The 284,806-nt window shown below is 41.8% G+C and overlaps 16 protein-coding genes and 1 long non-coding RNA gene across 26 annotated transcripts in view; 5 read left to right on the forward strand and 12 right to left on the reverse strand.

The window, feature by feature from the left end:
- The window catches only part of capn12 (calpain 12), an 11,390-nt gene extending 9,522 nt beyond the window's left edge, over positions 1-1,868 (reverse strand). Inside the window, exons 1-4 of the mRNA XM_088011970.1 lie at positions 1,479-1,868; positions 1,194-1,402; positions 874-943; positions 169-287 (exon numbers count right to left, since the gene is read on the reverse strand). Coding sequence (XP_087868096.1) covers positions 169-287; positions 874-943; positions 1,194-1,397 — 393 coding nt within the window. The 5' untranslated portion in view covers positions 1,398-1,402; positions 1,479-1,868. The remainder of the gene's footprint in view (positions 1-168; positions 288-873; positions 944-1,193; positions 1,403-1,478) is intronic.
- A 12,795-nt stretch (positions 1,869-14,663) lies between these two features.
- On the reverse strand, positions 14,664-27,068 carry znf296 (zinc finger protein 296). Its single transcript, XM_015002638.2, has 3 exons — positions 26,446-27,068; positions 23,000-23,353; positions 14,664-18,884 (listed from the first exon to the last, which is right to left on the reverse strand). The coding sequence occupies exons 1-3, from the start codon at positions 26,744-26,746 to the stop codon at positions 17,230-17,232; spliced, it is 2,310 nt and encodes a 769-aa protein (XP_014858124.2). The 5' UTR covers positions 26,747-27,068; the 3' UTR covers positions 14,664-17,229.
- A 1,320-nt stretch (positions 27,069-28,388) lies between these two features.
- Positions 28,389-41,144, reverse strand: clasrp (CLK4-associating serine/arginine rich protein). 5 transcript variants are annotated; one of them, XM_088011972.1, is made up of 21 exons: positions 41,044-41,144; positions 39,474-39,610; positions 39,137-39,234; positions 38,768-38,869; positions 38,089-38,168; positions 37,848-37,932; positions 37,496-37,632; positions 36,732-36,828; positions 36,206-36,284; positions 36,048-36,121; positions 35,933-35,974; positions 35,638-35,826; positions 34,984-35,304; positions 34,713-34,898; positions 33,631-33,670; positions 31,080-31,140; positions 30,902-30,960; positions 30,773-30,819; positions 30,584-30,684; positions 30,411-30,435; positions 28,389-29,055 (listed from the first exon to the last, which is right to left on the reverse strand). In XM_088011972.1, the coding sequence occupies exons 2-21, from the start codon at positions 39,570-39,572 to the stop codon at positions 28,986-28,988; spliced, it is 1,992 nt and encodes a 663-aa protein (XP_087868098.1). In that variant the 5' UTR covers positions 39,573-39,610; positions 41,044-41,144; the 3' UTR covers positions 28,389-28,985. The 5 variants fall into 5 exon arrangements, 3 of the variants coding, with proteins under 3 accessions (XP_087868098.1, XP_014858135.2, XP_087868097.1); XM_015002649.2 differs by having other exon boundaries at positions 30,584-30,669; positions 39,474-39,613; XM_088011971.1 differs by having other exon boundaries at positions 39,474-39,613.
- A 2,038-nt stretch (positions 41,145-43,182) lies between these two features.
- Positions 43,183-97,267, reverse strand: LOC106927233 (uncharacterized). Its single transcript, XM_015002652.2, has 14 exons — positions 96,848-97,267; positions 89,984-90,325; positions 65,531-65,588; positions 58,943-59,191; positions 57,735-57,795; positions 56,706-56,836; positions 55,054-55,173; positions 53,876-53,989; positions 49,652-49,765; positions 46,132-46,245; positions 45,747-45,793; positions 45,348-45,524; positions 44,730-44,880; positions 43,183-44,647 (listed from the first exon to the last, which is right to left on the reverse strand). Exons 1-14 carry the CDS (start codon positions 96,974-96,976, stop codon positions 44,181-44,183), a joined length of 2,274 nt encoding a protein of 757 aa, XP_014858138.2. The 5' UTR covers positions 96,977-97,267; the 3' UTR covers positions 43,183-44,180.
- Positions 97,268-97,555: 288 nt separating this feature from the next.
- Positions 97,556-99,224, reverse strand: LOC148155855 (uncharacterized). The gene is made up of 2 exons (XR_015765117.1): positions 98,329-99,224; positions 97,556-97,981 (listed from the first exon to the last, which is right to left on the reverse strand). It is a non-coding gene; the product is annotated as an uncharacterized LOC148155855 (long non-coding RNA).
- Positions 99,225-101,987: 2,763 nt separating this feature from the next.
- LOC148155856 (uncharacterized) lies at positions 101,988-103,644 on the reverse strand. The gene has a single exon (XM_088011389.1). The coding sequence runs from the start codon at positions 102,927-102,929 to the stop codon at positions 101,988-101,990; it is 942 nt and encodes a 313-aa protein (XP_087867515.1). The 5' UTR covers positions 102,930-103,644.
- A 4,602-nt stretch (positions 103,645-108,246) lies between these two features.
- snrpa (small nuclear ribonucleoprotein polypeptide A) lies at positions 108,247-111,564 on the reverse strand. Of its 2 annotated transcripts, none has more exons than XM_015009566.2 (7): positions 111,473-111,564; positions 111,099-111,193; positions 110,828-111,000; positions 109,785-109,946; positions 109,537-109,701; positions 109,366-109,454; positions 108,247-108,772 (listed from the first exon to the last, which is right to left on the reverse strand). In XM_015009566.2, exons 2-7 carry the CDS (start codon positions 111,169-111,171, stop codon positions 108,613-108,615), a joined length of 822 nt encoding a protein of 273 aa, XP_014865052.2. In that variant the 5' UTR covers positions 111,172-111,193; positions 111,473-111,564; the 3' UTR covers positions 108,247-108,612. The 2 variants fall into 2 exon arrangements, with proteins under 2 accessions (XP_014865052.2, XP_014865050.2); XM_015009564.2 differs by having other exon boundaries at positions 111,403-111,529.
- Positions 111,565-112,763: 1,199 nt separating this feature from the next.
- On the forward strand, positions 112,764-118,617 carry actmap (actin maturation protease). Of its 2 annotated transcripts, none has more exons than XM_015009552.2 (7): positions 112,764-112,987; positions 113,061-113,224; positions 116,061-116,129; positions 116,306-116,430; positions 116,930-117,059; positions 117,128-117,198; positions 117,661-118,617. In XM_015009552.2, exons 2-7 carry the CDS (start codon positions 113,076-113,078, stop codon positions 118,002-118,004), a joined length of 888 nt encoding a protein of 295 aa, XP_014865038.2. In that variant the 5' UTR covers positions 112,764-112,987; positions 113,061-113,075; the 3' UTR covers positions 118,005-118,617. The 2 variants fall into 2 exon arrangements, with proteins under 2 accessions (XP_014865038.2, XP_014865041.2); XM_015009555.2 differs by having other exon boundaries at positions 116,067-116,129.
- A 42-nt stretch (positions 118,618-118,659) lies between these two features.
- itpkcb (inositol-trisphosphate 3-kinase Cb) lies at positions 118,660-140,857 on the reverse strand. Of its 2 annotated transcripts, none has more exons than XM_015009550.2 (8): positions 140,687-140,857; positions 135,193-136,476; positions 124,093-124,192; positions 123,498-123,711; positions 122,843-123,047; positions 121,208-121,312; positions 120,537-120,608; positions 118,660-120,451 (listed from the first exon to the last, which is right to left on the reverse strand). In XM_015009550.2, exons 2-8 carry the CDS (start codon positions 136,309-136,311, stop codon positions 120,212-120,214), a joined length of 2,055 nt encoding a protein of 684 aa, XP_014865036.2. In that variant the 5' UTR covers positions 136,312-136,476; positions 140,687-140,857; the 3' UTR covers positions 118,660-120,211. The 2 variants fall into 2 exon arrangements, with proteins under 2 accessions (XP_014865036.2, XP_014865037.2); XM_015009551.2 differs by having other exon boundaries at positions 121,208-121,309; positions 140,687-140,855.
- A 1,111-nt stretch (positions 140,858-141,968) lies between these two features.
- gfm1 (G elongation factor, mitochondrial 1) lies at positions 141,969-157,132 on the forward strand. The gene is made up of 18 exons (XM_015009556.2): positions 141,969-142,155; positions 142,233-142,385; positions 142,468-142,600; positions 143,661-143,865; positions 144,963-145,079; positions 145,225-145,375; positions 145,939-146,093; positions 146,642-146,726; positions 146,828-146,965; positions 147,262-147,363; positions 147,459-147,515; positions 147,606-147,743; positions 148,341-148,423; positions 153,477-153,639; positions 154,037-154,181; positions 154,298-154,458; positions 154,554-154,607; positions 156,685-157,132. The coding sequence occupies exons 1-18, from the start codon at positions 142,081-142,083 to the stop codon at positions 156,814-156,816; spliced, it is 2,247 nt and encodes a 748-aa protein (XP_014865042.1). The 5' UTR covers positions 141,969-142,080; the 3' UTR covers positions 156,817-157,132.
- lxn (latexin) lies at positions 148,470-157,563 on the reverse strand. Of its 2 annotated transcripts, none has more exons than XM_015009557.2 (7): positions 157,161-157,563; positions 152,181-152,342; positions 152,029-152,091; positions 150,769-150,946; positions 150,534-150,670; positions 148,957-149,019; positions 148,470-148,762 (listed from the first exon to the last, which is right to left on the reverse strand). In XM_015009557.2, the coding sequence occupies exons 1-7, from the start codon at positions 157,296-157,298 to the stop codon at positions 148,646-148,648; spliced, it is 858 nt and encodes a 285-aa protein (XP_014865043.2). In that variant the 5' UTR covers positions 157,299-157,563; the 3' UTR covers positions 148,470-148,645. The 2 variants fall into 2 exon arrangements, with proteins under 2 accessions (XP_014865043.2, XP_014865044.1); XM_015009558.2 differs by lacking the exon at positions 157,161-157,563 and adding an exon at positions 152,504-152,636.
- A 1,524-nt stretch (positions 157,564-159,087) lies between these two features.
- Positions 159,088-161,821, reverse strand: neu4 (sialidase 4). Its single transcript, XM_015009560.2, has 3 exons — positions 161,621-161,821; positions 161,119-161,374; positions 159,088-160,163 (listed from the first exon to the last, which is right to left on the reverse strand). Exons 1-3 carry the CDS (start codon positions 161,819-161,821, stop codon positions 159,199-159,201), a joined length of 1,422 nt encoding a protein of 473 aa, XP_014865046.2. The 3' UTR covers positions 159,088-159,198.
- Positions 161,822-163,857: 2,036 nt separating this feature from the next.
- wdr53 (WD repeat domain 53) lies at positions 163,858-167,183 on the forward strand. The gene is made up of 3 exons (XM_015009561.2): positions 163,858-163,950; positions 164,919-165,408; positions 166,315-167,183. Exons 2-3 carry the CDS (start codon positions 164,920-164,922, stop codon positions 166,963-166,965), a joined length of 1,140 nt encoding a protein of 379 aa, XP_014865047.2. The 5' UTR covers positions 163,858-163,950; position 164,919; the 3' UTR covers positions 166,966-167,183.
- A 1,331-nt stretch (positions 167,184-168,514) lies between these two features.
- Positions 168,515-171,762, reverse strand: srprb (SRP receptor subunit beta). The gene is made up of 7 exons (XM_015009562.2): positions 171,549-171,762; positions 171,200-171,294; positions 171,023-171,100; positions 170,601-170,683; positions 170,261-170,397; positions 170,096-170,150; positions 168,515-169,280 (listed from the first exon to the last, which is right to left on the reverse strand). Exons 1-7 carry the CDS (start codon positions 171,664-171,666, stop codon positions 169,070-169,072), a joined length of 777 nt encoding a protein of 258 aa, XP_014865048.1. The 5' UTR covers positions 171,667-171,762; the 3' UTR covers positions 168,515-169,069.
- A 344-nt stretch (positions 171,763-172,106) lies between these two features.
- Positions 172,107-207,705, forward strand: col26a1 (collagen, type XXVI, alpha 1). The gene is made up of 14 exons (XM_015009563.2): positions 172,107-173,717; positions 173,839-173,961; positions 175,599-175,702; positions 194,999-195,060; positions 195,135-195,246; positions 196,684-196,788; positions 196,871-196,999; positions 203,602-203,685; positions 204,442-204,494; positions 204,575-204,637; positions 205,001-205,036; positions 205,119-205,163; positions 205,243-205,327; positions 206,089-207,705. The coding sequence occupies exons 1-14, from the start codon at positions 173,551-173,553 to the stop codon at positions 206,226-206,228; spliced, it is 1,308 nt and encodes a 435-aa protein (XP_014865049.2). The 5' UTR covers positions 172,107-173,550; the 3' UTR covers positions 206,229-207,705.
- Positions 207,706-211,117: 3,412 nt separating this feature from the next.
- LOC106931422 (alpha-(1,3)-fucosyltransferase 4-like) lies at positions 211,118-215,608 on the reverse strand. The gene has a single exon (XM_088011974.1). It carries the CDS (start codon positions 215,524-215,526, stop codon positions 214,381-214,383), a length of 1,146 nt encoding a protein of 381 aa, XP_087868100.1. The 5' UTR covers positions 215,527-215,608; the 3' UTR covers positions 211,118-214,380.
- A 12,785-nt stretch (positions 215,609-228,393) lies between these two features.
- Positions 228,394-284,806, forward strand: part of cux1a (cut-like homeobox 1a) — an 89,349-nt gene continuing 32,936 nt past the window's right edge. For both annotated transcript variants that reach the window (XM_088011976.1, XM_088011975.1), the window contains exons 1-8: positions 228,394-228,549; positions 252,080-252,190; positions 261,805-261,852; positions 267,894-267,972; positions 277,219-277,356; positions 280,665-280,788; positions 283,279-283,355; positions 284,710-284,776. In XM_088011976.1, the coding sequence (XP_087868102.1) occupies positions 228,487-228,549; positions 252,080-252,190; positions 261,805-261,852; positions 267,894-267,972; positions 277,219-277,356; positions 280,665-280,788; positions 283,279-283,355; positions 284,710-284,776 (707 nt within the window). In that variant the 5' untranslated portion in view covers positions 228,394-228,486. The remainder of the gene's footprint in view (positions 228,550-252,079; positions 252,191-261,804; positions 261,853-267,893; positions 267,973-277,218; positions 277,357-280,664; positions 280,789-283,278; positions 283,356-284,709; positions 284,777-284,806) is intronic.

Consider the following 284,806-nt stretch of genomic DNA (forward strand, 5'->3'; position numbering starts at 1 on the left):
TTGGTGATTGATTTTATCATTTTTCCTTCAGAGTGGTTCAGTTCATTTTTCTTAAATTTGACCTTGTTTGTCACCAGCGCTGAGTTTGAAGCTGAGGAAAAGCAACAAAGCAAAAAAAAAAACAGGAGGCGATTAAAGATGGCGGTCGGGGCGTGAGTCTTGACTCACCCTGAAATGGAAGATCCCTGCGTACGAGTCCGACAGGCTCTGGTTGGGGGGAACCACCTTAGCAAAGAGCTTCGAATGGACGGTGAGCGCGGAGAGGGCAGCCAGCAGCCAGCAGTCACCTGGTGAATGAAACAAGCGCACAGTCCAGTACGAAGCAACGGCATCTCTAGATTTCTGGTATTAGTCTAAAAGCGATTGCATGTTTTTATATTTTGTTTGTAACACGATCCAGGGCAATACAATAAACCACATTCCTCCCCGACAGCAAACATCTGTTCTGTCGCCAGCGATGCTGCAGGAACCGTCTGCATCTGCGCGAATCTCAAGTTTTAAAGGAAACCACATGGTTGAAGAATTGGCTGCAGGAGGTGACTGATGTGTTATTAGACATATTTACACATGACTGGAGACCAAACTCTTCATTCCACAAATCCCATCAATGGAGACAATTTGATGCTGTGCAGAAAACTTTTATTATTATCATTATTAATAATTGTTTATAGAAAACAGGGCCAGTAAAATCAAGGGGATACAAAGGACTGGTCCAGTCCAAGAAATACTTCTGTCTCCTTCTTTGCCAATAAGAACAAGCTGGATGTTCTCAAACTGTCTGACTGTTTTAAGCTCATAATTCATGGATTTAAATCCTCCATGGCATTATGCAACATCAGTTTATAAGAAATCCATTGTGATTGGTGCTCTTACCCAGTTGGCCCTGACAGATATCTGTGGTCCCAATGGTGTCCTCCACAAATAAGGCATCTGCACTGATTTCCTTAAGAAAAGCAACAACTGCAACTGAGACCATGAGTGACTTGGTAAGAAGTCCAGACGGACTTTAAAAATGCTAAAATACAGTTTTTGGGGAGATAAGTGGAGATTTTGGGGAAAAATGTTATATCAAATTTAACTGACAAATTTGGGCAAAGTTTTTAAATGTGAAAAGATCTTGGCAAAACATTAGAAATACACTCTTAATTGGGTTTCATTTGTTAAAAATATAACATAATTTATGGCAGTCACACCTTGGGTCGCTTCCATTTGATCTCCTTCGCTGGGTTTGGATCTTTGGGCATCCCGATGGACTTCTGCTCAGCAGGAAATGTGGGGTCAACAAACAGCTTCTTGTCCTTCAGACACTCCTGCAGCAGAGCGTCGAAGTCCTGGTTCTGGAACTTCACCGGGTTGTCGATGGAGCCGAGAGGGGCCGCAGCGGCGTCAGAAGCCATGTTGCCTGCAGGAGGAGGGAAACGCAACTGGTGAAAGATGCAAACTGAGAGCGGCTGGCATTTAAAAAGAAGAGTACACACCCACCGGATCCAAGGAGCGCCTCCCCGGCTCGGTCCTGACCAGAAAGGAATGCAGAGAGGCCCCGGGGCCCCAGCGGAGCTGGAGTCCTGGTAATGACTCGGTGCCAACGAGGGCTTTGATCTTTCTAATTTGACATCCACCATCACCTGAGCGGACAGGAAGAAGATGTAAAAATAACAGTCCTACCGTTAAGAGGCACTTCTTCCAGTTTCCTCCTTAACTCAGCTTTTCCTTCTTGTTTCTGTGTCTTAGATCCAGGGCAGGTAGATCCAGCTCAGGGTGTTTCTGTGAGATGATCTACACCCAGATTCCCAGAAAATACAGATACCTGTTTTTTCATGTTTAAAATCTGATCCTTGCAGCTTGAACGCCACACCCACAAATAGAAATAATAATAATAAAAAAAAACCTTTACTTGAGTATTCAATGGACAGAGAAACAGCAATCTACAAATGAAATTTGATGTTTTTATTTCATACTTCACTTTTTAGGGTAATTAGATGCGTGTTTGTGATCCATCGCTTCCCCTGGGGCGAAATAAGAGGTGACACGTTCTCTTCAAAAGGGGAAAGATGAGCGGATGTGTCATGGAAAACTGGAGCAGAGCGGCATCTTGGGGCTCCAAGACAATCATTAGGTGACATCTACATACGAACCAGCTGTTTGGTTGTGACGCCAAAGGGAATAAGTGTCTGTTCAGGACGTTAAGAGATGTGAGGGGAAAAAAGTAATGCAGCCTCATGTTGGTAGAGAGTGGCATCATTCAGTGATGAAAGTGAAAACCATATTGACCTTAGATAACACAGGGTAGAACAGAATATATAAAAAGGAAAGAACAGGATTAAGAACAGTAATTATGGTACTGTGCACATTAAGGACAATATCATGATATAAAAATAGTGTGCGGTTATCAGAAATGTTCTCTCATCCAAGGGATCTGCAACTGGGTAGGATAATTTTTATCTTTTTTTTTTTATGTACATAATCTGAATTTGCATTTGTCCATCAAAAGTCTAACAGACAATTTACAATATATGAGAAACAACAACTGTACAGAAAATCAGAGGTGATAAAGACGAGTAGAAATGGTACTTGAAGTGACTAAAACTGAGCAAATAGCAGCACAAATGCCAGCATGGATTGTTTTCACTGGGAGCAGTGATGGTTACCCGCTGCTGGGAGGAAGGATCTGCGGCAGCGCTCCTTTGTGCTTTTAGGATGCAGCAGTCGGTCACTGAAGGAGCTCTTTAGCAAGGATTATTTTACCCAGAATCCTTCTGTATCCCACCAGCCGTTCTAGAAAAGATGACAAGGTTATGTCCACATTGTTTTAGCTAAAACATAAAAGATTTCTAAGATTAAACTCGTTTATAAGGAAGAATGTAAATCAACCTTTCACCCTGAGGAAACTCTCCAGCTTTTATAAGACTCACATTAATCTGCTTATTAAAAATCACACCATGTTTGATTATTTCCCCCAGTATGAAGTTTGATTTTTTATATTTAATTTAATTTGCACCTGGACTTCAGGTCACATATATTTAAAACTTCAGCAGCTTTAAAAGACCTAAAGACATTCCCAGAGGTGAGTAGTAACTAATTACATTTACTCATCTTATTATTTTCATTTTGGTCGATAAAATACCATGATTTGTACACAGCTTTGTATTTTTGTCTTTCTGATGACAATGTTCCAAATATCAAATCAGATATCAGTATTTGAGTCGTCTTTTTTCCAAATAGATTTTTTTTACTAATACTTGTGTAGTTTAGTTTCTTGGGCAGCTACTTTTCTTTACTTTTACTCCAGTAAAAGTATGTTGAAGTAGAGCTATTCTGACTCAGTACAATTGTTTTTTTGTCTTCTTCTCTCTGCAAGTTTCTCTATCGGAGACCAAATAAACAAAACAGGTTGCAGTTCCATAAAACAAGCAGCAGGGGGCGGTCTTCTCCACCGGCAGACCCGCACCATGTGGCAGCTAATGGTAACATGACTATTAGGTTTTTGTAAACCAGCGTAACGCGGTACTTTCACTGTCGCTGTTGAATTATTGAATATCTGATTTAAAAACAAAATTAAATACAAGATAAATATCATAAACAGATTTTACCCTTTTCCCCCTGTTTGCACTGCTGGTGAAAAGCTACTCGGCGCCAACTTTTTATCAAATGTTTTCTCTTGGAATATAAATGTGTTATTGTAGAAATGTGTGCTGTATGAAGGTATTAAAGGGTGAAATTGTAAAGCTATTATCCACTTTATAGCTAAAACTGACCTAAGTTTTCTTCATGGTCTAAGATAAAATGTATCAGGCCTTAAAAAAAAACTATCTAGATTATATATGGCCTTTGTGCTAAATCAAAGACAGAAATGCAGTGGTGTACAGACACACTGTGGTCTACTGTAGTTCAGCACTGTACTACACATTTTCAGCTAAATGTAATTTGGGAATCACTCTGCTGGAGCTGAAATATTGGTTTCTGTGTGTCAAACCCTGTTTCATCTCCTATTTGTCTTCCATTCACAAACTAAAGGAAATATACTGTGTCTTTGTTATGACATCCTGCAACATAAGGATCCACTCACAGTAAAGTATTATATACAATTCAGTTATGTTTATTTATATAGAGTCAATTCACAAGGTCCTTTACCAAAACAGGTCAATCCAATTGAATCACAGATGTTTGATCATCGTTGTCAACCAGTGCTGTCAAGTTCATACTGGTTCAAATGTTTTCTGTCTAAGGAAACCCGGCAGATTTGATTTGCAGTGAATGAAGCTGGGTTTTGTGTTGAGCTCCGGAAACTCTCCTGTCTAAAAAGTTCACAGGTCACAGTTAGAAACAAGAATGAATACCTAAAACAGTCACATATCCTGGACTAATTAGAAAAAGCAACCAGAGTCTAAAGAGGACAACTTCTGATCAAAACTCGCTTTAAAAGACTTTTAAAAATCAGGCACCGTGGAAGCAGAGCACAGTAAAAGCAGAACTATGTGCTTAATAAAACACATAAAATGTTTCACAAATATTTGTGATCTTGGTTTTTGATCCACTGCACCAACTCTGCTTCCTAATAAACCACTTAGAGCCATTTTCTCAAACTGGCTACAGGATGTTTCTGTGGTGGATGTTACAAACACGCAAAATATATTCAGGATTAAATTGTCTGCAAGACAAACAAGAAAGAATCAAATTAGATGTAAGCTTCATGAGAACCAACGACCAAGAAGATGAGCAGCTGAGTCACATTTTTCTTTGCTTTTTGAGACACTTCTCCAAAGAAAAGTAGAATGAAGACACTTCCTGCTTTGATCTGTGCTTTTTCACTTTTTGAAAACAGAGAAAGACTCGATTGATTAAAAATGATCACAACTTCAGATAAGCTGCTCTTTTCTACGTTGAGATCAGAGTTGCCAAGTTTCCTCCAACGTTCCCTCTTCAGGGATTATTTCATTGACTGAAATGTGAATTAAAACACCGGTCTATCAATCAATTATGCAATGCCACTAGGTGGGAATTTTACTTTGTTTCTTTTGTTTCAATGACGTACCGTGAACTGAGTCAAAATCCTTTGCAGAATATCATCTTCTAATTTATAACCAGCAGTTTTTAAATACTGCTGTTTATAGCTATTTTCAACAAATGACAAGACAGTAATCAAGTGTTTTGACAAACCAGCCCATTATCAGAGTACTCATCAGTACTTTTGCTCTGTAAATAGTTACAGGAAGTCGCGGTCAGGACATCTTATGAGCTGGGGGCCGGACTAAAACGATCCGAAGTGCAGCTTTAGCGGCACTCAGTATGGTCAGCAAGGCTTTCTACCCAGGGCAGCACAGACTGTGGGGCACCACAAAATGAAAGACATAAGACAGTAGGTAATGCAATTTGGCATGACTTAGTACTAAATTAATGAGTTATTTTTTAATACAGCTGAATTACTCTGCAAAGAGTGGATAATATTTAAACTCCAGTTTAAGATCCATGAAATCGTTATTTTAGTAAGAAGACACAAGAAATGTGTGATTGTACAACCTTTAGATTGAAAGTGAAAGTAAAATGTCAAAATCAGTTCATGTGATATGATTGTTGTTTTGCAGGATTAACTTTTCTGGGGAAGCGAGGGAATGTCTGTCGGCGTTCGGGACAGCAGAAGGGAGGCTCCATTTGGCAATGACCGTCGTATTTGTCCGTCTGTAAGTTGGGACGGCTGGTCAGCTCCAGTACAAACCAGTGTCCTGTCCAGACCCCTTCATCATACGCTCGATTTCACCAAAGCGGTCAGACTGACCTGGACTAAACAAACTGGAAGAATAGCGACACAGATCCGCCTAATGGTCGCCGTTTAACTCCATTCATCGTCTCTCCATTATGTCCGTTCCCTCTTTGAGGATAGGATTATACGCGGCCTCAGTCACAAAGGTCAGAGGGCCGAGCAGACACTCCCACACCTCCGTGACCCGCTCTGATCCCACGACCTCGGCACCAGCGGGCCCCCGCTCCCGGACCCAGCTCTCCCTCCCTGCCAGTTGACCGGCTTTGTCCTGTTTGTCCCGACCCGTTTTCTGCCGTATCACTCACGCACATCACAGCAAGCTGAACAATCAGGGGATGGAAACTTGATTACTGAGCGGCAACACCGCAATCCACACAACACGCAAACAACAGCAAGAAAAAAATGAATTTTCAATGCAATTATTCTGTTTTATGATCTTTTACTCCATTTAACTGGACTGAATTCAATCATTTCCCATATCTTGATAATTTCCTGCATTGCTTCTTCGCTTTTGTGTTGGATCTTATTTCTGTCTCAGTATGTGTATTAAACATTTATTCACTCACTTAGCAAACAAACAAAGTAGTCAAGCTTTTTAATTTGGTAGACTGGAAAATCATCTCCAATAGATAAAGGAACATTTCGTGTACATTTTCATAATATTCCTGTAGAGCTCTGTGTTTACAGAAAATACTCATTAAACCTTCTCTAGCAAATAATAATACTCTTCATTAAGCCCTTTGGAGCCTCGTATCGCCCTGTCAGCAGTTGCTACAAACATCTAAATGAACAAAATAAAAAAGACCAAAATACATACAGATGTACTAATGAAAGAACTAAGTATTTTTAGCCAGTGAGTACAAATAACCCATTGTGGTTTCCTGTCAGACATGCACTCACGCTGTTGGAGGGATTCCTGAAGAGCAACTGCTGCATCATGTAATATATATTTGGTATGTGTATATATATATTGATCTATATTTTCATTTTCCAATAAATACTTATTTGTTTCCATAAAGGTCAATAAGGACCAGACCAAAGTTCAACTGAGAATTGATTTTCAGAGTCTTCATCCAACATGAGTCAGTGTATAACTTTTATTTTAAAAATTTGAGTTTTTTTGCATATTTGTTAAAATTATCATGTCATGACCGTTTATTTTGATACAGATAATCTATGAGAAAACTCAAGCTCCTCCCTGAGCTGCTAAATGTGCTAAAGGCGGAGAAACAGCTTGCCGTTACAGGAAAACTGTTTACCCGTCGTGGCCATGCTAACTAGCCTTAGCATTTGTGGCAAGGCTAAGTTGTGGCGAACCAGAAGTGTGTACACAAGGACAATTGACAGCACTAAGACCCTCCTCCTGGCTCTGATTGGTTGTTTCCTGACGTGCCAGATGAGCTCAATTTTTTTCACAAATTATCTGTCACATATTATACCATCACGTGTCTCACAACACAGTGACAGTTTTAACAATTAGGTAAAGAGTATAGATTCTTAGAAAAGTTGCAAACCGCAGCTTCAAGTGTGCAAAACTGTTAGAGATGACTTGCAGGTATAACTGCAATGAGCCTCGTTTATGGTCGACATGTGGGAGTCCTGATGGTTTTCGAAACATTCGGTGGTTAATGCTTTAAGAAACTGACAAATGTTATCAATGTAAGGTTTAAGCTAGTTAAAGAAAAAGGAACTACCTGATTTCTAACCGCGAGAACAGTTTCATACTTGTATTGTGTTGGTTGTTGTTATCTATGTCCGACATGCGTAACAAAATACTATTTGTTCACCAACAAAGTTCTTTAAGAAGCTGCTTTACTAATTTTGATTGCAGTGCAATCGTCAACCAAAACAATATAAGTAGCAAATGTTCAGTTTCAGTGGTGAAATCCAATTGAAATGAAACACCAGGAAGAGTAAGACAGAAGTTTTGGAGTTGCAAAGCTTCTTTGCATATGGAGGCTGTTTGGTTAGTTGAGCAGGTGATGGAGTTCACCTGCCCCTGGGCCTTTCACCTGTCACAGGACTGAACTCTGCATCCCAAACTTACTATGCTCACCGTCAAGAATGCACCTCTGACCCCACCACTCGGAGTGGGCGTGTGTGTAGGTGGGTGTGTGGAGCATAAGGGGAGGAACATGGTGTACGGTCAGGATCCAGTTTTCCAACATTAGCACTGACTGACCCGAGAGTTTTTGTTTGGATTTCTGTTGCTCTGTGTGTGTGTGTGTGTGTGTGTGTGTGTGTGTGTGTGTGTGTGTGTGTAAGAAAGAGATCACCTGGGAAAGTCTCTGTCACGTTCGCAAGGAAGGTCATGGAGTTTAAGATCAGAACAATTTGCATCCATGATTGAAAGTTCATGATGGAAAATCAGCAACACACTTCTGACAGGTGTTTTTTTTTACATTTTATTTTTTGTTTGTAATTTATTTACCCTTAATGATCTGTTAAAAGAGCATAAATGTGTTTTTTTATTCAAGGAATTTAAACAATTACATTAAATCACTTCATAATGATTTAAGTGGAATGAGTCTCAAAATATGAAAATAAAGTTAGAAAATTCAAAAATATTTAATAATGTAAAACTGTATGACATCATTTTTATTTGAACATGTAAAATTTCATTAGGCATCATAGAATTGTATAATGATGTGTTTGTGTAGCAAATCCTGTAGCATTAGCATTTTTATCATAAGACAACAGAAACACCCTCCATCCATCCATTTTCTTTACACCCTTGTCCCTCAGTGAGGTCGGGAGGGGTGCTGGTGCCTATCTCCATCTAACGTACATCAGAAACAAACAAATATAAATAAAAGAATAAACAAAAAAAGTAAGCAACAATCAAAATAGTCAAACAACAAAATGAGTCATGTCAATGTGTCTGAAAGGAAGTAGGAAGAAGCATATTCTTATTTAACCTCCTTAGATGAATCCACTGAAGGACCTACTGCTGCCTTTAACTCTGGACTCTAGTAAACATAGAAGCCCCTTCACATCAGAACCCTAAACAGGTTCTTCTGGAGGTTTCTCTCTCCAGAGTACATGGATACTCTGGAGTACTATAGGGGAGTACATGTAGCATATCGCTACATGTATGCGTTGTACCAAAGTCAATAACACAATTCAATCAACTGTTCATCGTCGCTGCCTGCTCATCCAGGAGGAACGACTGCTGCAAGTCCATGATTTCATGAAATCTGCTGGGATTTCTGAGACTTTCTAACCCCAGAAAAAGGCCACCCAAAGAAACATTTACACACCAGACATGTCGGTTCTGTGAGGTAGACTTTGAATCTGTCTCTGTAATGGATTGAGTTGATTTTTTTGTGACGATATTTGATGGTATATGGCAATGTAAACGCACACTAAGCAGAGATTAATTGTAGCAGTTATTGTATGTGTGTTGATACACTTTACATTTGTATATGATAATGAAACTTCAGTTCAATAAAAAAGTCAAACTCTAAATATCTGGGTTTTTAGCCTTGATTTAAAGGAACTCTGTTTCTGTGTATTTGCAAGCTTTCTGGAAGTTTGTTCCAGAATTTGGAGCACAGAAGTTGAATGCTGCGTCTCCACGCTTGGTTCTGCTTCTGTTGATGTTTACACAACACCAGCAGACCTCTAATGTATTTCATTGTTAAGCCATTCAGGGATTTATAAACTAACGATGGTATTTTAAAGTCTATTCTCTGAGCTAGGACTGGTGCAATGTGCTCTACCTTCCTGGTTTCAGTGATCTCGTGGCGTGAGCAGCTCCACCGCTGAACAAACTGCAGTGACCTCAGAGCTCATCCTTGTCTCTCATTACTAAAGCACGAACAGGACTGATGTGTTCCTGCCCGGGCTCCCTCCCCATCAGTGGCGAGGCTGAGGTTCTGCGGATGAGGCTGAGACAAAGCGAGCGTAATTCCTCGGTTCAGGTTTCACACTGCGGTCACCGTGGGGAGGTGGAACGGCTGGGAGAAAGTGGGGATTGTGGGGAAATGTGTGAGGATAAAGAGCCGAGTCCTGCGGTTTGTCTGACCGCAACACAAGAGCATCTTTTCCCTCCTTGTTTTTCGCCCCCCTTTAATCCCAGGCCTCTTCCTCCTCCTCGCCTACTCCGAAGAGGAGGAGAAGGAGGAGGAAGAAGACGACAACAGGGCAAGGTCTGCAGAGACGACTGGAAGCTTCACACAGCATACCATGAGAAATGTAATTAAAAACTCACAGTTAATTGGCTTTTTACATGATAAAGCGCCATCGCCTCATACACAAGTGAGAGCCTCTCGTTGCCACAGGCCTGGCCCATAGCAAAGCAAACACGCAGCTCATGCAGGCCCTTTGTTGTTGAATTTTCAGAGCTAATCATCTTATACTTAATCTGAATTTCTGGTTGGGTCTTAGAAGAGCTTTCAGTTCCTCATAACTATTCATATAAAGCAGAAGAAGATGGCTCAGGGAACAATCAGTTTTAGTCTGAACTTGATGTGGATGCTCCGTGTTTCTAATGCTGATTTTATTGGAGGTTTTTCCTCTGTGGAAAAGGAAGATTGCAACTGCCAAGGATTTTGCTATTGAATGTGTTTTGTATTTTCTGAGCAACTCACTTTGTTCATATTGCATGTTTGGTGGGGGCATTTCTGAAGAAGAAAATCAACCTTACGCATCCATATCCTGCCAGAATTAGCCGTGCCATTTCCTTCCTACATGATTCCACATGATTCTTGTCTCTCTTCGGTGTTCCTCTTGATTTTTCTCCCATTAACTCAAATTCTCTCCATTAGAATTTCAACTGAGCCAACCAGCGACCAGAAGGAGAAATTGAGGACGATAACATTGATTTTTTGTGCTGTTTTACAATTGAAATCTGCCTGTAGTCAATGTTAGTGATTGGGTAAAATGTAAGACTTCAGCAGAGTTCACACTGTTAATGCACACCTCCAGTTTTCTTGCTAACTGACAAAAACAAAAACACAAGAAGAAGAAGAGTCCATGCCTCCAGGAAGTAAACATTTCTCAATAGCCAAGGGACCAACACCTCAGTACGAAGCAAAGCGTAGAACAGGAGTCTGTTTTTTCTCAGGCTAACATTTTGTAAGATAAAATAAGAATGACTCTCCTCCTCTCCATTTTGAAATATATTGAAATACCTTTTCTTCTCCAGAAACATTCAAAGGAAACCTTTGTTGTTTTCTGTCTAACTCCTCCATCTCTGACTGGTTGCACTTGTTTCAGTCAAGTTTATATCAAATAAGGTGTTTGAGTCCTTTCCCTTTATTGTCCTGTTTAAGGTTCAGAGATGCAGTATAATACAAGGCCAGATTACAGTTATCAAATGCAAACAGGTACAAAGAACATCATTTCCATCAGAAATAAGACATGTCTGGCTGACTAATGAAACTAATTGGAGTGTTTAACCATTGGTACCATGACCAAGCCTGAACTCAAATGGGAGCAAACACAAAGGCAGAGTCTCCCACCAGATGATTTAAAGTGGTAGTATTATGTATTTTCCAGGCACATAGTGCCATTTTTATAACGTAATAAAGTAACTATTAAATCAGTTGTTTAAAAAATGCTTTATATATCAAATATGACTTAAAAGAAATGCTACCTTGTTATTTAACACCTTGAAATTGGGCCTCTGTCTCTTTAAAAACTTGTGCTCTCTATTAAGTCATCACATCGCTTCTCTATAACCCTTTAACAACGTTTTTAACTGAGAAGTAGCTCCTATAACGAGCTCAGAGGATGTGCAGTTCCACCAGAGGTTTGCTAATTGCTGCTGGCTAGTCTGAAGGAGTCGAGTCAGGGAGTCGTAGAAAAAGGCTGCTCTGTCAGGCAGAAGCTCAGAAACTCAGAAGCTGCAGCTCTGAGGCGGAGCTGAGTCCCAGAAGGCGGGGCTAGGTCCACTCAGGCGTTTTTGCTCAGTTGAATGGTTGCCATGGAGATTAAAGGATTTCTCAAACATGCATGAAAGAATTGAGACAATACTCCATGTAGGTTTTTGATGACTGAATAACATTATAACTTGATGTAAAGCTAAAAAAAATAATAATAAAAAAATATATATAGTCGATTTCACACACCTGAAAATCACTGAGACGTTTTCTAACTCAACACGACTCTGGACTCTGTTGAGGATTTCTCTGTTAGCTTCCACACATTCGATTCGCTCTTTGGCTTCAATCTTCCAGATTATTCTAAAAGCGGTTAAGCTCACTCAGTGAGCGCTTTGTTCACAAACAGACTCGAGGAGTTGAAAGGACAGCCTCGTGTCACAGGATTGCATCACGCCGCTCCAATATCACTTCTTCCATTATAGTGGTAACCTGTTAATGTGTGAGCAGCTCATTCTTATTGCTTTTTACACCTGAGCATGTGGCCTGCAGCGTCCTCGCCGAGGCCTCGCACACAGGATCTCAAAGTCCACCTCACCGCCACCTAAGCGCAGCCGCTGGTCAGAAGCAACTCCACGGCTCTCATTGGCTGACCAATCCCGGACCTGTGAGCGCCGCCATTGGCTGCGTCCGTCGTCCACACCCTGACCTGTGCGGTTCCGAGGAGCGGCTCAGGTAGGTGTGGACGGCAGGAAGAAGACAAAGGGCACGCAGGGAAGAAGATATCAGTTTGCTGCAGGCCCTGGCGTGCCGCATTCTGCTCCGTATATCACCTTACCTTGCATAATTGGGTCCATTATGGCGCTAACCGTGGCGCCCAGCGTGCTGAGCTGATCGGAGATGTTACCGGTCCGCTGCGTCACTCTGTTTTTTCTCTCTTTGGGTCTCTGCGGACAGAAGCGGGCCGAGGGGAGGGGGGGAGGGGGGGGGAGCTGCTGTCTTCACTTCCTCCTTCTTCTCAATCATACAATGGTAATTGGTGGTAGTGGGCGTGTGTGCATCTGGCGCAATAACCTCACCACCACCACCACCCTTTACTCTTACCCCTTCATCTCCCCAGCCCCCCACCCTGTTGAAAGCTCATTAGCGGACCTGCTGTTAATGAGCTATAGTGGGATCACACAACTTCATTTTCATTTAGGAGGGGTGGGCTTCAGACCAGAGATGCTGCTGTAGCCTGTTATTTTATTTTATTATTTTATTTTTTTTGTGCCCCTTAGAATGGAGTCACCAATTATCCCAACCCCTTGATACACACCCCTCCCCAACCCCACCCCACCACCCAAACACGTCAAACTGAAACCCCCCACCCCGCCTCCCTCTGCTACAGTCACGCATCCTGAGAAATCCCCGTCACTCCTGTCCCATCACAGCTTGCGTGAACTGAGCTACAAATGCATTCAGCAGGAGCAGCAGTAGTCCGGTGCATGGTGCCGCTTCCCACCCCACCCCACCGGGGTGGGAAGCTGGGTGAGCTGCGGGACAATGTTTGGAGATGAAGCCCTGCAACATCAGAAGGATGTAAACAAGGACTGAGGGTCCCTAATCCAAACATCTACATTAAAAATTAAAAAGTCAGCACTGAGCGCGGTCCTCTGAGAAAGAGCCCCTCCTCACACGACATCCCAGCGAGGAAACCGTTTCAGCAGAGGCTTCCAGAAGTATTCATCAACTTTCACATTTTAGTCACTTTCCAAAAACAAACTTTTTTTTTTTTTTATGGGATTGTATGGCTACGACAGACTGGCGACCTGTCCAGGGTGACCCCACCTCTCGCCCGGAACGTTAGCTGGAGAGGCACCAGCAACCCTCCCGACCCCACTAAGGGACAAGGGTGTAAAGAAGATGGATGGATGGGATTGTATGGGACCGACAAAAATAATGTGAGCTGGAAGGAAAATAAAACAAGGTTTTAAGCTTTATTGTTTTTTTGTTTTGTTTTTGTTTTTTCAAATAAAATTTTGAAACGTGTTATCTGAATTCATATTTAGCCCCTGTTACTCTGATACCTCAAAATAAAATCCAGTGTCGTTTCCTCCAGAAGTCATTTGTAAAGTCCCACATGATCTGTGTGTCATTTAATCTCAGTATTAAACTCTGAAGGCCGCCGAGATTTGTTAGGGAGCATTAGACAATTTCACGAAGACCAAGGAGCAGTAAGAGAAAAAGATGTCGAGAATTTTAAAGTGTTAGGTTATACACAATATCCGGAGATTTACAGATATCACAGAGAACTGCTCAGTCTGTGATTTAAAAATAGTAAAAGTACATAGTTGTTGACGCAAGTTAGACAAGCAGCCAGGAGGCCTGTGGTAACGGGAGGAGCTGCATCAACAGCTCAGGTTGGAGAATCGGTTATTTGGGGTACATTTCAGTTTGACAGGAAAGTCATTTCTGAAAGAAAGCAAATATAGGACCCATTTGTAGTTTGCACAAGTCATGAAAAGGACATAGCAAACTGGTAAAAGAACTTTCTCTGGTCCAATGAGGCCAAACTTCAACGTCTGGGTTTGTATGCAAAACGTGTGTTGAGGACGGTGAAGTCTGCACGTTAGGATGATGTGTGAAGCATGGCAGTGGCAGCGTCAGGCTGTGGGGATGCCTTCCTTCATCGAAGACGTAGAAGCTCGTTAAAAGTATAAAAAGATGGATGGAGATAAATACAAGACAATGTTCGAAGAAATCCTGCTAAAAGTTTGAGACTGGGACAGAGGTTCAAAAAATAAATCCAGCTTAGATCGCAACATATTCATGTGCTGGAATGTCCTAGTCAAAGTCTACACCCAAACTCAACTGAGTAGGTAAATTGATGGTTCAGATGCTCTCAACATATAACATATGGTTGATTTCTACTCACTTTTAACATTTTTAATTCTTGAACACTTATTTTACTTCTAGTTACGATTATACAGTTAAAATACTAAAGTCTGCAACAAACTGTGGAAAACTTAAGGAGTCGTGGTTCAACAAATGACTACTGAAAATATGAAAATAAATAAATAAGAGACCCAACAAGAGAATATACTTAACCTCAATTCTTTATTGAGGTTTTGTCATGAAGGCAATAACAAAATTACATCCTTTTACACAGACAGTCACTTTTGGGCATAAAAAGAAAGGAGTCAGCCATGCTGGGGGAAAGTGAGTATCATGTAACAGGAGCAGGCAGGTATCCACAACAAGAACAGCAAGAAAATATGTACAACATCATCCCTGAACAGTTACACTGCGATCATTCATTAATCATTTTTTAAACAAAATGCACAAACGTTTTTAATGACCTGAATGTATTCAGAGGTCAAGAGATTGATGAAAAACAAAAAAAAATAAAAGTAGACAAATTCATTGAGGTTTTACTGTGAAAATAAGCTGATTTTAAATGTTTTTAGATCAACTTGGATTTAAAAGTGGTCACAAATAAACACAAACTCAACATATTGATTATGACTATTGATGCTAATTTCCACACCCCTAAGCGCTCGCTTGGTGGGCTCACGTTCCCCGGCAGCGAAACAAAACGACCCGCCAACATGCAGCAGCCATAAATTAGGAAGAATTCAAAGGCGGACAACAGAAATTACGCAAACGGCTACGAAACATGCACGAGTTTCACGCGGCCGCCCGACACTTTTAACCAATGTAAACAACGAAAGAGAGAAATTACCATCACAACAGTACAGAGGGGGGAAATGATACACACCCGTTTCATATGTATGCAAAAGTTGCTGGCTTTTTTTTTTAATATATATATATATATATATGCATAGAAATTAATCTTACAAAACATCAGCAGATGAGACTTTAAAGTCTCTGTATTCACATTTATAAAAATTAGAAAAGCAAAGACAAAAAGGTTCCATGTGCAGTGGAGATTAAAAAAAATGAAGTCCACACATCCTGGTGAAATACCAAGATTTTAAGATTCTAAAAATGATTATTATACAACTGATATAAAGTGAAAATGTATGATAAATAAGCTGCAATAAACTGGATGCATTAGTGTGAAGCACTTTTTAATTCAGTCACACCTGACACTAATTATAGAGATCGACTGTAACTGAAGCTCAGCTGGTCAAGCAGGCGTTTCATGATGCCCTTCAGCAGAAGTCACAGTTTGCAGATCTGATTATACAAATGTATCAGTCAGGAGAAGGGCACAAAAACAAGTTGGAATCTATCCAAAACTATTCACGACTATTGGGGGGTGAGGGGCGGGGGGGGGAAGGCTACGGTAATTATTTTGACTGGAAATAAGTTATTGGAGTCACAGGTTGAGTCTGACAGAGAAGGAGGCCTTCACTGAATCTGGTCCAGATGCTGCCAGCAACATCAGAAACCTCTGAACTGACTGGGACAATAACCCCACGTTTGCCGGACGAAAACCCCGTTTTTTTCTCCAAACATCCAGTTCTGACCCAAATCTGTGTGTAAGAAAGTGTGATGGGACCACAATGAAAGATTTGGGTCCTGATTCCAAAATGTAGATTTGGCACCAAAACAGCAGCATCACCATGGAGAGACATGGTGGTGGCACCATCATGCTCTGGGGTTACTCTTCTTCTATGGGCACCAGTCACTTTTTTTCAGGTGTTTGCTACAATGGTGAAGATGGGTTTCATCATTCACGAGTCAAGAGTCCACTAAAACGATTCCACCAGAAGAACAGAAAGCTCGAGTAACGGCTTAGTCAAAGTTCAGAGCTAAAGCAATTTGAGGGGCGTTCAGAGCTGTGGAAATGACATGTCAAATAATTCAGACTGAATGTTGAAACTGAACTAAAAAGTGCCTCAAACTTTTAATTTGGGGGTGCACAAACTTATGCAAACAGTCTACTGGGCCTTTTTTAGTTTTGCAGTTCTCCCTCCAACACGTCCATTCGTGTTTTGAAATGATTCGTCACGGTCTCATCATTTCTAGGTCACAGAATCTTGGCGTTTCGACAAGGGTGTGTAAACTTTTTTCTTTTTTTCACATCCACTGCAGCATCTATTCACAAAGTCAGGAGCACAGCCTCGCTCGGCCCCATGGGACTTGTAAACATTAAGTGACAAGTGTTGTGACAAGCAAGCGGCTTTAAAAAGTGTGTGACAAACTACAGGCAGACAGTGTTTGGATTCATTTCAGCCCTGCGGCGGCTCCAAAGTCTTTAAAAGGTCTTCTCCACAGAGAACAGCACGATCTGACCTCTCCACACTCATCAGTGCTCAACAGCATTAAATTGCTTTTTAATTTTTTTTTTTTTTACACAGCATAATCTCTTCTGATTGGGTTGATGCGTCGCCATCTGTCCAGTGGGTCGATACAGACATGAAGCGCTCTTGTTCTCTTGCATTTTGCGCTGCAGCATGGTGATCAGTTTCCTGTGTTGGTGTGGACTGCGGCAGTGCACTTCCTGTTCACGAGGTATGGTAATCTCCCTGCTGAATGTCACGGACTTGTTTTTCTCTGTGGTCTGAAGAACTGTAGGCACTTAGTTTCAGCCAGCAGCTTTGCAGTCTATGAACAACTGCTGGCTGCAGCGGGCCTCGGCAGTTGTTGCGACCTGCTGCTGACAGTCATGCGGCGTCTCCGCCACTTTAACCTGACTCAGTGAGCAGAAGCCAAAGCTAGGCCCGCCTCAGCAATGCTTTCATGTGGAAGATCCTCCACTGCTGCTGGACTCCCTCTACCTTCTTCCACCTTCATGTCTTTTTCTGCGTAACCCTGAGCCTTGCTCTCCAGACCCACCTCATCCTCCTCCATCTTCACCACCCCGACTCCTGTTTCCTCTCCTGCTCTCAAAGCGGCCAAGGTATCAGCGGCGCTGGCCTGCGCGTACGCCCCAACGTTGGCATGGCTCAGGCCATGGACCTTCTTCAGGTGTTTCTCCAGGGTGGCGTACACGGTGAAGGGCACGGAGCACAGCTGGCACAGGAAGGAGGCCTTGGCTCCCTGGGCACCGTGGGTCTTCATGTGGCGAGTCAGTTTTGAGCTCTGGGCGCAGGCGTAGTTGCAGAGGCCGCAGCGGTACGGCCGCTCACCCGTGTGGCTTCGGCGGTGCACGGTCAGGTTGCTGCTATTTCTGAACTGCTTACCACAGAACTCGCAGGCCTCATCTTTCTTCTTCTTCCCAGCGGGACCTGGAGTGGAGCTGGCGTTCGCGCCGGCGATGGTGGCTCCTGCGGCGCTTCGCCGCTCAAAGTCTCTCTGCCACTCTTGCACGCCGGAGGCCCACTCCTTCTCCCTCTCGACGAGTTCTCCTTGTTCGTTCTCCCACTCTCCAACCCCCCGTGCTCTCTCGCCCATTTCTGGCCGTTTGGGCGTGCAGTTGCCACTGGCGATGCCGCTCTCCCCGCTTCCTCCCGTGTCTCCGCTCTCTAGGGAGCCTTCGGAGGGGCTGGCGCAGGGCGACGCGGGCTGCGGCTCCCCCTGCCCTTCCGCCGCCTCCTCGCCTCCGGCCCTGTGGTTTGGGTAGAGCCTCAGCAGCTCCCTGTCCGGTGGTCTGAGATGGGAGTTCAACAGCATTAGGCCTGAAGCTACGGTCGGGTGCTTGGGGAGGGTCAGATCCAGCTCTTTTCCCATCATCCCTGGCCCCTGAAGCCTTCCCCGGGCCCCCTGCCTCCCAGTATCCTCCTCCATCAGAACCGCCTCCACCGACTCACACCCACTTCCTCCGCCTGCAGCCTCCCGGTGGTGGCCCCTGATGTGGCGAGCGAGCTGCCCGCTCTGAGCGAAGGCCTGCCCACACACCCCGCAGTGATAGGGCCTGTCGCAGGCGTGAGTCCGGCGGTGGGCAGACAGGGCGCGCAGCGAGTGGAAATTCTGGTCGCACAGCTCGCAGTGAAAATCAGCCTGGAGGGCGCCAGGCTGAGGAAACGTCGACGCTGCCGGCGGAGACGAGGACGGAGACAACACGGGCGCCATGGGGGAACTGAGGCCTGTGTTGTTCCCCTCGGCGAGTTCCCGGAGTCGCACGGAGAAGTTCATGGCCTGGAGGCTAGCTTGGTTCTGACGCGAGCGCCACTGGGCGGTGGGCTGGAAGGCGGAGGCGAGAGCCTGGTTCAGGTGGCGTGGGTCCAGAACGGCTGCTGTGGACTTGTTCTCTTTCAGACCCTCTCTTCCTCCCATGTAGGTGTCTTCGTCCTCATCCTCCTGGTAGATGCTGAAGGAGTGCGTGTGCTGGGCATGTTGGAGCAGCGCCCACGCCGAGCAGAACACGCTGTCACACTGAAAGCAAGTGAAAAAGGCGGGCTCTTCGCATCCTGCAAGAAGAGAAAATCCCCGAGTTAGTGGACGGACGATACAGTGAAATGTTTATTGAAACATTTGAGCTCCACCCGGGAAAGAAAATTAAAGATTAATGTCCACTTGGGAGCAACTTTACGGAGCTGTAAACTGAGCAGTTAATTTCTAAGAAAGTGAATTAGCTGCTCCTTTGCAACAGTGCAGATGAACATCATGTTTCGTTTTCATAAACTGTTTGTTTCCCTTCAGCCTAATTTGGTCTACGTCATCGTAAAAAAACAAAAACAATACAAGCAGTGTTCATGAACAAAAACTATGGTGCAACTGAATTAACAAATGTTTGATCCAAATAAATCATCTGACTTAAATATAGAAAATTTGACACAGAAACTACCTTACACAAACAAAAATCACAGAACAAGCATAATCTGAAAGGTTAAGGGTCATTGTGGATAGCAAATCTCATTGTAAAAACTTATTCACACATTTTATATCAAGCAGAGTAAACAAAAAGCTCGTTTTGAGTCTGAACGCCCTGTCTTGGTCGTGTTACAGCTTTTCAACTGGACTTTAACTAGGCCTTCAAAGACATTCGTTATCTCAGTCTTTCAGAGGCCGACCTGAAGGTTTGCTTTGGATCTCTGTCCTGGTGAGCCGAATTCAGAGTTTCAATCAGGCAAAGAATCAGAGCAACCCCACCAATAGAAATTCTCCATTTTCTATTGTTTTTATTTGATCTGAATCACTCCATGTTGGACTTGTTGTGCATGAAAAGCACTCCATATTTAAAGACTGACTGTGGCTCATTACGATTTCAGCATTAAAAGTATTAAAACGTTCAAAATTCAGTAAATTTTAAAACGGTATGAAATGCAACATGATCAAAAATGTTTGTTTTGGTTTGTTTTTTGCTAATTTTATTCTTTAAAATCAAGAGAAATCACCCCCATCTGGAGGAGGAAACTAAATATGGGCTCCGCTTTTCAGACCAGAAGGCTTGATTAGCATAGATTCAGGGAGGTTGCAAAAAAATAATAAATAAAAAAACATGTCATGGCAATGCAACAAACTGCTCACGTGTGAAACTCAACCTAAGGTGAGACAGAAGAGTTGAGAATGACTTGGTTTCATCGCTACAAACAACCACTTTTAGGGACATTGAAATATTTATCGCAGCCATTTTTAATTGATGAAAGCTGTGCACGAGAACGAGGATGATGCTGAAGCCGAATCTCGGAGAGCGGGGCGAAGAAGAACCTCACCTGGACGAAGGAAGGGAGAAGTGAAACAAAGTACATCTGGAGATATTTTTATATAGCTTTGTCTCCTAACTGAGAGCAGCGCGCCAATTAAGCTGCAAATTGCTAATTAGCAGAATGCAGAAAACGAACGCTTTATGCAAATCGGGCTCTGACTCAGCCTGCTTGACAAATGAGGCCTTTCTGCATAAATCAGAACTGGCGAGAAGATCCCCAAATTGAAGGGAAAACTGTTTTTTATTTTTTTTAAACACTTTTTCTTTGGAGAGGTTCAAAGCAGACTCTGGTATAAGCCTCTTTCATGTTTCCTCAAGTCAAATCCTTCTGTATTTTATTGGAGGATGGGGGGGGGAGGAGGGGAGGAGATTGAAGATGAAAAAGAGAGCAACTGTTTCGTTTTTTTTTTTTTTTTCCCCTCGTCGCCCTCCCTCTGTCTGGAGATGAGAGGAGCTGCGGTGTTCGTGTCCTTTAACCTAGCCTGAGGAGAAAGCCAGGAGAAGTTGAGATACTCCTTAAAGAGAAAGAGAGAGAGAGAGAGAGAGAGAGAAAAGAGAGAGAGGAGGGAAGATAAACAGAGATAGGTAGGTCAGGGCTCGGGAGATAAAGAGAGAATGAGATAAAAAAGATTGTAATGTAGCACGGAGGGGGGCAAAAGACACCAGGAAAATGTGTCACCCCTTCGAATTGTACTCTAGACCCATCCTCCAACCTCGACTCCCCCTAAAAAGAAACCCCACCAAATCTTTCCCTAAGGGTGAGGGTGAGGAAGAGGAGGTGGTGAGGAGGGTGGGGGGGGGGGCGGCTTTTGTCTTGGGGTCCTGGAGAGAAACACAATACCCGGCCGGTTTCGCTTTCCTCTGCTCACTCCTCCTCTTTTTGTAAGGATTCCCATTTGGCCCAGGGTAGCACTTGAATATTAAGCAGAAGCAATAACTACTAATTAAAAATGCAGATTGGCTGGGAGCACTAACGAGCAGCAGGCAGAATCTCTTCTCCCTCGGGAGGCGGAGGAAAGAGAAAAAAAGAGAGAGAGAGAGGAAGATGAAGAAGAGAAGGAGGAGGGGGATTGAAAGAGGGCAAAGCGAAAGTGTGCTGAAGATGCGGGGGAGGAAATGGGAAGGCGCAAAAAGAAAAAAAAAACAAACAAGGAGAATAAATAAAAAGGAATGAGACAGATGCACGCGGCTGCTCAGTAATCCATCCCCCCGTTTTCTCCTCCATCAGGCTCTGAATGAACAGAGAGCTGCCGTTTGTCGGTTTTTTTTTTTTGCTCTTTCACTTGCAGTCATTTCAGGAGTCAAACCTCTCCAACGAGGTCACTCCGCACACCCGGCGTTTTAGCTCAAGGTACGAATGTAAAATGTCAAACTCTGAACCAACATGGATAAAAATTTAATCCAAACTTATCTCCTGCATTATGCACAACCTGTCATGCTCTTTTTCCTTTTTTTTTTTTTTTTTCTTGACCACCCTCTGCTCCCTCACTGTTGTCCTGCTGGGCTACTCATTGCTGCAAACCCACTCGCAGCGAGGTGAACGTTTGGACAAACGGAAACGCTGCATGCATGCATGCGTCCTCTTGAGCGTTGACGCAAAGGAAGGAACTGCTAACATGTGGCGAGCGTTTAACAAAAAAAAAAAAAAAAAAAAAAGCGCAATGGGGTGCTGGTACCTGAGATACAAACGTTCATTTCACAACCAGACACCTCTGACCTTTGTGCGAGGAAATCCATCAGCTCTTATAACCTTTCTTGGTGCCACTTTACCATAAAAAGAAAAAAGGAGTTCATGGATATGTAATTAATTCATATCTAAACTCTTTATAAATCATTAATTACTGTTTATTATGCATTAATTAAGACGGAGGAGGCAACAAAATCTACCGTTTTTTTGCCAAATGGTGAGTCAAATCTGTTCACCTAAATATTTTATCTAGAGTTGTTATACTAAACATTTCAGACTGACTCAGAAGCACAGTAAGCATTTCTAAACATAATTTTCTAGCACAAAGTTTCCTTCTCATCCTTACTTGGTGCATACTAAACAGTTATTAATTATATAAAAACTGATTACAGATGAATCTATGAACTATTTATTAGCCATCTGTAAGGGGAGCCTTTTTGTAAAGTGGTACCTTGTTTTCATCTTGCTACGTAAAATTATTCAGCTGGATTTTAACGAGGATTCAGGGATTTCTGATCTACCGTACCGTGACACTGTATTGGGCCGCAGTCACATGTTTGCTTCGTCTTCGCTAAAGGATGCCGGAGAAGCGTAGAAAAGCAGCCTTTAGCGAAGAAAAAGACAGAGCGGCTGCTGACATATCACACACAGTTTAAGGCAGAACAAGAAGAGAGACAAGATGGGATCGTCCTTTTGAAAACAGGCAGAAGGAGGAGGAGGCTCCCAGGAGCTCAGGTGGCTCAGCCCGGGGCTGATCGGTAGGAGACAGCTGAGGAGCTGACGCAACGTCCTCCATTACAGTGTCATGGCGGCCGGCGGGGCCGTTAGACCCACTCCGCTGGCCGAGGCGGAGCGTCATGGATGACAGGCAGGAAGAGACATGTTTACCTGGCCACTCCGCCTCAGAGGCCGACAGCCAGGGAGACGGGAAGGAGCTCAGGTGCTCGGCGCGGGGCACCGGGGGACCCGCGGTGCCCTCTGAATGTTCCTGACGCCTATCTTTTCCACGCAATTAGCTCGAGTGTCACTAACTCAAGCGGGTGCGCTAATGGCAACGGCTAGCTAATGAGCTGGGCTCGAGTTGGAGGAGGAGCGGTTGTTAACTGAATAAAAGGATGACTGGAAAAAAAAACAACACAAAAACACAGACTCAGTCGTTAGCAACCTGCCACCTTGTTGTGGGGCCTCACCTGGTTTGCTGAGCTCCCCCTTCACGTTCAGGCCGGACTCGTCTCCCCAGGACCGGCCCCTGGAAGCCCCTCTCCGGAGTTCGATGAAGCCGGGCTGCGGCTCCACACCGGCGACCCGCTGGCGCCCAGCTCGACCGGCGGGTGATGGGGGCGTGGCCCCGGAGCCCGGGCTCCTTGAGACGCAGCCGCCCTGCTTGTGCTGGATGAAGGCCAGGATGTGGGCCAGGGGGAAGGCTTGGCTGCACTGCCCACAGGTCAGGAGGTCATCCTCTGGGGCTTGGACCTGTGGAAGAGGAGGAGGAGGAAGATGGTGGTCGCCTGGCGGGTCGGCAGCTTCCTCCATATCACAGACATCTGAGGAAGAACAAAAAGGAGCAGAGGAATTTGAATTGGCAGAGGCCTACGAAAAGTGTTCACACCTCATTTGATGAAAAAGCAGAATTTGCACAATTGAGTGAAAGTAAAATTGCTTCCTGTATTTATATTTATATGCAGGTGTTCTACGTTGCATCTTTACCAGCTTTGAACATTAGAATGAATTTTCTGCTCACTTTGTAAAAAATACAATGAAAACTCACTCAAACTCAAACATCAGACTTCAAACCTTAAGCGGTCTCTCCATCCATATTCCCATCGACTCTGACCGGCTTCCCTTTCCCTCCTGAGGACAAACATCCCCACAGCATGATGCTGCCACTACCACACCGGGGGAGGTTTCTTCATCTCCGACACATACTGTTGCATCCCAGTCACAAAATGTTGTCCTATTTGCCCAAAGCAGTTTCCTCCGCATGTTTTCTGTCCTTTGACTGGACTCCCTCTTCCTCCTGGCAGTGTTTCCAGATGTCTGGAGCGCTGCAGCTCCTCCAGAGTTACCCAGAGCCTCTGGGCTGCTTGTGCAGACGGCCACGTCTTGGTTTTGAGGTGATGCATCGAACGGCGTTCAGTGAGACTTTCAGAACTATGAATCTTGTGCCACGACCTAAATCTGCTTCATCTCTCTCCATGTGGCTCACTGGCCATCTTTGTGATCCCGTTTCCTCCAACAAACCTCTGAGGCTTTCATAGATCACCTGGATTTATACCCAGATGAAATAATTAAAGAAATCCACACAATGAATTTCTGTTTCAAAGAAAACAAAAAGGAATACCAAGCGTAATTTTTCCTTCCTCTTCACAACTGTGCACTATTTGTGTTGGGGTGTGATGAATACTTCTCTTAAGCAGAGTAAAGAACATTCCTTCATTATGCTTAAACTTCTGAATGTAATAAAAACAAATTCAAGCTTTTAAAATTCAACTTATTTTGTTTTTTCCTATGCTGAACAGATCATTCCAGACATCTGACAACGTCGGCCTTCAACTCTGGTTTGACATGATGTTTTTATAATTGTATTAGAAACAAACCAACCCCCCCAAACCCAACTCATCTGAATCACATTATTTCCTGGCTGGCTCTGATTTGCAGGTCATAAAAGAAAACGCATCAAAAACGCCAAACTCCCATCACTTTTGGTCTCGACCCACAGACAGCTTGTACCATAAAGCACCTTTTGAACTGATCCCTCTATCGAGACTCTGACAGAGGGAAGATAATTGCCCCCGCCCCAAAAAAAGTCGAGATCGGTGCATTTTCATGACCGTAAATCTTTCCCCGTTAGAAGCATGTAAACAGAAAACACTTCACTCTCGTCGTTTGAAGTCTGATCCACTACAAAGCCGGGCGTCTCAATTAACTTCTAAATGAAGTTGGGTTTTAAGTGCTGCACGCAGCCACGGCTTTTGGTGCGCTCCTCTAAATTACAGACAGAGAGCCGCGCTGACCTCAATGGAACAAACAAACAGGCCTGCTGATTGAAAGTGCTAGTTTCACTTATAAGCTCAACGAGGCCAATCTGCTCAGCCAACGCTGACCACTTCCTTTAAAAACCAGTTACAGATCTGTGCTCGTTCCGGCTGGGTGCAGCACAAAAGAGCCCAACGGTCCACCAGAGCACAAACCTCCTGTTAATAAAATGACTCGCCCTCTGGTAGAGAGATGACTGAACTAGAAGAAGAAGAAAAAGAAGAAGAAGAAGAAAGTGAATGATCGCGACTGAGGCGTTCACCTTTCACTCAACAGAAAATGTTGCCTTACCAGCCACATGCAGCGGGAGTTTCTCAACAGGAAGTGGATTGCAATAAAAGAGAGAAAAAAAAGTGACTGAAGGTGTCTGAGATAAGAGCGCAGCCACGTCTTTTTTTTTCTTTTTTTTTTTTCCTGTGTTCACACCAAGTACTGAGGGAGGAGGGTAACAAGTTGACAAATCTAATGTGGTCCTCGGCTTTGAATACAACCACAGAGCGTCTGTGGACAAAGCTTCAACCAAACCCCCTGAAGAGCTTGAGTAAACTCACACAGCTCAGGTAGAGAGAGAGAGGAGGAGGAAGGGAGGAGGAGGAGGTGGGGGGTCAGGAGTCTGTTGCTCAACACCGGTCATGGGCACACCTGAATCCACCTGCCCAGGCCGGGCAGCCTGTCCGTACAGGACAGGTACAGACAGTACAGTCTGAAGTCGGATCTCAGCGGTTGTTACTCAAAAATGTCACCTTTCCTGTTTCAGGCCTGCGCTGTTTGTGCAGACTTGCAAGGCGCGGTTACACGCGCATGCCCGCACTAGTGCGTGCCCGCGCGCGCGCGCGCACACACACACACACAGACACACACACACTCACACACACTATACAGGGTTGAGTCAGGGCCTGTGGTCACAGCAGACACGCACCACTGGTCTCCAGTGGAGAACTGTAAAAAATGATTCTCAGCTCCCCGTCTTCATTTCCTCCCTGTGCTTATAAAAGTAATAATAATGTGAAATAAGTTCACTTTATGTTGTTTTGGTTTTTATTTTCAATTGGGGTTTTTAATTAAAAACGTCAGGAGGACTCGTTTTGAGGAGCCGGTGTATGTGCGGGTCTGTTTTTTTTTTTTTTTTAATTATTATTATTATTATTATTTAAAGAAGCCAACCTTTCTGAAAACCGTTTTGATTAATACTCTTGTTCGGACCTGTAGCCTCTGAGTAGAGCCAATAAACCGGTCCTTCCTCTGTGGGAACTGCTGCAGCAACAACACCGACACTCACCAGGACAAACAACGCGGACATTAAAACCGAGCGCTTCTTCAAACATGTCCCTTTAAACTCCAACGCTACACGTTCAAACGACACTTCACCGGCGGCAAATTAAACACAAAACACACTTTCAGGATGTGACCCTCGTGTCTGAGAATTGCCAGCGAATCAATTATCCGTTTAATATTGCTTATTAGTAATTGGATACAAATAAGCGCGTAAGTTTGAACCACAACGAAACACAAGCCGGATATTAATAAGTTTTTACGAAAATATATTTAAAGGAAAAGAAAAGAAAAGAAAAACACTCCAACGTGTTCCCTCCTGGCTTACCTTGAATCGCACTCAGGTGCTGCGGTCGGCTCCCAAGTTTGCGCCTGGACATCGCGACGCCTTGTCGGGCACCTTTCTGGGTCCCAAACCCCCCTAAAAAGCAGAACCCCCCTCCCCGCCCGTCCAGCTGCTTCGGCTCCGATAAGCTGACCGAGACTCCACCGGCGGGGACGAACTGATAAGACAAGACTAGCTGGCTGGCCTCCGCCTGGACTGGCGCTGAGCGGGTGGAAAGCAGGCAGTAGCGTTCAAGTTCACGCTTCTTCCCCCCGCAGCGAGCGGAGAGGGCAGAAGGGGGCATGGGCGACCGAAAGCACCGCCCGCCCCAGCCGACCCTGACCCCGCCCTCCTCTTGTAAAACTCTCACTCTTGCGCCAGTAAATTATTAGATTAAATCACCTTAAAATGTTGTTATACTTTCAGAACAGTCTTTGTGGTGTTTTCTGAGATTTAAGTGATTTTCTTGTTTTATTTCTTCTTCTTTTTTTATGCTGATGGTGAGAGCGATTTGATCACCATCACCATCTGGTTCCTCCTCAGCAGCTCAGAGGAACTAACCTCACTGGCTTTCCACAGGTGTCTCTAAACAACCAAACCGGAACCAGCTCACAATTCACTTCTGCTTTTTCCTCTTGACCAGAGGTAGCTCCCTATTCAGCCATCAAAATGGAGAAACACGTTGATGAATATGAATATGATTATAGTTACGGAACGGTCAAAAGAGAAACAGAAAAGGGTGAAATGAGATTTGTCGCCACCTACTGGCGTAAAATAAATCGCACCTCTGAAAAACAAGTTTCACCTGGATATAAATTAGATAACCGAAAAGTTAGCTTTTTCAGCAAGTATTTATATATATATATATATATATATATATATATATATATATATATATATATATATATATATATATACACATAGATTAATTTGGCACAGAGTGAAATACTTAAAATACTTATATTTTATTTTTGTCAATTTTTAGGATGATCACTTAAAGTTAATGAAAACCCAGAATCAAGTTTCTTAGAGAATTACATAACAAAACGGGCTTATTTTGACCTACTGACAAGTAAGCCGATATTTTGAACGTGGTATGCAATCAATACTTATTGCTGAGGCTCCTTTTGCATGAACTGCTGCATCAATGCAGCGTGTCATACAGTCGATAAGCCTGCAGCTCGTCTGCAATGTTGGTTCTGGTTTGTAATGGAAACTAAAATTAGCATCTTCATGAAGATCATGAGCAGATGGAAGCACGAAGTGCTGTGACTTGGTCTTTCTGAAGCACAGTGGACCAACGCCAGCGGGTAACCTTCTCCTCAAATCATCTCCGATTGTGGAAACTTCACTCAGGACTCTAAACAACTTCAGTTTTATTGCCAATCCACTCTCAAGAATCACTGGACCTTAATTTTCAAATGAAATGCAAATTCTGCTTTCTGTCTTACCTGACCCTTAGCCCAGGTAAGACTCTTCTGATGTCTCCAGGTCAGGAATGACTCAATACGAGGAATGCGACAGCTGTCATGGATGCGACTGTGGGAGGCGGCGCTTCAGGCTCTGACTCCAACCAAAGTTCACAGCATAAAAACCTCCTCCAAACTCTTGATTTTTCACAATCGTCTCAAGAAAAAGGTGCACTGCTCCTGTACCTTTTTCTGTCACTTTTTCCTTCCACTAAACCTTCCTTTAAAATACTTAAATGCAGCAGTTTGTAAATAAGCACTGTCTTTGGCAATTTTTGTGTTTTCCAGAAATTGAGATGACTGCAGTAACTTTATCTAGATGAGTAAATTAATTTAGATGCACCTGTAAATAAAACTCAACCATCAATTTCTACATTTGTCAGGCTGCTGCTGCAACAACTAGAGGAAAATATGAAAAAATAAAGGGAAGAAATGTAATTTTCTTGCATATGTAACAAATTACACATGAGACCTAAATACTTTTAAAGTGAATTTTATTTGTTCTTTTTCACATTCACTTTTACAGAGGAAAAAAAAAAGTTGTTTGGTGGTTTTAGCCAGCTGAGAACAGAGTACAAAAAGAGCAATTAAATTTACAAAGTTAATTCTGCTTTTGCGGAGTGGCTTTCATTTGATATTTTTGGAATCACATTTGTGAAAGTCTATTTAAAGTTTCATCTTTAGCTTCAGTCGTTTGTTTTCACAGGAACATACGGTGGCTAAAGATTCGAACACCAGAATACCTTTTAAAAACGTCAAGTATTGCTCAGTGCGTCGCACTTTGGAAAAACCACGTCTCCCAAAGAACGGACCAGGAAGACGAGAAAGCAAAAGATTTGACATGCAGATGTTCTCCGGTGTTCACAAAACGAAGCAAAACTAAATGGCGGATTAAATCGTTTCTAATTGGGTGGGATTAAAGAGTCTCAGTTTGTTTCATGTGTGAGCGAGACGTAGTTGCAGATTCGTTAACCAATCTTCGTATTTCCCGAGCGAGAGGTTCTAGATGAGTCGTTTGTGTCAACAGAAAACCTCCTGATGTGCGAGACGGGCCGCGTCGTCCCTCTGTCCGGCTCAGTATCTGTACGACGGACTCCGAGAGCGGGAGCGGGAGCGAGAGCGAGACCGAGACTGGGAGCGAGACCTTCAGGGAGAAAAAAACAATTAGTGCAAAGGCCAGCGACTAAAGATACATACATGGAAATATGTATATATTTTACAGGACTGACAAGCAGCTTCTCCCTTTACGCTCCAGACTGAAGTGAAACAAATTTAAACACGATATCAGGCATGTTGTTTTTCTGTCTCCTCTACACGATAAAGTTTGAGCGAAGGCAAAAATGTTCCAGATGTTTTCCTTTATAAAGTTAAGACGTTATTGTCAGCAGAACTTCAAACGTTTTCCCACTTTAAAATCTAATTTACTCAAGCTACGATATGTTGGCTGTGTAAATTAGGGCACTGTGTTTAAAATAATAGCAGTGTGTGGCTTTTACTTCTAACACAGGACTTCTAAACCAAATTAAAAAAAAAATAAAATAAAATCATCACCCAATATTCAGCCAATGAAGGAATATTTGGAAAATTTTAATTCTAATAATTTTGTTGGAAATTCCAATGATATTTGTTTTCCGCCTTGTTCTGACTTTTCTAAACATCTTATCAGAAGTACAATACGCTTTGGATACGGTCAATCTCAGAGCGTCATAGGTAAAATACTAAAACGCATGGTGCAGCTCCAACTAGAATAACAGTTTTCAGTTTTGTTCCACATCTGTCTGGTTTTGGTTCCCATTTTGAACCTTGTGACATCATTTTAGTCGAGCATTTTGTATATTATTTATACGTTTTCTTGTCTCCAGTCGATACAACGCCGATCTTCTAATCAGTCTGGAACCAAAAGTTACTGCATTTGATGCTTGGTCCCTAAATAAGAACCACGGTTTCCTCCCAGAATCAATAACCCTAGCTCGCTCCTTGGTTGCCTAGCAACAACCTGTTGAGAAACTTGCTCAGCAGCAGCAGCTTCATGTTTCACAACCGTTGCCTCAAAACTGGTTCCAAATAATAATAATAATAAAAAAAAAACAGCGAGGTGCAGAGAAACTGTGCATAAACGCATTTCAGATATTTGAAACAACAAACTAATCAATAACTAGCGATATTTGAAGCACTTACATGGTGATATGTTACCAGTATGAAGTGCGGCTCATTATTAGGGAAGAAAAGAAGGTTCAAGAAAAACAAAATCTCCAATTAAAGTGCATCGTTGTAATGTCCACGACGATAAGCTTTACAGGACGGTTGTTTGTTTTCTTTCGAGTGTTTTGATGTTTTTCTCTTGAGTCATCCGAACAGCCGTGTTAAATAATAACCCTGCGGGCTTTGTGATTGGCCGTTGGGAATGTTTCTGCATCGACACGGCCGAAAAGAAAAAAAAAAAAAAAAGTGTTTCATTCGACTTCACTGGAACTGTGAAGATTCCAGTGCCTTACATACCTTTTGTGTGAGCTGTGCTCTCGGCCTGAGGGACAGAGGAAACAAAGGCGCAATGAAAACAAATGCATGCCGCAGCGTCTTAGAGCCAATAAAACTGACAGCGGCTAATCAGAGGCAGATGAAATATCTGTGCCGAGCGGGCCGGGGGAGAGACGGCGAACCGCCTGTCTCACCGTGTTTGAAGGGAGAAGGCGAGTGGCTCTGTCGTCCGTACTGTCGCTCCCATTCGTCCCTCTCTTTCTCACGTCGCTCACGCTCCCTGAACACACAGCCTCTGGGTCAGACGGTTGCAACACACAGACACCGATCAGTCCACCTTGACACACACACACACACACACACACACACACACGCAGCCTTACTTCATGCGGATCTTGCGTGCCATGGCTCGCAGCTCGCCTTCTCGCTCCTGTAAAGTACACAAAGGGCGATGATGAGGAAATGAAGGATAAGGAAGCTTCTTTTTCTGCGTTAATCTTACACACACCGACCTGCCGCTTGTGCTCCTGCTGCTGGATCTTCACCTGAGCAGCTTTCTTATCCGCCTTGGCTGCAGATAAGGAAGAAAAAAAGAGAAAGAAAAAAACTCGAAGGTGAATTTAGAGGGGGAAAACTGTTTAAATTTAAGAGATTTGAATGATTTTGACCTGAAAATAAAGTGGCACTCACACTGCTTGTTGAGCGCCTTCTGCATCCGTAGCTTCAGACGCTCCTGGGGCGTCAGCTTGGGCTGGAAGGGACACAAATGTTTCAGCACGAGATTTCACAGCATTGAAACAAAAAGTGTCCTGAGCGTGCACGAGTGTGTGCTGGAATTAGAGATGCACCGAGAATCAGCTGCTTTTAGCTCCATCGGCCCTGGAAGACGACCAGAGGGTCGAATAGTCAAAACGTCTGCTTTATTTATTTATGTATTTTTGTAAAACCACACGGCGTATTGAAGTTCTAGCAGATTGCACAGAGCAAACCGCTCTATGGTGTGGACGCCGATATTGAGCGAGAATCAGAATGGAGTGAGTGAAGATGTCAAACTTTTGTCTGATAGAGACGCACTGATCCTTTTCTCACTTCCGATACCGATACAGATATCTGAGGTTTAGTATAGTCCGATACCGATACGATACAGAGAAACAGCGCTGCGTTGACTTAAGTTGTTTCCTTTCTTACACACAGACATAAATGTAGTGGATTACAACTTAAATACACCAATAGCTTCACAAGCTTGGCCAAACATGTAAAAACAACACAACTTTAATTTGCAATTAAGATTACAACAGCCAATTTAAAACAAATAAACTAACAGAAACTTCACAAACATGAAAACAAACCCCAACAAATCTCCTTTCAAATGGAGATTGTTATATTTAGAATTATAGATTCTAAATATAATGTAAAATAAACAATACAGAATGACGTCAGAGCGTAGAACTGAGTAGATCTGCCCTTTTGGACTGGGCACATCATCTCCGCTACCAGATCGAGAATAGTTTTCAATACAGATATTAACATCAGCTTGGTGCATCTCTAATGGAAAATCCCACATGAGAAAAACCTACATAGAATATATGAGGTCAAGAAGTTCTGCACGACAATATTTAAGACCTGTAATTAACGTATTTAAGATCAACTTACATTTTCTTTCATGAATTTAAGGCATTTTAAGGATGTGTTCTTTGCATCAAAAACCAGTCTTGGAACTTGAGCTCACCTCCAGCAGGTTTTCTCGTTGCATATCCGAACTCAGCGCTCCAAAAGCAATGCATCGTGAGAGGCTATTATCTGGAAACTAGTTTTTTCTCTGTTAGATAGTAGTGTGGCCAGATTAACATTTGAACTCTGATTATTTTGTCTGTTTTTTGTTACTTTTTACAGCGACAGCTGTCAGGCATTTCGCTCCTCGTTAAAACAATTAATGAAGGATGGTGGTAGGAGGGCAAAAAGTAAACATTTTAAAAGCTGTTGTGTAACTTTTCTGCTCCAGTTCTTAAAGTAAAATCCAAATCGAAATTTACAAAAACCAGAGATCAGAAACAAAGTTCTTGTCGGTGCATCTCTAGCTGAAATACAAACTTTATACCATCGTCTTTAAGAGAAGCGACAGAGATTAAAAGACAAATGATAAAATAATCGGAGAGCGTCTTGACAAGTGAACACACACTCCAAACGAGGTTGTGTGTGTGTGTGTGTGTGTTGACAGAGAAACTGCTGCTGCAGCAGGTGTGGGACAGATCAGCAGAAGCTAGGATCCACTCAGACGAACCAGGACACAATGTTCAGTATTTACACACACAATACTGTCGGAGAGATAAAAGGACGAGAAGACGAGCGAAGAAGGAGAAAGGGTCAGACAGGGAAACATGAGCAAGTTCAGGTCCAGCGAGTTTAGAAAGGCTCATAAAGAGCCAGTGGCATTTTTCTCTTTCTTTTTTTGTCCCGACACACCCATCAGTGGGCTGTTCAGACCTGGCCAGGCAAGAAAAACTGCAGGTCACAACACTGCAGGCACGCTCGGCACAGGGAAACATCATAGCCTGTTTTACAAACTGTTCCTTCTTTACATGGAAGCTGGTTAGAGAACAGAGGTTGGGTCAGCAAAAGGTTAAGACATCTGGAGCTGCACAACTCGCGTACTGCGGCGCACGAGCCTACGGACAGATGAGTCGCAGCACGCGTCCACCTTGAAACTTCTGCAAGAATGCTTTGATAAATGTAACTCAAAATGACTTTGCAAGTCAAATCAGTTGTGTAAAAAATAAAAAAAATAACCAATACAGGGACATTCATTCAATAGTCACAAGATTCAACAAAGTATTTCATCCAATGGGAAACGAGTCTGTCTTTCTCGCGGGCATTAATGCGTGACGCCCTGCGGACTGGTTCGTACTGCAAACATATAGGGGACGGTTCGCTCTGTCACGCATACGTGTTTGTACAGCACACACAGGTTCTCTGCACAGGAGAGGCGTCAAGACACGCGGGCTTCAGAGAGAGGAGACGAGGCAGGACTCAGCCTTTCTCCTGGGGCTTTTAGCTGGCGCAGCTCGTGTCCACTTTAAGGGTGCAAGTACGGGAAAAATAAAAAAAAACAACATAAAAAGAGCGATTTAAGTGCAACAATAGCTTGTATATTCCTGTGTGATGGACAACCATGTCAGCCTGTCAGGGATGAGGGAGGCGTAGGCTTTAGCAAGAAACCAGACTAGATCAAATTCTTACTGACTTTGGCAGCTCCCGTCTCTTTACCACCCGGAGTGTCAGGCCTGAGGGAGAGAGAGAGTGAGAGCGTGAGAGAGAGAGGGAGAGAAGTAAAAGTGTTTCGAGCTTTTAAAATGTGCTACCAGTGAGATGTGTTAGCTGATTAATTAATCTTTTCCAGTATAGCTGCTAGCTGCTGTCGATTAGAAACCAGCTAAATGAACGGCTTCATCATAATTCTCAGTGTGCGTCATCACAGATTAATAGTTAACAAAAAATTAAAGGTGTAGCTACAATCGGATTGTGATTCATCAATTATTGAAATAAACATAAACTAATTTAGTATTTGATGAACTGTCAATTTGAGTATACAGACTCTAATATATGCCATTTGCTGAAAAGTAAAATGTTCTCAAAGCAGTAGTGAAGCCAAAACTGTAGAAATTTTGCATTTTAGATGAAAAACCTTCTTTGTCTGTAAATATGTTTTACCCAGAAATCCTCACTTGGCTCAAATTTTGTGAAATTCTCCTACTAAACACCTTTTGTTGAGCAGTTACTAACTGGAGAGCTAAAATGATGTAGAGTAGGTCACAGCAAACTCATGAGTTACAATGGTCCAGTCAAAGCCCAGATATAAAGAGAACTGAGAATCGGGAACAAAGTGTGAGAGTAGATGTTCATAGATCCTTCCAAGGATTAGGATTCAGTTAAATTACAAAGAGAAAAGGAAAAAATGTCAGACTGTCAACCTGCAAAGGTGGGAGACATACCCCTAGAGGCCTGCAGCTGCAATTACAGCACAGTAAGGTTCCGCCAATTATTGACTCAGGGTGACTGAAAATAAATGCAGGCCACATTTTAGGTTTTAATTTGCGTAAAATACTGGAAACCTTTTAAAACCTCCTTTCAACTTGACATTTAGACACTGCTTTGTAACCCGTCCCAATAAAATAAAACCAATAAAACCAGTCTAAAGCTGGTTTGTGGTTGCAACATAAACCTGCAATGTGTTAATGCTCGTTATACCTATGTAAATGTATAAATACTTGTGCTAGCTGCTGTGTTTCCTCAGGTGTGTGTGATCAGACTGTGAGCCCTTCTTACTTTCTCAGTTTGTCAGAGATGGTGTTGGCAGCAGGCTGGGCCCCCCGGTGGGTGGGGGAGGGACTGTGGGGCGGGCGGCTTGGAGAAGGGGACGCACTGTGGCTGTCACTGTCTCTCCTCCGGTGTCCTCGACCGCTCCAGGCTCCCTGCCTCAAGCCGCTGCCCTGCCTTGAACCCGAACGAGACCTGCAGACCAAACGGACGAGCGGGACGTTAGAGGACGGCGTGTCTGTCACGGGCTAACCTCCACGTTTTCCGGGATCATCCAAACCTCGTTCGTCTGCGCGCCGAATAGCGTCTCCTGTCCCGTTCCCGGTCTCTGTCCCTGTCTCTATCTCTGCCTCTGTCCCTGTCGTTGGACCGCGACCTCGTCCGCTCCCGCCTCCTCCAGGAGCCCCCGTTCCCTCCTGCCCTCCCCCGGGAGCGGGACCTGGAGCGCCGCCTCGACCGCGAGTGGCTCCGCGAGCGGCGGCCGTCTCTCCGCCCGTGTCCCCGCCGGCCTCTGCGTGAACGGGAGGACGAGCGAGAGGACGACCGGGACGAGGAGCGAGACGAGGACGAAGAGGAGCTGCTCGAGGACGACCTCCGTCTCCTGAACAAATGCAGAAACAAAGTTTGAGGAATAACACCGGCTGCGTACCCAGCCTCTCGATAATCACATCAAATCAAACCGCCGGACATAAAAATCGCTGTTTTCTACCTGCTTAAGATAAACTGGGACATGCATGAACCTCGCTGAAGAGCTTTGGCGCTTAACTGACTGAATTAATCAAGGTTTTCTCCCTGATGGTTTGTCTGAGACCTGATTCACCTCACCAATCACAAAAATCCACCATCACACTCTTTGCATCAACGGCTGCAGTACATAAGGACTGTGTGAGAGGAAATAACCAAACAAATGCCACGAAGAGGGAAAATTACCGACCGGGAGCCCCTGCTATGACCTGCAGAGTGCTGCAAGCTGGAGGGGGCGTGGCCAGAGTGAGGGGCAGCGGTTTGTGTCGTGGCCGCGGCTTCGTCGTCGCTGCCGCCGAAGCTGGTGATGAACGTGATCTTCTCCGGGCCGGGGGTACGCGAACGGGACCGGGACTCTGAGCTGGACTCGGACTCAGGCCTGAAGGAGATGGAAAAAAAGTTTTCAAAAAAATGAAAAATGAGAGGTTGTATTCTCACACACCACTAATCAGGATTAAAATGTCGGGATCCGTGGGACGTCTCACCGTTTGTAAGGGTCGTACGTCGGGCTGTCTCTTCTGGCGTAGCTGAAAAGCAACGCAAACGGTGACGTGTTTCCAAAGCCTCGTTTTAAACTTCTTAATAAAGTTAAAAGCTCACCTCGGTGGACTGATCTGTCTTCCTTTTAGCCTCTTTTCTCTAAACTCCCTCCTCTGTCTTCGAGAGCGGCGGCCCTGAAGCAAGACGAGCGCATGTAAACGGCTAGAAAGTTGCACTAAACGCACAAAAAAAAAGTCTTTCAAGTGATTTAGCCTCACAGAGTACATGGCCTTCTCTGCCTCCAGAGCTTTGGCGTGTTTAATGGCCTCCACTTCCTCCTTGTCTTTCTTCAACATCCTGACAAAAGATGAGGTTGTGAAAGCATTAGAAGAAATACAAACGCACTCTCGCCGACGTTAAAAACGTTCCACTTACGTTTCTACATTTACAGAAAAAAAAAAAAAAAAGAGATGTATGTGCGGTGCTGAATAACTTTTATCGGTCTCCAATTATTTTATTATTCTTATTCAGGAAATATTCTCCAAAAAGTCAAAATTGCCAAAATATCCACCGCAAATGAAGTAGAAAAATAGAGGCAGAGGCAAGAACAATAAAGCGTAAATCTGGATACTTTACTATTTTTTATAGCAACTCTAAATGTATCTTTAAGTCATTTCATTTTCTCTCGTCATGTTTTCTCCTTTGTCCGTTTATTTGAAGACTGTCATTTTCATTTTTCTTGTTTTGTTTTTCCTTATGACTCCTAGGAGTTCAAGTGACAAATGGGAAAGAAATAAAATGTACCTCACAAAGTCGCCTTCCCCCATCCCGTAGGGAGTCGCCATTTTGTTTAGATCCAACAGCTGCTCCGGGTTCAGCTCATCAACATCGACTTCCACATCTGCAAACATGCAACACAACCGGTCAGACTGATAAAAACTAATCCCAAACCTCAGGCATCAAACTAAAGTCAACAGCTTGTGAAAATTTTAGAAACTCGCTGCACAAAATGCCAGTAGAAATTTTTATCAAAACAATAAGTTATCCAGCCAAAAATTAATTACCTTTATTTCAGGTATAGCTAAAATGTTGGAAAATAAAACTTTTTTTTGTTAGTTTAAATACCAATTCAAAATATTCTAAGTAATTAACTTTCTTGCTTACAGAAAGAACTAAGATTTTCATATTAAATGTTTTTATTTCATAAAAAGGAAAAAAAAAAACTCTGCAAACATTTGTGTGACCATGTTACTTCTTGAAGAGCCAAGTTCTGATTTCATATTTGTCTACCAAAGCAATATTAAGTCACTCATTAGAAATAGCTAATGTTTTAAATTGTCCCTGAATTCCCTAAAAAAGATATATTTTTTCAATTTACTTTATACAAATGCAACAAAAACAGATAAAAGCTGAAGACATCGAGTGTCTCACACTTGCAGCCCTTCACAAAATCAACCACAGATTCAAAGAGTTAGCATCGTAGCTACAGACACCATCTTTGATGCTCTACTTCCATTTTAGCTCAGACTTTCTAAACCTTCCTGGCGTTCTCCCTCAGATTCCCTCACCAATATCAGGAATGCCTTCATCCTCCTCGGATTCACTGTTCTCTGAATTGTCGTCTTCTTTGTCCGACTGGGAGTGAGGCTCCGCCACGGTGCTGTCTTCGTACGTGTAACCAATGGCAACCTTTTTCTCTGCAAGTCTGCAGGAGGCGAGGAAGGATTAATGAATTTATAAACCACTTAAATTCCGCAGGAAGCAAAGATATGATCGTTGTGGATCGATGAGCAATTTAAAAGTGTACAAGTTCAATTTTATTACCAGACAAAAGGTATAACATATAAACAAATAAACCCCCACCCCCACAAAATATAAAACCATAGTTGAAAATACAAAAGCAGAGCAGGAAAAACATACTTCTTCTTCTCGTCCTCATTTGGTTTGGCCAGGCCACCGTAGAGCTCATCCAGGTAGATCTGGTATAAACACTGCTCCTCTGAGACTGTGAGGGGACAGCAGGGAGTTCATCAACTCATCACAGCTGCAAAATATACCCACTGAGAGCTGGCCAAGCACCACCGTGAGCACACTGTGCACGCACGGAGCCGGGCACGTGTGTAACGCCTCGACTGCTGCGCTACTTTAAGTAAACACTCACTGTTGGCAAAATCATTCTGAACGAGTCCTCTGTAGCGCTCGTAATTGCACTTCCTCTCCTCCATCTCGTGATCTGGCGTTCTGTGAAAGAACAAGAAGCAGAATGTTCTGCGCTTTAGAAAATATTTCCCTTTTTTTTAATTATCTGGCTTCAAACATTTGAGCAAAAAAAAACAACAAAAAAAAAACAATAGACTCATTAACAATTCCTCTGACATTTGATATTTAACATTTAAATACCAGAGACTATAATAAATGCTCTGCTGTCATATTAGAACCAATGCATATTTTATGCAAGCATAAGGTAGGAAAATTATTTCGACTGAACGTGTGGGATCCTTCAACTTTTCCCAAATCGAAAACAATCAATTTCAAATTATATCTTTCTCTAGATGGTAGGAACAGCTTTGTAATAACTAAGAATTTCTTTAGGCAACAAAAAAAAAAAAAAAAAGAAACTAATCAACAGAAGAAATATAAAACTAATTTATTTGTCAGGAAGCCAAATTATACCTGGCACGTTCCCTCATGGCATACACATGATATTAAGGTAATGCTGTGTATAAAAACCAATAAGCTACACAATAATAACTTCCTAAAGTCCAGAAACAACAATAAAACACTAAAACTAGAACCCTTCTTTAAATGTAACGCGTTACCAAAGTGTTTTAAAGACTTACGATGTGCTGAGCAGAGGAGGGGTATAAGTTGGGATGTAGTCCAGATGGGCCCTCACATCAAATCTGTCAATCATGTTGTTGGCGTCTCCCTGCCATGGCATCCTTTGAAAGAAAAAATTTAAATGATATATTTTCCCAACACTGCAGGAATCCTGATTTTATTACTTATATTTTAAAAACAGACAAACTGAGGACATGTCTATTAACTTAAGCTGTCTTTAGGATATTATATAAGCAACTAGCAACACTGGGCTAAGTGTTGTTTATTTATTTGAAATCGTTTTTTTTGTTTGTTTTTTTAAGTACACCAGCTAATTTCAGAGTTACTGTCAGGTTTCTTTTGTGCAGAGTTTTTTTTTTTTTCCTCACATGTTGGCAGGGCTTTCTGCAGCCAGCGCCACAGCCGGGTCCAGGTGGATCTTGTAGGATCGGCCGTGAACCTGCAGAAACTGGGCAGGATCTTTTTTCTGTCGAGACAAAAAACGAGAACCAGGTGAACACCGCGACGGAATACCCTACTCAAAACAACAACAACAACAACGTGTTGCCTCATATTCGTTTTAATCCAGTGTTTATGATGTCATTGCTGGGCACTGCTTGCCCTTTGAGCACTGAGACACAGCTACAATGTAGCGATTATGCTGCAGAGGAAGGGCTTTAAATGTCACCGCCACACTGGGTTCAGCAGAGCAACAAAGTTCCTCACTATCTTCTCGTAGTACTCTCGGCGGCGCTCGCCACGGCGTTTGTAGTCGACCATCATGCCACGGAGCTTGCGCTCGTGTTTGCGGGCCTCCTGCCACATGACGGCGCCGCTGGGGGTTGGGGCGCGGCGGGGCACGGCTGCTGCAGGTGGAGGAACGAGGAAGAGACGAGACGAACACGGGACAAAGAGAAAAAAAAAAGTTGAGAAATTTTACTCTGCGTTTGTTTTAAGTTGTTAATCCAGGCTCATCATGATAAGGTCATTTTTGCCAGACTGTTGCTCTGTTAAAGTAAAACTAAAATAATTCACATCAATGCATCATTTTTGGCACACACACATTCAAGTTTAGGTGAATTAGAAATTGTTACTTCTAAAATATTTGACAAACATTTATTTACAAGAGAGGGTTTTATATTTGAAAATTGTTTGATGGGCATTTATTAAAATTTCAGTAATGATCTGTTTAAAAGTGCACAATCTTCACCAATAAAACCCATCAACCACTGGATGTAAGAAGCAAATATAACAATAAACTCACTAACAGGAGACAAAAGTTTATTCATGATGATCCAATCCAATAAATGAATTCAAACAAGGATCAATAACTGAATAAGCTGTTTGGAATCAGCATTTCATGACCCAATAGGGAACAGATCATAGTTAAAGCTAGTAACCGTGGATGTTTTCGTATTCACTTAATGAATGTAGCACCACTTAAACGGCTACATATTCATAAATTACCATAATATGGCTAAATATCCAAGTCTGGTTCATTTTGAAAGTTTGCGATGCGACATGATGTGCAATGCAATTCTCTAAACAATGGCGGTACGAAAGAAAATCAGTTTCTACTTCTGCCATATTTTCAGTTGGATTTAGCTCTGGACTTTGACTGGACCACTCAAACACATTGGCAGTTATATACCTGCCTGCCAATGTATCTGCTATAAGACAATCACCCTTATAGTAGGGTGATTGTCCTGCTATAAGGTGAACCCCAACACCAACCTCACCAGTCGCAAATCTTTCCATCTCTAAATGAGCCTTGAGAACTGAACCGTGTGCAGCTTTCCTGTTCCTGCTCAAAAGAAAGGATTCCCACAGAATGATGCTGCCACCACCGTGTTTCGGGGCTACTTGTTATAATAGCTAAACACAACACGTAACGATTTGCATTCGGACCAGTTTAATTAATCTGCTTCTATATGTTTCTGTCACTTTAACTCGGTTAACCGCAGCTCAACGGTCAGATATTCATATGCTAACCTAGCTTAGCTAGCTAACCCCCAAACGTTGCGGTTCATTTCGATCATGAATCTTAATGCTACATATTTCTGACATGCAGTGGTTGTAGAATACCGTAACTTAATGTAAGTTAAATTAGTGCTGCAACACATGGGCCTGCCAGACTGCGCATCTGACTGAGGCCTGCTCGCTGTTAGCATCAGAGCTACATTAGCTCTGTAGAAACGGTAGAGACAGCGGCTGAGTCTCAGCTTCACGACACAGGAAACGCATCACATAAAATCCACGCAGATAAGTAAACACGGTTTGCATTCACGGACTGTACCTGTTTAAATGTACACCAATAAGAATCGGGGTTAATCTCTCAAACTGAATGTCACCACCACACGCCTCCTTCGCCTTCTCCCTCTTCACCAAACTCAGTCTGTAGGGGGCGCTGCACCTCTAATACTCAGTATTAAAAGTATTAGAAGAAACCCATGGAGTGTCGATTGTTTTTAGGCCACTTTCTCAAAGATTACACACATTTTATAATTAACTTACTTGAAAATTGTTTTTGAAAGTCGTAAAAGTCACTCAATACCATCGTTAGCCCCGCTTAATCTGAATTTAATTCCGCCTGCTCATGCTTTTACTAATTTATAATCCTGCCCAATAAACAGTCATAATAAAGGTCAGGCTGAAGTTGAACTATATTTATGCATCTATCTAAAATAAATATTTAATCTTATTATTTTTCGTGACCATTGAGATTATTGTACAATTTAAAATAAGTGATGTAAAAGAAGTTCTTTATGTAAGTGGTCTTTATCCATTTATTACAAATAGAAATTATTTTATCCTATTAGTAGTTGATGATTTCTCTCAGAACTGCAAGAGCACCTTCTGTGATTTAAATAAAAATAATAATAATAATAAAAGCATAAATGAGCGGTTTTCAAAAGTGCATACTTGTGGCCACAAGATGTCTCTGTAAGACAGGATTCATAAAATCTCAAGTCTGCATCTGCCTGAAAATTTTAAAGCTGACGGATTTCTGAGCCCTGAAACCCATTCAGTAATGTTTTATTTAAGTTAAAGCTAGACAAACTAAATTATCCACGCTTTTTTCTCTTTTATCATAACTGAACTTTTTCCTTTGCTTAAACGTGGCTTGCTTAGAGAAGCAGTGGATTAGCTTTATTTGCTATAAGCATAGATAGGCTTACAGGAAACTCCTAAACAAACCAGTTGGCTTTAAGGAGGGACATATGAATTATTAGGAGACAATAAACAAAGCCTTGGCAATAACAAACAGAAATGTATAAGCATTAGCTGCATCCCTAGAGGTGTGAGGGACGATATAGGCAGACAGTTGATGACACAAGGCATTATAGCAGCTCTTTAGATTCAGAGTCAGTACCCATGGTAAACTTTCTAATCTTCAGACTGGGCCTCGACATCCTGTGTCGCGCAGCAGGTGAAGAGAAAATCTCGTACATATCATATCTTTACATGCTTGTGTGTGTGTAAACTCTTGTTTCCTACATTTCCTGCAGCCCGGCACGGAGACAGGAAGCCTGTTTTCATTTCCAGCCCGCCGCTGTTTGCTCAGGATGGAGGTCACGTTTGTGACATTCATTTTGCCGTTGACAGTCGCTTTGCTCTGCCTCGACTAGCAAGACCTTTCCTTTCACGCGCAGTCGTTTTGTACTTCGCAGTTAATCATTTCAGCAATATTTGATGAGGAAATCAGATGAAACGCTGGTGTACACATACTTTGGTGCTGCTGGTAAAGATGGGTAGAACCTTTCATATAAATCCCTGATTACAGCAGCGCATTGTCAGACTGAAAGTTTTGGAAACATGCAGTTCTTTCATTCATGAGGGGGGAAAGAAAATCTGTCAATTTTTTTTTTTTTTTTTCAAAAAAATGCCCACAGTTAATACCATGTATGACCCACATTGTTGCCAACAAGACAGCTTCCAGTCTTCTCCTGTAACATTTTAAAGCTTAGAGAAAGAGATCATTGACCAGCAGCCATCTTTGCTAAAAACTGTTATTCTTTAACATCATATTATGCTTCTGTTGCAACAAAACGTTGGATGTATTTGAAAGCTCTCTACACATCAGCATCAGGGTAGAGCACTGATAAATGCACTGTACATACTGTAGATTGCATACATCTAACAAATGTGGAGTCATTTCACATTCAAAGAATGTCTGAATGGAAGGAAGGTGGGACGGAGAAAACTGCAAGGTGAAGGGAGGTTATTAAAAGTGGATGAGCAGAAGTACCTGGGGTAAATCGTCAAAAAAAAGAAAATGCTGCTGGGGTGGAAGGAAAGAGAGAGACCTCAGTAGAAATACTGATATGCAGACGGTTGAGGAGGGTGAATATAAAGCGATGACCTACGGCGGTGACCGCTGAAAGATGCAGTTGCAAAAAAAAAAAAAAAAAATGATGATACCCGAAGCCAGTGATAACTTTATACAACTCTGCTGTCATGATTTATTCCTTCCCTGGACTTGGTAATATCACTAGCTGCACTTTATTCTCTTTTCAAATGTCAGCTATACACAGGTCGTAAGAGTGAAAACTCCGTGTTCTCAGTAAGATGTAAAACAAAAGTTGGTAAATGCACTTTTATTACAATCCACGCGCCTCATCATCCCGAACGGAAAGTGAAAAGGGACAAACGGAGAAAAGTAATACAGTGATACTTCCATACTGAACCACAGTACAAAAACAGCGTCAATATGTACAATATATTTATGTACAAAAAAAGCTCCTTTTTTTTTTTTACACGCCAATATGAATAAGAAAACATACATCTTTTACAGAGACAAAACAGGCAACAGTGTGTTAAAAAAACAAAAAAACATGAGGCTTTAAGGCCTTTTCTCCAGGAGCAGAAACTCCCCTTTACGACAAGATCAACTTTATTTTATTCTGTTTAAGTAATATCTTTCTGATCTTTTCTCCACCACATACACTCATAATTTACACTCTTTCATTCACTGACAGGCACTCTCACAAACACTCAACAACCCAAATGTCACCAAGTGCGAAACACTCAATGATGCGGAAATGGAAAAACGACGTTCTGGACGCCCGTCAGCTGGCGCATCAGAACACGATAAAGGGCTCTCCTGGTTGAAATGCAGGCACTCAAAGGCGGGTTTTTAAATGTTCAAATTTCAGTCAAAAGTTGCAAAAAAAAAAAAAAAAACAGCTTTTTTTTTTTTTTTTGCCACCAAATGATGCCCAAAGATGCCACTGTATAAAAGACTTCTGATCTTCCATTTTAGCAGCATTCCTTCCTCAAGAATCAGCTGAGAGCCATCAAGGTCAAAGGTCTCTGCAGTCTGCATAATGGCCATGCTGGACTCATTGCAAATAACGGGACAAAGGTCCTGTCAACACCAACAACGACAACAACAAAAGTGCTACGAACTCAAAACAGAAGTCTGGGACAGCGTTAAACCTCCAGCTCCTGATTGTCTGTGCAGTGGAAACGATTCAGCTTCTCTCGTTCTCGGTTTGAAATGTCCAGCTTGGGGACGTGGGCTGGCTTTAGAGCCGGGGAAGGGTGCGAAGGAGCCGGGGAGGGCGGCAGGGTGAGTTCAATCTCCTCGCAGCAACGTGACACGGGGGCTGGGGCTGGAGGGTGAGGGTGAGTGTGAGTGTGAGGCGCGGCGGTGGCGGCGGCGGCGGGAGGCTGCGAGGGTCCAGGCGGGCGGTCCACGTTTCTGATCAGGTTGACAAACTCCCTCTGGTTGTTGATGCCTTCCTCCTGCGGGACGGACTGCTGCTTTTTCCTCTTCCGATGCAGGTGGGAGAAGACGACGGCGCAGACCACGCAGCCACAGATGGTCACCAGAGCCAGGATTCCCACCAGGATCATGTAGAGGCTGAGGCCGCCGTGGGTCGTGTCGGACATGGCGCCTTCGAGGAAGGGGGCAGAGGTCAGAGCGAGCTCAACGTCTAGATGTCTGCTTGGCGGTCGAAGACGACAAATGTGTCTCACCTTGACAATCCTGTCCGACACAAGGACTTCTGAGGCTCACACACTCGTTGCCATAATAACCGTCCGGACAAGTGCACATAAATCTTCCCTCCGAGCTGTGACACTGCGCCCCCTGCTGGCAGGGGTTAGGATTGCAGGGATCCAACGCTATCTGAAACGAGATCAATTGAAGCAGCAGTTTAAGGCCTGTACAGTTTATATGGAGAGACAACAGAATATCTATATGTAAATAAACAATAATGGGTTTATGTGAGTATATCTGAGAAGATCCAAATAAATGTACGAAATCTGTAAAGATGTTTTATTATCATTCTACCAAATAAAAGAGAAGCTTAGACAAATCCAAAAATGATTATGAACCGATTCCCCATGGTAAGTGAAAGTAAGGTCTAACCAGAACTTTTACTACCACCCAACATCTCTATTACATATCTATTATACATTTATCTTTACTAAAACTATTGATTTTTAATGAAAATATGTTTAATTTTTGCCTTTTATGGCATCTTCTCCCCATGTCTTCCTTAGCAAATCCTTATTAGTCTCCTCTCTGTTTACTTGCTTGGCATCAACCAGCCTGTGATGATTTATTTTCTTATTGTTGGTTAGTTTTCCGACCTCACAGGAGCTTCCCGAATATCCCAGAGGGCAGTCGCAGGCGGCCGTCTTTCCCTCCGTCGCCACGCACTGTCCTCCGTTCAGACACGGGCTGCTGTCACAGGGGCCCAAACCGTTTTGGCAATATTTTCCAGTGAAACCAGTGGGACACACACATCTGGATCCTGACACCAGGTCCTACATGGGAGGATATACATGTTTCATTAGACAAGGATCTCGCAGGAAAGTTGCTGGAGGGAAAGAAGGGACATGTCATAGATTTGACACACGCATTAATACACATGTGCCTCTGAGAGGATAACATAAAGGTGAGGATATTTTGAATGCAGGTAGCATTTCAGGTATTTCTTTTAATGTTGTAAACAAGTAAAGTTTGATGACAGAGGCCAGGACTCTCACCTCACAATGGCCGCCATTCAAACACAAATCCTGACAGCTGCTGTTCCCTAGACACAGAAAACACAATAATTTAATAAAATGAAACAACATGACGGCATTGTTGGTATTTCTGCTTCATAAGCCAGGCAGGAATTACATCCATCAAATGAAAGGACAAAAAGGACCTTTTATTGTTTATGTTTGTCAGTGATATTCTGTGAGAACGACTTTGCTGGAGTAAAACGATCTCCTGTCCACAGAAACTCTGAGCTGCAGCTGAGCTGCTCTTTAAAGCCTCATCGTGTTTCACTACCTGCCACAAGACAATCGCTTCTCTTTTCTCTTTCAACCAATTTCCTTTCCTTTTGTGTTTGCTTTTTTGCCCCTTCTCCTCTTCTGTACTCACGGATGTCGCAGTTCGGCCCAGTCCATCCAGGGAGGCAGTCGCACAGGTAGCTGCCGATCAGGTTGCGACAAGAGCGGGCGTGGACGCACGTACTCGTTTCACATTCATTGGCATCTAAAGGTGCAACGCAGCAGAGGAGAAAGAGAAAAATCACGTCAAAATAATCTGCGCCGATTAACAACGAAACCTCGCAAAAACTTTATTTTTCTTTAAATGCTTAAACATCTTTGTCACGTTTCAAATGCAAACTCCACAACTTAGCATTTAAATATGCTACGTCTGTATTCCAGTTATTTAGTAACTTGCGCAGGTTTATTATTACTAAATAGCACAAAAATAACTGTGTTAAATCATAATTTCACAAGCTATCGTTTTGCTAACCAACACTTTCGGTTTGGGGGTTTCCAAACATGATTGAGTAGAGTTTCTTGTTCTAGTGATGAATCAAAATTCAAAATGATCATTTCTATTTCCTTCTCTATACACACTGAGCAATTTGATGTCAGGACAAAACACATGGACAGGAAAGAAAAAAAGAGCCAAAAAACAACAACAAAAAGAAAAACTATGAGAGGTTAGAGAAAGTTTGATAACTTTATCTGGCTCTTGGGAAGCAAAACCAGAGAAATTAAATTATGGGATTAAAACCATTTCACAACACTGTTTTAAAGGGAATAGAAATAAAAATATATATATCAAACTAACAAACTAAATCATTGTAATCTAATTACTGAAATAAAACACAAAACCCTTAGTAAATTCTATCTTCATTTTTTTTAATGTTCCTAGTTTGAAATAATAAGAGACAGCGCGCTTTAGTTAAACATTTTTCTTAGAAATCAACCGTAAAATCAAGTTAACGGCATTTTTGATCCTCTTCCAGTCTCGGTGTCATTAAAAGCTGCAAAAGCCGGGAACCCCGAGGGTCCCTGACAGCACAGAGAAAGTTAAATAAAAATTCTAGCTTGTTAGTTAAAGACAAATGTACTGTCTATGTCAGACAGTAAATATAGACTCAGCTCTCAGTTTAAATGTTTAAAGGAGTCTGTCATCAGAAAATGATGCAGGGCAGAAATCATCTGCTGAAGCATAGAGGGTAAATACTTCTTACGACCGAGGCTCTCCTGACGTTCTGCATCTCTGTCTGCCTGCAGACGTTATGCTGTGGGCTCCTGAACTGTGATGTGGAACTATGAGGGATTATGAAGTGTCAGGGTGACATATCACTGTAACACCGAGGAGCAGGAGTGGCTGTCATCCTGAAATATGTTTCAGTTTTCACTCCACAGCCCCGAAGCCTCCGCATGTATACAGAAAGTGTGTGCTTCAGCTTTTTCCTGTGTGAGAACTCGTACTGCGGTAAAGCAGCTATACACTCTATTTGTGAAAAGGACGAGCGAACCCAAAGGGACATGCTGGTGCATTTAGAGAGAGGACTAATCCTCAGTCGGCGAGGGTTAATGTGAGCATTAAGATGCTGCTGGCTTCCTCTGCTTTTTTTTAATTTGAGCATTAAATTCACATGTTCCCTCAAATTAGAGGTAATCACACACTACTACTTCATAGAGTTTGGTTTTCTTCCAGATTTTGCACTTTATGTTTTTTTATTTTTTTTTGGTTGATTTGTGCTGCTCACAGATTTTCTGTTATTTTATGAAGACATGAGGGGAATCTAAACTAAAGACAATCCATAAAAGGGACCATTTGTTTTTTGAACGGGTCACAACTGTACTGTGTTTTTGATTTAAGACATGCAATATATATATAAAACATAACAGCTGTCTTTGCCGGGGCTCTCAAGAGGTTTTCATCCCTGGTTAAACAGGGCATTAAAAATAAATGAATTTTACAGCTTGATTTTATTTCATTTGATGCAGGTGTCAAGTGTTTCTCAACACACACAGTTCATAAATTTCCCAAAGGCGTTTGCAGAATGAACTGTGTGACACGGCTCCCCTCCAGACTACATGTAATGGTGGCTACATTTGTAGGGAAAACTTTACAACCAAACCAATATGTCACAAGAACTGCATATCAAAATTTCTGAACAGTAAAGTAAATGTTTGTTTGTGAACGAAAAGACAATTATTACCAAAGAGATTAGTCATTACAACAAAATAAATAAATAACATTTTCTTTATGCGCTTACTTGGTCATTTCAGCACTGATGGCGTTATCAAATAATCGTTGATTAGTTTGATTTTACCTAAGACTTATAGATTTATTTATTTATTTTCGAAAGATGTCAATAAGGAGTAAATGCCAATGATTAATACCTGGTAAGTTATTACTGTTGTCAAAATAATTAATACTTTAACGTAATTGATAGAAAAATATATATTTAAAGATGTTCATTTGCATCAAATCCACACTCGCCCAAATGGTTGTCCTTCCTGCAGCCTCTCCTGACCAAAACAAGCTGCTGCCGGAAGTTTTAAACTCTGCTAGCATAGCGAGTAAGCCAACAAATAACTTATTCGACCAACTTAAGCGGACAAGCCGAACGCAGCAGCGTTGCTCCAAGAAAATAATGCTGAGTGATGCTACAAGCTAATGCTATGAAACGGATGTTTAACAGCAACTTAAAAAGGTCAGTAAAGCTCCTGTATCCGCCACAGTGAAGCAGTAAACCTCCTGAATGATAAGCTAACCGCATTTGTTTAAATATTAGCTTCACAGACTGAGTTGAGTCGGTCTGCGGTCCCCCGGTGTAACGACCCAAATCCCACCGTAACGGTCTGTTTTACTGTGGCACAAATTAACGCAGGAAATTGTAAATCAGAAGATGGACCATTTACTTCCACATCTACCTTGGAAGGCATTAAAAAATAATTATACTAATTATAACAAGTTATGGTAAAACGGACTGAAGCTATGAGCATTTATCATAAAGTGCATCATTCATCGTGAAAAATTTGTATCACGATGTAAGAGTTTTGATTAATTATTGTCTTCATATATTTCAATTAATAATAAGAAAAACTGACAGTCAGAAATGTTATTTTTAACATTTTCTTCTGTTGTTCATCAGTAAACACCAGTAAATTCAAAAATATGATTAAATGCTGTTCCTGTGTGGAGTTTAGTGATATAAATCACACTTCTTTAAATTTTGAAGCCTACTCTTCAAATGGGAATGTTTTTCAAGAATGGGATTCATGTTTGTGGCGCCATTAATGGTGTGCCATGCAGTCACAGGCATACGGTTACCAAAAAACAGTGATAAATGCATTTTTCATAATCATTTTTATTGTTATCACAATGGTACCACAAGTATTGTAATAAAATTCTAAGTCAATATTGCACACCGCTAACTGAAGTAGACAATTAGCGCAAAAAAGCCTACAGTGAAATCACCATAGCAACTAATGACTCAGCATCTTCTATATTTCTGGTTCTTAAATTTTGCAACTAATATTAGGGTAATAGAAACATGCACAGACGTATATTTTTCATGCTTCTCATTATTCATAGGGGTCATCGAGTGTGCATCACTTTCAATACAGCCTAACCCACTGACCCAGCTGGCATGTCCTGCCGGTCCATCCTGGTGGACAGAGACACCGGAAACTCCCAGGAGCCTCCTGACAAGTCGCTCCACGTCCGCAGGGGTTGCGATCACATTGCCGCACCGCTGAGAGGAGAAAGAGAGAACAACATTTTGTTCGTGAGCTGCTGGTCTGGGTAAGGGGAATGTGAGTGTGAATATTCAGTAGGCATCGTGCGTGTTGCTAAGATCATGTGATGCCACGATCATGCTGTGGTTGTAGCTGTTTTCAGTCTCTGCTCCTCTGAATTCTGTGCAAACAGCGATAAACAGAGTCCTCTTCAGCGTGCTCATGACTGACACTTCAAACCTTTTGCTGGAGAGGGAGGGGGGCAACGAGTGGGCTTAAATAATGCAAAGGAGGAGGCCTGTTTCCACTTATCTGGCAAGGAATCTAAACAAAGTGGAAACAAAGAGAGAAGCTAACCGAACATAACTTCTTTGTGTCGCAGTGGTATCCTCATTTTTCCCATGAATATATATCTCTGTGGTGTAGATCTGACAGTCATAAGGCTTCTGTGTCTCTCATAACATTTTTTTCCCCAATTTACCTAACTTTGCAGAGGAGCCATTTTCCATCGTCCTGACCCCTACTCCAACCCCAAGCAACAATAATCCTACCAAGGTGGCGGCACTTCTTCTAAAGCCAGTCCGAGATTTCATAACAAACAAAGAATCCTTTAATTAATATCGGTTATAAACATAAATCCTAGCTGAAAACGGAGCTGTGTTGTGGTCATGGTTTTAATTCCCTGCAAGCTTGACGATCCTCACGTTGTGCATTCCCCGGAGTGCCCACCCCACCCGTCCCACCCCCACAACAACAACAACACATACAGAGATAGTCGGCCTCCCTGACAATTAATCATGCGAGCAGCAAACAACGCCAGCGAAAATAAACTATTTTTCTGTTGGTCCCTTTTTTCGTTTTGTAAAAATAAGCCTCTCAACGTGGCGCGCGCGCACACACACACACACACACACACCCCCCCACACACACACACACACACGCTGGAGTCCAACCTGCAGCACCGTTTATCCTGATGGAGGTGAAAGCAGGGAATGTGGAACGGCGCTCATGTACACAAACAGCTCCAACAGACCATAAACCGTGTGATCGTATCTCACCTGCTGCAACACACAACATGAGATCTTCTCACCTGCTGTACAGACACGTCGGATCACACGGTCGAGCTCCAAGCTGATCCACAAACACGCTTCAGCCTCAACCAAAGAGGCTGTTAATGTTCTGAGTACATTCTTTCATTAAAAGCCGTTTTCTGAATAGTGTGTCTGAGAATGAGCCTTGTTTTTCCGACAGGGTAATTGCAAGGTGAGAACACTGCAACGCTGTGCTGCAATTAAAAGCGAAGATCTCTCTCTGAAAAAATTCTTGTAGACACAGATTTTCGTCTAACTGATGCCTCATTTGTTTTTTTTGTTTTTAGAAATTGAGCAGGGCGCAGTGTACGCTCAACACTGGCACATTCGATTTGCATACGACAAAAAACCCGAAACTCCGGAGATAATCAGCACCACAAATTTAGCTGTCAGCTTTTTCTGCCATGGCTGTGTGCAGAAGGCGTGGAGTGCCGTTTGGCTTTTATTTTGTGAAAAATGCCAAGGATAAAACATTAATTTGGTAAACTTGTAAAGCATTACCTTCTCTGTTTTATCATTAAAATATTTACACCTGTTGTTTAAGAAGGGTGGCAACAACAATCCAGTCCGGTAAAAGTACATTTAACATGTTGAATATTCTATGTGGTGGAAAATGTGAACATCCCTCATCACCGCCAATGGGGAAAGTCTGTTTTGATATGCATGATATGATTTTTGGTCTGGCTGTTGCAGAATCTGCCTACATTCCCTTTGAGTGCGAGAGGTTTCTGCGCCTCCACGACCAGTTCCAGGTACGGCGTGGAAGAGCAAACTGCATTTTCATCGCCTGATCAGCAGGATTCTTACAGAAGCCTGGCATCCTGGGCGTTAATTTTCATCTGGAGCCACGCCTTTGGGCAAAATTCAGCGAGTGTGAAAATAAATTTTCACTCACATCCAGTGAGTCATTGGTGTGAACAGTTCACGTCCTCAAAGCAACCCGCAAGCACACAGGAACGGTGACGTCACACCGCAGCGCACTGTTTACGGAAGTGTTAATGGATGGAGACGTTAAGGGATGGATTTTAAAGTTTACTCAGCAACGAGAGCCGTCAGAATCGTAACGAGATCATAACAAGACGAAGGAAGCTTAAAAAAAAAAAAGACAGCACAACTCATAGAAATGATCTTTAGTGGTCTTTTATTTCTGTGGAGAAATCTGTTTGGATGCTGTCAGGGCCAAGAGTGGTCTGACTGTGACGTGATGTGCTGCACTGACAGACTCCTTCATAAGTTTATAATAGGAATTTTCAGCGACTGTTTCTGTCCCGATTTACCGTCTGGTTATGTCTGGAGCAGAATTATGCTGCATGTCCTCTTATCAATGACATAAAAGCCAGATAAAATGCAACATGACCGTTCAGACTCCAGACACTTTGAAAACTCTCTAATATGCATCCAAATTATCTCCACATATGGAAGCGGCACAGGTCGGATATTTTTTGGAGGGTGAAAAAAATCCCATCGACGTCACATGGGCGTACCCATAACACGTTTTGTTGTCGTACTTTTGGGAGGCACGGGGAGGTGGGATTGTTTGCTCCAGCCGCTTTGTGAGGTCCTTTCTGTTGCGGGGACAGGGAGGGCAGAACGCCATGCACTCAGCAGCCGTGGTGCCAAAAGTATGGCAATAAACGACTTGCAGCGATGCCAGCCAAAAAGTAGGTTAGGTTGACGTTAGGCCAGGCCTCCTTTGAATTATGTGATAAACAAGCGGCGCTTGTTTTGCATGGAAGCACGTCACGTATAAGCTGCTACTGCAGCTGCCAGGTTGTCCGTGGTAATGGCAGAAAGAGTCAGGGAGCTCCAGTCCTCCATCACTTGTAAGTTGGATCGATCTTAAAGAATCCCAGAAAACCTCTTCAAGACTCTGCAAAGAACATCCACGTTCTGGCTCAATTTTAACGTCGAGTCTGGAGCGAAAGGGATCTTGGAAATAAACCTCTGTGACCCCGGTTTGTTCTGTTTCTAATGTGTGCCGAGAGAATAAACTCTCCAGATGTCTTGAAGCCGACTACTGAACATCATGTGGTATTTTACTGCTGCTATGAGTTCCATCTTTTATGATCAGCTGGTGTTCATAACCCTTAAAGTCAGATTGTCTGGTATAACATATTTTCCTAGTAAAAAAAAAAAAAAAAACTTCAGGCATGGAGTGCTGCAGACTGATGAAGACGAATGCCAACAACAACATGTCATTCCTTTTCTAAACACATGTGTGTATTTGTGAATTGGTGTTATGCTTAGCAGTGGTCTCCGGTTGCTCGCAGAGCAAACAAACTTTGATGAAATGATATTCTCTTGGCAGGCACTTTGGTCCCGTTTCTGTTTTTCTCACGGAAGCACATGAAAAACGCCAACCGGATGTTTTAGCACAAGCTCTCCCGCCTGTGAACAAAGCCCGCCGAGGTGCATTTATTACTTGTCTGGTTGTGACCTGACACTAGGATAAATAGAAAAAAAAAGTGCACTCGGTGCTCCTGATATTTCACTGTGACTATGGGGTGTGATTCAGCGTTTGACTTTGAACTCAAGCAGGTTTTTGTGCCAGTTTGTGGGAACAATTTCAGAATCCGTCTTTTCCTTGGTTTTCTCGACAATTTAGAATTTGGGCGAGGCAATATGGTGCTGCTTTTTGAGAAACATAATCCACCACATCAGACAGCTGGAGGCGGACAAAGTCCAGATATTTCTGGAAGGGAAGAAATCACACCTAGGAGCCACCTTTGATACCAAAGGATTAGACTTTAAACCCTCAATTTGATGCCAATAAGACCTTATAAAGCTCACAGTGCTGCTTCTGTTTTTCCAACTCAGCAGAGGCGCAGGTGATACACACACTCACACACTCACGGCCAGATCACTGATTATTGTTGAGGCTGCTCCTGTTTAGGCTGATTTAACTTCCTCCCCTGGATTGATTGGAGTCACTAAGTGGCTTTAATCCAATTACAGCCAATCTCAGACAATCTTAAAGCTCCCTCCCCTTTCTCTCGCTGGGCTCAGGCTTCCCATGTGTGCGGAATCGACAATCACCGTCTGCACAGGTGTTTCCGGTCCAGCCTTCGGGGCAGACGCAGCTGAAACCATTGGGGTCTTCGACACAGGTGGCGGCGTTCGCACACGGTGACGACAGGCAGGCGTGCTCCACTGACGGGAGGGAAGACACAAGAAGCAAAGCTGAAAATGGATCACCTTTGATTTCTTTTTTGTGCAGAAATTTGAATTGATGACTCCATCACATTTTTAAAGCTAGAAAACGCCAAAAATATTAAAAGACGGCAAAATAAGTAGCAATCTGTCTTCTAATTGGTTTTCAAAGCAGTTCAGTTATTTAAAACACACATTTCTAACACAAAAAGAGCATTTAAAACACACCCTGACCACTACCGTGAAGAGCTGCAGCTAATTATTTTAATAATCAATTATTCAACTAATCGAATGGAAATTTTTTTTTATAATTTTTCAGATTTTTTATTTAACCATTTAAGCTTATTTAATACAGTATTAATAAGAAAATAAACATTGTATTGCATAAAATGCAATAAGATAGCAAAGGATGCATCTGCAGCTACAAAATTACTAAATAAATACTTAATCATTTTCTGCTTGATTTAACATTCTGGATGCATTTGTTGACTATTTTTTAATTAACCAATTGGATATCAAATAGGTGTTTAATAGAGAAACTAACAAAATTTTATCCAGGTGAAACTAAAACTGATCCGTGAGGAGTGCTGAGTAGAACGTATTTACACACAAAAAAGATTTTTAATTCAAAATACAAAATGTTTATTTTTTTAATTTGTGGCTCCAATTGGCGATTATTTTTTTAGTAAAATAGTTGACTAATATTTCAATAATCGATTTATTCGATTAATTGTTTCAGCTTTACTTCCGGTGGTTAAATGAGGGCAGGTTTCTCTCCACTAAAATCAGTTTTAACTATTTTTGCCTCAGGATGTTGAAACAAGCAGAATCATGGCTTCTATGGAGGGAACCATCCAAAGATTAGAGATGAGGAAATGACCCTGTTCCTCACATGGACGGGTACGACTGACAGAGTCAGCAGCCAGAGAACCAAGGCAGTTTTGTTTGTGAGCATAAAGTTTCTCAGGTAATGTGTTATTTTGACATCGTTTTTACTTCTTATGTGTCCTCTGTCAGTTCAAAACATTCTGACATCCATCCATCCATCGCACCGCGGCTCTCACCGATGTCACAGTTGCGTCCTCTGAAACCCTCCTGGCACTCGCACTGATACTCGTTTGGCTCTGTGTTGGTGCAGGTCCCGCCGTTTTTACAGGGCTGGTGTGTCCCACAGTAGTTAAGATCTGGAAACATGAAGACATTTTTTTAAAATAGTGTTTAATGTTTCAGCAACAATCACAAAAAAAAACACTTCTATTGAAATGTAGAGGCAATGAAAATGCAGATAGTTTGTCAACCATGTTTCTTTAACATGGATGCAGAAAGTCTACGGTGATTCTAGGTCACTGTTGACTGTGCAGCAGATAGCTGCAGGGCCTGTTGTGTCCGCTCTGGAGGAAAAAGAAAGGAAAATCTTCCCTGATCATCTTCTTCGTTTCCCACAGTTCCTTTGTCTCTCTGTCATCCTTTAAAGTGCCCGTCTGAATGAGCAGAAACTGCACAGGGCCACACCTAGCAAAGAGTGCCGCGCCATAATCGCCCTACCCAAGGCTATCACCTTTCCTCTCCACAATACTCCGTCCCCTGGGCACAAGCTGGACTCCAGCTCTTGCTCTGGGACAGAGGATCTAACTTTTCTACAGTCTGCTGGAAAACTTTAAGCCTTCAGGTGCTTTTGTTTTTCTTCTTTTTTTCTTGTCTGGGAATCCGTAAGTCATGTGTAAAGAACCACGCCTGACAAGCTAACAGCACACACCATTTTCTCCGTCTTGCAGGCAGGCAGGGTTTTCCTTGGTCAACATGCAAAGCTCTGTGAAGCTCTTCATGTGCTCTGATGATGCCTGTTGATTTCAGGCCTGGAGAGCCATGTTTGTAATGAATGCCAACAACAGATTTGCAAAAGTGCACAATGTTTACACTGATCTTTAAGTGTCTTATTTTAGATTTTTCTTGCAAGCAGCCAGAGGAGTAGCTAAAGAGAACAAAAGTAGCGTCAGGCTTAAAAACAAATCTACAGCAGATTAAACATTTCTGGAAGTCATAAAACATTATGCAGGTGCTTAAAGTCGTGTACCTGTACTGTAGCTACCATGTTCTGTGAATAAAGTATAAATAAGTCTGAACTGGTTTATGAGTTTGACCTTATTTTTTAGAAAATCTAATCCTTTATCCTCTGATAATCTGAGGTCGGGTCATGGAGGAACCGGCCTAAGAAGGGAGGCGCAGACTTCCCTCTCCTAATGACTGCGGAAGCAATCACTAGTTCACTTCCACAATCATTAGTTGCTTCCGGAAGCAACTAATGATTGATTTAGTTGCTTCCGCGATGTACTCTGTACTCTGTACTGTGTGTGTAAAGTTGAAAATGTCTGCACCAAGTCGTCCAGGGTGTGAACTGTAATCCATCAAAAAGTCGTACGGGCTTCACAATTTTCTGTTGTTTGAACAAAAAAAACCAGAAAATATTTTGTTAATCCCCGATGCCATTATCAATATCTGTTAGTCATCGCCAATATGCTGCATCAACGGTAGGAAAAAGTGTTCACGCAAAAGCAATTAGATGCACTGATTCTACTGTGTTTTGACTGAAACAATAAAATATGAGCAGGATTATTCAAATCCTTTCAAATGTCAAAATCTCAATCCTCAGGGCCTCTTGACACTCGGCGCTTGGTTCATCTCAGCACAAACCGTTGAAATATTTTGCATTTCACACCTTTGTCACACAGCAGACCTCCCCAGTTGACGCCACACACACACTGCCAGGGCTCGGTGCAGCTCCCGTACACACAGCCGGGAAACGTCACACACTGATCACACAGAGCTCCCGTCCAGCCGTAGTGACACCTACAATCAGAGCAGAGACAGACTGCATCTCAGAATATCATGTCTTGGAATATTATTAGTGAATGAAAACTGAATACATGAATTTCAACTTTATCTGTGCAAGATTGCTGCGGAGAAACGAACATTGTGTCTGTTTTATTCTTCTAAACACAAACATTTATATTTAATCTCTGCCAACCCAAACATTTTTACGTTGTGCTTCCAAATGAACATATTTTATTTCAGCATTTTAAAAATGGTTTTAATCAACAATTATCTGGGACTTTTGAATGTTTTACACTGTTTTATTAAGCTTCAAATAATTTTTTTTATTACTAAATTTTCAGTGCAGTTTATGTTTTTGAGCATGTTGTGGAGAGTTTGTTAAAAACTATGTGATGTCAGAATCGGTCAGGGAAAACGAACAGCAGAGCTTGGGAACACAGAGATAAACGAAACACAAGATGGAACAAAATAAACTCAAAGTCCACCATAGTTTGACACAAACATGTTTTGCCATCTCTGTGCAGAGCCAAACTTGTTCCTGTGTTTCACAAATTATGGTTTTTATTAACAACTGCTGGTGACAAACTGCATAAATGTTGGTGTTTTGTGCTTTTTAATTAAGTTGTTTTGCATAAACAATACTGCTTGATACATTCAAGAGCTTTTTATCCTTTTATGCTTATGAAAAGTGCAGCAGTGTGCAAAACATGAGTTAAAAAAAAGCAGGGACAGTAAAAAAAAAACCTTCAGAAAGTCTGGAGTACTACTGATCAAAAACACAACATTATAAGGAAGTCTGGTTGTTGGGCAATTATATGACATAAATGAGGGGAATTTATTAGTATTTTCATGGCAGTGATGGAGGAGAGTTGCTACCACAACACCAATGTTGGTAGTTGTTTCAGAAACTTACTTGCATTCTCCAGGGACGGTACAAGAACCATGAGTCTGATGGCATCCCTGCCTGCACACGGCTGCAAAACAAACACAAAGAGAAACGATAACCTGTCGCTTCAGTGACGTAAGCTAGCAACACAAAACAAGAAAAATAAAATATGTGAAGATTTAGTTTTTTTTACATCTTCACTGGTTGTTTAGTGAAGGGTGAGATCTATTCAAAGACAATAAAGAGGCCAATAAATGTTATCACACTGAATTGTTTGAAAACTCCCCTCACAGGCACTACAGGTTAACCTGGAGGTAACGGGGGGACGGAGGCTAATCTGTCCAACTTCCTGCTTCTGTGCGGTCCAATCAGCGGCGTGCTGAGGAGGAAGTCAGGGCGAGTGAGACGGGGCGAGGTGGGCAGAGCTGCAGGATGTCCTCCAACTAACTGCGTGTCCTTCCATAGTTTCCACTTTGGTTTCCTCCGTTCACTCTTACCGTTGCAAAAAAAACCTCCAAGAGGTCACAGACACGGGTCGTCCGGCTGACAAGTCACGGCGAATGACGTCCCTCTGACGAATCAGAGCGAGGTGATACCCCCCCCGGTGACATCAGCAGGACCAGTCATTCATATAGTTATCATATAATTATTCAACATCAGCTTAGGGCTGTGCATTTATCGTACTGTTTGTCTTTTATCGTGATAAATTTCTTTTTTTGATAACGCTGCATCAAGATTATTGGTTTTACTATTTTCTCCACTCTTTGTTCAATTAGAGTAACAATAAATATTTAATTTGAAAATCGTATTAGATGCAGTTACTGTGTGACACAGATCACGCTTCTTTTTGTGACTGGTGTCGTAATGAAGCGTATTAAAAGTGGGAATGTTTTTCAAGAGCAATATTTGTGATTATGAAGTTGTGATTGCTCTGTCATGCCACACCTACCAAAAATAAGTGATAATATTGTTACTTTTATTGTGATCACAATATTATCTCAAAATATTTAGGATAATTCAGTATGTATATACTTGCATATCACATATACTTCCAAAAGGTAATAAGTTAACTTTTGCAGAGTTTCATTTTAAGTTACAGGGCTTCTTAGGTCAACATAAAACAGCAAAACATTTAATTTCTCATGGAAAACCTTTGCCTAAAACATTTACACTTACAAACAAGAAAAGAGGAAAGAGACTGTTCACATAATGTGAACTAAAGCCCGAACTATTACCCTCTTTGCACTCCGGTCCGGTCCAGCCCTCCATGCAGACCTTGGAGCCACTCGGGTCACAGCTGAAGTGGCCGAAGAAGTCGTCTCTGGCCCGGCAGAACTTGTTGCAGTAAGGCCCGTAGTAGTTGGAGTCGCAGCGGAAGCGGAGCCGATACTCCAGGCTAAGGATCCGTCCGTGGTGGCGGTACGTCTGCCACTGTTCACCCGGGTTCAGCATGGAGGAGAGGAGGACGCGCTCAATCAGCTGACCTGCAGGAGCGCAGAGGAGAACTTTATTCTGTAGTTTGGAGGGAACTGAGAGGTGAACACTGATAAATGATTAAGGAAATGTGGAATATTTTTAACATAGAATAGAAATCTCCTTTATTCCTCCACACTGGAGGAATTCAGGTGCAACAGCAGCATAGTGACATGCAATCGAGGCATGTAGGTTCTCACAAAGACGTATATATATATATATATATATATATATATATATATATATATATATATATATATATATAAAACTAAGAATAACAAACTGTACAACAAGAGGGCGGGGGAATTACAGCATAAAATCACGTGCAGTTATTAAAAAATAGCATATTTTGATCTACAAGAAAGTGCAGATGAGTGGGAAAAAAACCTTACAAACTGTGCATGTGTATTTTTGCATTAAAAAACAGACTATTTACAATAAATGAAACTGTGCAAACAACAGATGTGCAAATAGCAGCAGAAATGTAATTTGAAATGAGTAAATGTATGAAAATACCAGCGGGGATGTAAGAGATGTTTGGAGCATGCAAGCTGATGATGAATTTTGAAAGCAGAGAAACGTGTCCCACACTTTAACATGAAAGTGATATTCCAGAAGCTTAGTGTTTGATTTATAAATTAAAAAAATGTTTCTGATGTTTGCTTGGGATCATTGAACAGCTGGAGCGTCCAGTTCAAGTTCAAACCACCAAAACATTTAATCAAAATCACTGGATTTAACAATAATGTGAGTTCAGGTCATGTGACTTTTAGGTGAAGGTTTTACGATAAAGAAACAAAAAGACTGAAATGTTTGGTCACAATAATTGAAAAAATAAAATGTTTGGGGAAGTCCGGGGTTATTCTTTGAAAACCAGGAACACCAGCTGTCAGCGATGGTGATGGCAGCATTATGCCTTGGCAGCTGGTTGTTCCCACAGGACAATGAACCTGAATCAAAACCAGTTTATGTGGAAAACTTCCATACACATAGTGCCATTTCATAGCAAAATAAAGTAACTATATTGCTTTCAGTGCAATGTATGTCATATACAGTTCTGGTTAAGAGATCCCTTTTACTTTTTATAGGTATATGTGTAAAATGAACATTGTTCTTTCATTCTATGAACTTCTGACAACATGTGTCCGAAATTCAAAGCAAAAATTATATATCTGCAGAAAATGAGAAATGGTCAAAATAACATAAAAGATGCAGTGCTTTCAGACCTCCAATAATGCAAAGAAAACAAGTTAATATTCATTTAGAAACAACAATAGTAATGTTTTAACTAAGGAAGAGTTCAGAAATCAATATTTGGTGGAATAAAATGAGGTTTTCAGTGGGATTCAGTGCAATGGTCTCTTAATTTAGCCAGAGTTGTGTATATATATGACATAAAATAAAATTTACTTCCTAATTTAATGCCTCGAAATTGGCAATTTAAAAACTCCTGCTTTTTCTGAAGCTCCACCTTCAGGAAGTCATAATAGAAAAAGAGAAAAATTGTTTTGCTGCCAGAGAAAATTTAAGGATTTCTCAACCGTGCATGAAAGAATTAAGGCATCACTCCAGCTATGCTTTTGATGAGAAAATAATATAAGGTGAATTGATTTTACATAATACCTCCCCTTTAAGTAAAAAAATAAAATAAATAAAAATAAAACACAACATGTAGTCATCTTTTCGGAGGATCCTCTATTAATTTCCTACCGTCAGACTTCCAACCAACCATCAGACTCAGGAAGCTTTGACAGTGTGGATATTATGAGTCAAATAATAAAACTTTTCCAGCATGAGTCCCACTTGACACAGAGGTCGAGGATGAGAGGCATGAGAGAACACAAGAGACACACAAGAGAGGTGTGAATATGTGTCTCAATGTATGCTACAAGTGTGTATTTAGGAGCTAAAAGGGAAGATCTGGAGATAGTCGTGAAGAAAGGAAGCAGAGAAGTTACAGGAAAGTAGAGTGAGTCTTTGTGCATGACTTGTTTTGACAGCCAGAGGCAAAAAGAGCCAGAGACTCAGCGCAGCAGCTATTCACACACACACACACACACACACACCCACACACACGCACACACACGCACACACACACACCCTGCCTGATGGAGAGATGAGATCACTGTGGTTTGACACAGAGGAATGAAAACACACACACACACACACACACACACACACACACACACACACTGTTTTCACTGTATGCGTGTGTGTGGGTTTAAAAGTAAGAGAGGACAGCGTGGACACTGAACCAAATGAGCCTGCAGTCAAATATGAGGGTCCAACACCACAAACACTCAATCAGCCAGTGCACCTCCGGTTTTAAGTTATTTTATAAACCGGGCGTGTCAAAGGGTTAATTTGTTTGATCATTATTACTTCTCCGCCACGAGAGAAGAAGAAATATCATTAGGATCCGACACAGCGGGTTGAAAGTGTGCAACGGGGCAGGATTTTCTTCATGAGGTGATTAGATCAGGCTGATTAATAACAAACCTGGTTCCCTGTAGACAGGTGTGTTAAACATAGCAGGTTAAAGAAGCGATAACCTTTAGTGGAAGTCAAACTTTACAAAGAAAAATAAGATCACACAGCATGTCTGCAGGTATTAAAAACCTCCTCGGAGCTTTGTGAATCGTTTTGCCCTCGGAAATGTCTGAGAATACCCGCAGGAGAGAAAGCACCCGCTTCTGCTCGTTATTCCAGATCACCTGCCGGCAAATCAATACACCCAAGGAAGCAGATCGGATCAGACGGATATTGTTTTGTCCCACTCTTTATTCGATGTATGGGGCCAATTCGTGTGAGGGCTTTCTTTTCAGCCTCATTAATATTACCCTCACACGGGCGAGGCAGCCAGCCGAAATGTGTTTGCTGAACGCTATAGACAAGCTGATCCAACTTAGAAAACTTCCAATATTGGATTTCAGTTTTTCTCCACAGCTTTGAGCTTGGCGTCGATGCTGCTTAAATGTAGCAGGAAGTCTACACCAAACAGGCGAACACAACGAAAGCGAAGACATAATGCTAGCTAAAGAGCTAATTTGATACAATTGAAGCAAACTTATAACTTAAAATGACCAGGAAAGGTCTGTGTGACCTTTGCCAATGAATTCTTATTGAGAGTGGATGAATATGATTGCTTGAAGGATATTTGTGTTTAATAAATGCCAAGTCGATATTCTCTAATGCTCATTCGATCAATGTGGTCGATGGTCAGGCAAGACAAGTAGAAAATCAACAAACTTAAGCAATAAAGATACGGACTTGCTATAAATAAGTGCATATTGTTATCTTAATCTTAATTTGCAAATAATTTGTGTAATCCAATATTTAATTTGACAATTTGTTTTATTATTCAGTGAGGGGGGAAACGTTTTTTGTTGCAGTGGTGCAACATTTATCGGCACCCCTCTGGATTTCCTAAATAATGAACATGGATGAAGAATTGTGTTTATTCTTGACACTATACTTAGTTCACTACAATGTTTGACAACTTTTCTTAGTATTTCATCATTTATTTTTCTTGACACTCTTCAAAATGGAAAAGACGAGAGAACTTGCAATTTAAAAAACCTGCATGTGTGACAATTTTCAGAAATCAAGAAACTGCTGCAAGAAAAAAACTGCTCCTCTAAACTGTCAGGTTGGGGTGTTTAGAGAGATGGTGAGAGTAAACGCAGGAACCCAGGTAGTGAAGAAATGATTAATTTAATGATGAAAAGCTCTAAACAGTCCAACACAGGCAGCACGACAGAGAGTTTAGCGCACAGCTAATACCAGTAGCAACTGAGAAGCTAAAGCCTGGGGAAGCAAGCTAAACCTACACAGGACTATACAGTTCAACTGTGACGGCATGCAGGCAGACAAACAATGACGTGACGTACACAACGAACACACGACAAGCATCTAACAAACTTCTGACATCTGACGAGGATCCGACAAGAGACAAAGACAACAGGTGGGTTTAAATACACTGGGAGGGTAATCAAGGAATGAGACACAGCTGGGATTAATCAACAGGGGAAGACACAGACTCAGGAAAAGAAACTGAAGACAGAAAAACCCTACAATAAATACACAGAAACACAGACCATGACATAAACTCATCTACAGCTACAGCTACAGTAACTCTTAAAAAACGTTTTTAAAACCTGGATCTATGAAAACGAGGCTGGATGAGGATCTGCGTTTATCTTGTCTCTACATACAGTGAGCAGGAAGAAAATCTGCACAGCTTAATGTGTGAGAATTTGAGCAAAAATTGTCATTATTAAGAACACAATACCTGTAAAAAACACTAGTTATGGACCAACACCATGAAGAATTATAGGTAAATGTAGGGATACACCAATACGAACATTTGACCCGATATCCGATATTAATACTCCTGTTACGGCCGATAACCAATATTTAACGATATTTCATAGATTGACATTAAAAACGCGACCACACCGCTTCACCACTGTTTCTCTGCTTCAGTTGAACTTCCCACAATACTTTGCTGCAAAACTCTCACCAAACAAATACTACATGACCAGCCCTCCTCCAGTCCAGAAACAAACGGCAACAAGATGTTAATAAACATCAGTTGTTAATCTCAGCCCAGTTTTATTTATCGGACTATCAGACTGATAGTGATGTTAGTTCTCATATATCGTGCAATTCCACAGTGACAACATTTGAATTCACATTAAATTACAAATATGTCTTCCTGAAAAATGTCTAGAAAAGTTTTTGTAAACAGTTTGAGGTTAAATCCTGTTCACTCCTCTGCCTTAAATGCTTTGATGAGACATTTGAAAAATGAAGCCGTTGTTTGGAGACAAAATATCAGCTGCTTTCTAGAAAAATCTGAAGCATCAGAAACATCAGTTTTGAGTCAAATAATACCATAAAGTACTGGTAAGACTTGCTTTGATGTCACATCCGTGGCATACATTGCACTGAAGTATGATGCTTGGACTTAAACAGGACCAAAAAAAAGTCCTGGTTCAAAATAAAAAAGCTGTGAATAAAAGTTCAAGCTTAATTTAAACGTCTGCTACGACTTTCCCTGCTCATTCCACACTAAAGCTATGTCTTATCCAACGTAACCTCGGTGAAAGTCAGACAGTCAGTGAACATCATATTGTTTCTGCGGCGCATTTCAGAAGCTCCAGTCCCGTTTCTGTAATCCTGCCTGATTGGAAGCAGGACCTGATAACTCCGTTCAGACCGCTACCAGATGCCTCCGTTTGGGCTGAGCTAAGCTGCTGGCCTACTCTGCAGCTTTAGCCACAACGTGAGAGGTAGTCAGAGGCTCAGGTGGAAATGGAAGATAATGCAAACAGATGTAAGTTTAGCGCCGGAGGGCTGAGAGGAAGACAGATGCAGGAGAGCCGGTGAGACACAGAGAACAAGTCGGGCACAGTTCCCAGTTTTTCATTATTCCAGTCTGTGCTCAGTCCGGATGGCAGTCGCCCCTCTCTCCCAGATGAGGGGGGCGGAAAATGAGGACTGCGGCATGAAAGGAATGGGGAAGATGCGGGAGCATCTGTCTGCTCATCTCTGTGTTTTGCTTTTTATAGCAGGCGGCTCACAGTTCCCACTGAGGAGCTTTTCCACGTCTTGAGGAGAGTTCAGAAAAAGGAGACGAGCAGGAAATTAAAGGGTGAGGGTAGAGTTGTCTGATCACAGACATTAAGACACAAGGGATGTTTTCACATTGTTTCTTCATGTCAAATCGCACGGTCTGGTAAACAAGCACTTGTGCTATTTGCTCTTAGCTAAAGAGCTGCAGCTTTCTTGGACTCGAAGGAGAGAAAGTGATGAAGGTTTTAATGCTGTTTACATAAATTAAGAAACAGTGCAAAATCCTTAAAGATGCTGATTTAAAAAACACAGAATACTCATTTGGTTGTTAAAGTGTTTTAGGACTGAGAAACTTGAAAACATTCATAAAACGACAAGACTTGGGTACAAACTGTGCCTTTTAATAAGGCCCTTTGGCCTCCTTGTGGATGCGGTTTGACACAAGTGATGCCAAATAGTAACCCTGATGCTAAGCACTCAAAAAGCTAATCAAGCCCACAAAAACCTAATCATGAAGGCATGTACTTTTGCTCAGGCTTTGGACCACAAGTAATGTTCAAAACAGTACTGTTTTCACTTATATCGCACCAAATTACAATGAATGCCCCTTTGGCCTTTACAAGACAAACAGGCCCAGAACGTCCAAATTCAGCTCCGATCGATTGGACTCAACAGAGACCAGTCTCAGTCGGTGACTGCAAACGCATCGATCAGACGATTCCCCAGCATCCTCTCAAATTCAGAAGGTCGTAAAAACAAGAGCTCAGCCTTACCTGGTTCCGTCGTGTCGTTGTCGTGGTCCAGAGCCTCCAACACCAGAGAAAAAGATTTCTGGAAGAAGACAAATAAAAAAAAAGACATAAGGTGTGCTTTAAGTGTCGGATTGTCCTCTCTTGTTTTTGCGGTTTTGTTGCTTTTGTACCTGATTTACATTGAAGTCTAAAGCTCCATTCAAACTGCAGGTTTTTTTTTTTTTTACTGGACTACTAAAAGTTTGCAGGTATAAAAGCAGGTAAAATCTTGATATCAGGCGCAAACCTGATGTACAAACAATGCACAAACGGGACTGCGCAGCAGAATGAGGCACTTAAATTTAACTTGTCTGCTGATCATCCAAAAGAGCAAAATACTGGAAGGAGGAGGCTATGCAAATGTAACGACTTACCTCCCACAATGCGATTTACCAAACATGAATCAGAGTGCTGCATCTGTTTTAGGCCTGCGGAGCTTAATGCAGAAGTTTAGAGCTTTATTTTGATTGATCGTAAAATGCTTTTACTGTTGTTTTGTGTCCTAATTTAAATTGTTGTATTATTACTACTGTTACTGCCATACCTCAAGCACGCCGACTTTCTGCTTCATTTTCTTTTACGGTTGCTCTGTCCAACACTCTCCGTGACGACAACCAGTGACTCACGCAAAATCCTCATTCAAACATGGCGGCCTGTAATCTGTTGATCAGTCAATATTTGTAGATTGCATGCCCAATTTCGGCACATATAGCTTTTTCTTTCTTTGCGCAACATATTTGGAAATATTTGTAGATCAGGTCTTATATCTTTAATGAGACCACCATCACACTTCAGTGTGAACATACTACAGACCTGAATTGAAGCCTCCATATTGGTCCTACTGTCTTCCTACAAAACATGACAGGAGCAGAAATTGCCATGTTTTCTTATTTTTTTAATGTAGCTAGACTTTTACAGAAAATTACACACAAGCATTGCCGCAGAACGCTTTTAAAGCTTTTCACAAAGTCCCCGTTTGCTAGGTCTCTCAGCTGCTCTTCTGACTTGATCCTCCTCACCTCATGAAATCAAATTGGAGTTGGGGAACGTTTGTCTTTTTTTCCAATGTGCTATGAACTGATGAAGTTTCAAAACTGTCACTTTTATCAGCTGCACTCTTAGCTTTGGCGTTCTCGCTTAATTTTTTCAGGCCTTTTCACACATTCCTCAATCTTTAACATCGGGACAAATAAAGCAGTCACGAGTTACAAGCCTGAAGACAACTGAGAAGGAAACAGTTAAAAACTTATTCATGTATTTCATGGATTTAACGTGGTAAGGTTTTCAAGTTCAACATTTCCAGTGTGTAACTGTAACATAACGACAAGCACCAAACGTTGTTCATGAAGCAAATCCTGACCTGGAGCACAAAAATAAGAAAAAAAATACCCTTCTCAGTTTAACAGATTTTTTTTTCCATGTGCCTTCCTTTAATCCCAGTCTTCAATGCAGTGTGCAGGTCAAACTGGATCAATATCAGGTTGTTGCATTTATAGCTCCAGCAGTCCATTTTTTTCCTCCCCCTTCTCCGAACATTTCTATTAAACGTAAGCATTTGCAGCCGTCGGCTGAGATAAATTCAGCCGACGCGTTTGCCGTCGCCGACGACTCGGGCGCACGACGGACATCCTGAAATGATGACATTGAGCTCACTGAGATATCTCACTCCTGAGAGATAAGGGGGTGACTTTTTACTCGCGCCGTCCTCCTTTCGGATGCATTCTTTCATCGTATATATCAGTAATGAATAATTCAGACCAACACTTTCCACTACAACTCCGTCTCTCTCTCCCCATTTCTCGTTTTCCCTTCATCCACCCACCAGTCCCTCCCTCTGTGAATCACACCAGCGCCTGTCATGCAAATAGCTCCGGCATGTGCGTTGTGTTTAAGGTTCGTCTAAAAGGCTACACGGATGTGTAGTCACGTCTTTGTTTGGAAAGCGTAGAGCCCACAGGCATCGGGTGGAAGTGGGAGGAAGAAACCGCTCAGAAGGAGGTGATGGGTGCAGCAGCTATACGGGAGATGTGAAGTGAGGTAGAGACGTGGGGGGGAAGAGGAGCGGCCATGAAGATAAAGGGCTGGCATGAAGGTTCAAAATGTTGGAGGGCTGAAAATTATATGGCAAAAACTCTGAGTCAGGGCTTTGTTTCAAGTGGAATTTGCTGCAACAGATGAGGAGATGGGAGGAGAAGGTGAGCTGAGGGACAGGGAAGGCAGAAGAAGACTATAAAGGATCAGATAAATATTGCAGTCCCGGAGTGACAATTTGTAGGATTCCTGCAGGCTAATCATAAAGACAAAAAACAAAGAACTTTGCAGGAAATAAAACAAAAGGATTCGAGACACTAGATTAAGGGGGAATACAAAACAAGACAAAAAAAAAAAAAAAACTGCTGAGGTGATCATAAAAATCATGGAAGGAAATAGGAAGAACACCCACACACAGGGAAATCATGGAGATAATGAGCTGTACGGGGCGGCAAAGGGCTCAAAGCCAGTTCATTAAAACTGGCAGAGAGCACAGATACCAGCTGGAGTCATTCCGCTTTGGCTTAAAACTCTGAACCGAAGAAATTCATTATTTACATCCACGCTGCGGGATTAAACGGCTGACTATCAACACACTGATTCTGTTTGGAATAAATTTGATTTGAGCTAAATACAACAGGGGATACAACATTACATTATGAGCCAGAGTCCTGGAGACTCATGTCTGATTAGCTACATGGAGGCAAAGTAAATGCAGGCTGTGTGTGTGTGCAATGCCTCCCAATATTATCATCCCAGGGTTTCACATAGTGGTGGCAGCATCATGCCATGGGGATGCTCGACTCCAGCAGGATGGATTGCATGCATTTCTTGCACAAGTTGCAAAAGTTTGCCCTCGTATTTATACTCCCTGCCCTTTTTTTGTCTTCTTCTAGTCATATTCTATGTACAGTTTGTCCAACTGTTTGTGACTTAATATGCATCGTAATTTTGTTCTGCATCTCAGATGCTACATGTTCAAGGGCAACAAAGATAATCTGAATCTGAAGGTTGTTGTCCAGCTGGATAGCAAGCGTGAACAGCCAGAGCCACAATGCAGCGCTTTAGACTGGAAAATGTTTCTCTGTTATCGTGGTCAAGTCAAAGTCCCAGCCCAAATCAAATCAAGAATCTGTGTGCGAAATCAAAAATGTGTGTTTTAAAACTCTCCGTTTAATTTGAGTGAGTCTAACTGAATTCAGTATTTTTATTTTTCATATATAGCGTTAATTCAAAACAAGCGTCTCAAAGCACAAAAACAAGTAAATCCAATTTTATTTACTTCTTACATTCAAATTGATCCTAGTTATCAAACAATTAAGTCAAGTTTAGTTCATCACTAAAAAGTTTACCCAGCAGGTGACTAGCTTGGAGCATTCCCTCCTCCTTCATGATGGACGGTTCCTTAAATTCTATCAGCAGTCCTTCATGTTATATGTAACAGAAAGGAATATTTTTATTTTCCATCAGTAATTGGGGAAAAATTAACATTTTAGAGAAGAACTGGAATCTATGGTGCACTGACTGCAGTTTTAGACAATCTTTGATTATAAAATATATATATATATATATATATATATATATATATATATATATATATATATATATATAAAAATCAAGAAACGGCATAAATTTGTCTGGGAAAATTGTTCAGTGAGGCTGCTGCTGCGACTGATGTGAGAATTTTCTCTTTTTCCGAGTGTTCAGCTCTCCCACAGCTCTCTGCTGTTTCTTCTCCCTCTTCTCAAAGTCTGACTCTAATAATATTGCTGCTCTATTATGTAGTTGGACTGATATCTGTCTGACATGATTCTCCTGCAGCAGCAAATTGTGCAGCTTAGCGCTTTCCACAAGTCTTAGTCGAGATTTAAAATGCCTCAAATCCCGTTTCTATCCAGACCCAAAAGGCAGAACCAGAACCCGAAGTAGGAAGTGAAGTAGGATTTAGAGATGAAAAAAGTGATCTGATAGCTAATCATAGTGTCTCCCTTCAACCAGCTATGTTTTTCTGTACTGTTACAGTTCCTCACCTTCCTAAAACTAACGGCTTATGTCATTTTTTTCCCCCAAAAGTGATTTTTTTTTTTTACCAAAACTAAATTTAAGAAAGAAAGAGGTGGTGATTTTAGGAGGGACTGCAGTGTTTGTCTCATGGATACATGCTAGGTGCTTCTCTGTCTCACAAAGGCAGCTCCTTGTTAGCGCCTCAAGCTTTAGCAGCCAGTTGCACCAAATGAGGGGGTAAATAATTTAGCATTACCCCATAGTTACTTGATTGTGCTATAAAAGTGTCTGTAAAATACACAATGCTTCCCCTGTAACAGAAGACAAGCAGTTTCTCAATCATTTTATTGTTATGATGCCATTAGCGGCCTAAGGTAGCGTAAGCTAGTGCTAGCTAACATTCCCACGACCGTTGACATACACAGGCTACATTTTAAAGTTCAAAACATAATTCGGATAATTTTTTTATGAAAATAAAAGATCCTAATGGACAATATTATGAGTTGTAATTATTAGTAAGGAGGGGTTGTAATGTAATATTTACTTCTTTAGCGTTACATCATGTTATATACTGTTATTCCCTCATGAAGAACATCCCTGAAGTGTTGCTTTTCATTTTTTCAGGCACGTTTGAGAAATCCCTGCCTGCTACTCCCCACTCAGCTGAATCAAGCAAACCCCGGAGGAACTGTGAGTCTGCTGAGAACATCATACAAGCTACCTCTCAGTCCAATGCTAAGCACGGTTATAAACGGCATAATGAGAAGCATTGTTGTGATGACGTGCTGAAAGAGGAGTATTTAGAAAGCCTGTTACAAAGACAAGGACCCAATGTCAATGTGTTAACTTGTGAAGTTATATTTATTTAATGTCATCTTTGATATTTAGAGAATTTTTATTACTGTTGAATCTGACATAGTGACTTTATTGTGCTATAAAATGACACTGTGTGTCTGGAAAATGCATTATGCTTCTTACTAAAAGCTGAGTAGAATTCTTCGTTGATGTTTTTTTTGTTGTTGTTTTTTGCAATTGTTTAGAATCTAATATTAAGATTAGGTAATACATTTCATTAGATTGAGATAATAGGATTACATAAGCGTTCACTTCTTCCTACTCTTTTACAAACAGAAAAGTAGTGGTAAACAAATAATTTTGTTCTTGGTTATGTTTGCACATGTTTTTCTGTTTTCCACTCATTTCTTATCTATTTTTTTACTGTTTGAAATGAAATGCATAAAATAAAAATAAAACAAAATAATTAATTTCTTTAAGGTATTTTCATATTTTCACTGTGAAGCACTTTAACCTGCACTATATAAAGAAAACATAACTAATACTTTCTTAAATATTTTTAATTGAACTTAAGAAAAATATTTGAGTGTGTGTTATAAACACCTTGTAAGCATGTAGACCATGACTCCAAAGATAAAACTATTAAAATTGCATCGAATCGGACATTTTAGTCAGTGTCCCTGAGAAACAATCCGAACTGAAGAGACACCTTCCATCTTCTCACCTTTCCACAACCCTCCACACGATAAATTAGGAAACTTCTACCTCCCAGTGTGATCGATAAAAAAAGCACAACTAAAGAAAGAGCTTAAATAAAGCAGCAGAGTGAAGTTAAATGTTAAGTTAGTGGATAGGCTGCAGGAGCTGATGAACAATCAGGTCGATTCTGCTGATATTCTCAAACACAAAACTCTCCGGCGCCTCGGCCTCACTCACCGCCGGCCCTCTGGCAGACTCCCTAACTTTATCACCTCTTCAATCAAACCTCCTCACTCTGCCTTCCTTCCTCCCTCTGGAGGTGCCTCACCTTTGCTGCCTGCCAACTGTTATTAATGGCAGGTAAAGCCCTGAAGGAAGTCCAGCCTTTTCATCCCTGATGCTCTCTGTTATTTATCCTCCTCGGCGCACATATTCTCACTTCCTATAAGAGCGTGCCGCCAGGTGAAGCCGCGATACAGGAAGAGGCTGTGTGTGTGTGTGTGTGTGTGTGTGTGTGTGTGTGTGTGTGTGTGTGTGTGTGTAGTCAGCTCTGGTTTGGAGATTGGGCTCCTGTCTGCAGGTCAGAAAGGATCAGAGTAACCATGGTTACCAAATTAAAAATCACAGCAACAACTGTGTCTGAAGAGAGTCGTCTGCAACGCCCTGGCAATTTCTGCGAAAACATGCACACAAACACAGACAATGCCGCGTTTGTGATGTCAGGAGATGCGAGGCAGTTTGAGGAAGAGTTACCTCACAGTCTGAGGAAACGACAACGAAAAACATTAAAATAACACCAACAAGAGGCTGATCACAGCCAGATATTAAAACATAAATAGTGGACTTTGTTCCAGCACAAACAAAATAAAGTGTTTTTTTTTTTTCTGTGTGTGTGGAATGAATGACCTAAGTGGTGACAACAAGGACTTGACCTAATGGAAAAGGTTTTTGTGTGTTTTCTTCTGTTCTTACGTGTGCTGAAAGGAAAATAACCCCTTTCAAAACAGAGAAAGGAAACATAACAGCGAAGTAAAAGGTTTTTTATCTAAACTTTTGCAGACGACAGCTGGAATGAGCTTTTCAGGAGAGAGGTGAAACTCGCCGGGGCTTTTCTGTGGCGCAAAGTGTGGAAGTCGTCATTCTCACAATCAGTTTCACGGTCACAACATGCAGCTGCTGGGCCACTTACCGCTGTCAAGCTACACTGGGGTTTTATCCAGCTGACAATTGCTTCTCCGCACTGCCGGTCAGCTGGCTGAACGGAGGCACCACAGACAAACTCTGCCGTTTGGAGAAAAGGGCAACAGAGAAGGCGTGGAAACTAAAACCGTCACTTTTACGAAGATGACGCCGTTTTACGAGTACAGTTAGCAAACTACTAGCATCTGTAAAATACAACAGAGGTGGAGCAGAACGACATAGTTTGTTTTTATTCCCCGCAAAAAGCTACAAAATTTTTGCTTCTTGTTTATTCTTCAGTGTTGTTAGGTCTATTAAAATTAAAATCATAAATAGATGTAGCTGGAGTTCAAACTCCAGAAGTTCGTCGGTTTTAAATAAAAGCAAAACGGTCATGTTATAAACGTCGATGCTTGATTTTTACGTCGATCCTTTGATACCCTCTGGTATATTTGCTGACAATTATCAAATAATGAGATCCGTGTTGCCAGTTTGGGCTGGGAAAAAAAAAGAAAGGAAAAAACAGCCTTGGGCGTGTTGTTGAAATCTGGGCTGCTTTTCACAACATTTAGTGGGTTTTTAGAAAGTGTTCAAAGGAAAAATTCTTTCAAAATAGTTCTAATTGTGTGGCGGAAAATCACAAAACTTTGAATAAAATGCCATGTTATTGCTTATTTTATGAGCCAATTTATTTATTTTTGAAACGTCCAAGCTGTCTGGTGACATCATAAATGATTAATAGTCTTATATATGTTGCAGAGCAGAAATCCCACAGCAATGTCGTGATCTAAAGTCAAGTCCTTTTTGGTCCCGGTGGCGTCTGGTTCTGCTCAGAACATAATAAAGGACGAACGCTGCAATTTGTCACAACTCTATAAATGCAGTCAATGTTTTTTTGTTTTGTTTTGTTTTTTTTTGTTTTTTTTAAGAGTTGGGCGTGTTTTGTGTCGTGTTTGGGCTGGAAACAGTCAGATCTGGCAACCCTGAATGGGATTCTCATAGTGGCCCTCGCCTTGTGGCTACGAACGCGCTCTTTGTGACGGACTGAGACTGGATGGAGTCTGCAAAGTCTAGAAGGGATTTTTAGGAGAGGATCACGCATTTCTCTACTACACGTGCTGAAATGTGAGAGTTTCCCGACTGTTTCAATCACGCTCAGCTCTTCAGAGGTGATATCGTTGGGGGTTCGATTATCCATGAAGTGTGGCTGAGATCCAATGAAGAGGCTCGGTCATCAGAGGATTCAAAGGAAAAACTGACCATGCTGGCCTCACGCCAACCTAAGCACGCCCACATCAGGCTGGCAACTCGTCAAATCATTCATTCACCGTATCACTTTTGTCATGACAGCTGCCGTGTACATGGCAACCTGCCACCGCTCTGGCTGCAGCCAGAAAGGGTCTCACCAAGCAGCTGACACGGACAACTCACGTCCTACACGGCAAAAAATAAAGTTGCCGTTCTCTGGTCCCTTGAGCACAGAGAGCTTAACGCGCCGGGTTCCCAGCGGGAGACCGGGAAAACGCTGGGAGACGGAGGGAGGTTCTGAATGTATTTGTGACGTCGACGAAGAGAAACCTCAGAAATTAGCAGCGATGAAAGAGGAAGAGGACAGAGAGCAGGGCATGCAACTTCAGAATAAACACAGACCCATTAAAGTCCAATTCAGGCTTCAAGAGCCTTGGTGTGGTGAGCTCACAGAGACTGGCTAAAAACAGATTTGGGGTTTTTTTATGAACTGTGGCCGCCACAACACAAAAAATTAAAACTCGATACCAACAGGAGGAACACTTAGTGCAATTTGCAAAACTGCAAAAAAAAAAAAAAAATTGCTTGGAGGGCAAAAGCTCTTCCTAATAAAGATAAAAATTTCAAAATTTTATCATTTTAATAAGGGCAAATCAACACCGATTTGAAATAGAAAAATAATGTGTTGTTTCACTGCATAGGAAAAGAGACAACACTTCAGATGCGTTAATATTCTTTACTGAGTTGTGTAACTTGGATTTAGTTCATTTGATGTTGTTTTTTTTTACAGTGTAAACAAGAATCTAGTCCATGATCAATATTCTGTTTCTACAGTAAAGTCTTGAACTGGGAATGTTACAAGTTTTCCAGATTTTTAAAAGAATAAATGCAACAAAAATGTCCAACTGCAGGTCTAAGCTGTTACTATTATTTGTTGCTCAGTTGCGTTTTCAGTCTCCTGGGTTGCAGTTACATTTATTTCAGCTTCCTTATTTTACGTGGACAGTGGGACATGGAGCTCTCTCTAACTCTCTCACACACCTGAACTGTTCTGCCTTGAAACAGGGAGAGATGGTCAGGAACCCAAAACCACAAACCGCTGCACTAATTAGCAAACTACGCTTAAAGCCGCCCGAAAATGGCAAAAAATTAAACGTAAAGAAAATATTTACTGTAAAAAAATTAAGTTTTCACTCACTGCCATCCACAGATCCGAAGAAATCCAAGAAAACTGATTCAAAAACAACATAGGGCATAGAGTTCATACACTAAAAACTCGAGTTGTTAAAGTAAATCAAGCAGAATTAATTTTATCTCTTTATTTCATTCGTAATGTTTGACTTCGCCATTTTCTACACACTAGGTTTTCTTGTTAAGCATTTAAACTTTACAGCAGCAGATGTTTTGGATTGTCACGTTCACCAGCTAATGATATGCCTTGCAGACATTTGTGATTAATTATTTGTCACAGCAGCATCTGACAAGTCAAAAGTCAGCAGTAAAATATCCATTTGCCTCATTAAACTTTTATCTTGCAGTTTTTCTGTGTTTTGCGTGGTAAAAAATGCACCTGACACCTGATTTTCACCAGACTACTCTCAAGTTTAGTGCAATATCTTAACTTGCACTTAAATTTACACTTTTGTAGTATTGAAGAGTGTCGTAAAAACTTTGACCTCTGGAAGGTTTGTGGATCCGGGATGAGCAAGGTCTGCAGTGTTAGACTGAGAAATTAAAAATGTGAGAGCAGTTCTTGACACAGTTGACGAACTATCCAACGGTGTAAGACAAGCTACATGAAATACCTCTATAGGCAGACATTTCTGCAGACAGGATGTGGATTTTTGATTTCCTCTACCTCCAGAGCATCCAAGGAATGTTCAGGAGCCACACAGGTGCAACATTTCAACTTCAGATTTCTATGAGTTCACGTGAGCGACATGAAAAGAAAGGCCTCATGTTGAATCACATTCAGTCTCTGATTGGTCAAAGTCATCAAAGTTCAGCATATTAGTGTAAAAACCTTTAAAGTCTGAACACAAGCTCAAACCATTTGTGCGCTCTCCCCTCAGGTTGTATCTTTTCAGCCATTTTTTAAAATGGCCGCAGTTTCTGACCCTTTTAAATAAATTATTGCCATAAAATGTTACCAATAATTATGACTTGTATGAACATACTTTCCACTATGGTCTTTCGCTTACACAACTTTTAAAGCGACGATATGTAGCAAGAGAAGATGCCAAAACTTAAACAGATGATTTTAACTGGTTAACTGGAAGGAGATGAAGACGTGTCACACAGAGCGTCGTCTTAATGGTTGGTGTTGCTTCCACTAGTGCTTTTTGTGTGTTTTGCAGCTCAGAGATAGCAGAGCTAATTTTTTTGTGTTTAGTGGATTAGAATTAGCTTCTGATAATTTTTAATAGTCTAGCAGCTAAGTAATAGCTGCTCGTTTTTTTTAATGTGTTGAGCGGATTAGCTTAGCCAAGTTAGGATTATTGTTTATCAGTGTTTAGTGAACCTAAGTTGGTCGTTAGCTGCGACCACCACTGGCAAGAACTGCTGTAGACTTTACTTCTCTCCATCACAACCATGGCAGCCATTTTGAAAAAATGTCCACCAGAAAAAGAAAAAACGAGATGAGGGAAACGTATGTTTTCTATGGTTCAAAATATGCTACGATTAGACACCAAAACGTGCAAAAACTTAATTTTCCATGACAACTGTGGTGGCCTTCTTGAAAAAAAATCAAAACATTATCAGTAAACATGACGTCTATCGGTCCAATCACACAAGAGTTGACACCAGAAGTATTTTTTAGAGACTTAACTTTTTTTTTATCTTCAAAAATCAAGCCCCCGCAAACATTTGCGCCAAATTCAGGTTCTCGCTCTTGTATCCACACGTGAAAGATCTTACTGAAATATTCAGTCATCCGCTGCTCTACATGCAGGTGCAGAGAGAACTAAAAGAGAAGAGCCGTCTCCCAAAATACTAAAACAACACGAAAGCAGCAGCATGAGTGTGGATGGTAGCAGTCCACTCCCTCCAGCTGCAGGCCGTACGGTCACGCTGATGCCCTTCCCTCACGCTCGCAAACAGACATCAGTTATCGCACTGCAGATTCTGTTCTGCGAAGGTTTATGGCTGTTTCTTTCCTCTTTGCATCCCCTCTTTTTTCTCAGCGAGCCCCTCCGCTCCCTCCTCCCTTGTAGGTGCCCTCTCTCACCGTCTGTCCCTCCCTCGCTCCCCCTCAGACATGGGCAGGGTAGGATATCCCGACAAAGCCAGGCTGTACAAACAGAGCTCTACAACAGGAAGAACTCCCATCCCTGAGAGAGGAATTTCCCCTTAGAGCTCACACACACATAAACACACGCGCACACACACACACACACACACACACACACACACACACACAGCAGCTCAGACCTCCACCTTAATCCTTTGTTTTTTCGCTTTCATTTATAATCCGGAATAATTTGAGACAAAACATGTCATTCATCAATTTAGACAAGAAACAGGAATTTGTGGTGTTTTGCTTTATTCGCTCAACAACAGCTTGAATGAATTCATCGTCGAGTAAACATGGCCGCCGCTGCTTTAGAGTCGATAATGAGTCGTTGGCTTTCAGTTTTCCCTTTTTTTCTTCTTCTTCATTTGCAATAAAAGCTCAGGTTTTAGTAGCAACAAAGTGTCGTTTGCTGTTACCGTCGACTTTTCTGTTTCCAGATGCGTCGATATGCAAATTTTCAAATGGCAAATTATAAATGCACAGATCTGAACTGCAAATGGCTGAGGTGAAAAATAAAAGTGTGAACAAGTGAGACGCTGCCAACATGTCTGAGGAAAGAAACGTGTTATTTGAATGAGAGGATTCTCCTCTCACTGGCACCGCAGTCAGACGTTGCTCTGTTTTTACCCATTTACTTATGAGTAATATTTCTAAATTAGCATTATAATTTTTTTTTTACTGTAATCTTGAATCTCTGTATTTCTTCAGACATGTTGCTAATTTTGACACATCAGAGGAGGTCAGAAATAATGTGGATTCATTTGTGTTTTCTTTTCAAAATTGCTTCACCGATTGGGATTCAAATCAGAGTTTCCCGAAGTCAATTTTTGTCGGCAAACTAATTTAGCAAATTTGCTCAACAAGACCTGCTGCGCTCGCAATTAACTTGAATTAATCAAGCTGCACCACCAATTAAAAACACTTCTTTTTATTTATTTATTTATTTATTTGTTTAAATAAGCAGCTGGCTCAACTGGTTTTCAGGAAAGATTCAGACGGAAATATCAAAAACCACCTTGACCCATTTTGATTTTTTTCTTTTGTTGTTGTTACATCTGTTAGAGAACAGATCTTGAATCCCAAATAGGACGAACAATTGATTTTTTATTTTACGGTCTATTACGGCTGCTGCTCTTCTTTCCTGACACCTAAATTGCCTCAGGTGATGAGGAAACATCTTCTTATGCCTCTCATAAAGACTGATATGGACTGAATCTCTCATCTTCATACACTATTATAGCATAACATTATGACCAGTTGCCTTTTCCTGCTGACCCATTGACTCCACTAGACCCACTGAAGGTTTGCTGTGGCAAAGACATTAGCACCAGATCCTTTAAGTCCTGTGACATCACAAAGCAGAGCAAATGGATTAAAGTTTGCAATTTAGCATTTGCATTTAAGAGCTTTTGTGTCACACAGACCTGCTTGGAGGAGAGTGACAGCTAAGCAGAAGGTTAATTAGTTTGCTATACCGTGATACTTCAGTGTTATTGTTATGCTTCGTTAAAAAGCTCAAATCAATCACAGAACCTCTCTCCAAATCATGCAAATGGTTGTCATGACTGCAGCTGCAACTGAGCCGGATTAGGCGCTCGACACCTTACCTGTGCTGTAAACTGGTTGTTGAGGTAACCACAGAAACAATGCAATTACTATTCCTGCAGCAGTGTTGCTGCTACACTGTAACGCGTGTTTGATTAAAGCGCCACCGCGGAAACGCTTTCTGGTTTGTTTTCGGTGAGAATGAGAAAACGTCAGTCAGACTGGTTTCCAGAGAAAAGAGCACAGAGAAGTGAAATGCCGTCTGATTCCCTGAGCTCTTGAGAGCCCCACGGTCTAAGTGGGATTCTGTCAAATATGACCATTGTGCTGCCGAAAGGATTCTGTGACCAAAACAACGGAGAAAAGCAATCAGAGCGCAAAGGAGCGGGAGACATTACTGTGGCTCAAATGTGAATTTTAAAACCTTCTACGGATATTAACCAGGGCTGTCCATCTCCCTGTCCTCAGGTGAAACACACACACACACACACACACACACACACACACACAGAACCCGAGACGAGGAATTAGACCCCCAGTGTGCAGCCATCCACCCCGCCCCGCTCCCATGGCCCCGTCTCTGTAATTAGACGTCTCTGTTCTCACACTCCTGACGTCCCCTCTGTTTTTCTTCCATTGTGGATATAATTAGCAGCAGACTTTATCTGCCCTTGTTTGCCATCATTCACTTTCCATCTGTCCAAAAGGAAAAAGTCAGTCATCTGGCTGCTGTTCCTAAAAAGCTCTCGACCCTCCGGCAGGGGGAACCGAGAGCTCCGACTGTTCAGAGAACGTTTTCCTGCTAGGAGCCAAAAGTACGAACTCGGTGAAGGAACGAAGGCATTACAGAAACCAACATCTTAAGCACCAATAAAATTCATTTTGGTCAGAAATTAAAACAAATACACGGGCTGACAGTGAAGCAGTCTGTTAGAAGAGCTACAGAAAGATTACAAACAATTTACAATCGCACATCTAAAGCCATGAACTTCACTGTTTCTATGTGAAGTTTGCTGTTTTCCCAGCATGCACTGCTTGTTTTAGACTAACATCCACAATCGTTCTGTCGTTCTTTTTGCTGTAGTTTAAGCTTTCACACAAAGTACTTCATGCTCCGTCTCTCATGGGGTAATAAGACGCTTCGGCGATGATTTAGTGTAATGCGTATCTAAAATTACATTAATATCGCTCAATAGCTGGAGCACTGACCTCCAAAAACAAGAGGTGCAATAATTGAAACAGGTGGTTTTATAGGTACATCTTTCTGTCTATAAACCCAGACTGTGTTAATATACGTTCATCTTTATCAGAAAACATGGACAAACAATGAAAATCTTCTTAAGTTTTCTTTTCAGTAAATCTGTAACAACTTTAACATATAATCATAGAATACAAAATCAAATATCCGTGTGGAAATATTTTGCTTTAGCATCTTTTCGGTGTGGGTCTAAATAAACATTACTCCTGAATTCCCAGGTTAATTTGCATGAAGTAAATGCAGGACAATGTGCGGCACCTGAGCTGAGCGCTGAGAACAATCTATTACATTATGATGATGTCAGCCAATAGCAAACAGATACATCAATTAATCACCCAGAGATCATAATCGGCCAATTACTGCCTGACTGGATTTGATCAGTCAAATCCTGCCGACCTCTGCAGCCTCCAGATTTCAAGAAAATGGCTATTGATTGAATAGTTTATGTTTTATAAAGGGGATCAGCAGCAGCTATTGCAAAAATATTTATTATTCCTCTCTTATCTTTATATTTAGTTAAGAAAGAGCTTCTTGTGTTAAGAAGATTTTAGTATAAAGTTCTACCAACATATTTTTCTACAATCTTTTTCTGCCTTTATGCTCAACTTCAGCCCCTAAACATTTCTGTTGTAATAGTTAAGCCTGACGCAATAAACAATGACTCAATTAATGGAATAATACATTAAAATGAGTTCACTAATTTCCATTCTGATTATTATTACTTTTGGAAAGGCAGTTTTATTTACAGGGACACCATACTCTATTTTATTTATGGTTGTTTTTTCCTGTCTTGTTTTTGGGAGATTTTGTGCTTTTTACAAAGTGTTCTTTACAAAATTAAATGTTATTAGCAGATAAACTTGCGTTATTGTGCCATTATCAATACATTACTTGAAAACGGTCACAAAACAACGATATTATCTTTTATCGCAATAATTTCTGGTACAATTTATCGTCCAGCAAAATCCACTAGATCGTGACGGATCTATTTCTCTGCTTGTTTCTGAAACATTTAACTCTAAAGAACAGGATTATTTCAGCCATTAAAAAGTTCGGTTTTGTCTCTTTACATGACAGATACCTTAGCGAAGAACCAGGCTATATTTGGATCTTTACACGTTTGGCTACTGACAAAAAAACAAAAAAAAACAACCACATTTCAACTTTACCCACAGCACATCAAAACAAAGATGTAGGTGCATGATTTCTGTTCGCAGCGAAAAGTAGAAACTTTGCGCTTTTAAAGAGGAAATTCAGTCGGACTTCTTCTTTGTCTCATCCGACCGCCTCCCTCTCCGTCTGAAAGTCACATTCCTGTGAGGTTAATTGGCCGCGGCCACTTCAAACGCCGTGGAACAACAGAGGGCTCTTGACATGCCGTGCGATGTCAGGCTGTCTCATCCTTATCCTGTCCGCCCATCAGCCACTGCTCCTCCTCCACCTCCTGCTGAATATGATTCTCTCAGCAGAGTGAGTAAGCCGCCATGAAACGCGCACTTCCACCCGAAGCACCTGTGCCCTTTCCTCTGAGATCATCGGCAGGCCTCCTCCTCCTCCTCTGCTCCGTCTCTTCCCTCACTTCCTCTCCGCTCGCCGTTTCCCCTCCGTTCCGCCGCTTGCGACAACTTTCACACGTTATTCCCAGCTCGACCTCCTCCCTCGCATCCTCCATCGTAACCCAGCCTCCCTCGCTTCCACAGGAAATCACCCTTTTCCAGCCGACGGGCGCTTCACGCGTTAAGAGTCTGCTGAGTGGCATCAGCCGTATTATTATCTGGAAAATAGTCGGAGGACGACAAAGTGTGTGTGCATCCTCACACTGCTGATTAAACTGCATCGGGGGGTGGGTGTGTGTGTGTGTGTGTGTGTGTGTGTGTGTGTAAGCTGTTGCACTTTGTAAGTCAAGTTGGTTTTCATGAACTAGCCTTAGCATTCATGACCACCTCTGCTGACGAGAAGAGTCTGTGGCGTTACAGAGAGAAAAGGGGAGGGTGTGAGCGGCCCATACATGAGTAAGATTGACAGTTGTGCAGTCACGACATGGTGACAGTTTTAATAAATATGAAAAAATATATATTTTCATAAGAGTTATACATTGCAGCTGTTGAAAGGTGGGCCTCAGTGTCAGACCTGCAGACCGAACCTCCACCTCTGACCCTGACCTCTGACCCTGAACCTCACATCCTGCTCCCGCGTTAACATGAGATCCGTGTCCAAACGTAAGCCTCTTCCTGGAACACCAGGCAGCAGTCAAGGCCTTACATGTTTTGTTTTTTTTATATGCTGTCATAAAAAGCAGCTGAAATTGAATCACTAAAGCTGAGCATCGTCCAAAACGTTCCTCGCTGCAAGAACCCGAGTCCGTCAGACCTGAGCCTGAGGCTGCAGGGGTAAAATCAGCAGTGAGTCATTGTCAAACATTTGACAATGACTGCTTAAAATGTTTGCGGTCGGTCCTGTTGAGCTTTGGCAACAAAGGAGACCACAGGGGAGGGAGAGGGGAGAAAAAACGCAGGTCCGCTGGGACTCGATCCGGCTGAAGATCTCAGGAGGGCAGCGACACACAAAACAAAAACAGCGGTTTAAATCTGCGTGTGGGGGCAAAGAAAGGAGAGGAGAGACATGACGGGGTGAAAGACGTCAGAAGGACGGGCCCTGAAAGGAAACTATTGTTTGTAATTACAGCTTTGAGTCCATTTATACACCTGCGAGCCGCACACAAACGGAAACACTCGCTAATCTCACAATGATCGTGTAAATCAAACTCCTCTCTATTCTCTCTTCTTTTTTTTTTTTAATAAAGACTCTCGATCCAATTTGCACACAAATGAAATCATTAATGCGCGCCTCCCCCAGAGACGTTTACCCTATCTCTAAAAAACACCCACTTCAAATCCTGCTGGAAATTAACCTTTTTTGTGTGTGTGTGTGTGTGTGCATGCGTGTGTGTGTGTGTGTGTGTGTGTGTGTGTGTGTGTGTGTGTGTGTGTGTGTGTGTGTGTGTGTGTGTGTGTGTGTGTGTGTGAGTGGATCCGGATGCATTCGGTGCATTTGGGTGTGTCTGTGGGAGGCAAATTAAAAGGATTGTGAAGAGAAAAGTGAGTCTGCAGATGTGTATGTTCAGACAGCGGTATCAGCATACATGCAGGTATGCAAGGCTGCACAGGAGAGTCAATTAGAGGGGGGGTGAGGGGGGACAAAAGAGAGGAAAACACAAGCGACACACAGAGGAAGAGTGAAAGAGAAACTCCGGAGGGGAAAGAAAGCTCCGACTATGCTCGTCTACGTTCGTTTCTCTTCAGCGGTTTCCCTCTGCTCGGCTCCCACACAGCAGGAATGTGCAGGTTGCAACAATGGCTGTGTGTCTCCATCACATGCTATGAGAACGAACGAATGAGGCCGCCCTCTGTTCAAAACCCGGAGACTAAAGTGCATTCATTTTACTACTCTAAGCATAATTAAGGAACTCGACTGCCGGGGTGCTTTCATTTTTGAAATTTCTCACGTTCACTTTTTATTCTGTCCGATGAAAGTCTCGTCCCGCACCGAGATCGAAATGTCCGGCAGATACATTTACAGTCCAATTTGGATATGAAAAACGCTGCAGCTCATAGAGAGGAAGGGGGGGACGCGTAACGGGTTAGAGCTGAAATAAATGTGTTATTGGAGCTGTAAGACCGAGGCAGAAATCCACTGATGTTTAATATTCTGCTGCTACAATCCATTCAAAGGCTTTTTTTTATTGTTTACTTTCATAACCAAATTATATAATGGCCAGATGGTCATTTGTAGAAATGTCCAGCTGGCCAATTGGTAGGCAATACAGAAAACCTTTTGAAACCTGGATTCCCTCCACTGCATTTCTCACCTTTGACCTCTACAGGAGGCGACGGCCTGCTACCAACACCGAGTTACACCAGCACACACGTAGATCTGCAGATAAAAGTGCCGGGTACGTGGAGGTGTTTGGGGATTTGTTTGGTTTACAACCAGAGCTGCAGCAACAAACGGATGAAATCAATAAAAATCAATTAATAAAAGTTTTGGCAAATAATTTTATTATTGATTCATGCTGAGGCCATGTCGCAGTCGTTCACTTGGTCAGTGCCAGCTGACTGATTTATGGATCAATCAAAAAAATAATAATAATAATAATTGACTGGTTAATCAAATATTAAAATAACCATTAGTTGCAGCCTGAGCTACAACCGTACAGTAAAAGCAGCGACTGCAGAGGAGGGGATCGACTATTACGAGTCCAGAAGTTTGGAGGAGGAAGTAATGATAGGTGAGCTGCAGCGTCTCATTTTACATTCAGAAACCAAAAATAAAAAGATCACCATAACTTTGAATAATTGTTAAATAATATAGACAGACAGTAAGTTCAATAATTACTACGATAAATTACTGCAAAATGGTCACAGATTACACCTTATAGTGAAATGACGTGAAGTTGATGAGAATGAAACGGGACAAGATGTTAGCAATGTTTTTATAGGAGGTGAAAGTTCAATGTTTGGTGTTCACAGATAAAGTGAAAGGTTTCATAAGTATTTTCAGTTCATAGTGAGAGACGCAGTCCAGATCCAACGGAGAAATAAACCAGATACAAACCATAAACTGTGGCGTTCTCTCAGTATTTACCAATCAGTCGTATCTTCACGGTTTCTGTTTTTCTTTCCTCTGAACCACAAAAAAAATAACTTAAAGTGCTTTTTTAATTTCATTTCCAGCTCATCTGAAGAGGCTAAGGTTAAGAAGTGACGCTTTCCCAAGAGGAAAACTTTTACAGCCGACATCGGACTACCTGGACAAACTTTAGACATTTTTTCCTCATTTCCATCATTTTTGCTCAGACACCGCCACCTCTAATCCTCACATCTGTGCAGAAAATGTTAAAAATGAGAAGAAATGTTCTTCTGTTGTATTTTTGGGGGGGCACAGCAGGTATCCAGACTCTTTTTTTTTTTTTTTTTTTTTTTTTTTTGCACAATATGTTACCTTGATACGGATGTTTTCAAACTGAGAAGAAAAATTGTGAGGCTTAAAACAGCCTCCAAACATTTAGCTACTAGAGATAAATAAAATCCATTTTTTCCTCAAAGAAAAAAAAGCTTCAAATCTGATTTAAGCCTCTCTGCTGTCTGTAAAGGCGTTGCAATAATAACTTTAATTACTGTAATATCCATAAGGCTGCTGTGACAGATGAATATTTTTGGGCCGTATGTGAGCACTTAAATGTAATTACTTCCTGTTAAAAGCTCCATGACTGAGGGGACGGTCCCTGCTTTTAGTGCTTACCCTTCTTCCCATGTTTTCAGCACACACACACACACACACACACACACACACACACACACACACGTCACTTATAATTATCGCAAAAAAATTGATTACGGTGTGTAACAGCTTCTGACGGTAAATCATATTTCTCAAACACCAGGTGTTTCAGATTAATATCAAAGATGCAAACTAGATTATTTGATGCAAAAACTTTTATTTTTTTTTCCTTTCATGTTTACGATACTTAAGGACGCGGTGAGGAAAAAAACGTAGAAATGTGAACACGATCGCTGTTATCAGCCTGGATTCCTTTTCCTAACATGAAATTGAACTTCACTGATAATTTTCTGAGGTTGAATGATGGCATTCAAACGCTCGGGGAAGCTTTCTGTTCTCTCACGCTTCCACATCCAGGAACAAACTCTGTGACTCGGCGAGAAGCCGGGGCGGTTTACTGCAACGCATTTGCATGATGGAAGCAGTTTGCATGTCGCTTTGAGAAGAAGGAGATTGCATGTGCAGCGCACGGTCCATTTCCTCATCTCATGCGTTTGTTTTAGAAGCAAAAATCATCCGATTTGAGTCATTATTAATGTACTAAAACTATCAGGTATTTCCTCGAGTTTGGTTTTACGTTACTGCAGCTTGGATTTGGTGCTTTGCTGCAATGTTTGCTTTGTGTCAACACACACACCTTTCATTTATTCATGATGAAAATGAATAAATGAGAAGCAGCCAGAGTCCAAAGAATGGGTTTAAAAGGCATTATAAAGAATTAATAATCAAGCTCTACAATATCTATAAATGATCAGTATTTAATAAGCGTTCCCCATTTCCTCGTTCACAACTCGCACTGCTCCATCGCTTATGTAAATTATTTTTGTTGACTCAATGAAGCTACTATAAATATATATTTATCGCTTGTTGCTAAAGGTTTCCATGTCCAACACTCACAGCTACTCTTCAGTAAATTCACATTTTGTGCCCGTTTTTGTCATACCTAGCAAGCGGTATCCTTTAGCGCTAAGCTAACTTTTAGGATGTATCCTCCCTGTTTTGATATGACTCGTTGATAATTTGACATCCAACATGTTTCAGTTCAGTTTCACTGAATTTTGTGGAGAAAACAAAACCGACAGAAAAGGATGTTCTTGTGGCTCAAGTAAGAACATCTAGAAACCAACACGTCATTCCCTGATCTAAACAAACTCAAGTCTCTACAAAACTTTTTCTGACTTGTAAAATCAGTCCTGACAGAAACTGTCCTCAAGCTCCATATTTGCAGCAGGACAATAACATAAAACAGCCCAGTAAGTTTCCCTTTTTTGGAGTGGCCTAGCCAAAGTCTGGGCTTAACTTGAGGCGAGAAACGACCTTAAACTGTCTTTTCCTCTTCATCAATAAAACCATAATTTAATTTTTTTTTGTCTCTTCTTGGGTTATCTTTTTGTTCTATTTTGGATTACCTTAAACATCTGTGACAAAAACAAAACAAAACAAAAAAAAAAAAAAACAGAAGAAATCTGAAAAGATGCAAACACTTTATTACTTCAAAGAATGCCCAATTGACCTTAATGATTTCACTGAAGTATCTAAGAGAAATTCCTTTATTCTTCAGTGACTTTAATTAGTATTAGGGACGAAAAAATGATCAAAAACACTTTAAAATCCTACAGGAAAGCAGGATAATCAGGCTGTTTCATAACTCTAAACCCTAAATATTCCAGCAGCAGACAGTGAGATAAATAAAGCGAATCCCTCATAAAGGTAAAAACAGGCGATGTCCTCTGCCAGCCTGCCTCCTTCCACTCAGCGTTTATTTGTTTCTGCTCGACAGAAGCTAATTAAGCGCTTTCATGTCAGCTTGCTTTGCTCCTCTCATTGTTTAAAGCAGAGCTAATACCTACAGAGACAGAGCTTCAAGAAATGACTTATGTTATGAAGTCTTTGAACTTGTCAAATCTCAGCTGAAAAAAAGAAAAAAGAAAAAAAGAAAACCCAGACTGCTGATTGTCTGTTCCTCTGGGGGCCGAGAACAAGTCGTACTGCTCAGGATCACAGATTTTCCAGGAGGCGACAAATATATATATATATATATATATTTTTTTTTTTTTTTAATGTTCACAACCAGACCAAAAAAAAAAGTATAGGATTTAGATTTATAAGGAAAAAAGTCCTAACACGGACTGAGAGCAGCTTAAAGGGGATGACACCTGGCCTTGATCGCATCAGGCACAAAGCAAATACAACGAATTACAATCATGCCCACATTCATAAGCAAATGCACATATTTCCCTGGAGAGATTAGAGGAGGGAGGGCAGGAGGACAGAGAGAGAGCTCACCTTACCTCATAATGACTCGGCTCACCTGTTGATCCCCTCACCTGGGGCAGGGGGATCACCCCCTCCCCCACCCCCCCACCCCCGCCTCATAGAGATGGCCGGATAAAGCCGTCCTTTCAGCTGAGGCTGCCACGGAGCGCCCCGATCCGGCCCGCCCCACGGCGCGGCCCTGAAACCGATCCAGGTAGGCTTTCTCACGGAGAAACTTTCTCACACTCGCACCTGCCAATCACACACCTCCCCGGAGAGCGGGAAGAGGGGGACGAAGCTCGGCGCTCACGCAGCGTGCATCCAGCACGCCCAGATGCAAACGGCACACAGATAAGGGAAGATAATTGGCTCTGGGACAGCGAGTCTCACAGGTAAACGGGCCGATACCGATCACAGGGAGGAAACCTAGGCCGGTGTGCAGGTGTATTAAAGGGACAGGGAGCTTTATCCTCATCAGGTAAATCAAACAGTTTTTTAGTGCGGAGACTCCGACACGCTGGAGGAGTGAAGGAAACATGTTTCCCCACATCACACACATTTTTACAACATGTCACGATAATAGAGCTTAAACTGTGGAAAGCGTCGAGATAAAAACCGAACCCGCCATGTAGGGAGCAAACTAAGAAACAATCACAAGGAGAAGAGAGGAGGAGAAGGAGGAAGAGGAGGAATCCTTTTAGCCAAAAACTAAAATAAAATCCATAAAGTCCCGCAGAAAATTATGGATCTGCCAAGTCATTTTAGAGGGATTCTCTTGAGCTTTAAACGAGCATTAGCTGCTAATGGAGCCTGAAAAGGAAGCAGCTTCTGCGTCTTTAATTCACCCAAGCTGTGCTTGTTGTTTTTTTTTTTTTTAATGTTAATAATGAAAACATGTGGAGGGAAATAAAGGAAAAAAAGAAAAAAAAAGGATGGCTGGAGAGGGGACTGAAAGAGCCGAGCTCAATAATCAATAAACCTTTTGGCCACTCTGGTGTCCTGTTTTGTAATTAAATTACTCTTTCATTCACGGATGCCGAGTCTGGCAGCCAGGAGCAGGAAGTTCAAAAAGCTCCCGAAAGAGGAAAAGTGAAAACATTTGGATGGACAGAAGAAGGAGAGAAAAACCGAGGAAACCAGTGGATGGAAAAACAGGACTGAACAAATTGGCAAACAAACCGACCCCAACATGCATCCCTCTAGGTGCCACAAATAACCTTCATAAATGAAACTAAATACACAGAGCGACTGTGGATTACCGATATTGCTAATCTATATCTGATAATCATAAACAAATATCCGCTGTTGATCGATTTTATGTTTCATGTTACAGGCAACTTGTGCAACTTTTGTTTGATCAATCTGGGTTTTTCACAAACAATCAAAGTTTTTTGTTTCGTTGTTGTCAAAGGAGACCGTCTGATAAAATTGCTTCTAACAGGAAAAGCTGCACAGACAATATTTAATTCACACAAACTAAAAATGTACCTTTGTGTTGGAACCCCACTGAAATATGCTACCACTACATATCAACAAGTCGTATCAAAACAGAGTAAACACGCTAATGCTATATAGCACTTCAGCAGACTTCAAGGTTCAAGATTCACCTATTTGTGGATTTTTCTGGAACATATTTTATTATTTATTATTATTTAAAATGTTTGGAGAAGAAAATGCAGCTTGGGAAGCTGAAATATGAATTATAGTTTAGTTGGTGAGTACAGCTAATTAACACCTGGAGCCTCCATGGCTCTGATTAGTCACCAACTCCAAAGGATTAATATTACCTCCAGTCAGACGATACATGTTGGTAAAATGAAAAGATTATTTTTTTTAAAACCTAAATCTGCTAGAGGTATTAATAATTATGAGCCTAAATTCACTTGGTGACTCAAATGTTTAATCTGAAATGACTCAAATCAGCATTGGAGGACAAACTCTCTAGTTGATGGCAGATCAAATCTGCTGGCTTCAAACAAATAAATCTGGCATCAAAATATTCCTGCTTTCCTTCTTAAAGTGTCATTGTGAAGAGATGGGGGGTAAAAGAGGAGAAAATGTTGAGCCCGGCTCATCAAACCATTTGATGACAATTTAGTCTTTAATTGGCATCTATTTTTAAGTCTCCCGCATGCAGGCATGCAGATCGGGAGGTTTATTTAGTTAGATTTTATGTTTTAAACGCACTGATGATCCCAGAAAGCAGCGGCCATTATCACCCCAAGAGGCTCTCAGCAGATGACAGCGGAGGGTTTCCCAGAATGAACTGAAGCTGATGTGGAAGGCGCTCATCTAGACGTGGCAAATATACTCACTTCAAAATAAATAAATAAATAAATCCAAGCATGGATAAACAGCCATGATTGTTTCCTGTCACAAAACAGCGACGGTAAAGTGTTTGGACTCCTCACTGCACGCTCAAGGTCAGGAGAGAAAAAAAAAGGGAGGCCTAATAAAAGCCAGTGTTTGTGTTGAAATTAAGATTTTTTCTCCCAAGTAATAAAAAAAATGGATTTTTGCTTTGTGTTTCCAAAGAGAAGGCATCTCTTCTCATAAAGAGAAATTTAGCTGAAATCGGGGAGCTGTGTGGTGAAAGCTGCTGTAATGGCTCCCAGTAATAGAAAAGCAACATCATGTGAACTCTGACAGCGAGGGGTTATCATCACTCCAATCTAGCCTTGGTTCGAGAGGATTGTATTATACTTGAAGCTTAGCCTGTTCCCTTGGTAACCATACTGGTAACAAGCACATCCCCCACCCCATCCTCCATCCCAGTAGTACTTACTGGCCAGGCATATTTGAAGTGAATGGAGACGTGTCCGTTAGTCCCATCCTCTCCTCCTCCTCCTCCTCCGGGTTCGTGTCCTCGGTGCCGGAGCGACAGGGAGTTTCCGCCCAGGACGCCCGTTGTGCCGGACCCGAAGGTGCATGTCCCCATGGGGACCACCCGGGCCTGGTACTCCTTGAGGCAGGCGTGGAAAAAGGTGTCGCACTGGTCCCGGGCAGAGCAGCGCTGGCCGCCGGCGCCGCCGGCCTGCAGGTCGCAGCAGTCTCCGTCCTGCAGGAGGCCCTGCGGGTTGTGGAAGTGACGGATCTGGAGCTCGAACATCCCAGCGGCGCGCACAGCCTGGACCGGGAGAGAGAGGGCAGAAAGTAGTAGAGCGATAAGGAGGCGGGAAAACATGGAAACTCTCAGAAAGAAAGTTGTTCCTCAGAGCTCCGAGTCAACTTTAAGCTTCCTTCCCGGCTAAATCTGACGCGGGCTGACTGAACAGTGGAGCGTTTTCTGGGTTAGTTTGATTTGTTCAACAAAAGCAGGACCCCCCGCGGAGGACCTCTGCAGCAGTACGCTCTCTAATCACAATGAGAGCCGCTGGTGCTTCAGCTCCCGCTGAGCTTCTGCATCCCGCAGAAGGTTTACACCATTAGAGAAGAGAGCGAACCTCTGTGTTGTCATATTCACGCATATGCTGCTGCTTTCAAACACGTCCACCACCTTGCAGATGTTTTCATGCCCCTTGAACTTTTCCACGTTTTGTGACGACGCAGCTACAATTGTCAGCGTGTCTTAGTCGGGTTTGTGTCCCACTGGGAAGAGGAAGGAAAATGATTACTGGTTTTTACTGCAGCTCCAGTTTTGTATGTCTACAGATTTAAATTTGTCTCCACTCTTCTCAGCCTCCATCAGGTTATTCTATTTATCTTCCCCACAGCATCCTGCTGCCACCACCGTGTCTCAAACTGAAGATGATGTGTACAGAGTAAAGAGAAGTGATGGTTTCCCTCAACAAGTAGGAGCTTTGGATATTTTACACAAGCACCTGAGGCCTACAAAGCAACAACAACAAAAAAAAAAGTATTTTTGTCTAGTTTAAATACACTTGAAATAAGACAACACTATTGTACTTTTTCATAAACACGAAAGAATTATCGACTTGAATCAAGCTCCTATGTCTTGCTGAAAGTTGCTTCCAAGTCAGTTTTCTAAGATATCTGCACAGGAAACTCAACCAAAAATACTTGGTAATATTGTTTTTGTTGTTTTTGCAGTGAGGGTTCATCCCCTCAGGTGAGCTACATTTAAGTAGCAGGTTTTCCTCTGAAGGCGTCGTACTCTGTGCACTTTTTCAGGATTTTATTGGCAAAATGTTTTTGGAGGGCATGTATAATTCATTGCTGGATGCTCTCTCTTCCAGCCAGAGAGAGAGAGAATCAGGAAAAAGAAGAAAAGAGAGAGAGAGAGAGAGACATAACTCTGATTCCCACAACTCTGTCTGACCTCTGGAGGGGAAAAAACAAACTTTTCCATCTAAATTATGAACAGACACACCAAACACTCCTGCCATATAATCCTCCAACTGTTTATCTCCCCACTTCCTTTTGTTTGCCTCGTCCCCTTCTCTTTCTTTGCTATGTGCGGCCGCCACTCCCTTCTTATTCTTCCCTCATGTCCTCATCCCCAGGGGGAAACTTTGGATTCTCCTCCTCCTCCTCTTCCTCCTCCTCACTTCTTTCTCAATGCGAAGCTGTGATGTTCCTGTCATTTCTCTCCCGGCGGCGACAATCGGCCGCTCTGCTTTGTGTCCGTCGGCTCGTTTCATTCTCGGGGTTGGCTCCTTATTTGTAGACGAGCAGACGATTCGCTCACACACACACACACACACACACACACGCCGAAGTTAATAAGACCCCCTGAGATTCCCGGAGCAGAAGGGTCAGGTATGTGTGCGTGGCAAGAAGGGGGAAAGTGTGTGCCTCTTTCTTTTTTTGTTTCTTTTTCTTTTTTTGCAAAAATAAACCCGCCATAATCTGAGTTTGCCAGTAAAGCCCTTGCTGATCCACAGACATCGCGGCTACGCAGCTCCGATAATCGGAGCTGTGAACCCAAAGAGCCGATGTGAACCCGATCGTATGCGACGCGGTCCCAAGCCGAGCCAAAAATCGGCCCATTGTTAAAGAGCGAGTGTCCCCCCGCTGCACCCGGGGTCCCTGGGTGGGTGGGGGGGAGGGGGTCCGGGGCCTGAAGAGAGAAGTGGAGGAGGGTGGGTGGACTTGGCTACATCAAAAGGCCTGCGGAGATACAGTGGCGCTCATCACTCCACATCCTCCTTTCTTCCTCTCCTCCGCTCGCTGCCGGAGCCATTCCCCGCATACCAGCGTTTCAGCGCTCAGTCGGGGCCGAGACAGCGAGACAGAGGGGTCTGAGCCGGGGGGCCCCTCCGGCCCGCTCGGCAGGAGACCCCCGGCACTTAGAGGCGCGCACAGAAAGGTCCCCCCCGCCATTGAAAAGACGGATATTTACGGCTCAGTAATGGAACCGACCGTTAAAGGAAGAGGAGGCCTGAAAGCAGGCAGGGCGCAGAGGAGAAATGTGAAAGAGCTTAATCGCACAAAGTGTTTGTGCTCCAGTTTCTAGTGTAAACACACCAGTACACCTGAAGTAAGATAATAAAAAAATTAAACAAAGTTATGAGTAACTTTTCAGCAAGATGTATGAGCTTGTCTAGTCAATAATATTGATGAGAAAGTTGTGGTTCCACTAGCAGATTATGTAACTTATAAAATAGAACTTTTTCATCAATATTAAGGAGTTGTTGACTTAAAGTAAGCTTCTATATTTGCCGAAAGAAAACTTTTCAGTCAGTTTTGTCTTGTTTTAAGTGTACTAAGATGTTTGCAGTAAAATAAATAGACTAGAGGACTTAGTGAGGTTTTGTGTTTTTGAAGTTCTTCTTTGTCAAATCGCTCAAGTTCAGTGAGATTAGACGAAGAGCGTATTTGAACACCAAGTTTCAAGTCTTTCCACAGGTGTAAATCAGTCTGGACTTTGACTAGGCCATTCAGACACATGAATGCGGTTTGATCGGCTCTGGTCGTGGGTTTAGAGTCGTCGTCTCTCTGGAAAGTTAATGCTGATCTGCTCCCCTGCTTTTACTGCGAATCCCCACAGCATGACGACGCCTCCACCATGCCTACTTGCTCAGGGTGTTGGTTTTCACAGCATTCAGCAAATGGGACTACAAGCTCAGCGTTGATCTCCCCTCAAATAATCAACAGTCAGATGGTTCTGTGGACGTCAGATCAGTGAAACATGTGCAGATTTGTCCACCTGAGCTGCGGCTCTCTGCATCCGCCCCAGAGTTGCTGGGAGCATAAGAAACTTCAATTGCTCTGTGTCCATCTTGAGGCTTTAAAGGTACATTCATGCTTGGATTCCTGGATGGCTCATTGTTTCGCTTGTCTTAACAAGACCTCCGCGGATCGCCCGCAGGTTGCTCAGAACGCTTCGGAAAAGCTTCTGACGAAAGTTCTCCAAGTTTTCACACGTTACAGTTCTGCTTATTTAAGTGGCACGCACTGCGAAGCAGCTCCAAAGTCCTCCGCCACGTCCGATTTCTGATTTATGGAGCTTCACATACAACGACTGTGTGTTCAGGACCTGCCGTTGGCTTACAGCTGAGCTGAAGAAGAGGAGAAAAGCTTCACGATTGTCGACAACTTGTCATATTTTAAACCTGTTTTCGGTAAATGTTAGTTTAGTTGTTTGCTTTCAGTGAAGCACGTTGGGATTTTTGCCTTGAAATCGGCTCATTAATAAAATGTCAGTGTTTTCAGAAGGTGCCTTTGTTTCTGTCTTCAGTTTCTGCGTAACAAACTTCTGTTTGAATGTTTATCTACAGGTTCCTGAGGTGCAATTTATCTTCCATCGACCCTCAAAAAAAGAGGCACACAGACTAGAAGGTGGCCTGTGAAATCTGCAGATTTGCTCCTTTTCTTTCTTTGACATGATCCTGCAACTGAAAATCATTTTTTCTTGTTTAGCTTAAGAGTGTGCTGTCTGCAAAAGAATAACCCCACCCCCTCCCCCACTTCAATTCAAAAGAAGAAGCGTCCAATAATTATATTACGTGAACAGAGAATGAAAAAACTTGATTCTCATTCATTTCTCTCTGTCTGTTTGAGCAAATTTACTACAAATGAACTTCAAAGATGTGCAACGAGTGGAGCTTTGATCTCCTCTCCAGACATTTTCTGCGAACCATAATTGCACAGCATGCTGGATCGTATGCTCTATTAAAAAAACATATTGCAGAGAAGATAAGACTGGAAGGACGGCTTTGTCTGATGAATCGCAGGTTCTGATACTTCTCTCTCTCCCCTGCGTTACAATGAAGAGGCGAAAACAGCTGCAGAGGGTCCTGACTCTGCAGTGCAGTCAGGAGCAAGAAGAAGAAGAAGAAGAAGTGTGTTGTTGCTCAGCTGTGAAGGGGGCTGCAGAGGTGCAGAGCTGCCCCATGTTCAACATTCACACGCCCCGGAGTTGATTGGCCTGTGGCCCTGTGCTCCACACACACACACACACACACACACACACACACACACACACACTCACACACACACCCAGGAGCACAGATGCTGTTTGTGAGCTCAGCGCTCGGAGCAAAGGAAAAAATGTGCTCACACACACACACAGGCACACACACCGGGGACCACCTCTCTGCCTGGTGGGTCCTGTCACACATCACAGCCGTCCTGTCAGCAGCGCGGCGCAAAAGGTGCAAAGATAATCATTTCTTTCCCCCCCTTTCTCTCTCACAGGGGAAAAAAGTAGCATAAGACTTGGTTTTTTTATGCGACTCAATTCCTGAAGAATGTCAAGAAAAAGCCGAGAAAACACCAAAACAGATCTGCACACACGGTGTGACTGCTAAGGTGTTTACACCCTGTGAACTTTGTCACAATGTGTCACGTCAACGCCGCAGATTTCAGCGAACTCGTATTAAGACACGGATGAGTAAAACCAATCTGAAAAGTGTGCGACGCATTTGTATTCAGCCACTCTGAGTCAGGTTAGGGGGATGCACAGCTTCATCTCCTACCACAGACTTGATTAGATTCACGTCTGGACTTTGACTAGGGCGTCCCGACACACATGTGCTTTGATTTACGACTGAAACGATTAATCGGATGAATCGCAATGAATCGATTACTGAGATAATCGCCAACCAGTTTAGTCGTCGATTAATCGCTAACTGGAGTATTTGGAATCAAAAAGTGGCCATTTGCTGACAGAACAGCATATTGAGAGCAGCAATTAAGCCAAAAGCTGTTCAAAATATGAACATTTTGCATCTAGAGTTAAAAAAAAATATATTTTCTTTCTTGTAACTATGTTAAACCTAAAACTCTTTGAGTGGCCTGGTTTTAGCTTCACCTGGTTCAAATTTCAAAAAGAAAATCTCTCATTAAGCACCTTTCACTATGCAAATATTAATCAATTAATCAAAAAAAAAAAAATCAACAGATCATCCCGACGCTGCATTGATGCTAAGTCAAGACTTTTACACCATTTAAAGTATTTTTAGCTGCAGATGCTCAAGTGAACACTACAGGAATGTCACGTTATTGCATTTTCTTCTTTAAAAAAGGAACCGAATTATTCGTCTACTTGGATATTTTTAATATATTCCTAATATTGCGTTAAAAAGGCTTGTGTAGCTACATGAAAAATCTGCAGAATGAGTCAATTTTGACATCAAACTAATCGATTCATCATCAGGGTAATCAATTGAATAACCAATCACTAAAATAATTGTTAGCTGCTACTTTCCCGCCGACGCCGACCAGCTTCCACATCCCTGCTAAGAAGAAGCAACGCCCTCAGCATGACGCTGCCACCACCGTGCTTCACTATGAGGCTGCTGTGGCCAAAAAGCTGAGCTTTTGCTCTCACCAACTTGTTCCCTGTGTCTCCTGCGGCTTGTGGCAAACCGCAAACATTGTTTGTGCCGATCCTTTTAAAGAACACACCGCCAACAGACTGTCCCGCCTGAGCTGCGGGTCTCTCCGACTCCTCCAGAGGTTTTTACTTGCCTCTGAGCAACCATTACCTCACCCGACCGGTCAGCTTACGGGGTCAAGTCTTTGCAGGTTTGCGGTTGGGAACGATTCATTATTTTTCCTCTCCCGCCGTCACTATTACGCACAGCCGTCGTGTCAGTGGAGTAACGCACATGCGGCTGTGTGGCGCGAAGGAGGATCAGGATCTGTGATTTGTCCGATTCGTGTGGGAGCGAAAAGCTCCTTTATGGCGCGGTGAGGTGGACACCGGAGGGGGTGTGGTGGCTATAATTAAGGTGTTATCTCCGCTCCGTTACTCAGAAAGGATTCATTAAATTACCTCAGAGAGAAGCTGTTTATTTGGAATATAAACCATCAAATTATTATTATTATTATTTTCTTTCTTTAAGCCTGATTATACATACTCTCTGGTAAAACAGTGATAAATGCAAAAAACCTGGGGAAAAAACATCTTTTTTGCACCCTGATAGATGAACGATTTGTGTTTATTATTATTATTATTATTATTATTATTATTATTTCTGATAACTACAATCAGCCTCTGCTGACAGCAGGCTCGGCAGCGGGCTGAGACAACAGGTGGGCGCATCGCCATGGGAGCAGAAAGAGGGCAGCACAAAGCCGAGCTGGCGCGTGGACTTTACTGGTGGCTATTTCCACTCAGGTGTTCTCTAAAAGAAGAAAGAAAGAAAAAAAAAGAAACCACACACCGAACTGCATTTGGCAGGTCAGCCTCGGGGCTTTGAGGTTCACGCAGCCCGAAATAGCACTTTAATCGTTTGCTTACCCGCGGCTGCAGCGTCAGGACGGCGAGAAGAATCACGGCCGGCTGCAGGTGGAGGCGCGCCCTCCGGAGCTTTACGCCTCCGCTTCCAGGACCCATCGGAGTTCTCCCGTGCGCTCTGGTGCTCTCCATCCCCGCGTCCAGGGAACTGGAGAGAACTGGAACAGTATGCTGTGCGCTCCGACGCTGGTGGTGGCACTCCTCTCCCTCTCTCTTTCTTTCCCCTCCTCCTCCTCCTGCGTCTTCTCTGCGCGCAGGTCTCCTCTTCCTCAGACTCAAACCCTCAAACTCCCACAAGGCAACTTCATGGCGTCGAGAGAACTGGAACCCGCCGTGACCCCCTCTCTCCCTCCTCCCCCCTTTATCCCAGCTACTGCGCCCCAGCGAGCCCACCAGCCCGCATTTGCGCCTCCTGTCTAGCTGTCAGCGCATAAATCCACATAGTTCAAGGGAACACTCTCCTTTTCCTGCCGCCACCTGCGCTAAGAGGATTTGAGGGTCCAATCTGCCTGCTCACTTGACTTGAACTCTCATCCCAATTAGATGACACTCTCTCTTCATCTCCGCCGTCTGTTTTCCGGGCTTGTTCCGCAGGGCAGAAATAACAAAAAGACGCCAATTCTTCAGGAAGAAACGTTCATCATCCAGAGCACGAAGCGAATAAAAGTTGCATCTCTGCAGCGGAATTGCTCCTCTCTCTCTCTCTCTCTCTTTCTTTGCAGACTTCTCATGCAAGCGGCTGCATGGCCGTTTGGTTTGTGAACCCGATCCGAAGCCTGGAAGGGGCAGAGTCAGTGTGGGAAACAATGAGAGAGAGAGAGAGAGAGAGAGAGAGAGAGAGAGAGAGAGAGAGAGAGAGAGAGAGAGAGAGAGGCAAAGGGTGTGTCCTGAGGCAGGGAATATCCTCGTTTCAGACGGGATGGTCCCCAGAGCGCAGCAGAGCGCTCTCCTCTCCTCGTTGCCCCGCAGCCCACTTTACTCTTTTTGTTACATTTACACGTGGGATTACGGGCGATTCGCTTCACGGACCCGCTTGAGTTTCCCCTCCACCTTTGGCGACACCTCCCTGGTTTCAGTCCTCCAGTTTCCCCTCCTCGGCTCCGCCGGGCCAATTAACTGCTGTCACAGCAGCTCTCTCTAAAAAAAGAGAGGAGACTTTCAAACTGAACCCACTTTATAGGAAAAGGGGCTCTTCCGCTGATCTAATAAAAACCGTTAACAGAAACGAGGAAAAACATGCATTACATGAGGAAGTTAGGGTTGTCAGCCCAGTGTGGCATGACCTAGGGGGCGTCACCAGTGGCGCAAAAAGTGGGCATGCAGCGCATGCAACGCATAGAGGCGCTGCACCAGAGGGGGCGTCAAAACCCCGTCTGGAGGGGGTGGCGCGCCGATGATGTGTTCGCATCCACTTCAGCGCCCTTGCGGTCCTTCACCTCGCGCCCATAACGAGGTAAATGTAGCTAATTTTATCTTTCACGTACCTTTGTGCAGGGAGGCGGGGAGGCGCCGATTTGTGTGTTTGCATCCACCTGAATGATATGTAGTTGCGACACTGGGCGTCACAGTCCACTCATCCATTTCACAAAACCCGTCAAGATGGTATTAACACTTCATTTTGCTCTCTCCACGTTTTGTCAAACGACTGATCAACGAGGAAGTAGCTCCAGACTTGCATTTTTCAGATGCGCCACTTGTCTGACATTTCTGACTCAAACGGCTTCACACCTCTTCTTCTCTATGTAGACAGGCTCTCCAGAGTCCTGCTAATGACCTGATTGTTTGATTCAGGTGTGTTGCAGCAGATGCCAATCTAAAAGCCCTCAAGGACTGGAGTTTGGCCTTGTGTTATGCCACGTAAGGAGCGTCCTGACGTGTACTGAGGAGAGTCGGGTCAAGGACATACGGTTGGTGCAACCGGCCCATCACAGAATTTAAAAGTCAAACAGGAACCAGAACCCATTTCCGATGAGAAGACTATGGAAATCAAATCTACTGAGTTAAATCTGATGCACTTCCTCAGTGAACAACAGGGTCGCCAGGGGCGGATCTACTGGGGTGGCAAACAAGAGCCTTGCCACCCCTGTTGCCACCCCAGCTAGCGACAATGAATTGAATAAATAGTTATGGCAAATCGGACATTAAGCGCATGAAACTCTTTTTTTCCGACAACATTGAATGCAACACAATGTAACCTGACACCCACTGCTAATAAGGGCTTCAGATTTCACAGGTGAGGAAAACGGTTTAAGTTAAAGAAAAGATTGAACAAGTGAGCAGTGGGTCAGTTATACTAGCCTAACTGTTAGCCTGTTATTGACTTTGATAACCTTAGCATGTGCTGCGCAGTTCGGTGTGTTTTGGTTCCGTTAGCACTAAACAACCCGCCCACCAAGTCATCAGTAGAACAGCTGTTTAAATCAGCTGATCAACCACCACGGTGATCAGGCGAAAACTTAATAATAATCACAATATAGACAGTAAGCCTGACAACATAAAGTAACAGACTGGATGTTCTGTTTTAGTGTTTTTGCTACTTTTTGTGTGGGAAATGTTTGCTTTTTAGTTTTGATTCCCCTGATCAGTCATCTCTGCTCTAACTGCTCGTTGAGCTGTTTGCCGGTTGCCATGGCAACGGGTCGTGCGTAATACCGACATACAGAGCGAGAAAAGGCGGAATAGAAGTTAGAAGTTGTTCCAGCTATTTTTTCTTTATTTCTTTATCCATTTGAATTTTGTTACTTTATTCTTAAATTTCTATTTTTTGTATTATTTACAGAGTTTATTTGTAGGTTGATAATTGTTGATTTTATTTATTTATTGTTTTATTATTTTTCTTATTTATTTTCTAAATTTAGACAGGAAGTAATGTGGCTCAATCCACTTTCTATAAGTGCAGGGGCCTGGTGAAGGACCAGCAGGCATTTGGGTTTGGGGCCGATGTTTTTTACCAGAGCAAGAGTGGTAGCATGAGAACAAATGAAAGTTTGATCTCTGTAATTGTTTGGTAAAAGAGGAAAATAAATCACCAAGAACAATCAATAAGTTTGGACAATGAACCTTCTTTTGCCCTTGTCGAGAAACATGAACCCAGTGTCTCGGAAGTGGCTTGGTGGAACTTTTATTGGATGTTTGGCTTGGCAAACAATCAGAAGTGCTTATGTCTAGTTTGGTTCTTCACCTGTTTATCAGCTTTATTGTGGCGCACTGCAGCCGCTGCAATTCCTAAAAACAAGTGACAAAAACTGAGCTAATCCCCTGTGTTCGCAAAACGTGGTGATATTTATAACAGTTGTCAAACTACGGCTCCTACAGCATATTTAAAATAAAATGTTTGACCAATATAAATAGAAATTCGCCCCTTCTTGCATCTTGACAGAACTAACAGAAACTAAACTGTTTATAGATTTGTATCATGGACAATTTATCAAACATCAGTTTTCTAATCTTTATTTTAAGTTGTATTTAATAGATATATCTAGCAACAAATGATGGCGATACTAATATTTTCGTGACAGATTTCTCCTTGTCCTGTATTGGGATTAAATGGTTTTCTGGACACAATGAATCACATAGCAACCAATAGGCGCTGTCCAGTCCAGTAATACATATCAATTAGCAGGAGTATGAAAGATGTAAAAATAATTAACTATACTATATTAAGAAATTGTATTTAAGCCTCTCAGTGCTACATGAAGATCATTTTGAAACAATGCAAGTTAAAAACAGTATTTTGTGTGTGTGTGTGTGTATATATATATATATATATATATATATATATATATATATATATATATATATATATATATATACTGCTCAAAAAAATAAAGGGAACATTTTACTTTAATTTTGTGTGTGGCTCCAAATCCAGGCCTCCATTGGTTAATAAATTTGATTTCCATTGATGATTTTTGTGTGATTTTGTTGTCAGCACATTCAACTTTGTACATAACAAAGTATTCAATGAGAATATTTCAGTCATTCAGATCTAAGATGTGTTTTTTGAGTGTTCCCTTTATATTTTTTGAGCAGTGTATATATATATATATATATATATATATGTGTGTGTGTGTGTGTGTGTGTGTATACACACACGAAATACTGTTTTTAGCATATATATATATTTATATGTCGGGTCCTCTAGAGGACCCGAGCTCAGAGGATGAAAGAGACCACCCGCGGAGGGTGAGAAGGGAATTTATATATTTATATATTATATATATATATACAGCCACCCTTGAAAACATTTCTGCTCCCCTCTTGCCACCCCATAAATATTTTTCTAGATCCGCCTCTGCAAAATTAACCTATTAGTCTGTTTTTATGGGAGGAAACTGGAGTACCCAGAGAAAACCCACGCATGCACAGGGAGAACATGCAAACTCCATGCAGAAAGACCGGGGCCGGGAACCGTGTGTGTGTATATATATATATATATATATATATATATATATATATATATATATATATATATATATATACAGCCACCCCTGAAATAATTTCTGCCCCCCTCTTGCCACCCCATAAATATTTTTTCTAGATCCGCCCCTGCAAAATTAACCTAATAGTCTGTTTTTATGGGAGGAAACCGGAGTACCCGGAGAAAACCCACGCATGCACAGGGAGAACATGCAAACTCCAAGCAGAAAGACTGGGGCCGGGAATCAAACCCAGAACCTTCTTGCTGCAAGGCAACAAATTACATTTTCTGCTAAATTAACCTAATAGTCTGTTTTTATGGGAGGAAACCGGAGTACCCGGAGAAAACCCACACATGCACAGGGAGAACATGCAAATTTGTCAAATAATATTTGACAAAATATTATTTGTCAAACTTTCTAAAAGCCACTTTCTCTCTGTATGAGTCTTTGGAGGTTGAAATGAAGCCTGGGCATACATTTAAACTGGAAGACTCTTCATCTCACCTGTCCAGCCAATCACCTCGTCATGCTCCTCCTTCGTAAACTTTCTAATAACAAATTTCACTCTGTGTGAATCTTTCCAGGTTGAAATACACTTATGTCAAAGATGTAGCAAATTTTACCTCTGACTTCTTAGCACTAGAGCCTTGAAATTTGTAATCACTTCTACTTTCACTGCTATTTTCAGAGGAACAACTTCCTCTTGGTGTTCTCCAGGTCTCTTATTTAGTGAAAATGTGTCCCAATGTTTCCATAATATGAGAAAAGTATCTTCTGATACAATTGTCTTTCTTTTTCTGGTGCTTCTTCAGTTCATTTTCAAAACATGACACAATTACATTGTCAACCAAATTATGCTCGATATAGGCCAGCGTCCTTTCAGAAGAGCAGCCTAAAGTTTCAGTGATGTTCTTGAAAACTTTCTGGCACAGACAAGGAATGCACTTCTGCTTAATCTGAAACTCCTGACTCTCAACTTTTGCCCAGATTTTCCCCACAACTCGTTCTTCCGTGGCTTCCAGGTGCTCAGGAAAGCAACTTATCTTTGCCTTCTTGATGCTTCTCGACATCAATAGCTTCACGAAAAGCTGAACTGTGTCTTTCCTGTCTTCCTCAGACACCCCATCGTCTGGAATCTCTGAGAATTTTTGTGAAGAAAGTTTTGACCTTCTCAGCTTTTCGATCTCGCTCCTCATTGCTGTAAGTTCCTGGATCATAATGGTGACGTGTTGCATCAAAGAATTGAATCTTACAGCCACCTGGAGCCGCTGTGTGGGATCTTCCTTGTCCACAGGAGATGTGACCGCCGATACCACATGCTTTAAAAAAAGCATGTTGAACATCTCCGTACTCTCTGACTTGAAGTGCTCTTCGATGCCCATGACTCGAGCAAAAGCCTGAGACATTATGTTGCCCACTATGGCTTTCAAGTCGTTGTATGTTTGGCAGTTCTTGATTATGTCCAAAACCACTTCTGAACAGACCTGTGTCAGGTAGTCCAACAGATCTGCTATTCTCTTTCTGATTCTTTGATCTGGACATTCAGATACCAGATCTTCCCACTTTTCTTCTGGAATATAATTGATAAACTCGTCGATTGCAGGAATCACAGAGTTGTCCACTATATCCTGGAGCGCATTTCTCAGTGCAATTGAGGAACTCATGTTTGCTGGTTTACACTCGAATCTGCTATCACTAGAACCGATTTCGAATGTGGGAGAATTGTAGCTAAAGGAGTCATATAAGCCCCGTCCGCCTGTTACGCAACAGGGCGGGACGTGACATCACAAACTGTGATACGTCAGCACAGGAATACATGCAGCGCTATGATGTAATTCGCCTACGATTTTTATTTATTTTATTTTTTTCACAAACTCGGCTTTCGAAGGATGCAGACACGGGTATGGTTGTCATGTTACGTGACACTTCCTTGAACTTTGTAACTAGGCAGCTGCTAAGGAGTTGCTATGACAACAATAAACAAGCTGTAAGCGGAGCTCTCGCCTGTTCCTACCTAATTTATAAACAACATAAGTACATTACAGCTATTATTATTACAATTCTTGAGTACTCTGCCCACCTCTGTGTAATACTAAGATAAATAGTGACATTTACTGTCGTATCCACTTTATTTATTCCTAGCCCCCATGAGGCTTTGCGTGATTTATGGGCACGACTTCCGCTAACCGGACTATAAAGCCATTTGCCCCGCCCACTAATCAACGGTGCGCTTCTGGCTGCACCTAGTGCGCAGAGTGGGGGAGAAGTCACAATACCTATTATTTTGTGGTTTCTGTTTATTTATTTAGGTTATTTTAAATGTTGATCTGTATTTGTAAATGTCTGTGTTTAACTAAATTTCAATAAAACCCCGTTTCACCCGTCTGATACTGTTTCATTCTTACAAATACCGCTGTATTTAAAATGTTTTTTAGAAGGTAGGATATTCTCATAAAAAGATTAGTGCAAACATTTGCGATAGATTTTAAACAGGATATTCTGATGACGGAAGAGAAGCAGCAGAAGGTTGAAATTGCCAGAATAGTGATATATAAGGTTGACTGCCCTGGTTTGTGCGACAGACTGGCGACCTGTCCAGGGTGTATCCCGCCTCTCGCCCGGAACGTTAGCTGGAGATAGCAAACGCGTAGCAACAAATCCTAAGCGATGTGATGTAGAACTATATCGCACTGAGTGAATGGGGAAGTTGGCGTGTTGCGGCGGGAAATTACCTCGAGGTCTGGCGCGAAGCACGTCAAAATGCATCAACACGACGAATCTAATATGGCATAAAAACAATGCTATACTTGACGGAGTTTGGCTACATCGAGGCTCACTGCAGTAAAAAGACATATGGAGGATCAGATAGCAGGTAAAGCAGCGCACAGCTACAAACACTCACCCGGATTAGCATGACGGTCAGAAAGCTAAACAAATAACCCGCAAAATTAGTTAAGTCTTCGAGCTGCAGTGTCAGACGCTGGTTCTGCTCTCGCTGTTGAACCGCTGCTACGCTACAGGTAGTAATATTTCACAGACGGAGCGCCGCTTCTGCTCCACCTGGTAGTGACTCTCACACCGAACCTCTGCTTAAAGCTGCAACATCTAACTTAAAAAAATAAAGTTTACATAAGTATTAAAACCTTCGCTGTCCTAACATGAGACGGATAATCTCTGAAAAAATAATCGATCTCCTCCCTGTTCTGTATAATTACTCCGCTCAGTCAGAAACAGCCAATCAGAACTAGCAGTAATCAGCTAGCCGCCATGCTAGCAGGAAGTTTTCATTCAGTAACTCAGGATTGTTTATTGTAAAGGAACCTGTATTTGCCTTTGAATGTTACGTTTTATACTTTAATTTTTTGGCAATGTTGAGATGTTTTATTTAGACTTTTTGCATTATTTAGCCTCTTCAGAGCCTTCATATGTTTTCAGTCTGTTAAAGATAGTATTACCGATAGCAGTACAATTTGCACAATACCTGTTTTGTTCTTGGAAATTATTAAAAACAAGTTTTTGTCTAAATTAAGGTGAACTCATGGTTCCTTACAGCCACCCCTGAAAAAATGTATGCCCCCCTCTTGCCACCCCATATATATTTTTCTAGATCCGCCCCTGAGGCTCGCTACGCTGAGCTCAACAGCGCAGCTATTGCTGAAGGAAGCAGGTGCCTGATATTGCTGAAGTTGTTGTCAGAAAGCAATGATTTGGTCCAGTTGCAGCTTTTGACGTGAGCAATATCCTCCAAGAAAACAAGTCAGTCAATGTTCCTATTCCTTCCATCCATATGTCTATCCATCGTCTCACACGCTTATCCCTTGTGCTGCTGGTGTCCAGGGGTCAGAAGACGAGAGGCAGGGTTCACCCTGGACAGGTTGTGCAAATAATTGAATTTGTTTCAAGGAATCTGGACTGATTATCTATGGTTCCATCCATCCAAACTCCCAAAGCGAACCGCTGACCTGGTCTTAGCTCTCCCCAAGTGACTGAGCTGCTCATCGTCTTAAAGGGTCAGCCACCCTACACAGGCAGCTGACTCCTTGCCTGACTCCATACGACTCCTTGCCTCCAGAATCGTATGATCCATACTTCAGAACCACAGGGTGACGTTAGAAATGTAGACAGATTGATAAGCCATTAGCTTCCCTATTTGGTTCAGCTCTTTCTCCACAAGGAGACACAGAAGCATTGTGTCCACAGTTCTGCATCTGAGAACCCAACGCATACACTCTATCCTACAATACGTCATGAAAGAGACAAGAAGGTGCTTGAGGTAAAGAGTCAGCTGTAGCTCAGAGGAAGCAATCAATCTTTTTCACTCAAAGCCTATAATTTTTGGAAGCATCTCCTGTGGTCCCATGAAACCGTGAAGTATTGGAGTTGGCAGAATCGCGTCGACTTGTTTCGCTGTTGGGAGAGATCGGCGAACTTCCCAAAAAAGAACATTATGTGTGGAAATTATGTCGCAACTCATCTCAAGACGTCAATCAGGAAGAAAAAGCTTGAGAACTAAACTCGGGTCAGAGTATTTTACAGGTGGTTACAGATGGGATGACCAACATCGGTTCTTCTTATGAGCTGGACACGAAGATTTTGTTTTTCACAGAGCGGGTTTGCTTTGGGCGTGTGCAGCACACAGCGACTCCATGGACAGAAAGACTCCACCTGCAGCCTGCTTCCCTCTGCTCACACATGGACACTGGTGATTAAACTTGTTCCGACAGCTGCAGCTGTATCCTGCTGTTCACATGCAGCTGCTGAACGGAGCCGCCGGGCTCCCCTATAACCGGCTGAGCGCATAAATATAAAAGGGAGTTGTGGAGTGTGAAGGCATCTTTTGAACATTGGCACCCGTCACATGGCATATTTTCCACATCTGACCTCCAGTGTTCGCGTCCTGTTGGATTCAGGACCTCCACACAATGTTCCTTCTTCATCAGAGGGCCATCTAATGAGATTCTGCCTCCCTTGCCCCTCCTCCCCCTCCTCTTCCTCCTTCGTCTTAAGGTCTATCACGGGGCTGTTGCCTCGAGAAGCTTCCCTGACAACCGCTGGTGTTTCTGCAGCTTGGCGCTCTGCGGTGACCCCGGGAGCGGAACAGAGGCCTCTTGAGGAGGAGAGCCTTGATTTGCATACGAGAAGCAGCGACATGCAGGCATGAGCTGAATGAGTAAAACACATTCCTGTTTTTTTTTGTTTTTTTTTATTACAGGTTCTAGTTAACGTGTGAGTCTCACCTTAGCAAAAATTATCACCAAAATGTGTAGACAGACATAAATTTGAGCGTTTCCAGTTGTGCAACTGGCGCCATCTTGTGGCCACTGGAAGATTTTAGGGGATGAACGGTTTGGACTTCTTGATGGCAAGAAGGATGATTAGTCTGTTTTAAGTAAATACTCACAGTTCTCAATTATCTACATTGTTTGTTCTTAGTTTAAGGAATTAAAAGATTAATTCCAGACTGAACTGGTTGCATAAATTAACTCCCTTAGGAAAATAACTAAGATAATTTCTGAAACGTTTTCTTGAAGGGAAGTTACACCTTTGACATTGGGCATCTACACATTTCAGTCTCTCTAACTTGTTTACTTCCAGCATCTCCTTGCACAACATGCATTTCTTTGTCCATGACAGAATCCAGATGGAAAATGTCCGGCCATCAGTTGAGCACACCAGAATGTCTGAAAGGTACAAAATGGAGTTTTTGGGGTGGTCTAGTTAAAGTCCTGCCCAGTTAAGACGCTGTGGTGTCACCTCAAGCAGGACGTTGATTCTCTTAAAACCCTCCTGTGTGGTTGAAGAAGCTGAAGTAAACGACTCGTTACTTGATTTTTGCAAACTGCTACCAAATATGGCACAACCAAGTTTAAGGGGGTGATTTCTGTTGCAACAGAAACGGCTCCTCTTCCCCCTTCAAAGAGCCCCAGTTTTGTTTTGACTGAGTTATGTCCTTAATAACTGAAATCATCTTAAAATTAGACTTTCTGGATCAAAACTCATCTGACGATCCAGAAAGTGCGACCAGAAAACGTGAAAACAGAAGAATCCAATAAAGAGGCGCAGTTTGTTCTGCTCTTTGCCGAAGCTTTGAACAAAACTCGCCGTTCTACAGTGACGAGTGGGAATCTCCGATGTTCTGATGTTTGCTAAGCTAACCTGAAAACCGCGTGAAGCGTTTCGGCGTCAAGCAACAAGCAGCTTTAAGTCCCTCTCCACTCACTACAACAGAAAGATTCCTCTTCTGCTCAGCGGGCAGCCATGTTTCCAGGACCAAACCCCACACACACAAACACACGCACGCACGCACGCACACACGGCTCCCTAGTGGCTAAGGTCAGCGCTTTCTCAAGGCAAAATAAGGGAGTGTGGAAAGGCTTGGGAAACAGCAGAAGAATGTGAATTTTTGACTGCACTTTGTGGGTCTGACCTGCAGACAATTACCCAGGGCACAGTTTAAGTCCACAACAGGGAGGCCCTGTGTGTGTGCAGAGCAAAGAGCGAAATTAGGCTTTTCAGGCCTAATTCACACATCACTTCTGCCTGAAGCTCGTGAATCCGGTTTTTGAGAGGAAGAGGAGGATTTACTGGTTTGTAATTACACTGCGAGGCTGAGAGGATGGCTTCTAATCAGGGACATGAACCAAAGGCGTTCTGTAATCATTATCTTTTTACGCGATCATTGATGTTTTCCTCAGTGTAATAACTTTTAAAAAAAAATGCATTCTGAAGTTGAAGGTATGTCTTTGATGAGTTTTCCTCAAGAAATGCCATAAATGGCTTTAATTTTTACTGAGATTTCAGAGTTCAGAGCTCATTTTCCTAAAAAGAAAGCTGCATATGAATTAAATCTTTGGAAAATGACTCGATGCAAAGTCATAGCGAATCAGAAATACATAAACGTCAATGAACGAGGGGCAAAGGCTGAAACGGAAATCAGTCAAAAACAAACTTGTTCTGAAAGATTCACACAGACAACAAGCGTTACATAAAGTCACTCATTTAATAAAAAAGAAAGAAAAGGGAAAAGCTCCAGGTACGATGTCTGGTTGCCCAGACTCTGGGTGCAATGCTTTAACAGTTTATGAAAACAAATGTCAAGTTGTGGCTTTAACAGCAGAATAGATCTGTAATCAAAATTCACAGCTTTGATTGTGTCGTTTACCAACAAGCGCGTTCTGTCTAGGAAGTGTTAAAACGCAGCAACTTGACATCTAAACGTATACTTACATGGCAATCCTTGAAAAAGAGGAAAGTACCACTGTCCGCAAATCAGCAACATTCTTATAAAAAGATAAAAAGAGCTGAGAGTATTTGAACCCAGGGGCTGCAGGAGGGGGTCGGAGGGGGTCACTTCTTAGCAAAAGAGATCTTCATGGCGTTTGTCTGTGTGATCTTGAAGCCCTGCAGGGCGTCTCGCGCCGCGCCGGCCTGGACTTCGTTTTCAAACTCCACGAAGGCGATGTCGTGGCGACCGGGAACCAGTCGCACCTCTTTGAAGCCGGGGAACCTGGAGAAACACGAGCGGTCAGGTTCTGCCTTTATGGAGGCAACTTGTAAACATGAATACTAGAGAGGCAGCAATTTAAAAAAAAAAAGAAAAGAAAAAGGTGTAGATTGGGTATCAGTGATCCATAAGTGCAGATCTATTCAGTCTAATTCTATCCGAAGTGACTTCATTCTTTATTTATTTGACATTAATTGTTCTTTCTGAACCATTTGAAAGGTTTGCTGCAGTTTATTTTCACATGTGTGAAAATATTTGAGTTTATTATTTATTTTTCATTGGCTTTTATATTCCTAACTGCACTGACTAAACAAATTAAAGGTTTTTTTTTCCCATGCTTGACCAAGCTTCCGAAGCCATCGGTGTAACTCTGCACTGGTGCAGAGTTATCAAAAATAAATTCATCAGTTAGTACATTTATATCTCCGTTTAATAAGTGAAACTATTTAAGTCAATTCTGCTGTTTTTCTGCATGGCAATCGGCCGAAACCAGCGAAGCCGACTCTCATACAGCTCTGATTTAGTTTTGGGGGAAATACCAAATCCATTTAGAAATTGCGCAACACAAAAGACAAACAGACAGAGTTGGTACTCACTGGTTGAACAGCATGGAGAGCATGAGCTCGTTCGTCTCCTCTGGCAGGTTTGTGAGGAAGAGGATGTGATTGGGGGGATTTTCTGAAACCTGCGAGAACAGATCATCGTTTCAACGCTGCCCGTCAACGAGAGCAAGACGGCTTTAACTGAGGAACGCTCGGAAACACTACCTGCTGGGGCATCTGTCCAGGCATCATCTGACCAGGAGCAAGGGCCCCTGGGGGCAACTGGCCGGGGGCCATTCCAGGTGGGGGCATCATGCCGGGAGGGGGCATGTACGGCGGCTGACCTGGAATGTGCATCATCCGTGGAGCCTGGTTCATAGGAGGCATTCCCTACAGACGACAATCGGTTTAAAATGCGTCCCTCACCGTTTCTGCATTAAATGCAGATGCGTTTAAATCGGAGCTCCACTCACCGGCATGCCTGCAGGGACTCCAGCCACCATGGCTGCTGCTGCTTTCTTACTTACGCCCGGCTCAGGCTTGGGCTTCTTCTTCTCCTTTTTGCGGTCTCGTTCCACATAGGTCCCCTTCATCTTCGCTATGATGTCGGAGTCCATCTTGGCGTACTGGATGCGCTGCAAAAAAAATATAAACATTAATTGCTTAAAACAGAAGATAGACACGGAACAAAGTCTTTTTTTTTAGTTTGATTAATTCGGGGTTTCAGGCTCTTCGGTTGTAGTTTGTGGTGCTCACACAAACGGGGCCGGAGAAGTCTCATGTCACGCTCGTCCCAGCAAACAAAAACTGAAGGAGTGAACAAAATCTTCACGTTTGCATAAACTGTTAATCATCGAGATCAGGCCTAAAGCAGTCTGATCAATGAAAAGACTGATATGTAGCAAAGTATGTTGTTTTTTTTGTATCAATTATTTGACAGCATGAATGAATAGGCTTTTTTGTTGTTGTTGTAGAAATTCAGTAGTTTTATTTCTGATTCGCATTCTCAAGCAACATTTAGTCCAAAAGGTCCTTCAGACTAATATCGGTTTAGTATCAGGAACATCTAGCTTTTACTTTTACTTGTACTTATCTAGCAACCCAAAACAGGGATTAGAACAAACCTAGAATCCAGAAAAAACTACCTTAGCAACCACTTTTTAGACCAAAGGATACTTACTTATACTTATCTGGCCTGAACAGGAGTATCTAGTTTGTATACTCTGGATCAACATTATTAGATTATTTTTCTTCTTCCTTTGCTCTTTCCTTTCAGTTTGAATTTCCTTTAAATTCATGTAAAGCGCTTTGAATTGCCTTGTTGCTGAAAATGTGCTATATAAATAAAATTACCTTACCTATTTAACCTCACCTTTTCTTTACATCCCATCAGCACACAACTAACTTGAGCAGTATTTGGTGAAAGTAATGGTTAAGAACTAATCCGGGTTTAAAAAATAACTTAAATAAATTAAAATAAAGATTTTTGCAGTTGTTCAGTGTTTTGTTAACATACCATGGGTTTGTCGTAGAAGGGAAAGCCCTGCATGGACCTCAAGGCGTTGGAGGCGCTGTTGATCTCTTTAAATATAACAAAGGCTTGGCCCTTCATCTTCAAGTTCCGTGCTACCAAAATGTCCAGAATTTGGCCAAACTGCGAGAAGATGGCGTAAAGCGACTTTTTCAGCTCTGCGTAGAAAGGAGAAAATGAAATAGGATGCGAGTTTACATCAAATGAAATCGAGTTGTGGATAGATAGGCCATGTATAGGTTGTGTAGAAACTCACCATCTTTCTTGATTTTCTCATTCAGGTTGTTGATATAGATGGTGTGATTAGGACGAACCTCCGCAGTGGTCATCTTAAAGTCTATTTAAGATCACCTGGAACAAAACAAAACAGCTTTAAGCAATCTGAAGCGCGACAAAGAACTGAGGCTAACGACGGTTAGCAAACAGCCATTCAGCGTGTACAGCCTGTTAGCTGTACATGCTAGGTCAACAGTCTCAGCAGAATGAATCAAACTAAATGAAACAATTACTTTCTGTTTTTCTTTTAAACACATACCGAAGAAACATAAGTCTATAAATACCTTGGATGGAGACTTAACAATCCCCTAAATGCGGCAAAGCCGTTGATCTGAATGCAGCCGAACTACTCACCTCGATACTTTGAATGAAAACCCCAATTTTTTCAAATCACGTTTATCTTCTCGCGAGAACAACGAAAATAATTCTTCTTCTGTGTCATTTTTCAGAAGTAAAGATGTGGTGCGCTACCGTCATCAACTGGCCTGGAGTGAAACACTCCAATGTAGCGTAAATAAAATAAAACAAAAAAACAATTAATTAACTGTATTTCTTATGTATCCGTATACATTTTTACATAACCATAAAACTGATTAATAATGAACAATATGATAATTAAAATTTAATTACTTATCTCTACTTCTCCAGTGTAAGAAAGTGAAAGCTCCTTGTGGAATAATTTACACAAGAAGCTTGTGTAAATCAGCTCCTTACATTTGTACCATTTGTACCAATGGTACAATGGTACAATGGTACCATTGGTACCATTGGTACCATTGTGTACCAGTACCACTGGTAATGGTACTGTCGGTCAAATATTAACTATTTGGATTTCCGTTGCTGTCCAATCTCCGTTATGTTTTTCTGCCAACAAAATTTAATTGTCCTGTTTGGGAAGAAAAAGAATTGACATTATTTTCTGACAAAAGTATCAATGGCATTTTTAAAGAGCATTCTTAGGTGATATATTTTTTAAAGGCTTGATTTTAGTATTAGGATTGAACTACAAAGCATGGACACGCCTGCATTTCCACCTGAAACTGTCTCATTGTTGTACTCCACAGACTGAAACCAGCTACCTCAGAGATAGTTTCTTTCCCCAGGCAGTTTCTCCGAGGAACACAATGAACACATGCAGTCCTACGCAACTCTAACGTGAAGTAAATTAAGCGTACAGCACTGTAACACAACAATCATTTCTTTCATTTTGTAAAAAATGTTTGCAAGCACATATGCATTGTTTATGGACTCTTATTTGATTTCCACCTTAAGCTTAATATTTATACTTTATATTTTGGCCAATAAATCTGATTATGAAATGTTTAATGTTTTTTATTGTTCAAGCGTACAATGAATCTAAAATTGTAGATGTAATCTCACATTCAAACAACAACGAATCATAATTCAATCTTTCTTTGTAACTCATATTTATTCTTGTCTGATTTTTATTGTACTTTTTCATAGGCTGTTGTGATATCTCTGTAATAAATGCGAGAATGTAAATACAGTCCTTAAAAATATTTTCTGGACCACAAAATGCAGATAGACACGATACACCTCTCAGAGATCATTTCGGTCCAGTTGGTGGCGGTAATGCACCAAAACGTTGTTTGCTTACCGCATTTAAGCAAGAAGAAGAAGAAAAAAGGAGCAATTTCTGCTAAATATGGGCATGAAACCGGTGAGCGTCAGCTCAAGTTGACAGTCTGTGAAGTTAGTGTAATACCAGCTTATATATCGTTGTAGAATAAAATTTCTGGTGTTATTTTTACGCAAATTAATTTTAGAATCGATGTTGAAATTTCCGTGCTGCTTTGAACGCAGCAGAGCAGCGTGTCAGACACCTATAAGCAGGAGCAGAGGCGGCAGGTTTGTATTATCATTACTCTCTCTGAAGTTATACAAAATATGCTAACCGAGCCTTTTTTCTCTTTCTGTTAAGGTGGAGGAGCTGAGGATGTCTCCCCCTCCACCTCCGCCCCCAGCTCCGTGTCCTCCACCTCCAGCAGCGAAGAAGAAGCTGTACCAGACCATAGCCAGCAGCAGGAGTCCTGTGGAGGGGGATCACACTGAGGCCTGCCTGCTCCTCAGACAGAAGGAGAGCTGGTGAGATTTGGTTTAAGAATAAATAAAACCCTCAGCTAAATACCATCTGATGTCCTAATCTGAAAAAGTTAAAAAAAATTAATAATAAATGAACTTGTCATGAAATCAATTTATTTGTCATTGTCACAAAACATCTAGTGATAATTTCACTCACTGTCAAGAATAGTGAAGAACCAAAGCCTAAGTTTTAATTGGGTCACATATTGTGTATGTGTGAGGCCAGGCTGTCACAATGCCTGGCCAGGGCAATCAGATTTGCCCTGATTGCAAATCTGATTGCCCTGTAAATTTAGGCAATCAGATTTGCAGAACCTGATTGCCCAGCGTCCCTCATAGTCTTAATGTGACAGATTATTATACTCTATGGAGTGATGACAATGACATCTGCTTTGCCTGGTGACCTTTAACCTCTGTTTCTGCCTGACTGTTGGATGCTCCTGCAGCACTATAATCTCACCTGAAATACACCACTTTGTCAAAGTATTCACACCCCTTAAGCTTTTCCATCTTTCTGTCAAAATACTACTACAATGTTTCAGTATTTTCAGTCTGGAGTTTGTGGTAATTTAGTACAAATTGAATTTGTTTGGCATTAGCACAGAGGAGAACAGCATGAATATAGTCAAGCGTCAGGATAAAAACAGAAAAAACGAAATTCTTTTTCACAGTATTCTAATTTTTTGAGTCACTGAATTTTGGGTTTTCATTATCTGTAAGGAAAACCCAAATTATGGCTAACTGTTAAGCCATAAGCATAAAAATGACAAGAAACAAAGGCTTGGGATATGTTACTCTGTGTATCCTATTATAAGTTTAACTTTCTGAAATGACTGGCAGGAAATATTTGAATTTTACGCAATATTTCTTTCTTTTTTTTGTAAATTTCAATCCTACGGTACGGAGCCCCCCAGGGGACATGGGGAATTTTTTTTCTTTTGCGTTCCCTCGCAAAACTTTTGCGTTCCCTAGCAAAAGGTTTTGCGTTCCCTCGCAATAATCTACTGATCAGTTCATGCGGCATAATTGATACTATAAGCCTTTTTTACGGTGGAAGCCGTACTTTCTGCTTTAATACAAGCTTATAAGGTTTTTCCATGGACTATTGAGTTATTATCGCGGGGCAATCAGTCATCTGATTGTGTCTCCATTGTGTTCGTGTCTGAATGGTTTAAAGGGCTGCTTTCTGTGCCGTTCCATCTGAGCCTTAACAGACATAAACATGCAGTAAATAAATCGATTTTCAATCAGTTTTTTGCACCAAAGCGTTAATAATAATAAACACGTTTTCACTGAGGCTCTGTAAGAGCAATATGAATGAAATAAGTAATTATTGATATGACAGGAGCAGCGGCTTTGACACCTGGTGGTGGGCGTGTCGATGTGGGAGTGACTGTCATGAAGTATGAATGGGAAGGTGACGCTGCTGGCTCGGTGTGTGAGGCAGCGGGTGAGCTGGGGGGTCAGTCCTCGCAAAGTTTGGAGCATAATAAAAATTTAAAAAATCGATAATTGTGACAGAACAAAGAAGAGGTTAGGAGTTGATTGATACACGGACAGATGAGATTCACCGAGTTAACCCAGTGCGGCCCTCTACCACCATTAGTTTGCTGTGTTTTATAATAATAAAACGTGTTTATTATTATTAACGCTTTGGTGCAAAAAACTGATTGAAAATCGATTTATTTACTGCATGTTTATGTCTGTTAAGGCTCAGATGGAACGGCACAGAAAGCAGCCCTTTAAACCATTCAGACACGAACACAATAGAGACAATCAGATGACTGATTGCCCCGCGATAATAACTCAATAGTCCATGGAAAAACCTTATAAGCTTGTATTAAAGCAGAAAGTACGGCGGCCACCGTAAAAAAGGCTCACAGTATCCAGTATGCCGCATGAACTGATCAGTAGATTATTGCGAGGGAACGCAAAACCTTTTGCGAGGGAACGCAAAACCTTTTGCGAGGGAACGCAAAAGTATTGCGAGGGAACGCAAAACCTTTTGCGAGGGAACGCAAAAGTATTGCGAGGGAACGCAAAAGAAAAAACAATCCCCATCTCCCCTGGGGGGCTCCATACAATCCAACAAAAGACATGGTAACAAAATAAAAAATAAATTAAAACAAGTACAAGGTACAATAAATAAGAAAGAAGAAATGCAATAGACAGCAAAAAGAAGTGCATAAATGTGAAGTGGAAGGAAAATATTTTATCTATGGCCCTCTTTAGTCTGATACTTCTGCATGAAATCCAATCGAGTTGTAGCCCCCCAGCCAAGCTAACATGGCTAACACTGACCGTATTTATCAGAGAAGCAGTCAGTAGGACAGTACCAACTCTGGAGGAGCTCCAGAGACCCAAAGCTCAGGAGGGAGAACCTGCTGATGTGAAAAAAAGACTAGTCGTACCAATCTGGCTTTTCAAAGATGATGATTGTTATTTTTTACTGAAGAACATGCAGTCTCTTGGGTTTGCAGGATCAATTGGAGCTTTCTATTTTGATCCAGTGGCTGAGCTTGAAAATCAGTACCTGATCTGCTTAATTAAAGGGGAAAGAAATGTTGCGTCACTGACTATAATATGATCACGAAGCAACACTAATCTAATCTGTAGCTGTTAAAGGAGTTTATTTACGGCGCGTTTACACAAAGCCAAGTTTTAGACTGTTTACGCACAAAAATACAAGTTTAGCTCTTGTACATTTCAACTTGTCTTTAATTATTCTGGAACAAAAAGTCATTTTGAACTAGACTGTAAAAACAAAACAAAAAAAAAATATCAAAGTTGTTCTCAGGGAGTCATTTTCTTTTAATTTGATGCAATGTTTCTTGGTCAGTTTCAGGAAGGATCTGCAGTGGTTACTAGTAAACAAATACGTGCCTTCCCTCATCCAAGACGGCCCACAGTAAGTCACTGAACCGAACGCTCTGAAACCTTCGTCTTAGCGAGAAACCAGCGATGGAGCGTGTGTAAATCTGTTCCTAAACACAAACGGAGTATTTTTTTTGTTTCCCTATAACGAGCGGTTTTGGAAGCGAGTCGTAAAACGTGACCCGTTCACAGCGAGTGTTGATGCTTCAGGTGTGGCTTGGTGGCTCTGTGGATGGCTGCCCACCTGCGACAGCCGCAGCTGAGCGTCGCCATGGAGACGGTGGTGCAGACAGCAGTGAGGAGGGGCTACACCGCGCAGGGGGAAATGTTTTCAGGTAACCTCAATGTGTAAGACCACTTGATGCTGGAGCATTTTAGAGTTATTTATTTTATTTGATAAAGTTTTGTATTCCTTCATATTTAACTGTGCCTTAGTTTTTTGCCTCATGTTGGAAATTTGCACTTCCTGTATAGTTTCTTATATTCTTATTTTTTCTGTTTATCTGTAACTTGCATCTGGTTCAACTGGGACAGTAAAGGATATTTCTATTCTATTGCAGCTGTATAAGCAGCAGAAATATCAACACATAAATGTAACAAGCTCCAGATTAGTAGAAAATAAACCTTAGATTGTGTTCCATTTAACTTAGAAATAAGACGCAACCAGGAGATTGAATACTTTTTCATTGCCCGGAATAGAGAGAATATACTTCGCTCCAAGAAATCAGCTATAATGGAAAATGTTGCCGTTTTGTTTCTGTTTTGCAAGATTCTGAACCCGGTGTTGTGACGTGTCGTTGCCGTTTGTTCTTGCTAAGCTTCCTGTGTTTCCAGCGTGTAACATGGCCCTGCTGGCAGAGGAGCTCTGTGTCTGTAAGGCTGAACTGCTGTCGGGAGGTCTGAGCGGCAGAAACACGGCAGCCATCATCAAACACCTGTGGAGCGGCCAACCTGTTCTCGTCCCGTATCCTGCTGCCAAATGACTCCAAACGTTTTTACCTGCAACATGCAGTTCCTTGACGAAATGCGCAGGTATGATGAGGACTTCAACCACGAGCCATGCCAGCGTCAGGGTTACCGGGCGCACTGGGCCGTTGCTTCAGGTAAGAGCTTGTTGTTGGGGAGATGATTTTAAAACGATGCAAATGTCACTGAAGAGTTTGTCTCCATTTTTCATTAAGTGGATTTGGTTTAATTCCTGCATTCTGACTCACATCTGATCTTAAATTTAGGAGCGTTTAATGCAAGTTGTAAGGATATGTGACCCATTTTAGCTTTTGTACAGTTTAATAAACACATAATTCAAAATAAAAATGACTTTCTCCATTAAATGTTGTATTTGTTGACATATAAAAAAACTAAACTAGATAGAAGCAATTTCACACAGTTTTCTGACAAGATGCTTTTACATCCCTGGAGGTTCTTCATATTAAAGCTGCAAACTTCAGTATTTTTTACCCTTCTTAAATAGAATGTTGTTTTAAGCTTAATTCTTTAAACCACCTTTTACCTTAACGAATCTTTGCTCTCCTGAACCATAAACCTAAATTACTCATTGATTGCAGGTGTGCTCCTCGGTTTGAACCAGGTGAGCACAAACAACGAGCAGGTTCAACCGGATCCCTCTCTGCCCTGGCTCTACGTCGCCAAAGGCGGCCATCTTCCTTGTCCCGTCACCGGCACGAGCGCCACTGAGGTTTACATCCTCGCCAAGCAGGGCAAGAGCCTGCGCTACCAGCTGTGGAGTCTGGACAGCGTTGCCCAGAGCAACGGGCAGCTGAGGATGATGGACCCTCTGCGAGCCAACGATGGGAGCCAGTATGTGGTTCCGGAAGGAGGAGTGGAGGCCGGGCTCGCGGGACAGGCGGTTTTACTCCACACGAGGACTCAGCAGCAGGAACCACAGTGACGCTTGCTCAGAAACTACAGTTTCATCTGTTGCCACGTCCTCCTGAGCGGTCGCTATGCAACGTTAGTATTGAGAAATGTTTACCAGAAGATTTTGTCTAATCGAGAGCCAAAAGTGTCACAATCATTTTCTAAATGTTTAGACAAGCGATGGAAGTAATGAAAATTGTAGACATGATGCATCTAAAAATATTTTTTATGGTCTGAATAGCTATAATATTTCAGTTTGTACTACAGTCCATCGTGAAACATTTTGAACCGACTTTCCAGTCAAATAAACCCTTAAGTGTGATTGGTTAACCTTCACAGCGGCTTTAGCGTCGACCAATCACCTTGTCTGTAACAGTGTTAGACCCACCCACTGAATAATCACATATATACAACTTTAATCAATACTTCCACATTTAAATATGTTTAATTTATTGACCTAAATATTTCAGACACATTCACAATTTTATTTAAATCAATGTATTTTTTTTAAATGAAGTTAGCACTTTTGGTCCTTGATTTCATCTTTCATCTGGTTCAGTTTCTCCACTAACTGAAAAAAACTGAGATTTTAAAGTGTTTATATTTAAGCAATTTAAAATAAAATACCTTCTTGTATTTTTCTACCCCGTTTTGATGTTGAACTGCTCTGATGGAAAAAAAAAGTCTTTTTTGTAGATCTTATTTTCAGTTTATTGCAATCCGTAATGTGGACAAAGCAGGGATTAACAATTTCCATTAGCCTTTAAGACCTTTAAGAAAACAAAACATAAAAAAAACACGGTTTATATCCAGTTTTCTTTCTTGGAAAGTAGCACCCAGTTTGAGAACCTGATTATTTCCCCACATCACAGAGAATTTGTGGGCTAGTAATACTTTGTAAACATTTAATACTACATTTCCACCCGGTGTGATTACTATTTAGAGATGAAAATGATTATTTTATTTTCATTGGGTCAGATTTATGCAGTGCCAAAGTAAATTTGTGTACCAACTTTAAAAATTGCACGCGGACCCTCTAGAAGAGCTGCCGGACACCGATCAATTTCCAAAACATTATTATTATTAGCACTGCTATGGTATCTAACAGCGTTGTTTCTACGTAAACATGCCAAATACTAGCATCAGACGCTACACCATCCAGTTTAGTGTACCAAAAGGTCATCTCATTTCAATAATTCTTTAACCTGAACTGGACAAAGATTTTCCAGTCTTTTGTTCTAATGAAGCCTCTTGAAAGCTCCAACACATCAATCTCACCTCGAGTTAAATTTCACCATTTATACCACCAGTTTGTTGTAAAATCCCCAAAGCAAAGCTGATTAGAGGAAATCTAATTCATGTTCAGCTGTAAACCACACACACACACGCACACACACACACACACACACACACACACACACACAGAGGCACTGCTTGTTTTGTTCGATGGCTTTTTGAGGATCCACAGTGCAACAATTTCCAAAGAGGCGTAGCTTGGCCAAGCTGCTTACCGTACATTAAGAATAAAAGAAAAAAAAATAATAAGTCACTGCATTGTGTCATACAAAAACTACTGGATAAAACCATTTCTAAAAAAGGCAAAACTTTTAAGATTAGATACAAGTCAGTTTATACTTGGGTGAACTCTGTGGAGAGAGTCCTTTGCACTGGAATGATCAATTATAAAAAAAAAGGTGTTAGGCACAGGAACTTTTCAAATATTAAGAAGGTTATCCCAAGGCCCAAAAACAAAAAGATTAAATTAAGCTATTTACATACTGAGTTAGTTAACACTTGGTCTCGCCAGTGTTTTAGTGTTGCTGTGTGCTTAAACATAAAAAGTGGTCCATCAATAAAAAAAAAACAAAGATCTTGCCAACACAGAGTACTTTGGGTTCTGCAGAGTCAGGTTCATGGATGCAAGAAGATTTGCTGTGTGCAACAACATCCAGCAGAGGGGGCTGCTGAGGAGGGGATGAGCACTAGTGTGTCTTGGTGAGCAGGTTGAGAGGTCAATTAGTTTGTAGCATTGAATTCTCAGATAATAAGTCAGCGTGAGAATATTTAGATATTTAGTCTTGTACGTTTCACAACCTTCTGCTCAGAAGCTCTTAATAATGCATATCAACAGTCTTTTAGACATGTTCCACTTCGTCCTCCTGAAGTTTCCTCTTATCCCGAGTGGATTAAGACACTTTGATGATGGCGAACAAAGATTTCAACCGGCGGCCAGTCGCGTCACGCCTCCTCCGAGTTTTGATCTCCGTCGCAAGGCGTCTGAGGCAGCATGCTGCCGAAGATGTCGATGAGGTTGTCCATCCCCCACAGGTAGCCGTCCTCCCTGTTGCCCTCCACCCAGGGCGTCCTGTGGTCCAGCGTCATGGAGGGCGGCAGAGGAACCGTCTTGCCGAAGTCGATCATCCAGACGCTGGCCTTTCCGGATGCGTCGTGCACGAACAGAAGAGAGCTGCCCACGACCTGCGACAGAGAGAGGGGTGAGGAGGAGGCGCCGCGGGCGGACAGGAAGTGGAAACGGGGCTCAGAGAGGAAAGCAGGTCCTCACCTCATGGGTCCTGAAGAAGTCCGACTTCTCGAGAACGGAGCGCAGCTCTTCCAGACGCTTCAGGTAACTTTTCTACAAAAGCAGTGGAGGGAATCAGAATGTGAGAACAAAAACAGGAAATGACACCTTTTTCTTTTTCCTGTTAGACGCAGTCTGGAGCGTCACCTACTTCTAATAAACGTGTCTGAGTAGGGGTTGTTGTTTGGACAGTAAACATGAAGCAAAGAGCAGTGTGTTTAAAGTCAGCATAAAGACTGGAGCCATGGGCAACTCGTTTGATTGGCCAACACCTGCAGCGACTCACCTGCAGACCAAACAGATTTTCTAGAGTAGCTGAAGCCCCGCCCAGAGACTGGGGGGTAACATTTACTGATTTAATTCACCACATGTTGCCCTATCAGTAAATAAAGTTATTTTAGTTTATTAACAATATGAATTAAAAGTATTATCTCTTAAATAGATTGTATATTTCTTTAAAATTGTAATTAAGTGAGATACTGAAGTAATCACTGATCATTTTATTATTAAGTCATTCTTGGCAGAAACTCATTGATTTTTTTTTAAGTCACTTTCTATTAAAAACTATTTTAAAATGTTTTTTGGGGGTTTTTTTTGTGGTTGTTTAGTTTGTTTTTATTTCTCCTGAATAATCAATTTCTGGGGTTTCATACCAGGATCTGAACGTTGCCGTCAACAAAATCCTCGAAGGCCTTCACCACCTGCTCTCTCTGCTTCGTCTTCTTGAAGCTGGTGTTGCACGATCCGTCACCTTTCTGCTGGAGGAGAGAAAAAATAAATCAAATTACTTTTTGTTTCTGAGATTTGTCCAAGTTGTACAATGCTACATTTTAGACCTACTACGACCACAATTATTTAAAATCTGAAACCTTTTGCATAACCTTTTGGAAAAACTTCTTAATGTTTTTGATACATACTGGAAGAACTAGGTTTTCAAAATAAAAAAAAAAACAAAAAACAAAAGAGGGTGCATATAGTTACTCTATTGGATGTTAATATTTGTGGAGAATTAAGGACACAATTTATAGAAAAATGAATTAAAAATTACTGGTACTTTTGTTGATATGCTGTTGCAGAACAATTACAATTATTCCATTTAAGAACTAAAAAATGCATTATGTTTATATCTAAACACTTCAAAATTAAATTAAGCAAAAGTTACTAAAAGAGCCACTTTGCAAACCCTTGTCTTAGGAAAATGATCATTGTATGAAATATGTTAAGCATATTTGTATTCAGATTATACATCAGACTACTCCAGGTGTACAAATGTGCTGTATGCCTTCTGAAGCATTTTAAAAAGTTAAAATAGATTTTCATGACGAGGGTGCATTTGGCGTCGCGAAAGAATATGCAGGCGTTTTGTTTAGTGGTATTAATAACCAATTGCACAACACAAAAGAGTACATTCAAAATCGAGATTCTTCTCGAAGGAGTGTCCCATTTTTATGAGGAATATGTTAAGCTCTTCCTGAATACGGTGCAGAGAGGAGGGGATGCTAGCTGTTGGGATATCCATAAGAAATGGGCGACAGAGACGGGAAAGCCCAGTTTGGTTGGTTTTAAGTGTTTCGCATGAAAAGACAAAAACGCTGAAGGATGGCCTGAGGCCCATGACGCTGTCCTGGCAAGTTTCGCCCAGCATCGTTCTTGTCATCAGCCAACAGTACAGACTTCACGTTGCCTCGTTTGACACTGCTCTACCGATTTAGATTCTGCCGAATTTACCGGAAAAATCAATGCAGAAAGGTGACAAAATGAAAAAGTCACCGCAGCAAAATCTGAGTGTGGTTTTATTCTTTGTTTCTCTATTTTTCGCTCCGACTCCAGCACCTCCAGGTGTTTGGTTTATTGTCAGATGATTTGCTGAAGCAGCAGCTGAACATGATTAAACGCTACAACTATGACCTTTAAGTTGGCTATAAATACCGGTCTGACCGGGAAAAAAAAAAAGGAAAAAACAAAAAAAAAAACTCCACTGCAAGCATTTTCATTTGTCTTTGAGGTATGCAAATAAAGCATTATTGGCTTTAGATGAGCAGGATCGGATTTATTTATTTTTTTTACTCAAGAGAACAAACAGTCCTCTGTACAGCTGCGTGTCTAAACACCATTTGCCATTCCCACTGCAGTTCGTCTCGTCGAGAAGAAATCCACTCCCACTCTTTGTTTACTTCTTGTAAAAACATGCCGGGCTAGTTATTGCTCATCGCCCCCTAGTAGCTCTGACGCCGGCAGTCAGACACGTTAGTGCCGACGGTCGGCCGTTCGGAGAAGACGAGGCTGACCTTAATGCCCTCGATGCGGAAGCCGAGCGTGGCGGTGGAGCTCAGCGTCTCCCTCCACCTCATGTAGCGAGGCTTCAGGACGCCCTGCTGAGCGCGCTCCTCTTCGGTGGGGGCCGCCGGGTCCACGGAGATCATCTTCTCGTACATGTCTCGTCGCAGACGTTGGCACTCCTTCGCTTTTATCAGCTCCTCCTCCAAGCAGGTCCTGAAATCGGAAGGATTACTCGGTTAAATCGGCTCGCTGTGTTGACTTCTTTTGTATTTCTTGGTGCCACGTTTTTTTTTGTTTCCAATCTAGTGTGTTTTACGCAAAAAAAAAAAAATAGCTGATTTAAGTGTATGTTCATAAATGATGTGGTGTTTTATTAGCATATTGTTGGATTTCTAGTCATTGAAGCTACACTGAAATATTTAAAAATCACCATCCGGCCGTCTGCTGCACATTTTAATCCAACAATACATCAATTTGTACTTGCAAATGTGCAGTCCTAACCTATTAATGTTCTCTAGTTTGAATAAGTAAAAGATTCTTTTTCTTATTTTTGCCAGTTTTCAGACAGGGCATGAAAACTGGCTCTGGCCCAGGGGCCCTTCTTCTTCTAAATCTGGCCCCGTCTGCAGTCAACGGGGGGCGATGTGGAAACATTTCCCTCACCTGCTGCCCATCTTGCAGTCCATGATGGAAGGCATGTCGAAGTCAGTCAGCAGGTCGTCCATGATGTTGAAGTCCTGCTCGTCCTTCTGCAGCACGCCGTAATACCCGGGGACGTAGGGACGCAGGACGTCCTTCATGAGCTGCTCCAGACACTGCTGCTCACACTCGCAGTAGCGCTTCAGCAGACGGCCGCCATCTCCGGCCGTGAAGCTGCCTTCAGCAGATAAAAACACTGATTAAAAGGAGCAGTTTGATATTTCGAGTTATGAACATGTCTGTTTTTTTTTTTGTTGTTGTTTTTTTAAAGAGAAGATTGACACCACTTTGTTTTACTTCTTAATAGTGTTAACTAGTGTTAAAAGAAAGTCCGCGTGTCGATTAAACAGAGAAATCAGCAGCAGAGAGGTTGCTTGGTTGGTTTTTGTCACCTTTGGACACAGACACGCGAGCTGCTTGCCCCGTTTCAAGTTTTTTTTTCCTGTTTTTCCATGTTGGGCTGAACGGACCGGGTGTAGATTTATTTACCAAACAGACACGGCGGAGGTTTCAATCTTATCTTCCAGCTTTAGGCAATAAGCGTGATAAAAATGCATACCTGTGTGGCCAGCTAGCTGCACCCACGAGTGACGGGGCTTTAGCGTAAAGGCTAAAGGAGAAAAGTGAACCATGCTCTTCAACTTGCTCCAGGATTTACTCTGTAAACAGAAAAAGAAACATTTCCATCCTCGTTAAAAAAAACAAAAAGAGTGGAAAAAGAGGAACAAAAACAACAAATCTGAGACCCTGATTGATCTGCGGATCCGTTTTAGTGGTCTCACAAAGCACCGAGGGAAGTCCAGGCCACAAGAGTGATTACTGATTAAAGGAAAACACACCCTGTTCTCCACACAAACACACACACACACACACACATCAGCAGACATTGGACAGGCTCTCCCCTTTAAACCAAGGCCAGGTGCACAACATACTTGACAAAGCCCATTCATAAAACATTTACCAAAGCCACCGGTGGCTTGTCGTAAAACAGAACCTCACTGTCTGAAAGTGTGTGACAGTGTGTGTGTGTGTGTGTGTGAAAGCAGCGGTTATCTGTGTTGGGAAAGCTGAAATCGAGGACAGTGTGCAACAGGAGCGTTGACGCAAGTCGTTTGAGGAGAACCAGACGTGCATTGATTAGAGCAAGAGTGTGTGTGTGTGTGTGTGTGTGAGAAAGCACAACAAGTAAGACGGTTTCTAACAGGAACATGCTATTCGGTGTGTTACACAAACTGAGCAAATATTTCACGGGCTAACGACGAGCGTCAGAGTGTGATTAAGCGTAAACCGAATCTCTGTCCTGTTTTTTTTTTAGGACATCAAACTACTGAGTCAGCTCAGGTGAGCAGTAAACTGCAGCTACAGTAAGCTGTAATCATAAAACAGTTTTGTTGTTTTTTTATTACAGGTTGGTTGGAGTGAATAGCTGGTCCTGTCTGCGTCTGCATTCTTTCACCAGCTGCTTCACTGAAACCGTCACAGTTTAAAAACGCAAACAGAACAGCAACTACAGGCTGAGTTATTCGAGTTTATGCAATTTGTGTATAATAGTTTGGGAGCTCCAATAAATATTCATTTCAAACCAGTTGGTATCATTCAGGGAGGAAAAACAGAATCTGCTAAGCTGAAGATCAGCACTACTAAATGCCTTTGTGATGTGCCTGATTCAGTTTTGTCTACAGTATTAAACAAATAAGGTTTTATGCAAGATGAAAACATGAGGTGAATGAAGGCTAAGAGTGGAAAAAAGTAAATTTTTACGATCTGCAACCAAAGATTTTAGTGAAAAAAAGAATTTAAAAAAATTCTTAAAACAAAACGAAAATACACTACTAATTAAAACAAGCAAAAATTTATATGTAAATACATATAACTATAAAACTACAGATGTTTTTCAACACTCAAGGCTTTCCTCAGATTTTATAACGTCCTGAATATTTTTGAATGACCAACATGTTCAAAATAAACAGGCTGAATAATAATTGGGCCTCATCACCTGCAGGTTTAAAAAAAAAAAGAAAAAAGAACTGTATAAAATATTGCTAAATTAGCTTCACGATTGAGGTACTTCAATGCTTTTTGACACCTGGACTAAAGTACTTCTGCACCATTTTGACATCTGAAGCACTTAGACTTGTAATTAGGGCTTAAGGGTCTGATAGTAAATGCAAATTGTTGAAAGCAATGTTTGTGTATGTTAGTAGCTTTATTTAGGAGGTTTATTTACATTGCTTTGTCTAGAGTTAAAGTTGTAAAATGTGATTTCTTAATTAGCATTCATTCAGCCATAAACAAATTTTTAAAAAATAGGGTAAAATGATAAAATTACGATGTGATTAGGTAAATTAAACATGAGGGCGGCAATTTCTATTAAAAAAATAAATAAACACAAAACCACTTTACTCAGATTTACCAGATTTTTGTCACTTAGAAATATGGAAGAAGGAACAAAGTCTGGAAAAATGAAACACTTGCATCAGACTCTCTGTCTGGTGTTAAACACCATCAAGATTTTCACCAGGACTGCAGACTGAGGTGAGAATGACTCACATGGCAGCACAGTTGCAGCACAACGTTGCTGCAGCCTGCGTCAACTTTAGTGTCAAAAACCAGTGATGAAACTGTCCATGTGCTGAATTTAACATGACAGAAATTCCTTTTTCTTGTGAAAACCCGTTTCACTAATCCAACCACAAACCGTACATCTGGCCGGCACGAGCACAGAGAGAGAAAAGCGACTAAAAAGGAGATGATATCTTGTACTGTAAAAGGGGCCGAGTAGTGTCTGTAAATATACTTCATTTCTTATAAGCAGCACATCTGAAAATACCTGATTATTCCTCAATATTTGCTTCTTTTTGGTCTACACTCCGTTTTTTTTTTTTGTTTTTTGTTGTTTTTTTTTAAGCTGCTGGCCTCTTCCAAAAAAATAAATAAATAAACTTTTCAGGAAATGGAAAACAACTCCTGCTTCTAAATGTAAAATTCATTTGGTGAAAGTTACATGGCCGTTTTAAAACTTTGTACAGGAAATGTATCAATGAACCGAGGTGAAGGGTCGTCGACGGGGCCGACTTTCACAAGAAAACCAAGACGACCGAAGGAGGGAGAAGAAGAAGTTTGTGAAGTTCGTTTTAGTCGCAAGCACAACATTTTATTCAAGCTTATTAGAAATCTTAACGCAACTTCCCCACATGTGAGCACGCAAAGATGAGGCATAACATTATGACCTCCCATGTCTGCAGCCAAGTCGCTCTCTGCATATGCATCGATAAACCCGGGCATGACCCCGGGACCGGTTCTGCTCCTACCTTGATAAAAACAGAGAACCGCAGACGAAGAAAACGACAAGAGCTGCAGTTTTCAACATGGTTTCACACAGTCGTCAAACAGGATTCATAACTTTTATCAGCGTCAAGGTTTTTTATCTTAAGGCTTCAGTCATAAGATTTAAAAAAAAGAAACTAAGCAAACAAACTCCAGAGCAACCGAGTCTCCTTATTTGGTCACCTTTACCTTAACGCCTTAATCAGACACGTCCAACTAGTCAGGCGAGATTCCCTGTATGCCAAATGTCTGTAAGGACGACAAGATGGACAAGCAGATGTTCATGATGTTCTGCTGAAGTTTTGTTTGTCCTTTTGGTTTCTGTAGGTAACAGGATTGCAAACAACTTAAGGCACATCTAATCTAGGGAAACATTTAGTTCCGACCTTCTTTGCCATTTACATTTATATTGTGACATTTTTAAGCATGTGTGTACATTTAAAACTGGGATGGGTTTTAAAGCTGCGGTATATAAAACTTTTACATAAATATGTGTCAGTTCAATCTGCCACCATGTCGTGACAGCGTTAAGATAAGACGGATAATCTGCGGAAAGATCGAATTCCTCCACTTCCTCCCCGAGCTGCTATGGGCAACTAAAAAAAAAAGAATGCACTGCTCCCGTTTAAAAGCAAACAATAGTGCTGTGAATCAACTTTGTGTATGTGCTGCTAAATTTGCTAATGGCAGGGAAAACAGGAAAACAGTTTATCCGCCAGTGGCTAAGCTAAACTAGCCTTAGCATTGACAGCAGGTTTTCGTTGTGAACTAGCTGTAGCGCAGCCGAGGGAAATGGGGAGAAGATGTGAGCAGCGTGTACACCAGGGTGATTTACAGCGATAAGATCTTCTGATTGGTTGTTTCTGACAGAGGTGTGTGTTTTTTTCAGATGACAGCAGGTCCATAGCGGAAAGGCAGAGGAACTGGATTTTTTCACAGATTATCTATCTCATCTGATACCATCACAACATAGAGATAGTTTTAACAAATGTGTGAAAAATAAACTTTTTTTTTTTTTGAAAAGGTTACAAACTGCAGCACTGTGGTTATTCCACACAAATATTTGTCTTAGTAACAAGCCAAATTTAACCTGCAGAGGTGGCATCTATAAATACAAACTGTGTTTACACATCAGATCTGCACTCAGTCCAGTTTTGCTGCCTTTCGCCTCTATTAGCAGAACGTGGATTGACCTGAGGAAGGCCTCCGAGGCGGGTGGAAGGTGAAGCTCTGGCCTCTCCTCTTGCATTTCAGAGACTCTAATTGCTTCAAAGTAGAGCTCGACGTGCTCTGCTGTGATGTCGGATGCACTTTGGTAAATTAACCGGCGGCGACGAAAACGCTGCCCTGACAGACGACGGGCAGCGACGTTTAAAGGACGTCGCAATAAATGTTTGCAGTTATGCTCTGTTGGAGGCACCAAGCTCAGCCGCATCTCCATCCCACACGCCTTTTCAACGCCGAGGTCACATTTCGCTCCGCTCAGTCAGCCCTCCGCCGTCTCGGCTTTCCCTTTTATGCCACTCGTGACGCCCAGCGCGCAGCTCCGTTTCCTGATTCTTTGTCCTCGGCGCCTCCAGCTGACTTCCAAGAGCTCTGATGTCGACAAAATGTTCACTTCCCGCAAACTTCCCCTTTCTTTCTAAAAGTTATTGTTATTTAACATTAATCTAACTCAAATGAAGTCCCCCCCACCTGCCTGCTGTTTTTCTATGCTTTGACTCATTTAACTGACTTACTGAAATAAGCTTTAATTTACTGAGCAAAGAGTCCCACGGACAACAATGGCCTTCTAAAATATTTATTAATAAAAAAAACATATAGGCACTTTAACGTCACATTTAAAGTACCCTAGCAAACCGCTATAAAATCTCCTGACTTTGGCAATTTGCCCATGGAAATTGTCAAAGTCAGTCATTTCTTTTGCATAATTACTGACTGTATCTCTAACCAAAAGTATGACGGGTATGCTCTTCCTGCTGTCTAGCTGCAGGCTTGTGATACACACAGTTTACAAATAGCTAAACAATCTGTTGAATGCCACAGACATTCATCTACAGGACACTTATGTACCAATCAAACCCGTCACCTGTGATGTAATCTACTCTCACAAACATGGAACATGGCCACACACTTTCAGAAGCAACGCTGGATTTTATCTACGTTTATTTTTTTGCATTCTAGATCCATTTCCTACCTGGTGGACGGAGCACAGGTTGAGGAGGAGGCAGACGCTGGCGAAGATGCGAGCCACTCCGGAGGCGAAGCGAGAACGCAGCCGACACGCCCAGTTCTGCGCCGTCGCTACACCATCAAGCGGCACCATTAACTCCCCTGCCTTCCTGACGCTCTGAGAGCCCCGCCGCCGGTCACTGAAAGCCCACTTTCACCAAATGGGTTCTCGGTTTCACGCTAATGTGCTGCCTCAGTCGGGATGTTAAATGTTGCATGGCGATCAGACTTGGCTCGCTCTGATGACTCCTCGTTTCCTACAGCCACTTTAGGACGTCCCAATTCACAATGTGTCCGGTTTCAACATTTTTTTTTTGTTTTGTTTTGTTTTTAAGACACCCTTCCTTTGCTTTCTTAACGCTTGAATCTCTATTGCGTCTGACCCGCAGCTAAAACCTCACGCTCTCTCAGCCGCCGGTTTTCTTGAACTGATCATTTTTGTTTCAAAACTTTCATCCTGTCCAACTGAAGGCACAACGCTGCACACAATGCGCTGTCCTCTTCCGTCCTCTTATCCTCTAATCCCCGGTGGCTGAGCCAATCTCCTGACGGATACATGACAGACATGACAGCGTGGGGGCAGGGCCCTCTCCCGGCGATCCCTGTGCTTCTCTTTTGTCTACATGGCGGGTTTCTTCACCAAAGCATGGAGGTGCGTGTGTGTACAGAGACAAAGAACCTGTCAGGCAACTATCATGAGCTACAGGAGGGACAGGTACTGTTAGCTTTCCCTTCTCAAAGCGTTTCTAAACCACATCCCCCTTCCCTCGACTTCAAATCTTCAGACTTGGAGCAGCTCGGCCGGGTTTCAGTGGCTGCACAAACATGATCAGAGTGTGAAATTAAATGAGATATTATGAAGTGTTAAAATGTACTTAATTTTGAAAAAAACAACACCACCGCCGGCTCCTGCCTGTCTGGCTGCGAAGCTGACCACTGAGCTGCTCTCAGGAGTGAAGGAAAACTAGAGATGACCAGTCCGAAGTAGAGGAAGAGAAAAAGGCAAAGAAAGTCACCTAAGGTTAAGATGAAGGCGTTTTCAGTTCAAGCCTCTGAAAGCAACCCCAGTGATAACTTATGTTGCATTTTGAACAACAGTAATGTAGCTAACTAATGTAGTTTGGCTTCCCTGTGTAATTTAAATTTAAAATCGATCCAGAGGAAACCCTGTAAGCGAAGCAGCAACCTGGAGTCGTCTCTAACGTGTCTGGCTTAGAGATGTTGGACCTCATCACCAACATCAGATCTGTCCAGGTCACTGAGACTGTAACATATACATTTTCATTTTTCTATTATTTTTCTGTAAAATGTTACAACCTGTCATTTTAAAGAGCATCTCCATTGTTTTCTGAGCTACAAAAACCTCTAAAAATGCATCACCGTCGATGAAATGATTCAGTTTTAAAGGCTGCTGATTCATCAGCTTTTCCACCGAATGCCCGTGTGTTTTAGATGTGACACAATCTTTCTTGGAACCTGGAAACTTTGTGATTGGAGGCGAGAAGTCCCACGGAAAGTCACAAACTAATCATCGTTTTCTCTGGATGTCTGGAGCGTATAGTAACGCACTGATCATACAGAGAGAATTTTATACTGATCCCTGGAGGTGTGGGATTAAGGAGCAGATTATTAACTGCTATCATTATATTAATAGAAATAATATACAAGCACAAGGTCACTGAAATGAGCAACTTGTACAGCAAATGAAGGACAATCTTAAGACTGTGTGCAATAGTTAATTATCACAATTTTTTCACCCCGATTATGGTTTTCTGTTTGTTTATTGAATATGAAAGCATTAAATGCTTTACATTCAATTATTTATTGGTTTGATTCGAATTGCAAAATCTGAAGAGGTGGGATGTCATTTTAGCATCGACTTCTCCTACTTGATTCTACCAAATATTGTAGTTTTCTTAATAGATTTTAAATCAAACAAATTCTAAAGAATATGATAAAGCTATATTTTCATCAAATAAGTGCTTCATTAAAAAAAAAAACAAAGTGTGTGAGAAAATCTATTTTACATCAAGGAATTAGTACACTGTTTTTAATCGCTTTACAGACTAGTCACAATATCTCTTTGAGTTGCGTCACTGTTACATTCTAGTAAAGATATCGCATTTAAATAGTCAAACCAGTTTAGATAAGACGTCCTAAATGACTGACCCACAAACTGAAGCAACCTGCTGTCCAACATCAGATCTGTCCAGGTCATTGAGACTGCAACATATAAATTGTCTTTTTTTTTAATTATTATTTTTCTGTAAAATGTTACAACCTGTCATTTTAAAGAGCATCTCCATTGTTTTCTGAACAACCACTTAACCTGTTCTGTATGAATATTTAACTTTTCCACCGTCTCTCAAACCCAGTCTGCCCATTCTTCTCTGATTAGAATAATGTCCATATTTAATTGGTTGCCAAAGGAGTGAGCATCGAGTTGCTTTTTATGACTTCGCAGCATGGATTTTGTGTAGAACAGCTGTGGGAGTGCTGCGTGGGACAGACAAAGTCTGCAGCGTGGCTCATGACTTAAACAGCATAAATAGGAATAATCAGCGTGTGTAGGCTACACGTTCCAGGCTTCACTGCGTTTTTTTTTTTTGTTTTTTTTTTGTCCTTTGTGAGCTTACGTTGATTTTCCTCTTATTTTTTTCTGCTCTACCGCTTGATGTGCCTCATGTTGAACCAGCGGAAAATACTAAAACTTTTGTTAAGAGCCACTTTCAGGGAGAACAAACCACTGTCCCGTACTGGAATAATCTGAAAACAATATACAATGGCACACTTATTGTTGGGATGATTAAACATAGGAATTAGCTTCTCATTGCATTCAAATGTCATGGACAGAGTAGAGACTGTCTGTGAAAAAAAAAACACAACAAGTCAAGGAGGGGGGGAAAAAAAGAGAAAAGAACCATATATGGTAAAGACGTTGCCTAGCAACCGGCTCAGCCTTCAGCCCAATTTTCCATGACACACACACACACGCAACTCTGAACGCAAGACAGCATAGCTGCAAGTGAGAGTGAGCCGTTATCCTCGTACGTCACAAGGAAAGCGACATGCAAGACGTAAGGTTTGGCTGGGAGTTTGAAGGCGAGCCATTAAAGCAGCAAACACACACACACACACACACACACACACACACACACACACACACACACACACACACACCCTGTGTGGAGTCACTCCAGAGAACAACGGTGCTTTAACGTAGCTGTAGCAGAAAGAAACCGGGGCCCGTCTGCAGCCGCACTTATCACAAACCGCAAGCCAGAATCATCCTGTTTGTTTCGACAGCGAGACTGCAGCTCCTTCGGTCGCTCACTTCCTGGTTTTAAGCGATTTAAACCCCTGGAAATTACGCCCATAGCTGGTCGTGAGCTAAAATGACTGAAACGTGTAGAGATTTGAATTTCACCCGATGTTCCTGTTACTTTACTCCAAGTAGCTGACTCAAATTACTGTCTCAATGAGGCAGCAGAGACTCATCACAACAGGTGATTTCAGACTAATCACTGTGTACTTTTCAGAGTTCAGTAAATGCTGAAAGTTTTTACCACACAGAAATAAGATTAGTCATTTTAAAAATGTTTATGCAAAAAAACTATTATTAGAACTAGCCAGAATGGTCTCCAAATCTTCAGTAAAAATTCCACATTTTTAGTTTTGATGTAAAACTAGTAAAGTACATAAAAATAATATAAATTTATTACCTCAGCTCCCTGTTTTTGTTTAAAACACAGGGAAGCCAAAAATACATGTGTAAAAATCATCAGCTAAACGATATAGTAAGAGAATTAGCTTTTCTTTTAAGCGAGAGAAAAAAATGCCACCAGCTGACAGACAGTGTGCAGCAACAGGTGGGGGAAGGGCCCAAATATGCAGAGAAAACTTTGGAGCTTTTCTCTTTGCGTGTCAATAAATAGACTTCAGGCTTCATGTTCATTTTAAACACATTATGGTAAGCTAGGTAAGCATTTCTTGTTGCAAATATGCGAGACATTTTATTTTGCCACTTTGTCGTCTCTTTCGTTGCAATTTCTAAAAAAAAAAAAAAAAAAAAAAAAAAAACAAAACAAAGAAAAATAACTATTAGAGACAAAAACCTCTGAGTTAATTTGGATTTTTTTTTTTTTTTATAGACCAGGTGTTTCCCATCGAGTCTTGTTTTTAATTGTGAATCTGTTTTACAGTGAAACAGCAACCACAAACATAAAACTCTCAAATTATTTTGAGTTATCGTCATTCATCTCTTTTCAAAGAAAAGAATACCAGTCATTGTGTGACAATGACTGCAGGTTATTTAATGAAGTAAGTGTTACTTCTACCACAACGCAGCACGAACAGCACCTTTTAACCACATGAAAATGCCTGGATAATCAAAATTCCTGTGGCTACAGGAAAAGGAGCGCAGAGATGCCATTGCTAACAGAGACATCCTGTTTGCATAGCATTCCTAACACTTCTAATTAACGGAGCATCAAAGCTTCCAGGCGTCAGGGGACAAAACAAAACAAACAAAAAAACGATTCCTTGATGGAAACTTTAATCTTTGAAAGAGAGCCAACAATAAGTCACTGTTCTTTTATTCTGTCCTTGATAGATTGAGCAAATTTTAAAATGTGCCGCCTGTGAGAATAAACGGCCTCAGAGCTGAGCCTATCGAAACTAAGTGACCCTGAGGCGCTGTTCAAGAATACAAGAGGTGGGGGGTTGGAAACGAGAGCCGACTTCCTCCCATCTGAGTCAAACGTTTTACAGTCATCTGTTGTCGTCTCAGCATCATGAGTCAAGCAGTTTAACTACTGAAAAACAGAGACGAACGACGTTAACCCACCTTTGTTTATTGCTCCATTTAATTTTTAACCGAATGCCAACACAGATCCCATGAAAGGCAAGCTGCTGAGTAACGAACGCATTGTTTTTATCAGCACTTAAAAATATTGAACCCTACACTATAAAAAAAAAAAAATCACTTTGTACGGTAGTAAAATTATTCATATTTCAATGAGGTGTAGTTTGTAAATATAAAGTTTAACAGGAGGTCAAATTAAGACCTAGCCTACACACATTGATGTAGAAATTAACGTTTATGTAGCTAATCGTCATTATTTGTTAAAAGTATTAACAGTTTGGGTAAAAACAGTCAAGTAAAGTTGGTATACGTTAATGTTTTGTGTTATCGATAAATATTTAAGGTTATTTAAATATTAAATAACCTTGTCATAAGGTCTTAGCTTATGACAAACTAAGACCTGTCATAAGACTTGTTGGGGAAGTCCGAGTCAATCAAAGCAAGAGTTTGTCATTGCTAGCTTAGCGCCGTTGCTAACGCTAACAGCAAACTAGCTATGAAGTTGAACTTATTAAACCTCAAGCTGTTTTTGTGCATGAGCAATAAAATTTCTACATCTCACCTTAAAAACAAAAGTCTTATTCATATTCAGTTAATGTTTTACACTTTAATCAGGCATACATCCCTTTTGTTTTGTTATTTTTCCACCATAGGTTAAAACAGGTGAGCGAAATCATCTTCACGATTAGTTAGCATCAAACTAATTCAGTCAAATAAGTACATTATAAAAACTTAAATCAACATGTATTTAAATGGAGCGTAAAGCAGGATAATTGTACTGGTTGGATTAAACCAGAGTCCTTTATCCTCTATCAGGGCAGGATCTAGACCTTGACATGAACTGTTTGTACATCCCTGACTAAGAAAGGTGTGTCCTGTTGTGAGTCGTTTCTGTACACATTGAGCAAATACTGGGAAAGTTTGGAAATCTAGGGTATCGGATGTTTTACACCAGTGCACATCCTGTTGCATCACGTACAGGATTTCTATTTGGTTTCTTTAATGGGAGAGTTGCTTGGTGTAAATAAAAACTGTCATGCTAGATGGAAAGTTGTGCAATATTTGCATTGTTTTTGGCAGTGGAAACAGTAAGACCTGTTTCTAACTTGTTTCATGCTATTAAAAGGGGGAGAAAAAGTAATAAAACGCCAACAGTAATTCGCTCCAACAACCTGATTGTTAAGCAGTGGTTTGCAGAGTGTGGTGTTGTGGGGGGGAGAAAAGAAGGACACTTACCCCTGAGCAGTCCCCTGCGCTGCACAGAGACCGGGTCGGGGACAGGCTGGACTCGATGTCGCTGCCAGTGAAGTCGTCCTCGGACTCCTCAAAGGAGGAGGCTGAGGACAGGCCTATGGAGGAGGAGGTGGACAGCTTCCTGGGGGTCCGCATCAGGGCTGGGGAGCCGCCGCAGCCGCTGTCCGAGCAGGGAGACTCGTCTTCCGCCTGGAGATCCAAACAGGAGGTCTGGTCGGTCGGCAGGGCCGTGGTGCTCTGGCAGCGGATGGGGCTGGTGTCTCTGGTTATAATCAGTTTCGGTATCGTTCCAGGAAAACTTTGCCTCGGGGGGCTTTGGCTGGTCTGCTCCGGGTGTTTTACGCTCTCGGAACCGTCCAGGCAGCCATTGTTCTGATCCCCGGCGCTGGATTCGGTTTTAGTCATTTCTCCTTTCATGCGATCGCCCAGTATCGTGAGCCCACCGCACAAATGCTGATCCGGGGGCGAGCAGGTCGAAGTCCGTTCAGCGTCCGGGTCAGAGGTGAGGAGGGGGTTCAAACTCAGACCAGTGCCGAACCCAGACACAAAGCGATTCTCGTAACTTCTCCCCACTGGCTGATGCTCCATGTCCCCGGCTGGGGGATCCGAGGCATGGTTTTCTCGCACGCCGGGGCTCGGCTCTTCGCAGCCCGAGACGCTGGTTTCACCGCTCCGCGTTTCCAAGCCTGGCGCACCAGCTGCAGTTGCTTCTCGGTTCACGGCGAGCTGGACCGCTTCGACATGACCACCGAGGCCGGACGATGCCTCGAAACAACCCGTGGCTGCTCGATACTCCCCGCTCGCCGATGCAGCCTCGTCTCGGGGCAACTTCCCTGCTCTGTGTCCGCGGCGCGCTGCTGGATCAGCGGCCTCCGTTCCGGGGCCTGAATCCTCCTCGGTCTGACTGGGGTATCGCTTCCTCCTTCCCAGACAGGACAGCACTTTGTTTCTCATTGGATTCCTGCTCAGCTGCTCGCTCCGCGGCTTCCTTTTGCTCCTAAATCTGGAGATACTGAGTCGATGAGGCGTGTCACTTGATTTCCACTTCGCCCCGCCTGTGGTGGCGGTGCTGTGCGAGAGATCAGACCGCGTTTGGCCCATCCCGCATGCCGTAGTGATACACACACACACCCTCAATGTGTAATCAAAAATATACAACTCAGTCCACAGTATTTTAGTAAGCCGTTAATCACCAATTCCATGCAATGAGATTGGAAAATCCCGAATTAGTCCACACCTTCTCATCCACGCGGTGACTGGTCAAATCTGTAAGGAAAAGATACATACATATTGTTGAATAGGCAGAAATCTGGTATCTTCATCACTATAATCAAATAATTTCACCTGAAAGGGCAAAAAATAGCAATCAAAAATCACAGGTAAGTGATAAGAAGTCCTTTTGCTCCAGAGGTTGACTTCTCATAGTATCCCAGCATATCAATGGAAAGTTGAACAGAAGGACAAAGTGTGGCTGGAAAAAATGTGAAAACCAACCATGTTAGTCGCAGCCTTGACAGGATTGCTAAGAACAGCAAATTCTAGAGATTAGTGGAGTCTTAAAGGCAGAGACTGTGACTGGAATTGGTGCCTTAAAGCCAAGGCAAACAGACATTTGGGCTACAAATGTCACATTCCTTACATTAAGCCATTTCTGAACCGGTACCAGTGTCAGAGCCATTTAATCTGAAGTGAGGAGAAGAATGACTGGATTGTTGCTTAGTGGTCTACAGTTTACATTAATAATGAAAGTACATTTGGTATTCTATTTGGAAATCAAGGTCCAGAGGCTCGTTCTTCTCTGTGCCACACTGCACTGATGCAGTGATTCAAGCAAAAAGACAGCCCTAGCAAGTATTGAGTGCATGTACAGCACTGCATATGGACATAATCTTCATTCGGGTAACATTTATGTTCTGGAAATCCTTTAAATTGGTATTGTGTAATATTCCAACTTTCTAAAAAAAAAAAAAAAACTGAACCACAATCATATAAAAGGATCAAAAATAAACTATTGAAATATATCCCTTTACATGTAATGAACATGTACAAACTACACCTTCTGAACTGAATTTTTTATTTTTGAAATTTGATTATACTGAACTTGACTCAATAATACAGTTTATATTCTTCTTCACTGCAAATCTGGAGGCCTGCAACAACTGCTAGGATAGCAGATAAATACAGCATGTTCATAGCAAAATATCATATTTGATCAAAAAAAAGAAAATGAAACGTATTCCCCCTTCTAAGCTAAATCAGTTTACTACTGCCCTCCTTTGTCTGCATACAATTCACAGCCCTTCATTCATCTACATTCATCTACAGTGGGTTTTTTTAATCTGCCAGAGCGCTCCATGTAAAATAAAAATAAAAAATTGAGACAATCCTTTATTTAAGACAGCAAGAGTTCAATAATCACCATTTAGTTTTTCTCCACTTGCCAAGATATACAACTGTAATCAAAACACTCTCAAAGTACAGACACGCCAATTAGATTGTGAAGCTAATGAGCCTGTCTGGAGTTGAAGACCGTTTGCTTTTTTGCTCCGTCTGTGACTCACCACAGAGGAATCGCCAGGCCAGTAAAGTGAACCAATATTTGCCGGTAATTAAATCAATATTTGTCATTCATTAAGCATCAGCCTGATCGAGCCAATACGGAAACTTGCTGAGCAGCACTGCGTTGGGCTTTGTAGATGGTAAGAAGTGTCAAGCAGCAGACTCTGCACATCTGGGGTAATCAAACAGCTGCAGGCAGACCCCAGAAGACAGTCAGACTGTCTCTCTATACAAGACTGCATCCATTCATGAGCAGTGAGAAACGACCAGCATGTTTCTGAGCAGGCAGCTCTGACGTCACCGTCTGCACCGACAAACCCTAGTAAACCGATGCTTCACAGCAAATGAAGGTGTGAAAGTACTTAACCCAGGTGTAAATGAAAAATCAAGACAAGCGGCTCCTCAGTATGAGCAGAAACTCATCCGCTCTTGGCTGGAATGATTTTTCACACAGCGCTGCTCGTGGAAAAAGGAAGGACCAACCAGCAGCTCTGACTGAGTCACACTTGCCAGATTAAATAAAGTCTTGAATGTCTGAACTTTGGACAGTTTGAGCTGAGAATAAAAGGACACACTGTTGCATCATGGGAATCTGTGTGTTAACTGGAACTTCCACCCGATACAGATTTATGGTTTAGGCATTTTGATGTGAGCCAGCATGTCTGATTTGATTGTGGGATTGTTAGTAATCCTGAATAATTTTTCTCTGGTGTTTTATTCAAAACATTCTGTGTCAATGGTTGTGTCATTTGTAGCCACCTTTCTCCTTTATTTTCCTAGTACTGCACTGTTGAGGAAAGTCAAAACGCACATTAGTCTTTGAATTTTGTTTTGGCGCTTCAATGTTAAGATGTAAAACAAAAGTCAACTGATCTGACTTTCATTAATTAATGTAAAATACCTAAAGTTTAATTATCCTCACTTAAAATTAAGAGTATTTCTACTTAAAAAGGTCAATTGCTTTGGTTAGTGAACATAATGTGGTTTTATTTTGCAGAATCACCACCAAACTTATAAATGCCTTCACATAACACCTCTTGTAAATGTACTCAATTTTTAAAATCTTTTCAGACTCGCATCTAAAGACAACTTAGAGACCAATTAACCTAACAGTCATGTTTTTGAAGTGTAGGAGGAAGGCAGAGTGCCTGGAGAGAACCCGCGCATGCACAGGGAGAACATGCAAACTCCATGCAGAAAGACTCCCCCCCCCCTTTTGCTTTTGATACGGGTAAACAGAGTTTAGTGCAACTGATTGCTTTCAGAGGTCATTTGTAGTTCACTTCTGTTTTCTCATCATCAACACAGATGTAGTGTGGAGGCCTCAGATGTTTGCTAGAAAACATCAGTCAACAAACTTCCTCAAAACGACCAAGGAGCAAGAAGCAGGTCGTTTTAAGGAATGATCTGCTTCTTAAATCAGGGCTAAGTTTTGAAACAAGATCCCAAACTTTGGATTACATTCAACAGTGGCAAGAAGAAAGTAAAAAAAAACAATAAATCCTAAAACATGGAGATGTCTGTATTACTATTATTATTATCATTATTGTTGCTGTGCACCACGGCAAAGGGAAAAAATAACAGAAAAACCACCAAAGAATAACTCAAAATCAGTCAGATTCTTCTTTTTCTTGCTGTCAGTTGCCATAGCAACTGACAGCAACACAGCTACTGCATCAGGATTCAACACCAACAAAAAAACAAACACACACACAAACAGCCACACTTTTCAGATTTTCATTTGTGAAATCTTTGAAACCTATCTATTGTTTTCCTGTTCTTCCAATATGTACCACTCTTTGTAGGTTTTTAAACATAGAATATATTAATATTCTACACAAAATTAATTTGATTTGGAGGTTTTTTCACAAGAAATAGAAGTGTGAATTTACAAAAAAGCTGCTCCAATAAAAAGACAAATATCCCACAAAAATGAACTATCCTGTGAATCAGACTGACTGAAGTTGGCAGCATGTGAATGTCATGCTACTGTCATTTACTGCGACAGCAGTTCTGTCACTGTGCTGTCAGCAGGAAAGCTCACAGAAAGGAAATGGGACAGGAAGCGCAACAATGGAAATACCGACTCACTGTGAAGCATGCACAACTACACTTAACTGCGATATTGTGTAATATAATTTTATTATTAATAAGCTTACAAAATGACTCAAAAAGGAAAAGGAAATGTCCTTGTTTAGGTGGGGAAGGAGGACTAAGACAACAAACCACAAGAGCTTCTCGTCTATTTCTACAAAAAATAAAATTAAATTAAATTAAAAATACTATTACCTTTCCCACTCTTCTTACAGTTGATGGTTTTTCAGGTACAGTGAGCACGCCTCCTTAATAAAGAACACCAGTCATCTTGTCGATCTGGTTTCTCTAATGGAAGATGATTAATGCCTGAGAGTCTTTTGTCATACTGAATGTACTCATGGAACCATCAACACCCACTACAACAGCGACATACCCTTAATGGGAAGTTGATTATTTTAACGCAAACACAAAACACAAAAAGAATTATGTAAGCACACAGAACGGCATAATATAGGTAAGTTCACCAACCACTTTATACTGACACTCATCTATTTGCTCGTGATACATTTACTCAGTCAACCACTCCTCTTAAGTAAAGGGCTACAGGGTGAATTATTTGTTCAAACTGCGTTTGCAGTGGCTGATGAATTTATTATCGTGCGCTTAAGTAAAACCTCAGTGTCGTTTCACAAAGCTTTAATTAGGACTTCCAGATCTACATTTTTTAAATGCCACTTTTGTTGTTTTGCCTATAAAAATAACTGGTTATTGACTGTAGATATTAATATGTCCGATCACAGACAGTACGGACCTAAAACACAAAGTAAAAGGGAGTAGATACATAAATATATATACAATTTAAAAAAACAAACAAACTTACCCGACAGACGCTCCTTTGTTGGCTCCGTGAAGCAGCTGTTAAAAAGCTGGTACTGGAAATGGAGGTTTAACTCATACAGGCAATGGTGTCAAGATGTGTTTGCGGCTTCTCTGTTCTGCGAATCACAGAGAAATACTGACGAGTGCACGGTAGTAGCATCAGCATGTGGTTATGACGAGGAGAAAAGGCACAGAGGAAGTGCTGAAGTAAACGGGGGCAGGTCTTGCTGACGCTCTGGCTCTTTAAACTCATGTCTGGAACTAGCTTGAGGTGCTGTTAACTTCACGCAAAGCTGTTTTTAAAATATAAATGTTGATTTTAAAAAATGTAATACCCTCGAAACTACCGGAACAGAAGTTAACCAAGAAAATATATTAAAACCTAAATAACAAAACAGCCTCAACTCCTCAAGAGAAATAATATTAAAACCTTAGTTAGTCACTAAGTGTTGGACTGTGCTGCCGTTAGGTGTTAATCGTTATTGGGGTTTTCTTTTTAAAGCTAAGATGTAAATATAAACAATAGTTCTTATTTTAAATGAAGAAAATGTAAAATATTTTCTTAAACTCACAGCTCTGACGAAATAGCAAAAATAATTCCAAATACATATTTCTACATGAAAAACACTTTCCCAGCTATTAGGAATGTTTGCTTCGTTGGCACGTAGAACGAAACGTCAGCGCCTCCTCCATCCTGTGAGTGGCAACTGACTTTATTTTTCTAGTTTTCAGAATAAAAGAACCGCTAACATTTACTTGCAACTAAGTTTAATGACATAGTTTTTCTACACTTATATGGATCCATACGTGTCTTCTAAACATTAACCATATATCTTGTGTAACATCATAACTGGTCACAGAGAAAAAAAATATTTGCAATTAAACAAATAAAAATTTAAAGTATAGCCTAATGAAAGCAGCATCATTATATGGTCTATTGTTGAAAAGTTAATTAAACCAATTCAATAGATAATGTTTAAAATGAGATTGGTCTAAAATTTTCTTTGCGAAATGAAAGTAAAATGTATTGTACAAAACATCACACAAATAAACACGTCTGCTAGCCCTTGAAGGCATCAGCTTGTGTTTATAATCTGATGCGTTCAGATTATAACTCTACTGATAATTCAGATTTTTGTGCTTTAATATTGTTTTATCCTCTAAAATGGAACAAATGTTGGCTTAAAATCTACCTCAAGTAATTGCCTTTGCTAATGTAATCAATTTTTAATACTAAAACAAAAAAGGCGCATGTTGAGCGTCTGGGCTTCCGTAGTGCGGAAGTTGTGTTTCACAACCAGGCAGTAGGATCCCGGCGTGACATTCACCGGGCGGCTAGCAGGTTTGGGGTCGAGCATAACCACCCGGCCTGAACTCCACCGAGCTCTCTTCAAGATGAAGCTCCTGAAGGCGGGTCTGTGTTTGACCAGGAGTCATTTGTTAGCACCGGGGAGCGTTACACTGAAAAAGGTAACCCGACTCTGACCGCCGGTGTTCAACTCCAGTTCTCTAAAAGCAGCTCCTAACTTTGAGCCCCTGTCCTGCAGGTGCTTATCAACAGCTGTCGGACCTGCTCCTCTGGGGTCTTCCCCAACGAGAGAATCCGCAATATCGGCATCTCGGCTCACATCGACTCGGGGAAGACCACCCTGACCGAGAGGGTCCTCTACTACACGGGCAGGATAGCAGAGATTCATGAGGTGAGGGCCAGGATGGGCGAAGATTCTGGAGGTAAGAGATGAGGCTGCGTTAATGAGCCGTGCTTTCCTCTGTCACGTGAAGGTGAGAGGGAAGGATGGTGTTGGTGCCACTATGGACTCCATGGAGCTGGAGAGGCAGAGAGGCATCACCATCCAGTCAGCAGCTACATACACCATGTGGAAGAACCACAACATCAACATCATTGACACACCAGGTACCCGCCATGGTTTTTAACACTATCTGAAAAGTGTGGATCATTTGCTCTAATTGGTCACATCAAGAGATTAAATTCCTGATCATCTATAGATGCTCCCAATCTATATTCAGGTTAGATTGGGAGCATCTATGAACATTAATTCATAGATTCTTAGTCTTGCAACTGCAGAGGCAAAAACCGAAAGCCTCTTAGTGACAAGTCTGCCTTAATAGGGGAAAACGAAATAGTCGCATCTCATGGAGGTGAAACATTATCACAGCACCCATTTCACAGATGTCAAGCAGGAGGTCACATGATAGATTGAAGACAATAGTCTTACAAAGCTCTGATGTTTGCTAATGAAGTTTGATTCAAAAGAGTTGATATTAAATCTCAGAAAATGTTTTGTCCAAGACAGAATATGAGGACAAATACATTTCAACTTTCATTCCCACCACAGACACTCAATTGGATTTAGGTCAGGACTTGGACTAGGTCATTCTAACACACGAACATGCTTTCTTGTAATCCGTTCCACTGCGGGGCTATTTGTATGTTCAGGGTCATTTGTCCTTATGGAAAGTCAATCACAGTTTCTAAAAGTTTTTCTTCCAGGACTGCCATGTGTGTGTTTCCTGCACTGTTTGCGGTTCACTGCAAATGAGACTCTCTCAATTTAAACATTTGAAAATCACCTGTGTTTTTTATATATATATTTAATAATATAACCATACTTTGTGTTTATCCAAGCAGAATAAATACTTTTGCAAGGATGTCTAAATCCGAATATCATGTTTTCCACAGAAAATACATTTCATAAGACCTTTGCTAATCAAAACAAAGAGTTTAATAAAGCTCCAAAGTTTTAGTTTAGTTCTCACATATTAAAATCTCTCTTTTTTTATTTTTATTTATCAAAGTAATTTCAGTATTTATTTATTTATTTTCACTTTTTGGCTAAAGAAATTGCCTGTCCTTCCTCAAAAAGCTCCTGAGCCAATATTTACTTTGACATCACAGTGTACCTAAGCTGACCTGTGCGCACGCGTGTGTGTGCGTGTGTGTGTGTGTGTTTCAGGTCACGTGGATTTCACCATCGAGGTGGAGCGAGCTTTGCGGGTGCTGGACGGAGCGGTGCTGGTGCTGTGTGCAGTGGGAGGCGTCCAGTGTCAGACCATGACCGTCAACAGACAGATGAAGCGCTACAACGTCCCCTTCCTCACCTTCATCAACAAGCTGGACCGGATGGGAGCCAACCCAAGCCGGGCGCTGCAGCAGATGAGGTACGGGTCCAATTGAAGTCCTCACACTGAGCCGAGTGATGAAAGTCAGGCAACGCTTTGATTTTCTGAGTGCCATTAACAACTGGACACCTGGGAATCAAATGAATAAATATTGACTGACTTGTCAGACTAGGTTTATTGGCAAAAATAAGAATTACTCACCTTTTAGAGAAACTGTTGCAGTAAAGAAATGCATAAAAACAATTGTGATGGTTAAATAAAAATGTTAAAACTACAGCGTGAAACTTTTGTAAAAATGTTTTTTTTACGTATTTGTTAAAACTGTCTCTATGTCATGACAGTACAACATGAGAGAAATCATGTGAAAAGATTGAGCCTTGCAGTTGTACTGCCATCTCCAGAAAGACAGCATTGTTGGTCTGAAACAACCAATCAGAGCAAGGAGGAGCGTCAGTGCTGTCAATCAGTGTCGTGTACATGCTGCTGAGCGTGATAACGGCGGAGAAACAACTTCCTGTTACAGGAAAACTGTTTACCTGCCGTCATCGGTGGCTATGCTAACTAGCCTGTGTGTTTACCGGCAGGATCCGCTGTGGGGAAGGACCTGTGGGATAGCAGAGAGTAGGGGGGGAGGATGTGAGCAGCACATAAACAAGGGTGATTGACAGCGCCAAAACCTTCCTTCAGGCTCTGATTGTTGTTTTTTTTTTTTTTTTTTTTTTTTTTGGGTGGGGGGGGTTGGTGTTTTTCTGCAGATGGCAGTAGAATCACAGGGAGGAAGCATAGGAGCTCAGTCCTTTACAAATGATCTAATATATACTTTATTAGAAGTATATATTTATTACACTTCTGATAACTATATATATATATATAAAATGTAAATAAAAGTTACCAACTGCAGCTTTAATAAACGTCTCTGAATTTTTAACTCTTGTCATTTAATCTGTGGTGTTACTGTTTTATAGACTTTTCCTATAAATCAAAATCAACTCAGTTTGCAAAATTCAAAGTTTTTTAATGGAATTGTGATTAGAGATGAAAAACTGACCTGTGGATGCCAACTTCTCCCTAAGAGCAGCATATACGTTGCTATGGCGGTGCCTCTGGACTCTGACATGAGCTTCGTTTTCTTTTAGATCTAAACTGAACCACAACGCAGCCTTCCTGAACATCCCCATGGGCCTGGAGGGGAACATGAGCGGCATCATCGACCTGATTGAAGAGCGGAGCATCTACTTTGAAGGACCGTTTGGGTAACAGTAGTTTGTTTTACTGATTTCATAAAGCTTTCCTGTGTGTTAGAATGCTTAAAAGTCTCACCAATCCACCTTCGTCTCACTGTCACTTCCAGATACGAGGCGTGAGAATTTCTGAATTTCTGTTTCTTCTTCCCTGCAGTCAAAACATTCGCTACGACGAGATCCCCGCAGATTTCCGGGCAGAAGCTGCAGACCGCAGGCAGGAACTGGTGGAGTGTGTCGCCAACGCTGACGAGACGTTGGGGGAAATGTTCCTGGAGGAGAAAGTTCCTACCAAAGAGGACCTCAAGGTTAGCGTCTTAAGAGAGTTTGGACATTTAGAGTTTGTGTAAAAGTGAGTAGCTTTTTTTTTCTTTTTTTGCTTGACAGACACAACATAGGAAGTCGAAAAGTGTTCATATTTAGATCTCTTAATTGAACAGATTCCAAAGTATTCACACCCCTTGAACTTGTTTACAATTTGCCTTGTTAAATTTATGAAATATAGTGTATTTTAATTAGATTTTATGTCGAATAACAACACACAATAAAGCCCAAAGGGAAAAATGATGCATGTTTTTGTTTTTCAGTATTTTAGAGAAGAACCCTATGCTGTAATTTCAGCTGCAAGTCATGTGCGGCATGTCTTCTCAGGAGTTGCACAACTACTGACTGCACTGCTTTTCCATTTGAACTCAGCTTTTCATTTGGATCCAGGTCTGAACTTTGACCGGGCCGTTCTAACACACAAATAGTCTTCCATCTAAACCGGGGATGGTCCTCAAGAGCTGCCGTCCGGCAACTTTTAGATGCACCTTGCATGTATTAATGAAAGCCAGTCGCTTCATAAACGTTCCACCTCCTCGTTTGCCAGGCTGCGGTCCGCAGAGCCACGGTGCAGCGCCTGTTCAGCCCCGTGTTGGTCGGCACGGCGCTGAAGAACAAAGGCGTCCAGCCTCTCCTGGACGCCGTCCTGGATTACCTGCCGAACCCCAGCGAAGTCAAGAACTACGCCATCCTCAATGAAGAGTGAGCGCTTCAGAGCTTTGTCTCGTCAAAGTGGATGTCATGAACATTTGGCCAAAAAAAGTTTGAAGCTAATCTCAAGAGACCTGCTTTATTTTTGATGCTGGTTTTCACAAATAGTTATTTCTCTAAAAACAAAAGCTGCCAGAGTGAAACTTATTGGCCTCCTTAAAGCTAAATGTCATCAGATAACAGTCTGCTGAAGTTAAGTGACTATTTTTTTTATTGCACTTTTATGTATTTCTAATATTATGTAAAATAAGCTTAAGTTGTTAAATGAAACATCTGAAGAATGTTTTAATCTTTTTTATCCAATTAATCAATGAATCGTCAGAATAATCAACGACTGAAATAATAATTAGCAGCTTTAGCTTTCTCCAGTATTAAGAAGACCATTGCACCGATGGCCATTTCTGTGCAATGATTGTGTGTCGATAAATATAAATCATGCTTTCTAAAATAAACCAGCATGTTTTGCTAAAACAATCCTCTTAGGAAGGTATTTGGGTAATTAAAAAAAAATCTTATTAATTTTCTTCTCTTCGTTTTAGGGATTCAGCAGAGAAGTCAAAGATTGAAATGGACCCGACCAGAGACGCCTCAAACCCTTACGTTGGCCTTGCCTTTAAACTGGAGGTGCGTGCTTGTCTTTTTATTTTTTTTCAGAGTGATTATTTCCGCCTCGGTTTGTCTCAGAAGGGCGAGGTCCGTCACGCTTTGCCGTCTCTTGTTGACAGGCCGGCAGGTTCGGCCAGCTGACCTACGTCCGCGTTTACCAGGGCTGCCTGAAGAAAGGAGAGTACATCTACAACACGCGCACGGGCAAAAAAGTCCGAGTTCAGAGGCTGGTGCGCCTCCACGCCGATCAGATGGAGGTGAGGGCGAGTCGCCGGCGAGTCGTCACGGGTCACAGTTTATCTCCATCTGCGGTGTGCAGATTAAAACCCAGAGAAGTGCATGACTGGCCAGAGGAGTGAAGTTCCTCTTCTGGCTCTAGTCAAGTGTGCAGATAAGAACCACATCCTCCATGACAACGGAGCAACATGTTTCCATTCGCCTCACAACCGAAGCAAAACACAACAGCTACGAAAGTGTATTTATTAATAAGAAATAAATGTTAATGGAGCGAATTTAACCAGGCTGCCTCCTCTGTCCGGTTGTGGTGTTTAAGGACGTGGATGAGGTTTACGCAGGAGACATCTGCGCTCTGTTTGGGATCGACTGTGCCAGCGGAGACACTTTCACATCCAAGACCAGCTCCAACCTCTCCATGGTGAGCCGCCTGAACGGCCGGGGCGATCAAACTGCAGGAAACGTATAGTTTGATGTGTTTTTCTTTTCTAATTTGTTGTCCTGATGCTCACACAGGAGTCCATTCACGTCCCAGAGCCTGTCATTTCCATGGCAATTAGGCCATCAAATAAGGTAAAAGAAGGGTTTCTTTTTTTAAAACCTGAAATAAATGCTAATAAAGGATTGTCTCAAAATGTCTTCTTTTTGTTCTCTCTTTACCAGAACGACTTGGACAAATTCTCTAAAGGCATCAACCGTTTCACCAGAGAGGACCCCACGTTCAGAGTAACTTTTGACACCGAGAGCAAAGAAACCATCATCTCAGGCATGGGCGAGCTGCATCTGGAGATCTACTCCCAGGTACACCATCATCCCTATCCAGGTTTTCAGCTGCATTTACTCTCATTTTGTTCTCCAGTTGTTGCTAGTGGGATGTAAATTCAACAACCAAGAATTCAGGACTAATGTCACCAAATCCTCTTTTTTTTTTTTCTTTTTTTTTTTTTGCCCATAAGCAACTTATATTTTTTTCGCCGCAGTCTGTTTGGCCCAGTTCCGATCTTTTTACCCCCCCCCCCAAAAAAAAAGATCCAATCTGTCCCACTTCAATATGTGGAACTAATTCAGATTCATATCAAAGAGTCTGCAGATGTTGCATTCTGTCCGTCTTTTATGTCGTCGGTGATGTGAGACTCGCATCGTAATTCTGCACCAGAAAAAGCTGGACGCTGTAAATCAGCAATAAAATAACTTTATTTTTATCTTTAGCAGGCCAGCAAAAAAAAAAAAAACATGTCTCCACCTTTTTTCCTTGGAGTCGTTCACTGGTTGACTTTACCTTGTTAATCCTGCATTAGGCACAGGATTGACAAGGCACAGCAAATGTTAAATGCACTTTAAAGTTGTTTCTAACCCTCGCCTGCTGATTCTTTTTCCCCTCCGACACTTTCCTTGTAGAGGATGGAGCGAGAATACAACTGTCCCTGTGTGATGGGGAAACCAAAAGTGGCTTTCAGAGAGACGATCACCAGTCCTGTACCGTAAGTCAGCCTCCTAATCCACGCAAGCAGTTCAAAGCACGAGACAAACCTTTAAACACTTTATTGAGTATAAACTCCAGCTTCTTTTTCTTAAACGGCTGAAGATGCAAGGGGAAAAAAAGAAAGAAAAACGGCTAATCTTGCTTCAGATATTGCAGCACGTCTACAGAGAAATAACTGACTACAAAGTGTTGCAATCTCAGCTTAGAAAACAGCAGCAGATCAGTTTGGTTTTGCTTGTTTTTCACTTTCATGAACGTGGGGCAGCTGCTCCGTGTGCAGCACCTTTACGCCCTCTGCTGGAGACCAGGTGAACAGCAGCTTCCACTGAGGAATTTCCTGCAACAAATACACACACACTGTTAACACGTCTTTATTGTAAAACGCGTAGCTTAGCACAATATTGGGAGATTATTGATCTAATACTTATTTTGAATGTAAATGTATCCGTTTTTATTTAATGGCTTAATGAATTCTGTTTGGGTTTAACATGAGAAAAGCTCTAGTTTTCAGCTTTTACTGCGCGTGTTTACCTGAGACACCATGTCATGCAGCAGAACGTGACAGTCAAACTTCAGCTGGTCATTCTCTGTTGCCTGTAGCACAGAAAGTAACAGCAAACATGTTTAGTTCAAAGGTCAAAGACTTAATCTGGTGCCGACTTTCAGTTTTTGTGAACATTTGGCGTGAAAAACCATTTATTGGACAGTAAAGGATAGAAACTGCATTTCTTTGGCAGTTCAGACTCAGACATTGCATTTTTGCTCCAGGAATCCTTTTAAAGAATCAGTTTGTTCTCTGGAGAATAACATGTTTTCGTGTCACAAACTTGACCAAATTTGAACACACAAATAAGAAATTTGACTTTGGTTCCACTTCTCTTTGAAGTAGTAAATTTATAGTTATTAATAAATAAAAAATGGAGATTAAACACATTGCAAAATGTGTATGTGCAGTGTTTTCACAAAAGAGAAAAGCAGGGATAAATTAGTACAGATGTGCACGATATCTATGTGGATAGATATCTGTGTTCATCACAGTAAAAGCCTGAGGGGAGATTATGCAAAATTATGTCCTGAAACAAATCCAAAATACTCGTGAAAATTTTCACTGAAGCTGGTAAAGATAATGTTGTTAACAGGGTAACAAGTTTTATACCAACATAAGCTGAAAGGCATCTCGGTGAGGAAGAAACCATGACTCAGAAATCAACACTGCAGTCCGCAATGCTTAAATTTAAAGCAAAAATGAGGAATCGCATAAGCCTGACATCATCATCTCCACTGTGAAGCACGGGGGAGGCAGCATCGTGGTGTGTGGGTGTGTTGCTTCACTTGAGAATAAACTGATGCCGTCTGGAGAGAAGAACCATATATGGACAAAGTGAAGCACTACTTAAAGACATCCGCCAGGAACCTGAAGTTACAAATTGGTCTTTTAAATGTAAAATGAGATCGCCAATGTAGTTCCAAAGCGGCTCAAGAGCAACAAACATGAAGCTCTGATTTCAGTCCTATTGACAATTTATTGGCAGAGTTGATGTGGTGTGTTAGAGCAGAACAATTTTGTACAAATTATAGAGAGAAAGCTTTCGAAAGAATCAGAAATTACAGTTTTACTTCCAACAAAAATAGCAAATTTCATCTTGGTTTCTCCCCAGTGTTTTATAAGCCTGGCGGGCCACCAGGCTTTGCTTGCTCCCCCACCAGACTAAGAGTCATTTGTTATTTTAAATAGGGATTTTAATGCACCACTGTCAGTGACAGTAGAGACAGATTAAGCTAGGTTTACAGTCGACTTGTTGAACTGCACTAATTGCGTCATTTCGCACCTGCCCTTTGACCTTACATGTTATTTCCAATTTATGGTGCCTGCTTCTGCACCTCCAAATTTTTGTAACTTAACATTTTTTAAACCTGATGGGCTGCTGGTGTACTGCCCCGGCACCCCTACCACCGGACTTGGCAGACCCGATCGGTTTCAGCAGATGTTTTTACGTAACTTTCCCGGTAAAGTCCTTGTTTGCAGACGTGCAGCTCAAACAGCTCATTTGGGCTAAAACTCCTGCTATTTTCTTCTTCCAATGTCAAAATGAAATCTAGCAGCTTACCAGCTGAGTGATGTTGGCCACCTGAGCCATGTTGTACAGAGTGTTTTCTGTTGACTCCTTCAGCATAATGAAGCTGGAGGCCACGATGCTCAGGTGCCAGAAAGGAGTCATCTCTGGGTCGATGTGACCGTAGCTGTCTGAAAGACATTTGAGGAGGAGGATCTCATTGAGTAAACCAAATGCTTTCTGGTAATCATCAGCAGTAATCTGCAGCGTCTCTCTTGTTTAGCATTACCCGGTAGGCGCTTTTCAGTGCGGACGGTTTTGTTGGTCTTGTACTGCTGGTACAAGGCCTCCTCTTCAGATTTAGCATCAAGCTTCAAGATCTCCTCGCACGAGGAGACCTGGACTTGAGGTGAGAGCTGCTTTGCTCCGCTCGGAAAGAAAACCTCGGCGGAGCATTTCTCTTTAGTCTGGTTGTAATAGAAGTGAATGGGAGTAGATAGAAAAAAGGCGTCACCTTAGCGTAAACAGTGAGTCAGGTTAAAACACACAGTTATTCATCCAAGTCTTCCTTTATCAGGCAGTCGGTTCTCATCGGGCCCAGTTAGACCTGCTGACTGAAATACCAGAGATTGCCCAACTGTTTAAACTTCAATCTTTCCTAAGACTTGCCTAATATTTCTTTCAATAAACACATTGGGAAGAAAAAACCGCCAAATTTTTTAAAAAAGAGGAAGATGGCGACACTAATCCAATTCAAAAGGGCAAAAGTATTTAAATGTTTTTATTTCAGTATCTTGAACAAGTGCTGGAGAGAAAAAGCTGTTTCTAAAAATATCCTCACGTTCAAAACTGATGCTAAATTTAGAACGAGACACGGATCTAGAGATGCACAGAGAAATCGATTGGTGACGGAAATTGTTCAGTCGATTCTTACTCTTAACTTGCTGGTGAGAAACTCAAAAGAAATCCTACTATTTTCTGATAATTGAATGCACCATGTAAGTGCCTCCAAGTAGCAGTAACAACAACACTCTTTGATTTGGAGGATTTTCCTCAGCACAGACTCAAAGCTAGGCTGTTTAGGTATCAGTAAAATAAAGTTAGAGGTGAACATAAATGGTGGATTTCTTAATGACATGTTTGTGATTCATTCAGGCTGCAGGAGAGCGAGAGAAAGCAAGACTTAGAATATAACAGGCAGACTAAACATAGAACAAAGTCGCACTGTTTTATTGTTTTAAATTGTTATTAAACATTTCTGCTTTGGAAATATTGGCAGCCTTTTGGAAAGTAGTGCCAGCTACGCTATCAATGTAAAATGTTAACTTCTGTTGATTTTTTTCATCCTCAATGTAAAATATATCGAAAGCAGCTCAATCAACTCTCACTCTTTGCTAGAAAACATTTGAAATGTGTTAAAGATAAAGATAAATTTATTAAAGATAAATCAGAGTCAGCTATAAGCCACAAAACTGTTAATTCGTGCAACTCCAGTTAAAATCCTTCGACGCAAACAGCAGCTTTGACAACAAAGTGAAGTTTCTCCTACGTTGCTGATGATCTCGTGCACCGATATCTCCAGCTGGTACTTTCTCCCGGAGTCTGCCACTTCCTGTTGGGAACATGCAGAGTTGAGCTGCGGTCGGATCAAACGTGCAGATTGTGAAGCATTCGCTGCTCGGCAGCATAGATGAACCTGACCTCCGCGTTGCCGCTGTGGACCTCCTTCAGTCCAAACAGCTTGTAAGGGGAGCCGTGGCGCAAGTTGAGGTAGTGCTGGACCACCTTGGCGGCCCTCTGGGCGGGGTAGTGGTTGGGGTTCAGCTCACCTGTCGCCATCACATCCTCCTCCGCTGCTTCTTTCTGTGCACAGAGAGAGAGAGAGAGGAAATGTGAACTCCTTATGGACTTTGACCCCCTGGGTGCTCGCTGGGTGGGGCTGCTGTCTTCAGCCTGGACACATTTACTGAGGAGAGCAGAACAAACGTGCGAGAGCAAAAAGGGTGAATCAAAGAGCTTCTTGCCTGGGCTGCAGTGCTGAAGTTTTGACTGGGTGAATGTTTTCTCCGTTCAGTCCTCCAACTCAGCTGCTCCTCCCGCAAACGAAAGCACTACTTCCTCCTTTGACAGCTGAGCTCCTCTAGCTCTACCCCCTTTTTAAAGAGACAGGACGCTTCTCCTGCTCAGCAGTTTTACAGCTGCACTCGCAGCCAAAGCAATCGACATTTCAGCCCAGGATTATCCACACCTCTGTTTCTCTGTTTTGTTTGCTGTTAGAAATTTGGAAAGCATTTCTAAAAAGACTATTATTATGATTGGAGAGCATGTTTTAAAACAAAATATAAAAAAATCAGAAGGACTCATTTCCATCACCCTAATCTTTAACTCCCTCCACATGTCCTCTGTGGAGGGAGTTAAAGGTCCGAATTATTTCCGTCTGAAGAAACATGTCAGTAAAACTAAGATTATTTCTAAATGTTGAATTTGCCATGGATTCGTTTTGTGCTCAACTGTAAACATTTTCACCTGCATAGACGCACAACACGATATAAAATGTTTTACTCCAGAAACTTTCAACAAGAAATTCAATTTAATGACGTTTCTGTGCAAAATCAATGAAACCTTACGACTTGCAGTCCAGCGCAGCCAAAAATTAAATTAATTTGATTTAAAAATCCCAAAATAACAAAATTAAATCAGAATCCATTTAAAAAGACCGCTGTATGATGATGAGTCTCCCGCTTAGTTTTCACTTTTTGTTGTCACACTGGCAGGTTCTTAAAATATCTTTTGCCAATTTGTGCTCTAAAGGTTCAGCCGATTGCTGGGCCTTCCCAAAGTATTTATTGAAAAGTATCATAATCATCTGGCTCACTTTAATTTATCATGCCAGTAACTGATTAATCGCTCATTGCGACAGGATCAGCCATGACAAACTTTGGGTTCAGTCCATCATCCTGCTTCAAACCGCGGCTCCTTCGTCTCTTCCGTTTTCAGATTTGACTTCACCCATAAGAAGCAGAGCGGCGGCTCCGGGCAGTTCGGTAAAGTCATCGGGGTCCTGGAGCCTCTGGAGCCCGAACACTACACCAAGCTGGAGTTCGAAGATCAGACCGTGGGAACGAACGTCCCCAAGCAGTTTGTGCCGGCTGTGGAGAAGGTATGCGCTTTTATTGTTCGTAGCGGCACATACTGTATGTCTAGAGTTGAGAAATATTTTCACAAAGTGTGAAAGAAATAAAAAAAAGAAGCAGTAGCTTGAAGACCAAAAGGACCGGCAACACATCCAGGGATTTATAAGTGCTCTGTGCCGAACCCATTCTGCTTATGATTCATCACGGTGGGGATCTACCACTTGTGACAAAAAAAATAAATGATTCAAGTTGAATTAGTCAATTTTATTTGAAATGCAGCAGCAGTGAGTAGAAGTAGCTGAAAGTCCAATTTTGCTCTTGCGCCATGTTGAGGGTTTAAGTGCTCTGCAGTACCGTAGCTATCAAAATAACGTCAAGCTCTCCAGGTTTTCTACAAATTCTTCCATGTTTCTCGTGCTGCAGGGGTTCAGGGAGGCCTGTGAGAAGGGACCCCTCAGCGGACACAAGATCTCAGGAGTCAGATTCCTTCTGGAGGACGGAGCTAACCACATGGTCGACTCCAATGAAATCTCCTTCATTCGTGCAGGAGAGGGCGCTGTGAAACAAGGTCTGCCTTAACATTGTGATTCGCTCAGCACAGACAAATGAAAGTGGTGTGTGCGACCAAACAAAACCAGCAGAAACATTCGTTTCCACGGCCGTTTCTTTCTCTCTCCTCCACAGCAATGGAAAAGGCCAAAGCTGTGATTCTGGAGCCAATCATGTCGGTGGAGATCGTTGCGCCGCAGGAGTTTCAAGGTGTCGTCATTGCCGGGGTGAACCGTCGCCATGGTGTGATCACAGGCCAGGACGGCGGCGAGGGATACTTCACTCTGTACGCCGACGTGAGTCTGGCTCCAGATTACAGCATTAATATGTGATCTACATTTATTCATATTCCTCCACTCCTTTCTAAATTCACCTGGATTTCCTCCAACAGATTCCTTTGAACGACATGTTTGGCTACTCCACAGAGTTGCGCTCCTGCACCGAGGTACGTCTAGAATTCACAATCTAGATTTTTGTTGGTAGATGTTCCATCCAAGGTGTGAGAAATGCTCTTTATGGTTGAGTGCATTTGAAAGGCAGTTGTTGCATCTTCTAAAATGAGCCACTAGGGGCTTTTCAAGCGTAGCAAGCAGTCAACTTCACTGAGCTGCACAGCAGATAATCTACATTTGAGCAGAATCTGACCCTCTTATTGACAATGTGAACATTAGTGATCGTTCTTCTGACTCCAGCACAGCGTCGCCCAAAGTCGTGAAGAAAACCAATAAGACCCGTGCAGTAGAGTTTCAGCTGGCTAGCACAGGTAGCATCGCTAGCACAGAGCTAGCTGCCACGCTGCCAACAGATAAAAAGACCACCACACTTGATCCTGCTCTACTCCAAGTAATTGAGGAAATGTCTGGGAACAATTCAGCTGTTATGACCCAGAAAGCGGATGTTCTGACTGAAATGCTTCAGAACCAGGCCGAGGTGATGAAGGAGTTGGCCCGACACGCAGCTCAGGAGGACGGCCTGGACCACCATGCGGTCCTCATTGGACAAAGAGGATCTCGCAATGAGACGACGACACTGAAAACAGAGGCAGGGTCATGTTTTTCCAAGATTTCTCAGCAGACACCATGTGAAACGTTTCTAGCTCCCCTTTGAAGTGGATTTAAATATCTCTGTGTATTTGTTAAACCCGTCTTTTGTCAGGTGTTCAGACCAAACTTAGTCCCATTATTCGACCAATCTAATCTAGACTTTGAGTGCTGGCTTTGTCTTCATTCCCACGTCTTGATGAGGGAGGATTTCACTTATTAAAATGAACACTGTTCCTCGCCTGCTCTGCCCAAACAGAATGAGTCCTATTCTGTTTACTCACAAGTTAATCGGAAAAATTAAAGAGTTGCTTTAATTCCTTCATGTGGAGCAATAAAAGGTCATACATAAAAATGTTCAACAGTACAGCTTCCAAGAGACCTGGGAGGCTTAAATCTTCCCAATCTCAAAAATGATCAACCGAGTCCTCTTATATCATACGTCCGAGAATGGAAAACTAGAAATTCATCCACAGTATGGCTGGATGTAGAAGCCTCATTATGAAATACCACTTTTTCTTAAAAGTACATGAAAATAATAAATAAATGCTGTAGCAATCCAACTACTGTTAGTACAGTCAAGGCATCTCAATCTGTTTAGGGGAAAACTGGGAAAACCTCCCCATTTCCCCCCTTTAGTCCAGAACCCTGACTTCCTTCCAGGTATGCAGTGTTTTTTGGGGGAATTGGTGACTACAGGTATTTCCTCTTTAGGCTGCCTTTTTTTTTCAAAGATGAGATCCTTGTGTATTTTAATGAAGCTGTGGAAACCTTCGGAATAAGGAAAAATAGTCTCTTCTGTTTTTTTTCCAGATAAGAGACTTAAAAGAAAAAAGAAACAACTCTACTGAAGGACACTAAGATTTCAGACTTTGAGAAGCTGGGGGGGAGGGGGGGGTTTGGAAATCGCGAGGTGTGACTTAGTTTGTGCTATAAAATGTTAAAATGTCGTTATAAATCTGAGTCACCAACTCCGACCTAGACCTGGAGAGGAGAGCTGAATATCGAGATCACTGAAGAAATGTGGAGCAGCATTTGGAGCTCTGCTAGAAAGATTACGATTTGCATTCGTTCCTGGGCCGAAAAGCTTCATCCACTTTCTCCGTCATGACTGCTAAAACTACAAGCAGACCACAATCCTAAAACAGTGCAGAAAATCGACGTTATCGTTCAAAACTTCTCCTTCTGCTCCGTGATTGGCCTGGACAAATGTCGACTGTCTGGGAGACAATCCGAGTCGAGGGGAGTGAATTTTTAAAAAAACAATTTCCAAGTGGAGGAAAGCAGTGGCCAGACTTCTAGTAAAATCAGGGACACATCAATTTGTTTGGGTCAAGTTAGGAGTCAGACAGAAGCTAATTTTCAGATTTTACTCAGGGGAAAAAAATGTAAAACTAGAGAACTGTAGAGTCGGTTGTGACATTCGCCTTCCTGATGATTGTGTGGATGGATTTAAAGAATGCTCTCCCGATGTTTCTACAGGGAAAAGGAGAGTACACCATGGACTACAGCAGATATCAGCCCTGCCTGCCAGCAACACAAGAAGACCTTGTCAACAAATACTTGGAGGCCACAGGACAGCTGCCTGCAAAAAAGAACAAGTGGAAGAACTGAGCTGCTCCCTCGGTTGTTTATTGTTGGACTCCACAATCGCCCAGGACAATGTTGGAGTTTATGGAGCCAAAAAAAAAAAAAAGAGTTCGTATTTTGATGTTCTTTATCATTTTAACCCCCCTCTCAGCCTCCACTCTGTCTAAAACTCATGTGAAACGTATTTATGTTGTTTTGATCTCAACAGGCTGCATCAAACCTGAGTCGTTACTGAAAGCTGTTTCCACTTGAGCTCACGCTGGTTTTTGTACTGTGTACAGAATGATATTGATCTGATAATGACTGCAACAAATATACACATACATGCCGTTTTCATGCAGGGGTCGTATAGTTTTGATCTTCCTCACCTGCTCTGTGTTCTCCTCGGCCGGCTCCGGATGAGCCGAGGCGTCCGTGGAAACGGTTTCAGGTCCGATTGTCGTCACACTGAGGCTCCATGTCACCTCCATCAACGCAAACAGAACAATCGCTCTCCTCAGTCCCATTCCTGTCGGCTGTGACGCTCAAATGTGTGTGTGTGTGTGTGTGTGTGAGTAAGGTCAAAGCGACTAGTAGCTCGGAGGAGTGCAGCAGAAGGAATGACGCTCCTGTCGGCGCCGAGTTGTGCAACCAGAAGTTAAAAGAGGAGGGGAAGCAAGAGACGAGATTTTCCACATCCTGCCTGCTTCTGAGCACAGTCTGTTTTCTTGTTCCCATAAGGTAAACAAAGCCGCTCCACTTTAGCTGCTCGCGTTTCTCATTTTGTCTCTGTTGACGCTCTCGGCTCACGAGTCTCCAAACATCTGAGGAGGAAAGCAGCTGTCTGGCGGGATTCATCTGAGAGTTGATTGGTTGCAGCCGCGCCTCCTCGGTGTTTGACTAAAGGAATAACAAAACTTGAACAAAGTAAGCTTATTTTAGGAAGGTATGCCATCTTTTAAGATTGAAGTTAAAAATGGTACTCGGGAGAGAAAGACAGACGGAGAGTCAGAAGGTCACTTTATTTTTTCTAACCGGTCAAACTTGAGGGTTTTGTTCTGCTACAATCCAATTCTTGACAGTCATCCTTTCTTCATCACTGAAAACAGAGCAAACATGAACCTCTGCCTGGAGGCTGCAGCCTATAATCTACAAGTTAAAGCTGTGTGTGTGTGCGTGCGTGCAGCCCAGAAGCCATTTTCCCCCTTGGATCAGCTAAATAAAACTCATTTAGAGCCACTAATGTTCCCTGACCTTTTGACTCCTGTTGGCCCACCGGAGTGAGCAAACAAGCTCACATCAGGACCTGCTGCAGGTTCCTTATCGCCGTGGAGATGGAGGTGAAGACTCCGTCATACACCTGCTTCAACAAGTCGTCTTCAGACGAAATGGGTGTTAATAATAGGCCGTATGGGGAGATTTTATTTGTTAAAGGAGAGTCAGCTGTAATTTATTTGTTCTTTTTTGTTGTTTAGCAAAGCTTATGTTTACTGGAATTCGTGAACAATCTTTATAATTGTTTTTTGCGTTTGCTGCATCACATTTGACTGTTAGAAGTGGGGTATATGATTTTTTTATATATAAATCATTAAGGGAACATTTAACTTGTCTAAGTTTCAAGAATTTAAAAGCTTTAACACGGGAATGTAAAATGTATATATATATTTTAAACCTCACTGCCTAAAGCAACATTTTTGACAAAACTGGACAAACGGCTTTGGAACAAACACATAAAGTTTAGTTTTTCCAAAATAAACTTTAGGAAAGTTTATCCTAGAGAGTTTATTTGCAACTTTAAGTTCAGTACTCTGTTAAGAAGCGTCACAATTTAATTAATCATGTTCCAATTATTTAATTGAATAAGTAATCATGTCAAACATTTAAAAAGTGAACAAAATTCACACTTTTTAAAAAAGTTTTATTTAAAAGAGCTGCATCTGTCATTAAAATGGCATCTTTCCTAAACTCCTCCTGAGAAATGTGACCTCAGTACTTCATTGTTCTAGAAACCTGCTGCTTGAAATCCATTACGCAGGTAGGGGGCGTGGCCAAATGACCTCTGCACTAAGCAGGTGCTTTGTGCAAAACATCTGCTTGGTTTGGTAAAGATATCCCTAACTTCAGTATTTTAAATACTCTTGAGTTTATTCCCATCAATTCCTAATAATTCCTTATAAAGTGTGATTAGTTCTAATGCAAAATTTCAAACTTTTACAATTCCTGTAATTTTTCAACCCTAATGTCACCACAAGTTTCCACTCCGGCCCCCCGTGTCACTTGCTGCTTTGTCCCATGAAAACAACACGCTGCCGAAATCCTATTTAATAATAATAATAATAATAATATTCAACTTTTTTCTTTGGATTTATGATTTTTTTAAAAAATCACAAATAGAAAGCAAATAAAATGTTTCTCTTTCAAAAATATTTAAGAAACAGAGCACATCTTCATCAGTTTCCTCCTCCTCCTCCTCTTCACATGAGCCATCTGATGGACGACCGGAGCATTTCGAGGCTCTTGTTCTCCAGCCACCTCACAGTCTGCCTGCTGGGTTTTGTTGTCCCTCCGGTCAGTTCGCGGCCCCGCCGCGGCTCGGGGCAGGTTGTTGATCAGCTCGTAGAGGCTGAAGACGCTGAAGCAGATTTCATCGTAGGCCGTCTTGGTGCCGCACTCGAACAAGCAGGCGAAGGCCACGGCTGGCGGCTCTCCCGGTGACGGCGACAGCTCCAGGTAGGCCAGATCCGAGTACGCGCTGGGGCCCTCGTAGATCACCCAGGGCCCACGCCAGCTGTCCGGATCGCGTGGGAACAGGCTGAGGAACACACCCAGATCTCTGCGCGCGGTGGTCCACGTTGGGTGGGAGTACACCACCCAGGTGGGGGTCAGGAAGTCTGGTCGGGGAGCAGAGTGGGAGCGATCAGTGTGGCCCGTTAAGGACGTCCAGTGTCTGCAGGGGGACGTGCGACCACCGTGGGCTTCACAGGCACGTAACGGAGCGGGAAACCCAACAACGCTTCCATGGCAACCGTTTCTAGGCTCCACCAGGCTCTGCACCAGCTGGCCCTCCTGAAACACGGCTCCGTCGTCCAGGCTGAGGGCCTGCACCCTGTAGCCCAGAGGGCTGCGGGCGTTACAGTACAGCACGTTGGAGCCGTCTTCTTCGTCCACGGACACCATCTGACACTCCACGCTCTCCGGCGCCGGGATGGGCTCGCCGAAGCGCCAGCTCCTCCCGTGGGTGTCGCTGTGGAAGCAGAAGGCGCGCGGTGTGGTCAGGCAGAGCTGGCCGAAGCACTCTCTGCAGTCGATGTGGTAGGCGTAGGCGGGGATGAGCAGGCGGCCCGACTTCAGCTGGATGCCGTGACCCGGGCCCAGAGCGAAGGTGGCCCAGTCTGTCGGGTTATCAAGTTCAGCCAGTCAGTCAATCAAGTTTATTTCAGCAACATTAAGTCGGTTCAAAGGGCTTTATGCCATGAAAACATTAAAACATAAACACTTTGTACAGTCACCAATTGTGAAACCAGTAACCAAACACTACATTGTGTCCAGTGCCATCATCCAAATCACAGACATACACATGAAATATGTTGGTCAATGTTATATTTATAATGGTTCAAGAGCAACTCTGAACAGGAGGGGTCTGGCACTCATTTAAAGAACATCAACGTTTCAGATGTTTGGCAGTTTTGTGGAAGTTTGATCCCAGATTTGAGGAGCGTAGAAGCTGAATGCTGCTTCTCCAAGTTTGGTTCTGCTTAAGGGGATGCAGAGCAGAACCAGAACCAGAAGTCCTGAGAGGTCTGGAAGGTTGATACAACAGCAGCAGCTAAGCCATTCAGTGATTTATAAACTAGCAACAGTATTTTAAAGTCTATTCTCTGAGCTAAAGGGAGCCAGTGTAGGGACTTTAAAACTGGAGTGATGTGCTCTAACTTCCTGGTTTTAGTGAGAATTCGAGCGGCAGCGTTCTGAACCTGATTGATTTTTTTTGGCACACCTGTAAAGACACTATTGCAGTAATCAATGCGACTAAAGATAAAGGCATGGATGAGTTTCTCTAAATCTTGCTGGTACATTGATCCTTTAATCCTCGAGACGTTCCTCAGGGTATCTCTGGTTTCTAGCTGTAATATCTGAAGCTGTGTGTTGATTTTAGGTCGTGCTTCTTTAGGTCCAAAGATGATATAATATAAAACATGATACAATCTCTGCTAGGTCTTCAGACACTTTTTTTATCCAAAGGAAAAAGGGAAGGTGCTCTAGCACCACCTAGTGCCACCCTGGGCAATCGCCCATATCAACAACCACCACTGGTTAAGGTCTGCTTTTAGGTGGCTGTTCCGTTACCTTTGATAGTGCCTCCTATGACGGTATCGGTGAGGTCTGTGGCTGGGCTCCAGGTGTCTCCTCCGTCAGCGCTGGAGATGTAGCAGAGTCTGGTCACGTTGTCCCCGGTGACCAGCTGGTAGGACTCCGAGGTGTGGCCAAGGACGGCGATGAAGAACAGGAAGAGGATGCCGGTGAACTCGTCGTACACCGGACAGGGGTTCATGGACCTGTGACCGGGCAGGAAGGCCGTGCCCAGAACACACATGTCCTTCCACTGCAGCAAAATGACAGAAAGGGAAGGAGGAACACAGAGAAAATTAGCATAATTATATAACTTTACACAATATATTTGCTTCAGAATGTCATGTGGATCCTCCAGCTTTTTGTTTTTTCAGCTTGGAGTACACTAAGAAAGTGATTTAAATTCATAACACTAACTCCATAACTCTTAAAGTGATCTTGTGAGGCATTCTATCAACTAGCACTGATGATGTGGAGGTCAGTACCACAGGTCACTGACCTCCACATAGTTCCTGTAGAAGCTGCCTTTCCTCATCACGAGGAGGTGAGCCTGAGAGTCCGACGGGGTCAGCCTCTCCTCACAGAAAGCCAGAAATGACCTGAAGCGGCTCAGGTACAGCAGAGCCGGGACTCTGTACGTCACTCCGTTGGGCTCTTTGTGGAAGAGCACCGACCTCGCCGGGAAGTACGGTGATCTCATGCTCGCTTTTAGGTGAACTTCTCCGATTGATCAGGAATCTGCAGAGTGTAAAAGGCCAATTTCAGTGACAATCACTGAATTACATATCTATGGATAAAAACTAAGCAAAAGACGTGTGGATTCATGCATACGGAGTGTAAAGTCACAGTACTTTGATCATTTTAAAGACTTGTCACAACTGCTGCCATCTGGCTCCACATGCAGGAGCATTAAAGCAAAGACAAACTGACTGAAGAATAGTTTAAATCCAGTAGCCATTAAATGCCACCTAGTTCTACATTTCACCCAATTTCGTTACTGTCCATGTATTTTACTGCGTGTTTTCTCTAATAACAATAAATTTTTTTTATTATTTTTGAAGTGTTTTTCAAAAACATTAACACTCTAAAGATTTTTTCACATTGCAACCATACATACATAAAGGGTGAATGATTAAAAGCACATTTGTACTCATTCCCCTATAGTCAACATTTTTAACAATTCATTTCTTCTTCTCTCTTGTAAAGTAGCTAAACCTCAGATTAAATTTAGCTCAGGAAAAATCTGAACTGGATTCATTTATGGACTTTGACTGGTCCAATCCAACATCTTAGCTGACTCACATACTCTGTCTCTGCAATAAATATTTTTTATTTCAAGGCCTGTGAGAGAGAACAAAAGTCACAACTCAGTGAACAAAAACAGACACAAATGCATATTAATTCATTTGAACTTAACATCTTCTAAGGCTACATTTTGTGCACTAGTGCAAAATGTTTGGGAATATTAATGTGGATATCTAAAAACAAACATTAAAAATTAAAATATATGTCTGATTCAAAGCTCTGTACAATTAAAACATTTAGGTGGAAACCCTATTGTCATCATCCAGGACACAGGAACTCACCTGTCGTTACTCTACCGCTCTCTAAATCTTAAGGATACACTTCGTTCTGCATTTTTATCATTTAAGTCCAAGGGTTTAAAGAAAGGCCAGACTTATAAAACTGGTTTGTGTCCGATGCGAGACAATAAAAAATACCGATAAAGCCCACCAGAACTTAATTCACAGATCCATCATCGTATCGCTAAACAGAACCCAGCTCTGCTATGACATCTTAAAACAGAGATACTCACAATCCTAGTGCTGTGTGGGAACTGCTACAGCTCTGCGAAGGTACACAGACCGTCTGAGAGACCTGAGGGCTCCACAGCCTCATGAGGGAATGGTTGTTGGGTTTGTGTGTAGTTAGTTTGTGTCTGAAAGCAATGTTTGCTCCTCTCTGTTCACTGTTCAGAGAGGCGGCATTGCATGCTGCTCACTGACCCAGAAGTGAACACTCATCAGATCTACAGCTTTGGATGAATCAGCGAGAGAGCAGCCATTGTGGAGAAGAAGGCCAGGTTGGGGTGGAGGGGTGACGCTCAACAATAATGTCAGTTTGCCTGCATTACATCCTTTTTATTGGATGCAGTAATTATGGAAATGAACACGCTTTTTCTTTCTATGTTGTTATAGCAGTGTGTGTTATGTAGCTGAACTATGCAAATATTTTGAACTACTTCCAAACCTTTGCACAGCAATACACATTTTCCAAGCTCACCTCACTTTGTTAACATTTTAGGCAAAGCTTAAAAGTTTATTCATGCATTTCCTTAGATTTATTGTTATTTAGGATGGCATTATTTATGAGTGATGTTTTTTTAAATAAATATGATTTATTTGTGTTCTTTTTCCACACAAGTACAGATCAATTTATCTGTATTAAATAGAGCACAGACTCTTGCAGAAGATCACTAATCACTGGAATGCCTTCATTCTCTCGCCTCACTAAAAGAAATAATCTTCCAATATTTGGAAAGGCACAACACCGGCCAAACGTCAATAAAGATGAAGAAAAACATAATAGCCTTGTTGAGTGAAATATTGTTAAGTATTTCCTTTTTCTTCTTTTTTGGTTATTTTTATTGGCTGTTGTTGAGTATTTATTGTTTAAAATGCTATTATTTAGTTGTATTCGCACTTCCGCGTTAACGCCTGGCAGTCCAAACTCAGGGATTCAGGTTTGATGCTGTCTGTGACGTCACCAATGAGCGACTCTACCCTTTCACATGGTAGCATGTTAAAGTTGTGACTTCTCGTCGCCAAGGTAGTATAATTCTTACATACTGAAGCTCAAGCTAATGCCACATTGCGTGCGTGAGCTACTGCTAGCCTCAAACTTTATGTGCGTACGTTTTTAACCGCTGTCACGAAGTCAACTGGGGCAAAAAGTAGCATATTAGCGTCGAGGCTAACCAGTTAGCCACATAGCTAAGACAGTTTGTTTTGAAATCTCCTGAAGGCATAGTCGTCTGTGGTGCGGTATGGAGCAATGGTGCGCAGTCAAACATGTCGGCGCTTTTATTGTAACAATTCAACAAATATCAAGCAAAGTTTGTTTGCAGACCACAAAAAAACAAAACAATAAACAATACAGTAACAAAATAAATAACCTTATAATAGGTTATAGGAATAATAATAATAAAGTAAATTCTGTTCCATTAAGTAACAACCTATAAATGGCAAATAAATTGCTTCTGTTTGCTCTTTATAGTGACAAAATAAATTACTTTATAGTGTTTTTTTCATTGATTTATGTTGCATTTTATTTCATCAGAATGCATCCCTGTACATTTTTTGTGTGTGAAAATATACTTACAAATTATTACTACAAACAGGAATATTTAATGAGCATTCAAGTTATTGGAACTATATTGGAGGATCTACATGAGAGCGGCATTCCCATTTTCAGTTATTTTACATGTTGAAGTATTAAAATAATAATTACAAAAGAAAAGCAAAGAAAATTTAATATATCACCCAGGTTAGGTTTTACTCTCATTTAAATGTGAAAAGCAGAAATCAGAGCTGAACTATCTTGAAACCAATATTTATTTTATCCGCACTGAGCTTTCAATTTTAATGACATCATACGCCTATTTTATTACTACCCGATATATTTAAAATGTTTACTAATGTTTATATGTCATCTAGTTACCAGACCTTCCTAGTCTAAATGCAGCATGTGATGTTAAAACAAATTTTTCATGTTTTTACCTTCCTGAATCTGGTCAGTATGGGCAGCCTGTGGTCTGAGGGCCACTCCTCCTCCATCCTCTGTGTCGGTGCGTCTCCGGGCCCAGAGGGCCTGATCGCTTCTGGTGCCGAGGGCGGAGAGGTGACGGTGTGGACTCGAGAGGGCGCCGTGGTCGGGCGTCTGGCTCTCCCCGGACAGGAGGACGTCACCAGCGCAGCGTTCTCGCCCGCAGCCTCAGCCCACCTGTACGTGTCGCACGGAGACGCGGTGAGCGTGTTCGACCCCCGGAGCCTGAAGGGCCCGGTGGAGGATTTCCGAGGTGCAGGGGAGGAGGAGATTAATGCCGTAGCTCTGAACGAGACTGGTTCGAACGTTGCCGTGGCCGACGACTCTGGGGTGGTGAGGATACTCGAGATTCCGGGTGGGAAAGTGTGCCGGAGTCTCCGCAGACACACAAACATCTGCTCCTCCGTGGCTTTCCGACCTCACAGACCCAATAACCTCGTCTCTGTGGGACTGGACATGCAGGTGAGCAGACGAGATTTAAGAGTGTGAATGTCACTTAATATTTATACCGCTTGACCTTTTCACACTTTATTGTGCTACAACCACCTGATTTAATGTGTTTTATCGAGCACATGATCGCAAGGCGGAAGGAAAACAGTATGTGGTGTTCAAGACTTTTTACCAACAACTTTCTCAAAACTGGGACTTTCTCTAACAAACCTCTGAGGCTTCAGAGAACAGCTGGATTTATTATTGAGATTTAATTACACACAGGTGGACTTTATTTAATACAATCAGGTGACTACTAGGGCAATTAGATTCACTGGGTTTAAATACATGTATAGGTTTCAGATTTGCCTCTGCAAAATATGATGTAAAATTCTCATTTTACGTCATCATTTTACATTGTGTACGTAAAATGATGATCATTTTATGTCATCATCACTTCATTAATAAAGCTCTACTTTGTGTTGGTTACAGCTAGACAGTATTGCTTAAAAATAACATTTCAGATTTGTTTATACCAAATTTGATTTTTGATTTCAAATCTTTTCCCCTCCCCCTCACTTTTTTTCCTTATATTTTCTATACAAATTATAGAAAATATATTTTCATAAAAAGTGGCTTTTGTTTTGATAATTCCTTCTGTGACTTGATCTGAATTCAAAGTCAAAATAAATAGAAGCTGTGAAAGACGCTCGTTAAAACCCACACTGTGGAAACCCGAGAAAATTCCACACTTTCCAAAAGTGAAATCTTCAAAAACAGAGAATTTGATTAATCTGTAAAGTCGATTTATCGCCCAGACCTAGTGTAGGTCTAAAAGTTTGTCACAATGTGGCATAATATAAAAAGTTCAGGAGTAATAGATACTTTGATAACGCTCTGCTGGTCAGCCCTTCATATCCGTCTACTTTGCTGTTCCAGGTGATTCTGTGGGGTCTGCAGAAGACCCGCCCACTGTGGACTCTCAACCTGCAGGACGCGGCAGAAGAAGCGGGCGACCAGCAGCAGCGGCCAGGCCAGCTCTTCAACCCCCCTCTGGCTCACTGCGTTTCAGTGTCGGGCTGCGGCAACGTTCTGGGCTGCGCCGCCGAGGACGGCCGGGTCCACTTGATGCGGATTGGCGGCGGCTCCAAACTGGAGCAGCAGGGAGCCATCAAGGCTCACAGTCAGGGAGCCTCCCAGGCCCACTTCATCAGCTTCCTCTCCCACCCTCACTGGATGGTCACCGGGGGAAACGACGGCCTCGTGGCCCTCTGGGACCTCAGCAAGCACCCGGTGGTGAATCCAGAGGGGAAAACGCAAACGACGGCTCCTCAGCGCCGCAAAGGTAAGAGCGGCAGGAGGAGAAGAGAGCAGGAGAAATCGAAGCAGAAGGCAGACGAGGAGGACGAAGCAGCTGCGAAGGACCAGGAGACGCCGACGGAGGAGGAGACGACGTCTGGACCCAAACTGAGCATCAGCCACGGGGACAAGGTGAACTGGCTGTGCCCCGCTGTGCTGAAAGGAGAACCAAGCGTGATAGTTGCAGATCAGAGCACCAATCTGACCGTCTACCCTCTGTCTCAGCTTTAGATCCAACCATGCTACTTTTTCTTCTGTTGAAAGAAGAAATGAACATTTTATTTGGTGAATACTTTTTTTTTTCCTCCAAATTTTATTTGACTTTCGGGTCGCTCTTCATTTGGTTTCTGTCATTAAAACTAGATGCAAACGTTTATATATGTCTTCAATATGGATTATGCCTTTTTGCATGTGTGTGGGCTCCTTTGAAATAAACTCCTTGAAATAAACGTCTTAAAAATGGTTTTATTGACTGTAAAACGACCACATCAGACTTGGAGAAATTTACATTAAACGTTGTCTGCAGCTGCTTTTTACAGAGTGAAATAAAAAAATAACACCAGATGTTAAAATGAAGGCAGGGAAAAAAAAAGCTGTTCCAGATAATATTTGATTCAAAGCAGCACGTTTTTATGTTAATTATTAAGTTATTTATAAATACACACATATATATATATATTCCTCTTCACATTATTGCACTCCCTGGTGAGAAGGCTGTAAAAGGCTTTTTTTTAACCCTTCTGTGGTTTCAGCGCGACGCTCAGAAGATGTCACGGTCAAACAGCGGAGAAGCAGGGGGCTTGTCCCGTCAGACCATCAGTACCCGAAACCACACACAAAAGAAAAACCTCATAAAGGTGCGGACCACACACAGGGATGACAACATCTCTGAGGACCGCAGGAGGGTTTCAGTGAGTTAGAGAAATTTAACCTTTAACTTTATTTTGAAAGGAGGAAACCTTTTTGTTTCAACAAAATTAGGTTTTAGAGCTGCTGATGACTCTTTTCTCTTTGTTTTCAGGTCATTTGACTTCATGACTTTTAAACAATGTTGACAATGAGAAACAGTCACACCATCACAGGTCCTCCACCATGTTTAAGAGCGAATATGAGGTCCTTTGTTTCAGGCCTGACCCAACTGCTGTGTTTGCTGCTCAGATTCAATTTCAATGTAATCTGACCACATCTGCTAAAGTTTAGCAAACTGCATGTTTACGTTAGAGATGGTAGGAAAGAAAAGAATGTTTCCTTGTATCTCTCCCAGATAAAGTTGGCACGAAGACAATATCTGATGGATTTTGAGACCAAATGACCCCTGGATGATCTGAGTGCTGCAGTTCTCTAAAAGCTGTGGTCAATTTTCTACCTCCATCACCAGCCTTCAAAATAAAGGTGGGTTCTTGTCCTGCTTTTTGTCAATTACTGCTCTGACTGTAGATGTCAAAACAAAAAAGTATTTTAATCTTTAATTGCTCCAATTGTCAATAATAGGTATTTCCAAACAAAACTACTTGAATAACATGCTCTTGTCTTTCCTATTTTGAAGAGCCATGTCACTAATTGGTAGTTTGAGGCTCTCTGAACTTTAAGAAGTACAAAGTATTTAAAGTGCAAAATGGCATCAGTGATTCCAAGCTGGATTTGTCTCAATTTTCAGTGAGATAATGATGCAATAAAAAGTTTTAACACTTCCAACATTTAAATCTTGTATAAACTATCACACCATTCAATACTTACCCTTTTACCAATTTACAAAACCACACAGAATCTTTTTCACACGTTTCATTCAAACAAAAGTTTCTTTTTTACTAAGGCAAAACAACAGTAAACGCATACATTCATTTTAAACGTTCAAACAACTGAGCAATTTCTTCTGCAAAACGACAGATTGAAAATAAGGACGACGAGGAAAGGAACAGGGCAAACAGCCCGAGTTAAACAAGAAACGCAATGCACACCCGTCCATTTTTCACAAGGCAGTTTACAGCTTTTCTCTTTAATAACGGCAGCCATACAACAGCAAAGTCTGCTCTTGCAGATTTCACAAAGAAGCGAAGCAAAACTTTGCGCCGAACAAGCCGGATCAGAGGAATCATAATGTCCACAATTACCCAAATGTCTGTTAAACTCGTGAGTCTGGATGATTTCCCACGTTTGAAAGATCTTTCTTGTGGTGCGTGGATGTTTAAGTGGAGTTAAGAGGCAGAGGTTGCACAGAGCCAGGGAAGCGTCTCGTCTCCCCTCCTCTGATTATCAAGGAGGACGGCAGGCGCTCCCTGTCTGAGGTTTGTGCCTGTTGAGGCAGAAGTGCGTCCGGTGAGTCGAGCTGCGGCGTTTACAGCTTAGCCAGGCTCTTCTCCAGGCTCTCGATGTCACCGTCCCCGTCCTTGCCCTTGCTGCCGCGGGCGCTGCACTCCAGGAACTCCACCTTCATGGGCAGCTGGCTGAACTCGAAATCCTTGCCTTTTTTCCCCAGATACACGCTGCCGCCTACAGAGCCGTCCTGGGCGCTCAGAGCTGCAGAGCGGGTCACTCTCAGCGTGTTCCTGCGGGGAAGAACAGCAGTGTTTATTAGTAAAATGCCTCTTTAGTTTGAGTTGAAAGTTTACGGTTCATTCACAGGTTGTCGAATTCAAGCAATTCTTTGGTCTGATAGACCTGGACGTTGACCCATTTCACGTTGCAAAACGTATCTTCCTTCATCTGCCTTCATCCCAATCCTAATCCATAGGGTTTAATATAAAGCTGCCCCACCCTTTGAAGCTGTGGCAACATCTGGGAAGGCTTTCCACAAGGGTTAGGTGCGTTTGCGGTAATATTTTGCTGTTCTTTCATTCTTGAGGTCAGACACTGGCGTTGGACGAGAAGCCCTGATTAGAAGTCCCTGCTGTAATTCATGAGGCCAGGACTCTGCCTGTAGTTCCTCATTGCCAAACTTGGATCATCCGCGTCTTTATGGACTTTGATCTGAGTAACTGGTGCAAAGTCAAGTTGGATCAAGGAGAAAGTATCTTCAAAATGGTACCGCAGGGTTGGAAAAAGGAAGTTGTCCAAAAGGTCTTGGTAAACAGAAGCATAAGGAGTTCCTTTCACTGCGAAATGACAGATTGCAGTGAAAGGTTTTCCAGACTGGATTTTTTTTTTTTTGCAAAAGCCTGTTTCAATGATTGATGTATTCAAACTAATACTTACGGCATTACATTAGTTATGTCTTATTTACATGCAGACATTAGGATGAAGCAAGGTGAATACTAGCAGGCGTCAATGCAGACATTGTGAATTTGTAAAAGCGGGTTAAGACGTCATCAGCGAGACCGTTAACATTAAAGGTGGAAGTTTTTATTTTGAAATAGACACTTACAGTTCCTTCTCCAGCTGCTGCTGAATCAGTTTAGCAGATTTTGCCATCGCAACATCTACGCAGAAGAAGAGATAATTTAATGAGGTCACTGTGTTGCAGATAGATGGTGTAGGATAAAATATCACACAAAGAGTAGGTAAAAGAAAAAAAAAAGTGTTGAGTCACCTTGTTTGTTGCATACCACCAGCAGAGTTGGAGCGATTCTGTAGACCACTGGGTCCGTCAACAGCATGTAGAGGAACTCGGCCACATCTCTCACCTCCTTCTGGAAGATGGCGCTGTCCACCACAAACACGATAGCTCTGGAAAGACAACAGGCGAGTTAATCCAGTGATGATTCACAACAGGATTTTAAATTGCAGGGGAATTCAGTTTTAAAAACTTAAATATTTTAGAAATTGTAACGTTTTAAATGTCAAGGTTTGGACAGGTTTAACTGATTTTTCATGATCCCAACAACATGAGGAGAAAAGTGTGAAGACGGAGCCACACAGGAGGGTCTCACTTGGCTGCAGACTTGAACTTCTCCAGGTACTGAGACCGCAGACTGTCATGTCCTGGCAGGTCTATCAGAGTCCAGGTGCAGTTCTGAAAGGAAGGAGGAAAACTGTGGATCACTGTCAACATACAAAGACAACAAAGCAGTGAATTAAGAAAAAAACAAATCACACCACTTCTGGTGATTTTTATAACCACCAACTCCAAGTTGGCCAACACAGAGTACTACACAACTATAAATTAAGGGCGGAGGGGATATGTGGTTTTCTAAATGTTTTAAGAGATGAAAATCTCAAATGTGTGGTGTGCATTTTTGCCCTGCCCCTTTTACTCTCATACCCTAAATAACATCCAGTAAAAAAAAAAAAATCATAACTTTAATGATATTAACATTTATGCAAGGCATTGTTGCAGCAGTCTGTGACTTACTCTGTCGTTTTTAGCTTTGTATGGAGCGCTGCTGTCTGTGATGGAGGTCTGTGTGCGCTTGAACTTCCCTGACAGCAGCTGGAGAGACATAAACACAACACAGTATAAAATAAAGGAACCCTCCAGCAGTCATTATTATCGTGATGTCCTGTTGAGAGCAACGTGGCCAGGGCTCACCCGGATAAACAGAAGGGTTTTCCCAGAGTCACACAGTCCCACCAGCAGCACGGCGCTCCGGACTGTTTTACTGGTTAAAAAGTACTTCAAGAAGACTGAAATAAATTAGAAAATTAATTGTGAGTTTGGTAGTCAGTGAGCAAAAGCAGCAGTTTGAATGACTTCCTTGTTCGTGTTTGTTTAAGCAATAAGCTTACAGTTTTAAACCGTGTTTAAAATGCTGAAGATAGAGTACAAGTTGTTCCTGAGAAGACAGCTTTATGTTTGCCTGACAGTTTTTCACTCGCTAAGCTACATGCTAAAGCTAGCCTGCTAAGCTAACAAGCTAACGCGCGCTGCAAGTTCCTACCGCAGGTGATGACAACCACCGCCAGAGCCACGATCACTCCAACCAGAACCACGGGGTCCTGCTCCTCCAGCTGCTGCCGAAGGGACTCGATGTAAGGCTCCCACGGGTTCTTTGTCATCTCCGCGTCCGTTTTCTCCAGGTCCGTTACAGTGTATCGGCGAGCCCGTTCAAGCTAATCTGAGATGGGACACGTCTCCTTTTGGAGGCTGTAGGGAGAGCGAAGGGCCACCAGGGGGCGCCGCGGAGCTGCTAGTGAGACTATTATTAGAGGGTCAGAAGTGGGTAGAGTAGCCAAAAATTGTATCGGGTTATTTTTGCTTTTGTAAAATTAAAAAAGGTAACTTTTTTAATTACCTTTTCATCTCTCTCAAGTAAGAGAGAGAGAGAAAAAATTTTTTATAAATAGGTTACTCAAGTAATGAGTAGCTAATCACAACATGGATGCTAAAATGAAAACAAATAAATAACATAATTACAAAATAAGAAATTTAGGTAGAGGAAACATTTCCCAAATAAATTTTTTCAACTAAACTTATTAAACTAGTACTAGGGAGAGCATATGTTAAAACCGGATAAAGTACTGTGTGCTGAACTCACACCAGGTGATTCACGTGTTAGTAGATGGCCAGGAGACAACTAGTAAAGGGCATTTCTCTTATCAAATATATTTTATAAATGGATTTTTGTAATTGAAATACAATAAAATGGAAAACAACTAATACACTCATCTTAATGCTACACTCAAAAAGATTTAGTAACAAATAAAACATGGAGAAAACTTACATTACTAGCTAATATACATACATTAATGCTACACTCAAAGATTACATGGGTCTACATTTTATTATCAACCAAAGAAAAAGACACATGTGTCTTCCAAATGCCATAAACACTTACAAAGATGAAAGTTTTTCCAACTACAAGGCGTACATTACGATTGTTAGAGAGTCGTTGTATTGATGTTTGGTGTGTGTTTACTTTCTCCTAAATGACTAAATTCTTGTTGACAAGGTTACCAAAAAAAAAAAAAAAAAAAAAAAAACCGTCGAAGATAGTGTGCTGCTGCTAGGAGCTCTCACTCGGTCATGTTTCTGCAAATATAATATGACATAGATCGTTTATAGCACATATGTAACACTCTGGTCTAACTTCAAACTCCAAACCAATAAACACTTTTTAGCATGAATTTTGCATTAATTTTGCCATGAACATATTTACTAACTTATCAATGTAGCTTATTTCCACCATAAACTAACCTACAGTATTTGATCGAATGACATGAAATACTCCTAAAAGCATTTTTTTTCACTCAAAAATTAATTGCACAGTGCAGAAGATACTGGGCCACTTTTTTAAATCGATTTTCTCGAAAGTTTGACTTTTTTTCTTAATTAATTTTTCCACTCAAATTTTCTTATTTTTTAAATATATTTTTTTCCTCTACTTGCATTATCTCATCCAGTCTGTAACACCCTATCGAGGGCATATTTAAATCAACAAGATAGGCAGTTACTTCGTTTGCAATGTCTGTATTCATGCCGATCAATATAATAATGAACGCAAACGCACTGCCAAATGTCATACTAAATGTGATACTCTTTTTAAATTATTCCTCATCAGCCTTGGGAGTTTTTGGTTCTCAATAGAGACCAGATGCGCTTTGACGCACGTCTCCAGCTTCGGCGCGCTTTTTTATTCGCTCTCTGGATATTTGACTCCTCGGCTCTCGGCACCATGTCAAACGTCAGAGAGCCCAGTTATTCTATAGGAAGAGGTTGTGTGTCATTCATACCGTACTCTTAAAGGGGGGCACGCTCGTTGTTTCTTTTTTTTTTCTTCTTTTTTTTAATCGGGAGCAGGAGGTGGCAAACTCCTTCTGATGGTTTCATCGGGAGCTCTGTAGGGTTTCCTGTTTCCATTTCTAGGCTGTGACGGGATTTACTTGAAAAACCAATCTGTTTCTGTGGGATATCTCCGTCAGGGATCATTTCAAAGAAAGAAGATGGCTCTGGGTTACCTCTACGCGCTGTGCGTGTGGATAGGTTTGTTGCATCCCTCACTTGGAACCGGGTTTGTTTATCGCTTTCCAGGGATCGCCCTGCAGCGGCACCGCATCCACTCCGAACAGGGCAGCAGTACGGGTCCGCCGGGAGCCGGGTCCTCACTTAGGTGCGCCCATTCCGGAGGGCTGGCTGCAATTTACGCGCATCGCAGCATCTTTTCCCTTGCCGTATTGTGTCTTGTCTGTCAGCTGTTATCAGTAAGAATTGCATCTCTCTTTGCGTTTTAGGAACTGGTGTCAGTACACTGCTACCAAGACAGTGCCCTGCAAAGTGCACAATGGGACTGAAACCTCAGTGCAGAGGGTGATGCAGGGCTGCCGGTGGCCTGGACCGTGCAGCAAAGTCATCAGGTAGAGTCCTCCAACATGCATCCCTCACTCAATTCCACCAATCTTAGCAACATTTTCTGTTCGGAAATTTGATCGGGATTTCTTCTATTTAAAAAAAAAGGAAAAAATCATGGAGTCCTGCGCAAAGCAGGGGCGTATTTAGTGTGACAACGGCCTGGGGTTGTTGTTTCCCTAGAATATGTTTATATCTCTTGCAGTTTTTCATTAAAAGAAAGGTGGAAATTCTCAAATTCTCTTTTAAAAGCTGAAGCTATATTTGTAATTTGCTTACAAATATATCCACAAAAGGTATTAAGTAGCTTCTCAACAACACCTGATGAACAAAATAATAAGTTCAGCGGAGCTAATTTGAAGCTGTGAAAACTGTAAAATGTTTTTTTTTTTTTTTTTTAAAGTTAAAAGGAACCTTTAAAAATATTTCTTGGTTGTTTACAAAAGGCTGTACTGCCGGGTTTTTAAATGAACATCAAGAGAACCTTTAAGGAAAGTTCCCTGAATGTTCCCAAGCTGTTACATTTAGGGTACATCTGCTGAATGTTACATTATAGAAGATGTTGATGTCCACCATGGGACATTTAAGTGTTCCCTGAAGGTATTCTAAACGTTACATCGCTAAAGATGTAGGGAACGATCCCTTAAGATAGATATGCTCTAAGAAACCTGGAGAACAATCCTTGAAGTTCTCGAATCAGCACATTGTCATTGTTGCACCTATCCTTTAGAGAGCTCTCAGGTAATGTTCACAAAAGACTCTAAATGTTGCATTGCTAAAAGATTAGCTGACAGTCCTCAGGTAATCTTTTGTGAACAATACTTCAGGTTTTCTAAAGCTTTCGTGTTAAAAGTTGTAGATAACCTTCAGAGAACTGGATATTCTCCAAAGTTTACATTGTGAAAGATCTGTTCTCTGGCTCCATGTCCAACAGAGAACTTTATTAGGATATTCCTGGAAGTGAAAGATGTATTTAACACACAGGGAACCTCTGAAAGAACATTGCTCGTTAGATAGCAATGTTGAAATTAACCTTCTGAAAACTTTTGGGAAGCATTTCTGGAAGGTTCTCTAAAAATAATAGCCTTAAGAGATCCTTTAGGGTTCATTCCCAGAAGGTTCCCTGAAGGTTAAGACATAGTGGAACCTCAGTGAGTGTTCCCTGAAGGTTTTCTAAAAGTTGTACCATTCAGGGAACCTTTAGGAAAGTTTCCCCTCATGTCCTAGAAAACGGGTCAACCGCTTTCTGAAGGTTACACTGTGAAAGTTGTGGGTAAACTCCAGGGAACATTTAGAGCACATTCCCTTCCCTAATAGTTCCCAGAAATCAACCTTTGGAGATTTTTAGGAAACATTCCCTGAAGGTTCTCTAAAGGTTACAGTTTTAATCTCCAGAAATTTCCCTCATAGTTTCCAGGAGGTCAATGTAGAACCTTTAACCTTTAGGAAATGTTCTCCACGGGTTCCTCTGGTTAAAGTTCACTGGATCTCTGCTCAAAGTGTCAACCTCAATTAGTCTGAATCTTTGCTTGTTGTTTTCCTTTCATCCAGACCTAATTTTTGTCCCTCTAATCATTTATGCCAAAAAACAAATCAGATTGGCACATTTTCTGCTTCGATAACGTTTCCGTTTCGTTCTGCGCAGCTACAGAACCGTTATCAAGCCGTCGTTTAAGATCACTTACAAGCAAATCACGGCTCTGGAGTGGAGGTGCTGCCCTGGATTTGTGGGGCTGGAGTGTCGCGAAGGTGAGTTTTGTTGTTTTTTTTCTTTTTAAAAGTCAGTCTTTGGGAACAGAGTTATCAGAGACAAGTTTTCTCAAGGACCACATGTTTAGTCTGGACACATCTGTGTGTTTTTAGCAGCACCAGGCATCTCTACCCACATCAGTGCCCTTTTTATGTGAGGTGGTATGTATCTGGTTAGCTCGCTAATCACCCCACTGTACTCTGAACCAGTCGGCCTCTTAAAAGTGGGCTTGAATTAAGAGAGAGAGTCTGCGTTTGATTACTTTCAGGAAGAGGCACCGCTAAACCCCCCCCCCCCCCCCTCCCAGAAAAAACCCTTGCAGTTTAAAGGACTCCTGTCCTCTGCAAGTTAGAACCACAGTGTTTCTCTTTTCGGTGCCTCGCTCTCGTTATGTGTGCACATAAACACATTTTAGCCCTTTTACAGCGATGAGTCAGTTTCTGCCTGCTTCTTAAATATCACCACGGTCCCTACAGCTATAGGGATGAATGAGAAAAGCTCGGCCGGGCGGCTTGTAAAGCGCAGGGCTTCTTGCGGTGGAGCACTCTGGTCATGGTCGCCACAGACCGCAGACGTTGGGCTCGAGAAAAAGACCCAGGGCCGGTCGAGCCGCAGTGGTCAGTACCGGGGGGAAAAAGAGCCAGAGCTTGTGGCAGGAGATTCATATAATATGTTTTAAATATCACAGATGCTTGTAAAAAGAAAGAAGGAAAAAACGTTTACGTCGGTTGGAGTAATTTAAAATGCACGCTTATATGAACAATTTCTCTTAAAATTGCTGGGTAAAGACATCAGCTTGGTGGGGCTGTGCTGTAAATTCAGTTTTCATTGAAAACCACGAATCTCTTCGGCCAACATTAACAGTTAGCTCAAAAAGCAGCTCTCGCCTATATTGCTCATAATTACCACACCTTGTTCTGTTTCAGGGGATTATTCACTGCTGCCTTTGGATGTGAACATTTGACCGCAGAAACACACTTTGAGACGTATGAGATAAACAGAGATTATTACAAACCATTATTTCTCACCCCTGGATGATATTCTGAATGTAGGTGTGTGTAACACCATAGATTATGGTTCCCTCGAGACCAAAGCAGCGCAAGAGTGTGAAGAAGTAATCAGCTGTTTATTTAACTTTAGCTGAAATGTGTTTGCAGTCTCCGACGGCTGCGACGCGGCGCGGTAATTGTCTCCATATGGAGAGATGTGGTTGGAGGAGTTAAAGATCGTAGCTGATGTCACACTGAGGGGTGGAGGCAGAGCTGGCAGAGGTCAAAATGTCAGGGTGAGACCACAGGAAAGGAGGACGCGGCGGAGGGAAAACTTAGTGCAGACATAACACTGAGCTGAAGAGAAGAGTCAAGTGTTTCTGTTCCACAGCAAGCAGCTGCTGCAAGCTGCACAGTTGCCCGAATGACGTTAGCGAACCAAACACCTCCTCAGCAACTCTTTGTGACATATGTGAACATAACGAGACTTGTTGGTGCTCAGATGTTTGAGCTCTGGCTCCGAAAGCTCGTTTGTGGACACTTAGAGCATGTTTGTGCCGTAAGAGGAACAGAAATGAAAGCGGCAGCAAACGTGGATAAAATGCTATGAATATCAAGACTTTGAATGGGCTCATTAGCAAAGGTTTTGCAATACATCCAGAAGTAGATGAGTGCTGGTGAGAAAAAATTCAGTTGTGGGTCTTAATCAGGGGTGAAAGTAGGCGGGTACGGTCGGGTACTGCATACCCCTAAAAGATTTAGTGGGGGTACGCAGTACCTGCAAGAGAGGGGAACGGCTGTCTGCTGTAAAGAATCAGTGGGTTCACTGTGCAGCGGTGAGTGATTAGTTTTTCAAGAACAATCTAAAACACGACTTAATCAGTTAATAAAAAGCTTTTTTCCCATTTCATATCCTGAAAACTTAATGTCGTAACGGACTGAATGTTATGTTTTTAACGTTTTTGTCCCTGCTCGGCTCGTGGCGGTTGCCATGGCAATGGGTGTGGTTAAATGACAAAGAGCGAGAATAAAAGGGCGCAAGTGGTTTTGAGTTGATCACCTGTTCGAGTTGTTTTACCTTTGTTTACCTTTGCTGTGGCGCTTTACAGCCGCTGTAGTTTCTGAATGTTCAATAAACGACAAACTTGGACCAGTTACCTCGTTCTTTGTGACTATACGTCATTCACAACAAACATCAAACACGGTAAATATGTTTCATTAAGTATTCAAACAAATGGCTTCTACCGCGATAATTATGTGAAATTAATTTAATTCTCTGGTATTTAAAAAAAATAGTTTGGGCATCTTGCTTTGAGCTCAGAGTATATTAATTAGTCATTCGGACTAGAGAAGTGTGGTCGGATGGTTACAAAGAGAGGGAAGGTCATCCACACTGAGGGGGTCTCACTTCCAGAAGGAACAATAGCAGACATAGAGGACAGTTACAAGTACCTGGGAATATCACAAGCAAATGGCAACCTGAATGAGGTCACAAGGAAAGGAGCCACAGCCAAATACCTCCAACGAATAAGGCAAGTCCTGAGAAGCCAGCTCAATGGAAAAAACAAGATCTGTGCAATAAACAGCTACGCCTTAATACCAGTAATCAGATACCCTGCAGGAATAATTAGCTGGCCAACGAAGGAGATAAAGACCACGGATGTTAAGACTCGGAAGCTACTAACCATGCATGGAGGGTTCCACCCCAAATCCAGCACCCTGAGACTGTACATGAGCCATGAGGAAGGAGGCAGAGGACTAGTGAGAGCCACTGTCCAGGATGAAACATCCCAGATCCATAAATACATCAAGGAGAAAGCCTCAACGGACGATGTGCTCAGCGAATGTCTCAGACAATGGGGAACAGAGGATGAGGTGCTGGAGGAACCATCATGGGAGGACAAGCCCCTACATGGGATGTACCACCGACAAATAACTGAAGTGGCTGATATCAGGAAATCCTCCCAATGGCTGGAGAAAGCTGGACTCAAGGACAGCACAGAGGCCCTCATCCTGGCCGCCCAGGAACAGGCCCTAAACACCAGAGCAATAGAGGCTCAGATCTACCACACCAGACAAGACCCAAGGTGTAGGTTGTGCAAGGAGGCCCCTGAGACAGTCCAGCACTGTCAGCAGGGTGCAAGATGCTGGCAGGGAAAGCGTACATGGAACAACATAACCAAGTGGCGGGCATAGTGTACAGAAACATCTGTGCAGAATATGGACTGGAAGCCCCGAGATCAAAGTGGGGAACACCCCCAAAGGTGGTGGAGAATGACCGTAAACTGTCAGGAATGTTGCCTTAAATATCGCTCGTTTATAACATCTTGTTGTCAGTTTACTTTCATATATAGAACTAAATCTTTTAGGTTAAGCCGTTTTAATTCTGGGATAGTCACATGTCCAAAATTTTACTGCTAACTTTGTTTAAAAGTTAGCTAGTCTAGTCACAATGATTTAGAATGAGACTGAAACAGCAGCGAAATTAGCCTTTTTATTATTTAAAGTGAGCTACACCTGATCATACTCGACCACTTAACATGTATTTATATATTATATTATATTATATTATATTATATTATATTATATTATATTATATTATATTATATTATTTTTTTTAGATATTTAGGAGAACAGCAGTGCTAGAATGATGTTGAAGAAAGGTGAAGAAGCTCTGGTGAGATCTTCATTTAGTTTACTGAAATATGTATTAACTGTTTTTAATTTTTAATAAGCTAAACTATTTTATTATGAGAGGAGCAGGTTAGGGAAGACTTAAGAGAGCCAGGTGGAGTTTCAGAGTGTAAAGATATTAACAATTATATTAATTAATCATATTAAAAATTATATTAATTATATTAAAAAATTATATTAATTACAGGAGACAATAAGAAAAGTGCTTGAGGAGAGGTTTAAAAATAAATTAGTGATATGATAAAAACATACTTTTTATATTTAGTTCACATTCTGACACTGTACATTACTGAAGTGTCTGTTGTAAATACATGAATCCATGCAGCAACATCAGGCTGCAGAGACAGAAACACATATCCGTAGATATTTTAGTTAAATGTTTGCAGCTGAAAATGACGGAAAAAAAAACATTTAGGCTTTTTGCCTCAGTGTTTTTCATGGCTCTTCTTTGGTAAGTTACTGAATGCAGGGCTGGAAAGTGAGACTGAGTTAACAGTGAGGAGCTAAGGTATCTGTTAGACGTGAAAAGTATATATTTTTTTTATTTTGTAGATCAAACTGTTGCACTGATGTAGAGAGTTGTTAAAGAAGAACAAAACTTGTTTAGATTTTATTTTTGTTGGTCAAATTGCTGTATTGAGTTTAAAACTGCCGAGTCCTATTTTATGAGCTGTTTTCTACTTTGGTTTAAGAAAGAGGTAGAACCAGTTCAATTGCCAGTCAATTTATATCAGTGCATTTTGACCAATAATCAAATGTCTTTTGACCAATAAAATATATCAGAATCTGGTAGCCTGTCTGTGCTACCAGAGTATGTAGCTTGCTAGTTGTGAGAGGCAAATGCTAAAGTGAGTGTTCATCCTGGAATGACAGTCATTATACTGCATAACTTTAATCTGATTATTGGATTGTAAATAGTAACATGTTAGAATACTTGTTACTGAAACAAGGGTCAGATTAGAGTAACGCGATACTGATGTGTTGACGGCATCAGGCACGTGCAGAGGGGGCGGCTGAGGGTGCTTGAGCACCTGCCCCTTTTGCTCCTTGCCCCCAAGTGCCCTTTAGGTCAAACTTTTACTTATTTATTTATTTTTTTTGGTATTATTTTCTAAGCCGTCTTCTGACACATAATAACATGTACTAAATTTTTTTTTTTTTTTTTGTAAAAACATAAGCCCTCCGGTCACCTTGTTACCTTTGACCTTTTGCCCGTGACGCATGACGCAGTTGCCTCTCGCACAGTGAGATAAGGCGGCTAACTGGAGCTGAACGTAGCGAACGTTCCAGATTACAGAACAGTTTTTGGTGAATTAAAAAAAACGTTTTTGGTGAATAAAGTGGAGCAGACTTGCTACTTGTCAGATGACGGAAAACGTTGAACGTATCGTTTCTGCTTCAGCACAGAGTAGCGGTTTAAGCAGAGAGGTAATGAAATACAACAGACACTGACAGGCCTCTACGTCTGCTTTTCTCTGAAGAACTACTGAGCAGGAGGAGACAGCCAGGTGAGGAAAAACTGTTCTTATCTATCGATTCAATATTTTTATCATGCAGACTTTAGGCTGCTGTTGTTGTGCTGTTAGCTAGCTGCTAGCTAATGACTTTGCTACCAAAGCTAGATAAATAAAAAGCTTCTTCCCTGTATCGTTAATGATATCAGTCATTCTTCAGTATCGCTTATGCAATAGGGGCACATCGCCCTTCCAAAACCTATACCTATAAATATATTTAAAAGTGATAAGAGCGGTTTAGTTTGGTTTTGAAGCCTTTATCCTTTAACGGGCTAATTAGTAATGTTTTCACACTTTAAGCAGTGACAGCTGGGGTCACAAGTCTCTGACGGGGTAATTTTGTGGGTCGAAGGTCAAAAACTTTGGCAGCCACCCTTCTAAGTTACATCAGGTTGCTTTGGGGTTTCATGTTATATTACACGTCTTTGTTGGCCAACTGTTCCTCGGGGCGCTGACATTGCTCTCACATTTCATCTAGTTTTACACAATCTGTCCCACCGATCGTAAAATTTTAAAGCCTGATGAGCATGAAAAGCATATTTTTTCCCCGAGCCCCTTATAGGTCTCATTTGTTCTTGCCACAGTAACTTTCCACGACCATGCGTTAACGCTTGGACAATGTCTCCTATCTTGAAACTAAGCAGGATGCTGGCCCACGGCAGATTGAGATTTCACTGACTGAAAACAAATTAACTGCTAATCCCAGCAATTCACATATTTTTGACTAATTCAGATGGACATTTTTGGATCAGCTTCCCCAGCATAAAAAGAACAAAGGGTAATGTCTGAGATGTGGTGATACAGTTGGGTTTTCATGTACTTTTCGTGAGGGACTGGATCAAATGTCTGGAAAGAAATGTGACTTAGCTTGTGTGCTAAGCTAAGCTATCAATCTTCTTTTCCGTTTAACAGGCAGATATGAAACATGTTATCCGTCTTATGTAACGCTTGGCAAAAAAAACAACACATGAGCGTATTTCCCAGACTGTCAGACGATTCCTCTGACTAATACCAGAGCTGTGTAAATGTGCTTTTGCGTTCATGTTTGGGTCTCTCAAGCAACACCGACCATGCAGCTCCGAGCAGCTGAAGTCTGCCGTAATGGAGCCAGCGGTTTTATCAGGACAGCCTTAACCGATGAAGGTGACGTCATCTCTGGTTTTAGTTTGATGGGGGCTCTGGCCGCACTTCAGACACAACGACAACCCGATGGAGAAGACGAAGTTTAGTCTGTTTTAACCGAGATTGTTTCTCTCACCTCTGCACATGCTAGCTGTGCAAAGGGGTTAATAAAAGTCGACAGTTAAAAAAAAAAAAAGTTATAAAACGACCTGAGAAAAGTTTACATAAAACACGACATGTCCCATGTTGTCATATTTTCTAAATAGAAACAAAGCTAAGTTTAAAAAGCTGTGGACGCCGTTGTTGCTCTTGGAGACTTATTTAAAATTCATTCAATTATCTGACAGCAGGACATTTCGAAAATAAATTTGCTTAACGGAAACGCAGCAATTGGGTGGGGGGGGGAAACAAAAACGCGTTTTTTGTTATAAAGTTTTGTCTGTAGCAAAATTAGTTTATTTTGTGTCACACGATTAACAACCGATGCTGCCACTGCGGAAGCCACGAAGAAGAAGACGACAGGAAGTAGTTGAATGATAATTTTTTAATGACTTATCGCGTGAACAAACTTAGTCACATGTGATTTGAGGCCACCGTAAAACGTAGCTGAAAGTGGAGTAACAAGAGAGGAATAATGCCAAACAAAGCAGCAAAGCTAAACAGAATGATTTAAAAGAACAGAGTCAAGATGCCCAAGTGTCCTAGTTAAAGCCCTGGCCCTCTATCTTACTTAAATACTGTGGCAGAACCTTAAAAGAGCTGTGCATAAATCAATGCATGTATAATAAAATGTAGCATGTTAAGTAAAATATCTGGTAAAACAACACTGAGAGTTATTGGTACTAAACATAGTTCTGATTAGTGATAAATCATCAAATTAAATCTATTGTTTGTTTTTCCTACTATTGAGTTGATAACAATAGTAGGATAACATTAAGTACTGAAATACTTTTATTTTGTGCTCAGTTACAAAAAAGTAAAGCAAAAAAAAAACTGTTTCTCTCAGAACCTTTAAATAGCTTAAATAATCTGTTTTTATTAGCTGATTTTACCATCTGTGTTGCCTAAACAGGTAATTTATTAAATGAATGTTTCTGCGAGCATTTGCAGATATTTGCTGACATTTACAAACCTCAAACACTGTTTTAGAGAGTAATTGCTTTTTAAAAAATCATAGATAATCTTAAAATGTCTGACATTTAGCACCACAACTGTAGGAGTCTGATAGACGCTGTAATGATGTGGTGAGTCCAGCTGGTGGATGACTCAGACACTAAATGCTTTTCATGGTGCTTTACAAGCCCTCTTGCGTTGAGAAAAATAAAATAAAAATAATAATAAAATCACGGTGCTTCTCGTCAGACACAGAGTAAAAGCAGGTCTCAGGCTGATTTCTTGCGGCTTTGCTGATGGAAACTGGGTGTTTTCTGAACGCCGCGGCCCGTCGCCGCTCCCGATGGCCCGGTTTGTGCCGCTGGGCATCTCTCGTTCTTCACGCGTCGCTCTCGGTGCGCAGCTTGTGCTAACACATGACGGCATGGAACACGTCGAGGGGGAAAATGTGTTTGTAATTTGCTCGCCCTCCTCCGCCTCCCGGCCCCCGTCGTTGCTGCACCTATCTGCACATGCGATCGTATTAACTCGTTGGGTATTTGCGCGCGCTCCCTGGGGGGGCATGATGTTAAAGGAGTCGGAGCCAGGACCTCCCCGATGAGAGAGAGGACCGATCTTTGGTTTTATGAATATGCTCAGGGAAAGCATTAGGAAGTTTAATGCTGCGTGCGCGAGCGAGCTGGTTTCCAGCTAAAATGTGGCTGAAACGCTCGACGTTCCAGCTGCTTTAATTTGGCGGGTCAGCAGCTGGGAAGCATCTCATTCAGGAGGAAATCTGCTGGATGGATTATCTCCGACGCCAGCTTTATTATTATGTTCTATTCAAAAGTACCTTTGAGTTCTTTTTTTTTTTGGATGGGGGTGTGGAGTTGTTCTCATTTCGCTCTTTTGGCCTTGGTTTTCCTCCCCACTGCCATCCTCCTTTATCTTCCGCGCTCTGTGCTGCTTTCCACTTATCCGACTTCCTGCATCCTTTAGATCTCGCTCTCCTCGGAGCAAAGCGATAAAACAGAACCAAATCCCACATGTGCTGCTCCGGGCCTCAACCTGCAGCCCGAGGATGTGACTGACGTCTCTGTTACATCCCTGCTTGTACTCCAGTACGGGTCAGAGGATGACCTCTGACCCGCCAGGCGCTCCCTCTCCCGGTCTGATCTGCCTGATGGATGGCGCTCTGTCCGTGCTTGTTCTGGGACTTTTCACTTCTTTCTTCATTTGTCAGTAAGTCTTCCTTCCTCCTGCTGATAGATTTCCTTCCAGCTGACAGTCTGTCTGTCTGCAGATGCACACATCTGTTTGTCAAGTAATTATTGTGTGTCCAAAATGGTGCCGTCAATCCACTGATCCCTGCGGGAGCGCTGTGATTAATAACGGTTAACTTTTAAGGAAATGTTTCTCTGTCTCAATCCAAACATGTTGGTTTTTCCAGGTTTCAATATTCAGGAAAGGTTTAAAAGAAGTGGTTTTGTTTCCAACGTTAATTCAGAAATGTTAACTATAAACTGGTTGTTATTTTTGGTGGAAGGATAATTCATCGTTAAATACAAACATCCATCACGGTGTCTTTTTAAAGGGCCAGTATTAGGTAAGATCAACTGTTTTTAGCTTTACATCATGTTATAATGTTATTCCCTCGTCAAAGACATACCTGGAGTGTTGCCTTGAGAAACCCTTTAATCTCCGTGGCAACCATTCAGCTGTGCAGAACACCTGGGTGGACTTAGCCCCGCCTTTGAGACGCAGCTCCTCCTCTGAGCTGCAGCTTACCTTAGAGGAGGTCAAAACATCAACCAGCCCCTCAACTTTTACTAAACCAAAATTACCTTTAAACTTTCATTAATATCTTCAAAGCCAAAGCAGCACAAACACTTTTTTTTTTGCTGCACAAACGTAGTCGAGTCGATTCATACCAATTTTGTCTGAATTGAAGAAGGTGGAGAGGCTGGTTGGCCTTTCTTAACCTCTGGAAACATTTCTTAATATCTTTAAAACGATAACGGCACAAATGAAAATCTTTGCTGCACAAATGTTTGACACCAATTTTGTCTTATATGAAGAAAGTGGGGGGCCAACTTCATTCAGGTATTCAGCTCCCAAGCTTCTGAGTTTCTGCCTCGCGATTTCCCCGCTCAGCTCCTGCAGACTAGCCAGCAGCAATTAGCAAACACCTGGTGGAACTGCACATCTGCTTATGCGCTACTTCCCAGTTAAAAACGTTGTTAAAGGGTTGTTAGAGGAACCATGCTGTGATGACTTCCTGAAGGTGGAGTTTCAGAAAGAGCAGGAGTTTTTAAAGAGACAGAGGAACAATTCAAGCTGTTAAATTACAAAGTCAAATTTCTTTTTTTGTCATATTTGCTATATATGTTTTTTTTTTATAACAACTGAAGTTAACATAGTTACGTATTGTGCTATAAAATAGCACTATGTGCCTGAAAAACACATAATACTGCCCCTTTAAAGTGAAATTTGCCATTGAGCACAAAAGATCGACTCTCCTCACTCATCTTTTCAGTCGTTTTAGCAACTCTGCAAAGTTGATTGCAGTACAAAACCATATGACACGCTGCTGTGAACTGGGTAACCCCACAAGAGAGACGCTGTTAAATTAAAGTAAGTAATGTGATTAAACTGCATTATGTAATATTAGTTTTAGATTATTCACATACGTTAGCTTTGACACCCCAAGTCCAAAAACATAATTGTTTTTGTGTGAATTAGCTGATTGCTGGTAAATAACATCCATGCTGATGCTTTGGCTTATTCAAAAAAAAAAATCTGCTAAACAAAAACCAGGCGAAGGTAATGTCACTTTCAACGATTTGTAGGAGAGGACTGGAGAATTTTGACGGTTCCCAGCGGAGGCCTCGGAGAGGGGACTTGGTGTCAGGACAACGCTTCCTCGTGTCAGAAAAACAAACGGATGAAATCGGTGAGCGAAAAGGAGGATAAGGGAGAATGATGGAAGCAGAGATGAAGGAGGTGGGGATGAGGAAAAGTAGAGATGGACTTAGTGGATTAATATCCTGTTTGCTTAGACACAAACCAGCAGTTTTGCACAGCATTCTTGTCCCAGCATTCGTTCTCTTTTCATCCACTAAGTCTCATTTTTATCTATATTTCTTCTCTTTTCTTTTACCAAACATCTCAGAGGAACTATAGAAAATATTCTCTTTCCCAGCTTCTCTCAGCTGGTTCACGCAGTAGCACCTCATGGTATGACACTGGCTGCACCAACACAGTCAATCTCCAAACTGTGATTGATGCGCTGATAAAAATTCAGCTCCAGATCAGCGGCGAGTCGTATTGACTGGGAGCGATACAGGATGATGGAATAAGTGGACCAAGAGTAGGAGAAGAGCACAAAAACGGTTTAGAAACGAGTGAGAAGGACTCGTCTCTGTTATGATGTTTTCATTCAGTCAGATAGCTACGTTCTGATCCCTTTTTCAAATAATTTCGGTTTTATTACAGCGCAGCCAAGCATTCAATCTCCACTGGCAGAAAGTGAAAAGAAAATGACACAAATGCTAAATAGTAGCAGTGACTCCATTAGTTTCTTTTGCTTTGACACAGTAAAATACAGTATCGCTGAGTCAGGAGTATTTTCCATAAGAAGAAGACAAACTGAGGCATATTTACTGGCTGAAATAGCTATTATGTCAATGATTATGTCCTGGAAAGAGACCCAACTAAATGGTAATACACCAGCTAAAGAGTACTTTACATTTAAAGACGTACAAGGAGAATATAGTCATGGTAGCAAAAGTTTTATTGATAACTTTGTCTAGGAAAGAGACACAGTTAAACACAGAAGCGCTGAACCTGAAGTACTTTTAAGAAAGACGAAGGGGAAACATAATTAGTTATTTTTAGTGCCTCTGTGCAGGTAACAAAATTACGACGACAACAAAAAACAGCAGAATCTACATATTTAATTGCATTGAGGGTTCCAGCTGGGAATGAGACACCGCTAAATACAGAAGCACCGACTCCGGAGCGTGAAGAAAAACAAAGGGAACGTCCATAAATGACGGCAGCAATAACCCTGTCATCTACACCTTTTCACAAAAGCAGCACAATTGGACGCAGATACACTTGAATATTTTTTTTATGGCAAGAAACAGAAAGATGGACACACAGTTGGTGGTTGTAGTAACACCATCGATGGATTCCTAAAGGAAAGAGATAAAGATAAAATAAGGACTGCTTTGTGTGGGAAGAAGAACAAAAACGAGTGAACAAAGTTTATAGCTTCAACAAGAGCTTTCTACTGGTTCTGTTAAATAACGTCGACCCTAACGGTGGCAGAGGTGCAGTGGGTGTCTGTGTCTTGTGAACTTTGTGGCGAAGACAAGCTTGTTCTTCATTCAGTGAGGTTACTCGCATCTGTAGAGCATCCAGGAATTCTACTCAGGTAAGAGTGAAAAGAGTTGTAAAAATACTTCTGAAAGTAAATTTGTTTCCAAAACGTTAGTCAGGTAAATGTAAGTTTGAGTTTGATGCGTTTATGAACGTGCTGCTGTCATGGAGTGAAGGTTGATTTTTTTTTTTTCCATCACGTCTTCCACAGAGAAGGATGTAAACTCAGTGACAGCAACGACCACAGACAACTATAACGACACAAACAGAGAAAACAGAGGAAAGTGGTCACTGGCGTTTTAAGAATCTGTGTTTTACCATTTTGTTTTGTCGTTTGTTGTTCTGGCTTTTCAAACGCTCAGATTATGGAAAGATCTGTGGCCTGGCAGCTTCCATGATGGTGAAAGACACTAAATATCCTCCCTGTGCACGACCAGACATCTCGGTTTTTAAAAATAAAACCCCCGTTCCTCCCTCCCTTCCTCTCCTCGTTCGGCCACCCGCCACAGTCAAAGTAGGTGTTGTGATTTACCGAGTGAGAGTTTGTGGCTGTGTGTGTGTGTGTGTGTGTGTGTGTGTGTGTGTGTGTGTGTGTGTGTGTGTGTGCGCGCGCGCGCGCGTGCCAGCTGTTCTGCATGCCAGCAATAGCTGACCACTTGTCAGCCAGGCCAGACACACAGCGGGCTTTCTGGGCCTCGGCCAGCTCTGCAAGGCTTGTGCACACGCACACACACACACAAACACACACCAACTTGGAGCTCATTTGTGTTTTTATCCTGGTGATGTGACAGCAGCTGTCGGGATGCTACGGGAAGATGTTTGACTACATCATCTTGTAAACGACAGAGGGGAATGTCTGGGTGGGTTTCGATGTGAAGCGTGGTTCGCTCGGTGGTTGGGGATGTCTGAGGATTCGTCTGTGGCTGCGCTGAAGTGCAAAACAAGCAAAGAGGGAGAGCGGGAACACTTTTGATCGCCTTCCAGGACCGAAGTAGCAAACATATCTGTCTCGGCAGACTGCGTCCTGCTCCAGAAAGCCCCGCGCTGTCTCGTCCTGTAAATCACACGCTAATGGTGGAGATGGCTCCTAAATCTGCGGTTCTCAGACGCAGGACGTGTCCTGCGTCTGATCTATGATTAAATAAAGCTTATCTCACAAGTGTTTTGCAACGAGAGATTTTCATCCAGGCACTCAGCCTGCTCCTCGTCTCCCTCCGAATTCATTCCCACACTCTCCGGTTAAGCTAATTGTTAGCTTCCCTGCCATCATTTTAGTGGGCGTGATCCACTTAATCTGATGTATTATACACTCGTTTGACTTTTTGTTGTTATTAATGGCATTTTATGTCATCTCACTGTGCTTTATTATTTCAACCAGCAAAGTTGAAATAATAAAGTACTTGATTTAAAAAAAAAAAAAAAGTGTCTGCATCATTTCAAGGACTCTACAGTTCTGGAGATCAGACAAGACGTAACATGTGAATATTAGGAAAAACTGCAAAGACACCCACATTCCTGAATCCCATCGGAGCAGAAAAGGCTTTTCTGTTTTCTTCTGTTTGTTTGGTTTCCCTCTAAAAACAACATAATTGTGATTCGTTCCCATGGGCTCTGCACATCCAAGAATAATAATCCCGTCTGATGCTCCAGTGGTGTAATTATGGATCCAAGTAGACTCTATAGCTGCGCTGTTGTTCTAAACAGCTGAAGCACAGAGGAAGTTTGGTTTTCTAAACCATACGTGATTGAATGCCAACTTTTGAAACTCCTGCCCAACATCTCTGCAGACCGTACGCTGCAGTTCTGCTCCACTTCGCGCCACTGGGGGAAGTACTTCTGGTGTTTTCCCACCGTGTGTCTTTATGGCTTGAACAGACATGGATGGTTTGACAGAAGATGCAGACGGGTGAAGCTGGGTCGTTGAACAGCTGCTGCTTTCTTCCATGCTTCAGGAAAATTCACATCGAGTCAGAGATCCGGCAAGTCCTGAATTGGATGAAGATGCAGTATATTATTCTTTGTTTCTTATATATTTGTTGAAACTGTTGCAATTTCGTGACAGTTTGTTATGAGGCAGATAATCTGTGAAAAGATTGATCTCCTCCCAGAGCTACTATCGCCATCTGAGGAAACATACTGCTCCCGACCAAAAACAATCAATCAGAGTCGGGGGGAGGATCTTAGCGCTCTCAATCAATCTCATGTGTATGCTGCTCAGTGTGCTAAAGGCAGAGAGAAACAGCTTACCGTTACAGGAAGGCTGTTTTTCTAACGTCACCGGTGGCCATGCTAGCTAGACTTAGCCTTCATGACAGGCTGCAGAGAGCAAGGCGTAGAAGGGTATAGGAGGTTGAGCAGCGCCACACAAGATTTTGATTGACAGCGCTAAGACTTCCCTCCTGCCTCTGATTGTTTGTTTCTAGTTCACAGTAGAAGGAGGCGGAGAAGCTCAATATCTGTTGACAGTGTCAACAAATATGTAAAAAAAAAATTATAAAAGTCACATACTGCAACATTAAAGGGTTTTTTAGAGTTTAACAAAAAGTTACCATCATTTAGTTCTCATTTAAATTAAAAGAGAACGTGAATATATATATATATATATATATATATAAAAGCAAATAAAGATAAATGATGTGCTTTTGATTTGTTCTTGTTCTTGGAAATGCATAGTTCTGTGTCTGTCTGTCTCCAATCATCAGGACAAGCATCCATGTATGCACCAATACCTGATGACAGCTTCAACTAGTTTCAACTCGCAAAACAAGCAAGACCCTTAAATTACAATCCCAACTTGGAAATCCACAGGATAATGTCTGAAAACATGCTTAGGTGTGATGGCCTCTGTCAGCTTCCGTATTTCTCTGCTGGACATCGGCGTCCTTCCTGTCTTGATCCTCCCCATTCGCTCTGCGTCTCACACTCCACAGCCGATATTTGGCGTTTAATAAACCGAACTTATTTAATCTCCACTGCTGATCGAAATCTTGAAATAGGGGGAAACGATGAAGTGTTTGCATTTCCTGCAGATGGATCTCATCCAGGCCAATCAAGACGGACGCCTGCTGCTACAGATCCTTCTCTTCCACTGCTTTACTCAGAAAACATCTGCAGTGGGATCTTATCCTGCCAGTAGCAGTGGAAGCCATCAAGCATGTCCAGATATTTGTGTTTTTTTTTATTTGTTTTTTTGTTGTTGTTGTTGGGCAGGGAAACCGTTCTTCTCCTTTTCAGCGTTGTATGTTTGGTACACCAGTGGAAAGTCCAAACAGGCACGTTTCTTCAGCAGATGTCGTCCTTTGGTTACCGAGCTGGCAGACAGCGTGCGTCTTCACATACGGCGTTGAAATGTGCTTGGGCTCCACCACTGGACTTTTAGTTCCAACAAACCCAAGAACCTCTGGGAAATTTTAAGATAACTCCCTAAAAGTGTCCAATCTTGGCAGCCCCGAGGGAATTGCGAGAGACCTTGTTTGTGCGGCTCAGCAAATCCTGCAACATTCAGAGACTTTATGCCAAACACAAGATTAGTGTGATTTAATGTCGAAGAGGGGAAAACGAGTCTTTTTGTGCAGCGGATGTAAATATCGAATGTAAGAAATTATCGATGCTGCCTGAAGCGTGTGCTTCATGCAACAAGTATTTTATGGACTTCAGGGCTTCATGGAGGCTGGTTCAACAAAAAAGGATTTTCTCTTTATTCGCACCATCGAAAATGTACGACAGAGAATTACAGCCACAGTGAGAAAAAAAAATAAACCAGTACTCATCGTAAAAATGAGATTTGATGTGATCTCACCAGGTCGACCTTTTCAGATTTCCTCGCTGCCCTCCTTCCTTCTCCCTAAACCAGTGGAAGTATTATAGCTGTTCCTCATATCGTGCACAAATGTGTGCACGATCTGCACACATTTGTGTCTTAAACACACGTCCAGCAGCGGTTTGCAACTCAAAGCCACAGATGTCAGCCTCATGATTTTTTTTTAGAACAAAAGCTAACAACCAAAGTCTTTAGCATGCACAATCTGGAAAGCAGAAATATGGAACGTGAACTAAAAGTCTACATCCAACCATTTATCACAGGATTTGTAGCCAGCACCGCTTGTAGTTTGGCTCCAGACGAAATGTCAGCACATCATCACAGACGAGGTTTCACAGTGAGTCACAGATTGATGCCGCATTACGGCGAGCCCGTCGGAGGGCGGAGGCTTCCTCTGGGCTCGTGATGAATTGCGGTAGAGGAGATGCGTGTATATCATCTTATCAAGTCCTCAAATTATGTGTGCATGTTTAGCGTCCTGCGATAGGCGCAGCAGAAACCTCAGCTCAGATCCTGCGGGGGCCACATTTTATCATCGGATGTTGCTCGGTGTTTGGTTTGAGAGATCTGGGTGGGGGGGGTAAGTGTTTTAGACCAAACTGTTTGATTGTGGCTTCGCTCCGGGATGAAGATTAAACAAGCTGACGCAAAGCATCGAGACGCCACATCCTCTGCAGGCTAAATATACGCAGCCTTGACGAATGGCCCGTGCCGCTTCGAGTTTTCCATATTTTGCCAAACACAACCACAAAACTCGGATGTGTTTTATGCGACGCTCAAACACAAAGTCGCGTTTGGTAGTAAAGTGAAACTTAATGGGGTTGTTTACGATGGAGATCCAAACGTGTGGCGGGAGTTTGTGCTCGGCCTCCTGGAGTCAGTAGGTTGTTGGAACCAACTTTTCACTGCAGGTACAGATGCAGGTCCGACTGCAAAAACACAAAATATTACCAAGTTGTTGTTTTTTTTTATCTAGTTGCAAACATCTTGGTACACTTGAAATAAGACAAAACTGACTTATGAGTAGCTTTTCAGCCAGATATAAGAGTTTGTTTTTAGTAAATAACTTCTTAATATTGTTAAAAATTTTCTTGTTCTATAGGCAGATTATTTCTCTTATAACATGGGAAAAATGTCTTATGAGTAAAATGATCTGCCAGTGGAACCAGTACTGTTTCCAGTACATCTCGCCCTAAAAGCTAAAAATGATCTTAATTTAGGGTCGGTGTTAGATAAAATTTACTTTTTTGAGTTTTTAACCATGTTTTAATGTTATTCCCTGATCGAACACATAACTGGAGTGTTACTTTGATCCTTTCATGCATGTTTGAGAAGTCCTTTCATCTCCCATGGCAACCATTCAGGGCTGCCTAAACGCTTGCATATGAATTACTTCTCAGTCCAACGCTCCTCATGAGCACTGCTGTGATGCTTGGAAAGAGCTTCTTAAAGAAACAGAGGCCCAATTTTAAGGCGTCAGATTATGACGTCAAATTTATTTAAGAGAACAAGAGAAGAAAACAAAGTCAGAAAAATCAAGAGTCATGATAGTATGACTTTATTCTTCACATATTTCAATTTTATTCTTGTAGCATCATGACTCTATCCTACAACTTTATTCTGATAACATTGTAACTATTCTCTAACTGAAGCTGATATAGGTACTTCACTGTGCTATAAAATGACAGCATGTTCCTGGAAAATGCATAATACCGCCCCTTTAACAGAAATAAGGACCTTTAAAACATCAGCATGTGTGTAATTATTATCTAAAATGTGTTTCACTGAGTGAATTGACTTACTGAAAGGTTACCTCCATCCATCTTCCTAGTGCCTGCTGATGAAAAAATCATCCCACCTCCCCGCATCGTGGTACGATGCTTCAAAATGTACAGTGTTGGTTTTCTACCACAGTTATGGTAGCATTGTTGCATAACCCAACCCTTAAACTTCTCTCTTCTTCTCTATTTGTATTTTTAAACATGATCTTAAGGCAAATATTTCCATTTTATTTATGGGGATCAAAGTCAGCAGGGCTGACTAGAAATGCTGATTTGAAACATCAAATCCCAACGAAACACATTTAAGTTTGTAGTTGCATCATATCGAAATACGAAACTGTTTCCAGGGTAAAATGATATTTTTGCAGGTGTCCATGTGGTCGCAGACCCAAACGCTGACCGGGTCTCGTTTTAGCGGCGCAGGACGCTCGGCGGCCGGCCGGCTGACCCGACCCGCCTGCAGCGGTCCGAGGCCGAGCTGTTTGGGTCGTTTCTGTTGTTGCTTCAGTTATTTATGAGCGCCAGTTGTTCTGCCTCTTGCTTGCTCCTGCAGTGACCACAGTGTGGGTGGGTCCCATCTGTGGATCTGACAGCTGACATTCCACACGTCTTACGAGCCGTGGACAGTGGGGGGAGATTTTTAAAGAAATGTTTGGCTCATTTCAAGGAAATTGGGCTATTTTGTGTTTTAGATTACAGCCAGCGGCTCAAAACTGCTGCAGGGCCAGAAATGCGTGTGCGGTTGAGCGGCGGTTGACCTGGATTCAGTGACCGAAGTGACCAGAGCCAGAAAACACTCAGAAGAAAACAAAAAGGAAATGTTTGTGGCAGGCGTCCATGACACGATAAATAAAAAATGTTTTGCAGGATGAAACCTTTTATAGAAACTGAACAAGCCTCTCTGAGCTTGACGTAGAATCGCCTAAATAAATCCTGCTAAATATACAAATCTAACAATTTTCTCTGCCCGTTTTATTTATACCTCCGAGTCTTCATACAAATTTTGCACACAAAAAAACTCACAAAACATTTCAAACTATTTTCAATTTATCAGCTGGTTTTGTACAAATACAATCTCACTTTACACACATTTTTAGCATTTTTTTTTTTAAACCAACCAAAAATGCTGTTTGGTGCTTCATGCCACATATCTATTACAATTTGGCTGCACTGACGTCTGTTGCCAGTAAATGTCTGAAAACTGCACCTTTTATTACCTAGATTCCCAGACGGTCTGTTGATAAGTTAGGTGTTGCATTTCAAAGCTAACATTTCCCAACGTTTATCCAGAGAGCGATAGAGAAGGAAACTGAATAAGTAACCTAGAGAGAAAAAAAAAACCCAGCCTGGCACAAAACGAACAAAATGAAAATAATATACCCATTACACCTTAAAATGAACTTTTTATAACAAGACGTGCTGCTAGATTATTGTTGGATGGTTGTCCAAAAAAAAAAAAAAAGAAAAAGTTCTCATGTGTCATCTTGGATGTGGAATATTTTTTTTCTAAAACTAAAAGGAGACTTTTTCCATGATGCGAGATGAAACATTTTTATTCTCACATCTACATTACCAGCTGTCAGTTCTGCTGCAGTTTTTCCAAAAGGATAAAGTCGTGTTGAGTGGCCCGCCATAACGGCTGTCACTGCAGGAGGGACAGACAGAAAGCAAACAAACTCGTGGCTCTCTAGAACATCTGTCCATGAGAGCGGATACGATAATGACATGACTTGAAGGTTCCTGAGGTTTGGCCGCACGGCTATTGTTCTTGTGTAACTTGGCTTTGTTTGCACCGTGACATAATGACATGCAGTTGATGCTGCCAGGGATGAAAGAGACAAGACACAGCTGGAGGAGATTTAAAATCGTCTGTGTATCTTTTTTTCTCGTCTTCTTGCAGAATGCATGAACTGCACCAGCTTCAACGACATGAGCAGCAGAATAAACGCCGTCGAATCAAAGGTAAGGATCAAAATTGTTTAAAAGAAAATAAATAAAAAAAATTGCAATCAGGCCGACTTCTGTTTTCACTCCAGATCAAACTGTTGGAGAAGGGTCGATCATTTCCTGAGGTCAGATTACCAGACGGCTCAACAGGAAATGAGGTGGACACGCGTCGAGCCACTCCGCCGCCGTACCTGCCACCAGGTGTCAGCACATCTCAGAGAGACAAGCATATAAGTGCAGACGTTTAAGAACTACCTGGAAATGTTTAGCTTCAGCATTTATTTATTGAACGTCACCGTTTCCAATCAAACCTTTTCCACATTTTTTTCAAGCAATGAAATGTCTTCGGAGCTTACACTCCTCATGGATTGATCTACTAAAAACGTCTAAAATATTAATTTTTTTTTATTAAAACATTGCAAAAGCATGAAATGTTACCAAGTATTTTTGGTCCAGTTTCTAATGTAAATATCTTTGTAGTATACCTGAACCTTTCCAGCAAGATATAGGAGCTTCTTTTAAGTAAATAATTATCAATATTGATAAAAAGATATTTTCCCCGTGTTACAAGTGAAATTATCTGCTAGTAGAATTGGTACTTTTTCATCTATATTAAGGGATATTTTACTTAAAACAAGCTCTTATATGTTGCTTAAAAGTTCCTTCCAGGTTAAGTTTTGTCTCATTTGAAGTGTACTTAAATATTTACACCAGAAACTGGATCAAAAATATTTGGTAAGATTTTGTGTTTTTTCAGTGAAGAAAAGCCTGCAGGTCTGTAGGACTTTGTTTTTGTTGTTTTTTAAAATAATCTTTATTGGATGAGACAGTCAGGTCAGAGTTTCCACTTTGCACTTCAGGAAATGACTCTAAGTTGTAATTATTTCCTTACTTTTTAAAAAAACAACAAAAAAACAACTTAATCAATAAACGGGGGAAAAAAATATTTATAACTGGCAATATCTACAACATTAAAGGAGTGAATTTAAATATGTTGTTGTTGACATAATTTATTGAAAGATGGCGTGAAGTCTCAGCAGAGTTTAGCAAATTAAACACATTTACGTTTGTGATGGTAATCCCTCTAAGCTGCAGTTATTTCAATGTGAGCCTCTTAGATTCATTTTACTTCCTCTTCATCGTGTGTGGTGAACTGCTGTGTCACGTCATATTTACACCCCAGGGAAACAAATTAATTAGTTTGAATTTCCCTAAGAATCTGATCTGATGAAAAATAAGATCCGCTTCCATGTAATTTAAGTTAAATATTTAGGCCACAAGTAATTAATTGTGTCGCCAGTGATTTTTACTAAAAATATGCTTATGCAAGGCATAGAAAATGTTTTTCAGTTTGCATTTTTTTCCTACTGCAGTAAAATATTTTTGTTCAAGGCTTTGTTTAAGGGCTTTAGTGGTAAAATAAAAATTAATTTCAGATTTCTTATTATGATCAGATTGCAACAGTGAAATAAAACATTTCAGTGATGAACTGAAATTATTTTCTCAATTTCAGCTTCGTAGCATAAACACATTTGTTCTCACTATTTAAAGACATCCAGCAGAAAGACCGTCTGTGAGGTTTCTGAATTTATTTCATTCCAAGTGTATTTATTTTTTAAATATGTCCTCATTCCTCAGTGCCAGGAGCCAGAGGGCCCCCAGGACCGGCTGGACCTCCGGGGCCGGCTGGACTACCGGGGATTCCAGGTCCTCCTGGAAGAACCGGGGATCGAGGAGCTCCCGGTAAAATAAATCCTCGTACCTGCTCAGTGTTTGGGGAGCTTTTCTTCCGTTTTGTTTCACTGGACTGTTTCTTTATGCTCAGGGCAAAAGGGGGACAGAGGTTATCCAGGAGAGAGTGGCCGCCCCGGGCCTCCAGGTCTTCCTGGACCTCCAGGTCCATCCGGGTCAGGTTCTTTTCCTCTACCCATTCGGGGAGACGTTTTCCATGTAGGTAAGATGACCACGTTTTTAAAATGTAACCCAAAGAGATCGAGAGCCTTGCTCAAATATGCCCTGGTTGATTCAGATACAGGCAGACAGAATTAATTCAATCCGACCGTTTGGACCTGACGTTTAAAAACCATCCTGGGCGATAAGATCACAGCAGCCTGCTGCCGTTCATAAAAACGTACAGAGTGGGCTGTCACAGCGCTGTGGGCTGTCACAGCGCTGTGGGAGCACCGTTTGTAAAGCAAAGCCCCTGCTGAGTTGAAACATGTGGCAGATATGAGATCAGAAAAACTCACAACTCGGTGTCGGCGACACTGAACACTTTAACCCAAACACACGGCCAAGAATTATGTTCAAACTTTACAAGGGAATGCATCTTATAAAACATACATTTAAAAAGAAATAAACACAAAATAAATGAACAGAATTATTTAAAAAATGTTTTAGCTGTTTTAGGTCTGAGAAGCCTACATAACCCCCTAATGTAGGGCGACACGTTCACCTGACAGAACCTGAGTGGAAATGACCAGAATAAATGACCCAGCACAGAGGAAACCCAGAAGTATGATCCCAAACTCGCCAACAGAGAGAATAAAACCAACTGTAACCTGAAAACTTCTCATCTTTATTAAAGCCTCTCAGTTAAAGGGACAGTATTATGTAGTCGACCTTTATTGAGCTTCATATCGTGTTATAATGTTATTTCCTGATCAAAACATACCAGGAGTTTTTCAGAAATCCTTTAATCTCCCATGGCAACCATTCAGCGGTGCAGCATCACATGGTCTAACTTTGTGCTGCCTTTTCCACGTGGCTCCTCCCTCTGCTCTCCCCTACTCATCTCCTCCAGACTAGCGGCAGCAGCAGCAGTTATCACGTCTGCTGAGCTCACCGTAGGAACCGCCTCTCAGTGAAACGCTGGTAAGAATGTCGTTAAGGGCTTTACGGACAAAAGGTCGTTGTGATGACCTGTTGAAAAGAACAGGAGCTTCTTAAAGGGACGGAGGCCCAATTTGAAAAAATAAATCAGATTTCTTTTAAGTCATATTTGGTATGTAGAGCATTTTTAAAACAACTGAAGGTTAAACTTAACTACAGTTTTAAATGACCAGATTGCAGAGTGTGATCTCTTGAGAGACGAGAGATCTCCAAGTAAAAGCTCGATATGTTCGGTGGGTGGTCCTTCAGGGCGGATCGCTTTCACACCGCTAAGCAGGTACAGGAGTCCCAGGACGCCTCTGCCGAGAGCCGTCCTCACTGCGTTCTCCTGGAGTTAGCGCCTGCTGTCGGCGCCGTCTGCGTTGTGCTCAGATTAGCACGGACGGGAGCGAGGAGTGCCGGGCCTGAGCCGGGCCTGAGCCGGGTCTGATGGCTCAACGCCGACCCCAGAGCTGCTGCGAAAAACCGTCAGCTGGTTGGGTGGTCACAAACAACCGATGCCAAAATTACAAGCAGAACCTTTTCACGGTTCACGGTCAGCCATGTGCCTCATTTCTCCTCATGCATTAGCAGAAATCGCTTCGTCACACAGGACGTGAGTTCTGGTCCGAATGGACTCGTGCTGGAGGTGGTGCAGGAAACACAAACGTTTATCAAGTTTCTTTTTACTGAAGAGAGAATAAAAGCATTCAAGCCCTTGGTGGTCTTTTCCAACGGTCTCATTTATTAGGATTACCACGGTAATCTAATGAACACAAAGTAGTGGATAACCACACATGGTTTTCAAAGATTTTTTACAACTAAAACTGTGAGAAATACTTTGTAAAACATTTTTGCTGCACAAACAGCTGCATGATGTTTGGATACAGATTGTCTCCACCAACTTGAAACGTCTGCGCTAGATTCCCAAAAATACCTGAAACTCAGTCAGAGAGGATGAGGAGCATCGGTGAGCATCTATGTCGAAGTCTTGCCTCAGATTCTCAATTTGATTTATTTATGTTCAGTTTAGGGCGGTCAGGTTTTCTGTGTGATTTCCGTGACATGTTCAAAGTTCCAGACTTTGTTTTTACTAGCCAAACACGCTTCAACCTTCTCCACAACTTTCACCCTGACCTGTCTGCTGTCTGCCTCCTCTGTCTTCAGCAAGCCGTTTGTTCGCCGACGCTCTCCGACAAACCTCCGAGGCCTTTAATCTCAGTGAGACTGAGATTAGATTACACTGGGTTGAACTCTGTTTACCTCTGTTTAAGTCTAAAATCTGCAATAAAGTCTGTCTGTCTTTCTAAAGGCAATTTTATTGTGTGTTATTGGAGTAGGGGGGATTTAATACAAGGCATCACCGAATCAGACTTTTAAGAAAACTGCGGTCGCACACATAAAAACAAAAGAATAGATTGAAGTTTGTAGCGTGACAGAATGTGAGAATGTTAAAGGAGCCTCCATCGTTTTGCAAGATGCTGTAGTTTTATTGTTTCTGTGTGTCGTTGCTGTTGTTGTTGCCTCCACACACTGGGGCTTTAATGAGAGCAGCCACCAACAGTGAAGCCGAAGCATAAATCACAAGATTAGCTGTGGCTGCTTTGAAAAGATGAAGACCGAACATGTCGCCGCATTGTGTCTCATAGAAACCGGGCTTGCTGCTTGTTTTCTCCGCTATAACGTGGCGTCTCGGCTTTGTCTCCGTCTGTCACGTCAAAGTAATTATTCCTTTTGATCTAAAAAGAAAACCAAAAGAGCCCCTGAACGCATCATTTTTCTAAACGTCCAGTACTAGAGTGTTGCCACAGGGAGGCAGCAGGAGTCTGTGTAATAATCATTACCTCGAGGCCTGCTGGCTCTGATTAGGCTTTTTTTTTTTTGGCTGTGCCTGCCTCTCTGAGTCCGGGACCGTGTCTGCGGGTCTGCAGCTATGAACATTTGGGTCTGTGGGACCGTGTAAGTGAAGGCAGAGGAGTGGAAGGGGTGGGGGGCAACTGGCTGTAAATCAGGTCTAATTTGTTAGCTGTCAGCACAACAATCTGCGTTTGGGGTGGGTGGGAGTCGGGGGTGGAGGGGTTGGAGGACTGACCACGGCTCGGAGCCAAGAGCAGGCCTGGCTTTGAACATGGGAGGAGATGTTCTGCCACTCATGTGGAGTTTCTCTGGGAGGCGGCCAGACTGGAGGAGACTGTAGCATTAGAAAATTAGTTCCAGAGGGAAATCTGCTCCTTCTAGACCCTTTTTTTTTTTTTTCCCGTGGACTGCAGCCATAATGTAACAGGGCTGTCTCAACATGGGGGAGAGAGACTGACACTGAGCATATGCTCAAGTGGTGAGGAAGTGTGAGGTGGTTTCAGACTGAATTTATTCCCACAAACGGGCTTCGAAAGACCCGACTTGCTGTAACCAAGACGGGACTTCTACGTCCGGCGGGTTTTGTCAAAAGTTTGATCACATTTCCTGCACCGTGAAACGAGACGTCGTTCGGATCGCTCAGCTGTTCCCCCGACGTCACTGGAACTTCATCCAGCTCCATCCGAGCTTCGGACGTCTACGGCCAAACTTAAATCTACAGGAACATTCATTTCAGAGGAAAACTTAAAATGCAAGCTAAGAATATGTGTTTTATGTATTTGTACAGGATTTCCCACAGTGTATTATAAGCCTGGTGGGCCACCAGGCTGTACTTGCCCCCCACCACCCCACCAAAACCACCAGGCTAGGCATTTTGTTTATTTTAAATAGGTTTTTTTAAATACACAGTAGAGACGGAAACCAGTTGCGCCGTCCCTCTCTCAAATTATGATGCTCGCTCATGCGCCTCTGAATTTTTGTAACTTTTAACGTTTATCAGCACAGAAACGCAGCTGATGGACCAGGCTTAGCAGGCTTTCTGGAGGAAATGCTGATGCATACTAAAGCACTTTGAGCTGCCTTGTTGCTGAAAATGTACTATATAAATAAAATTACCTTTACCTTTATGTTGACAGGCATTCAATGTTATCTACATATTTCTTACGTATCTTACATGTGATGCATGTCAGTGTCAGGCTGGTTCAGTTGGTAGCACCGCTCCTTTGCAGCAACAAGATCCCGGCCCGGGATGTTTGCATGTTTTCCCCGTTTGTGTGGATTCTTCCCAGGTATTCCAGCTTCCTCCAGTGGGTAAACATGACTATTAGGTTTACTGGTCTCTCTAAAGTTGGAGTGGATGGTTGTGTGTGTGTGTCTCTGCGTGCGGCCCTGGAAGTAATTATCTCCCTCTTGAGCTTTCCCACATTCTGTCATGATAAAACCACTGACTTAAATGTGATTGGCCAGCTCAAAATAGCACACAATCAGGAAGTGGGAGGAACATCAAACATAGTTTTTAACATGTTTTACATGTAAACATTTGAAAAGTGTGGTGTGAATTTACAGTCGGCCCTTTTTACTCTGATCCCTCTAAATATAATCCAGTCCAGCCAGCCGCTTTCAGAAGTTACCAAGTTCCTAAATAACATTTTTTTTAAATGTTCACCTTCCTACAATAATCCCTACAATAAACCAAGTCATTTTAATTAAAAAAAAAAAGAAAGAAAGAAAATCACCACCTTTTACTTTCCAAAAGATGTTTTAGGAAGAAAAAAAAACATTTTTGGCAAAAAAAAAAAAAAAAAAGACTTAGGGCCACCATTACTTTAGAAAGATGATGACTTCTAAAATAACCTCATGATGAATCCAGAGAGTCACTGTTGTTACAAAGAAAACCAGAAGAAGTCGTGTTTGTTTCCTGCATGTTGATGCAAATCATGAAGCAGACACAGGATGAATGAGTTAGGACCATCATTTTGACCTTTATGCAAAACACCATGTGCAGCAGAAACACTAGACATGACCCTGAACACACCAGTGCATCATGTTGGTGGCAGCGCCGTACCGTGGGAAAACGTTTCTAACAGCAAGCTGCTCAGAGTCAATGGAGAGGAATACAATCTAGTCTCAGAGACTGAACAAGGCTCGAGACTGGACTTGGACTCTCAACACACAGCCGGAGCAAGAAGGGAATGGTTTAAATTAGAAACATTAATGTGTGTGACGGGTCCAGTCAAAGTCCAGGTCCACATCCACTTAAGAATCTGTGATAAGACTTGAATATTTTTGTGCATAGAGTGACTTAGTTCACTCTGACTGGGCTTGTTTTCCAAAAAGAACAATAAAATTAAATTTCAGTCTAGATTTACAAAACTGATGAAGATATTTGCCAAAGACCGACAGCCGAAACCGCAGCTGAAGCATGTGAATCGCAGACTTCGAGGGCCAGTTCTCTGCAAAACAAAGTGTCGGGGAGCTGATAGATAGTTACCAGGCTGCTTTGTGGGTTGCTGCTCTAAATTTACCCTTTATTATGTTCTGTTTGACTTGAACTCTATAACTGGGTGTTGGTTCGGTACAGAAATTTCTGTCATTCGTTTTGTGGTCTTTGCAGTCAGATAGCCACACCTTTTCTGGCATTGTGGGAGGAATTCACCATGAAAGAACGAGTCGCATGTTCCACTTTCACCACCGCTCTGTTCTGCCTGAGAGTACGAGTTGGATGAACTCGTGCTAGTTTGGCTGAGTAGGCAATAAAGAAGCACCTGCAATTCAAAGACTTCTTCTCCACTCATCATTCGCTGGTCTTGAATCCAAGTTCGCAACATTATATATATTAAAAAAAAAAAAAAGCTTAAAAGTGTGTGTCAAGTTTCTGCCATGTGTGTGTATCCAATAAATATCCAAATAAAGACATAGTAGGGGTGAAATATGGTTGCAAAGTGACAAAATGTGCAAAGATTCATATGAGTGGGGAAGGACTCTTTAGCCAGATTCTGTATTAAAATGGATAAATTACCAGTTTATCATACAAACCAAACTAAGACTAATGCAGGGTCTGCTCTTTATGGGTCACTTCTCTCTGCATGATGCGATTAAAAACAAGTCAGCAATGTGTCTGAACTGCTATTAAGAAGACATTGCGGCACAGCTGTGTCAAAATGTTTCAAATGAATTAACTTTATCTCTGCATTTCAACGCAGGGAATAAATAAAACTGAATCTTGAATCACTCTTCCACATGCATTAGCCTTTTAAGAACAGACACATGTTTACTTTATCGCATAATGCACTTTGGTGGCCAGACTGTATTAATAATCCTGCTGAATAAGTTATAACTTCTCATATTCTACATTATATCGTTTGGGATAAATCTAATCTGCTCTGTCGTTGACATTTGTACTCATTAAAGCTGCAGGGAGAGTATGGAAAAGTGTAAAAAAAAAATATAATAATTACCAATATTGAACAATTATAATTAGACGACAGCATTTTAGCGTTTGTTTTTGTTTTGTTTGTACAACCTTTCGGTCTTTGAGCTTCGGTAACCCAGAGACAAAGGAATTATGGGTATTTTTTTCTCTGCCGCGTCGTGGGCGGACTCCTCTCAGTAATGAACCCGACGCTGATTCATGGCAGCATTTATTTAAGAAGCTGTTTATCTGTGTAATTTCCTCTGGAGATTTATGATCATTTCATTTCAGTTCAAACCATTTGACTCACGAGGGACATAATTAAATCTTCCGCGTCGCACGGTCATGAAAACATTGGGGCTGCTACCTAGCAGCACGGTTAAAATGTTGTGGCTGACGCTCATGTTTCCCCTCAGAGGAGGACCCGAACCGTCCGGGTCTCGCTGCGCCTCGGATCGAAGTCGGCCCTCCCGGTCCCGCTGGTCCCCTCGGCCCCCCGGGTAGGAACACTAGCCGCTTCCTGTATGCATGTTGGAGGAAAAGCTGCACATTGTGGCTTTGATACATTATGCATGTGTATCATATAGCTGGCTGAGTGTGTCATTACGAACACGTAGCGTCAAGACTGCAGGATTTACCCAGAAAAATAAGGCGGTGTTGAAGTCGTGACACTGTATCGTAGCAGAATATGTTTATTGTTTTTCTGTGAATGTTTATGAATTATATTCTGCAGGCTGTATGAATCCTTAAATCAGGACATGTTGCAGCCTCAAGAGGTTTATTCCGTTTATTTTAGTTCGCGCCAAATACTCCAGTTTGAGCTGAATTAATTTTGCCTGGATTAAAAAAAAAAAAAAAAATCAGTAGCAATATATATTACGATAGACAAATCGAAAAGATCCGATCCAGAACCGCACAGCATTCTGGGAGATGTAGGCAGAGGAAAAGACGGTAGCTGCTCAATTTCCAGCTAAGCAAGGTGGGCGGTATTAACTAACTCGCTCATTCTTTGGTCACCTAGCAACTCTCAGTCTTTGGTTACCTAGCAACAACCTATTGAGTAAAGGAAAGGTCACGTCGCCAGTTTGGCAGCATTTCAGGTGTCCAAAACAAAAAAATGAATAATTGTCAATATTGACCGATATGAAAGGTTTATATCAATCCGTCTTTTCATTCTCAGATTAAATAACATATTTCCCAAACGGCATCAGCATTTAGTAATGTTTAATGGTGTTTGTGTGTGTGTGGGACTGCAGGTTCCCCTGGAGAACGAGGACCCGCAGGGACACCTGGTCTCCAAGGACGGGACGTAAGTCTTTCTCGCTTAGTCATAATTGGTCGTCTCAGACGGCACCGCTAATGCCCACGCCTGTGTTTGTGTGAATCCAGGGTAGGGAGGGTGTTCCAGGCAGACATGGCAGTCCCGGCCCGAAAGGAGATCCAGGGGAAAGGGTAAAAATGACCCTCATTATTGGATTATCGGGCTGTCTGAACGTATTTGGTGCTTATTAATAACGTGAGCGCTCTTTAGTTTTGTAAATGACCCCGTCATGCATCGGTGGACACATTAAAGGAGAACAAGCTTTTCTTCAAAGACTCTCTCCAACCCGTGACTAATCCTCCTCTCTCCTCCGCGTCCAGGCCGCACTAATCAGGGCCGCCATGTTTGATTTGGAGTCAGGTCTCCAGTGGGTCCTCCGCCTCTAAAGCTGATCTCTTTCCAATGCGTGTGTGATCTGAGATTGGTGAAGAGGTGGATTACCTCCCCTCTTTAGGGTTTAGAAATATTGGTAACTAATGTTATTCCTCCTCTAGGGGGCGCCAGGTGCCAAAGGAGAGCAGGGCTTACCTGTAAGTTTAGTCAGTGTGATGCTTAAACCTCACACATCCGAACATCCTGAAGGTGATGACCTTCATTTCTTTCCCCTTTCAGGGAACACCGGGGCCAAAAGGAGAGCCAGGAGTGAGCTTGAACGAGGTAAGAGGCATTGCAGGGCAGATTTTTTACTTTTATTGTTTTGAAAACGAATCCTATTAAAGGGGATGGTGTCGTTCAGGGTGAAGCCGTGCAGCAGCTCCGAGAGGCCCTGAAGATCCTGGCCGAGCGGGTTCTGATCCTGGAGCACATGATTGGGATTCACGGTGAGGAGAAGCCGAACTTCACCACAACCTCAAGGGTACTTCAGTAATGTTTAGAGGTTATTTTCCTGTAAAATGGATGCAACTTCCCAAGGAACAAGAGATTACTTAGGAACTTTCTGGGTCGATTCAGAAGTCTTAATGGATCTTAGTGGTTTTACTTTTGCAGAACCTAAAGGTTACCTTCCTGCAGCTGAAAGGTTGCTTTCCGAAACTTACCTGGTTCTTTGTGATGGATAAAAATTACTTTACAGACTTCAGCAAGATACTTCTGGAGCTTAACAGGAATTTTTTTTTAAAAATACTCAGAGGTACTCACTGTTTACTTTCCCAAAACGTACCATGAAGATCAGGTACTTTCATTGAACTTTTAATTACTTTAATGGTTACTTTCTCAATACTTACCAGTGTCTTTGCTTGAACTTTCACTGAGCTTTTTGGGTTCTTTCTTTGAACTTCTCTGCTACTTTCCTGTAGCTATGGTGATTCTCATAGAAAAGAGAGGTTACTTTTAGAGATACACCAAACACGTTTATTGAACTTTGATGCAACATACAGGTTGCTGTTCAAGAACCTTGGACACCGGCTATGACCCTGCAGACACCGGGTGGCTGTAGGAAAATAGTTGGAAGCAAATACTCAACCCGAACATTCGCACCGCGTCCACCTGCTACGAAAATCTCAAACTGTTCCTCTGAAGCAGAGGAGGGACGCGTCCTTGCTGACTGTTTGTTTTTCTGTCTGCTGTTTGTTGCTTTGTGCAGAGAACTCTGAAGGATCTGGATTCAGCAGCGTTTTAGACCCGCTGGGTTTCTCCAGCCTGAAGACGAAGCGTCGCCAAGCCAGTCAAGCCCTCCATCAGCCCGCGGGCGTCAACGGGCAGCAGAAACGGGTCCCTCTTTAACGTTATTGCATCATTTTGCATTTGTGTGAATAATTATACGGGGAATATCGGCTTTTTTTTTTTTATAACTGGACATGCGTAGCTGTTCTTTTTATCTGTATTTGCCAGATTTATAGTTGTTTTTCTTCGACATGAATAAGTCCTGCTATTAAAAGTTCTTTGTAGAAGAGAGATGTTGAACATTGCCTCTCCACCAAATGATTTATTGTCCTTTATCACCCTGCCGCTGCTGCTGCCTTACACAGTCGTATGTCATAAATTACGATGGAGGTTCTGGCATCCTTCCTTCATCAGATAAAAGTTAGATAAGTACATTTATCTATTTTCCTGAGGCTTAGGTTGCAGGCCTTTGCATTCTTCAACAAAGTGAAAAAAAACACAAGTTTGTACCGATCTAAAAATCTTTGATTTCCATCGTCTCTTTTGCGTTTTAGTTTGTATTAATGCTGTCAGGGGGAAAGGCTTCCAAGAACATCAGCGTGACATAAACCGGAGCAAACATCTGGAAGTCAGAGGAAAGAGATCCCGAATCTGGGGCCAAACCCCCCCTCGCTCGGCCCCCGATGCACCTGGAAGCTGATGGAGCTGCAAACTTGACAGGGTTACATCGACTTGTTTAATAAACTGCCTCCGAGATCTCCGTTTAAACCGACGTGATTTATTGCGTGATGTGTCTCCCGAGTGACCAAGATGGAGGTTTCTGAGTGAAACCCCCCACCGCGTCTGGAGCGATCCTTGCTTCCTCCATTACAGAGTTCATACAGGGAGGGAGAGAATCCTTCTGGGAGGGGAAACGTGCTTTCCTCTGCCGGGAGTCGAGGAGAGGATCGATTCGCCTCTCGCCCGTTTGCTAAATACAAAACATTTCGCCAGAGTCGAGTGGGAGCCGCGGATCTGTTGCCGATGACGACAACGTTGAAAGCCGACCAAAACATGCAAACTATAAACAGATGAGTGCGAAAATTGTTTCCGTCAGAGTCCAATTCAGAGTTTGGTATTTTAGTTATTTGTAACTCTTAAGTTTTTACAGCTCTATAAAACGAGAACTACATAATAAAATAAATCAAAGCCCCTCTAACAACAGACACGCTTTTTATTGGCCACTATCAGCTGTTTATAGACCTCAAAGTGTTCAAATGAAACTCAGAAGGGCAGAAATAACGGTTTTGGGTTATTCTACCCTCACATTACAGAGATGCGAGTCGAGCTGCTTTCCTGGAATAGGTAAACAGATGGTTCAGAAATGACTCCTTTACCTGTTCTGGAAAGAAAATCAATTTGCTGTGAGTTTATAAAACAGTGAAGAAGGCCTTGCCCTTGGGTAAAGGCATTAGCTTATTATTGTTTTATTATTATTCTTAGGATCTGACACGAGTCAAGAATAATTGTGTATTGATTTTGATCCGTGTATTCCTACTTGTGAATAAGGCTGCCTTCCAGAAATTGCTGTAAGACTTATAATAAATTATATTCTTCATGTTTGCTTAGCATGAATGTTTTTATTTTTTTCTAAAATAACCTAATACAATTTTCTAGAAATCACTGCAAGATGCATTTTCTTATTCCTATTCCTCTTGTTGCTATTAGTCTTATTACTATCAGGCCTTGAGATGAGGCAAAGACTGGTAGCATTAATGCATCTTTTTTTTGTTGTTTGTTTTTAATTTCTTTCATTATTCGATTAAAGGGGGGCAGTATCATGGATTTTCCGGGCACATAGAGCCATTTTATAGCACAATCAAGTTGCTATGCTACCTTCAGTTGTTATGAAAATACTATAGTATATATATCAAATATAACTTAAAAGAAATGTGACTTTGTAATTTAATGCATTGAAATTGGGCCTCTGTCTCTTTAAGAAGATCCTGCTCTTTCTGAAGTAATCACAACATGGCTCCTCTATTAATCTGTAACAACTTTCTTTACCAGCAATGCGCCGACAAGCAGCTGATGGTCACTTTCACCACGTGTCTGCTAATTGCAGCTGGCTAGTCTGAAGGAGCTGAGTGGAGGAGGAGCTTCATCCTTGAAGGCGGGGCTCAGTTCCTCCAGGCCTTTTGCACGTCTGAATATTTGCAACAAGAGATTAAATGATTTCTCAAACATTCATAAAAGTCAAGGCAACACTCCATGTGTGTTTTTGATGAAGGAATGACATTATAGCATGATGTAAAGCAAAAACAAAAAAAAACAAAAAAAAACATTGAATCCATCATTGCAGATGACAACAGCCTCACATTACAGCACAAGTTCGACAATTAAACCACACTGCTGACAAGTAGGAACATGCTGCCTCCCTCCTCCTCTTGGCCTCGCTTTTTTCGAGATCCTATAGAAGAAAACAACTGGTTAACCTGTAAACATCTCCTTGGTTTCTTTTCTTCACAGGCCGGCGTCTGCTCTCTGTAGAAAGGATCACAGGTTGTACAAAAATCAGAGTTGACTTTTGCTGCTCAATTAGCTCCCGAGCGATGAGCGTGGTTCCGAGGCGTCTTCACGCTCCTCTCTGGCCTCTTCATGAATTCTTTAATCTGTGTTTCTGTCTCCCCCTTCCCCTCCTCTTTCTTCTTCTCCTCCTCCTCCTCTACCTCCTCCGCACTCTTGTTTTTCCTGTCTACTGAACAGAGACGTGTTGATGTGAGGGGCCCCCCGCTTGCGTGGCCACAAGGGAACAAGTCTCTGGTGCTTTTGATGGGCTGCAAGATCAGACGTGTCCACCGTTCGTTCACCCGGCGCACACTCCAGCGACTGATCATGCAACATGGCGAGGGGCAGAAACAACCAAAAAAAAAAAAGATGATGCACACCCACTCGTGTTCCCTCTGTTAATCACACGAGGCTGTTTTGGTCCGTGCGTCGGCTCTGCTCTCGGTGGGGTGCCGTGTTTGCCCGGACACAAGGGAGAGAAAGTGAGATGGTGTGTGTGATCCCCGCCCCGCCCCCCAACTCTTCAATACACACACTTTCTTGCTTTTTTTTTTTTTTTTTTTTTCGCTTTTGACAGTAAGATGGATGATTGCAATCACAGGACCCATCAGTGAGACAGAGCGGAGGTCTACAGGGCAGGGAGACACAGCCATGGGAAACCAGCCGTCAGATTAATGCGCCACGCTGCCATGGGAACAATGCACTGTTTATTTGTCTGGTGTGTGTGTGTGTGTGTGGGGGGGGGGGGGCGGACTTTTGTTGTGTCATATGCATTTTCTTCTCCACACACACACACACACACACACACTCTCTCTCTCTCTCTCTCTCTCTCTCTCTCTCTCCATCTCTGCGGCCTTTTTCATGTACACAACATGAAAGTCTGCTCGTAAAACACGGCTTGGCGGCTCTGCTTTAAAGGGAGACGCAGAAAAAAAAAAGAAAAAAAAGCTTGTTTATGTTTTAAAGAACAGTAAGCCTTTGCTGAAAGTCAATATGTGTCCTTGCAAACCAGCGCAAATATGTCCGATTTCATAGTGATTAAGCTGCTCTCTTTCATCTCCTGGGAAAATAAGAGGCTGACGACTTCTTCTTCTTCTTCTTCTTCTTCTTCTTCTTCTTCTATCTCCTCTTTCTTCTTCTCCTTCTTCTCTGCTGCAGAGTGAACGGATGTTTTTAAGAGAAACATCTGTTGCTGTACAAACGGGATTACTGCGTCTGTAGCCGGGGGGGAGAGGGGGGCGCCGAGGTTATGAATGGCAGCGTGTGGCTGACAAGGAGGTCTGGGAAGAGGCTCTGGAATGAGCCGCAGCTTTCCGCTAAAGACGCCAAATGAAGCAAATGAAAGTCGGTTTCCGGCATTCTTCGGTGCTCACTTTTAAATCTGCTTTGCTTTTGCTAAATGTAAAGTTTTCCACAGTGTGTCACGTTGCAACCACAAACTACAAAGTCATTTATTGGGCTTTCATGTGACAGACAGACTGGCACAAATTGTGTAAAATTGTGAATTAAGATGTGAATTGTGTATTGTGGCCTTTTTTTTTTTTTAGCGTTTTTTACATTTAAATAAAGTCTGGTGCGCATTCTAAAATAAGGCAAGGTCATTTTATTTATACAGCACATTTTCAGCAACAAGCAATTCAAAGGTGCTTCACATGAGATTTAGGAAATACAAAGTAAAAAAAACAAAACAAAGGTAAAGTAATAGGAGTTTCTCTGGATAAACTAATAGAAAAGAAAAATATGGATTCTAAGTTTGTTGTAATTCCTGCTAAGTGAAGAATAAAACTAAATGTTCCCGTTCTGGGTTGAGAAATTTATAATAAATGATATGGAGGTACACGGTGCATTAGAGACCCTCTGACAGGCTTAATTTGACACACAGCCTGTGGAAACTTTGGAGGAGCTGCAGATGTTAACAGCTCAGGTGGGAGAATCTGCTTGACAGTTGAGAGTTTTCCGAAATTGAGATTTATAGGGGGGAAAAACTCTCATGAAGTCTCATTTGAATTTTGTTACCAAGCAACATGTTGAAAAATGTGCTCTGAATTTCAGTTTTACACAATGTAACATTTATACTTATAACCAGGCATTTTCTTCCATGTTATAAGTGAAATAAACAATGGAACTAGTACTTTTTTTATCCATGTTACAGAATGATTGACTGAAAGCGGCTTGCTATGTTGCTGAAACGTTACTTGTGAGTTACTTTCGTCTTATTTCAACTGTACTAAGATATTTGTGCTAGAACCCAAAACAAAAATACTCGGTAAGATTTTGTGTTTATACAGCGACATCAATTTTGTACTTTGAACAAAACTGAAACACTTCAGGGTCTGACTACTTTTATAGGTAGTTTATATCACCATCCAGTATTTCACCTCACACACTGTTGACCTGTCAGTCTGTGACACGAGGTGATGTTTTGTGCTTCGGGCGAGCAACGAGAAGGAAGAAATGCTGCGTTTTAGTCCAAATTCTCTCTACTTTGACTTGTTTTCTTTTTTTTTCTTTTTTTGCATTATCTCCATCTCTAAACCTGCAGATTTATGCGTCAGCAGAGCTTTAACTCAAACAGACAAACTCCTGCGGAAACGCTCCCTCCTGCTGGGAGCTGCCTGCTCGGGGGGTCAGCTCCTGATAAGCCGCAGCTCGGAGGTATTCGGTTACACAAAAACAGCTGAGCGCCGCACTGACCTAGATTCAGGTGATGTTCAGTTTGTCATTAATGTAACCGGGCAGCGAATGAAATTTCTCTATAAGCTCACCTGGGGAGCGTGTTTTATATTAATCTGAGGCCATTTGTGGAATGATTATACCTCAATCATTACTTTTTAAAGGACTTTACACACAGGTTCAAATGCATACATTTATTTCTATTCTTTGCTTAAATGTCCTTTTGCCACAACTTACTGAGAGACAATTATCCAACTATCAACGCAGGTGTTCGTTTTGTTTTGTTTTTTAAACCTCTGGTTTAGAATATATTGAAACTTATCTACCTGATCTTGTTCATAAAAATGAATTAAATGACCTAAACTATTGCGACATTCAGGTACATGATGATGATCTGGCTATTTTCAGAAAAGAAGAGACCAAAAATATTTGCTTTTTTTTTTTTTTTTTAAACATTCAGCATGTTTAAAACTAAGTACAGGGTGGCTTTTATTATTCTTACCTGCTGAGCATAAAACAAAGTTGTAGATTTTTTTTTTGTCTTAAATACCTCAGTCCTGCGCGTTCCCCTGACCAGAGGAAAGGTGGAAAATTTCCAGAATTTGGAGGGATTCATTGCTTTCTGTTTCCTTGGCCTGGAAGTTTTTAGTCTGTTGCCAGCAACAACAAAAGGATCAAACAGATTTAACGGATGGATGCTCTCATGTCTGTTTGCACAAGTCACTGCTACCATGAAATCAAACTCCAAGAAAAAACACGGGTAATGAAAGACGACCTGTGTGTTAGCCTACGTAGCATCTTAAAAAAAAATCTTTCGAGATTTTGAATTTTGTCAATTTTTTTTTTATTGTCCATCTGCTTCAACCTCCAGACTTCAACAACTTCTTTGTTCTCGTTGTGAAATGGCGATATTGAGATAAACTAATTCACGGCCAGCCGCAAAAATCATTCAGAAGGGCTGAAAACGGCCCACGGACCGCAACTTTGAACAGTGCTGTTGTACATTAACTATCAAACGTCACCCAGAAACTACCTGAACAACAACTTTTCATTTTGAACTTGTTCCATACCAGAGAATATCCTTTTGTACTTTCTTTTTTTAATTTAAAATATGTTCCAAAAATTGGAATTACCTTAAAAATACAAGCACATCAAATTTATTCATGTTTATACTCATTTACTACATATATTTGTGTGTGAAATTCTCCCTTTCTCACCCTAACAGAAATTTCCAGTCAGTTTTAAGCTGCTATCAGTTGTTGAGTCCCTTCTTGGATTGCAGTGATCTCAAGTGGCCACAGGGGGCAGTACAGGTCCACACAGTTTCTGTCTCCAGATCTTGTTTGAGCCGTAAAATCGGGCTCTGCGCGCTGGGAGCGTGTTTCTGTTTGAAAACCAGACACACACGTCAGAGCAGACGAGAGGAGATCCAGCGTCTGATCAGCAGAAACAGCTTAACAGTCACATTAAAGCCGAACAGCTGAAAAAAACTCCCGGTTCGAGTCTCTAGAGGCGAGGGTCTGGATGTTCCCTCTCTGAGCGGATTTTCCGCAGGTTCTCCGTTTTCCTGCATCCTGAAACATTAACTTCAGTCTGTCTGCCCACAGCAGACACAGCTCCAGCCCTCCTTCAGCCCCTGAACACGATGGAAAATTACTGTGTGATCTTCTGTGTCCTGGACAGGACTGATCATATGTGACTCAGCTGCAAAATAAACAAAAAAGAAAAAACAAAACATTCGTGTTCAACCTGTTCAGCCTGTCTGCCTTCCAGTTTCCTCGCTGATGACACGATCAGCCACAGATACAACACGAATTGTAATCCGTGATTAAAAAGCAGCGAGAGCGAATGTGACTTTGAGGCCCTCGCTGTAACTCGGAGCGACTTCAGGAATGGGCTTTAGATGGGATCCGGGGGCCTGGCTGTTCTGACCTTCTGAGATCATTACTGCTGCTAACCATCAGCGCCTCCAGCAGCTGCAGGAGCATTAGATAATTTACCGGGAGCAAAGTTACCCCCTGCCCTCACAGCAACAACACGTGTCCAGTTCGACAAGGCGATTGATTCTGTAACAACAACAAGGTGTAAAAATTTAAATAATCCATTCAAAAAAAAAAAAGCAGATGTTTACTCCTGTCAACAGACCTGCTGAGTTACAGCCTTAATAGATTATGCTGAGGAAATACTTAATGTTTGATTAAAAGCTAAAGAGACACATTGGGGATGTTATGTCGATACAACAAACTCAAGTGAGAATTACCCGATTCATTATGAGGAAGTTAAATCAACACAAAGCAGCAGCAGCAGCATCTTTGAGCGCCACACACAATGATGATGCTGATGGTGGTGACAGCATCATCATCTGTTGCAGCTTTTCTTTAGATAAGTGCTGCGGTGGCGCAGGGGTTAAGCACAGCCTACATATGGAGACCCTAGTCCTCTATGCGGCCGTCGTAGGTTCGATTCCCGCTCAGGTGACCCTTGCCTCATGTCTTCCCTCTCTCTCATTACCCTGTCATAGCACTTTCAAATAAAGGCCACTAGAGGAAAAAAAAAAAGAACCTAGCTTGGTCAAAAATGAGTCTGATACCTGTTAGTTCTGTCACTTTATTATGTTTTGTTTTGGGGGGGTTTAAAGCTTGAATGACGTATTGATCAGACTTGAGACGTAACCAAACATGGAGAAGCAGCATTTGGTTTCTATGCACCACAAATACAGAAACAAACTTCCAGAAAACGACAAAGATGTCGAAACAGAGTTTGTACTAATCAAAGTTGCTTTTTATCAGTAGTGAGTAGAGCATTGATCAACATATTTGATATATGTTTGGTGATTTGATTAAAAAAAAGTTTAGCTTGTTTTATAATTGGAGACTGCCAACTTTATGGAATTAAACAGTTTTAAGCGTGAGTCCACTTTAAAAAAAAAAAAACACTGATATGAAAATGAGTGAGCAATCCTCAGAAGCAATTTGAAAACTACAACAAAAACCCAGGCGAACTCCCAGAACGTTCTCATCTATAAATTAAAAGCGACTCGCTGTCGCGGCTCTCATGAGTGAAACCACCTCCTCAGGTCCGTCACCGTCTGAGTCCGTCCTCTGCTCCTCCTCACCGCCCTGCAGGCCGTGCAGTAGTGCTCCATCCAGAACCTCGGCTGCCTCAGGCTGTAGCTCCTCCTCCAGTCCAGGTGCCGCCGCCTCAGCCGCGCCGGGTCGCCCCTCAGAGCCAGCAGGTACCGGGCCAGCTCCTTCACCGTGGGGAAGTCCTCCACGTGGATGAACGCCTCCCCCGGCAGGAAGCGCTCGTAGTTCTGCCTGGACGGCCCCAGCACCACCGGCACCGCCCCGGCCAGCACCGCGTTCCACAGCTTCTCCGTGATGTAGTCGGTGTGCTGCGAGTTCTCCAGCGCCAGGTAGAACATGTAGCGCCGCAGCAGCCGCACCACGCTGTCGCCGCCCCCCTGCAGCGGCTGCCCGGCGCGCCCGAACACGTCCACTCGGATGAACTCGCGGAGCTGCCGGTAGAAGGCCACTCGGGCGTGGGTCGCCGACCAGTTGCTGATCACCCAGGCCACGAAGCGCTTACGCGGGCGTCTGGAGAGTGAGAGCTGGCCGCCGCCAGGAGCCCCGTCCGCTGCGCGAGCCCGGGGGACCAGGTAGCCGTAAGGCAGGAAAATATCCGAGTCCGTCCGGTAGGTCAGGGTGAGGTTGAAGACGCCCTCCACGAGCCACAGCTCTGACGTGTGCGTGGGGGACTCGTAGTTCATCCATATCCATTTCTGCGCGTCGGGCCGCGGCTCCGGTGGGAGATGCGCGTCACCGTTGGCGATCTCCCGATGGTGGATGATCACGGCGTCGGCCTGCGGGTACGCCCACGGGTCGTCCGTGAGCCTACACCCGGGTATCTGATAAAGCTGCAGGCAGTCCGGAAGTTCGCGGTACTCCCCGAAGGGATGCGTCCAGATCAGGAGGGTCACCTCGGGCGGTGGCGGCGGCGGCTGCTGCTGCTGCGGGGCGGCCTGGTCCGGCAGGTACCGCGCACAGGCCGCCAGGAGGAGCAGGAAGCCCGCGGCGGTCGCGCACACGCACAGCCGGGGTCTTTTCAGGACAGCTTCCAAAGATAATGTCCGTACACCTGTCCGCCGGGATGCTCTGGAAGTGGGGCCCGCTTGTCTCCAAGCAGCCTGAGCTCCCATGGACTCCCCTCACCCCGCGGATCCCCCCACCCTCATTCGGGATATTAAGCCTATGGGGAAGTTACATTTTGCAGTGCGCCGACTGACACACCCTGAACTGAACACCTTTGGCCTCTCGTTCAGGTGTGCGAGCTGAGATAAGATAAGAGCACTGTAGAATACAACAGGCGGCGGTCATGTCGCTCCAGTTACTTCCTGTCTGAAGTCTCCCGCTTGTGGATCATTTGAAATGAAACGAGAAGCGTTAACCCCAGGGCCGACTGTACATGCCGACGCTCAGACGTGGCAGTGCCGGTCGGGTTGCCAGTTGCTGCTGAATGGGCCTCTTGTGAGGCCTGTTTACTGTTGGAGGGACTGAGGGCGGGTTGGATAAACACCTTGACCCAGAAGGCTGCTGAAATAGGCAAATCATCACTTGTTAAAAAAAAATGAAAAATCTAATTCAATTCAGTTTATTTATTTATATAGTGCCTAGAGAGATACAGCAAATATCTCTCTAGGCACTTTACCAAAAAAAAAAAAAAAAAAGGAATCAGTTCAATTTACTCTTACATTCCTTCTACTTATCAGACATTGCAGTATGCTCAATTGATCATTCAAAGTAGTTTAAAAAGTTCCTATCTAAGGAAACCCAGCAGATTGCATCTCATATCTTAAGATCTTTAACGATAACAAAACATTAAATAACAATAAAACAAGCAGGTAAAATCAGGCTAAAACCCTCAGCCTGCTTTAAAAGTTGTCTTAGCAGGTTGATATTTTTAAACTAAACACCAATAAATCAGAACATTATCGAAGAGGCAATCGTCTTTAACAGTTCACCAAAGGAAGCACGTTACGTAGACTAAATACACTCAAAGTGGAATCTTCAAGCCCAAATTATATCAGCCGTGGTGATTTCATGTTAACAGCTAACACATTTAGTACATGGATAGAAATATTTTCACTACAAAGGTGTGGATTTAATTACCTGCCTAGGGGGTTGTTATTTTTGAAAGGTGGTTTCGCCTGACAAACGGTCCTCGTCAGAACGCGACGTTCCTGTAAAACCTGCTCAAATCTTCACAGCAACTGAACTTTTACACTTCTTGGCACATTACAGTCGGACGCTGTAAATGTGATAAAAGCAACACAAAGAGTAAGTGTGGTGAACTGGACTCATTTCTCTGACACCCCTAAATAAAACCAGTACGGTCGCCTCCAGAAGAAAGTTCACCTCTATGTAATATAAATAGTGAACAAACAGCAACATGAAGACCAACACGAAGAAGATGGATGGATCTAAACGCGGGATAATCCTGAAAGAAAACCCGTGTGAGGTCGAGGTGTATGCAGCAAATCCTGCAGAGTTAAATCAACACTGTGCCGAGTCTATTTGTTCCTTATCAAAATTGGTGTTAATTCAACTCTTTCAGAGTTATTTCAACAAGACATTGAGTCATTTTAACACTTGAAATAGTTAGAACTAGTCAAACTATTGTTGAAATAACTCTGTAAGAGTTAAATTAATGCCAATTCTGAAAAGGACCAAATAGACTCGGCGTAGTGTTGATTTAACTCTGCAGAATTTGTTGCAAATTCCGCTGTCTACAGGCAGCTGCCTATAAATGAATGTTGAAGCTTTAATTGTAATACTAATAACAAAAAGGGAAAACTTAGAGAATGTGAAACGAAGATTACAGGACACAGAACAGGAGAATGCAGCTCTGAAAAATAGAGAAAACCAGGAGCTCAAACACTGAGGTAAGACGGAAAAGTGACACAAGAGTCAGATTAAATGTGGCGAGGAGAATCACACAGGTCAGCTGGAAAGCAAAGCACAAAAACCGACAATAGTCTAAAAGAAACAACTACAAATAGTTGAGACATTAAACACAAGAATAAACCAACTAAACACGGAGGAAGTAACTAATCTGGCAACGCCTTAGAAACGATAATAAACAGAGAAATGAACAGAATAGTGTGAGGGGAAGATGACAACAGAAACCAAAACACACAGGAATATGAGCTAGGTGGACAGTCAAAGTAAAGGCCCAGTCCAAAGAGGCAGGGGGAAGGGTTTTTCAGTAGCCCACACCTCAGACAGCTTTATATTCTGTAAATAGATTAAGCATTTAGCTTCTGCATGTCACTTTTATGCACTTCTTCTCTCTTTAGCTTCATTAATGGAGCTAATAAACTATGTCAAAAAAGATTTCCAAACTCAAAAATAGCTCAAATTTAAAATTCACAAAGAGAGGAGGAAGGGCTGTGTGGAAGAAGGGCTTGTTATCCCACTAACATTCACTTTCAAATTAACTATAAGAAAAAGTTGAAATGAGAACTAATGTTTGTTTAAGAAGCACAAAGGTCACAATACGCACTCTATCAAACTGTTTAATTCCTTGTTGGAAAGCATTATAAAAGTGAAGACAGATTTATCTGGACATGGAGCCCTAAATTATCTCCTGCAGCTCTGAGGGGCTGTGAAAAACTTTAAACGTCGTTTATTATGGCAGCCGCCACTAGGTGTCTCCCTAGGCAAGCATAAATCCCTATCTTTTTTTTTTTGTTTTTTCCTCCCCCGTCTTCTTCTTCTCTCTCTTTCTCAGTGTGGTGGTATTTAGATTTTTCTGCAAGCATGCATGTTTAATTTAGTAAATGAATAAACATCTCAGCTGGAAACGAGGCATCCAGCAGCGGAGCTTCGAAAAGGTTTGTCTTCAATGTTTTATGTATTAGATATGACCCAGCGTCGCAGCACAGCCTCCAACCGCAAATGTTAATAAATGAGTCACAGAATTAATGTGATGATCTAATATAAACAAATACAAGAGATTTTTTTTAATATAATAAAAATAATAATGTTTTTATTTGTCTTAAAAAAATAAAATAAAAAAAGGTTGAAACAGCGACCACGCTCTCCGTGGTGCGTTCAGGGTTTGCTGCATGCGTTTGAAGGTATTCTGATCAGAAGTCATGAAAAAATGATGAGGCAGCAGCAGCAGCAGCAGGGTTTGTCTGTTGTGTCTGGTGGGCAGGAAAAACACGCCATTGCTGGGACAACATTATTCCTCCCCACAGACACGGAGGATGTCATGAAGTCTGACTGAGAGCAGTGGAAAAAAAGGCAGACAAGGAGGAGAGGGAGGAGATGAAGTAAGAAGCATGTGTGTGTGCGTGCGTGCGTGTGTGTGTGTGTGTGTCTCCACTGGGTCCTCCTCCTTCCTGTTACATCCATTCACTTTTCCTCACCGTGCAGCTCTCTCTCTCTCTCTCTCTCTCTCTCTCTCTCTCCCCCCTCTCTTTCTTTTTCTTTCTTTCTTTTTTTTTGCTGTGCGTGTGACTAGTTATCCCCATAAGAGGCTGTGTATTCTTTCTGCATTATTTATCCTCCCTTTTCATCTGAACGGTTCTATTTTCGGACGATCATTTAATGTCCTGCCTCAGGTTGCGCTGCGCCGAGGAGCTGCGTGAATCAGCTTCGGGACGAGGCCTTAATATTGTAAACACATGTGCGCTTCTCATCAGATAAAGCAAACAGTTCTGAAGAACAGACCTTTTATCAGTTCGGTACGCATTGCTGCGAGAGCACACAGAAGACGTGGCTGAAAGTTGATTAGGTGACACAGAGACAAGGAGAGAGAGAGAGAGAGAGAGAGAGAGAGATCAAATTACTGTCCTGTGCAAAAGTTTTAAACCAACTCAAATCCCTTACAGTTTCCCCTTCAGTCATCCAGATTTTCCTGCGGCCCTTTAAAACATTGATCAGCAGATCCCAAGGGCTTCTGCACGACTTTCATCGTTTTTGTTTCACACTTTTCTGACCTGACCGTGACAGCATGCTGCTAAAAATACCAGGAAAGTATCAAATCTCCTCAAAGTTGAATGTGAAATAATATGTTCTTTGTTACAGAGCCTATCACGCGTTGTGCAACAATGATGGGTTGTCCTTTGTAGTTTGGATGAATGAATGATTTATAGGTAAAGGCTGAGGGATTTAACAAATAAACGGAAAAGAAAATTCCTCGGAGGCCGATCTGGTACTGGAGCTTTTGCTTCTTTTTTTTTTCTTTCTTTTTTGCATAATTTACACTGCTTGAAATTTTTTCAAAGCGATATTGTAACAACTTCTCCTTTTCTGTTCATGTGAGAAACGCCGTGCCTCTTGATTATACAACTACTTCCATTCAGGTATATTTAACCTCATAAGGATTTGTATTTGATACAAAAAGTTGGAGATGATGTATTTATAGGAAATAAGATTTGTCTATCCAACATTCACTCATCTGTATTTCCCTTCCAGGCAGGCTGGTGAGAAATTAAAGTAGAAATAAATGATGCAAAACAACCCACCAATAGCAAACTATCATAGATAATCATGCAAAGTCCAGATACACCAATCAACAAGACAAAACAAACAAAAAAATGACAAAAAAGCAAAGCAAAGGATTTAAAAAAAGAAAAGAAAGAAAGAATCAAAGTCTAAGATGGAAACACAAACATATCATGAACTTGTCCTGCACTTTCCTCGGTTTCTTCAGAACTGACAGGAAGTAGCATTCAGAGTCCAATGGCAAAAAAAACAACAAAACCACCTTTAAAAATATCACAATAAACTGTTTGTCATTGGGAGTGCGCGGTGCTATGTCATTTAAAGTTGTACAGTTTCTCACTGAATCTTCTTTTATTGTTGTAATCGACTTCCTGTTCCTTCACGACTTGCTTAGGCAGGTCAATCTCTTCAGATAAGCTTCGACTACCTGCATGCAGGCAGCAAGTCTCCTTTTACCCAGGAAACTCCAGCCTGTAATTGACAGACATTCAGTTGAGTTTTCAACTGTTGCTCACGACTTCGTCCCTTTGCCGTTTCCCTACGTTTGGTTTGGTCCACTGCCACTATGTGTCAGGTTCCTGTTTCACCACTGATGGTTTTTTAATGTAATTTCACACACACACACACACACACACACACACAGACACACACACACACACACACACACACACACACACACACACACACACACACACACACACACACACACACACACACACACACATATATAAAACTTCTTGTCTTCTGTCAGGAAAAGGCATTTTTGTGACTCGTGCGAATCACAACAACCCTTATTTGATCAGAGCCATCCGCCCCACGTAGGAATCAGAACCAAAGCCAAATTAAAAAAAGCTAAAATATGAAATATGAAGCACGCTGTACATTTAAATTAAATTTGAATAGTTTTGATCATGTTTTTTAATGACGGATGATCTCTATGATTAAACAAAACTAGTTAAACATGAGTGGTTAGGTACACTTATGCAGCAATGTGTGTTTAAAGTGAGGAGTTTGGGGTAAATTGGTAACTCGGGGGGTCAGAGCTAAACGCTCAAATCTGTGAGGAGGCGAAGCGATAGTTCACCACCCCTGTGTTTACCTCCGTCTTTCTACATTTTAAGAGCGAGGACACTCTGTGTCGGCGTGTATTTTTGTGGCTGTGAGAACAGCGGCGCAGAAAGAAGCATTCGGCATTTGATGGGACCTCCAGGTCTTCGCTCATCTTCCTTATTGATTTTCTCTTGCTTTCTGTTTTGCGCTCCCGGGGGAGAGGATGTCTCAATTGGTCCCGGCTGACGAAAGGAGAAGCTGAGAAATAGAGAAACAGATCGAGGATGAGAGCAAAAAAAAAAAAAAAGATGAAGGAGGAAGCGGAGGCCGAGGCTGATCGCCGAGGCTCCGGCTGACCCCTGACCTTGATCGTGACCTGGAAGGTTGCCCCCGGAGGTCAGAGGTTGTGTGAAAGTGCCACTGCGGCGATTCACTCCACTGCTGGGTGATGATGATCTTATGTAGCCTCCCCAGCCTGTCTGACTTGATCAGTGTTGCGCTCCTGCCTGCGTCTCCCGAGGGCCTCGCATCCGTCTCTAACCGGGCCACACGAGGCCCGCTAAAAGCACCTCACAGGCAAGAGTCGACGAGCAGCAGGAACGGGGACACAAGTGGAGAGAACAGGCGAGGCCACGAGACAGAAAGGCTGCTTCATTTCATCCCCTATAGCTCCAGCTGGGCTGCTGATCCTGCTGTATAATGGCACTGACACGACGAATGTGTTTGTTTTCTCCGTTTTTAGACTTTACTCAAACGTGCAAGAGCTGATGAGGCTTTTTTTTTTTTTTTTTTTAATCTGTGGGGTGCCGACAAGTTCGCTTCGAAAACACTAAATCTTATGGCGAGTATTTTTGGTCGGGTTTCTCGTGCGAATGTCTTGGACAAAGCTAACTTGAGAGTAACCTTTCAGTAAGAGTTGTGAGCTTGTTTTGAGTAAATAAGTCTTTATTTTTGATTTAATGCTGATTATTTCACTTATAACAAGAAATTTCGTACATAATTGAAATGATCTGCCAGCAGAACCAGCACCTTTTCATCAATATCAAAGGATTACTGGCTTAAAACAAGATCATATATAGTATGTGGCTGAAAAGTTACTTGTAAGTTAGTTTCATCTTATTTCAAGTGGACTAAGTTTTTTTTTCTTTTTAAAGATCTTGCACTAGAAAATAGACCAAAAATACTGAAACGTTTGTGCTCCTGCTGCTGTTTTCCTCATGCGTAGAACACGTGAAAATAAGAAGCGATCCAGCTATTTACAGCGCATGTGCATCCGAGACGTCCATCGGCCGGCGGATTAATCACTGTGTTACTTGCGCCGAGCGGCCCGGCCCTCCTGCTGCTTCAGAGTTGTTCAGATACCGCTGAAGTTCAGCTGAAGCCCCCACAGGGGCCGTGTGTTAAACGCAGAGCTGAGATGCTGTAGATTTGCCCCGTAGACTCGTATCGCTAGATAAGTCTCTCCAAGGTTAACTCAAATAATTCAGCATACTCAAAAGATGAAGGGATTTTTAAGTGAAGCAGAAACAACATAATAAATCATGGATCGTTTTATATCTTCAAAGCAGAGGTTACACTTTTTTTTTTTTTTCTTTTCAAACTTGTCGACAGTGGTTTTCCCAAATTCCTATCTGTCTGCATTGGCTTGATCTAAAACGCAGAAGTGCGTTTTGAGTTTTGATCCGGACCTGTTTAAGGCTTTCGTTTCCCGTCTTGCTTTACGGTGTGGTGCAAACATTTTTAGTGGATTTCTGCACAGATATCTGCAATTCTTGCTTATGTGTCACCGTTTCCTATTATCAAACTACACTGAGTAGTTTTGAAATTGTGTTTTTTATTCATTTTTCAGGAGAAACTTTGAAAAATAGTCATCATAGTCACATCTGCTACGGCTTTTTGGAAAGTTTGCTAGGCATACCCAGGCCTGAGTACCGCCTGACAAGTAAAATCAAGAATACGCTTAACTAGAACCTACATGACAACATGAAGTAGGCTGGAAGATCTCAGAAACACATCGTGTCTCGATTCAAACGCATTCTATTTTGCCAAAACAAAACTTTCAGAAACATATGCAGAGGATTGCAGAAACAAAAGCAGAACTCTTTGTGGTAAGACAGTCATACCAACTGTAGTGTGATGGGACTGAAGCACAAAAATCTTGTTCTCGGTAAATCCTGAAGAAGAACATCCATCCATACGTTTGTGACCCAAAGACCAAGAATTCTGAATGCTTTTGGACCGGAGCCTAGTCAAAGCCTCGACCTGAATCCAATGGAGAAGCAGAGAAGCGAACTTGGACAAAAAATCGCTCCATATTGAAGTCAAACCATTTGATTTCGGTCTAATATTAAAATAAAGTTCTGAGCTCTGATTATGTTCTTCTAACCCAATCAGTGTGAGCTTTGGCGATCATTTCACAACTCCTCACTTGGTGTTTCCTAATCTGTTGTGGGATCTTGAACCCGAATAGAGGAAGTGCTGCTTTAAATTAAACTGCACTGCATGGGCCATGTACAATATTGGCATAAAAGTTGTTCTTTTTTAAGAGCTTCAAATGAAAATCTGAATTTTCTTATTCGGTGGCATGTACATGGGGGATTTTGTGCTAATAAACAACAAAAAAAAAACACACACACACACCAACACTCAACTTTTAGCATGTAAAACCTTTAGTCTGCGTCATGTTCCTGCAAAGGGGGCATTTTGTACAACCAAAACATATTTAAAAGAAAAACGCGCACGCACATTAAAATTGAACTTTTAGTCTGCATCATGCCCAAAAGCACGATCATGCGCCTGTGTTGACTCAAACTTTTGAATTCATCCTGTGCTTAATTCCCTGTTTTATTCGAAGCCACGTCTAAGCCATAAAATGTATCACGTTCCTTTCAGTGTGCCTCCTTGTGTAATGGTTGCAGATAACTATACAAATACAGCATAATGGACACATTGCAGAGCTACTAAGCTTGTAGGGATTATCTCAGACTCGTATTTCTGGTTTGGCTTAATGATAGGTAGCGTCACCAGTCCGGGGCCAAGCCAGGGAAGCGCTGATTAACAAAGAGAAAGAAATGACAGGATTAAACAGTGGAATCATCAGCTCATATGCAACTAAAGGATCAGCAGTCTTTGTGCGGATGAATTATAGAAAGTATATACGAGGAGGAATTGGGCGCACGTTGTAAATCACGTCGCTGCCATTACGTCTTAATGATTAAATCAACACGTATGCATCTGTTTTTCATGCGGCCCGCGGTGGTAATCCAATGTGTTTTATAAAACGCATGTGACCGGCTGCCGTTGATGACGAGAAAACCCGCAGTGGGCCTTTTAAATCACTGCATTATACCCATAAATGAAGTATGAAATAAGGCACAGCTATTTAGGTTGCATATCAGAATGAACGGAGCCTTATTCATGCTCCAGGGAGGAGACACAAACAGCTTCAAATCAAATCAAGTAATGGCCTGAAAGGCGAGGTAGTTCCAGGCACAAGAATGCCCACCTTTGTGTCCGCACACATGCGGCAAAAGAGGTGTTATTATCTATGGCAAATTTTCCTGTTATTTTTGGGTGAATACAATTAAAGTGCAGCGGCTGTGAAGAAATTGGAGAAAAAATAAAGCTATGAAATATTTTAGGTGAACGCTTTTGGCCTTATATGTATATGTATAAATAAATATATATATATATATATATATATATATATATATATATATATATATATATATATATATATATATATATATATATATATATATATATATATATATATATAAATAATAAAAAAAAGTGTGAACACGGGCGTGGATTTTCCACACTGCAGGCCCTGACACACTCGCAGAAACACATGCGCCGTGGAAGTTTAAATTTGGGAAGCCACAGAGTGCTAAAAATGAAAACAATGTGTGCAGCAGATGTGTCACCTTGATAAACCTGGAGCGGCTCGGCTGCTGCTGCTGCTGGTGGTGCTGTGTGTTTTTTTTTTTTTTTATGTTTTAAAGGTGAATTAGGCAGAACAGTTTGACGCAGGAATCCGGGGCAAACTATGCATACAGTGTAATTAGATTCTTTACATATTTCTCTTGGGCTCGTCGACACGCTGAGAGGGTCAGAGGACGTGGTCTGCACGAGTGACGCCCCCCCGGTGGGGGAGGTGTGGGGGTGTGTGGATGGGGGCAGCCGGGGTTCAGTGCACTGCTCAAGGTCACTTCAGCAGCGGAGCTGGATTCACACTGACAGTCTGACCACTGCCTGGCCTGCTGCAACAAGACTATTGGACAAACTGATGCGTGTAGTTGAATCCCTGGCTTTAAACAGCTTAGCTGAATTACTGTACTCACAGAAAATCACACGTTTAAGGCGACATTTCTCAAGTTGCGTTCAAGTCCAACACCTGTGAATTAGCCCGCCTTCTTGTCCCTCATGCGCACTATTTCTTATTCAAGAGAACACACTTTAATGAGGTCCAAGGTTTAATTTTTTAGTTGGATGTTTTGAAAATGTTAATAAAGACACTGGTTCAGTTTTGCTTGAGTGCGGTTAATAATAATTCATGGCTATGTTTCATCTTATTTGAGAAGCTAACCATATTAGCAAAAAATAATCAGTAATGTATTTTTCTCGTTTATTTAAAACACTTTCCTCACCATCCTCTTTATGATTGTTTATTTTCTATGAGTTATTAGATTATGTGAGTACTATATGATTCTTATAGGCTACATGTGTCTGTTCTTCACTATTTTTTTAGAATTTTAGAATCTAATGAGAAATATATATGTATAAAACAAAACGTTTTCATTACTTTTCCCACATTTTGTTGTGCTACAGCCTTATTCCAAAATGTAGTAAACCAATCTCTTCCCTCAAGATTCTACTCACAAATATCTCATTGTGACAACGTGGACACAAGTTTTTGAGTGTTTCTGCAAATTTATTTGGAATAGAAAACCAAAATTTCACATTCACATAAGTATGCGCAGACTGTTTTCAATGTTGTGTTGATCCACCTTTGGCAGTAACCGTCTCTGCGGTCTTGGCCGTGCGCTTTGGATCGTTGTCCTGCTGAAGAATGAACGACTGAACCATCCAGTCTGAGGTCAAGATGCTCTACAGGCTGTTTTCATCTAGACCGCCTCTGGATATTATTTATCTGTATTTATCTTTCCTTCTATCCTGATTGGTCTACCAGCTTCTGCGTCTGCAAAACACCCCCGCAGCATGATGCTAACACCACCATGCTTCACTGTAGGGATGGTGGAGTTTCATCTGGCATTTTCCCACCAAAGAGTTCAATCTTTGTCTCATCAGACCGGAGAGTTTTGTTTCTCATGGTCTGAAAGTCTGTCACGTCCCTTTTGGTAAACTCCAGACGGGTTGCCATGTTCCTGTTATTAAGGAGCAGCCTTCGTCTGACCACTCCACCATACAGGGCTGTCTGGAAGGTTCTCCTCTCTTCACAGAGGAACTCTGGAGCTCTGACAGCATGACCGTTGGGTTCTTGGTCTCCTCTCTGACTATATGGTCGTTTTCCCCCTTATTGCTCAGTTTAAATGGCCGGCCAGCTCTAGGAAGATTCATTCACCAATGATGGAGCTCATTGGGACCTTCAAGGCAGCTGAACTTTTTCTGGATCCTTCCCCAGATTTCTACCTCAAGACAACTTTATGTCTGAGGTCTACAAACAAATACATTGATTTTATGCTTGGTATTTGACCTCTTGACCTGCTGTCAACTGTGGGACTTTATATGGACCGGTGTGTTCGAGTCAAATCCAAACAACTGAATTTACCACAGGTGGACTCCATTTAAGCTCTGGCAACATTTCAAATATGATAAATGGAAACGGCTCAATTTGAGCTTCAACAACAAAGTATTCGGCAAAGGCTGTGAATACTTGTGTTAATGTGGTTCTTTTTATAATGTTTTCATTTTTAATCATTTGCAAAACTTAAAAAAAAAAGTTTTCTATGTTGTCATAATGAGCTATTTGAGGATAGCGTCTTGAGGAAGGCAATTAATTTAGTACAATTTGGAATAAGGCTGTAACGTGACAAAACGTGGAAAAAGTGATGTGCTGTTAATACTTTCCATCTCTGTACATACATTTATCTTTGGTGTTTCCTGACTAAACTACAATTGCTTTCTCAGTTCTCCCTCCTGTTGGATTGCTTGATTAATGTATCTGTTTTATGTGTGAGTGTCTTTCTGGTCCATTCATAGTGAGGATTTTCAAATCTATTTTAACTCCATGCACTTTTCCACATTACGTCACACTACAACCACAAACTATAAATTTTTTTCATTATTATTTTATAATTATTTGTGATAGACCAACACATAGTGGAATATAACTGTGAAGTGGAAGGACAGAGATACTTGTAAGAAATACGTTGAACTTTACGAATGTGATGTGGCAGGATCTGGGGAAACAATTATCCCAGGAAGACGCAAAGACAACTACAGTCAGATTGACTGGAAAAAGTCATTAATGAAGAGAGTAAAATGACTATAAAGAGATGTAAACATGTAAAACGGAGACACAAAAGGACCATAAAGAAAAGCCAAACGGCCATTAAGAGACAATAAAGGCAAAGAGCTGTTAAGTGAAATGATCTCCAAAAATACCTGTCATAAAAATGAGCAAAACAATGTTAGATATAAATAACCCCAAAAGGTAAAAACATACATGCGCTTTGTGTTACAAGTATGAACTAAATGCCCAGTTAGTATTCTATGTAGAGTATTAAAGTGTGGAATGTGTAGGAGCCTAAACAAAATTTGATTGTAGGATCTTCCAAAACTACTGCTCACCACAAACTTCATTACTGGTTCCTTTTTATTGTCCTCATTTGTGCATTTTATATCCAATCATGTGAATGTTAATGTTTACGATGACAAAGAAAATCAATTTGCCTACAGAAAACAAAATAAAGCATTAATAGAATATGCAATATTGCTTAAATTTCAGAAGCCAGATGGCACTGGTGTGTACACTTTTGGCACTTTGAGCTACACTTTCTTTTAGATGGCTTAAAATGCTTAAATCATAGGTTATTTATCTAAATGCAACATTTTTTGATGTTGCATTTAGAGATTATGAATTAAAACTAGCTACATTTTGAAAATAATGTATCACTTTCCTTCTATTTCACATTCATGCATCACTTAGACATGGCCTACCAGATAGATATCAGTAAAAACATTGAAACTTGTCGTTGTAAGGTGACAATGTGTAACAAAGTTCAAGGGACATGAACTTGAACTTTGGAAGATACTAATGATAAGCAAATGAAAACATCAAAACTTATTCCTGCGCATTTTTATTTCAGTTTAACAAAAGTCACTGTAATTAAGTGCCAGTTTGGTTGTTTACCTGTAATTTCTCAATGTTAATAAAATGCTATTTAAGCAATTATAATGGCGTTATTAAGGAGACATTCCTATGAGCTGAGTCCGCTCCACATAGCAGCTGTCTCCGGAGCAAGTGGCGGTTGCGATCCAGTCCGGGTCTTCCGGCAGCCCAGTCCTCGCCACTGAACTCCAACCCCCGCGCTCTCTATCAGCATCTCATTCCTGTCTCAATATGTCTCAAGATGGCGGCCAATGCAGGATCGATGTTTCAATATTGGAAGCGCTTTGACTTACAACAACTACAGGTCAGTTCAACCTCCCTTTTAACCGCCTAGCCCTCGTCCTCTTCGGCCGCTTTGCCGCTCTCCGGGGACTGCGTTTTATGTTTTTATTTCGGCGGCCGCCTCGTAGGCTGTTTCGGAAGAGAATCCAGGACCTCTTCCTCACATTGATGAAAGTGGCTCTCTCGCTGATCAGAAATTGATCCTCTTTGTTCAATTCAACATCGATCGGACACTGCAACCGGGCAAGCCGGGGCGACGCCGCGGGGGGATGCGCCGAAATAAAAGCCAAACGGCGGGGCTTTGGCGTTGGGGAAAGGAGAAGAAGCTCTCGGCTGGCTATCTTTATTGCGTGTTGTTCAACTTTTACCGGAGCGAGTAGTAGCCGTAGTTAGCCGCGACGCTTTAGCCGCTGTAAGGTTGGATAATTTGGGGGAAGAAAAAAATAAGTGCGACTCATTATACGGTGGCGCTGTAGTGACACCAACCGTTGAGACCCACAGGAGCTCTTTGGGCTTTTTATGCTGTTTTGCTGACACATTTTTAGTAAGTTTCGGACCCATTTAGCAACCTTATCGGCTAACGGTTTTGGAACAGTTTATATGGAAGTCGTTTCGGTGATTATGCTTGATGAGCTCGGCCGTTTTTTCCCCTCTTCTGTCGGCATTCACACTTCCCAGTGAGTTTTTTTTTTTTTTTTTAACAGACATTGCCACGTCTGTGGAAGTGGACAGGACGGGACAGTTAAGAACGCGAATGTTAGAAATGTGACAGATTGACCTTGTAATTACGGTAAACTCCTTAAAATGTACCTCCCTCATCCTCTTAACACCCTGTGCGCTCCACGCAGGGGATATGAAGGGGGGAGTAAAAAAAAACATATTGGGCCTGAATATATTAGACCATGTTTGACCTATCACAAGACGCGCGAGACAATGGCACTGTTGTTTTTTTTTCCCGTGGCATTTAACACGCGTTGCTGAATTTCAAATCATCATTTATGAATATTAGTTGCCCGCTCGTCCGTCGTCATTAACATAAAGATTGCATTATGTAGACTGTAGCCCCGATTGTTCATACATTATTTTGAAGGCTGCACAAGCTTTGGGTTTTTAAACTTTTATTTGGGTCATGATGCCCTGATGACTGGGTAGACAAAAGGACAGTGAGCAAGTCTTCCCAGCGGGCTTTGTGTTACACTTATGCCACATCATCAAGGCTTCACTTCTCCTATTTATTTGATCCTATTTGGTCCTCCTACTCGTTGCCCCCTTGTTCATGCATTATGTAAAAAAAAAAAAAAACGAGGAGAAAAAAAAAACTCAGACAGCTTTCTCTTGTCTTTCCTCACTATCTATCTATTTGGCACAGTGGCGGTCCTTGCATGAAAGACTCCCTGGGTAAACCCCTTCTTTGAAGCCCCCCCCACACCACCCAAGAATCTGTTACTGATGTATAATAATTTAATGTACAGTTAATTAGTCTATATATTTTATTTTTCATGTTTGTCTTGATCTTAAAAGACCTATTTGTTAAGTAAGCATAGAAATTGTGTTTTTTTTTTCATGAGCAAATGCTTTATTTTGAAGGATTCGTTTGGTGTACATTGAATCTGTTAAACTTGAAATTTTGTTTATTTTTGTTAAGCAGTTGAGTTGACTTAGACTTTATGCTTTCATGCTTACATCATGGTAACCTTGTAATTCTTTTTTTGTTCGGATTTCAAAAGTACTGCCTAACTTTCTTGAAGATAACGTTCGCTTGTCCTTGCCTAGTTTCACAAACTCCTTCTCGAAACGCGTGTCTTATCAACTTTCTGCCGTTCTCCACAGTGCGGATTTACACAATGCAGAAAAGAAAAACTAGTTACTTTATTGATAAATTGAAGACTTGCACCAAATAGTCGTCCAAGGCTTTTAATAGCCCAATTTCTACTGAAAAGTTGTTTTTTTTTTTTTTCATTCAAATGCTTTGAATCTCCCAAACAAACAAAAAAAAAACCCAACTTTTTACTTTCATCTGTAAATGCACAACCAAGTGGGAAGTTCTTTGAGGCACAAATGTGGGCAATCTTCCTTTTTAATAAAAAAATAATAATTCTCTCTGATTTTAAAGGTACGACCTGTCAGAGAACCTGCAACACGTTTTCTGTTTTTATCGTCGTGGTGAAAAGATCGGAATCAGCCACCATCGCAGCCGACTAGTCAGACGACTAGGAAAAGGCTGATCATTGCATCTCCGCCGTGCATCACCCCTCCTCCCCCTCCCAACATCCTTGACTTCCTCTCCTCCCCCTCCCTCCCTTCCTTTTTTTTTCTCCTCCATTTTTTTCTCCTCTTTCTGGCCCTTCACCCTGCTCTCACCTATTTTGCCCTGCCTGAACTACTATATGCGTGTGTTTGAGAGAGCTGGTCTGGGATCCGTTGTTGTGTTATGTTTTTTTTTTTTTTTTGTTGCTTTTTTCATAGATTGACAGCCAGCACGGACAGTGGAGGCACTGCCAGCAGCCAGGACATAAAAAATGCATCGCATAAGTTTGCGATAAAGCCCTGGGTAATTATGGCAAAGGCCCCTATCACAAGCGATTAGTCAGGACAGTGAATCTGAGCGTGTGCAAAAAAAAAAAAAGGGCTGGCGGTTGGCAGGCCTGTCTGCAGGATAGGAATCAGCCGGAGCTGGTGCGCCGTGTGCGAGTGTGTGTGTGTGTGTGTGTGTGTGTGTGTATGTGTGAGCGTGCAGAACCGCTCAGAACATTCACTTTCTATTATTGATGACATCTTATTTACTCTCCCTCCCACTGTGAGGCTCCTAGAGGAAAGCCTTCAGAGAACAACCTTTTCTTCTTATCCCCCCTTATCTTCCCCCCCCCCGTTTTTTCTTATTATTTTTAAGGCTAATATGTGGCTGGCATGATATGATCAGAACCAACGCACGACCTCGTCAGCCCGGTCGACTCTTAACCCTTTTCCGACGGACGAGACGGGACCGCACACAAACACACACACACACACACACAGACACAACACGTGCTCGTCGCCTGTTTTTCCTTTCAGGAATGTTTTCTTTCTTGTTTTCCCTATTTGAAGATGAAACTCCAACCCCAGCCGGGATGTCAGTAGCTTTAAGCAGTCGTGGCGTCTGTTCCTCGCTCCAAATGCTGATGTTCATTAAAATCTTATTTGATCAGTATGTCCCATTCCCTGTGTGGGAAAACGAGCTAGGTGGTTGTTAGAGGACAGAGAGTGCTTTGAAACAGCACAGTAAGCTGTTAAGTTGTCTCTGTATGATTTTTTTTTTCTTCTTCTTCTCCCCCTCCACCAACCACCACTACAAACACAAATGGGTGCAACTGTGAGGCTTTTAGCAAGGTCTTGCACACTTGCAGAGTGGATCAGTGATTCAGAGATGATGGCAGGGTGACAGTGAATTACAGATGGAGGAGGTTTTAACGTCTGTAATCCCTCTCTGTCCATTACAGAGTTGAGTTTCTTTAGAGGGGAGGGGGATCATCACTCTTCTCTCCTGTTGTTTTTTTTTCTTCTTTTTCTTTTTCCCCTCTTTTTTTTTTGTGTGTGTGTGTGTGTGTATTTTTTAAGACCTAGTCGAGCGGTTCGCCGGAACGTCGCATGTCTGCTTGAGAAATGACTCTTCGTTACAGACGCTCCTTAATAAGGCGCATGGGTGAATAGCCGTGCCCGAACCTATAGTTTGTAATTTATTTATTTATTTATTTTCCTGCAAGTTGAGAAAATTAAGAACAGACCACTCAGTTACACGCAAATCCCAGTTTAGGCCTAATAGCCCCACATCTCACCTCGTAATATTTCCCTGGGAAAAAAAAAAAAGAAGAAAAACGCACCCCAGATGCCACTTTGAGAGAGGAGGGGGGGAAGCAAAATAGTCCGGCGCTTTAGCGTGAAGCTAAACAGCGACTTGAAGGGGGAAATTGATCCGTACACTGTTCTTAATTCACCACCTCCTAATGGGTAAATTTAGGAAAAGGGTTTTGTAAACCGACCCCGGAGCTGCGGCCGGTGGCAACCCGAGTGGTATAAATCTCTCAACGACTGGCTCGCTGTTGTCTGCAGGAGTTTTAGTGTTAATTTATGAGCTGGTCGTCTGAACCCACTGGCGGGATATTTTTACCCCTCTTGTTGCTGCACAGGCCGGGGGAGCACGGAGGGACGGTGGGGGGGTTGTGGGGGCATCACGTCATGGTTTCACCGTAGCCAACTCGCTGCTCTGCCCAGTGACAGAACCTGGCATCGGGACTGAAGTTTCACTGTGTGGTGCTGAGCGACTAAGCATGAGTCAGAGAAAAAAAAAAAAATGAACAAGTGCATGTCAGGTCTCCAGTCTGTCCTTGGGTCCGCTCTTGGAGGGTCTTTGTCCTCTGTCTGTGAGGTTTTACTGTGAAGGCGACGGGGATGCTCACGGAGAAGAGGGCAAAGAAAAAAACAAAACAAACACTTTCCATGTTTACTATATTGGCCGGTATTTCTAGGTAGAGGCCGTCCTGAAAAACTTCTCACTTTGGTTCCATTTCAGTCTCTGCTTAGTCTACCCAACCTGCAAAGGATGCAGGAAGAGACCCAATCGATGAAATGTTTTTGAAAAATATTTCACTCAGTTTAAAAGTACTTTAATCAGACATCAGAGCAACTGTAACTTTGCTCTGTCTTGTCTGAATATTGTAAAGAGCTGTCCATAGCTGCAACAAACTCAGATAAAAGATAACCTAATTAGTGAAGGGATGCAGCGATCACATGTTTCCTGGCCAATAACGATTTCCGGTCGTCTTTGTGGCCGGAACCGCCAATTCCAATTTGGACCGAATCCCAATATGTTTGTAAAAGTAAGAAAGAATGTGCTTCCTGTCCTTTCATAGTAGTGGTATTAAGGCTCAGAGAAAACAAGGTCGTTCCTCTTTATGCACCAAATTATATGTCCCTAAACTGTATCTGGTTTTTATTTAGAAAATCAGAAACAGATTGAAAAATGATCAAAACCAGGATGGGGCTGGCTGGATCAGAGCAGACAGGGAAAACTGATGCTGACTACTGACTGGTGCATCTCTAGTAACTTACCAGTATTGAAAATTGTCAAGAAAACTCTAAAATGACAACAAAGTACTATATCAGTTGATACTTTGAGGGGTTATAATAAAAATGGAAGAGGCTTGCTGTGGCCAATATGTCATTTCTTGGCACATTATTTTTTTAAATTTAATTTTTTTTTTTCCAATAGTTGCTTATGACATAAATACATGTTTCCACCCATTTTTCTAAGGTGCAACACCCCTTCACAGTATTTGCTGTTGCTTTACCAACTCGTATAGTAGTAGTAGTTGTAGTAATATTTGATCACAAGCAACTGTTTCTGTCATTAAATAAATGCAAATCCCTACAGAAATCTGAACGCTAGATGTTTCAGTAGTTTGACAGAGCGTGTTAAATAATATTTTGGCAGTTGCTGTATCAGTAAAATCAATAACATCTGTTAGCTCTTTATAGACTTCTATCTGTTTGTGTGGTAGTTGCTGGGATCATAAGCTGGCAAGTAGGGAAAACAAAGCTACAAATAAGCCCACTTGTTCTTATTTATTTTTTTTCCCACTAAAATGTGACTGTAGTCGATCAAAATTCCTGACCTGTGCGTATTTCGCTCCGTAACTTTAAATATCAAACTCCCACTGATGAACCTCTCTCCCTCCCTCCTCGACCAGCTAGCAACAAGAGCAGAGAGGGGGGGGGGCGGTTTCCTGAGGCCTAATTCCAAGTGGCAGGCTTTATTTCCAAACCCACTTGGAGTCTCCCTCACCTACAGCATCATAGAGTTTCACCGTGTCTCATGACAGAGGCATAGCATACATTAGTGTGCTGGTTCTCCTTTTGAGTTTAAATCTACACTTGTGCCTTGCTACTGAGCGCAAGAAGTTAGCCAAAAGTTCATATTTTCAAGTGAAAGTGTGGTGGCGTAAGAATAGACAGAACAGTGGCAATATCTTTGCCACTATTTCTTGATTACTTTTGGTTATTTGGGAAAAACTGATGATGGCGACACAGTTAAAACAGATGTCTGCAGCTAAGAGCTAGATGGATTCTAAGTTCTCAGAAGTGTAGACTGACGAATATATGCCATGTTCTTTGAATAATTAGGCCTTTCTCTTTTTAAAAACTTTAATTTTTAAGTTTTGTGAAGGCAAACAAACAAGCAAAACAGTAAGCAACAGTCTGGTAAGTAATTAGACTTTTCTACCTTTCAGGTCCGAAGCGCTTCACTTTCTCAAACTACCATTTTATGTACCAACAATGTCTTAGACCTAGTATTATCGGATAATTGTTTGAAAATAATTTCTGTTTCAAGCTTTTTAAAAGACAAAGTGATGTGTTGTACTGTTTTAAGGAAAAGTTGGATAAAAGAACTCTTGTTGGGGAGAAGTTGCCTTTGACATTTCTCTACCTTTGCATTATCAAATTACGAGAAGTTCATCAGTCAGTAAAGTACGTCCTGTTTTGCAGCGATGCACTTATCAGGCATTTACTTCCAGAGACTGATTTCAAGTTTTCTATCATGTCTGACCTGTTTCTGATACGTGTAAACTAATCATTCAGTAGTCAAATGTAAAAAAAAAAAAAAAGACTAAAAGGGAAGTAGAGCTGCATGTTGCTTGATACAGGTATTAGTGTCGAATCCCAGTGAAAACAAGGATCTACAGCATTACCGCCACAGATGAATCATCACCAACGTTTCAAAATACTTAAGCATTGAATTAACTTGTATTTGAAGTGTTACAAAAAACTTTTTATTTTCAGATTCATTTTGCGCTTCATAAAGATCGAATGCAAAATTGTGACATAAGCCGATTTGATGAAAATGGGTGGGGGAAAAGAATAGCTCGACAAATCCTACATTCAAAAACCTGATTGTTTCTTAAGGCTCAGATTTCTTATGACTCAGCTCAATTGATGATTATAATTGTCATCTTATGAAGTGTTGAGCAAGACGTTGATGGAGGGGGAAACTCAAGCAGATGCAGTCGTGCAGGACAGGAAGTAGTCTGACTTTGTCAGGGTACGTCTGATGACTCCTAAGGTGAATATTCAGGTGACGAGAATCTTTTTTTAGAAGGTTTACTGAGCGGATTTATAGTTTTGCAGTACTTTGTTCTCCATATGTTGTGTTTGTGTTGATGCACATAGTGAAAGCTGTTTCTCTACCAAATACTCTGTGGCCTTCAGCATCTAAAGCCAACCTATTGGTACCTAATTTTAGTGTTGTTTATCTCTGTTATCATGGCGTAGCTGGGCTAAAAGGGTCTGAGTGGCCCTATGTGGAGAGCTTATCCCATGTCAACCCATGACTCCAGTATCAGTGTACTGTTAGATCATTGACCATAGGTATTGAATTCTAATAGGCCTATTGGCGTGTCCTAATGGTCCAAGTATTGAATTATGATATTGGCAAGCGCTGATGGCCTCAGGATTGAATTATGATATTGGTGTGGAGCAGCCTAATGGTTCCTAGTATTGAATTATGATATTGGTGCACTTTGATGGTGTGGGGATTGAATTATGATACGTCTTGCTATCTGCTAATAGCTCACTCTGTGTAATTTTCAGTGTCAGTCATGGCTTTAGTTGCTGGATCCATAGTCAGCCCTATGGGCCGATCTGTCAGTCTCATCCAATGAGTCTTTCAACTTTTCTTCTCAGTTGCTCTCAGTCTTTTGAGCAGTTACGTTATTCGATTCTGCTCAATGCAAACAAAAATGTGTTAGCTTGACATACATATATATATTTTTGTGGTTCTAAGGTATAGAAACGGCAACTGTTTCCAGAGAACACCAAAGCGAGCTAGTCTCGGTTCGTATATCTGTGATTTATTCATTTATTTTTCTGTGGATTTTGGTCATCTCAATCTCTACCTTTTTAGTTATACTGAGCCCGGTGTCCTCATTTCAGTAGTTTTACACCAGAGATGCAACGGTTCCTCTGGCCTCTCACATAGTAAATGGGTGGCTTGCTTCTGTGTCAGCCCTCTAAAAATAACACACACTGCTGGCTAGGCTCAGCAGAAAACTACCACCGATTATGATGATTCAACTACCCTGTATTCACAGGTGCATATTTGTGTCAGATGAGGCGGGTTTTGCTTTCCAGATCGTCCTCTGTGTTGGGCATGGTCTTGGCTGACTTTTCTTTTTGCTTTGTTGTTATGTTGGGGAAAACTTTGCTGAAGTGAGGAAAATATTTTTTAGCAACTGTTGAAAAATACCCCAAACTGCTTATGTGTATATTTACTGCAGTCATTTGGAGGAGCCTACATTTTTCACAGCTGGCATGATGTTGATGGTAAGTGCTTGCACCCAGCTATTGTCATTAGGTCGGACTAGCTTGACGCTTAAGCTAAAATTGATCCCCAACATTGTCCAATGAAACGTGGGAAATTCAGTACAAATGATGCCCAATAGCTGTTAAATTCATTGAGCACCACGAGACGCCACTAACCTCCCCCCTCTAACCTTTGGGCTACGCAGCTGTCAGACTGGAGCCACGGTTCAGAGGTGGCGTGACCCTTACGGCCTCAGCATGACCTGGGCTGTCTGACAGACCTAACCTTTACCAGAAACAGATGATGACTTCACCATCTGTCTTGTGTTTAGTAGGTCTAGCCTACTTGAACTTGAACTTGTTTGAGACATTATTGTGAGGGGAAAAATACATCACAAGATTTGAGACTGAATGCCAGTTTCTGGACATAACTCTTTACCTCACCATGCTCCATGTCCGTCGACGCCTAATTCAGGAAGTGATTGAAATATCCTACTGAGAATTTTGCAACTTTTTCAATACGTGTATACACCATCAATTTGAACAGATTACTACTTTATCATGTTTAATTTGCCTGTTTGTCATAAACGTTCTACTGGAACAAATATAAGCTCACATTCATTTTCAAGAAAAGAAAAAAATGCATTGCCAAATGTACCCTTATGAAACAACAGATCAAGTTTATTGTATTTAGATTTTCAGTAATGTCGCACTCCAAACAGAAAAATAAACCAATTTTGTCAGTAGCTCGAAAATGCAGACCACATTTATCTTCTGACATACTTGGCATTCTGAGGATTAGTCTGATTGCAAGTTTACTTGAGGGCTACAACAGCTTTCCATTGCTTATGGACAAAAGAAAAGACAAATTTGCATGTTTGGAAATCTTTCCGGATGTTAAGAACAGACAGTCATATGTGAAAACGAAATATAAATGAGATACCGAACACTCGTGTGGCAAATGATATTTCAATCCCTGGGAATCTCTAACTAACTGATGTGCATCGCACTACAGTAATATGGTGGAAAATAGTTGCATTTTTTTTTTTAGCAGAGATCAATTAAGTGGCGTTAATGATTATTTATGAGAACTTCATAGTGCTTATTGTAAAATTAAGATATACGTTTGTGAGTGGATATTCAATCACAGCTCTTAACCTTTTGTTTCCATGAGTGCCTCTTCAAATTCCTAGTTTATCAGGGCTAGCAAGCCTCCCCCCTTACTCCACAAATACTAAGATGCTCAAAATGTAGGAAGGGGAACAAACCATGAGAGGCAAGAAGTGAAATTACCTGTCAAACTTAAAAAAGTAGTTTTCAACCAAAACAACCAAAGAAGTTTCAGTTTTGGTGCAGAACTTGTGTACCTCATCCAGAGCTGGATAATGCGCCTCATCTGTCGTCTAAGTCTTTCAATTGGATTTTCAATGCTAAGCCGCGTAGCCGTCCATCTCCTCTCCCAAAAGTGAGAGTTGCCCTCTTGAGTAAGGGGGAGGGGGAATTGACTGTGTGTGTTTAGTCGACACAGGCTCATCCGCTGACTGCTGTCTGACCCTGAGTTCAGCGGTACGGTTATTAATAGGCCCGGAGGCCTCAACTTCCAGGAGGCCCTCTGATCAGCTCCAGATGTGGAATGAGAGGACAAATCTGTGGGCCTATCCATGTTTCACATGAAGCAGAAAGTGGGGAGATAGGCATTTGGCGAGACTGATAAAGAGCTAGGGAGGAAGGGAGGTACGCAAGACCTTTCCACAGCAGGAGTGTGTTTTGCGAGGCTTTGTTTTCATGTGCGTTGTTTTTTTCTTTTTTTTTTTTTTTCCGTTTTTCTTCTTTCATTTATTACACTCTCTGCCCTCAGACCAAAAGACCATAAAAACGTATGGTATCACCATGGCGACCATAATAACCACCTATAAAACAGCGTGTAAACTGTGAAATAAGACAAACAGACCAGAACAGCCTTGACTGGCTGGCTGGCTGAATGGCTGCCTTCCGCCATAAAACTATTTGAGAGCCAGACTGAAGGAATGCCTCGGAGGCTGCTGTGGCTGTCACGACACATGAAAGGATTAGGCTCTGTGTTTTATCTCCTCTTTATCTGATGGTAATGGATAAGCCGAGTGTAGCCTATCATCCGACGCTCGGGCTGGGGGTTTGATGTTTTAGTAGGGTGACGGTTTGTTGAGTTGACCGCTTTGGTCTATTGATTGCTGTTTGATGGTTTTGATATGTAGGCTGCGTGGAACAGGTCAAGTCTTTTATGCAGTGAAGGCTCCAAATAGCTTTTAGCTGTCCTTCACTCCCCCCCTCTTCCCCATTACTCTAGTGGTTCGTTTGATGTTTGGATCAATCAATAGAAAGAGCCTGAGCTCTTACACATGCTTCTTCCTACTTCCCACTGAGCTCAATTCTTCCTCCTTCATTGTGCAGCCTTTATATCACATTTTCTCAACACAGAATAAATGATATAATTACAGCTCATTACTTAGCCTAACGCAGGCTAATTATTCTGTCATTATGGCAAGGATTAGCTATGCTCATTCTCTCCTTTGCACTGTTTTCCCCTCAAAAGTCATGCGAGCGGTGCAGAAAAAGTCTGGCTCATAAAGGCTGAGTAAGACAAAGCCCCTGGACATGTCCTGTTGACGTTGATCGTATAGACCGCGGGTGTCAAACTCGGTCAGACGACGAGGCCTCGCTGGGAAGTAGTGACAGCGCAGACCAGACACATTAAATAGTCCGGGCACAGAGAGATGCCTAACCTAATGGGGCATTTTGATGTATGCCTTTTAATTTATGCAAAGAAATCAACATGCTGCTTTTATAGGCCATGGCACAGCTCATGCTGATGTGTCATCAGACGTCTAGAAAATTACTGGATACAACAGATAGACGAGGCTAAATTTAAAAGTGGGGGGTGAGGGAGGTGGAGAGACATCATGCGGAGCAGGGTTGTGATTTATCAGAGGCACGTGAGTGATGGACACCCTCTCTTTCTTCTTTTTCTCTTCTTTTTTTCTTCTTCACTGTGCCGTCTCTGTGCCAGAGGCATGAAGCCGCAGGTCGTCCTTATATAGAAGTCTAAGTGAATTACAACAAATGAAATGGGCTAACGAACTGAGAGCAGAAGAGCACTGAACACCGCGCTGTTGTCAAGGGTCGGAGGCTTTCTGGGTCAAAAATAGATGCAGATGAGTGGAGGAAGGTGTGGGTGTCTGTAGTGGGACTCTGCTGTACCGCACCTGGGACTCTGTCATTGGCCTGTGATGCCATCTGTGATTCACATATGCAACACACCAGTACTTAAGGTATATTGGTACTTATGTAGGTATTTAAGTATTTGCTGTCCACTTTTAAAGCTCTTCTTAAAGCACATTTTTATCCTTTGGCATTTAGCAAACGTTGAGACTTTTGCTCTTACTCTATAGCGTTTTATTGTTTCTGTTGTTTTTTGTTTTGTCCTTTTCATATTTTGAACATTTATTGATTTTTATCTGTACAGGACTTTGTCACAGTTCCTGTTGTTTTAAAGTGCTAAAGTAGTAGCAGAAATCCATCCGTTGAATACATCAAAAACAAGAACTCGTGTCATCTTTGATTTATAAGGACATCAGCCAGCGATATGTACTTCAATGCACATATATTTAGTTTAATAATAATCTGATAAAGGTTAGGTTGATTAGTATATTGGGATAATCCTGCATTTGCTGGAGTTTAAAACTTTTTCCATGAACGAACTTGCTGTACATTTTTAGATGCTCTAGCCCTGGAAAAAAGAAATGTCAAAATGATAATCGGCAGGTCAGGCAGTAAAAAGAAAAAAAAAAAAATCAGTATAAGCCAGGAAGAGCATCTTTCTTTGAATCACTGGTTTAGTCACTTTTGTGAGATGCCAGAGGAATTTAAGTTTTTTTTTAATAGCTTTTTGGCAAATAAAGTAATACTGTTCTGCCCCTCCACCACTTGTTGACATACTCTGCTGGTTGAATAAAGGTAAAAACGGTTTACTCCACTTAAAAGAGAAACAAATTCAGCTATTTGGAAATTAGTTATAGAAACTAAAGGAATACGGCTATTAAGCATGGTTTTTGTGTTAAATGGCATCATAATTTGGAGTTAATGGTGTGTGAGATCAATGGGCAGGTTCCGGACGGTGCAGTCGGTGCACACTTCTCATGCCCAGTTCACCACATCAACTATAAATATAGCTTAATCCTGTCTTTACTGTCACCGTTACTGGTGTATAAAAACCCTATTTAAAATAAACAAATGACTGTTGGCCTGGTGGGTTGGGGGGGCAAGTGAAGCCTGGTCGCCCGCCAGGCTTATAATACACTGGGGTAGGCCCTGCTTACGGTAACTCTGTTCTAAAACTAGAGCCGAGTTGCACAGTTGACTGCAGCCTTGCTACCTGAGCTGCCAGACTTGTTTGCTAGAAAGAATACAAAGGTAAAAAGAGCAGTTTCCAAATGTTTATTCTATACTTTTACTTGAGAATCCCCATTAAAATATCATACATATTGCTAAATAACTTTAGCAATATAAGTAGAAAAACAACTTTGGTAAAACAAGAATGATTCTTTGAGATCCATCAATCAGCTGTCCAAAGTTCAGAACGTGCCAGTTTCCCTGATTGGTAAAATACCCATAAAATCAGATTTTGATTATATCTGGTTCTGTTCATTAAGTAAATCACAACTGGAAGAATAAATGACTTTTGATCTATAAACATATCAGATAGCAAATACATGGGCTTTTTTATATAATAAATACCAAATAAAGGTTAGAATATATATTTGTGCTGTTGCTTTCTGATCCAATAAAGAATCTGTGGCACTGATCAGTTAATGTCAAGTTTCCACCATTTGCATTTCACGTTATGTCAACTATTAGCACTACTAAGTTCACAGCCTTGGGTCTCAGGCCTGTATATGCGCTGTAGGGCCTAGAGAGCCCTTGTCCTCCCCCTCCTCTGGACTTGATTAATCCCTATCACCCCCCCTACTCTATGATCGTGTTTCCATTTTTTCTAGTCTGTATCTGTTCCTTCATCCCCTCCCCAATCTTCCCCTCACTGGCACAGAATGGCTTCCTGGCAGAATGGAGGCATTAATTCAGGGATGAGAGGTGTGATGCTCTCTCTCCCTCTTTCTCTCTCTCTCTCTTGCTGTGTCTCTCCGGTTCTCTCTTTCTCTCCACCGGTGTTGCGTTTGTAACGCCTGGCCTTTATCGTAGCCGAAACAGCTCACTACCCTCTGATCCTATCTCGGATCTCAATATCCTCGCCGTTCCACCCTGTAAACGCAGGGATGAAAAATCTTGCCCTTTCACCAATGCATTACACCCCAGCATATCGCCGTACGCCCCCCCTCCTCCACCCCATTCCTCCCATCGCGCTCTCCATACCACTCACCCTTTGTGACACGGGCCTCCAGCGAAATTCGAACTCCGCAAAATGAGACCAAGTGAGCTGCACTTCCTTTACGCCAGAAACCATCTTAGTCTCATTATATTTGTATTTAGGCCCAGCGCAGGCCCTTGAATCTCCCTTGTCAGACAATAGGTCAGGCAAAATAATGACTCGCTCTCTGTAAGCTTCAAGAGAGTTAAGGCTTTGGATGTAGGGGAGATAAAACAACAACCGGTCTCTCAGCAGAGAAACATGGATCAATACAAACGAAGCGGCGGTGTAAAAAGGCTGTTTTTGATCCTGGCTTGCGTCAGCACGGCCGAGGTGAGTCTTGACAGCTCCCGCGCTGTTGGTAGATATGGATCTGTGTTCAAAAAAAGGAGCAAAACGCTCAGGGAGCACAAGCGTCTTGTTAGGCTGTGGAGCGTCAGCCCCCCCCCCCCCCCCCTTTTCCCCACCCCGTTCCCCAACCGCCCTGCATGCAAACACACGGGCTGAAATCGTCATTGCACTGAAACTGTAGCGTTGGCTTGAAAACTTTGTGGCTTTTTACTCCAAAGTAGGGTAGAGGAAAAGCAAAAATGGAGGATAAGACTTGTGGTTTGTTCTTGAAAGCGGCGTCTGCTGGCATATTTAAAGCGCTCTAACCTGCTATGTCAAAGGTAGGTAGGAAGGGAAGCAAGCAAGGATGGCAGGCTCTTATCTTTGCTGCTGTTGTGTTTTGGGGGGTAGGGGGGCGTGCCTGTGATCTGCCATCGTGTACTGTGTCGTCGTAGCGAGTGTGCCTGTCGCTCCTAACTGAGCCGCCACCCCTCAGCTCCTCCACACACACACACAAAGTAGGTTTTGGCAGACAGAACGAGTCAGCCGCCGTGGAGCTGGAACGCTGTGCCGGGTGAAAGAGTGGGGGCGGGGTTGAAAGGTAGGCTTCGTAGATCTTTAGATAAGACATCTTTCCAGACGCCTTTACTGTTTACTATCATAACCGCATAACAGCCTCAGACATGTTGGAGATGAAAGGAAAGATTAGTGACTGCTCTTGCAGGATAAAAAAAAGAACTTCATCTCTTAAACATCTGTGTCATGATGCCAAGTACAAAGGCTGTAAAAGGCTCCTCACTTTGTAATAAAAACTTGACATCTTTATTTTCATATTAGTTTCCTCTGTAGTGGGGCTTCTATGGTAACCACTCCTAAACTGCATGTGTTTTTTAATGTCTCCCTTAAATTTAGAGCTCCTACTGTAGATGTAAAACTTGTAGATGGTGGCCTGCAGCATGTATGGATCAAAGGAATGGTATTTTTATTGACAATTTCAAATTTTTCTAAAGGTTTTATCTGCTGATAGAGAATTTAATCGATTCTGACTTTACTTTAAGAAGTATGATGCCAGAAGTGTGGCAAACTGTTTTTATTTTCTAGCCTTCTGCTATTATTGAAAATGAATTGTTAAAATGGTATTGGGAGCGGAGACGTCACATTGTGATGGAGCAATTGCACTATACCAGGGTTTTACAATTTAAAACGTATGAGAGTCGATATTTTAATGACTTTAGCATCTCATCCTGCCAGTTAGCATATCTAGCTTAGCAAAAATAGTACAGTTTTGTGTTCATATTAGAAAGTATTTTTTATTTTTTTATTTGGGTTTTTTGAAGTGAGGTTCTGTGATTATTGGTAAAGGATTTATCATTGTAAGCATCAGCTGCCACTGAGTCTATCAGGATGATTTCTAATTCACCAACCTGCTGGTTTGATGCTCAATGTAATGCCACACAAGAACAGAAACTTTGTTCAGCTGAACAAAACGCCACCAAATCTGACAGTGGTTCCTTGTCAAATTATAGATAAAAACATATATAGTTGTGTCTTGCTGATATAAACGTTTTTAGTTTCAACAAGATTTGTTAACTTTTTATAAACTCAGTGGCTTCTTTCTACTATAGATAAGGGAACTATTACTGATGGTAATAATCTGAACTAACTTTTAACGTAAGATTTCCAAAAGGCCACCAATATTTTAAATCCAGAACATTCCTTGACAAACGCTGATTGAAAGCATGTCTAGTAGTGCAGCTTTGTTGTGGTCTGGTCAACCTTCCTGTTCCTTGCTGAAAGTGTTGCTCTCCTTCTGGCTGAATGAAACACATATTTCAATATATAATACAAAATAAAGTTTTCTGTGAAGAAAACCTCTGAACTTCTTTGACTTATTTTTCAACACCTGATGGTGAAAAGTCTTCACTCAATAACAGCATCCACACCAAATCAATTCGCATAAAAATCTTGATTGACTTTTGGCGTCCGTTTTGTAATGACGCAGGATGTCCTGACGTCACCACACAGTCGGTACTGAAATGTTCTCGTGGTGGAAAACACCAAAACAAAGTGGACACAACAAAAATAAAAGGGACAGATTCAACTGAAACCTGCCTTAGTTGAAGTAAAAAATGCAAATACACACAGCCAAAGTATGCCATGCCATCCTGTAAGTTCTGCACTTAAAAAGGCTTTGCCACCGCTTTACCTACAGACTAAAAAGAAGGTAACGACACGCCAGTGCCTTAACCAAGATGACCAAAGTGGAAGTAACATGTGACACTACTTGCAACAGTTCCCTCTAAGTACGGATTAATGTTTGAAACTTTATAAATGTGACAAAAACACGTTAATGTCTCCATTTGTCATTCTGTTTTGCAAAGCAGACAGGAGAAGATCACCAGAGGATGCTTTGCAAACTTTTAGATTGAAGCAGACATCTTTGCGTAACAAATTTGAATGGAAGGTCCACTTGGAATTGAATCGTGGCCTCAGACCTCAGAATTGAATCGAATCTTGAGATGGTAAAAGATTCCCACCGTGGTGTTTAGAGCTACACAATATCAGGAAATCATGTGATATGAAAACATGTTGGTGAATGTTTCTATGTCTGTGTGATTTGCAACAGATACTTATCTATTGCAGATGGATAGATATTGCATATTGCAGATAGATATCACAGAAAACTTATTTTTGATTTATGCGTCAAAGGATAATGAGTAGCATTTTATTTATATGTTGCGGCGTACTATTTATTTCAATCAAAGTGGTTATTATTCCTCACAATGATGGTGCGATGACCATAAATTTAGAAGCCCTTTTGTTACCATGATCTGATAGCACAGTCAATAAGCAATTAATCAATTAATTGCATGATGAATTAAAATGAACTTGATAATTTTCATTCTGATGTTGAATAGTTTTTGAAGGGTGATGTTTTTGGGGACTTCATAAATCATTCTATTTACGATTAGAATGAATCGTAATGTACTGATACAAGTAATGTATCAGTACATTACTTGAAAATGGTCTCTCAAGATTGTCATTTATCGCAATTATTTCTGGGGCAATTTAAAGTACAGTGAAATTTATCGTGAAACACCTAAATTTGTGTTCCCTGATGAACTGAAACTGGACTGTTGTATTCAATCTCCAGTCAAATAGTAAAGGCGGACAACTCGTAACTTATTACAACAGACATAGCTTTTTGTGGGATTCACATTCCCAGCTATTCTCCAGAGCATCAGGCCTAACACCAGGCCGCGTGTGATCTCCTCCTCCTTGCCTTAAACTCCTGATCACCGTGTCGGTACAGACAGCAGCTGCAGATTGACTTCATACTGTGTACATAACAATGACTTTGTTGTCATTCCAGCGGCTTATCGGGCTCGTCATCGTCGGTGGGTGAGGGCAGAAGGAATTCCACAAAGTTTTGATACCAATTAAAGTGCGTCTGTCTCCCGTTATCTCATTTAGGCTGAAGTCAATATGATTGGCATAATCAGACATGCCTGATTGGGGCCTCCCATTTAATTAATCAGTCGCACTGTATCATCACCTGTGGCTCATTAGAGTAATTAGACAGAATTAGTCAGATAGACGGCCTCTCTCTGCCTGAACATTAGTGGAAGGAATTGCATTAGGAGGGCTGAGCACACAGACGTACACCTAAGTTCTGATAGCCGTCGGTAATGGGATTTGTTTACCCGTGACTGTTATCAGCGACGAGTATTTTTTTTATTTACTCCCCCTCCCCCCGTCACAGCGGTAGATGGAGAGATATTCGTTTCCAAAATGGCCCCAGCCTCCCCTGCCTAGTTGCAAACAAGCGCGCCCCATGCCAGATTTCGCCGGGGCGAAACATGTTCGACTTCCTCTTCTGAAGCCCGGTTCAAAAGAACACGGAGAAACTGGGCGCGCCAAACTCGCTGCGGAGGGCCCGCCTGTGCGCTCATGTGAGAGCACACTCGTGCGGAGCAGCGTGCGAGAGAGGCTTCTTGGCCAAGTCGGTGTTGAAGTCTCTCGAGGGAGTGTTGGCAATCTGTTCCAATCGTCTTTACAGCTGACCAGACGACCAAATGAACCAGGACAGGGACCGCTGCTGTGGGCCAGTCCGGCCAACCCCAAGCAAGGGCTGTTGCAGCAATCACGCAGACATTACAGCCCACTTAATGCTCTCCTGCGCGCACACACACCACACACGCACACACACCACACACACACTTTGTCCTCCGCTGAACTAGTCGGTGCAGACTTTACCGAGCTTTGCTCCATTTATAAATAGTGCTGGAGCTCATTTGAATAGTTTTTTTTTTTTTTAAATAAAAATCCTAGTAAAGTTTTATTGTTTTCAGATTTTAAAGACTTTAACGACTAAATAACCAGAGGATCGTTTAACACACAGAATCCCCGAACATGGTAGATCGTGCCTCGACTGAAAAAATACCACATTCTTGTGGTAATAAAACAAAGCTTTAAAACAACAATATAAAAGTAGTAGAAGACGTGGTGTAGAAAGTATTCCTTTCTGTTCACAAGAAGATGGTTATAGCTGGTTAATTAGCCAGGCGGTCTGTTCTGGTGCGAGTTTGACGCTTGTAGTTTTGCCAACTGGACCTTTTATTTTAAACAACCAGTGATACCTTTTTAAAAAAGATTGATGGGTTGACTTGTAAAATTCCAGAAAATATAAAAAGCTAGAACAGGACAAATGTGGAGCCCTTCAACCCCTGGACACTTGATTTCCAGAACCCTGCCGGACTGTTGAGGATGCACTTTTGAGTCTAGTGCACTTTAGTTTACACACCATAAATGTAGGTGTCTTTTAGGGAACACTTTTTCAAACAGTAAAGAGAGTCTTATTTTCAGCCAGATTCCCAGCAGTGTGCAGCAGAAGGTGTAGAGAGGTATTGCTTGTTTATTTGTTCTCCACGCAGCTGGAGAAAACATCAGGTTTATTTGTATAGCCCATTTCAGAAACAAGGCGGTTCAAAGTGCTTTACACCATAAACACGTAATACAGTAACTAATTGTGAAGCGAGTAATAAACATCACGTCTTGTCAAATTACATCATCAGCTTTCTTTAGCATCTTATTGAAAGGATTTAAAATCATAGGAACAGTACAGAGAGACGTCTCAGCAGCTTTTGAAACTGTACATTTTCAAAACTTTATTTGGCAGACACCTGACTTTCAGGTATTACAAACGGCCTGTCTCGGTAATTATTGAAGTTTCACTCTCATCTACCCGAGGCTTCTTTTTCCTGAAAGCTTTTTCCATCCATCCTTCCAAACTCCTTAATTTTTTTTTTTTTTTGGGTTAGTAGTTTGACTGCTTGACATGAAAAGTTTAATTATTGATATCAAATTGGTGAAAAAAAAAATCTTGGTGGCATTCCAGATGACTTTGAAGCATTTTGTTTGACATTAACAGTTCTGTCTGGTACAAGTTAGAGAAGTGCGTTTGCGGACTCGATTTGAATAAAGGCAGAAAATAAGAAAACAACTTGTTTAACACGCCTCATATGACTTAAGCTTGACCTAATTACAGATCAATGGGTCTGGAGGCGCTCCCCTCCTCTAAAACTGATCTTTGTTATTCTGAAAACCAAGTTTGTCCTGTTGACCTCTTTGCCGGCTGTTACAAATTCGTTTTGGCCTGTCCGTGTTCACTGTTTATAAAAATGAAAGGTCCTCATCTTTCTGTTTAGCCATCTGTTAATTAAGCTATCTGCTATATTTAGCCTCAGCAGTAATATCAGCTCCAAAGTGGGTGCGAGGAAGGATCAGTCAGCTGGAACGGCTGGCCACCGAGTCCAAGCTGAAAAAGTATTAGAACGGTTGGATGTAAGAGGTTAGAAATTAACACGTACGTCTTGAAAACCTAAACCCTTCCGCGGAGAGAAATTGCTAAAATGTAAAAATATAACCTTTCAGGAAAACGGTGTGTTTTATATGCCAGTGTTCCAATATCAATATCTGTTTTAAGCAACGTAAGAAAGATTGACGTTTGTCTCCAGCTGAACTTTGTTACACAAACAGAGAATAAAGAAAATTAGCCTCTGACATGGTTCTTGTAAAAGCTCACTTTGTTGGGTACACATGGAGACACTAAAAAACTAATTCCAGAAAGTGTGCGTCTGTTTTTCCTTATTAAAAACATTGTTTGCATCACAGCGGTCAGGGCTTTTAGGCGGATGTTGTCTTTTTTTTTTTTTTTTTTCTCCCTCGGTGCATGTAATGCAAAAACTGCATTAGGCAGAGAAAACACCAAAGCCTACTCTTTCACCAGTTAGCCTCAGGTGCATAAAATTGTTAAGAATTTTTAAATATGTGGTTTAATGTGCAAGAATAATATCTGGCAAGAGGGATTGTGAACTTTCGGAAGTCACGCTTCATTGACAAAGCAAGTGTAAAGTCTACCGTGGCCCGCTGATGTGGGCGTTATAGTTTGCTGCATAGTCAAAACCTGATTGAGTCTAAGGGTTACATTTTTTGTTAACTTAAAAAAAATAGTTTTAACTAACACCTGGCACCGACCCAATCCCTTTGTGATGTGATGTGTTTAGCTTAACGCTGAGAATTCCTTTGGAAATGGGGATCTGGTGTTGGGATATGCGCCGGGCATTGAGGCGGGATTAAAGTGAATTGAGGGCGTTGGGGATTGGCACATGACCTTCTGAAGCAGAGCTCTACTTTTGGACCAGGCTTATTTTTAGATGCATCGATCATCCGTTCCGCGGCCGATGCACAGTTCTGCATTTGAGGGTTAACCGGCAAAATTCTCATTGCGATTATTTTTATTCCAAGGACTGCGAAGCATAAATGGGTAAAAATCTTCAGCATATGCCAGTCCAACAGGAAGTGAAAGAGTCACAAGAATATCCCGATTTATGCACAAGAGCATTTATCTCTAACCTTTATTAGGTTTTGCAGAAATGCATCAGTACTTCTGCAAAGTGGGTATGATGTGAGCTCTTGGTATAAATGAATTTAGTAAATGGGGAAATATTTGACATTGTTTACACTTGCATTAAAAAACTGGCCAAGTTCTAGGTTTGTCTACTGTATAAATGTCTCATCAACCTCCATTCTTTGTGGGTTTCAGGGGAACTTTACAATATAGATGCACCAATAAATCAGAAATGATTGTAAATTCCCCTATATTTTCTATATCTTTCTTTTTCTTCTGCTCATTAAATTAATCAAAATTAAGACTTCCCACCATTTTTGCTCTATAAACACATCAAAGTGTATCTTTTACTTTAATGCACAAATTTGATAAAGAAAAACCCCCCACAAAAGTTGGGGAATCGAGCTTAGATAAATATGTTGAGGATTATCTTTTATTTCCTTCTTTTTTTGTTCATTTTTTTTACTGCATTCAAATCAATTACCTTTATCAAAAAATCTGCAGTACACTTTCTTTTTTCTAGAATAAAAAATTCAGACTCAGCAATGAGATCAGAATTATGTTCTAGCCAGGATTTGACACTTCTGTACTCACTACATCTCTATTTCTAGGCCACATTTTGGTGAATGATGGATGATTATTCCATTTAAATTCAGATCTGGTTCAAACTACTAGTACTAATTATTTAGACATTGTGGTTATCAAAATAAAATCTTGACGTAGTCGATACTGGAAAAATGAGTTATTCAGACATACTCGATAGAGTTCAAGTCACAATTATAACTATATTTGCCCAAATTGTTGCCTTATTTTGCTGCAGGTTTTAAACTGAACATGTCGAGAACATCCAGAGAAACATAAGATTCTCTTGATCTGACAAAAGCGTTGTTGGGAGCTACTGATGAGGACTGCCGCATGCTAGCTGTGCTAATGCTAAAAGCTAACATTATTGTTTATACTTTCATTCAATTTTACTTTAGAATGATTCTTTAGTTTGCCCTCTATTTTTAGAGGCAAATGGACAGAGAAATAGCACAAAAGCTCAATATGAGCTAGTATAATAAGCAAATCAATATTTTCCAGAATCTTTTTTTTTTTTTTTTTATCAGATCCCCATCCATATAGTGGATTAATTGTCAGAAACCCAGTTTCTGACAATTAATTTTAAGTGATAAAAAAAAAAAAAAAAAAAAAAAAACGTGTTAGGCTCCTCCTTCCGCCATGCTTTGCACAAGCTCCTGCGTACGCTCGAGTTCACTTACACATAGCGCAGCTGCTCCATGGCCACAGGCAGACAGCCTGCTACATCAACTGCACCATGGGCAGCAAGAGCAAGATGGCGTGTAAGCAAGTTTTTTTTTTTTTTTTTTGTACCAAGGCTATATCAGCGGTCTGTCAAAGAATATATGCTTTTTTTTTTTTTTTTTTTTTTTTTTTTTCTTCTTCTTCTTCCTTATCCCGGTTTGTGAATAAAACAGAAATAGCGGCTGGCCAGGGAATTAAACTTAATGCTGATGAAGGCAAATCTACTAATTAGTACTTGATCACGCCATTTCTTTAGAGGATTGTATTGTGTGTTTTCGATGGGGCGTGGTGGGATATATATGCATGAGTGTGTTTTGGGACCTTGTCAGCGGACTGGGCCACAAGGGCCCCTGTGGTAATGTGTGTATTAAATGATTAGTGCGTTAGTTAGCATAACGGCCCTTCAGCACCATTTAATCACTCTCAGGGGTGGGCGTCCTCACAGGGGGTGGATGGAAGAGTTTTGTGGTGGTGGTGGGAAGTGTGGGAGGAGGAAGGGGGACTGAGGAGCGAGGCGCACGGTGCAGGAAACTGAGGAGACTAAACTGAGGAACTGCTGGTTGAATGAGTGAGTGGATGATCTGTGGAGAGGCTGCAGGGGGAGAGAAAAAAAAGAAGAAAAAAAAAGAGAGAGAGAGGGCAGGAATCCAACAGCAACATAATCCGGCAATTGCCACACAGTCAGCAAAGAGAGATACAATCGGTACAAGTCTTGAACGTGTTGTTAATGTCAGAATTGTACCCATCGTCTGGAACAAGGCCCGTGAATGGCTATTAATAACAATGCAAAATAAATGTGGTTAAAGGCGGGGCTGAGATCAGCCTTGACAACGCTGTTTTAGATAATTGTTGCCGTTGTTATGTTACTCAGAGCGGAGGAGTCGTCTGGGGCTCACAGTTAATAATCGCTGTGAACTGCCTTGAATTTGCTGCCATTTGCTACACAGGTTTACACGGCCGACATAATTGTATTTTATGAACCGGCAGGGTGAATGACTAAGATGTTACAGCCAGGAAGAGCAGATCCTGTAGCAGAGTTTTGTTTTGTTTTGTTATTTTTTTATTATTTTTGGGTGGAGAAAGGTGTTGCGGTGCTGTCCTCTGGGTGGTCCTCGGCTTGTTAGAAGATCGTGCTGCTGTTTAAGTGTCTTGTGTACGTTTGCGGTGTCTGCTTTAATGATTTTGTTTTAACACTGATGGTGCTATGCGCAAAAAAAAAAAACAAAAAAAAACAAACTAGAGCAATAAATACAAATTTGTGTTTTTGGGTTACAGAAAGAACTAGATGCCACCGCCACACAGCTTGCCAACAGACAGGATGAGAGCGAGCAGTCAAGAAAGAAACTCATCGACCTGAGCCGCGAGTTCAAGAAGACGACGCCAGAGGTGAGACGGCTGAACCCACGCTAATCTTTTATGCAGCCATACTTGATAAATTTGTATATTGTTGAAAGGTTTGTTGAGACAAGTAAGTCATATATGACGTCTGAGATTGGAATATTACATCAACTAGTAAGAAAACCCTTCTGATACAGAAATGTGGGATTAAGGAAAATATGTTGGAACAAATCTGGGGAAAAAGTATACTTCAGAAAACTGACGCGTTGGGGAGGTAGCGCCTTTTGGATATTCCCAGAATCACTCGGGGAGTTTCATTGTAGATGGGCGCAAAGCATTTCCCAAAGTAAGAACATTTTCTCACTGGCAACTCATTCTCCTGAAACTTTTTAATTTACATTGTCTGAGAGGTCAAAAACCGGGTCATTCCTATTGATTACGGACTGTCACGATTACAAAATTTGCTGGATGATAAATTACCCCATAAATGATTGTGCTACTCAATGTTGTTGTTTTTTTTACACTATTTTCATGTAACGTATATTGCATTATCATTACAAGTTTGCCCCCTCTCAGATCAATAAACTTTAATTTCTGGAGAACACTCTAGACCTAGAATACACTTTAAATATCCCCAAATAAAAAAAACAAAACAACCAACATCCATAAATAAAACTGAAATATAAACCAAACGCAACCGAAGCCGTAGATATAATCGATTATGAAGTCTCTCTAAACAAAATTGCCCTTCAAGAAATATATTAATCATTAGGCTCGGACAGGTAAGACAGGTAAAGCTGCTAGTTGGGACATTTATAATTATCAAGTTCATTTTAGTTTATCGTGTGATTAATTGATTTATTGCTCAGACGTTGAGTGCGTTCTGCCACAGCAGTGTTGGAGAGTGACGTTGGTAAATGGAGTCGTTTTTCAGCAATGCAATTATGGAGAATGAAACGATTGCGCTTTATGACGCATGCAATTTCACTTGAAAATTTACAGAAAGGTGTAACTAACATTTGAAAGCGATTTCGCCGAACTAGGCTCCCAGATTTCTCGCTCTGAAAGTGAGAAGAAACAAAGCCCTAAAATTTAGTTTCGACTGAAAGAGTAACTTTCTTTCTTTCTTTTTCCCCCTGAAAATATGACAGTTAAAATTAACACAAAATATGAGCTGTAAAGTGACACGACTGTATAATAATGCTCTAGAAATAAAATGAATATTGAAAAGCTTAGCACTCTATATCCACAAAGCTCCCTCTAAAAGTTTGTGGTTTATGAAAATACACTACTTTCCTCCATTTACTCTGGTAACTTCATTGAAAACAATGGCGGGCTATAATGGCGCCATCAAACTACCCTGGTTACTGGAAAGAGTCCCGCGGTTATAACAAGCCTTCGCGTGGTGAATACTTTCTGGCGTTTTGTTTCGGTCGTTACCCAGTTTAAAATCCCCCAGAGTTCACATTACCTGTTAATTTTTGTTTACACAGCAAGTGTTTAGTACTTTTTGTTTGCTTTCACTAGACTCAAACCTGGTTATTAACTGCGACGCTTCCTTGTCTACATTCAGACACATTGATAAAATGAGCTGTCCTTTGTGGAAGTATTCGGAAACATCTGTGGAAGCAGAGTAAACCATCTTATCAGAGCCGGTTGTAGAGACGTAAACTGTAAAATGACTTTATACGCGTTTTAGAACGTAACCACAGTGAAATGATGATTTATAGCTATAAAACTTTGGCTTAAAATGCTAATTATAGCTCGCTTTTTAAAAAATCTTTGCCCAAAAAGCGAGAGTTTTACATAAATCTTTACTGGCAATATTGTTTTGCTTCTTAGTTGCACCTTTTTCCAAGAGATTTGGAATGACTTTACAAGAAGTTGTAAAGTTTAATCCATTTGACAGAATCACTGGTTGACGTTTTCTTCCTGACGTTTACGTTATTATTTCCACAACGGGAGCCTGTGTGTCTTCCACACACCGAGGCCGAACAAGACGTTGATCCACACTCCCGAAATAGGAGCGACCCCCTTTCAGCATCGACAGATGCAATTTACATTAACAGCCCGCTTTCTTGGACCCCACACAAGAAACAAGCCTGGGTGAAACGGGACGTTCTGGGGTGGGGAAAAAAAACCCTGTTCCGGGCCGCATGGTGGAAACGCACCTTGAGAGTTTGCCCGAGTGTGTCTCAGCATCTGCTTTGTTCATAAACGCCGCTGTGATTATTTACTGAAAAAAGCAAAGGGGGAGGAGAAGTCGGAGCAGAGAGATGCGGGCTCGTCTCCCAAAAATAGTCCCTCCATTAGTTTCCCTGAAATCCTAAAGAGACAAAACAGAAACCCCCTCAGGAGTTTGTATTATCTGACCTAGTTTTTTATGTGAGCAGAAAGTGTGGTCCCTGAGAGAGTGTGTGTGTGTGTGTGTGTAAGAGAGAGAGAGAAAGAGAAAGAAAGACAAGAGAAGCAGGAGGGGTAAGGGAGAAAAAGAGTGTGACAACACTACTAAGTGGGATCAGGAGGGAATTCTGTCCTGTTCCTATGTTCCCATCGCTCCTCCTGGGAATATTTGTTTCATCTCTGTTACCAAGGCAACACATTTTAAACCTCGCAGTGAAAACAAAGTATTGTTGTGTTATTATTGGTAATGTCACCATGGTGAATTATTGATGGTGGCATGAATAATGGATGAATGGTGTAGACAGTGGATAGAAAATCGTCAGCTCTCGGCGGAGTTGACAGCAGGCCTATTAAAGTTACCACAGGATGAGGATTGTGACGATTGACTCCAGCATGTAGCCTGTCCTGGTGGAGAGGAACTGTAGCTGCACTCCACGTTCACCTCTGAAATAACCAGCAGCACCCAGGAGGCAGTAAGGCGGAAACAAATAAACTTAATTAATCGGCTATTGAAATAATCAGCTAATTTAGTAATTGATCAATCGTTAGCTGGAGAATAAAGACTCAAAAAAATGGCCATTTGATTTAAAAAAAAAAAACAAAAAAAAACCCCACAACCATTCTGAGCAGCAATTAAGCAAAATGTGTACATTTTACATTTAACCCAGTTCAGATTTACTAAAATGATGCAAAGGGAAGAAAATGTTCATTTTCTTTAGAGATGCACGATATTGGATTTTTGGTCAATATCCAATATGCCGATGTACTAAAACAAATTTTTCCGATAACCGATACCAATACAAATATTTTTTTAACTACACCTACCTAGTGAAACTATATGGCTTTCTCTACTGTGAAATTAAAATACTGTATTATATTTTGTCAGTTTAGCCTGCTACAAAATGCAAATGCTAAAAATGAGGCTGAAATGATGAAATAAATGACTTTTAACTTGATTTATATTTCTCTCTAGACAATGACAACAGTAAACAGTACAAATTTGACGTTGTGCTGTGCTGCAGGCATCATTGTCGTATAAAAATGACATTTATATCGGTGAGTTATTTTGATGGAATGACCGAAGTTCGACATTAAGTTTTACAGCTAATATTGGCCGATACGATACCATAACGATATTGTGCATCCCCAATTTTTTTAAAGAATTGCATTAAAACGGTTTGTGATTAGATCAAAAATCTGTAGAATGTACCTTTTTTAATCCAATTAATCGTCAGATCAATCGATTAATTGATTACTGAACCGATCGTTAGCTGCAGCCCTGCAGAGCACACAAAGGAGCACATAGGCTGATAGCCTCGATCACAGAACAGAACTCACACATTCATCAGTGTAACAAGGCTGTGATTTAGGAAGACTCCTCTGGCGTCTGTGTGGCCCCTGGCATCTCCCTGGTATGTGGAGGAGGAATCCGAGCCAGGCCAGACGAGCGACTGGATTCATTACAGAGCTCTAACGGGCTCAATAGGAATCGGCACTAAAACTCTGCAAGTACCGAAGCGTCGGAGCCGCCTACCAAAACAGGCTGGTTTATAACATGTGATGGCCTGCGCTTGATTAAAAATCTTTGTTTTTGTGAAGTCTTTTTTTTCCCCCCCATCTGCATGGCTCTGTGTGTGGTTGACCAGCCCATAGAGGGGGCTGTCAGCTCTCTGTGGTCCACACCAGTCAACGGAGATCACAGTCACATCAGATCAAGACTGCATTAAGCGGAGCGGGAGTCCGTCTCTGATCCATTATTCAGCAACCAGGAGACCGGCCCACGTTGACTGTGTCTGGTCTGCCGAGCTGTACTCGGTGTGAACTGCACTCATGGTCTGCATAATAACACACACGCGCACACACACACACACACGTGCATGTGCGCGCTCACACAGCGGCGTTTCTAGCGTTTGGAAAGTAGTGCAAAGAAATGCAGCGTGAAAACAAAGTTTTTATAATTCATTAGAACTGACACACAGATTTTTTTCGCCCCCCCTCCTAAAGACTACATCTCACTGTGCTTCCTAATTTGACTGAATTATTTATCTGGTTTTTTAATTTCCTTTCAGTTGAGGCTGTGCTGCTAGTGGTTTTTTTTTTTTTTTTTTTTTTTTTTGGAAAAAAGGGAGAAGATGGGGATGATTGGAAAATGCCCCAAAGATTGCTGGCCAGAGGCAGTGGTAGTAAAAGAACACACACACTTGCATGGAGACACGCACACACACACACACACGCACACACGTTTGTGTTTAGCTGCAGGGCAGACAGACAGGGAATGGGAGTTCCATACTCCCTGGAGGATTCCTCAGGCTGGCCTGTCTGCTGTCTGCCGGCAGCTTACACACCAGCCATCCATCTCCTGCTGCCTGGGCCCCTCACTCCCCTTCCAAAATACACACACACACACTCGCAGATTGACCATGGTGTCTGTGTGCATTGTTATGTTATTTGGTCATAAATCTTTAGAAGTGGTGGGGGCTGGGGAAGCGGGGCTCCAGAGTGGACCGGAGGGGTTCAGAGCTTTACTGTCCAGCAGCTCGTACATGGCTGCTGTATGCTGGGTTAGGTGAATGCGTTTATTTATTTATTTTTCCCCCATCTGGGTCCTCCCATAAAGTTGAAAATTACAAAAGCACAAGTTTGAAAGATGAATGTTGAATCGTAAAAAAAACAAATATTTTTCTGTCTTTATTTTGAGGTGCATATTTGAATAAAGTGTGCTGCATGTATTCGATGAAGGAATTCTCCATCTGTGTATCGAAGCATACATTTTTACTAAGTTCAAGAAGTTTATCGGAGTTCATGCTGTTGAGTTGTTTATAGTCTGAAATTGGTGGGAGTTCTTAATTGTGCGTATAATAAGTTCAAATTTAGTATTTGTGATTAGAGCTGGGAAAGCAAAAACTGTGTCTGGCTGATTGATAGGTCCAAGTAAGGAAATGAGAAAACATATTTCATTTATTTCCTTCCATTTATGTCTGTTATAATTACAAAAAATAAATAAAATCCATTTTACATTGATGTACATTTCTTTATCACATCCTTTATATTTCATTTGCCAAAACATTAGTTTGACTTTTGTCAAAGTAGTTGAATGATTCGGTTTTTGAGTCGCAGACAAAACGTCACATACGCCAATTTCACAACTTTTCTTTCCTCTGCACCAGGGGCAGCCAACTTCTAAATGTTTCAGATTTGTCTGCAGCTGAGTTCTTAGCAGAGTTATTGGCTTAATTTGTCATGAAGTTTTGCAGAGGTTTGGTTATAACCCCATCATTTGATTCACGTGTGTTGAACCAGGGGAACGTCTACAACATGCACAGGAATTGAGAACAGGAACCTTTCCTCTACACCCTCCTTACCTGTATACGCTTGTCCTGGGGGTCCAATCTCATTTAGGTCGAGGGCGGGGGAGGGGGGAGTGAAATTGGATCTTGTGGCACAAGATCTCTCTGGTACAATGACTATTTCTGATCCGTCTTGTGAAGCAGCGAAGTATCTCAAAATCTCAAATGAGACTGATCAAACCGGAGCTGGATGATATGGGACAGTCGCTCTGTAGCTTGAACGTTCTGGGTTTGATTTCACGTTCCTCTTGCCACATGTCGATGTGCCACCGGGCAAGGCACTTCACCCAAAATTGCCTACTGGGCTGTTATAAACAGTTATTTTAGTAATTGAGTGATCTGTCAATTATTCTGACAACTAATTAAGTAATTGAGTATTATAAATTGTCCTGTTCTACAGTAGCTACTTAAGCTAGCAAGAGAAGTATGTGAAAGACAAAATGCTTGTAAAACAATCATTCAGTTCCTTTTTAAATAATAAATGAAAATACTTTTTATTTCTAATCAATATTTTCCTGTCACTACTCTTCTTTATCAGCATGTAGATGTAATGTTAGTCAGAATGTATCTTCTTGACATGCGTAGCATGTCAGATTCTGTACCATCACAGATTAAAGCTAGTGTTTTGCAAAGTGAGCAAAAAAAAAGTCACCACTCGGCAACCATGAGGGAGCTCGTTTCATGTAGTGGATGTTTCCTGTTGATTTGTTTGAGGACGGAGCATCCAGGACTTGCTATCGTAGAAAAACAATTCCGTTTTGCAGTACATTCACCGAGCTGTGTCATCTTTTCTATTTAGTATGAAATAATCCCACATAAACACACCTTTGACACTTTGTCTCTTTATTAGCGACGGCGAGGGACACATTTCTGTCCTTCGCCGTCTCCCTCCATAGCTGCTAATAGCCCTTAGCATTCGTCAACGGCTCATTGGCGGAAGTGAGAGTGTTGCGCTACACAAATAATCATCCGGCTTTAACACGGCACACTAAATGGTAAGACATAATTTAATGAAGCCTTGAGGCAAATAATTTGCTTAGAGGAATTTTAAAAATCAAGGTCCTTGAATCATTCATGAATCGTCACAGCCCTAATCGGCTTATGAATGTGTGCACATTTGTGGGTGCGTCTGGGTAAATGTGGCTCTAGTGTAAAGCACCACGAGTGATCGGTGTGACTTGAAAGTGAAAAGTGTTACATAAATTCAATCCATTGACCATTTTGGACTATGGAGGCTTTTCTCATACTCAAGATTTAGGAAGCCTTAATTTTTAACCCAAAAAGTACTTTTTAAATGCTTTATTTGAATTAGCATTAGACAGGAAACACACAACGAACCTGGACAGAAAGATTTAACGTCCCCCCCCAATGCCCCAAAAAGTTTTTTTTTTTTTTTTTTTTGTCCAATCTCTTACACAGACTAGTTGAAAAACATGAACATTTGTGTCTGGGAAAGAGTAGAAACTTTAACATTTCTAGGAATCCTGTAATTTGCTACAGAAAAGCCTAACTTCCAACTCCGTCATGTGAGCACTTGCTAAATAGAATCTGAAGATTGGGATTTTCATGCTGTAAGCAATTATTGCAGGGCTAATAGACTTTCCTGGAAGAGATGACAACCTCCTACCTCCTAACTATAGATATTGATCTAAAAATAATTTTATGCCTCTTAGTGGAGTTTTAAAATAAAAGATTGACTTAAGTGTACTAATATTTTGAAGCTAAATTAAACGGGTAAACCGTTGTCATCCAAACCGCAGCATGTATAGGTAATCTCAAATGCATGCCGAAATGGGGTGTGGAGGGGGGGCATAATCACAATCTGATGCAAATTTTGTAACAGCCACTTATGCTGGTGGTTTTGGGCGTGGGGCAACCCTGGGCTGGACAGGCGGGGTTAGAGGGTGCAGGTCATTACCCACGACTGGGGAATATTTGAATTGGCCCAGACAAACGGCCGATCCGACCCCTAATGAGGCAACAATGAAGCGGGGTCACAGACTCCTGACCTGTCCTAAGCCCCAGACAAACGGCCTGTCTGGACCGACTCGAGATTAGTCCAGCCCCAGACGCCGGTCACAGGTCAGCTCGGGATGCCTGCTACCCCACACTTCCCACTTGGCGTTTTGGCTGCAGGTTTTAGAAAAGGTGCAGATTGTCCTCTTCAAACAGCTGCTGTTGCCCTACTTAACGTCTTCATTAGCCGGTTTTGTGTTTGTGTTTGCATCCGTACACTGTGCAAATCAAATGTTTCTGCACATAATGTCCTATTCTGCTGAGCTTTTTACCGCACGCTCCAGTTCAGTCTGTCAGGATGCAGGCTTGGCTAACAGCATGGTGATTTGCATGTTCCCCTGATACATACAAGACTGGCTATCTAATCTGAAACTGCTGATTCGTACTGGAAAGTCATACCATACCGGACCTGAAGGATGAAATGCATTTGGTTTGTTCTAAGAGAAATGGGGAGGGGGAAAAAAAACCCTGGTGTGCCACTAAAACAATTTGCATTAACTGTAGGCCTGCTCCATGGCTCCTTTTGCCACTGAATCACACGCACTAGCGGTGCCTCTGGGTGGCCCAGGTGGTGCTGCACCTGTTCTTATGAGAAACACAGTCCGGTGAAGCACCTCAGGGTATAAAACTGGGCCTTTTCCCCCCACTCTGTTCATCACTCACACACTACAGTGGATTTATTGGCTGCAAGAAGAATGGCTGCCTCTTTGAATCTAGGATTTGATGTATTTCAGCGTTCTGTTGGATTTGGTTTGTGCTTCTTCAGTACATCCCAGCCTCCTTTTTAAATTTACAGATATCTTACTAACAGAGACACCAATTAGAGATTCTGTGGGAACCGATTTTATTTTTTTAAATGAGATGTTATTGTTTTCCATTCTCAAGAGAAATTGGAAAATAAACTGACTTTTTCATAAACGGCTCAAAGTTACAGCGCTGTCTCCCTCAGCCACTACGTGAATCCATGAATACAGAGAAATCCTGCAGAAGTATCAATAAATAAAACCCAACTAAAACCTGTCTAAAATCACTATTTATCTCTTTGCAGATATGAACATTTTGAAATATCTCGCCAGATGTTTTTTCCCTACAAGATCCATTGAAAAATATTCTGTCTGAACATATTAAATTTAACAGAAAAATGTTTTAATGTAGCTGTAGAGAACATTAAGTGCTTGATCCTTATTTATAATGTGACCAGGGTGATGTCACACTGTGTGCGTGAAGAAACAATTGTCGTTACGCAGTTCTGATTTTGAACACATTTTCACTCATTTTCACAAACGATTATGGAAAAAAAAAAGAGCCAACATTTCAAACTCTGTAGCCTCTAATATTAATGAGATTAGTATGGTTGGCATAAACACAGTAGTTTGAGTGCATTCCTCATTAAGTAGACCTAACTACCTGTGTTATTTCCAAAGGTTTGCCAACCTGTCCTGTTACAGCATGTCCCATGACGGTCCCAGTTAGACTCTGAAAATAATCAAGTATAACAGTTTTGCTGTAACGTCTTTAGCTTCCTGTTATCTGTTGATATCCAACCCACTGTAGATATGTGAAGAAAGCAGTTGACGTGTCTTTGTAAGATAAAGCTGGTTTCCTCTTTGCAGCGTCTTTCACCTTTTGATATTCTTCCCTTTTGAAGACGCAGTAAACTTTAAATGCTTCCCTCAGTAACCACTTCCACACAGGGTCGTCGGTGCAAGCTGGTAGCGGTAATGTGTGGTGTGTTCACTGACTGGCAAAAGATCAGATTTTATATTTGTTTAGTTTCCAATCAGAGCTGATTTAGCTGAAAATCGCCAGATCACCAGTCGGGAAATGTCTCGTTTTAATGCTAAAATGTTAGCAGATTTTCATTGTTCGCTAATCCCTCTGCATTTTATTTTCTAGGATTTACGGAAACAGGTTGCCCCTCTGCTGAAGAGCTTCCAAGGAGAGGTGAGTTTTGTTTTTAAAGTATGTTTAGAAATTTAAAGTAACCACCACTGTTCCATTTACAGTACTTAAAAACCGCTGTTGACAAACCATGTTTGACATTCTTCAGTGCCCTTTTCTTCCTCTTCTTCTCTCGTCTTTCCTACATTGTCACTTCTTCTCTTCACCAACTGTTTTCTCTCTCTCTCTCTCTCCCTCGGCACTATCTCATTTCCCCCTTTTCCTCTCCTCCTTGGCTTTGCTCTCCTCTGCTCTTGATTTTCTGTCCTATTCATGAAGTTCTGTAGCCCGAGGGTGTGTTTAAATTGCATCCTGCAAAAAAAAAGTCACCACAAAATCCCTAGCTCTATCCAGTCACAACTCAGTGACTGCTATTTCCTCACACTTTGTTCCTCTGTATAATTCAGTGGTCTTTTGGTGAACTATAAACTAGCCTTCTCCTCCCCTCGTCATGCCACATTTGGTTACATTCAGTTTAATGGTGAATTCACGAGGATCAATAAAAGTTGACTAAACTGTGCATGTGCTGCATTATGCTCTTAATATTGCCGTCCTCCATCATTTTGGCCTGATTCCATCTTGATTCCGTCTTGACTCCTCCTTTCTGGCAGCCACGCATTTCCAGTTCACTCCCTTATGTGAAAGTCCGAGGGTAGGAGTGGAGACGGCTGGTTAAGACTGGGGCTTTATTCAGGGTCGGAGTGGGTGGGTGCACGCTGACGCACACACACGAGGACACACACACACACATACACCCATGCAGTCGAGCAAAAATCATCTGAATAGATAGTGACAAGGTCTGTTTTACTACTGGCCATGGAATATTACAGTTTAACACTGGGTTAGTTTCCATATTCTTGTGTTAAAACAACAAACACAGCCGGCGGTTGTGTAAAAATACAGTAATTTATCGCGGTTCCACCGCGTTCTGCTGATGATCCACAATCTATTTAGAGAATAGAAACAGCCAGCAGTATAATTGGGGCTTTGTCAGCTGTTTCCACCATCTTTATGTTGACACACCTCGATGGCGTGCACACCAGGACACGCCGAGACGCGCAGTGGGTGGCCGCGGAACTGAGAGACATTATCTTATGATTATTGAGATAATACTGTACACCAGCGCCAGTCTCGGAGCACCCCATCAATCAGGCGACTATTCTGTGCGCTTGCGTGCCACAACTCGAGTCGTTTTCGGAGTGTGTAATTTTAGACCCGTCTTTGTTTGCTTAGCCCTCAAACCCTTTGATCAGAAACAAGACGGCACCGAAAAACAGAAGGGGTGTGGGGGGTCGTCTTGGAGTCTCTCGGTAACCCATCCCAAAGCTCTCGCCCTCCCTCCCCCCACCCCGCTCCAACAAACTTTAATCATTACTAAGTGACTGTGGAGCTTTGACAGAGCAATAAAAAGTTTTAGCGCAAGGAACTCTGAGGGTCCGACACTTTTAATCTTTGTCATTGAAAGGTGGATGCCCTCGGGTCATAATTATTACCAATAACAGTACGGTTTCCACCAGGCCCTCGTTTGGTAAACGGGTTCTGTGTGTGTGTGCTGTGTGTGTATTGCATGCTTAGTGTTCCTTGTTGGTCCATCGATCAGATAAGCTTTTCCATTATCCAACGCTTCAGTCTCTGCTTCCCATAGCCTCCCCTTATCAGACTCCACTGGGGCCACACTCGCACACACGCACAAACACTCGGACACACACGCACACACACGCACGCACACACACACACACACACACACACACACACACACACACACACACACACACACACAGGTCAGCCCAATGCCCTTCACACACTACGGGTTAGATAGGGGAGCAAGGCGGTGCTGAGTGATGGTGCCACAAGCTGCTGACGTATCTATGTATGTGTTTGTGTGTGGATTTGTCAGGGATACCTTCTGCCATTGTAAGCACTTCTCATTGGTAACCCACCAATACTGGCGAGGTATCATTTGTGTCACTTGGTTTGTTGTGCTTGGTTTGGGTCTGTCTGTCTGTGTGTGTCTGTGTGGGATGGGGGCAGGGGAGCGTGTAACAGCAGATGTCATCGGGATTGGTTGAGCGAGCCGCAGTTTGGAACAGCAGGGCTGTATTTGCAAATCCTGGGTGGTCTTCTAATGGCTCTGGTCCTGCAGTTAACCTGCTTTTAACTGTAGGGTGTGTCCTACATTAAACGTCTATTTCCTGCCTCCCATGTTGCGCTATATAAAGCTGCTGTACCACTGACCTTGGCCCAGTCATTGTACAGTCATGCAGCTGGTTTCCTTCACTGCCATCAGCCCGTCTTTTTCTCTTTTTTTTTTTTTTTTTTTTTTTTTGTGCCGTCTTTATTATCGACAGTGTTGATGGTTCTCAGAATCTCTGATCGCATGTTATTACAAACACATGCACACAAGTTCAACATTGTTGTGTAAGCGGTCTTAACATCAGTAATCTTCCATTAGTGGCTGAGTATCTTCAATCACACACGGTCACACAGCATTCGAGAAGGGTACAGGGCATGATGCGGCATGTTGTGGGAACGGGATTTATCATTGGAGTTTAGGCAGTTATGAGAGTTTCATGGTGTCTACGCAAAAAAAAAAAAAAATGTAAACCACACACGATCTTTCACTGTAAAGTACATGTTTAGAGGGGCCTTTTCTTTTTTAAATGGAGGATTCCTGCAAATAAAGTTTTTTAAAAAGTGCGGCGCTGTAAAAAATATTGTTTTTGCATTGTAGATTTTTGGGTTTTGTCAAAGGGAGTAAGAATTGAAGGTGGATGGCAGAAATTGGAGATGGTCGATAGAACGGCAATAACATGTTAGTCATTTTTTAATGCATTGGTCTGATAATTAAAACTAGGCTGGTATTAATAGTCAATATTTATTTCTATCTTGTTCCATTTGTGGTTTGGAAGGAGTGTTAAGGTTAGCGGTGTGGCTTTTTAAAATGTATTTATTTTTTTCATAGTGTCAGGGAAATATAGATATTGCAAATGGCCTGTACTTGTATAGGGCTTTATCAAGTCTAGAGGACGACAAAATGTTTTATGCCACATTTATTCACACACCAATGGTGGTAAGCTACATTGTAGCCACAGTTGTTTTGAGACAATTTGACAAAAGCGAGGCTGCCATGCATCGGCGCCTCCAAACCCTCTGACCACCATAAGCAGGCGAAGCACGTGAAGCGTCTTGCTCAAGGACACAATTAAGACAGACAGAGTGGAGTTGGAATTTGTCAACCCACCGATTATAGGATGAATTCACACCCCCGTCGCCCCAATATCCTAAATATTGGGCATTGGTCATTGCAGTAATATTAATATTGGATGTTGATTTTGGCCCAAATTTTTATATGAAGCAATCTGCTCATATAGGTTCAACAAGTTGTAAAGGGCCAACGCAGCAGGCAAAGTAAATTGCATAATCAGAGTGGAGGTCTTTGATTTGATCTTGTTCGTGTTCTTGGCTCAAAATGTTGTTCATGTGACCTAATCAGTTCCTCTGATCGCATCATCATTCTCTCTACCAGATGACTGTTCTTGGCAGTCGTAGCAGATAATGCAGCATTTGTCTAACTCTATATATAGTTGATTCATGGAAAATAAGTTAATTTAAGTGGAGTTTCAAATATTTCGGAAACCTTAGCTGTGTTTGCAACTTATGTCTTGGTAATTTTAATGGACACAGATATACAATTGAACAATAAGCTGAAATGGTTTTAAACAATGTCTGGCCAGAACGTTCAAAACATAAAAAAAAAAAAAAATGTTCAGGCTCCTGCTAAAATAATGTGTACAACATCTATGACTTTTACTGTATTTTAATGTTGACTAGATTAAAACTGTAGGATCTGTGACGTCTGCATCATTAAGTCTTAAATTCATATAAAACTAAGGTCTCAAACATCTTAAAATGCTTTAAAAAAATTTAAGTTGGCCTTAAATGCGTTAATCTCAAGACTTAAATTTAGTCATGAAAGAACTCTTACGGACATTTTTTTTCTGGTGGGACTTTTCTGTCAGGTAAAAGTTTCACTCACTGCATTCTTGGACTCAAGGTGGTTAAGGCTACCGGAAAGGAGTTGTTAAAACTTGCTAGCTAGCTAGCCAGTAAGCCATTAGCAGCTAGCATATAGCTAGCTAGCATATGCCATGTGAGAAGCACAAAGCTGCTACCAAAAGCCACAAAATAACTACAGAAATTTTACAGTTTTGGTCCCTTGCATTTCTTTTGTCTGTCGTAATATAGGTCTTAAATTTGATTCACAATGGTCTTTAAAAAGGTCTTTAAAAAATCTTAAATTTGAGTTGGTTAAACTTGGATAAACCCTGGGATCAATACCCACTAAATTCATCAGTGATCCTGTTCTGCTGGTTAATTAATTGGGCTGTTTGCTTGAATAAAGCCTGCAAATCGCTGATTAAACAGACATGCAGCTCCTAGCTTACAGCGTACGGTCGTAAAAAACAGTGCTTTGTTGGTAGGAGTGACGGCTGGCGCTCCTTTTGTTCCACGCTATGATGACCGTGCAAGTTTTTCACGAATGGAAAGATTTCCAAATCGTTTAGTTTGCCTTTCCTGTACGGAAGCCATTTTTCCACCAGCTGACCAGCAGTGTGCAGCAATCGCTGACTTGCTCTGGGCTCTTTAAAACTCCTGTCGCCCCAGAATTCTCTCTGGCGGCTCATTAAAACCACTGTGTACTGCTGGAACGATACAACGGAAAATTTTAGCCCATTTAAATTTACCTCCATGTACCTCGATACCGGTAACCGGCCCGCTTCTAAGAGTTGTTTTTGCTTCCGTGTGAGAGAGTAGAAAGTTCTGTGACAGAGAAACATGTGAGACTGACGCCGAAAATCATTGAGGGAGAAAAGGAAGGGGGGGGGATGAGTCGGAGAACATGGAAGTGACAAGAGATAGACTGAGAGAAAGCCAGAAATAAAAAGACTTTGGGAGGGAAGAAGGAGGGGTGCTGGCACCAGCCTACTCGGGGCCAGATGTTTTGTGGCTAAAAAACTACAGATGAATCAAAGCCATGTGAGGAGATTTATTAGGTTCCCATAGGAGCCGAGGCAGTGTTACATGTAGCCTGTTCTGTTTACAGTGGCAAGAACCCCTTAAACCACCCATCAACTACACTACTGGTTTGGCTGGGAATGTGAAGACTTTATATTTGGACTTGCGCAGGCTTTTGTCTCCATTCCTTTTCAGTTCGTGAACGTGCTGGAGGAGCTGGAAGAGAAACACATGGGCTGTTTAGTCTGAGCGCGGCAGCCAGCGTAGTCAGCTGTAGCTCTGCCCAGTACAGTAGCACCATCTGAATGTCTTTATTTGGCATCTGTTTCCCTCAATTTAGACAAGATTTCAGATGCGTTCTCGACTACCGCGTCTGATTCTCATATGGACGCGTGGCACCGTCTGTAGCAGAGCCTCGCCGCTTCCTGCTGCCGCGCTGAAAACCCTCCAGAAGTTCCACAGCTTGATTTTTTTTTTGTAGTAGTTTCTTATGGATCTGTCCTAATGCCGTCCATTTCGATATTATTGGTGATGGAATGCATGCCGTGCTCTCTTGTGTTAATGGCTACATCAGTAATGGATCCACACTGTATTGCTGCTAAGAGCTGACTGAATAATCTGCCCCTGCTGTGGCTGGAAAGACTGAGCCAGCTGTTTAATGATGTCAGCGTGCTGGAGGGGGAGACGAACACACACCGTTTTACACGCACACACACCCACACACACAGGCTAACAAACGGACTTAGGCACACTCACTCGAGGACAGAGCGACGCAAACGCGCACTCGCGCACGGCAAACGAAAAGCATCCGTCAGCAGCTGAACAGCTGAACTGGCTTCACGGGGAAGGAAACGCCGTCGTCGAGACGGCTGCCATTGCAGGCAGCATACCGAAGCATAGTGAGAATAGACAGATATGTAGGCTCCTCTTACTGTGAATTTAATGGGCCTTCTTCTTGGGTCAGTAGATCTGACTCTCAGATTTGTGGTGGTAATTAACCGTTCCGTTTTGTTTTTTCGTCTTTGCAGATTGACGCCTTGAGTAAAAGGAGTAAAGAAGCAGAGGCCGCCTTCTTGAACGTGTACAAGAAAATAATTGATGTCCCAGGTAAGGATAGTTTCTCTGTCTGTGTTTGTGTAAAACTTCTGTTGGGATACATCAAGTCAGAACTGGAGTTTGAAACCCACATCCACCCAGACGACCACTAAAAGAGACAAAGGGAAAAACTAAAGCTCCTCCTCTCCAGACATGACGCGGTGGCGCGAAGGCTTGAATTCAAATGCAAAAGTTCCACCATATTTACCAAATTATCTTTATTTGTAACAGAAAGTGAACATTTTAATATACCTTTAGTCAAAAACTTATCTATTGAATTAAGTATAACACTTTAAGATTTAGCATTATTGAACAAATTTCATAAACAAATGTAGGATATATATATATATATAATATGTGTATATATTAGAGATGTGCTGATTGATCGGCCACTGATCATATTCGGCCGATTTCCATGAAAAAGTGTATGATCGCCGATCACGGTCTCTTGTTGCCGATCACACAAGCCGATCACCTGCATCTCATTTCGCAGCCTCCCTGTGCAGCTGGTCTCCTCTTTCCTTCACACTGCGCAAACGCGCAGCAACAAATCCTAAGCAATGTGGAACTATATCGCACTGAGTGAATGGGGAAGTTTGCGTGTTGCGGCAGGAAATTACCTCGAGGTCTGGCGTGAAGCACGTCAAAATGCATCAACACGACGAATCTAATATGGCATAAAAACAATGCTATACTTGACGGAGTTTGGCTACATCGAGGCTCACTGCAGTAAAAAGACATATGGAGGATCAGATAGCAGGTAAAGCAGCGCACAGCTACAAACACTCACCCGGATTAGCATGACGGTCAGAAAGCTAAACAAATAACCCGCAAAATTATTTAAGTCTTCGAGCTGCGATGCAAGATGCTGGTTCTGCTCTCGCTGTTGAACCGCTGCTACGCTACAGGTAGTAATATTTGACAGACGGAGCGCCGCTTCTGCTCCACCTGGTAGTGACTCTCACACCGAACCTCTGCTTAAAGCTGCAGCATCTAACTTAAAAAAAATAAATTTTACATACGTATTAAAACTTTCACTGTCCTAACATGAGACAGATAATCCCTGAAAAAATAATCGATCTCCTCTGCCTCCTCCCTGTTTTGCATAATTACTCCACTCAGTCAGAAAGAGCCACTGAGAACTAGCAGTAACCAGCTAGCCGCCATGCTATCAGGACGTTTTCATTCAATAACTCAGGATTGTTTATTGTACCTGTATTTAGGCCTGTCTTGATAAACGATAAATCAATTAATCGCACAATAAATTAAACCTATCGACCTCATTTTAATTATCGGCTTTATCGTCTCTTCCTGCCGTTTTTTCTTTCTCTTGATGACACTGAATGAAAAAGGCTCAGCTCTGGTGCTCTCCACTGACCCTCCCTTCCTATTTCCTTAGTGTAATGCCCAGTGCACACTAAAAGAGTTGTCGGCCCATTTTCAAAACCTGAGAGACCATCATTAGCCAACAGAAATCCTAGGTATAACGGTTCGATCGGGTTTGATCGTGCCGTGTGGTGTCCAGCCACATGGGCACAAAATAATGGCTACAAGTCCAGTTAACTAATTTTAAAACTAGGCATTAATCAATGTTTTACTAGAATCTACCTGTGATGCATGTGGCTAGATTCAGCGTAGAGTCCTGACTGAATGAAAATCATTGTAACCTATTTATGTCACGTTAATGAAGAACAGCTGAAAACCTACCGGGTTTATCAACTGCGGTAGCAATTTGGCTCCAACTCCTCTCCTTGTCATTTCTATATTCTTTGCACGAAACGTTGAATAAATATTAATGTTGTTTACGCATATTATCTCCAATGTCTGCTGGATTTTGGGTTGCGCTGTGTCAGCTGTTTGGGATTCCCCTCATTATTTCCCTTCAGAAAGCATGGCTTTCTGATTGGCTACCTGTCACATACAGCTTTAAGCTCCCAGTCGGGTAAAACCCCTGATTTAGATCAGAGCGGCCACGACTATCCACTGTAACACACCACACACTGCAGGATGATCGATTACGACATCACCAGCGACAATCTTGGATCGCCCAACGTTCTAAGATTATCGTAAGGGGAAAATAGGGGCAAAAAAATCGTGTAGTGTGAACTATTGCGTCAGGTAGAAGATGTGCCCATCTTCTCTATTTAAATCTATTAATTACTGAAGGGCAATATAGTATACAGACTTCATATCTGCACTCTTTTGGTTGAATGCAGTATTTATTTCCACTTTGGGTTTATGTTGTTTAGTTTTTATTAAAGTACATTTTTTGTTAATGGAGACTGAGAATCCATTTTATTTTTGTTTTTGGTTGTTTTGTTAATTTAGTTGATCAGTTCCAGTGTTGTGTGTTCTTTTGAAATTAAAGTGTATCCATCTATGGCAGGAAACTGCATGCATTCTTACATCATTTCCATTAAATCAGAGTCAAAAGGTCTTGACACAATATTATCGTTTATCGCAATAATTTTTTAGACAATTAATCGCTCAGCAAAATGTGTTATCGTGACAGGCCTACCTGTATTTGCTTTTGAATGGTAAAGTTTTATACTTGAATTTTTTGGCAATGTTGAGAGGTTTTATTTTGACTCTTTGCATTATTTAGCCTCTTCAGAGCCTGCATATGTTTTCAGTCTGTTAAAGATAGTATTATCAATAGCAGTACAATTTACACAATGCCTGCTTTGTTTTTTTCTTGGAAAAAGTTATTAAAAACACGTTTTTGTCTAAATTAAGGTGAATTCATGGTTCCTTTTTCCACATAATGTAACCAGTAGTGCTTATGATTAAAAAAAATAATTATGTGATCGGTATCGGTGATCGGCCGTGATCGACCCTCATGGGTGATTGGAATTGGCTGGAAAAAACCTGACTGGCACATCTCTAAAATATATATATATATATATATATATATATATATATATATATATATATATATATATAATTTTTTTTATTTTTTTTATTTAGTTATTATTCAATATTGGTTACCTGCCTAACAGGCTGATACTTGGTTAGTAAGGCTTGCTGCTTAACAGACATGATGACATCGTTTGCTACTTGAAGATTTAAAGCAATATCTCTGTAACAAGAGTGATTGCTGACATTTTAATTCCACACCCATAACTCTAACTCTGTTTTTCATGAGAAGAAGTATTTCAAAACAACCAAGTTAGCCTTTGTTGTGATTAAGTATTACATTTAAAAAGATTATTGGCAGGTTTTAATAACATATTAAGATAAAGACAAAATTATTACAGTTGATATTATGCTGTTAAAGTATAACTTAGAAAAGAATAGTATAGAAACAGCCTTTACTGACCAGCAAAGGGGCAAAAAATCAGGTTTAACATCAGCATCCAATGTAGAAGTTCACACAAGATAAAGTTATTAAAGAGTTAAAAACAAGTTATAACGTAACAAGTTTAACAATAAAAAAATAATGGTAACATCCTGCATCAGAAAATACTGTGTAATTATTAGAAAGAATGTCGGACTCATGATCCAAGAGACGCGCAACTGAGTCGGACCACTTTGTACGGAAATGCAGATAACGTACTTGTATAGTGAGCATTAAAAAAAGACATAGTATTTTCAATAGAGTATAGCAGCGCAGAAAAACAGATGTGGAATAGCAGCGGAAATTATATTTAAAAATGAGTAAGAGCAGAGCAGACGATGATGCATGCCAGCAGGGATGTAAACACTTAATGATTTTGTTAGGAGCAGTGATGGTTATAGAGTCTAACAGCTGTTGGCGGGAAGGATTTCCGATATCGCTAATTAAACTATCTCCATGCACTATGCTGCTTCGCAAAAACGGCATAAAACATGGAGAATCAACAGGAGTCAACAGACTTGACTGGTTGTGGGAAAGGAAACGGGTGATTTTGCAGAACCAGTTGAGAACAAGCCCTGGGTGAGCACTGAAATCACTTTAGAGCGGTGTTTCTCAAACTTTTCCAGGCTGAGGACCACTTAACCCATTTAGCAAACACTCACGGACCGCCGAACTTGAAATTGCCCTCGCAGTAACACAACAGCTTAAAATATACAGCCTGAAATGAAAATGTTAGTACCTTAATGCCCTGATTGAATTAACTACTTTTTTGCTAAGGGTATATGTGCGTGCTGGTGGCCTGCTATTGTGTAATTCACACTGAGAAACTGAGACATACGCCTGCAGACATACATTCCTCCTTTCAAAGATCAGTAGTATTTTATTGTGTAAGCTCTTTTAAGTTTTATCAAGGCAAAGAGTTCCATGTTAAAATGATAATCCAGTCTTAAGCCACTTATCGATTTATTATTTTCAGTTATTCGATAAGCTAACTGCACACATTTCACTTTGAGCTCACATTACAACAAATAACTGTTCGTTTACATGTAGTACCTTGTGGACCATTAGGGGGCGCAGTTTGAAGAAGACAGCTTTAGTGGAAAAATCTTCACACAGAAACAGCGTCCACACTGAAGAGGGTTATCATCTTACTGCTCTTAGATATATAGTGGGTTTACTGATTGGAAATAGATCCGATATTTTTACGTTTCTGAACAGCTGGGCATCAATCAGGTTGGAACATTTTCGAGGTTTAACCGGCCCATGCCCAGTCCGCTCTAATGCCATCTCGTTTTTCAGCTTTGTGTGTGTGTGTGTGTGTGATTCCGTAATACATCCTTACAAGGCCTAATCCCACGGGTGTAGCTTTAAGATGGTCTTAACAGAAGGTGCATCCTGACATTGATGACAAGTACGGCCCCGGATTGGCTGCGGCGAAACGCACGCACAGAAGAAAAAAAATAAAATAAAACCAGTCACGTTTCATACACTGAGGCAGAGAAAAACGACGGTAGCGTCTGCACAGCGCTGCTGGTTGGAGGTTTTCAGCTGTGCAGAAGTCCTGGAGGGCCCCGGTATGTAGGAACGAGAAAGGAGTCGAGTTCATCTATAACGTAAGGAGGTCACCGTATTCCCACACGGATAGACCTACAGTAATATCTTTGGATTGTACTGCTCCCAATAAGTCAGCGCCGGCTCTGACGGGGCTATTCTTAACTTGCAGCGAGACAATGATGTAATGCCTGATGCGCACATGCACAGAGACACAGAGCAGCCTGACTAATGCAGCAGTCTTGAAAGAGGAAACAGTGTGTTTTCTTCTGCCTTCTGTCAGCTTGAAGGCCTGGACAGTCATCCCAGCGTGCTCTGGTTTAGATTAAAGGTGTCTGGTGAGAGCGCTCAGCACCAGCGGCCCACGAGTCAAGCTGTCTTTAACCGGTCGGGGAGGGACGGCGTCTCTGTGAAGGACAAAACTTTGATAAACGGGAGAGGGAAAGTTAATTTTCAAGGGCACAAAAGTAGATAGGAGTCTATATTCAGAGCATACTGTTATGTTACTTAGTATTTGTTTGTTTGGGACTCCAACTTGTGTGAGCGAGTGAGCGTGCGCGTGCGCATGTGTGTGTGTGTCGGAGCTCAACCCTGCGTGGTGTGTCACCTTGACGGCACAAAATCAGCATGAAATTCCCCAATCGTTCTCTGCTGATCTCTCATTAGCATAGTTAAGATATCTAACTGCGTCAGACACAAGAGACACACACACACACATACACGGCTCTTACCCCCAGCTGTAAGCTGTCAGTTCCTCTTATCTGTACAACAAACACACACACACACACACACACACACACACACACACACACACACACACACACACACACACACACACGCACGCATAAACTGCTCTTTTAGCTGGCATGCTGATGAGCGTTGCCTGCGTCTCTTGGCTGCCTGTCACCAGTCTGCCACCCATGAGCACCAATCAGATGTGATTGGCCTGACTGACAGAGCTCTCTTCATCACACTGACAGTTAACCCTGCTGTGTGTTTTCCAGGGTTGTTGGTAAAATGCCTCCAGAAAAGTTGCCTTTCTTCCTTCTGTCTCCGTGTCTCTAATCTCTTATTTACAGTTCTCGCTGCCTGTTTTTTTTTCTTTCTTTTTTTTTTTTTTACAGCTTCGCTTTGTCCAACTGTCTGCTGCCATGTTTCGCCTTTCCTCTCGCTTTCAAGATGCATCGCAGCGAACACTTTAACTGATCACAGCCAGTAATCTCTCGTTAATGTGTCTAATCTGTGTTGCTGTCTGTCTGCCTCGCTTTGCGTCTGTTATCCAATTCTCCTGCTGTGTCAGCCATCGTTGTGTTAGATCCCCGCTAATACGAAGCCAATGTTTATGACAAAGCTCAACAGTTTCCTCTTAAAGGCCATTGTTGATTAGACCTAACGGAGAAAGTTTGTTCGCACGGGGTCAGGGGGCGCGGCGGCTAACTGTGACGCGTCGTTCAGTTTCGTATTTACAGCAAGCCTCGATTTTAACTTTTATAAATATTACATCATTAGCAATGTATCGATTAAAAATATTACGGCTGTTGAAGGATAGCGATTAAGAAAACTCGGCTGGAAAGCCACTTTTTTCACTTCTGATGCCAGTACAGATATTTGAGGTTTAGCACAGTAAAACGGTGCTGAATTAACTGAAATTATTTTATTTTTTTTCCCCCAAGCACAGTCATAAATGTACTGAATTACACATTTATTTTATAACTCTGCACCACTACGGCACATTTCACAAGCTTGGTCAAAGATTTAAAAGCAACACAGCTTTAATTTGTTCAGTCAGTGCAATTAGGAGAATAACAGCCAATGTAAAATAACTTGTAAAAAACTTAAACTGACAAAGGTAATTCTAAATATAACGTTGAATAAAATAATACAGCATGGCATCGCTCCGAGCTGAAAGCTTAGAATTAAACTGAGTAGATCTGCCCTTATGTATCGGGTACATTGTCAGTGATACCTGATCTAGAATTTTCTTTCAATATTGAGATCAATACAGATGTTAATGTTGGATTGTTGCATGTCTAGAGTAAACCGTTGGGAGTTATTGCTGTTTAAAATTTTACGGGAATGTATTTGTTGGGTTTACCGTTTAATTTAGTTGTTGGTGTCTCTTGCCAATCAAAGGAGTTTCATATTAAACAACGTTCCACTTTCATGCTCATTTAAGGTCAATGCTAGGTTGGCTGTGCTCAGTAAAATCAGGGTTCCTTCGCAGCCTGGAGAAGTTTTGCTTTTGCTTTTTTTCCCCTGGGGGAAAATGTTTTTTTATGATTATTTTCCAAGTTTGAATAGGTGTGGAAAAAGTCATTAATTCTCCTTAAAAAAAGTAGCATTTTCAGGTTTTAATTCTCATACCTTGTCTAAATGTGTCCTGACTTCTGTTCTCACTTTCTGTCCCATTTTTTCATCCTCTTGTTTTTTCTTCCTCTAAATTCCTCGTGTTCTTCCATACTCCCTTATATGTCCCACCTTCCCTCCTCACTTTTTCCTTCCTAGTGTTCTTCATTCTTTGCTCCCTTTTTCATGGTCTTCCATTTTTTTTCTTCTTTTACTTATGTATATTATTTTTCCCTATTCTGTCTTTGCTTCCTTCCTTATAACCTTCCTTTCTTCCACCCTTATGTCATCCCATTTTTTGTCCGTCTTGTGTCCTGCTTCAGCTATTTCCATCCCATCTCTCTGTCTTTCATCACATCTTTTCTTCCTTCAATGTCTTTCCAGTCTTCTTTTATCCTTCCTTTCTTGTAGAGTTCAGATCAATAGGCCGACCCGACCTGTTCCAGCACAGAAAAACCTAAAGGAGAATGGACAACATGAACATGTTTTAATCTACTTATTCTAGTCTGAATAGAAGGGCGGTCAGTTCAGCCTGGTCAGGAATCAAAGTGAGGTGCAGAAGCTAATCAGACTGTAGCGAGCGCAGCTTCCTCCCTGCATGCCCACATGGCCCCGCCCTGCTCCTGTCCGTCACACATCTCAGATCATTTGCTGTTGACTCACCCTGCGGTCACAACAAGGAACAAGATGGAGCTGGAACAGGTTACACATACGCTAAAAACGGGGGAAATTACACTAATAAGGAAGCAGAGTGCAAAGTCGGAGGTCTGGAAGGATTTTAATCTGGTTGCAGTTTAAAGTAATAGATCAGGTTTACTTCGGGCTTGGCTCTCTAATTAGAGTTAATTAGTCGGGTTGGAAGAGGCTCCAGCACAATGTCTATGGGCTCGGGTTGGGTTGGTCTCATTTATTCAGGCCTGATCTAAACTCTTGTGTCCTGCATCCTGTTCTTCTTTGTGTCCCTTATCCTTCTTTCCTTGGTGTCGTCGTTTGTTGATACCACATTGAAAACCTTCCTGCTGTACAAATATTTGCCTTTTACATAAAAATGACAGTGAATGGTTGGGAAGTTTTCCAGTGCAGTAACCCTGAGTGAAAATAATCATGTTGTCAACATATTTGACACAAACATTTCAAGCAAATTGGACATGATCTATTTGCTTTTATTTTCTTTGGGATTAGCTCGACAGCTAGCTCATAGTTCACCCGCTGTAGTTTTAAAACATTACTGGCTTAATTTGAGTGATGGGTGGTGCTCCTTTGGTTTCCATGACTGTCGGTGTTTTCTGCTGCTGCTGAGTCTCTGTGAAAAACACCATGAAGGAGAATCTGCGCTCAGTAGATTGACAACATTACACACATGGCTTTTAATGTAGTTTAAGTAGCCCACATGAAAATGCAGTGAAATAACAAAAAGCCATCACAAAATGATAAAACAACGCCGAAAGAGATTAAACTACTGGAGAACGAATACAGAATTTCTTAATTTATTTACATAAATTATATATATAGATGTATATATATAATTATATACATATATATATATATATATATATATATATATATATATATATATATATATATATATATATATATATATATATATATATATATATATATATATATAAATTATGTATATAGATCCATTTCTTTTACCAGTACAGCTGTATTCTGTGCGCTAATGACTGAAAGTACATTCTCCCTTGTCACAGGGTTTCTTCTAATTATGTTTATGTTTCACTTCTTCCTCCAATCAGTCACTTTCCACAGAGATCAGAGGTCAGGGTTCAGCTTCAAACATTTGTCCTTAAGCTTGTAAGATTCATTGCCTTGCCCAAGGACGCATCAGCAGTTCAAACGCTCGCTCTCAGACGGCCTTGACTGCAGTTATTCCAAACGCACTCGGCCACCTCGCCGCCCTTGCTTGTCTGATCTGTTTTGGAGTGTGTTAACATGGAGTGTGTTTTTTTTAAAATTCATTTTGTCTTTTTTTTTTTTTCTTTCTTTTTTTCCCTCCCCCTCAGACCCTGTACCTGTGCTGGAGCTGGCTCAGCAGCTGCAGCTGAAGCTCCAGAGGATGCACGACATTGAGACAGAGAACACCAAGCTACGAGAGACACTGGAGGACTACAACAAAGAGTTTGCAGAAGTTAAAAACCAAGGTTAGAGGGGGAGGTGGGGGCAAACAGAGAGGATGTTGTTAACCTACAGGGGGACAACGAGGTAGCCGAAACCAATCAAAATGACTCGGGTTTTTGCTTCATGCTGTGACATTATTTAAAAAGAAAATTAGTTGCTCAACAGAGAAGTAAGTCTTTACCTGGTGAATATTCTGTTCATTTGAAGTGTCTCTCTGGGTTCTGAGAAAATTTAACTGGTCCTCTTGTTTGGAGTCGGGGGATACAGACTTTAAGTTTTGTAGTATCACAATAGTTTGTGATGCTATTGTGATAGCGATGAAAGTGACAATAAGAACTATTTAGTACTTCCCTTTTAGGTAACCGTATGACTGTCGCTGCATGAAACAGCAATTATAACCCCACAAACACAAACAAATCCATCTGTGATGCGCTGCTTTAGGACACCAGTCACATAAAAAAAAGTGTGATTTCTGTCACTAAACTGCACATAGCAACTGCACTTCATCATATTTTCAAATTAATTAATATTTAATGATACTCCCATTGAACAAGCAGTGGAGAAAATAGCAAAAATAACAATACCATCTATACAGACAGTTTTGGTGGGATTTAAACTTCAATAATTGAAATTTATCATGACAATGATAAATCAGAATAAGAAATTTATCACAAAAAATGATAAATTTGTTGTGACGATGCGATAAATACACACCTTTTACTTCTGTTAGTTCAAAATAAGTCACTCTGATGATCATGTGAGGCCAAGTAACTTTAGCTCCCTTTACAAATCGACTCGTAAACCTTTTCTCTTTTTTCCCTTCACATTTACATTTTATTGTAAATTTTATTGGGTCTTTCCCAACATAGATCCCTTTTGTATATAACAAATATGAATCATGTCTTCTACATTATATAAATTTAGGCAATTTTGCATCAAAGGAATTTTAACAGTTACACAAGTGTTTTTTTTAATCTTCTTCTATAAAATGTTATAAATTTAAGGATTATAACTTACAGCGGGAGAAAAAAAAAGTCAGCTTCCCAGAAAATTAAAATCTCGTGTAGAAACGTCGGCCCACTGGGAAGTAGATGCAGGCACTAAATATTTTACTGCATCAGTGCAGCTTGGCATGGCCATCAGCCTGTAGCTCTGCTGTGGAGAGGCTGCTTTAACAGCAGGAGTGTGGAGTCTCATTGCTCATCTTCCCCTCCACAATACCTCAAAGATTTGCCAGGTGATCAGCTTTGTACATCGATGCCACGGTTATTAAAGTGGCATTGAATGAAATCAACATCTCCATGGTGCTCGTCAGCAGGAGGAAGCACCAGGTGCCTTAAGGGTTCCTGATCGGACTTGGTGAAACGCTGGGTACCAACTGGGGCAGAGGACATGGCAGGCTGTGGAAACGACACACTTGGACCTCCAGCAGCTTGGATTCTTTGCCTCTTTGCTCTTCCTCCAGACTTTGGGATCTTAATTTCTATATAAATGCAAAAGCTGTAGTATGTAGCATTTATAAAAATGTTGTTCCATCTTTCTTAGCACTTTCACTTGCACAAATACACTGCTCTGTCAGAAACAGCCAATCAGAGCCAGGATGAGGGTCTTGGCCCTGCCAACCACCCAAACCGTTGAATGGGCTTTGACAACGCTGCAATTTTTTTCCATTCCTGTGCATTTTTTTTCTTCTACCATACTTTTTCCTTCCACTAAACTTTCCAATAGTGTGCTTGGTAACGAGGCAGTTTCTTTAGCAGTGACCTTTTGTGTCTCATCTTTCTTGTGAAAGGAAGGAACGGTCTCCTGGACAGCTTGAGTCAGCATTTTTCTCCATGATGGCGTATGACCAAACCATGATCAGCATTACTGTAATAACGATCCTTGTGTTGGTCTTATGTAATATGAGCATTTTATGAGATTTAAAATGTTGGGTTTTCATTGGCTGTGAGTCACAATTATAAAAGTAACTGAAACAAAAGCCAAAAAATGTAATGATGAAAAAAATCTGAGTTTTTTTGTGATCAAGATGCAGAATCTATCTTGACGAGTTCTGAAAAAACAAATTCCCGTTACGTTTTGCATGTTGTATTAACAAAACAAAAAAAAAAAAGAATATATAACATTACAACAAATTCAAGGTTTAAGTCCTTATTTGAACACATTTAATGCATCATGCATATTTCAGAAACACAGGAAAACGTACAAGGTTCTACATTTTCAAATAGGTTTTAAAGATGGTGGGGGGGGGGGGCGAAGCCGGCAGAGGGTTCATGAATAAAAGACGACGGGCTACCTCAGGGTAGAGAAAGATGGAAAAACTGACAAAGGCAGAGAGATGAGTGTGAAGCGGTAATAAAAGTGCTGCAAATCCAGTCAAAAAGGAAGAGTGAGCGAGTGAGGGAATGTTTTGGAATCCCCCCCAACCCTGTGTTTTTTCTTCTTTTTTTTTCTCTTCCTCAGTGAGAGTTAATTGGAACAGCTCGATAACGGCAGGGTTCCATTCTGCCATTGATTTTTCTGTTCCCTCATCCTTTATCCCTCCTTCCCGCCTCAATAGACGCGGGGGGATATTTAAACCCCCCAAAACACACTCTGGAACTCCCACTCCTGTTGAAACGCACACGTGGACTCGCTCCACGCGCGCACACACACAAACACACACATACACGCCGAGGCGCACGGAGAGCAGAGGCCATTGATCCCTGCAACCTAAATGTTTAAAGTTCAGTTAAGCAGTTAAGGGGTAAGAGGGCTCTAAGGGGACTCTCCTGTATTGATTATGTGTCAGAGCTGTGAGGCTGTAGTTTAAATCACGTGCACACACAGAGCGCTAAGAGCCCTCAGTCAAAGGCAGCATTGCTTTATATCATTGTCTCACTCGCTTATATCTCTCTCTGAAAAACGCACACGAACACACAGGCCTGTTTATTACTCCAGTTATGTGTTAGATTTATCTCAGCCAGCCCCCATACGGAGCTCGGCAGCCGGCAGGTTATGGGATTTTGGTCCTAATGCGGCCCTAATGAAGACAGCGTATCTGCTGGCTTGGGGGGAGCAGCTGAATATTCGGTACCAGTCGCGGATGCAAAGATTAGGCCGGAGCCACGGGGGCTACGGTCTGCGGCCTGTGCTGACAAGAAGAAGAAGAATGTGTGGATATGAAGCGCTGTTCCCTAAAGGTCAAAATGCCCCGTCAAACACATCATGGTCACGGCTGCCGCTTATCACGTCCTAGAAAATGGATGTGCTCTGGGTTTTTGCTGTACTTTACAAATCGTTCCTTTTAGTTTGAGCACTTGTTTTTTCTGCCCCGACTCTTTCCTTTCAGAGGTGACCATCAAGGCCTTGAAGGAGAAGATCCGCGAATACGAGCAGACTCTGAAGAACCAGGCTGAGAACCTGGCCCAAGAGAAGCAGCTCCAGCTACACAACGACTATGCAGAGAAGGAGAGGTATGATAAACAGTTTGACTGCTGATAATTGTGTCTTTATTATGAGGTTATTTTAGTTCTCTGGGACGCTGTGGCCCTCAGACAGAATTATCAACACTTTGAAGGATTACTGCAAAGAATATTTAGAGGAACTAATAAACAAAGCTCACTTATGAACCACTTGTTCCCAGATGTCTACCAAAACATCGGGTTGTATTTTTGAACAGTTTTAGAGGAACTGAGATGATGCAGTTAATCAAATGTTACTTTCTTACTTACCTACTTACTTACAAAACATTCATCATTCATTAATTAAAAACAAAGCAAACAAAATAAACCTTTAGGGCCACCCCCAAAGGTTGGAGCCCTGGGCTGTTGCCCCCAGCAAGCCCTTTCAGAAAATATCCATAGGTCAGCATCTGCTCTTTAAAAGATGTTTTCTTTGAGACTCTAATTTATGCTTTTTTCCCCTCTTGCTATGAACATTGCATTGAAAATAATCATGTTGTTCCACCGTGCCGAGGCGCACGGAGAGCAGAGGGCATTGATCCCTGCAACCTAAATGTTTAAAGTTCAGTTAAGCAGTTAAGGGGTGTGTGGAAGAAACGTTATCAGCTGTACCTGACCACTAACGTCCGGTAGGACTCCCCTCTGACACTTTTGTTACTTTCAACATTATTTTCATTCAAATGGGTCACACCCAACTACAGCAGATAAAAAAAATAAAATAAAATAAACACAGTCAGATCACGAGCCAAACGGGGAAAAGGAAAAAAAAATGGTTCAGTTTAAGACGCATGTTGTGCAGAGATACGTCTGTCCTCCGTCCATCTGGAGGGAGGAGAGCTGAAGATAATTTATCTTTCAGGAACCGCAAGGATACAAAAACTTAACCGACTTCCTGTGAGAAATCACCGTGTTCTTGTACACGGCGCTGACAGAGAACAAGCCAGTGCTTTATCGCCCCCTATGAGGCGGAAGTGACATCTGTTTATGACTAAGTGGAACGCTCTGGTTTAACTGAGTTAAAGATTGAGTGATTCAAAGCACTGCCTTGTTCTCCGAGTCCAGGTGGCTCTGAGTTCGGCTGGTCGGCCGCTTCCCTCTGTTCGGACCTAAAGGTAACGTCGCTCATTTAGGACGGGGCTGACATTTTATAGAACAAACTCCCTCTCCACGTTCACTCCATCGCTAAATGTGTCGAGGTTGAAAACTTGTTTTCTGGGACTTTGCGGAAAACTTCCTGCCTTTTTTTTCTCTCTTTTGGTTTTGATTATAAGCCATTAATTTTCTTCTGTTGGTCTAATTTGATATGTATCGCTAAGTTCTTTGAGGCAACAAGTGTCTTTTTAGACAGTCCGTTATAAATCGATCAAAAAGATCAAGAAAGTGACCAGAGTTTTCTCTGAATGTTTGAAGCTTAGGCACCACCGTACTGCCCCCACTTGTTGCTGTGCTAATTAGCTAACAAAACGACACCACCTTATTCCCTGGTTTACAAGAAAGACAGAAATGTCGCACTAAATCATTTTTGCTTTTCTGTCCTCATTAAAGCATACAGTTATGTTTTGTATTTTATTTGTTTTGTAAATAATACACATGTACTGTTATGTAAATCCAAAGACTCTTAGTATTTCATAATTTTGAGCAAGACTCATAGTTGTAAAAAAGCTTTAATAACGAGAAGTCAAACTCATGGAAGAGGTATAATAAACAGCTGACCCAGTTATCTGAAGGTGGACTATGTCGACCTAAACAAGGGTTTGTTTACATAATGAAGCTCCATAAAGCCCATATTTTCCCCTTGTCAATCACCTTGTTTACGTTCCGAAGGTGTGTTAAAGATTTCTAGGCTTGCAGTCGAAGATCAATTGTCCGACTGCGTTTCCTGTACGTCAGAGTTTTATAGGCCCCTTCCTGTCTGCAGAGAGCCGACTTCCTGTGTCTGAGAGGGCTGGTAAATGGATGGCACCTCCTGATGCATTTTATGCCGCGAAGGAGCGAGTGGAGGAGAGAGACGGAGATGAAAGGCTGAAGTAGAGGGCAGAAAAATAGAGATGACAGGAGAGACAGATTGGCGGAGAGGAGGGGGGGCGCATCAAAGGGTGTCATAAAGGCCGTATTTGTGCTGGATTATTGATGTTTTTACACGCAGCGGCAATTTCTCAGCAGAGCCCAACTTTTTATGTGCTAAGAATGAATCTATTTTATCCCTGTGGTTTCTGCCCTCCCCCCCCACCACCTTCTGAGTCAGCCATTGCGGCCCCCCGCCCCCACCCCACCCCCTGGGTGCAGCGTGCCCCAGTGGCCAGACATTCCTGCCTAATAGGGCTGCTTAATGAGGAGTGGGTTGTGTTGTGGAGGGTTTTTAGTGGGGAAAAACTCTTCAGAAATGGTGGGAAAATAGAGGAATGGTTGCATTTTCCACCAAGTGTGAACCCGAGAATGACTGACTCACTATCTCTTAACTGCGACTTTGTGCTTCCTGCTCTGTTTTTCGCACCTCTTTAGGAAACTCCAGGAGAGTCAGGACTCCATGTCTTCAAGGTTGAAAGAGGCTGAACACAAGGCGCAGTCCCTGCAGACAGGTACCTGGCCCACCTCTCTGGGCTTCCACTGACTTCATTTTGAGCCCCTTTCTGGCACTAAGAAAAGCTCACTTTGTGTCTCCTTCACTCTGTAACCGACCCAATGCCACAAGAAGAAAATGCTGTCACCATGACCTGGTTGCACTCAAATATGAAACACTCGCTGACTGGAAAATGATCTTTGAGTTTCAAATTTTTACTGTTCAGGTCCAATCCAAGCTGAAAATTGACCAATTCTGATAGACTGGTTCTCTGTTCATTTTCTGCTTCACTTTAATCTGGACTGTGTTTGTGTTCAGAAGGTTGAAGGTAATGTCAGAAGAGGCAAATACCTGCCTTAAATTAGCACATAAATGTCTGGCATCGGGATGTCAATAATTAATTGACTTATGGTTTATTAAATTAAAATGAGTTCCATTCGACGATTTAATCCCTTGAGACCTGATTGTAGTGATATAAGTTTGTCCGCCATCCAGCAGAGGGCGCCACTGGTCATCCTTAGGCAGAATCAGTGAGGAATAAAGATGGCGGCACCACCTCTGAACGGGAAAGAGAAACGGTCCCATAAAAGTCCGGCGTGGGACACAAAATGCATTTTATATGATTCTGTTTTGAAATCTAAACGCTCCAGAAGTTATAACCGTAACAGCGCTCATTTAGCTGAGCCACATGACGGAGCTGCGTCAACTTCTCATTCAAAAATTACTGATGCGCTAAAATGGGCAGCATTACCGCAGAAAAATTACTTGATGATAAAAGACATGATGAAGGTTGATTTTGAGGGCAGTTGTGAGTTTATGCACTTCATAGAGCGAAGCTTTAAGATTCTTCCAAGAGCAACCACAGATGGTAGGGAGCTACTTGTATGAATATGTCTCTGATTTACATATTTTTTCTTTTCATCTTTCATTTTTTTCTGCTCAGCAGCCTAAGAGGTACCTGTTTTGTTACATTTTATAAATAGGTCCAAGTTAATCTGGGGAAAAAACAACACACTTTTCTGTTTACTCGGTCAGTATTTGATACAACTGACACAACATAATAATAAAATACATATTTTTAAAATTCAACATATTGTAAAAATGTAGCCCGTCATGTTATGGAAAAAGCTTTTAAGAAAATGGACGCTTATTAAGCATTAGTCGATCAATAAGATCAATCAGCTTTAGATTAATTGATAACTTGCATCCCTAATCTGATAGAAATATCACCAAAATTAATTAAAGGTTGTGTTCATCTCTTGTTTTTTGGATGAGAAGCTAAACTAACATAATTTTATGTTTTTGTTTTAAGATGAAATGCAGTTGGGGGAAAAAAACAACTAATTCTTTTTTTTCCCACCCATTTTTTTCAGCACTCGAAACAACTCAGGCCGAGCTCTTTGATTTGAAGACGAAGTATGACGAGGAATCCACGGCAAAGTACGTGTCTCTCTGGGCTGCGTGTGTGTT

This window comes from Poecilia mexicana, unplaced genomic scaffold (genome assembly GCF_051168715.1).
Source record: "Poecilia mexicana isolate PSO_F unplaced genomic scaffold, ASM5116871v1 scaffold_13, whole genome shotgun sequence".
NCBI classification, from domain to species: Eukaryota; Metazoa; Chordata; class Actinopteri; order Cyprinodontiformes; family Poeciliidae; genus Poecilia; species Poecilia mexicana.

What these genes read in the sequence shown, in the direction of transcription:
- znf296 (XM_015002638.2), bottom strand. Translation starts at nt 26,746, where the DNA reads ATGCCCCCTTCTGCCCTCTCCGCTCGCTGCGGGGGGAAGAAGCGTGAA. An exon ending in GCACCTGAGTGCGATTCAAG is followed by an intron (nt 23,354 to 26,445) that starts GTAAGCCAGGAG and finishes GTTCTTCCTCAG; the next exon opens with ATGTCTGTGATATGGAGGAA. An exon ending in GGGGGAGCTCAGCAAACCAG is followed by an intron (nt 18,885 to 22,999) that starts GTGAGGCCCCAC and finishes CTCTTCTTGCAG; the next exon opens with GATGCGAAGAGCCCGCCTTT.
- clasrp (XM_088011972.1), bottom strand. Translation starts at nt 39,572, where the DNA reads ATGTGGCAGGAGGCCCGCAAACACGAGCGCAAGCTCCGTGGCATGATG. An exon ending in TCAGAATGATTTTGCCAACA is followed by an intron (nt 37,933 to 38,088) that starts GTGAGTGTTTAC and finishes GTCCCCTCACAG; the next exon opens with TCTCAGAGGAGCAGTGTTTA. An exon ending in GGTCATAGCAGGGGCTCCCG is followed by an intron (nt 35,305 to 35,637) that starts GTCGGTAATTTT and finishes GCATTTGTTCAG; the next exon opens with GAGACGGAGGTCGTCCTCGA.
- LOC106927233 (XM_015002652.2), bottom strand. Translation starts at nt 96,976, where the DNA reads ATGGAGAGCACCAGAGCGCACGGGAGAACTCCGATGGGTCCTGGAAGC. An exon ending in AGGTCTGCTGTGTGACAAAG is followed by an intron (nt 55,174 to 56,705) that starts GTGTGAAATGCA and finishes TCATGTTTCCAG; the next exon opens with ATCTTAACTACTGTGGGACA. An exon ending in TGTCGGACAGGATTGTCAAG is followed by an intron (nt 44,648 to 44,729) that starts GTGAGACACATT and finishes CCTTCCTCGAAG; the next exon opens with GCGCCATGTCCGACACGACC.
- LOC148155856 (XM_088011389.1), bottom strand. Translation starts at nt 102,929, where the DNA reads ATGAGTTCCTCAATTGCACTGAGAAATGCGCTCCAGGATATAGTGGAC.
- snrpa (XM_015009566.2), bottom strand. Translation starts at nt 111,171, where the DNA reads ATGACCACTGCGGAGGTTCGTCCTAATCACACCATCTATATCAACAAC. An exon ending in TGAGAAAATCAAGAAAGATG is followed by an intron (nt 111,001 to 111,098) that starts GTGAGTTTCTAC and finishes CTTTCTACGCAG; the next exon opens with AGCTGAAAAAGTCGCTTTAC. An exon ending in CCTTCTACGACAAACCCATG is followed by an intron (nt 109,947 to 110,827) that starts GTATGTTAACAA and finishes TTTTTTTTGCAG; the next exon opens with CGCATCCAGTACGCCAAGAT.
- actmap (XM_015009552.2), top strand. Translation starts at nt 113,076, where the DNA reads ATGTCTCCCCCTCCACCTCCGCCCCCAGCTCCGTGTCCTCCACCTCCA. An exon ending in CTCAGACAGAAGGAGAGCTG is followed by an intron (nt 113,225 to 116,060) that starts GTGAGATTTGGT and finishes TTTCTTGGTCAG; the next exon opens with TTTCAGGAAGGATCTGCAGT. An exon ending in GGCCAACCTGTTCTCGTCCC is followed by an intron (nt 117,060 to 117,127) that starts GTATCCTGCTGC and finishes CGAAATGCGCAG; the next exon opens with GTATGATGAGGACTTCAACC.
- itpkcb (XM_015009550.2), bottom strand. Translation starts at nt 136,311, where the DNA reads ATGGGCCAAACGCGGTCTGATCTCTCGCACAGCACCGCCACCACAGGC. An exon ending in GCGCAGGGGACTGCTCAGGG is followed by an intron (nt 124,193 to 135,192) that starts GTAAGTGTCCTT and finishes TTCTGTTTACAG; the next exon opens with AGTAAATCCTGGAGCAAGTT. An exon ending in TCCGCATCGAGGGCATTAAG is followed by an intron (nt 121,313 to 122,842) that starts GTCAGCCTCGTC and finishes TCTCTCCTCCAG; the next exon opens with CAGAAAGGTGACGGATCGTG.
- gfm1 (XM_015009556.2), top strand. Translation starts at nt 142,081, where the DNA reads ATGAAGCTCCTGAAGGCGGGTCTGTGTTTGACCAGGAGTCATTTGTTA. An exon ending in TCCACGCCGATCAGATGGAG is followed by an intron (nt 146,966 to 147,261) that starts GTGAGGGCGAGT and finishes GTGGTGTTTAAG; the next exon opens with GACGTGGATGAGGTTTACGC. An exon ending in CAATTAGGCCATCAAATAAG is followed by an intron (nt 147,516 to 147,605) that starts GTAAAAGAAGGG and finishes TCTCTTTACCAG; the next exon opens with AACGACTTGGACAAATTCTC.
- lxn (XM_015009557.2), bottom strand. Translation starts at nt 157,298, where the DNA reads ATGGGACTGAGGAGAGCGATTGTTCTGTTTGCGTTGATGGAGGTGACA. An exon ending in TGGCCAACATCACTCAGCTG is followed by an intron (nt 149,020 to 150,533) that starts GTAAGCTGCTAG and finishes TCTGTGCTACAG; the next exon opens with GCAACAGAGAATGACCAGCT. An exon ending in TGCATGACATGGTGTCTCAG is followed by an intron (nt 148,763 to 148,956) that starts GTAAACACGCGC and finishes TATTTGTTGCAG; the next exon opens with GAAATTCCTCAGTGGAAGCT.
- neu4 (XM_015009560.2), bottom strand. Translation starts at nt 161,821, where the DNA reads ATGAGATCACCGTACTTCCCGGCGAGGTCGGTGCTCTTCCACAAAGAG. An exon ending in TCTACAGGAACTATGTGGAG is followed by an intron (nt 161,375 to 161,620) that starts GTCAGTGACCTG and finishes ATTTTGCTGCAG; the next exon opens with TGGAAGGACATGTGTGTTCT. An exon ending in CATAGGAGGCACTATCAAAG is followed by an intron (nt 160,164 to 161,118) that starts GTAACGGAACAG and finishes ATAACCCGACAG; the next exon opens with ACTGGGCCACCTTCGCTCTG.
- wdr53 (XM_015009561.2), top strand. Translation starts at nt 164,920, where the DNA reads ATGGGCAGCCTGTGGTCTGAGGGCCACTCCTCCTCCATCCTCTGTGTC. An exon ending in CTGTGGGACTGGACATGCAG is followed by an intron (nt 165,409 to 166,314) that starts GTGAGCAGACGA and finishes TTGCTGTTCCAG; the next exon opens with GTGATTCTGTGGGGTCTGCA.
- srprb (XM_015009562.2), bottom strand. Translation starts at nt 171,666, where the DNA reads ATGACAAAGAACCCGTGGGAGCCTTACATCGAGTCCCTTCGGCAGCAG. An exon ending in GGTGGTTGTCATCACCTGCG is followed by an intron (nt 171,295 to 171,548) that starts GTAGGAACTTGC and finishes AATTTATTTCAG; the next exon opens with TCTTCTTGAAGTACTTTTTA. An exon ending in AAACCCTTCTGTTTATCCGG is followed by an intron (nt 171,101 to 171,199) that starts GTGAGCCCTGGC and finishes ATGTCTCTCCAG; the next exon opens with CTGCTGTCAGGGAAGTTCAA.
- col26a1 (XM_015009563.2), top strand. Translation starts at nt 173,551, where the DNA reads ATGGCTCTGGGTTACCTCTACGCGCTGTGCGTGTGGATAGGTTTGTTG. An exon ending in TGGTCCCCTCGGCCCCCCGG is followed by an intron (nt 203,686 to 204,441) that starts GTAGGAACACTA and finishes GTGGGACTGCAG; the next exon opens with GTTCCCCTGGAGAACGAGGA. An exon ending in GCACATGATTGGGATTCACG is followed by an intron (nt 205,328 to 206,088) that starts GTGAGGAGAAGC and finishes TGCTTTGTGCAG; the next exon opens with AGAACTCTGAAGGATCTGGA.
- LOC106931422 (XM_088011974.1), bottom strand. Translation starts at nt 215,526, where the DNA reads ATGGGAGCTCAGGCTGCTTGGAGACAAGCGGGCCCCACTTCCAGAGCA.